Consider the following 288,358-nt stretch of genomic DNA (forward strand, 5'->3'; position numbering starts at 1 on the left):
AGACCAGTGTTGTTAAGTAATAGTTTCAACTATCATCTGGCCAGTCGTGTGTGAAAGGCAGTTTGGGGACGTCAGCGAAATGGATGAGTGTGCCTGTGCTGACATCCAGCGCTCTGCAGGTAAGTGTGCTCGGCAGGCTGCTGCAGAGAGGGGATGAGAACTGCACGAGTGAGTTGGAGACAAAAATGGGGAATGATTATGGTGTGATCCGAGAGGTAACAATACGTTTTAACTGGTTTACCTGGTCTTATAACCTAATGAAGAACAATTTCCATAACCCAATAAACATTCTAATCATTAGAGTATTTATGTCTGCATATATTCCTTACCTCTTTTTTTCAAAATGAGGTTTTATTCACAATAAGTGATTAACCAAATTACATGCTTAGTTTTATTTTATTTATTTATGTTTATTTATTTATTTATTTATTTTTGGCTGTGTTGGGTCTTCGTTGCTGCACGTAGGCTTTCTCTAGTTTTGGCAAGCGGGGGCTACTCTTCATTGCGGCGAGCAGGGGCTACTCTTCATTGCAGTGCGCGGGCTTCTCGTTGCGGTGGCTTCTCTTGTTGCGGAGCACGGGCTGTAGGCGCGTGGGCTTCAGTAATTGTGGCACATGGGCTTCAGTAGTTGTGGCGCACGGGCTTAGTTGCTCCGCGGCATGTGGGATCTTCCCGGACCAGGGCTCGAACCCGTGTCTCCTGCATTGGCAGGCAGATTCTTAACCACTGCGCCACCAGGGAAGTCCCCTTATCTCTTTTTTAAAAAAGATTTGAGGCTAAGTACACAAACAACTGTGCTATAACAAAGAATGAATTGAGTGCTACAAGACAGCTACACAGTGACCAGAGAGGAAGTGTGTTACAACAGTCTTTGGATCTAGATCCCAGAACCTACTAGTTCTGTGGTCCAAAGAGGCATTAACCTCTTAGTTTCCTCATTAGTCAAGTGGATTTAATCTTCTCTGCCCTAAAGAATTTTTGTGAAGATTAGAGACAATATATATAAAGTGGCTTCCACAATGCCCCAAATAGACTAGCCCCTCAGTGAATAATAGCTACCAGTATTATAAGTTTTAAATAAAGCTGTGGATAAAACTCTTGTATCCCACTTAAATATAACTCCCTGGGATGTGAGCATCCAGGGGAATGGGATCAGGGACCATAAGGTAGTCCTAATCAAAAAGGCTCCAATTGCCTGGGACTTCCCTGCTGGTCCAGTGGTTGAGACTTCCCCTGCCGGGCGTGTGGGTTCAATCCCTGGTCAGGGAGCTGGGATCCCACGTGCCTCCTGGCCAAGAAACAATATTGTAACAAATTCAATAGAGACTTTGAGATTGGTCCGCATTAAAAAAAAAAAAAAATCTTAAAAAAAAAAAAAGGCTCCAAGAGCCTCCTCAGCTTCTAGCAACTCACTGTTCCTGGAGGGAGAAGGGAGGAAGGGGGGAGGGGAGAACCTTGGACCTGTATTTGCCTCCTGAGCCACGGTAACAATAGCTGCTGCCATTCGTTGAGGTCCATATATGTGCCACTGTGCTAAGCACTTTACGTACACTTTGCCATTGTATCCTCACAATGGTCTCATAAAGTGTGTATTGGTCCAATTTTACAGGTAAAAGAATGGAGACCAGAGGTCCAGCAGCTTGTCTAAGCCCACCAAGTGGTAGAGTTGGGACTTGGGTTCACGTCCAACCCTGCAGCTCAAATTCAGCTACTTCCGTAAAGTTAGCCTGCAGCTAACACTAAGCAAAAAATCCTGCAAGATGCCGTCGCCTTCTGCCGCTGCCTACCCCCCTCCCCACCTACCCCACGTCCATCTCCCTCTTCTTCCTGCTTTCCCCTCTCTGCAAAGTCCCCCACTTTCCTCAGATCCCTCTACCTACCCCCGGGAGTGAAAGTGCCCCCTTTTACCTGGTGGGACAGGGATTTGGGAGGTTTGCCTGTTTCATGCACACTGCCATCTAATACCGCTTTCTCAGACGTCTTACATCTCCCTGGTGTCTCTCCTAGGCCGCTGGGAATTTCTCCAAACCTGACTCGAGGGTTGGGAACACCGAGGGGTGTGTGTGTGTGTATGTGTGTGTGTGTGTGTGTGTGTGTGTGTGTGTGTGTGTGAGAGAGAGAGAGAGAGAGAGAAGAGAGAGAAACGTGCGTGCGCTAGACCAGGAGGAAGGGGAAAAGCGCCTAGTCTGGCCTCTGCGTCACTCCGCAGTTGTTCGGGAATGGGTTTACTGGTGTTTAATAGGGCAGGACACTTCAGCCTCCGGCTATTCCCTGAGTCCCCGATTTTCGACCCTTGCCTGCAAGCGCCGCGTAGGATGCCAGTGCCGAATTCACTCCCTGCCTAGGACGGGAAGAAAGGGTGATGCGGGGGAGAGTCAGGTGGCTTGATCGCCTTGCTGTGTTCTGTGCAGTTTTCACCTGGTCCATTTCTGAGAGAGAAGGCGAGAGTGCAGATGAGGCGAGGCTACAGCAGGGGAGCGAAGAGCGGGCTGGCAGTGCCACCTGCTGAGAGCCGCGCACGCAGAGAGCACGGCGGGCAGTGCCACCTGCTATAAATAGGCCGCCGAAGACAGGGTGTGCGACCGTACATCCCTCCTCGAGGGCCTTAATCACGCGCGGGGCTGCGCGTCCCCGGAGCCCTAGGCGTTCGGCGGCCAAGACCCTGCTCTGGGGCTGGGTCGGGGCGGCGCCCGGCACACCCTCTCCCGGGCCGGGGCTGGAGGCCGGGGGGGCGGGTTGAAGATGGACCGCTGGGGAGGGGAGAGAGAGCGAAGGGAGGAAGGCCGCGACGGACCGGCACTGCAGCAGCTGTTGTCCGTGTGGGACTCGCCCGTCCCGGCCATGCCGCTCGCGAGTCAAACGGCGCAGTGGAGAGGGAGAAAGCATCGCTTCTCCCTCTCAGGTCCCTGGGGACCGAGTTGGGAGATCCCGGGTTCTGCCCTCCCCTCGCCTCCCCCGCGCTCGCCCTGCCGCGGAGGAGGAAACGCGAGCCGCGCGCAGACACCTCCTCCGCCGCCGCCGCCGCCGCCGCCGCCGTCGTCCCAGCGCCTCGGAGCCTGTTGCTACCGCCGCCGCGGGACCCGCCGTGTCCTCTCAGCCGGCAGGAGAAGAGGCGGGAGCCTTCCCGGCGCCCCGCGGCGGGAAGAGAGCGGCCCGCCGGGCGCGATGCGCGCCCCGCCCGCCCAGGCCGTCCCCGGGCTGCCCCCAGCACCTGCGCGCCGCGGCCGGGCCCCGGGCTCTGAGCGCGCCGCCGCACAGGTAGGCGCTTCCTGGGGCCTCACCCACGCCAGCCCGCCGCCTCCTCGCTGGGCATCCAGGCCGACCCCAACCCCAGCAGGCCCCTGCGCGCCCGGGCCCGCGGAAAAGCTGGAATCGAGCGCTCCAGGGGCGTTCCTGCTGTCCTTGCCGCGCTGGGGTCTCTCGGGGGGAGGAAGTTCATTGCCACCTCGTTGTCCCCTACTTGGAAGAAAGCGAAACTCGTTCTTCGAGTTAAGAACGACCCTGGAGCTCCTGCAGGCACCCTCCCTCTGCCCCGCCCTTCACTCCCGCTCGCAGTCCTCGCATCTCCCCCCTCGCCGCTCCCGCCACATATCTCTAGGGCTAGTGTGTTTGTTTGTAAGGCGACCAGACGGAGGAAGGGCGGTCAGAGTGAGCCCAGGCCACCCTGTAAAAGTTCAGGGTACTTTGCAGTAGCAACTTTGGCAGCTCCACCAGTGCGCTCAACTTTACTTTCTATGGGCACATCCTGTACCAGTCATTTTGAAACCCTGCTTAATTGTTTCTAGCAGCTTCCTGATCGGTCTGTGATTATGAGACCCCCTCAAACTTCGCCACACGTTGTTGTTGTGGGTGTGAGTGTGTGTGTGTGTGTTTAAAAGGGATGTCATTAACTTTGAAATCCACCTAGAGGCGGCTTTACGTGTGGCGATTTCATTTAAATAGATTGTTCTCTGGAAGTTACTTAAAAAGGAAAAAAATATCGAAACTGATGATTGTTCCTCCCACCAAACAGTTTAGTTTTCAGAGTGCCCTACATTAATTCATGGGTATTCACTTCATAGATCGCTCGTTCTTCCTTTTAGATAATTGGGTGATTTCATTTATTAATATAATCAGACTTTGAAAGAGCATTTTAAAATGACCTGGTTTAAATGGGTCACATCCACGAAACTCAGCTACCTCTACAAGTCCAAACTTCTAAACTTTTTGCTCTGTCCTTAAACGGAACTGCAGAGGCCTTGATAAAAACCCCTTCTTTGGGAAAGCAGAAATTCATTCTCTTCCCCAGACTTGAGATGAGATTGGTGGGAGCTGAAGCACGGCCACCTCCGGGTTTTGTTGTGTTTTGGGAGCCTGCTGTGGGTGGGAGGGGTCGGGATGAGGAATGAACCGAGAGCTGTTCCAAGAGGCTGCGAATCCACCTTGCAGAACGTCTCTTCATGTTTCTGAACACTTGATGTTCTGTCACTATCTTGGTCAGGGATCCCTGAAACAGCTGGATTCCGCACCGTTTCCTAGAGCTGAGATGGCTTCTCTTGCTTGGGGAAGAGGTATGCCTCCTGCTCGTCTCCTTCCTGGGAACCTTGAAGAATGTCTTAAGGAATAAGGACATTGCATGAAAAAGTTTGCATAAAATAGGATTGACTGGAAATTCTCCGGGTCCAGTGGTTAGGCCTCTGCACCTGCACTGCAGGGGGCCTGGGTTTGATCCCTGGTGGGGGAACTAAGATCCTGAAAGCCGCCCGGTGTGGCCAATAAATAAATAAAAATAGAATAATTAGTAAAAATTAAAAAAAAAAATAGGACTGACTGCTTTTGTAAACAGGTGTTTTACAGCTCTTTGAAGTGGAAAGCCCTGGCAGTCTTGAATCTGCCAGTTTCTTTTTTTTCCTACCAAGGTATAGGGAAATAAGGCCATAAAAAGTGCTTGCTCTCCAGATTTCTCTGTTAAGTACCCATTGACAAAACATGAGCTACTGGATAGTGAGCACAGCTGTGAATTAAAGGGCGCTGTGGAAATGTTTAGGGGAAATTTTCTGAAGTGAACACAGTGGAGTATCCTGAGATTATCAGCTGAGTGCAAGGAGATATAAAAGGACTTAGTGTGGCTCAAAGTAGTAAATGAAATAATCGAGCGATATTTAAGATAAATGCCTTTATGTGGATTTGTCCAGCCACTGGCAAACCAGTAAAATGGGGGAAATGTTCATTGGTGTAGGTATAAATTATTAGCATCAAAGTGAAGTTTTGCAAATGGAACTCTCCACTTAGTCTACCTTTATCTTTCCCACTGAGAGCTCTGGAGATTTCTCCTTTCGCTATGGTAACATTTCTGGTTGGGTGCAGCCATGTCAGTGTTAACCTTTTGTCCCATGTGACATTGTTTGTCATAGTACCAGGCGGTTTGAGGAAGAAAAGGGCAACTCTGAAGAAATAATTCAGCTTGCCCCTCTTCCCTTATTACCAGCTGTTGACGGTCTCTGTGTCCCACTTCCCTAGGAGGCGACCTTCACCTGGGTGAAGTGGAGGGACCTGTGTTCGAATCCTGGTTCTGCCACTTGCTGCTAGTATGACCTTGGGCAAGTGACCTCGTTTTTCTGTGCCAGCAACTTCCTTCTGGTCTCTCATCTTTCAGTTGGAGCTGATAATGATCATTATAGTCCACAATAGTCCTTATTTGGATATGATCAATAATGGTCCTTATTGGCCAGGGTTGTTGTGAGAGCTAAACCTGTTAACAGACTCACAGTTAGTGGTATTATGTGTTAACAGTTAATATTATTACTTTTAGGAGAATAGCTTAAAGCAGCCATGCAGCAGGGAGGGTTAGACATAACCCCTAGAGGCCAGCTAGGCCCCCCCCAACCCCTTTATCCTGTGTAATACAGTAGAAGAGAATACAAGAAGTGACAGTGGCATTCTAAAGGACTAGGCTTGAATTAGCTCTGGTTTATATGGGAAGGGAATCACTCAAAACAGCATTACTTTATGTGTCAAATTAGAGAGGCGAAGCCTGGTACTGGAGCATCCTTGATGATGTGAATGTTAGAAGCACTGACTCCAGGAGCTCTGCGTGATAGTGAAATAGCCGACGGCGCCAAAGATCTTTGGGACTTGTGGGCGATTCCTGGGTGAGCAGCGCACTGCTCTGATTGGGTGGGATTCTGTGCAGGAAATGGACAAAGAGCTGAGCCAAGCCAGTGATCCCACTGCATGAGATTATTCAGGTGGCAGAATAATCCTGTTCAGCCTCATGCCTACTCTATCTAGGGTAAAGAACGGAAAAATTAAGTCATTGATTCTCAAGGGGAAATGAGTGGCCACTCGGGGTTCCCTGTCTATCCTGAAGGTCCCTGACAGCTAATCAGTACTGACTGGCTCCTAACCTGGCCTGGAGCTAGAAGCTTCCAACAGCCCTCCTTCATCCATCTATCTCGCCCTCCTCCCCTCCCACCAGCATTCTGAGGAGGTGAGAGGGGAGGCTGGGCCAGGGGATGTGGTATGGTTAGCTACTGGAAAGTCCCCATCCTACTCCCTGTAGTTTGCTGGGAGGGAGTGGAGGGGGGCCTGGGAAGAGAGGGGGTTCCCAATGGCGGCCAGCTGACTCCCACCATCCTCTCTCTCTCTAATAAACCCCACCCTTTCTTCACGTACCTCTCCCATGTTTATATTCTTGAAGGGAAGATGAGAGCAGCTTTCTATCCCCACACAATGCTGGGGACATTTGGTATTATACATTATGAAAATGAGATTCACCAGATTTTAGAGACAGAAGAAAAATTGAGGATGGCCTTGTTCCATTCTTTTATAAGAATAAACTTGAGATTTGGAGAAGTAACTTGTTTTCTCAACTTCACACTTGAAAGTGTTTTCGTAAGAAAACTGAGGTTCTTTGCAGCACGTGGATGGGAGTCAGGGGCCTGGATTGTCCTAATTCTGTCACCAAACTTGGACAAGCCATTTGGCTTCTCCAGTTTCCTCATTTCCCTCACATATGAGGGAAATTTCTGAGTGGCTTGAAAGGACCTTTCTAGCTCTAAAATTTTGTGATTCTAGGTGCATGCTTCCAGGGATACTTAGCATATTTTGTGATTCTAGGTGCATGCTTCCAGGGATACTTAGCATAGCAGGACTCACTAACAAGGTTATTGGAACTGTTCTAATAAAAGAGTATCTTTGTGTTTTGAGTTCTACCATGTTTATGGGCTGTGGTGGGTAGGAGTTGTGTGGAACGCAGACAGTCTCTGTAAGGGATAGGGCTTGTCCACAGATGACTCTACTATTGAGAACACGACTAGATGCTCACTGGAATAACAGATCAGAGTATCTCTTTTTTCTTTTTCGTGAGGACATTACTTTTTTTTTTTTTTAAACATATTTATTGAAGTATAATTGCTTCACAATGGTGTGTTAGTTTCTGCTTTACAACAAAGTGAATCAGTTATACATATACATATGTTCCCATATCTCTTCCCTCTTGCATCTCCCTCCCTCCCACCCTCCCTATCCCACCCTCCCTATCCCACCCCTCTAGGTGGTCACAAAGCACCGAGCTGATCTCCTTGTGCTATGCGGCTGCTTCCCACTAGCTATCTATTTTACATTTGGTAGTGTATATATGTCCATGACACTCTCTCACCCTGTCACATCTCACCCCTCCCCCTCCCCATATCCTCAAGTCCATTCTCTAGTAGGTCTGTGTCTTTATTCCCGTCTTGCCACTAGGTTCTTCATGACCTTTTTTTTTTTTTTTTTCCTTAGATTCCATATATATGTGTTAGCATACTGTATTTCTTTTTCTCTTTCTGACTTACTTCACTCTGTATGACAGACTCTAACTCCATCCACCTCATTACAAATACCTCCATTTCATTTCTTTTTATGGCTGAGTAATATTCCATTGTATATATGTGCCACATCTTCTTTATCCATTCATCCGATGATGGACACCTAGGTTGCTTCCATGTCCTGGCTATTGTAAACAGAGCTGCAATGAATATTTTGGTACATGACTCTTTCTGAATTATGGTTTTCTCAGGGTATATGCCCAGTAGTGGGATTGCTGGGTCATATGGTAGTTCTATTTTTAGTTTTTTAAGGAACCTCCATACTGTTCTCCATAGTGGCTGTATCAATTTACATTCCCACCAACAGTGCAAGAGTGTTCCCTTTTCTCCACACCCTCTCCAGCATTTATTGTTTCTAGATTTTTTGATGATGGCCATTCTGACAGGTGTGAGATGATACCTCATTGTAGTTTTGATTTGCATTTCTCTAATGATTAATGATGTTGAGCATTCTTTCATGTGTCTGTTGGCAATCTGTATATCTTCTTTGGAGAAATGTCTATGTAGGTCTTCTGCCCATTTTTGGATTGGGTTTTTTGTTTTTTTGTTATTGAGCTGCATGAGCTGCTTGTAAATCTTGGAGATTAATCCTTTGTCAGTTGCTTCATTTGCAAATATTTTCTCCCATTCTGAGGGTTGTCTTTTGGTCTTGTTTATGGTTTCCTTTGCTGTGCAAAGGTTTTAAGTTTCATTAGGTCCCATTTGTTTATTTGTGTTTTTATTTCCATTTCTCTAGGAGGTGGGTCAAAAAGGATCTTGCTGTGATTTATGTCATGGAGTGTTCTGCCTATGTTTTCCTCTAAGAGTTTGATAGTGTCTGGCCTTACACTTAGGTCTTTAATCCATTTTGAGTATATTTTTGTGTATGGTGTCAGGGAGTGTTCTAATTTCATACTTTTACATGTACCTGTCCAATTTTCCCAGCACCACTTATTGAAGAGGCTGTCTTTTCTCCACTGTATATGCTTGCCTCCTTTATCAAAGATAAGGTGACCATATGTGCGTGGGCTTATCTCTGGGCTTTCTATCCTGTTCCATTGATCTATATTTCTGTTTTTGTGCCAGTACCAAACTGTCTTGATTACTGTAGCTTTGTAATATAGTCTGAAGTCAGGGAGCCTGATTCCTCCAGCTCCATTTTTCGTTCTCAAGATTGCTTTGGCTATTCGGGGTCTTTTGTGTTTCCATACAAATTGTGAAATTTTTTGTTCTAGTTCTGTGAAAAATGCCAGTGGTAGTTTGATAGGGATTGCATTGAATCTGTAGATTGCTTTGGGTAGCAGAGTCATTTTCACAATGTTGATTCTTCCAATCCAAGAACATGGTATATCTCTCCATCTATTTGTATCATCTTTAATTTCTTTCATCAGTGTCCTATAATTTTCTGCATACAGGTCTTTTGTCTCCTTAGGTAGGTTTATTCCTAGATATTTTATTCTTTTTGTTGCAATGGTAAACGGGAGTGTTTTCTTAATTTCACTTTCAGATTTTTCATCATTAGTATATAGGAATGCAAGAGATTTCTGTGCATTAATTTTGTATCCTGCTACTTTACCAAATTCATTGATTAGCTCTAGTAGTTTTCTGGTAGCATCTTTAGGATTCTCTATGTATAGTATCATGTCATCTGCAAACAGTGACAGCTTTACTTCTTCTTTTCCGATTTGGATTCCTTTTATTTCTTTTTCTTCTCTGATTGCTGTGGCTAACACTTCCAAAACTATGTTGAATAACAGTGGTGAGAGTGGGCAACCTTGTCTTGTTCCTGATCTTAGTGGAAATGGTTTCAATTTTTCACCATTGAGGACAATGTTGGCTGTGGGTTTGTCATATATGGCCTTTATTATGTTGAGGAAAGTTCCCTCTATGCCTACTTTCTGCAGGGCTTTTATCATAAATGGGTGTTGAATTTTGTCGAAAGCTTTCTCTGCATCTATTGAGATGATCATATGGTTTTTCTCCTTCAATTTGTTAATATGATGTATCACGTTGATTGATTTGCGTATATTGAAGAATCCTTGCATTCCTGGAATAAACCTCACTTGATCATGGTGTATAATCCTTTTAATGTGCTGTTGGATTCTGTTTGCTAGTATTTTGTTGAGGATTTTTGCATCTATGTTTATCAGTGATATTGGCCTGTAGTTTTCTTTCTTTGTGACATCTTTGTCTGGTTTTGGTATCAGGGTGATGGTGGCCTCGTAGAATGAGTTGGGGAGTGTTCCTCCCTCTGCAATATTTTGGAAGAGTTTGAGAAGGATAGGTGTTAGCTCTTCTCTAAATGTTTGATAGAATTCGCCTGTGAAGCCATCTGGTCCTGGGCTTTTGTGTGTTGGAAGATTTTTAATCACAGTTTCAATTTCAGTGCTTGTGATTGGTCTGTTCATATTTTCTATTTCTTCCTGGTTCAGTCTCGGCAGGTTGTGCATTTCTAAGAATCTGTCCATTTCTTCCAGGTTGTCCATTTTATTGGCATAGAGTTGCTTGTAGTAATCTCTCATGATCGTTTGTATTTCTGCAGTGTCAGTGGTTACTTCTCCTTTTTCATTTCTAATTCTATTGATTTGAGTCTTCTCCCTTTTTCTCTTGATGAGTCTGGCTAATGGTTTATCAATTTTGTTTATCTTCTCGAAGAACCAGCTTTTAGTTTCATTGATTTTTGCTATCGTTTCCTTCATTTCTTTTTCATTTATTTCTGATCTGATCTTTATGATTTCTTTCCTTCTGCTAGCTTTGGGGTTTTTTTGTTCTTCTTTCTCTAATTGCTTTAGGTGCAAGGTTAGGTTGTTTATTTGAGATGTTTCCTGTTTCTTGATGTAGGCTTGTATTGCTATAAAATTCCCTCTTAGAACTGCTTTTGCTGCATCCCATAGGTTTTGGGTCGTCGTGTGTCCATTGTCATTTGTTTCTATGTATTTTTTGATTTCCCCTTTGATTTCTTCAGTGATCACTTCGTTATTAAGTAGTGTATTGTGTAGCCTCCATGTGTTTGTATTTTTTACAGATCTTTTCCTGTAATTGATATCTAGTCTCATAGCGTTGTGGTCGGAAAAGATACTTGATACGATTTCAATTTTTTTAAATTTACCAAGGCTTGATTTGTGACCCAAGATATGATCTATCCTGGAGAATGTTCCATGAGCACTTGAGAAAAATGCGTATTCTGTTGTTTTTGGGTGGAATGTCCTATAAATATCAATTAAGTCCATCTTGTTTAATGTATCATTTAAAGCTTGTGTTTCATTATTTATTTTCATTTTGGATGATCTGTCCATTGGTGAAAGTGGGGTGTTAAACTCCCCTACTATGATTGTGTTACTGTCGATTTCCCCTTTTATGGCTGTTAGTATTTGCCTTATGTATTGAGGTGCTCCTATGTTGGGTGCATAAATATTTACAATTGTTATACCTTCCTCTTGGATCGATTCCTTGATCATTATATAGTGTCCTTCTTTGTCTCTTGTAATAGTCTTTATTTTAAAGTCTATTTTGTCTGATATGAGAATTGCTACTCCAGCTTTCTTTTGATTTCCATTTGCATGGAATATCTTTTTCCATCCCCTCACTTTCAGTCTGTATGTGTCTCTAGGTCTGAAGTGGGTCTCTTGTAGACAGCATATATATGGGTCTTGTTTTTGTATCCATTCAGCCAGTCTGTGTCTTTTGGTGGGAGCATTTAATCCATTTACATTTAAGGTAATTATCGATACGTATTTTCCTATTCCCATTTTCTTAAATGTTTTGGGTTTGTTATTGTAGGTGTTTTTCTTCTCTTGTGTTTCTTGCCTAGAGAAGTTCCTTTAGCATTTGTTGTAAAGCTGGTTTGGTGGTGCTGAACTCTCTCAGCTTTTGCTTGTCTGTAAAGGTTTTAATTTCTCCATCAAATCTGAATGAGATCCTTGCTGGGTAGAGTAACCTTGGTTGTAGGTTTTTCTCCTTCATCACTTTAAGTATATCCTGCCACTCCCTTCTGGCTTGCAGAGTTTCTGCTGAAAGATCAGCTGTTAACCTTATGGGGATTCCCTTGTGTGTTATTTGTTGTTTTTCCCTTGCTGCTTTTAATATGTTTTCTTTATATTTAATTTTTGACAGTTTGATTAATATGTGTCTTGGTGTGTTTCTCCTTGGATTTATCCTGTATGGGACTCTCTGTGCTTCCAGGACTTGATTAACTATTTCCTTTCCCATATTAGGGAAGTTTTCAACTATAATCTCTTCAAATATTTTCTCAGTCCCTTTCTTTTTCTCTTCTTCTTCTGGGACCCCTATGATTCGAATGTTGGTGCATTTAATGTTGTCCCAGAGGTCTCTGAGACTGTCCTCAGTTCTTTTCATTCTTTTTTCTTTATTCTGGTCTGCAGTAGTTATTTCCACTATTTTATCTTCCAGGTCACTTATCCGTTCTTCTGCCTCAGTTGTTCTGCTATTGATCCCGTCTAGAGTATTTTTAATTTCATTTATTGTGTTTTTCATCGTTGCTTGGTTCCTCTTTAGTTCTTCTACGTCCTTGTTAAATGTTTCTTGCATTTTGTCTATTCTATTTCCAAGATTTTGGATCATCTTTACTATCATTATTCTGAATTCTTTTTCAGGTAGACTGCCTATTTCCTCTTCATTTATTAGGTCTGGTGTGTTTTGACCCTGCTTCTTCACCTGCTGTGTGTTTTTTTGTCTTCTCATTTTGCTTATCTTACTGTGTTTGGGGTCTCCTTTTCACAGGCTGCAGGTTCGTAGTTCCCGTTGTTTTTGGTATCTGTCCCCAGTGGCTAAGGTTGGTTCCGTGGGTTGTGTAGGCTTCCTGGTGGAGGGGACTAGTGCCTGTGTTCTGGTGGATGAGGTTGGATCTTGTCTTTCTGGTGGGCACTTCCACGTCTGGTGGTGTGTTTTGGGGTGTCTGTGGCCTTATTATGATTTTAGGCAGCCTCTCTGTTAATGGATGGGACTGTGTTCCTGTCTTGCTAGTTGTTTGGCATAGGGTGTCCAGCACTGTAGCTTGCTGGTCGTTGAGTGAAGCTGGGTCTTGATGTTGAGATGGAGATCTCTGAGAGATTTTCGCCGTTTGGTATTACGTGGAGCTGGGAGGTCTCTTGTGGACCAGTGTCCTGAAGTTGGCTCTCCCACCTCAGAGGCACAGCCCTGATGCCTGGCTGGAGCACCAAGAGCCTTTCATCCACACGGCTCAGAATAAAAGGGAGAAAAAATAGAAAGAAAGAAAGAAAGAGGATAAAATAAAATAAAATAAAGCTATTATAATAAAAAATAAGAAAAAAAATTATTAAGAATAAATTTATTAAGAAAAATTTTTTTAATTTTTAAAAATAGATTTATTAATTTTTTATAATAAAAAATAAGAAAAAAATTAAGAAAAAAAATTTTAATTTTTTAAAATAAAAAATATGAAAAAACTTATTAAAAAATTTTTTTTAATTTTTTAAAAATAGAAAATAAGGAAAAAATTATTAAGAAAACATTTATTAGGGGAAAATTTTTTTTTTAAGTAAACAAAAAAAACAAAAAAAACAAAAAAAACGGACGGACCTAACCCTAGGACTAACGGTGAGAGCAAAGCTATACAGACAAAATCTCACCCAGGGGCTTCCCTGGTGGCGCAGTGGTTGAGAGTCTGCCTGCCAATGCAGGCAACACGGGTTCGAGCCCTGGTCTGGGAGGATCCCACATGCCGCGGAGCAACCGGGCCCGTGAGCCAAAACTGCTGAGCCTGCGCGTCTGGAGCCTGTGCTCCGCAACAAGAGAGGCCACGATAGTGAGAGGCCCGCGCACCGCGATGAAGAGTGGCCCCCGCTCGCCGCAACAAGGGAAAGCCCTCGCACAGAAACGAAGACCCAACACAGCCAAAAATAAATAAATAAATAAATTTATAAAAAAAAAAAAAAAAAAAAAAAAAAATCTCACCCAGAAGCATACACATATACACTCACAAAAAAAGGAAAAGGGGAAAAATTAATATATCCTGCTCCCAAAGTCCACCTCCTAAATTTGGGATGATTCGTTGTCTATTCAGGTATTCAACAGATGCAAGCACATCAAGTTGTTTGTTGAGCTTTAATCCGCTGCTTCTGAGGCTGCTGGGAGAGATTTCCCTTTCTCTTCTTTGTTCGTACAGCTCCCGGGGTTCAGCTTTGGATTTGGACCCGCCTCTGCATGTAGGTCGCCTGAGGGCGTCTGTTCCCCGCCCAGACAGAATGGGGTTAAAGGAGCAGCTGATTCGGGGGCTCTGGCTCAGTCAGGCCGGGGGGAGGGAGCGGTACGGAGGAGGCGGGGCGAGCCTGCGGCGGCAGAAGCCGGCGTGACGTTGCAGCAGCCTGAGGCGCGCCGTGCGCTCTCCCGGGGAAGTTGTCCCCGGATCGCGGGAGCCTGGCGGTGGCGGGCTGCACTGGCTCCCGGGAGGGGCGGTGTGGAGAGTGACCTGTGCTCGCACACAGGCTTTTTGGTGGCGGCAGCAGCAGCCTTAGCGTCTCATGCCCGTCTCTGGGGTCCGCGCTGATAACCGCGGCTCGCGCCCGTCTCTGGGGTCCGCGCTGATAGCCGCGGCTCGCGCCCGTCTCTGGAGTTCATTTAAGCCGCGCTCTGAATCCCCTCTCCTTGCACGCCGCGAAACAAAGAGGCAAGAAAAAGTCTCTTGCCTCTTCGGCAGCTGCAGACTTTTTCTCGGGCTCCCTCCCGGCTAGCTGTGGTGCGCTAGCCCCTTCAGGCTGTGTTCACGCCGCCAACCCCAGTCCTCCCCCTGGGATCTGACCTCCGAAGCTCGAGCCTCAGCTCCCAGCCCCCGCCCGCCCCAGCGGGTGAGCAGACAAGCCTCTCGGGCTGGTGAGTGCTGCTCGGCGCCGATCCTCTGTGCAGGAATCTCTCCGCTTTGCCCTCCGCACCCCTGTGGCTGCGCTCTCCTCCGTGGCTCCGAAGCTTCCCCTCTCTGCCACCTGCAGTCTCTGCCCGCGAAGGGGCTTCCTAGTGTGTGGAAACCTTTCCTCCTTCACAGCTCCCTCCCACTGGTGCAGGTCCCGTCCCTATTCTTTTGTCTCTGTTATTTCTTTTTTCTTTTGCCCTACCCAAGTACGTGGGGATTTTCTTGCCTTTTGGGAGGTCTGACGTCTTCTGCCAGCGTTCAGTGGGTGTTCCGTAGGAGCAGTTCCACGTGTAGATGTATTTCTACTGTATCTGTGGGAAGGAAGGTGATCTCCGCGTCTTACTCTTCCGCCATCTTGCCCCTACTCCCCTGATAAGGGTTCTTTTGTCTAATTTGGAGAAAGTCCTTTAAATGATGTCTTTTCCAGGGTGCATAATCTCCTAGTTGCAAGTCACAGGGCATCTGATCTTCATCCAAAGATAGATTACTGTGACTGGCTGGACTGAAGATTCAAGTAACTCTGCCGGCCTAAATGGCAGACAAAGGTCCAGTTTAAGAAGTAGTGTAGAAACTTTGAAGGGATGTCTGGTTTCTTTCTACAAGTATGAATATGTTTTCAATGCCGTCACGTCTGTGATTCAGAATGTCAAATTACAGCACGTATTGACAGCAGATGTCTATGGCAAGTAGGCAATATTTGGTCCGTTATGAGGGATATAAAAGAAGAGAGAACGCATTTCTTTTCAGAGCAGCGTAGTCAGGGACGGGCGTCTCTTCCAGCTTCCCTTTCGCCGGTTAACCTAGCTCAGGGTCACCACGCCTTCAACCTGAGGACCGCCTCACGCCCGAAGCTGCCCCCAGTCGAGGACATTACTTTTTAATGCACAGAATAATAACAGGTGGATCATGATGATTTCATAATGATAATTTTGAATTAAGAAAAGGACAATTTATTTTATTTCTTCTGTGTAAAACATGTTACTTATGTTTACCAGGTTCTATTTAAGAATTTAAACAATGAAATGTATATATATGTAATTTATTTTTTAAATTCTGTTAAAATATAGTTAAAAAATCACACACAGAGATAAATCTTATTTATTTGAAAACATTCTCTTATATGAATTATTTACCCATTTGTGCTGGGTACCTAAGTTTTCTACCCCCAAAATTAGAGAGAATTAGTGGAGAAGTAATTTTTTAAGAAGTGTGGCACTATCAGCTCTTCCTTCCCCTGAAGTCCCTAAATAATAAAATTTACAGGTTCATTTTATTCAAGACCCCTATGGCAGTGTTTGGGAAATAATCGTTTGGGTGAAATAAGACAAGCACTTAGATTCTGTTCCTCTTCTTACATTTTCCTTGTAGTCCCTCTTACCTGTCCATGGCACTGCCCTTGCCACGCAAATCTAGTAGAAATCAGTGAAGGCTGTCTCAGATCAGAGTATTTCTTACTGAGGTCTGAGACACAAGAGGCTTCCTGGAATAAGTGGCTCTACCTGGGTCCTAAAGGATGGTCACAGATTGCGTGCAGATGATGTGGATTGAGATGGCTTAAAAAATAATCTGATGGTTTGTTAGGATTATTCGAATGGTTCTTCTGTTTCATGGAACTTTCTTTTTTCTTTTTTTAAATTTAATTTTATTTATTATCTTCTTATTTTTTATTTTTTTATTTTATTATTTTTTAATTTTTGGCTGCATTGGGTCTTCATTGCTTTGCGTGGGCTTTCTCTAGTTGCTGTGAGCAACTACTCTTGGTTGCGGTGCGCGGGGTTCTCACTGTGGTGGCTCCTCTTGTTGCAAAGCACGGGCTCTAGGCACACGGGCTTCAGTAGTTGTGGCGCACGGGCGTAGTTGCTCGGCGGCATGTGGGATCTTCCCGGACCAGGGCTTGAACCCATGTCCCCTGCATTGGCAGGCAGACTCTCAACCACTGTGCCACCAGGGAAGCCCTATTTATTTTCTTATACAGCAGGTTCTTATTAGTCATCCATTTTATACACATCAGTGTATACATGTCAATCCAAATCTAACAATTCATCACACACTCCTGCCCCCGCTGCTTTCCCCCCTTGGTGTCCATACGTTTGTTCTCTACATCTGTGTCTCAATTTCTGCCCTGCAAACCTGTTCATCTGTACCATTTTTCTAGATTCCACATATATGTGTTAATATACGATATTTATTTTTCTTTCTGACTTACTTCACTCTGTATGACAGTCTCTAGATCCATACACATCTCTACAAATGACCCAATTTCGTTCCTTTTTATGGCTAAGTAATATTCCATTGTATATATGTACCGCTTCTTCTTTATCCATTCGTCTGTCAATGGGCATTTAGGTTGCTTCCATGACCTGCCTATTGTAAATAGTGCTGCAGTGAACATTGGGGTGCATGTGTCTTTTTGAATTACGGTTTTCTCTGGGTATATGCCCAGTAGTGGGATTGCTGGGTCATGTGGTAATTCTACTTTTAGTTTTTTAAGGAACCTCCATACTGTCCTCCATAGTGGCTGTATCAATTTACATTCCAACCAACAGTGCAAGAGGGTTCCCTTTTCTCCACACCCTCTCCAGCATTTGTTGTTTGTAGATTTTCTGATGATGCCCATTCTAACAGGTGTGAGGTGATACCGCACTGTAGTTTTGATTTGCATTTCTCTAATAATTACTGATGTTGAGCTGCTTTTCTTGTGCTTCTTGGCCACCTGTATGTCTTCTTTGGAGAAATGTCTATATAGGTCTTCTGCCCATTTTTGGATTGGGTTGTTTGTTTTTTTAATATTGAGCTGCATGAGCTGTTTATATATTTTGGAGATTACTCCTTTGTCCATTGATTCATTTGCAAGTACTTTCTCCCATTCTGAGGGCTGTCTTTTTGTCTTGTTTGTAGTTTCCTTTGCTTTGCAAAAGCTTTTAAGTTTCATTAGGTCCCATTTGTTGATTTTTGTTTTTATTTCCTTTACTCTATCTAGGAGGTGGATCAAAGAAGATCTTGCTATGATTTATGTCAAAGAGTGTTCTTCCTATGTTTTCCTCTAAGAGTTTTATAGTGTCCGGTCTTACATTTAGATCTCTAATCCATTTTGAGTTTATTTTTTGTATGGTGTTAGGGAGTGTCCTAATTTCATTCTTTTCCATGTAACTGTCCAGTTTTCCCAGCACCACTTATTGAAGAGACTGTCTTTTTTCCATTGTATATCCTTGCCTCCTTTGTCGTAGATTAGTTGACCGTAGGTGTGTGGGTTTATCTCTGGGCCTTCTATCCTGTTCCACTGATCTATATTTCTGTTTCTGTGCCAGTACCATACTGTCTTGATTACTGTAGCTTTGTAGTATAGCCTGAAGTCAGGGAGTCTGATTCCTCCAGCTCCGTTTTTTTCCCTCAAGACTGCTTTGGCTATTTGGGGTCTTTTGTGTCTCCATACAAATTTTAAGATTTTTTGTTCTAGTTCTGTAAAAAATGCCAATGGTAATTTGATAGGGATTGCACTGAATCTGTAGATTGCTTTGGGTAGTATAGTCATTTTCACAATATTGATTCTTCCAATCCATGAACATGGTATATCTCTACATCTGTTTGTATCATCTTTAATTTCTTTCATCAGTGTCTTATAGTTTTCTGCATAGAGGTCTTTTGTCTCCCTAGGTAGGTTTATTCCTAGGTATTTTATTCTTTTTGTTGCAATGGTAAATGGGAGTGTTTCCTTAATTTCTCTTTCAGAGTTTTCATCATTAGTGTATAGGAATGCAAGAGATTTCTATGCATTAATTTTGTATCCTGCAACTTTACCAAATTCATTGATTAGCTCTAGTAGTTTTCTGGTGGCATCTTTAGGATTCTCTATGTATAGTATCACATCATCTGCAAACAGTGACAGTTTTACTTCTTCTTTTCCAGTTTGTATTCCTTTTATTTCTTTTTCTTCTCTGATTGCCGTGGCTAAGACTTCCAAAACTATGTTGAATAATAGTGGTGAGAGTGGACATCCTTGTCTTGTTCCTAGTCTTAGTGGAAATGCTTTCAGTTTTTCACCATTGAGAATGATGTTTGCTGTGGGTTTTTTGTATATGGCCTTTATTATGTTGAGGTAGGTTCCCTCTATGCCCACTTTCTGGAGAGTTTTTATCATAAATGGGTGTTGAATTTTGTCAAAAGCTTTTTCTGCATCTATTGAGATGATCATATGATTTTTATTCTTCAATTTGTTAATATGGTGTATCACATTGATTGATTTGCATATATTGAAAAATCCTTGCATTCCTGGGGTAAACCCCACTTGATCATGGTGTATGATCCTTTTAATGTGCTCTTGGATTCTGTTTGCTAGTATTTTGTTGAGGATTTTTGCCTCTGTATTCATCAGTGATATTGGTCTGTAATTTTCTTTATTTGTGATATCTTTTTCTGGTTTTGGTATCAGGGTGATGGTGGCCTCGTAGAATGAGTTTGGGAGTGTTCTTTCCTCTGCAATTTTTTGGAAGAGTTTGAGAAGGATGGGTGTTACCTCTTCTCTAAATGTTTGATAGAATCCACCTGTGAAGCCATCTGGTCCTGGACTTTTGTTTGTTGGAAGATTTTTAATCACAGTTTCAATTTCATTACTTCTGATTGGTCTGTTCATATTTTCTGTTTCTTCCTGGTTCAGTCTTGGAAGTTTATACCTTTCCAAGAATTTGTCCATTTTATTGGCATAGAGCTGCTTGTAGTAGTGTCTTAGGATGCTTTGTATTTCTGCAGTGTCTGTTGTAATTTCTCCTTTTTCATTTCTAATTTTATTGATAAATAAAATTAATTTAAAATTTTATTAAAATAAAGTTTTAATTAATAAAATTTTATTAAAATTAAAATCTTAATAAATAAAATTTATTAATCAATAAAATAAAACTTTATTGATTAATAAATTAATTTTATTGATTTGAATAAATCCCTTGTCTTCTCTCTCTTTTTCTTGATGAGTCTGGCTAATGGTTTATCAATTTTGTTATCTTCTCAAAGAACCAGCTTTTAGTTTTATTGATCTTTGCTATTGTTTTCTTTGTTTCTGTTTCATTTATTTCTGCTCTGATCTTTATGATTTCTTTTCTTCTGCTAACTTTGGGTTTTCTTTGTTCTTCTTTCTCTTGTTCCTTTAGGTGTAAGGTTAGATTGTTTATTTGATATTTTTCTTGTTTCTTGAGGTAGGCTTGTATTGCTATAGACTTCCCTCTTAGAACTGCTTTTGCTGCATCCCATAGGTTTTGGGTCGTCGTGTTTTCATTGTCATTTGTCTCCACGTATTTTTTGATTTCCTCTTTTATTTCTTCAGTGATCTCTTGGTTATTTAGTAACGTATTGTTTAGCCTCCATGTGTTTGTGTTTTTTATGTTTTCTTCCCTGTAATTGATTTCTAATCTCATAGCATTGTGGTCAGAAAAGATGCTTGATATGATTTCAATTTTCTTAAATTTACTGAGGCTTGATTTGTGACCCAAGATGTGATCTATCCTAGAGAATGTTCCGTGCGCATTTGAGAAGAAAGTGTAATGAGCAGTTTTTGGATGGAATGTCCTATAAATATCAATTAAATCTATCTGGTCTATTGTGTCATTTAAAGCTTGTGTTTCCTTATTAATTTTCTGTCTGAATGATCTGTCCATTGGTGTAAGTGAGGTGTTAAAGTCCCCCACTATTATTGTGTTACTGTCGATTTCCTCTTTTATAGCTGTTAGCAGTTGCCTTATGTATTGAGGTGCTCCTATGTTGGGTGCATATATATTTATAATTGTTATATCTTCTTCTTGGGTTGATCCCTTGATCATTATGTAGTGTCCTTCTTTGTCTCTTGTAATAGTCTTTATTTTAAAGTATATTTTATCTGACATGAGTATTGCTCTTCCAGCTTTCTTTTGATTTCCGTTTGCATGGAATATCTTTTTCCATCCGCTCACTTTCAGACTGAATGTGTCCCAAGGTCTGAAGTGGGTCTCTTGTAGACAGCATATATATGGGTCTTGCTTTTGTATTCATTTAGTGAGCCTGTGTCTTTTGGTTGGAGCATTTAATCCATTCATGTTTAAGGTAATTATCGGTATGTATGTTCTTATTACCATTTTCTTAATTGTAATGGGTTTGTTTTTGTAGGTCCTTTTCTTCTCTTGTGTTTCCCACTCAGAGAAGTTCCTTTAGCATTTGTTGTAGAGCTTGTTTGGTGGTGCTGAATTCTCTTAGCTTTTGCTTGTCTGTGAAGCTTTTGATTTCTCCATTGACTCTGAATGAGATCCTTGCCTGGTTGAGTAATCTTGGTTGTAGATTCTTTCTTTCATCACTTTAAGTATGTCATGCCACTCCCTTCTGGCTTGTAGAGTTTCTGCTGGGAAGTCAGCTGTTAACCTTATGGGAGTTCCCTTGTATGTTATTTGTCGTTTTTCCCTTGTTGCTTTCAATAATTTTTCTTTGTCTTTAATTTTTGTCAATTTGATTACTGTGTGTCTTGGTGGGTTTCTCCTGCCTTGGACTCTCTGTGCTTCCTGGACTTGAGTGGCTATTTCCTGTCCCATGTTAGGGAAGTTTTCGACTATAATTTCTTCAAATATTTTCTCTGGTCCTTTCTCTCTCTCTTCTCCTTCTTGGACCCCTATAATGCGAATGTTGTTGCGTTTAATGTTATCCCAGAGGTCTCTTAGGCTGTCTTCATTTCTTTTCATACTTTTTTGTTTATTCTGCTCCATGGCAGTGAATTCCACCAGTCTGTCTTCTGGGTCACTTATCCGTTCTTCTGCCTCAGTTATTCTGCTATGGATTCCTTCTAGTGTATTTTTCATTTCAGTTATTGTATTGTTCATCTCTGTTTGTTTGTTCTTTAATTCTTCTAGGTGTTTGTTTTTTAATTCTTCTAGGTCTTTGTTAAACATTTCTTGCATCTTCTCGATCTTTGCCTCCATTCTTTTTCTGAGGTCCTGGATCATCTTCACTATTATTATTCTGAATTCTTTTTCCAGAAGGTTGCCTATCTCCACTTCATTTAGTTGTTTTTCTGGGGTTTTTTCTTGTTCCTTCATCTGGTACACAGACCTCTGCCTTTTCGTCTTGTCTATCTTTCTGTGAATGTGGTTTTTGTTCCACAGGCTGCAGGATTGTAGTTTTTCTTGCTTCTGCTGTCTGCCGTCTGGTGGATGAGGCTATCTAAGAGGCTTGTGCAAGTTTCCTGATGGGAGGGACTGGTGGTGGGTAGAGCTGGGTGTTGCTCTGATGGGCAGAGCTCAGTAAAACTTTAATCCACTTGTCTGCTGATGGGTGGGGCTGAGTGCCCTCCCTGTTGGTTGTTTGGCCTGAGGCGACCCACCACTTGAGCCTACCCGGGCTCTTTGGTGGGGCTAATGGCGGGCTCTGGGAGGGCTCACACCAAGGAGTACTTCCCAGAACTTCTGCTGCCAGTGTCCATGTCCTCACAGTGAGACACAGCCAGCCCCCGCCTCTGCAGGAGACCCTTCAATACTAGCAGGTGTTCTATGGGGTCACCGCTCCTTCCCCTGGGTCCTGATGCACACACTACTTTGTGTGTGCCCTCCAAAAGTGGAGTCTCTGTTTCCCCTAGTCCTGTCAATGTCCTGCAATCAAATCCCGCTAGCCTTCAAAGTCTGATTCTCTAGGATTCCTTCTCCTGTTGCCAGACCCCAGGGTCAGAAGCCTGATGTGGGGCTCAGAACCTTCACTACAGTGGGTGGACTTCTGTGGTATAAGTGTTCTCCAGTTTGTGAGTCACCCACCCAGCAGTTATGGGATTTGATTTTATTGTGGTTGCACCCCTCCTACCATCTCACTGTGGCTTCTCCTTTGTCTTTGGATGTGGGGTATCTTTTTTGGTGAGTTCCAGTGTCTTCCTGTCGATCATTGTTCAGCAGTCTAGTTGTGATTCTGGTGCTCTCGCAAGAGGGAGTGAAAGCACATCCTTCTACTCCACCGTCTTTCTATCTAATCCTCATGGAACTTTTTATTGAACAGTAAATAATTACCTAGTCTAAGTTACCATGAATCTTATTTCAGCAGAATCTGAATTGTTTATAAATAATTATGACTATGTCTGAAGTAGAACTTACTATTTGATAGTTTATTAACAGTATTAAGGTCCAATCTATTTTTTACCAAGAAACTATGATGTGCTCCAGCTGGTTGAAAAGTGAAAACTCAAGGCATCCAAATAGTTTTGTCAGTGAAATGGCAGAACTAATTTGATGGCTGATTATTAACCAAATGATTCAAATGATTAAAATTGTGTAATTTTTTTTTTGCACTATGCATATATTCCCTTACAAGAAAACAAAGTAATTCTGCTACCCTTGTTGCCACCATATTAAGAACTGCCTCATCTACACTAATTGATAGATCTTGGGCCTATCCTTTGTAGTAATTCTAGTACTGCTTTAAACATGTCTTGGGATTACCAGCTGTCAACAGTTAGAACTTCAAACAGATTCAGTTATAGGAGTGGAAGCTGAGCCAGACATTTAATGCCACTGTCACCTGTAGGTGAGAGAAAAAAAGGAGAGACCATTATTTATGGGGTTATATGAACTTCAAGTCTGTTTTCATCATCAAGAGAAGCTGTACTTTAAAGGAAAAGAGACAGGGAATACACTTCCATGAAATACTTTAGCACTCTAAATAAAATATGGGTTTATTTCTGAACTTTTGAACATTTAAAGTTAAAAAATTAGCCCTTAACTGTGTTCAAATTATATTATAAAAATTAATTCTTAGGATATATGCATATATATCACACACAAAAACATAGAGTAAAAGGAATAGACTTCAGTTCTAGTTCAGAAAAGGTTTAGAATTTGAATACTGGTTTTAGAGACCCCAAACCTTATGAGTTTAAGAAGCTTACAGACTTGTTGAGGGACACCTATTCAAACTTTTAAAAGTAAATATGGGGCTTCCCTGGTGGCGCAGTGGTTGAGAATCTGCCTGCCAATGCAGGGGACACGGGTTCGAGCCCTGGTCTGGGAAGATCCCACATGCTGCGGAGCGACTAGGCCCGTGAGCCACAATTGCTGAGCCTGCGCGTCTGGAGCCTGTGCTCCGCAACAAGAGAGGCCGCGATAGTGAGAGGCCCGCGCACCGCGATGAAGAGTGGCCCCCGCTTGCCGCAACTGGAGAAAGCCCTCGTACAGAAACGAAGACCCAACACAGCCATAAATAAATAAATAAATAAATAAATAAATAAAAATTAAAAAAAATAAAAGTAAATATGATGATAGGTACAAAGTGCAGCAGGACATGGTGATGGATGCCCTAAATCACCTTGCAAGGAAGAGGTGATAGTTGCTTGAACTAAGACTTGTATGTGAGTTGTGAGTTGGGATTAGGTTAGAGGACAAGAGTGGGAGTCATTGGGAGAGTCTTCTTGGGTCTATCATGATTCTATTTTGTGAGCAGAGGCACTGACTGCTTTGTTCTGGACTACCTTTTCAATTTTTTTTTTTTTTTAATAACAGCAGCCATGGAAGATAGAAATAGTGTCTCTCTCTGGAGGGCACTCCAGAATTTAAGGACAGACATGCTTACTCCCCATTATAAAATATTCAGTCCCCCAAAACTCAGGTGCCTTTCCTGTAACCCACTGTGGATACAGGTGTCACCTGGCCTGTGGGGATTGAGGGTCAGGAAACCAGCACAAATGCTGCCTCTGTGGCTACTGCTATTGCTCTGAGTAATAAATTGTCCTTTGTCTCTGACCCGGAAGTCTCATGTCCTCTACCAGGAGGCTAACTTGGGGCAGCCTAACTTGTGGCAGCCTGACTTGTTAGCTTGCAAGTAGGGTAAACTCTCAGGCCCTCTACAGTTGGTGCCAGGCATTGTGTTCCTGGGAGAGAGAACAGTATGCACTGCGGCACAGAGGTGTGAGAAATCACATCTCATATGGGGAACTGTGCCTAGTTACCTATCTTCAGAGCCAAAAAGTGCATGAAGGAGGGCATTTTAGGGGAGAATATGCAGTTGGAGATATAGACAGGACCAGATTCTGAAGAGATCCTAAATGACTTGTAGAGGAGTTTGGATTTTATGGGGGCTGTGATTAAGGAATTTTAGTAGAAGAGTGATGTGATCCATTTTATGGGTTAGTTGAATTACTCTAGGAAATATGTGAAGGCTGGATTGAAGATGGGGGCACCTTTTCTCCAGCTGAGGAAAGATAAGATATATTTAGATATGAAGTCAGTTTAGAAGTAGTGATAGGGTGAAGAAGGGATCTGAATGACTATCTTAGTCCGTTCAGGCTGCTGTCACAGAACATCACAGACTGGGTAGTTTATAACAACAGAAACTTATTTCTCACCGTTCTGGAGGATGGGAAGTCCAAGGTCAAGGTGCTGGCGGATTCAGTATCTGGTGATGGCTGGCTTCCTGGTTCACAGACTGCTATCTTTTCCCTGTGTCCTCACATGGTAGAAGGGGAAAGAGAGTTCTCTGCGTCTCTTATAAGGGCACTAATCCTATTCATATGGGTTCACCTCCCAAAGGCTCCACCTCCAGACACTATCACAATGGGGATTAGGATTTCAACATATGAATGGAGGGAGGATGGACACAAACATTCAGTCTACAGCAATGACTCCTTGGCTTTTGACTGGGCCAATAAAATAAATCGTGATGCTGTTGCAGAGATGTAGCTTATGGGAAGGAAGAGAAGTTCTGGAAAGGAGGGAGGTGAGACTGAATTAGTTTTAAAACAGCTAAATTGAGGCTGAGGTGCTATCTGGGCAGGATATCCAGATAGAAATACTTAATAGACTATCCTGATCTGGAACTCAGGAAGGAGACAAACATATGGGAATCATCAGGGTTTATGTGGTAGATGCATTCTTGTGCAGCATTCAGGAGGACAGGTTGAGAATCAGGTGCAAACTCAAATCACCTGTAATGAGCGACTCACGCTCTCTGGACCTCAGTTTCCTAGGTCGTAAAAATGGCAATAATAGTGGTCTTTAACTGAGACCAAGGTAAGAGATGAAGGGTGTTATGAAAATGAAATGAGAACACTTGCAAAGTGCCTGGTACCTAATGAAAGTAAGCTGTTATCAGTGGCAGCAGGAGTATTAGAATGTGGTCACTGACATCAAGAGATTAGGTGAAATTGTCCAAAGGATGCAGGTGGAATGAGGGGAGAGGATGGAGTCAAGCAGGGGCGAAAAGCCATTAAGGAACTGAAAAGAAGCAACCAGAGAGGTAAGAAGAGAACCGAGAGAGTTTCAAGCAGGATGGAGTGGTCAACATTGAGAAATTCGTCAGAAGGGGCAAGGCAGCTAAGGACTAAAAGTCCCCCTTTGAATTTCACCACCAGAGGATGTGGGCGACCCTAATGGGAGCAATTGCGGGGGCTCTTCATTACTTCTGGCTGCAATCTAGATTGTGGATGGCCAGGAGGGAGTAGAGACAGCAAGTGTAGACTTTACCTTGAAGACAGTTGTGTAGGGAAAGAAGAGTTGAGGCCGGGGGAGGTTTGAGGTCAAGGGAAAATATCTTTTTTTTTTGGATGGGAGACACTTCATTCACTCTCTTAAAATATCTATTGAGCCTATTCTGAGTCAGGCTCTGTGGGTGAATAAGATGCAGTCTCCGTCTTCATAGAATTTCTTCTTAGCGGTGTATATATGATCAGGGAATACATGAGAGAATGAAGGTCCAGGGGGCAAATGAGTAAAGAATAGGGCTTGAGATCCTGTAGACAACTCAGCTTTGGACAGAAGGGTTTTGTCATCCAGTGGAGCAGGAGGGTGTTAAGATACGTCAAATGTGGTTTTTGAAAATCACCCATAGAGAAGGAAAAATTACCCACTGTTGAGTTTGGGTCCTAGTACAGGAAACACCCTCTATTGATGAGGAGATGCAAGGTGTTGGGGTGCTTATAGTACATGAACGAAACAAAATATTTATGATGGTGTTCAGAACATAATAGTTGCCAAGTACATGTCAATGGAATTTGAATTGGTGATTCAGAGCCTCTGGGCTACATCAGGGAGAGCCTTTTTTTTTTTTTTTGGCCGCGGCCGGGTGGCATGTGGGATCTTAGTTCCCCGACCAGGGATGGAACCCGTGTCATCTGCGTTGGGAGTGCAGAGTCTTAACCACTGGACCGCCAGGGAAGTCAGGAAGAGCGTTTTAAAACTTCAGTGGTATCATAAGTGATAAGGTCAGTTGTTGAAAACTGGACTGGTTCAATAGACTGTGATGATAGAGAGCTGATATTTTTTTCTTGCAAGATTACTTTTTTGGGGGGAGCCACCAGTACTGAATTTGATCATCTTAAAAAATTCCTTGAAAGTATGTTAAATAATGCAGCAGGGTTTAAAGCTGTCCAAGCAGCACTATATTGTTTTCTATGGTGCTGGCCTTTGTTGGCTCTATGAGGCTTATGTTTAACCGGAGTCTCCCCAGTGGGATCTTTGTAACCCGTAGTGAGTGTGACAGTTACGGCATTTTCAGGTTTTATATGTAATACAATTTCAAGAAAGCTCTTTCTAGGCAGAGCAGCTTATGTGAACTAATATCTATTTCTTCCTCTATTTGGGTTTCAACCTCTTAAGCTCTGAAATGCTGTGACTTCATTAAATTCTAATGCCTCTGTTTTTCTCCTGCAGGATTCTGCATCAGAAGCATGTAAAATAGATTGCTTGGTCTAAAATAGAAAACAGTGGCAATGTTTTGCTGAGTTTCCAGACCTTTCCCAACATGGAACCAATAACCTTCACAGCAAGGAAACATCCGTTTCCTAGCGAGGTCTCGGTGGAATATAGCCTCCAGCTGGTGGGCTTCTTGCCCGTGCATTCTCTGACCACCATGCCCATGCTGCCTTGGGTCGTGGCAGAGGTGCGAAGGCTCAGCGGGCAGTCCTCCAAAAAGGAGTCTGGTACCAAGCAAGTCCGCCTTTGTGTTTCGCCCTCTGGACTGAGATGTGAGCCTGAGCCAGGAAAAAGTCAACAATGGGATCCACTGATCTGTTCCAGCATCTTCGAGTGTAAGCCTCAGCGAGTGCACAAACTGATTCATAACAGTCACGACCCAAGTTATTTTGCTTGTCTGATTAAAGACGATGCAGCCAATCAGCAGAGTATCTGCTATGTGCTCAAAGCCGATGGTCAAACAAAAGTAAGTGGAGGTGGGGATCAAAAAGATGAAGGTGTGGCTGGATAGTTTTTGTTGTACAGGATCAGAACATTTATTTTAAGATACTGGAGTTAATAAGGAGTTAATGCTGTGGTTATACATAGATTTTTTCACTGGATTTTCGGTTCATGGGGATAGGTTCTTTATAGTCTTGAAGAACATTTGATAATAGATATTAAAATGAGAAGTTTATGAGTTCAAAAATTCAACAGAGAAATCTTTCTAAACGTACACATAAGAGCTGAACTACTAGGATTCGGATCATTTAAGATGTGTGTTCTAAAGCAGTGCTTCTCAAACAGAAATGTGCATATGAATGACCTGGGGATCTTGTTAAAATGCAAAATCTGATCCAGTAGGTCTGGGGTGGACCTTGAGAGTCTGCATTTCTAACAAGCCTCCAGGTGACGCGGGCGCTGCTCCTTTGAAGATTGCACTTTGAGTAGCAAAGTTCTAGATCAGCGAGCTCCACATTTTTGATCTTGTTAACAAAAATATATTTATTTATAAGCCGTATAAGAGTATTAGTAGGCAGTTTACCAATGTATCATATTCACTTAGGCAGAGACCATTGGTAAAAAATAGTGGATATGAATCTAAGTTTTGATACTGAAGGTTTTTTTTTTTTTTGGCTAACTTCATGTCTGATCTGACCAGCTTTTTGTTATATCTTATGATACAGGTGAGAAAGATATTATATGAGAAATGGTTAAAAAAAATATCGCCAGCTCTACTATTTTCCCATTTATTTGTGCTTGTATTGTTGCTAGCATTTTTTTGCAGTTCTGTGCAGGACTCATTCAAAGCCACTTGGCCATTTTGTGAGGGTTACTTTAGATACAGTTGAAAATATAATGCCGACAGTCACTTTCTCAATTCGGCCCATGTAAACTGGCTACAGAAAGCAAGCAAGCAGGTGAGGGCCTTGCTGCTAACCCCACAAGCTGAGGAATGCCCATGCTAGGCCTTGAGTGCCTCGCCGGCCTGTGTGGCTGTCTGCCCCACGCACTGGAGCAGACTCTGAGGATGCTAATGCCAATCCTTGTGGTAAATGTCAGTAAATAGAGAAATGCTTATGTTTTCTCCCTGCACCCCACTGGGGTTTTTTTGCATACCCTCCATGATGCACGAACCTCATTTGGAAATTAATGTTCTTGGTGACTAAGTGGATTTGTGGAGACTCACTTTTGTTTGTTCTTTCCTTGGTTCTTTCACTCATTCAGATTGTTGCTCCAGGTACTGGGTGGGAGGATGTAGTACAGGCTAGAAGGGAGACAGAAGCGGCAGCAGGTAAATACCACGTGGTCTGTGGACAGGGCGTGACGGGAATACAGAGACTGGGGCTTAACACACTGGAGTGTAAGGAAGGCTTTTTGAAATAATGGCTCATCTGGAGCTAAAAACCACTATTTTATGCACAGAATAGGATATCTTCTTAATAAAAAGCATTCGATGTTATTGTTCATGCATCTCAGGTGGGACAGCGTCCTGGTTCAGAGGGACTAACTTCCAGGATTCCAGTCCTATCTGCCACCTGTAAACTAGGTGGCCTCAGGCAACACTGAGCCTGTTTCCTTATCTGTAAAATGGGGATAAGTATAGTCTCTTATCTCGTAGAGTTGCTGGGAGGACTAAATGAACTAGAATGGAACCTAAAACTAGTAAGCATTTATGGCTATAAAAATTTTTCGCTAAAGAAAGTTTTACCAGAAGCAGATTACATGCTAATTTCACTTCTAGTCTTAAGTAAAAAGAAAAAGAGACCAAGATGAGCGTCTTCAGCTCTCAGGATGAGATCCTGGTCATCCTTGAGCAACATTTTTATAAACTAGACACTTAAAAAACTGCGTAAGTAAATTTACTGGTTGCTCTTATTTGGGCAAATTCCAGAATGAAAATTAGAGGACTGAACAGCCTGTACTCCGTCCCAGCTCTATATAAGGACTGAGTTTCCTTGGGGGGAGTTTTTGCATGGAATAGTTGTTCAACACTTTACACTTTTGACTCTTTCCCAAAATCTTTTATAGCCATCTGAGAACAGGCTTCTAGCCAGTTATTCAGCTACCTGACAGGAGGAGAGATTTATAACTAAATTCTGGAACTGGGGCTTCGAGTCGTGCTGAGAGTAAAGAATTGGCCTTACTCTGTGTTCTAAAAAGCCACGGTAGAAATATGAATCTGTTCTTAAGTTATTTTTGGCTTGCTTACAATTTTTACAAACAAATTGCCAGTACTCAGAGTAATAAATTACTGTCATCCTGCTGGTTTTATAAAAGAGTAATTTGTAACATAAGCATCTCAATCAGTGATTCTCCTGTTATCGGAAACTGAATGGTAAACCAAATTGGCCCCGATTCTAGCTGACATGATATCCTTTATGTTCTTGGGACATCCTGGCACGGTATCTCATAGCAGAAGATTATCTGCTGTAGGAGCATGTTAACCTATGTCATCATTTCTCCTATTTGTAGCATTTGCTCAGTGAAATAATTCTGTAGATTATGGCCTCTTCTAAATAAATGAGGTCAGTATCCACCTGTATTTGCCAGAAAAGATATATGCATTTACTGCCAGGGTCATAAGCACAAAACTACTGTGTGAGAGGAAACCCTTTGAACAGCATATAAATTAACTTATTGAAGAAGGTCTAGGGAGAAGAGACACGAAAAGGAATAGTTTTATAAGCACAACATGAGATTCTGTTTCCCATTGTATGTTCCATAGAATATGCTCAAGGTGTTCCACACAGAAAGGCTTCCATGATCAGAATATATTAGGGCAGCATCTCAAACTTTTTGATCTGAAGACCCTTTTCACTCTAAAAAATTATTGAGTATCCCAAAGCGTTTAATGTGGGTTATATCTATTAATACTTTTATATTAGAAATTAAAACTGAAAAATTATAAAGGTTTTAATTTATTGAAAAACAAAATAAGCCCCATATATGTTAGCCTAAATAATATTTTTTTGTGAAAAATAATTGTATTTTCCCAAAAATTTAGTGATAAGAGTGGCATAGTTTTACTTTTTGTTTGTTTGGTTTTTTGCAAATCTCTTTCATGTCTGGATCAAAAGTCAACTATTAATTCTCAGCTGCTTCTCCACTCATTCTTTCGTGATATGTTGTTTTGGTTGAGCATATGAAGAAAATTTGGCCTCACACAGATTTGTAGTAGGAAAAAGGAGAAATATTTTATAACCTTTTTAGAAAATTGTGGATATTTTTCTTTAATACTATACCAAAACTCGACAAATGGTAGTTTCTTAAAGGTTTGTTGCAGTATGAAATCTGAAACCGTATCAAAGCACTCTTTGCACTTTGTTATATTAAAATCCATTAGTCTGTCTTGTGCTTTAACGAATCTTTTAAGCATGAATGATTCTGTAACATCATGCATTGATTATTTGGAAAATATTGGTTCACTGAGTTGTACAGACCACACTCTGAGAACTGCTGTATTAGGGAAACACTGTACTTTCTATTGCACTCTTGAATTGTACATTAGTTCATTAAATCCCCAAGTTTATTGGACCATAGATTACATTTTCTCATAACTTCCAAGAACATCCCTCAGCATGCATGTGAACACAGTGGCATGAGGTTGTGGGTTGAAGTTTAGTTTTGAGTTAGGGTCTGTGGCAGGAAATGAAAAGATCCACTCTGGAAAACATATGCATGCATGGGTGACCCTGACTAGGTCTTTACCCCATCACATGGCAAAGAAATCAAGAGTTCCTCCTGGACTCAGCCCTAGAAAAAGTGTAAAGTCTTAGAAAATTATCTCAAGATTCTTTCCTTCTCCAGTTCTTCAGCTTTGTCTCTTCTAAGAAGAACATCAGATTTGCCACTCCCTTGAGTATTACTGTAGATCACTCAGAAGAGTATTTACATTTTAGTCCTTTTTTTAATCTACAAAGTAAAAAGCTCTGCTTCCTTTAAGAGACTTTCCAGCAATGAGTTGCAGGCAGCAGAAGTGTTGGGCTGAGGCTTCTGACATTGTATGTTGCTGTCTTATGCCAATAAAAGGAAAGAATGGATTTTGAATGGAGAATGGCAAGGATTATTGAGCTGGTAATAAGTGGAGGAGAAGTGTAGGCTGGTGTTCAGTGGGCAGTACGTGGGACCCAGGGTAAGGCAGAAATTGGGTGTGTGGAACTAGTTTTGCTATAAGTGCCCATTCTTCTTCAGCTGACTTATCGTACCTATAACCTGTCCTGGCTTTTCAAACACTATTCCTGACTTTAGTCAGATTTGATCTTCTGGATCTGGTGTCCAGTCTGGGCACAGCGCTGGGGTTTCATAACTGTGATGGGATTGGTGTCATTAATGCAACAGTGCTCACAGGCTTCCCCTTCTGCACCCTACCTAAGAGCATCTTGGATTTGTTAGAATCTTGCTAGCTTCATTCCTCCTTCTCCCAAGGAGGAAGTGTTATCTCTTGCTGGGACATAAAGTACTAAACCCTTAGGGATTAGGAGGAGGGAAAAGTGTGGCCAAGGAGCTTGGGTTGGGGGCTGGAGGAGCTGGAGTAACTGCATGGGAAGTAGACTTCTAGAAAGAAGTCTTCTTCTAGAAGAGGACTTTACTAAATGTTACTGAGGAAGATGTGTTTGAGAGAATGTCAATGTCCTTTGAAAGAATGGGTTTCCTTTTCCATGATTTTTGACAATGAAACTTCATTTCTTGAGGATGATCTATATCTGAGACTGAACCCTATGGGCTCCCATACTGCTAATTTTAAGAGTAATTAACTATTTATAGACTTAATTTAAGGTCAATAAAGGTTTCCTTTTGAAATTTTCAGTAAAGAACCAGTGTATTCTCTCATGAGGCCCTGTAAGCACACTGTCTTTCTCAGTAACTTATGGACAGCGACCTCACCTAGACTCTCTGGATTCGTTGTGTTGCATATCAATTGAAAAGGTGGTCTGAAGTTGTTTTCCTTTGATTAGCAGGATTAATACTCAAGTCCCCTATATTAAAAGCCCAAGTTGCTTTGGCTGACTTTTATGATTTAATTAACAATTAAAAAAAATTTGTTTTTGATCGTAGCTTTGTTTCAGTTGCATTTTACCCATTACTCATTGATCTTAATAATTCCCCATCTGCTTGGAATTTTAAGTTAATGACTTAAAATATGCACCACTTATTTAAGGATTTTCAGTAGAGGCTGGCTTCGGTGGTGCCTCTTGCTTGGCTGTTATATTTGCCGGCTCTTTTCTTTCTTTGCTGGAGCGAAGATCGAAATTATAACTCTGAGCTGGAGCGTTTTGTTCCTGAGGGTGATTATCCTGAAGCTCATAGTATTATTTTGCAGCTCTTCTTATCTAGCGCCCTTTCTGTATTGGATCTTCATTTCTAAATATCAGACAATAGTCTTTCTTTGCTACTCAGGGAATGGTTCTGAGAAGGCTTTGTGGCGTATATTTTGGAGGATTTTTTAATCGATGTTAAAATTGCCACTGGGCATCTCTAATCCATTCTGGTTGTTATGGAAGGTTTCATTTGGGGGCCCACTCGGCGGCTATGACTCAGTGATGGTTGCACAGAGCAGTGTATCCATGTCAGCCCATCAGCACTTGACTGTCTGTCACACTAGACAGAAGTCGGTTGCTGGGTGCAGAGATTGGCAGGGATTCTTTTTCATCTATAAAAAGAATGTCCCGGACTGCATGAACTCCGAAGTATTTGTTGGAAGGTTTGGGTCCATGACACAGGACCGATTATGTAATTTATTTTTGACTTTGAAAAAGGAGTCTGAGGGTTTCAGAAGCATCCACCTTGTGATAAGTGCTTAGATAACTTTTTAGAAGTCCTTATTTTCAATGCATATCACTTTCTATAGCTTTGCATTTTTCACCAAATGCTTTGCGTTTGATAATTATTTTTATAATATAAATCTGTTCCTAAGAATAGACTTTACAAGTATCTTGAACCTAAAGTTGACTTGTATCTTAAAAGGATTTATTTATAACCTAGACCTCCACTGTCCAGTACAATAATCAGTAGTCATCTATGGCTATGGAGCACTTGCAGTGTGGCTGGTCTGAATTGAGATGTACTATGTCAAAACAGTGGATTTCAAAGACTTGGTTTGAAAAAAGGAATGTAAAAATATCTTAGTAATTTTCTATATTGGTTACATGTTGAAATTATATTTTCTATACATTGGGTTAAATCAAATATAATACTAAAATTAATTTCACCTTTCTGAATGTGCCTACAAGAAAATTTAAAATTACATATGTAGCTTGCATCCTCCTTTTACTAGTCAGGTCTCGACTAGTTACCTAGCAAGGATTTCTGGAAATAATTTGAACACTTATCACAGAGTGACGTCAAGTTTCCCCCTTTTCTTTGCTGCCTTCTGCTTGTTAATGATAGAATTTTGCTCAAAGTTACTCTGAAAAAACCACATTAAAAACTGGGACCTGGGGACTTCCTTGGTGGTCCAGTGGTTAAGACTCCGCACTACCACATCAGCGGGCGCGGGTTCGATAGGACCTGTTTTTTTCTTTTTTTTTTTGGCCACGCCATGTGGCTTGCGGGATCTTCGCTCCCCGACCAGGGCTCGAACCTGCGGCCTCGGCAGTGAAAGCATGGAGTCCTAACCACTGGACCGCCAGGGAATTCAAGAACCTATTTTTAATTCTAGATGCATATTGCAGTGGATAAGCGCTCTGTGGGCCACTAATTTGGGATATGGTTAAAGAGATAAATCTCTTGTTTCTGCTTTTTCTCTTGTTTGAATATTTTTCTTTCTTCTGGATGCTTTCTTTCCACTTACTGCTTCCTGTGATCCTGAACCAACAACCAGAGCCAGCAAGTGGAGAGCTGGCCTGGCTCAGAGAAAGCCTCAGAAGAGGCTGGATTGGGGGGTGGGGCTCGGGGGAGGAGCCTGATGTAGGACATACCAGAAAACTTACATGTGACTTCAGGGCAGCCCGTCCTGCAGGAGCCCTTTCCTGGCTCCTTCAGTTCCAGCATGACATCAGAAGTCTTCTTTTCCTGTGGTCATGTGATGTAGGTATTTGAAGTGTTGCAGATTTTTTTTTTTAACATCTTTATTGGAGTATAATTGCTTTACAATGTTGTGTTAGTTTCTGCTGTATAACAAAGTGAATCAGCTATCCATATACATATATCCCCATATCTCCTCCCTCTTGCGTCTCCCTCCCACCCTCCCTACCCCACCCCTCTAGGTGGTCACAAAGCACCGAGCTGATCTCCCTGTGCTATGTGGCTGCTTCCCACTAGCTATCTATTTTACATTTGGTAGTGTATATATGTCCATGCCACTCTCTCACTTCGTCCCAGCTTACCCTTCCCCCTCCCTGTGTCCTCAAGTCCATTCTCTATGTCTGTGTCTTTATTCCTGTCCTGCCCCTAGGTTCTTCAGAACCATTTTTTTTTTTTTTTTAGATTCCATATATATGTGTTAGCGTACGGTATTTGTTTTTCTCTTTCTGACTTCCTTTACTCTGTATGACAGACTCTAGGTCCACCCACCTCACTACAGATAACTCAGTTTTGTTCCTTTTTATGGCTGAGTAATATTCCATTGTATATATGCCACATCTTCTTTATCCATTCATCTGTCAATGGACACTTAGGTTGCTTCCATGTCCTGGCTATTGTAAACAGAGCTACAATGAACATGAAATGTTGCAGATTTTACATTAATTCTTTCTTTGGAATGCGACCAGTGTACCATGTACTTGGTTGGGGGCTAGGGTACAAAATCAAGCTACGATTGCCCCCTTAAGAAGTAGCATGATGCTTTAGATGCTTTATATGACAAATATAGATTCTGAATGCGGCAGTGCCAGGAGTCAGCAAACATCTGTAAGTTATGAAAGAGCAAATTTGAGTGACTGGGAGGAGGCCTAGTGTAATAAGCGTCTGCAGTTGTGAAAAGCTGCTGTGTATAAAAAGAAATAGACAAATTCTGAATTGCTCCAGAGGGTAGAACCAGGAACAAGAGAAATTTCTAGAGGCAGATTTTTGGCTCCTCCTCACAATGATAGCCATCAAATAGTTAAATGGGTTCTATTGAACAGTAGATGTGGATGGAGGTTTCACCTGGCAAGACATCATCTTCCTGTGTCCACATGCCCCACTGTGAGGAAGGTACTACCTGACAACGTCCCCTTTAATTTCAGACAACTGAGTTGTTCCTAAACCTCATATGCTGAGATGAAGTTGTTTCCTGTAATGTCTAGTTGTTTGTCATAGATCTGTCTTCTGGAAGGACCCTCCGGAATGTAATGCATTTTCCATGAGACATTTGAGTGGTTTTTTTTTTTTTTTTTTAGAGTATACAATTCCCTATCCTCTCTCAGGTGGTTTGTTTTGTTTTGTTTCAAGGAAATTTCTATATCCTACTCCAGACCTGATACGTTGGACCTTCAGGGAATAGATTCTAGGAATCTGTATTTTTATTTATTTATTTATTTACTTATGGCTGTGTTGGGTCTTCGTTTCTGTGCGAGGGCTTTCTCTACTTGCAGCAAGCGGGGGCCACTCTTCATCGCGGTGCGCAGGCCTCTCATTATCGCGGCCTCTCTTGTTGCGGAGCACAGGCTCCAGACGCGCAGGCTCAGTAGTTGTGGCTCACGGGCCTAGTTGCTCCGCGGCATGTGGGATCTTCCCAGACCGGAGCTCAAACCCGTGTCCCCTGCACTGGCAGGCAGACTCTCAACCACTGCGCCACCAGGGAAGCCCTTGAGTGGGTTTTAAAGACCCCCCTAGGAATTTCCCAGGGCGATGAGTTGGGTGCAGTTTTTTTTTTTAACTGTTTATTTTATATTGGAATATAGCCGGTTAACAATGTTGTGATAGTTTCAGGGACACTGCAAAGGGACTCAGCCATACATATACATGTATCCATTTTCCCCCAAACTCCCCTCAGTTGGGTGCAGATTGAATGGATGTCCTAAGTAGAGGATATAGCATGTGCCAAGCCAGAGCGGGACAAGTGCAGAGATGTCCACTGTGGCTGGAGCTGCTGCGATTAATGTTTTGCAAATTGCATGGTCAGAGGTGAGACAGGAAGGAAAGGCTGGGGTCAGACTTTACAGGGCTTGGTCTGCCTTGCTAAGGGTGTTGGGTGTTCTTCTTAAGAAGGTTGTGCTGTAAGTGTCAGTCATGAGAGGCATTAATCAGGGAAGTGAAATAACTGGATTTGTTTTTAGATTTTGGAGTGGAGGATGGAGTAGAGGGATGAGAGACAGAGGAGGGAAGCCAGTTAGGAGGCTATCGCAGTAGTCTTGTGAAAAATCAAACAGTGTCTTTTTTTTTTTTTTTGAAATATTTATTTATTTATTTGGCTGCACTGGTTCTTAGTTGCGGCAGGTAGGCTCTTAGTTGCGGCATGTGGGATCCAGTTCCCTGACCAGGGGACCCCTGCATTGGGAGTGTGGAGTCTCATCCACTGCACCACCAGGGAAGTCCCCAAGCAGTGTCTTGATCCATAATTATAATATGAAGTGGCTTGTTCCTGATGAGCCCATGTTGATGTCTTCTGATCACTTTCCCCTCTGCTCCCAGAAAGGTTTTAATAGTTTGTTTATTGGCCTCTAATGGAAGAAAAAGTCAGTCAGATTCTGATTTCCTGTCCTACTGATGCTGACCTGCTTGGTTCCTAAGGAATGATATAAAAAATAACATAGAAGTGAAATTCCTGATCTGCTTCTGCTTGGTCTTCTAAAATGTATATCCTGGTACCTCTCATCTTACAAACAAACCCTCCCCGAACCTCATTTCCCATTCCAGCTTCCTCCAGTTACTGGCCCAACTATCTGCTCCATTCTTCAAGAGTTGCCATGGTGGCTACCTTTGCTTCCACTCACCCATTTTCTCCTTAGTTTTACCAATTGGACTTCTGTCCTGATCATATTCCACTGATGGCTCTTATCATGTCACCTGCCACCTCCAGCTTGTGAAATCTGGTGATCCGTTCTCTGCATTTCTCTTATCCAGTTTCTCAGTAGCTTTTGGCATAGTTGACAGGGAAGTGTTTCTTCTGTTTTAAAACACTCTCTTCTCTTGGCTTTTGGAAAACCACACCCTCCTGTTTTCCCTTTGACTACAATAGTGGTTTCTACCCAGTCTCCTTTGTTTGTTCTTCTTCTTCTTTTTTTATTTTAGTTTTTATTTATTTGTTTTTGGCTGTGTTGGGTCTTCGTTTCTGTGCGAGGGCTTTCTCTAGTTGCGGCAAGTGGGGGCCACTCTTCATCGCGGTGCAGCGGCCACTCTTCATTGCGGTGCGCGGGCCTCTCACTATCGCGGCCCCTCTTGTTGCGGAGCACAGACTCCAGACGCGCAGACTCAGTAATTGTGGCTCACGGGCCCAGTTGCTCCGCGGCATGTGAGATCTTCCCAGACCAGGGCTCGAACCCGTGTCCTCTGCATTGGCAGGCAGATTCTCAACCACTGCGCCACCAGGGAAGCCCTGTTCTTCTTCTTAATTCTGAGTTTTATGTCCCTTGAGACTCAGCCTTCTATATTTCTCTTCTAGACACTCTTTCCAGATGAACTCGTCATAGCATTAAATACCACCTATTTGATGTTGACTCCCAAAGTTAATTTATTGCTTAGACTCACCGATGAGTTCCAGACTTGTCTACCCAGCTCCGAACTTGACATTTCTACTTAGCTGTTAAATAGACATCTCAAACTCAACATGGTTAAAGTAGAACCCTTGAATTTACTCCCCACCAACCCATGGCTTTCCCAGTCTTCTACAGCTCTTACGTGACAATGACAGTTGCTCCAGCCAAAATCTAGGAGTCATCTTTCTCCTAGATTTTCTCCTAGATTTCTCTCTTTCCTTCACACTCTTATCCAAATTATTCAAGACCCATTCCAAATCTGTCACTTCTCTGATTCCATGGCTAATCCCGAGCCCACAGCTCCATCATCTGTCATCTGGAGTGCTGCAGTACTTCCTAACTTTTCTCCCTGTTTCCTTTCTTGCTTCTTCTTTCCACCAAGCAAGCATCCAGGGCATCTCTAGAAAACCTATCAATTCATGCCACTCCCCTGCTCAAAACCTCTCTAGCGACTTCCCCATGTACTTAGACTAAAATCCTGGATCTTTGCTGGGGTTTCCACATGGATCTCATTTTTCACACTCTTTCCAGTGCTCTCTGGACCCCAGCCACCCTGGTGTTCACTTTACTAAAATATGACAACCTCCTTTGTCACATGGGGTCTTTGTATTTGTTGTTGCCTCTGCCTGGAAGGCTCTGCTCCCAGCTCTTCATGTGGTTGGTTCCTTAGATCATTATGAACTCAGTTCAACCTCATCCTCTGGCATCCCAGTGGAAAGTACCCCTGCACCAGTCACTGACACTCCATCCAGTTTTAATGTCTTTGTAGCACTTACCACTATCTGGAATTATCTTGTTGGTTCATATGCTTCCTTGTTTACCGTCTCCCCACCTGCCTGAGAAACAAGAGAGCAGGGCCCTTGCCTGTCTTGTTCCTGGCCAGACCCTGGCACCCAGAACCGTGCCTGCTACAGAGTGGGTGCTTCATGAACGAATGAGTGGATGTTACCTTTTTGTATTCATTCTTGGGGATGTGCCCCCCTTTTTTATTTTTAGTTTTTTAGTCAAATCTCATCTGGAAACCCTCTATGCAGTCATATTAGTTTATTTCTTTGCTCTTCTTCTCCTTCCTTCCTCATCAGGACAGATTTCTCTTGTTCAGTCAGGATTTCAGTCTTAGATACCATCCCTCTCTTCCCATCCCTCCTCAGAGTCTTTGTTCATAAGATAATATTCATTGGCTCTCAGCTCACAGTTCTCCTCTTTGGTTTTTATGAACACAAATTTTGGGGACATTTATTGGTGATAGTTTTTTTTTTTTTTAGAATGTCTTAAATTTTATTTATCAGTTCTGAAGGAAAATGTCAAAACTATTTCAGCAGCCTTGATTCTTTTTAAGCCAAATCTTATGTCCCTACTGCCTCCTCCTAACGAAATTAACTCAAGAACAGCCTCTATTGGATGCTGTCTTTGCATATTAATGCCCCAGGAGAAGAGAATCTATTTTTCAGCTGGAATAGTTGTCACTATTAACATTTACTTGGTAGCAAGTGAGAAAACTGAATTGACCTTTAATTGGATATGCATTTGTTGACAGGATAACGCATTCGCTGGCCGTCTGCAGTGGACAGCTGGTGCTTTCCTCTGCTCCCATCCCTCCCGGTCTTTTGCTGGAAAGAGGACTTCCTTCCTTTGGGGAGTGTAGCCCCTCCTCTCCATGGGAGTCCAGGATGGGTCACTCCTTATTCTCTGTTCTGTCCCAAGTGGTCAACAAAGGGGTGGCATAGGTCCCAGGGAGACAATCCTGTGAATTTCCTATGTGGACTCCAGGAGGAAGATTCTGTCCCTGTTCTAGATGCCTGAGGCTGAGATATTGGATATCTGAATCTTTCTGGTATCATGCCTCACTGTCCCCTGCCACAGGGAGACGGAGGATGACAATGTCCATTACCAGGGAATTATTATTGGTGACAGTTTGGGGAAATATTTCATGATTGCTGAATAGTCTTTACTACTGGTTAACTTTGTGGTGTGTAAGTTAAGTCCTTTTAGCTGTGATTTGAGCCCATATTTTTTGGCATCAACTTTGTTTTCTCCCCAAATAAATACATTTTCTGATTATAGAGGCATTTATGCTGAATATAAAAAAAATAGTACAAAGAGTTAAAATTAAAAGTTCCCATTTAATCCCACCTCCTAGAGAGAAACCAACATTAATAGATTGGTATATATCCTTATAGATTTTATTCTTTTATTATACAAACAAATGTTTCTATATGTAATCAATTTATATATTCATTTCTACGCATATCTTTTTTAACTCAACCTCCCTTTCGATCTCTATCTATCTATATAATACAAAATATATGCACACACGTAGGTATAGATATAGATATATTTTAGACATTTTTTATCGTAGTAGAGATGCATCCTTTTGAGTGTCTGCACAGTTTTGTGCAGCAGGACGAAAGGAAAGGCTAGTTTCATGACTGGCAGAAGTGCTGTCAGGTGACAGCATCATCTTTGTTAAGCTTTGATGAGCCATTTTGGTAATGAAAAGAGAGCATGGCCAGGATGGGCTGGAAGTGACTCAGAGATGTGTGATCTGCCTACGATAAGAAAGAAACAAGATTTGGAGCAACAGAAGCAAAAATAAGCAAGTGGAACTACATCAAACTAAAAGGCTTCCGCACAGCAAGGGAAACCATTAGCAAAATGAAAAGACAACCTGTGGAATGGGAGAAAATATTTGCAAGGTATATATCTGATAAGGGGTTAATATCTAAAGCAGCGGTCCCCAACCTTTTTGGCACCAGGGACCGGTTTTGTGGAAGACAATTTTTCCACACACCGGGGGGTGTGGGGGTGTGGTGGGGGATGGTTCAGGTGGTGATGCGAGTGATGGGGAGAGGTGGGGAGCGGTGGGGAGCGATGGGGAGAGATGGGGAGAGGTGGGGAGAGGTGGGGAGCGATGGGGAGTGGTGGGGAGCAGTGGGGAGAGATGGAGAGCGGTGGGGAGCGGTGGGGAGCGGTGGGGAGCGGCAGACGAAGCTTCGATCGCTCGCCTGCTGCTCACCTCCTGCTGTGCAGCCGGGTTCCTAACAGGCCACAGACCGGTACCAGTCCACAGCCTGGGGGTTGGGGACCCCTGATCTAAAGTATATAAAGAACTTATACAACTCAATTTAAAAAAAAGCAATTTGATTAAAAAATGGACAGAGAAACTGAATAGACATTTTTCCAAAGAAGACATACAGATGGTCAACAGGTACGTGAAAAGGTGCTCAGTATCACTAATCATCAGGGAAATGCAAATCAAAACCACAATGAGATATCACCTCACACCTGTTAGTACGGCTGTCATCAAAAAGACAAAAGATAAGTGTTGGCTTGGATATGGAGAAAAGGAAACCCTTGTGCACTGTTGGTGGAATGTAAATTGGTACAACCACTGTGGAAAACAGTATGGAGGGTCCTGAAAAAATTTAAAACAGTACTACTGTGTAATCCAGCAATCCCACATCTGGGTATATATACAAAAGAAATGAAAACAGGATCTCAGTATATCTGTGCTTCCATGTTCATTGCAGCATTATTCACAATAGCTAAGATATGGAAACAACCTATGTGTCCATTAGCAGATGAATGGGTAAAGAAGATGTGATATATATACGCTCACACACACACACACACACACACACACTGGAATGTTATCCAGTCATGAGAAAGAAAGAAATTCTGTAATTTGTGACAACATGGATGGACCTTGAGGGCATGATGCTAAGTGAAACAAGTTAGACAGAGAAAGACAAATACTATGTGATATTACTTATATATGGAATCTAAAAATACTGAAGTCATTGAAAGAGAGAGTACAATGGTGGTTATCAGGAGCTGAAGGTGGGGGAAATGGAGAGATGGTGGTCAAAGAGTATAAACTTCCAGTTAAAAGATGAATAAATTCTGGGGATCTAATGTACAGCATGGTGATTATAGTTACTGATGCTGTATTATATACTTGAAAGTTACTAAGAGAATAGATCTTAAATGTTCTCACCACAAAAAAGAAATGGTAATTATCTAATGAGATGGAGGTGTTAACTAGCCTTATGGTGGTAATCATTTTGCAATATATGTGTATCAAATCAACAGGATATACTTAAACTTACACAGTGTTATATGTCAATTATACTTCAATAAAGCTGGAAAAAAGATACAAGAAGAACAATACTAAAATAAAATCCCCCAATAAAAATAATAACCATAACAAAAAAAGATTTTGGAGAAAGCCAAGCCTCAACAGGATGGGATGGTGAGGCCAAAGGACAATTCCTGTTTTTGATGGTAGAGTTGGGGGAATGATGAAGGTCTTCTAAGGACCGGAAGCTTAGTATTAGTTGTGAGTTAGTTGCTATGTTGATTATGTTGCAGTAATTTCTCTCTCTGTCTTTCTCCCACCATGGCCTTCCCTTTCTGATGTCCCCAAATAGCTATTACAGTCTACGACACATAAGAGCATAAGAGATCATGTGAGCATTGTTTGCATACATCAAAGAAAAAGGGCTATGTGGTATGTGGCACACAGTGAACAGAGAAGGGACAAGTTATAAGAGTGATAAAAAGGAAGACAGGGGAGAGAACCAGTGTTCCCTGGGGGCTGGAATCTGGAGGCAGAGGGAACAGGAGGAGCCGCGGACTCCCAGGAACCCTTGGAGAATTTGGAGTGGATGCCGGGCTTCTCTTTCCCCAAGGGAAGAGATTTTGATCCAATTTTTTAATCTCCTAAATGGCAGAATGACCCCTGCTGCCATCTGGCCTATATATGGATGTACCATAATTTAGCCCAACCCCTATTAATGGTCATTTAGATTTTCCCCATTTTCCTATCTTTGGTATAGTTTTCTCTGCAACCAAAATCTTGCAGAGCTTTGTATCTGCTTCTAAGCAGTTATAGTTATTTAATATAGATTAATAGAAACAATGCTGCCTCCCTCGAAAAACAGACTAAGAATATTTTGAATATGATCCCCTTCGCAGCAGGCATGGCTTGGAGCCCCTAGTTGCCCTGTGTTAGTTCCCTGATGTTAAATATTAAACCAGATCACATTTTAATTATGGTGGCACGCTGTAATGGGATTCACAGCTTAAAAAAAACAACTGGAGATAATTTGCACACACATGTGCATAAATGTCACAGCCTTGTGATTTCCATGCTCAAAGCTTCATTTATAACACTTGGATTTCTGAAATCTGTTCTTGCCTTTCTCCTTCCATGATATTCTGGGTTTTCTCAGGACTGCTCATAGTAAATGAGGTGACTACCACTGACTTTTACAATGAAGAAGAAAAAAAGAAAAAATTTTTTTTTTTTTAATTTTTATTTATCTATTTATTTATGGCTGTGTTGGGTCTTCGTTTCTGCTCTAGGGCTTTCTCTAGTTGTGGCAAGTGGGGGCCACTCTTCATTGTGGTGCGCGGGCCTCTCACTATCGCGGCCTCTCTTGTTGCGGAGCACATGCTCCAGACACGCAAGCTCAGTAATTGTGGCTCACGGGGCCCAGCTGCTCCACGGCATGTGGGATCTTCCCAGACCAGGGCTCGAACCCGTGTCCCCTGCATTGGCAGGCAGATTCTCAACCACTGCGCCACCAGGGAAGCCCAGAAAAATTGTTTTATATTGGAAAGTTGTATTTGGCATTTGTGTTTTAAGAAGAAAATTAAATTACACTAAAGATTTGAGGTTTTTCTTTTTTGGCTTTTATGTTTTAAATAGTGAACAAACCAATGCCATCATGGAGTGTTTCTGGCATTTTCTGTGTAAAGCTAGACTTACAATTTTTGATCAGTATCCAAAACCAGATGTACCAATGTATACTTCATCTCTCAACTAACTTTAAATGATACTATTTTTAAAAATAGATATACAAATATACTATTTTAAACTTGTTATTACATTTCTGGTATATATAATACTTAAAAATGTTAATTAGCATAATTCAACATAATTGTTCAATAACTTTTCCTTTAAGGTTTTAGATGATATTTTACTTCTTATTGCAAATGTCAACAACAGGGTGAAAGATGTGAAAGAAGATGATTCCTATATAGAGGCTTGAAGACTTACTCTCACTTTCTTTTTTTAAACTGGAAATGTGCATCTTGGAAATGAAAGTTTCAAAAGAAGCAATAACCCAAAGAATTTTAAGATTCTAGATTTTAATTTGTCAGACAGTTTCTATGCAGTTAACTACTAGGAAAAGAACAACTGCTAGGTCCTAGATGCCTTAGAATTCAACCCCTCTTCTTTTTTCATCTGCATTGGGTCTTCATTGCTGCGCGTGGGCTTTCTCTAGTTGCGGCGAGCGGGGGCTACTCTTTGTTGCGGTGCGCGGGCTTCTCATTGCGGTGGCTTCTCTTGTTGCGGAGCGCGGGCTCCAGGCGCGCGGGCTTCAGTAGTTGCAGCATGCGGGCTCAGTAGTTCTGGCTTGTGGGCTCCAGAGTGCAGGCTCAGTTGTTGTGGTGCACGGGGTTAGTTGCTCCACGGCATGTGGGATCTTCCCGGACCAGGGCTGGCGGATTCCTAACCACTGCGCCACCAGGGAAGTCCCTCAATCCCTCTTTTGATATTGAGGAAACTGAGGCTCAATGTCAATTTCACTGCTATTTAGTGTGTCCTGGCACTAGAAGCCAACCTTCTGATTTTCCCTGCACGACTCTAATTACAGGGTGGGGATATTGGTGAGGTTCAGGCAACCCTGTTGAACTCAGTACAGGAGGAGCTTTGACCCATAGCCAAATATACGATCCTGTTCCTTTAAGCCCTCATGACTCATTCGTGTGCTAAATGCTGGTAAGCAACAAAACCAAACCATAGACCCTACAGCCTCATCTGTGGTGACTGCCTAAGACGCCCTCACTTTGTTCCCACTCCTGTCCTCTGTTGGTAGACATTAATTCTTTTTGCCAAAGCAGCATCTGTTCTTATTTAATTTATCAACATCCCTTCCTTATGGTTCACTGAGGGGACTCATGGCTAATCAGCATATTCTGTTACCTTGGCCTCAATGACTGGTTCAGGGGTGGGTTTATGATCCAAGCCAGGTAAATCAGAGTCAGTTCTGGAAAAGGAGTCTCTCTGCTGGGGCTGCTGAAGATCATGTGGCCCCTGCCTGCAAAGAGCCTGGGAGAATGAAGCCAACATGGAGGCAGCACAGGGATGGATGTGTTGCTGGATCCTGATGATATCATCTGCTCACGAGATCCAGCCTGCCTGGAGCTGGAGCTCTCCCTGCACTTTCGATGCACGAGCCAATGAAGTCCCCAGTTATGTTTAATCCTTTTGAGTGGCAGTTGCAACCACAAGAGGCTTAACTAACATTTTCCTTTTTGCAGCCCAATTTTCCCCCTGTGTCTTGATTTGACTCACCAAGTTTGATCCTCAGATCAACATGTTTGCCGTACCTTGCTTGTTCCTGTCCCATCAGCCAGTCCTTCCCTGTCGCCCCTTACCAAACACTCTCATGGGATATTTTCTCATCACTCTGCTAGGAGTCAGAGCTTATGAGTTTATGAGCTGCCTGTGCTTTGTATGAACTGACTATTGATATTATTAATGATGACAAAAGAAATTTCTACCATTAACCCAGCACTTTTTTATTGTGATAAAATATACATAAGATTCACCATTTTAACCATTATTAGGTATATAATCTAGTGGCATTAAGTACATCTACTATGTTGTGCAACTATCACTGCTATTCATTTCCAGGACTTTTTCATCATCCCAAACAGAAATTCTGTAGCCATTAAAAATAATTCCCAATTTCTCCCTCTCCCTAATAACCTCCATTATACTTATTCTCTATGAATTTGCCTATTCTAGGTATCTCATATAAGTGGACTCATATAATATTTTTTTCTTTTATATCTAACTTATTTCACTTAGCATAATATTTTCAAGGTTTATCTGTGTTGTAGCACGTATCAGAATTTCTTTCCTTCTTAAGGCTGAATAATATTCCATTGTGTGTATATCCCACGTTTTGTTTATCGATGCGTCTGTTGATACATATTTGGGCTATTTCTACTTTTTGACTACTTTGAGTAATGCTGCTATGGACACTGATACACAAGCATCCCTTTGAATCCCTGATTTCAGTTCTTTTGGGTATATACCCAAAAGTGGAATCACTGGATCAACCCAGCACTTTGTATGTGCCAGGTACTGTGCTATATGTATGTTATGCTCATTATTTTATTTAACATTCACAACAACTTTATGAAGTAGTAGTATTATTCCTACTTTACAGTTAAGGAAACTGAGGCTCAGAGAAATTAACATGACCAAGGACACATCCTTTTCCATGAGCAACCAATACCTGTTGTACTCCAGAGGCTGTGCTCTTAGAATGCTGAGGCTACTATAAAATCAGCCCTCAGTCTCCTCAAGAAGTGCATGTGGAGCACATACTGTGTGTCAGGTGCTGGATCAAATGCCGGAGTACATAGTCACGTGTTCATCACGCCTGGAGTGCTGGTTAGTGAATCGAGAAGAGGTGCAGTCACTCTGTTCCATGTAGCCTGGCCCAGGAGGTGCCTGGCCCGTCTTTCACTCACGGCGTCTTATCTTCTCCATTCGCCCAGCCAGTGACCCATTCTGCCAGACTCTTTCAGAGCTGCTTTCTTGCAAGAATCCAGTCCTGTCTGGAGGTGGAGGGAACAAGGAAACAAGCTAAGAAAAAAAGAAAATTATATATTTTTTCTGATTATAAAAACGACATATAACCGTTACAGACAACTTGGGAAAACAGTAGAAACACAGAGCAAAGAAAACAGAAATCACCCTATAATCAAGCTATTCAGAGATAATTGTTTTTAATGAAAGTTTAAAATAAATTAATAAAATGCTATATTATCCTCTATTAGAAAAGATCAAAGTAGTTTGGTATCAATTTACTCTGTAAAACAAAGGGGAGAAATCGGCCCCTGAAAGTCCCCCCCAGCTACCTCTAATATGTTTAAATTACTCAATTCTGTTACTGCAGATTTATGCCTTCCTATTTGAAGGGCATTCATCCTGCAGAATTTGCCAGATGGTGCCCTGCAAACTCTATGATTATCCATCATCATTAGAAGGAAATGCTCCATAATCTGTCAGCATTAACTTTAACTATTTGGAAGGAATGTGTGTGCTTTGGAAGAAAGGTCCCACGTGAGGAAAACATAGAAGGCGGCTTCCCAAGAGAAGATGGTGGATTCTAGCAGTAAGTATCAGGACACAGACTCCCTCCCTTTGTGCCTCCGTAGCATCCTCTCGGCCTCCTATCCCTGTAGGTCAGGTTGCAGTGACTCCTTCTTACTTCACTGCTCTCCAGAGCTGCTAAAGCCATATGGCACCTTTGTCCAAATTAGAAAAAGGCATCCCTTCCTTCCTGTGGCAGGAGGTGGCCGTGCTCTACGGTGTGGCCAGTGGAACGGTGCTGAGTTCACTTTCCACCTGCTTCTTTGGCCGGGCACCCTTGTTCAGTGAACAGCACCAAAAACTCTGTTTAATGGTCCTGGCTCTGCCCTTTTGAGTTTCATCCCTCTCTGGGGATGTGGAAGCTGTAGATATTCTAGGTCTAGGTGATGCAGCACCCGCTGTAGATGAGCCCTGGTGACGTGGTCCTCAACTTGACATGTATTTATTGAGCTCTTACTAGCCAAGCCTAGTCCCCATGGAAAGCTACCTGCTTCTCACCTTCTCTTTGGCCACTGCCACCAACTCTGTCTTTTAGAGACTAGAACTTTCAACAAAGTCCTCTGAGTCTCAGTTGAATTTATTGGAAGTTGTTTTCTCTACAGGTGCTTGAAATATCACTGCGTAATTACTGAATTCACAGCTATTCAAATGAACAGACTCCTAATGTAGTCACAGACACATCAGCTAGATCTTCCAAAACCATGGCCCCGTCTAAAACTCTCCTCATTTCTAATTTTTTTTTCACTTGAAGCTGAAGTCCACTCTCCTTCTGCTAAAACAAATTCTATTTCTTCTTTGGATTTTGGTTCTTAAACTTGCCAAGGCTGCTTGGTGTCAAGCCTCTCCCTCTTTTCAGCTACACCTGAAGAGTCTCTCTCTTATAACTAGTGCTGTTTAACTCATATTTTCTGTGGTCTGGGGAGCCCAGATCCATGGCTCTAGCTGTACTAAGCACCCCTAGTTTTTGCTTTACCACAGTGATGTTTGTTATTATGTCTTAGGCGTGAATGAATTTTTCATGTTAGAAACAATCTGTGTGCCATTATGCAGATGAGATGTAATTCTGTGGAGCATCTCAAATTTTGTGATACAGCGTCAAGCTGAGCTGCTTAAATACAAATCCTTGTGTTTTGTCCAGTTAATGCACCCTCAAAAATATGGGTAGGATGAAATTCAGGTTATTATTGCCCCTTCACAAAAATGATAGTGATTGCTGTATGTATGGCAAATGTAATAAAAACTGCACTCTAGAGCTGAAGGATCTTGGGAAACTGTGCCTCAGTTTCCTAATTTGCAAAATGGGAATAATAACAATACCACTATCTTGAATTGTTGCAAGGATGAAATGAGTTAAACGTGAAGTGCTTAGAATAGGGCCTGGCACATAGTAAGAGCTACTAGCATATAAATGTTAGCTATGACATAAAAACTACTGTATGATTATCTTTTGGAAGCCAGACAAAATTTAGGTATGCATTTTTATAATGTAGTATTCCTTTTTTAATGCTTTGGCCAAGCTAATTTTGATTAAATCCAACAGTGACAAATACCAAATGTTTAAATGTTTTAAAGCAGAGTGGTGTTTTGTTTTGTTTTGTTTTGCAAACGTTTGATAATTGAATTACCCTAGGAGTTTTCCTTTTCAGGTGGGATGTATTTGTCAGTGTCAACATAAGCATAATAAGTAGGACCTTAATATTTCTTCCTTTTACATCTGATTTTTGAGTCTCTGTTTCTGTTACTCTTCCTTAATCCCTGTGGCAAGATCCTCTGCTCTGTTTTGCTTCTTGCACAGTTTGTTTGGATTCTGCTCTCTCTCTTCCTCACTGCATAAGGCAGCCAGCTCTTGCAGTCGGTAAACTTTAGAAAATTTAGATCTTGATATTGCAGCTTGTCTGTGCACAATAAACAGCCAACCTGTGCCAATTTTCTTCCAGGCTCTTTTTGGCCCAGGAGTGACAACTGGCCTCTCTGGTCAGGAATGCTGCATGCTCTTTGGTGGGTGGCCAGAATCTGAGCTGAAATAGAAGAAATTCAACTTTCCACTATTCCAGTTATTTCTATTGCAGAAAATAATATCATCATAACTTTGAGAAATTGATGAAGGCCAGTTAATTTCCTATTTCACACTACAGTAGTTATTTTTAACAAGTAAGTTCTTGAAATTCAAGGTCATACAAACCCTAGGCAGGATTACCTGAAGCGCTGTGAGCTCTTCCTGAACAGTCTCTAGGCTTGGTTTAGGAACTGTGGGCAGGAAACAAAGAATTTATTTCTGGACTGCTAGTTGAAACCCATCATCACCTCCCTTTATCTACTGGTGCTTTAAATTTGTCATGATGAAACTGTAAGTTGGCTTAATGTAAAATGTAAAACCGTACCCAGTAATTTGTATCTTTCTAATCTTTTTTTGATAATTTCATAAGTGACTAGTGGTATCTGTAGTTAAGGGATACCAGAGAAACTTCTTCTTTCTGTATATCTAGTCTAGCATGTATCTATTTATCTACCAATCCAGCTCTTGAACCAGAAACGATCATGGGTGATTTATACGTACACATAAAATACACCACTATTCCATGATTAAAAGTTGGGTGACAGAGGAAAGAAACACAATGATAAGGACGTAATATTGAGTCAGACAAGAAAGCTAAAATGCAATATCAGGACTTCCCTGGTGGCACAGTGGTTAAGAATCCGCCTGCCATGCGGGGGACACGGGTTCAAGCCCTGGTCCAAGAAGATCCCACATGCTGTGGAGCAACTAAGCCTGTGCGCCATGGCTGCTGAGCCTGCGCTCTAGAGCTTGTGAGCCACAACTACTGAAGCCTGCATGCCACAACTACTGAATCCCGTGCACCTAGAGCCCGTGCTCCACACGAGAGAGGCCACTGCAATGAGAAGCCCGCGCACCGCAGGGAAGAGTGGACCCCGCTCGCCGCAACTGGAGAGGCCCACGTGCAGCAACGAAGACCCAATGCAGCCAAAAAAAAAAAAAGTAAATTAAAAAAAAATGCAATATCATGTAGCATTACACCAGCGGTTTCAGAGTTTAGAGGGTATTGGCCTCTCGGTAGGAGTATTTGTTTAAAATGCAGGTTCCTTGGCCTCACCGCAGGAACTCTGACACCCACGTTGCTAACACATGCCCCCAGGGGATTCTGCTGCTGTGGTGTAGCCATACTCTAGAAGCACTGACCTATTTACTTACGGCCAATGGGTAAATTTGGCTCCCACCTTTCTGACAGTCAACATGAAAAGGGAAGACTGTCTTTTCATAGTGTGCAGAAGATAACATCTCTGGCATAAGGTAAAAAGGAAGGTTTAACTATGCTTACATCAACTCTAATACCTGAATAGGACCTTGACTTGAATAGGAATTCAGGAAGGAAATGTCTTCTCTAGTCCTCCCTCACATGAAATAAGTCAACGAGTCTATTGTATTCAATTAAATGGTATTAACTGACCTTTTGGCAATGTGTACCAAAGTCTCTTAGGGAGAAAGGAATAGAAGGAAAAAAAAAGTGGGGCTGTGGGAGGGGGAACTGGGAAAATAGTTTGGTATTATCTACCAAAAAAGTGAATATGTTGCATACTCTATAAGCCAGCGGTTCCATTCCTAAGAATATACCCTATGAATCTGTGAACACTAATGCCAGGAAACAGGAACAGAAAGTTTATAGCAGCATAGTTTATAATAACCAAAAATTGGAAACAACTCAAATGCCCAACTCTACTGCTTCAGCAGTAGAAGGGAACAATTGTGGATGATGGAATACTAAAAAGCAACAAAAATGAATCAACTCCAGTTATGTGCAGAAACATGAATGGATTTTAAAAACATATTGCTGATCAAAGGAAACCAGATAGAAGAAAATTCCATATAAATTTCAAAGTGGGTGAAAAAAGAGAACTGATACATTATTTAGGGTCGCATACTTAGAATTGGGAATCATTACCATTCCAGGGGAAGAAGGAATTGGGATCATGAAGGGACACATGGAGGTCTCGGGGCAGATGACAGTCATTTATTTCTTGTGATTTCTCCAGTTTTATTGAGCTATAACTGACATACATTACTGTATAAATTTAAGGTGTACAGCATAATGAGTTGACTTTCATACGTCACGAAATGACAACCACAGTAAGTTTAGTGAGCATCCATCATCTCAGATAGACACAAACAAAAGAGAAAGAGAAAACATTTTTCCCCTTGTGATGAGAACCCTTAGGACTTACTCCCTTAACTTTCCTGTATATCATATGGCAGCGTTAGCTACAGTCATCATGTTGTACACTATATCCCTAGTATTTATCTTATATCTGGAAGTTTGTATCTTTTGATCACCTTCTCCAATTTCCCCCTCCTGTCTCTACCTACCACCTCTGGTAACTACAATGGTAACTACCAATCTGATCCTTTTTCTATGAGTTTTTTTTGTTTTTGTTTTAAGATTCCACATATAAGTAAGATCATACAGTATTTGTCTTACTCTGTGTGGCTAACTTCACTTAGCATAATGCCCTCAAGGTCCATTCATGTTGTTGCAAATGACAAGATTTCTTTGTCTTTTTAATAGCTGAATAATATTCCATTGTGTATATATAGATATACCATAGCTTCTTTATCCATTCATCCATCAATGGACCCATAGGTTGTTTCTATGTCTTGGCTATTGTAAATAATGCTTCTATGAATATGGGGGTGCAGATCTCTCTTTGACATAGTGGTTTGGGGTTTTTTGGGAGGTATTTCCAGAAGTGGAATTGCTGGATCATATGGCAGTTCTCATTCATTTCTTTACTTGGGTGGTAATTATATATGTGCCTGTTTTAATATATTTTGATAAGTGGTTTCGTGTACTTTTCTGTATGTGTGTTATTTTTCACAATAAAAAAGTTTTTTAAATGTTGAGGGAATGTCATCAACAGGTTCATGGATAAACAAATGGTGGTATATCCATTCAATGGGATATGACTTTGCAATAAAAAGGAGTAAAGTATTAATACATGCAACAAATGGATGATCTCAAAATCACTATGCTGAGTAAGCCACTCAAAAGAGGTTATACTGTATGATTCCATTTATATAAAATTCTAGACAATGGAAACTATTCTATAGTGACAGAAAGTAGCTCAGCTCAGTGATGACCTGGGAACTGGGTTGGGTAGGAATGGGAGGAAGAATTTACAAAGGACATGATGAAACTTTTGGGGGTGATGAAGATCTTTATTATCTTAATCATGGTGATGATTTTGCAGGCATATACAAATGTCAAAATTTATCAAATTATGCTCTTTAAATATATGCAGATTATTGTAGGTCAATTATACCTCAATAAGGCTGTTAAAAAAATGTTGAGGTGAGAAAAATAAGGTGTTAGAAATGCCAGAGAAATGGAACTAACCATTAGGACCAAAGAATTGGTCCTAACCAAGCCTTCTCACAGTTAAGGGTGGAAACCCTTCATGCCAAGCGTGAGTGAGAAGCACTGTGGCCTTGGATGTGGCCAGTCACCAGGACCTGGTTACTTGATGGGGATAACCATCCATTGACTCACTATACCTTCATTGCTTCATTTGTAAGTTGGACATAAATACCTTTCTTCTCATAATCTTTTGTAGAGTAAGGGGAAAAGAGAAGAAATCTCACACTGGCCAATTTAGTTGCTCACAGGCAGTTTGTTCAGAGTTCAGACAAGAAGACTTTGAAGGAGAATTGAGCAAAGTCTCTGGATCCACCTGTCTTCCACGTTTTTCTTCCATTAATGTAAACCATTCTGAGATGGCTAACAGTGTTTGGTTGTAAGCGCTGATCCGCTGAGCTGTTAGACAAAAGACTGTTGTTCTCATAACACAGAGGGCTCTCCCTGTCTGCAGATTCCACATTCGCGGGTTCCAGATCCGTGGATTCAACCATGAATCTAAAAATATTCAGGAAAAAAATTCCAGAAACTTCCAAGAAGCAAAACTTGAATTTGCCACGCAGCAAACCATTTTTGAATTTGCACTGGCAACTATTTACATGGCATTTACATTGTATTAGTTATTATAAGTAATCTAGATATGATTTAATGTATAAGGGAGGATGTGTGTAGGTTATATAGAAATACTACACCATTTTATACAAGGGATTTGAGCATCTGTGGATTTTGGTATCCAAGGAGGGCCCTGGAACCTATCACCCACAGATACTGAGGGACGACTATATGCACACTTTTCAAAATACAAAATTTTCAAGGAAGTGTATTGTATTTCTGTGTTAAATCTTTGGAAACTCACTAACATGATCTATTTGGAAGGCAGATCTATATGCTGATAGAGCATGAATATTTGTATCCACAAAGAGCACAGATATTCATGAGCTCAACAAATTCAACTGCATTGTGTATTATTCCCTTTTTATACTTTAGCTTTAATTGTTTCTCAGATAAATTTAAATAAAATCATTTCTTGGAATCATACCTAACTCAAAATAAAATACTAAATGCCAAGTATTTTTTTTAGACTATCTTTTTTGGGAGTGCAGTTTATTTATTTATTTATTTATTTTTTGGCCACACCGAGGGGCCTGCGGGATCCTCGTTCCCCGATCAGGGATTGAACTCGCGCCCTCAGCAGTGAAAGCCTGGGGTGCTAACTCCTGGACCGCCAGGGAATTCCCAATGCCAAGTATTTAAACTGACTAGATAAAAGATTTGGAATAAACTTTTTAAAGGTAAGATAAACTAAGTTATTAAACCTTTCCTTAAAATTCTAAGCTCTGTGGTTACAGGTTTCTAGAAGGATCAGTAACACTTTTAAGCGAATCTGCTTTAATCATCTGAAGATTTGATATTGAATGAAATAAATACAAAACATGTACTTGTTTTTCTAAAGGAATCTGTGCCAGATATTAAAATAGATAATAATAAATTATTAAACTATAGGCATACCTCATTTTATTGCACTTCACTGTACTGCACTTTGCAGATATTGCATGTTTTACAAATTGAAGGATTGTGGCAACCCCCCATCGAACAAGTCTGTTGGTACCTTTTTTCCAACAGCATTTGCTCATTTCATGTCTCTGTGTCGTATTTTGGTAATTCTCACAATATTTCAAACTTTTTCATTATTATTGTATTTGTTATGGTGATCTATGGTCAGTGATCTTTGATTTTACTGCTGTGATTTGCTGAAGGCTCAGGTGATGGTTAGCCATTTTTAGCAATAGAGTGTTTTTAAATTAAGGTACGTACATATTTTAGACATAATGCTATTGCACACTTAATAGACTATCAGTATAGTGTAAGCATAACTTTTACATGCACTGGGAAATCAAAAAATTCATGTGACTTGCCTTATTGTGATACTTGCTTTATTGCAGTTCAATTAGAGACCATTCAGTTTATTCAATTAGAGACCATCTTATTTTTTGTTTTTTAAGATTTAATTTTATTTATTTTTGGCTGCGTTGGGTCTTTGTGGCTGCGCATGGGCTTTCTCTAGTTGTGGCGAGTGGGGGCTACTCTTCCTTGCGGTGCGCAGGCTTCTCCTTGCGGTGGCTTCTCTTGTTGCAGAGCACCGGCTCTAGGTGTGCACGGGCTTCAGTAGTTGTGGTGCACGGGCTTAGTTGTTCCACGGCATGTGGGATCTTCCTGTACCAGGGATCGAACCCGTGTCCCCTGCATTAGCAGGCGGATTCTTGTCCCCTGCGCCACCAGAGAAGTCCCGAGACCATTTAATTGAACCTGCAGTATCTCCGAAGTATGCCTGTATATGTGATGAAAAGGTGAGAAATTAGGCACATTCACAAGATAAAAACTCCCTCTAACAAAGGTAGAGAAAACCATACTGAGTTACACTTTGAGTACTCTTCCTTTCCTACGGAGAAAGAATGTATTAGGAGACTTTGTGATACTGGTTTTATATAAAGATAATGATGGCCGTTACCATTACTTCCATGCCTACTTTATGCCATTCTCCACCACAGGTTTGTAGGTGTTTTATTTCCAATTGTCACACAAATTCCCAAGAATGAAGTACTGTTGTCCCCACTCGTGCCAGATGTTTTACAAACTTATCTTTTTATTTATTTATTTATTTATTTATTTGGCTGCACTGCCCCGCATGTGGGATCTTAATTCCCCAACCAGGGATTGAACTCGTGCCCCCTGCAGTGGAAGCGTGGAGTCTTAACCACTGGACCGCCAAGGAAGTCCCTACAAACTTATCCTTTAATGTAAAATAACTTTTACTCTTTCCTGTGCCTCAAATCTAATTTACTTTGCCCTGATGATAGTAACTGACCAGGATAGAGAAATAATTTTTGAAATAATGAATTAGATCTAAAAGTTCTGTATCTGTTCCATTTTTTCCCCCATCAGATTCAGTCGGTAGGATTTTGACTAACAAATTTGGAATCATCTGAGAAAGTCTTAAACTCATTTGTTATTGTTTTTTCCCCAGTGGCAGCTAAAGATTGCATTCATGGGCTTTTGCCAGAATAAACAGTCTGAATCTTCAGTGAGGTCTCTGGAACCTAACTCCCAGTCATTTCTAAAGGATGTGTCAAGACTGGACCTCTTTAGTTTACCCTTTACAGAAATAGCTTCTGTTAGGTCTCTATAACTGATTCCTTTCATGGTGCATTGTGTAGCCGACTAAACATAGAGAGAATATACAATCTTTCTCATTTCTGAGCTTTTTCTTTTTTTAATTTAATTTAATTAATTTTTTTACACAGCAGGTTCTTATTAGTCATCCATTTTATACACATCAGTGTATACATGTCAATCCCAATCTCCCAATTCAGCACACCCCCACCCCCACCCGCCACTGCTTTCCCCCCTTGGTGTCCATACGTTTGTTCTCTACATCTGTGTCTCAATTTCTGCCCTGCAAACTGGTTCATCTGTACCATTTTTCTAGGTTCCACATACATGTGTTAATATGCGATATTTGTTTTTCTCTTTCTGACTTACTTCACTCTGTATGACAGTCTCTAGATTCATCCATGTCTCTACAAATGACCCAATTTCATTCCTTTTTATGGCTGAGTAATATTCCATTGTGTATATGTACCACTTCTTCTTTATCCATTTGTCTGTCGATGGGCATTTAGGTTGCTTCCATGACCTGCCTATTGTAAATAGTGCTGCAATGAACACTGGGGTGCATGTGTCTTTTTGAATTATGGTTTTCTCTGGGTATATGCCCAGTAGTGGGATTGCTCGGTCATAGGGTAATTCTACTTTTAGTTTTTTAAGGAACCTCCATACTGTCCTCCATAGTGGCTGTATCAATTTACATTCCCACCAACAGTGCAAGAGGGTTCCCTTTTCTCCACACCCTCTCCAGCATTTGTTGTTTGTAGATTTTCTGATGATGCCCATTCTAACTGGTGTGAGGTGATACCTCATTGTAGTTTTGATTTGCATTTCTCTAATAATCAGTGATGTTGAGCCACTTTTCATGTGCTTCTTAGCCATCTGTATCTCCTCTTTGGAGAAATGTCTGTTTAGGTCTTCTGCCCATTTTTGGATTGGGTTGTTTGTTTTTTTAATATTGAGCTGCATGAGCTGTTTATATATTTTGGAGATTAATCCTTTGTCCGTTGATTCATTTGCAAATATTTTCTCCCATTCTCAGGGTTTTCTTTTCGTATTGTTTGTAGTTTCCTTAGCTTTGCAAAAGCTTTTAAGTTTCATTAAGTCCCATTTGTTTATTTTTGTTTTTATTTCCATTACTCTAGGAGGTGGATCAAAAAAGATCTTGCTGTGATTTATGTCAAAGAGTGTTCTGCCTATGTTTTCCTCTAAGAGTTTTATAGTGTCCAGTCTTACCTTTAGGTCTCTAATCCATTTTGAGTTTATTTTTGTGTATGGTGTTAGACAGTGTTCTAATTTCATTCTTTTACATGTAACTGTCCAGTTTTCCCAGCACCACTTATTGAAGAGACTGTCTTTTCTCCATTGTATATCCTTGCCTCCTTTGTCATAGATTAGTTGACCATAGGTACGTGGGTTTATCTCTGGGATTTCTATCCTGTTCCATTGATCTATATTTCTTTTTTTGTGCCAGTACCATATTGTCTTGATTACTGTAGCTTTGTAGTATAGTCTGAAGTCAGCGAGTCTGATTCCTCCAGCTCCATTTTTTCCCCTCAAGACTGCTTTGGCTATTCGGGGTCTTTTGTGTCTCCATACAAATTTTAAGATTTTTTGTTCTAGTTCTGTAAAAAATGCCAATGGTAATTTGATAGGGATTGCATTGAATCTGTAGATTGCTTTGGGTAGTATAGTCATTTTCACAATATTGATTCTTCCAATCCAAGAACATGGTATATCTCTCCATCTGTTGGTATCATCTTTAATTTCTTTCAACAGTGTCTTATAGTTTTCTGCATACAGGTCTTTTGTCTCCCTAGGTAGGTTTGTTCCTAGATATTTTATTCTTTTTGTTGCAGTGGTAAATGAGAGTGTTTCCTTAATTTCTCTTTCAGATTTTTCATCATTAGTGTATAGGAATGCAAGAGATTTCTATGCATTAATTTTGTATCCTGCAACTTTACCAAATTCATTGATTAGCTCTAGTAGTTTTCTGGTGACATCTTTAGGATTCTCTATGTATAGTATCATGTCATCTGCAAACAGTGACAGTTTTACCTCTTCTTTTCCAATTTGTATTCCTTTTATTTCTTTTTCTTCTCTGATTGCCGTGGCTAGGACTTCCAAAACTATGTTGAATAATAGTGGTGAGAGTGGACATCCTTGTCTTGTTCCTGATCTTAGACGGAATGCTTTCAGTTTTTCACCATTGAGAGTGATGTTTGCTGTGGGTTTGTCGTATATGGCCTTTATTATGTTGAGGTAGGTTCCCTCTATGCCCACTTTCTGGAGAGTTTTTATCATAAATGGGTGTTGAATTTTGTCAAAAGCTTTTTCTGCATCTATTGAGATGATCGTATGGTTTTTATTCTTCAATTTGTTAATATGGTGTATCACATTGATTGATTTGCATATATTGAAGAATCCTTGCATCCCTGGGATAAATCCCACTTGATCATGGTGTATGATCCTTTTAATGTGTTGTTGGATTCTGTTTGCTAGTATTTTGTTGAGGATTTTTGCATGTATATTCATCAGTGATATTGGTGTATAATTTTCTTTATTTGTGATATCTTTTTCTGGTTTTGGTATCAGGGTGATGGTGGCCTCATAGAATGAGTTTGGGAGTGTTCCTTCCTCTGCAATTTTTTGGAAGAGTTTGAGAAGGATGGGTGTTACCTCTTCTCTAAATGTTTGATAGAATTCACCTGTGAAGCCATTTGGTCCTGGATTTTTGTTTGTTGGAAGATTTTTCATCACAGTTTCAATTTCATTACTTGTGATTGGTCTGTTCATATTTTCTATTTCTTCCTGGTTCAGTCTTGGAAGGTTATACCTTTCTAAGAATTTGTCCATTTCTTCCCTGTTGTCCATTTTATTGGCATAGGGTTGCTTGTAGTAGTCTCTTAGGATGCTTTGTATTTCTGCAGTGTCTATTGTAACTTCTCCTTTTTCATTTCTAATTTTATTGATTTGAGTCCTCTCCATCTTTTTCTTGATGAGTCTGGCTAATGGTTTATCAATTTTGTTTATCTTCTCAAAGAACCAGCTTTTAGTTTTACTGATCGTTGCTATTGTTTTCTTTGTTTCTATTTCATTTATTTCTGCTCTGATCTTTATGATTTCTTTCCTTCTGCAAACTTTGGGTTTTCTTTGTTCTTCTTTCACTAGTTCCTTTAGGTGTAAGTTTAGATTGTTTATTTGAGATTTCTCTTGTTTCCTGAGGTAGGCTTGTATTGCTCTAAACTTCCCTCTTAGAACTGCTTTTGCTGCATCCCATAGGTTTTGGATTGTTGTGCTTTCATTGTCATTTGTCTCTACGTATTTTTTGATTTCCTCTTTGAATTCTTCAGTGATCTCTTGGTTATTTAGTAACATATTGTTTAGCCTCCATGTGTTTGTGTTTTTTACCTTTTTTTCCCTGTAATTGATTTCTAATCTCATAACGTTGTGGTCAGAAAAGATGCTTGATATGATTTCAATTTTCTTAAATTTACTGAGGCTTGATTTGTAACCCAAGATGTGATCTATCTTAGAGAACGTTCCATGCGCACTTGAGAAGAAAGTGTAATCTGCTGTTTTTTGATGAAATGTCCTATACATACCAATTAAATCTATCTGGTCTATTGTGTCACCTAAAACTTGTGTTTCCTTGTTAATTTTCTGTCTGAATGATCTGTCCATTGGTGTAAGTGAGTTGTTAAAGTCCCCCACTATTATTATGTTACTGTCGATTTCCTCTTTTATAGCTGTTAGCAGTTGCCTTATGTATTGAGGTGCTCCTATGTTGGGTGCATATATATTTATAATTGTTATATCTTCTTCTTGGATTGATCCCTTGATCATTATGTAGTGTCCTTCTTTGTCTCTTGTAACATTCTTTATTTTAATGTCTATTTTATCTGATATGAGTATTGCTACTCCAGCTTTCTTTTGATTTCCGTTTGCATGGAATATCTTTTTCCATCCCCTCACTTTCAGTCTGAATGTGTCCCTAGGTCTGAAGTGGGTCTCTTGTAGACAGTATATATATGGGTCTTGTTTTTGTATCCATTCAGCAAGCCTGTGTCTTTTGGTTGCAGCATTTAATCCATTCACGTTTAAGGTAATTATCGATATGTATATTCCTATTACCATTTTCTTAATTGTAATGGGTTTGTTTTTGTAGGTCCTTTTCTTCTCTTGTGTTTCCCACTTAGAGAAGTTCCTTTAGCATTTGTTGTAGAGCTGGTTTGGTGGTGCTGAATTCTCTTAGCTTTTGCTTGTCTGTAAAGCTTTTGATTTCTCCATCGAATCTGAATGAGATCCTTGCCGGGTAGAGTAATCTTGGTTGTAGGTTCTTCCCTTTCATCACTTTAAGTATATCATGCCACTCCCTTCTGGCTTGTAGAGTTTCTGCTGAGAAGTCACCTGTTAACCTTATGGGAGTCCCCTTGTATGTTATTTGTCGTTTTTCCCTTGTTGCTTTCAATAATTTTTCTTTGTCTTTAATTTTTACCAATTTTATTACTGTGTGTCTCTGCGTGTTTCTCCTTGGGTTTATCCTGTATGGGACTCTCTGCACATCCTGGACTTGGGTGGCTATTTCCCTTCCCATGTTAGGGAAGTTTTTGACTATAATATCTTCAAATATTTTCTCGGGTCCTTTCTCTTCCTCTTCTCCTTCTGGGACCCCTATAATGTGAAGGTTGTTGCGTTTAATGTTGTCCCAGAGGTCTCTTAGGCTGTCTTCATTTCTTTTCATTCTTTTTTCTTTATTCTCTTCCACAGCAATGAAATCCACCATTCTGTCTTCCAGGTCACTTATCTGTTCGTCTGCCTCAGTCATTCTGCTATGGATGCCTTCTAGTGTATTTTTCATTTCAGTTATTGTATTATTCATCTCTGTTTGTTTGTTCTTTAATTCTTCTAGGTCTTTGTTAAAAATTTCTTGCATCTTCTCAATGTTTGCCTCCATTCTTTTTCCGAGGTCCTGGATCATCTTCACTATCATTATTCTGAATTCTTTTTCTGGAAGGTTGCCTATCTCCACTTCATTTAGTTGTTTTTCTGGGGTTTTATCTTGTTCCCTCATCTGGTACATAGACCTCTGCCTTTTCATCTTGTCTATCTTTCTGTGAATGTGGTTTTTGTTCCGCAGGCTGCAGGATTGTAGTTCTTCTTGCTTCTGCTGTCTGCCCTCTGGTGGATAAGGCTATCTAAGAGGCTTGTGCAAGTTTCCTGATGGGAGGGACTGGTGGTGGGTAGAGCTGGGTGTTGCTCTGATGGGCAGAGCTCAGTAAAACTTTAATCCACTTGTCTGCTGATGGGTGGGGCTGAGTTCCCTCCCTGTTGGTTGTTTGGCCTGAGGCGACCCACCACTTGAGCCTACCCGGGCTCTTTGGTGGGGCTAATGGCGGACTCTGGGAGGGCTCACACCAAGGAGTACTTCCCAGAACTTCTGCTGCCAGTGTCCATGTCCTCACAGTAAGACACAGCCAGCCCCCGCCTCTGCAGGAGACCCTTCAAGCAGGTAGGTCTGGTTCAGTCTCCTATGGGGTCACCGCTCCTTCCCCTGGGTCCTGATGCACTCACTACTTTGTGTGTGCCCTCCAAGAGTGGAGTCTCTGTTTCCCCTAGTCCTGTCAAAGTCCTGCAATCAAATCCCTCTAGCCTTCAAAGTCTGATTCTCTAGGAGTTCCTCCTCCCGTTGCCAGACTCCAGGGTCAGAAGCCTGATGTGGGGCTCAGAACCTTCACTCCAGTGGGTGGACTTCTGTGGTATAAGTGTTCTCCAGTTTGTGAGTCACCCACCCAGCAGTTATGGGATTTGATTTTATTGTGATTGCGCCCCTCCTACAGCCTCATTGTGGCTTCTCCTTTGTCTTTGGATGTGGGGTATCTTTTTTGGTGAGTTCCAGTGTCTTCCTGTTGATGATTGTTCAGCAGTTAGTTGTGATTCTGGTGTTCTTGCAAGAGGGAGTGAGAGCACGTCCTTCTACTCTGCCATCTTGAACCAATCTCTGTGAGCTTTTAATTGATGTGGAACAGTAAGAATTACCAGTGATGTTTCATAATTGTACTGCTTTGATGCATTCATCAGGCTGGAGGTCATATGAAATGAACTTCTTTTTTTTTTGTTTTTTTTTGTTTTTTTTTTTAATTTTTTTTTTAAGTTTATTTATGGCTGTGTTGGGTCTTTGTTTCTGTGTGAGGGCTTTCTCTAGTTGTGGCAAGCGGGGGCCACTCTTCATCGCGGTGCGCGGGCCTCTCACTGTCATGGCCTCTCTTGTTGCGGAGCACAGGCTCCAGACGCGCAGGCTCAGTAATTGTGGCTCATGGGCCCAGTTGCTCCACGGCATGTGGGATCTTCCCAGACCAGGGCTCGAACCCGTGTCCCCTGCATTGGCAGGCAGATTCTCAACCACTGCGCCACCTGAAATCAACTTTTATTGTTCTCATTGATACTTGGGAAAAATAATTTTACAAGGCTTTCAGGATGGAAAAAGGCACTAGAAAACCAAAAGTGCAAATCTACTTTAAATATAAAGCTATTCTTTTAAGAGCGATTTGATTTGACATTTTAAGTCTTCTGAGCAGGAATGGCCCTGATAAGGTTTCAATTCAAACTCCTTCATTTTACAGATAAGGAAACTTTGACTCAGAGAAGTTATGTGCTGCCAGGCAGTGGCAGAGCTGAGACTGGAACCCAGGACTCCAGGCTTCCAGCCCTCACAAAGCAATTTCTAAATGACTTTCACATAAAATATAATTTTAAAAGAGTTTATTTAATAACCTTAAAACTTAATAAATTTTAAAAAGTTTTAAAACTTCTGTTGGAATACTGTATTGTACTACATTTGATACCAGATGGTTAAAACACAATATATTACCTACTTTCTAACCTGAGCTTGGAAAATTTTTATACCTACAGCTATACACACACACACACACACACACACACACACACACACGTATATACTCACAAACACACACAAACATATACACACATACAAACACCCACATATATATACACCTGCACGCATATTTACCTATACATATACACTATACATAACACATACATGCCAATGCACCCACATACGTATATGTGTGTATATATACATAGACATAGACACATGTTTGTGTGTGTGTATATATACACACTCCTATATGTATACACACAAACATATATGTATCTATACACACACACACATATACCTAGCAGAATAGTAGAAAATAAGAGCTCTGGAATCAGGCAGACTTCCAACTCTACTCATATTGGCTGTGTTTCCTCAGACAAATATGTGAACTTTTAAAATCTAAGTTTTACCATTTGTAAAATAGGGAAGATAATACTATTCTTAGACAGACTGTGAGAAACAATATAAATAATACGTTAAGTATTTAGCACATTGTCTGCCATCTAATAAACTTTCAATAAATATTAATAGCTAATGTTGTGAACAAAATGTCCAAAACGTTGCATAATGAGTAAACTTAAGAAAAGATAGGTATGTTTCACTATCTTGACCTCCAAGTTGATCATAATCATCATGAGAGGCTGGGTACCTCTGGTTTGGGGACTGGGCCTAAACCAAGAGAAGTGGCATAGTTTTATTCATTTGGGAAAAAAAGGCTTTTAAACAGAGGGTGGCATTCTCAGTCCTGATCTATGGTGAATGGAGAAAAACATCTCAGGAGCCTAGGAGGTGGGAGAGCAAGATGGGCTGTTGAATAGCCCTGTCCCAGGTCAAAGGTGAGCAGAAGCCACCCGTGTTGCATGTGTTCAGTGTAAATGAAGACACTACACATGTCAGTTTGTACTGGGTGAACAGTGACCCTCTGGATCAACTGGAGAAAGCTGGTGCGTGAGAAGCTTTGCCAAGAGGCCTCCAGTGTGTTATGGTCTGAATTCTGAGGCTGCAGGGGTGTGAGTGTGAAAGCAAGAGGAACCAGACTGATTGGAACCTGGAAAGGTCCACTGGCAGGACAGCTGTTGGTCTGGAAACATATCCAGGAGCCAAGACCAGAAACTCAGAATGAGTCAGAAAAGACACGGACACCACAGTGCAAGGTGTCCCCTGGCCTGTGCCAGGGGCAAATGTACATCAGGCTGCCCAGACAACCCCCAGGCTGAGGGTGGGTCCAAGACCAAGAACAAGGTTAGCCAGGAGTGAATCCAAGAATTTGGTCACAAGCCAGAGGGAATGAAGAGAGTAAGTAAGTCACAGGCCTGACCAGGGCAAGGACAGATTTGGAGGGAGGAGATGAAGGTGTGTTGCTTCTACTGTCATCTGTTCCCAGATATTCCCTGTGCAGAGTTTGTGCCCACAGACCTGAAAGTTGATGCAAATGACTTCTGACAAAAGGAAGGCAGCCGAGTGAGCAGAAAGAAAAAAGGGTTTGTTTTTCTTCGGATGGAAACCTGAGTTAGCCAGTGGAGAGGAGGCGGACAAAGGCTAATTTGCAGAGGTTTCTTTGAGTCAGAGGCTAGGGCAGGAGTGGGCTTTCTCTGTACGTTTCACTTTATCTACTGATAAATGTTGCTCTTCTGCAGGTTTCTGTCATAGACTGGCTTCTCTTCCCACCTATATGGGTCAGAGTAGGCTTGGTTTTGCTGCAGTAACAAATGATCCCCAAATCTCAGTGACTTGCAACAGCACGCATTTATCTCTTGCTCTAGCTACATATTCATCGTGAGCTGGCTATCACTTGGTTACTCGTAATCTTTATCCGGAGGTCCAGGCTGACTGTGCAGCCTCTTTGTGGAATGTTGCTGCTCATCATAGCAAATGGAAAAGAGACCAGGGAGCACCCTGAGCTGACCTTAAAGCCTCTGCACAGAAGGGAGGTGACACATATCATTTCCATTCATTGGTCAAAGCAAGTCATGTGAGCAAGCCCGACATCAAGGTGGCAAAATTGAATCCTTCCCCAGGAAGGAGCAATGAATCTTTATAAGAATAACACAGTCTACCCCATGATTATATTGACCCCAGGGGCATCTCACTACTCCCAGACCTCAGTCACTGCTCATATGATCCTAGCTCCGGTCTTCTGGCTCAGATCACTATGCTGAAATCCAGGCCCACATCTGCAGCTGCCAATCAGGCAGTTCTCCTTGGTCACTTTAAACTGAACACGACCAAACTAGAGTCATTTCCTCTTCAGCATTTCATTTGATTAAAGGCCTACCGTCCACCTGGTTACCCAAATCAGACACTTGGGGGTCATCTGTGACTTCTCTCTCTCTTTATTCACCTCATATCCACCCATCACTCAGAAAGTCTTTTTGATTGTACCCAATACGTGTCCCTTGAATATTTCTGCTTCTTTTCATCTCTCCTACCCCTACTAGTTCAGGATGTAGTTTTTTTATTCTGGACTACTTTGGTGAGCTCTGAAATAATCCCGATGCCTCTGTATTTCTCCTCCCCAGTTCATTCCTCCTGGCATCTGGTGATCTTTCTAATTTGCAGGACCAACAATACACCCTTCTATTGCCGCCTCTGCTTGAGCTCTTAAGCAGGTGGCTTCTGACTGTTCTGAGAATAAAGCTGTGAAGCTCTAATAAGGTTCTTCATCTGCCTCTCCAATCGCACCTTAACCACCATCCACCCCTCACAACCGCTTATGTTTCTTGCCTCCACCGTACTGAAGCCCTGCCATTTGCTCTAACGTGCTGTGCCCTCTCTCACTTCTAGAATATTGTGTGTGTTGTTCCTTCTGACTTATGCTCTATATCCTCTTCAGTTGGCTAACTTTAACTCACTCCTCAGATCTCAGCTTAAACATCATTTCCCCCAGGAAGCCTTCTCTGGCCCCTTCCGAAACCAGGTATGGTGTTCCTGTTATGTATTTCTATGGCACCATACTTCCTTTTCTCTGGCACAGATCACCCTTTAGAGCTTACTTAAATGTCTGTTGTCTGTCTTTGCTGCCTCACTGTAATCCCTGAGGGCAGTGACTGCTTCAACATTATGTCTCCAACTCCTGGCAGAGTGTCTCCAATAGTCTAGGAGCTGGCAAGTGATTTTGGAATAACCATGAATGACCGTTTGTGGTGTCAAACAGTAGGTCTGGCCTGAACTCAAGAGCAAGGCCAGGAAGACATGAAAAGGTCCTTACTTCCTTAATGTCAAGGGAAACTGAGAAGGGCCAGCTTGGCTTAGGGCTAGAGAGATAGTATCAAAGTAAAACAGACTTCCAGAGAAGGGTAAAGGAGGGACAGGCCTGGGAAGAAGTGAGATCCACTAGGCTACAACGTCCTCGAGGCGGTGGATTTTTGTTTTGTTCACGGCAGAATCCCTGGGCCTAGAACAGTGTTGGACACATATTAGGGAGTTAATAAATACTTTATTGGATGAATGAATGAACAAATTCTGGGTCAGAATTCTTGGCTCCAGGAACCAGCCCTTGCTGACCAAAGCAGAAAAAGAATTTATTGGAAGGATATAGGGTAGTTCTCGGAATCAATGTAAAGACCCGAGAATCCAGCCTCGCGAATGAACAGCAACCGAGGGGAGCCTGCCAGGTGGAACCATGGCCAAGGTTGCAGCACAGGAATACCTGCTAAGGACACTACCTCTGGCACCCCTGCTACCAGACGCCACCATCCTCGGCAGTGCCACCACTGGCCACTAGCTGTGGCACTGCTGGACTCCAATGACACTGCCCTCCTTGTGAGTCAGATCTCACTGACCCTGTGACCTGACTTTACACCTTCAAGATTCAAATCTTGGACAGGAATAAATACGTGATTGGCTGGCAGAACCAACGTTGACTGCCTGTGCATTAGTTGCCAGAAAATGAGAGAGAGTGAATATTTGTCCCCTGTCAGCAGAGGGGGCCATGCTGCCACCTGTTTTAGAATTTCTCCCTAAATAAGACAGTCATTCAATGCTGGGCAGCCTAAAAAGCTTTAAGTGTCCACTGTGGGAGGACTGGACAGAAAAATTCAGAATCAACAGAAGTATTTTTCCATGTAAAACATTTTACCATAAATGCTCACTGTAAAAAACTCAATCAATTCAGAAATGTGTAAAGTATAAACTATAAGTCCCTCTCTACTTCCCAATCCTTATTCCACCCAAGACATAACCACACTTGTCAGTTGGGAATAGGTTCTCATTTCTTCAAGAGACTTCTTGGATAAGAATTGTTTCTTAAACTGTACAGGACTAGACTTCAGAGTTATTACCGGGTGCTTAGAAGTTATATGTAAGGCTTGTAGTCTGATATTTTTTACTTGGAAATAAAGTGGCTGCTTGGAGTCTCTAGGCCTGGCCACGTCTGGCATTCCTGGGGGTTCATATTCCCGGAGGGAGGCTACCTGCCCTATGAAGGGTAAGCCATTTGCTTTGCACGTACTGTGTTAAATATTGGGAGAGATCAGGGATGTGATGGCATCTGTCATTTTGATAGGTAAGCAAAATTTGGAGGGAAGGTATTCCCTCTGCCTTTGCCCAAGTTGATTTGAAGGGCCAAAGGGATAACCTCCTATTTGGGATGTCACATGTAGAGAGCTGTGTTCTTAAAAAAACCCAAAATCTGCTGAGATTTAAAAAAAAATAAAGTTCTGGAACCAACCCATTTTCAACTGACCTCCAGGGCAATTATTCTGGGCATGTAGCTGTTAATTATCCCTGTTGTGTTGGTGGTTGGCTGGTCTGCAGCACCCGAGAAGCAGTGCTCAGGTGCCCTGCAGAGGTTGGCGGTGCAAACCTAAGACTCTTTTATATCAGACAACTACACACAAAGACAGAGAACTGGGGCTCAAATAAGCAATTTGAATTTTAACAAAGTAAGACTGGTTGTTAAAAATCTTATTTGTAAGAAATATATGAAAAAGTACGTTAAAGTTGTAAACAGAATAAAATACTTAAGTGCATCTTAATAAATACGTCTCAGGTTGTTGCATGGCTGACCCAAATCGGTCATCGAGTTTGGCTCCAAAATAAAACCTTGTACTGGTATTCAGAGACCCCTCTCTGAAGAACCTAGGAGCAAAAGCTAGCACCCTGGTCCAGCCTACTTTGCTCTGTGTTATCACATACATCTATGAAAGATGTTACATATGTAATTTTAGAAGTACCATGCCATGTACTTCTTCTTTACCAAACAAACAGTCCACAGTATTTCTACACAGAAGGGAGCAGATACCATAAGATTATGATGTGACATCCAGGATTCCCATACAAAGCCTTTATGTCTGAAATCAATGCCATATTAGTACCTAAACTTAGCAGTTCTGTTTTACACTTGTGAAATGAAATACATTTTAGGTCTTTTTCATAGAATCTAGTGAACGGATATGGGTTGAAATTTTAAAATGTGGATTCATTGAGACAATTTCAGGTTGGAATCACAGCCAGAATAAAAGTCAGCTGTGATTCATTCGGAAACATGGATATTTTGAGTGTTGACAGCAGAGACGGGCCTTCATTCAAAATATTATTTTACCACGTGTTTATAGCAAAGCTGGAACGAATACGACAGAAAGCCGTACTATTTTGTTTCTGCAAAGAAACATTGGCTCTTTAAAAGAAGGTACCAGGTAAAGTGGTAACATTTAAAAAATAGGTGAAAGCAATACACTCTGATATCTTAATTTGAATTTAGTTTGTTCTTGCTTTGATGTCTTGACTGTTATACAGACAATCTGAATTGACTAGAAGTGTTGGAAAAGCCCATATCGTATGAATCTGTTAAAATAATACCCTCGTTTTGTCTGAGCAGGAAGTGAACAATTCTGTCATATCAGCAAGGAGAGGCTAGACTGTGACTGGGGCATTGAAGGGTCAGCAGTGGCCCCAGGAGAATAATTAGAGGCATCAGCTATGGGAAGAGGAAGCTGAGTTGTGGTGGCTGCAGTGGGAGCTGTAGAGGGAGCAGCAGGGGACCAGCGTCTGGAGAGGGTGTGTGGGAGTGGAAGTCGTGGTGATGCCAAAGCTATCTGTCTTTTCAGCCCGGGGACTACAAGCCAGGTGTTCTACTAGGCTTTATAAAATTTTTGTACAGCCACAGGTATCTAAGTGGAAACGAAGATACATGTCCCCACAAAGTCTTGTGTACCAATGCTCCTAGCAGCTTTATATGTAATAGCCCAAAATAGAAAATAGCCTTGAAACTGAAAACAATCCAGACATCCATCAACAGGTGGCAAGTAAAATGCTACTTACCAATAAAAAGGATGCACATAGCAATGTGGAACATCTCAAAATCATTTGCTGAGTGAGACAAGCTCTCCCCTCACCAATACAAAGAGTACACACTATATCATTCCATTTACATTCAATGTAAAACTCTAGAAAATGGGATGGGGCAGAGGGAGGGATGGATTGCAATGGGGCACAAGAATTTTGGGGGGTGATGGAAATGTTTGGTAAATTGCACTGGTTTCACAGATATGTTCATATGTCAAAACATATCAAATTATGTGGTCAGCGGTGGGGGGAAGGGGCCTCATGACCCTCAGCTACAGAAGACAAGACATGATGACACTTAGCGAGATGGGAAAGTGCACCTTATGGTTATAAATTAACAAACTTCAAAAGGGGTATTCGAAAGGGATGTTCAAAACAAATATTTGAAAGAGATCAGGGTATCTGCTCAGTAAAGCACTTAGGATCTGTAAAGTGATTATAGTATTTGTCCAAGGGGATTAAGTACTGAAGATCTAGAAAGAGGTCACAGTCTTTGCCTGGATGAGTAAGGCAGTAAGTTACAAGTTTTAGCTTTCAGAATATTACCATGAAGTTCAGGCTCAGATGATAATGGACATGTACTTTACCATGCCACCCCACTCTGCCAGTGTACAAATCTATACATTAGTACCTAAGAGTCCTCAGACTATGAATAAGCCTTTCCCTGGATTCTAATTGCTCACCATTACTGTGGTGAGATTTGAAGGAGATGGAGGAGGAGGGGGAAGATCTACCTGGAAAGCAAAAGTGAGCTACCAGCGTTGGCAAGGCTGACACTGTCACAGAGCCTGTGGTCACTCATAGCCCGGAGGCTTCCAGTTCATACCAGTGGCCCTGAGATTATTTATTTATTCATACCGGTATCCTCACACTGTTCTTTGAGATTTTTGTTTTGGTCTTTACTGAATCAGTTGTGGAGGTCATAGGGTGGTTTTAGATCTTCACTTTTACAGTGTGTGACTTCAAGTTCTGCTGATTTGGCAGGGGTGGGGTGCGGGTCAGGGGGGGCGAGGGGAGGCTGATATTCTTATGCGAAGTCGTTGTTAGAATTTGAATGAAAACCTCCATCTCTGAAGTCCTGGTTTTTCAGTTTTCCCTTATATCCTTGTTGTTTGCACAGATTTTGCAATGGCGTTGGGTTGATTGGGGCCACAGCTAAATTATGCTCATTTACAGTGGAAATCAAAGCAGTCAACACATTTGATGGATGATGTGCTGATTGATGTGCAGTCTGTGACAGCTGCAGGTACTTATCGCCCACACTCATCTCCTCCATCCCCATCCCACCCTGGCCCTCCACATATCTTGCATTCAAATCCGATAATTGAGTGCCTTTTCTGGCAAGTTTGGGCTGAAAAGTATGAATGCTAAATTTCAGAGTAATATTTTTAAAAATACATGGAGGGCTTCCCTGGTGGGGCGGTGGTTGAGAGTCTGCCTGCTAATGCAGGGGACACGGGTTCGAGCCCTGGTCTGGGAGGATCCCACATGCCGCGGAGCAACTGGGCCCGTGAGCCACAACTGCTGAGCCTGCACGTCTGGAGCCTGTGCTCCGCAACAAGAGAGGCCACGATAGTGAGAGGCCCGCGCACCGCGATGAAGAGTGGCCCCCGCTTGCCGCAACGAGAGGAAGCCCTAGCACAGAAACAAAGACCCAACACAGCCAAATAAATAAATAAATAAAACTCTACCATGAATGTAATATTAAAAAAAAAAAAAACAAAAAAACATGGAAATACAATGTGATATGAAAAGCACATTGTTAAGTGATGAAATAGAATCAGGTAGGAATTTCTTGAAGAGATAAGAGAGGGATGGTATAATCTTATAACCTGAGAGTGAGCATGAATAATTCTTATGAGCTCAGTTTTAAGCTGGTACATGTTAATATCAAGCTTTATAAAAAATGTGTCAAAGTGCCATGTGCAATTAAGGGTTAATCAAGGAGAGGCACATGCATGTCATTACTGTCAAAGAACACTGTTTATGTAGTTTTTAATTTCATGTTACTGAAATGGAACACAACTATAATATAATATATAAAATCTACTAGGGAATTCAATAATTTTGCAATTAAATTTCAAGTCTTTCAAAATCATTTTGCCTGTTAAACATGTCGCTGTAATTGTTTAAGAATGACTTGAAATATCAAAAAAACAAACAACCCAATCCAAAAATGGGCAGAAGACCTAAATAGACATTTCTCCAAAGAAGATATACAGATTGCCAACAAACACATGAAAGAATGCTCAACATCATTAATCATTAGAGAAATGCAAATCAAAACTACGATGAGATATCATCTCACACTGGTCAGAATGGCCATCATCAAAAAATCTAGAAACAATAAATGCTGGAGAGGGTGTGGAGAAAAGGGAACACTCTTGCACTGTTGGCGGGAATGTAAATTGATACAGCCACTATGGAGAACAGTATGGAGGTTCCTTAAAAAACTAAAAATAGAACTACCATATGACCCAGCAATCCCACTACTGGGCATAAACCCTGAGAAAACCATAATTCAAAAAGAGTCATGTACCACAATGTTCATCGCAGCACTATTTACAATAGTCAGGACATGGAAGCAACCTAAGTGTCCATCAACAGATGAATGGATAAAGAAGATGTGGCACATATATACAATGGAATATTACTCAGCCATAAAAAGAAATGAAATTGAGTTATTTGTAGTGAGGTGGATGGACCTAGAGTCTGTCATACAGAGTGAAGTAAGTCAGAAAGAGAAAAACAAATACCGTATGCTAACACATATATATGGAATCTAAGAAAAAAAAAAAAAAAGGTCATGAAGAACCTAGGGGCAAGACGGGAATAAAGACACAGACTTACTAGAGAATGGACTTGAGGATATGGGGAGGGGGGAGGGTAAGCTGTGACAAAGTGAGAGAGTGGCATGGACATATATACATTACCAAACGTAAAATAGATAGCTGGTGGGAAGCAGCCGCATGGCACAGGGAGATCAGCTCGGTGCTTTGTGACCACCTAGAGGGGTGGGATAGGGAGGGTGGGAGGGAGGGAGATGCAAGAGGGAAGAGATATGGGAACATGTGTGTATGTATAACTGATTCACTTTGTTATAAGGCAGAAACTAATGCACCATTGTAAGGCAATTATAGTCCAATAAAGATGTTAAAAAAAAAAAAAAAGAACGACTTGAATAAAAGATCCTAGAGAAACATATATGGGAGTAAGTGCAAATAAGTTAATGAGTGAAAAAAGTGACCCAGGTTGATGTGTGGAATAGTGGTAAAATCTACAGAAGCTCCTTCAAGAAAAGGTTGAGGGACTTCCCTGGCGGTCCAGTGGTTAAGACTCTACGCTTCCACTGCAGGGGGCACGGGTTCGATCCCTGGTCGGGGAACTAAGATCCCGCACGCCATGCAGCGCAGCCAAATAAATAAATAAATAAATAAAAAACACTTTAAAAAAAAAAAGGTTGAGCATGAGGCAGGCCCAAGAGGTTGTTCATATGCATGGAGAAGTTTGGATGGTTAGTGTGATTAGCCTGGTATGTGGGGAGGGACAGTAGGCAGTAAGGATGAGTTCAGCTGAAAGTAATGGAATGTCCAGTTTGTAGTGGTTTACATCCTCATTTCTCTAAATGTGGTCCTTGGACAGCAGCATCACCTGGGAGTCTGTTGGGTTTTTTTTTTTAAATAAATTTATTTATTTATTTTTGGCTGCGTTGGGTCTTCCTTGCTGCGTGCGGGCTTTCTCTAGTTGTGGTAAGCAGGGGCTACTCTTCGTTGTGGTGCGCAGGCTTCTCACTGCGGTGGCTTTTCTTGTTGCGGAGCACAGGCTCTAGGCGTGCGGGCTTCAGTAGTTGTGGCTCGCGGGCTCTAGAGCGCAGGGTCAGTAGTTGTGGCGCACGGGCTTAGTTGCTCCATGGCACGTGAGATCTTCCTGGACCAGGGCTTGAACCCGTGTCCCCTGCATTGGCAGGCGGATTCTTAACCACTGCGCCACCAGGAAAGTCCCTTTAACTATGTTTTAATTTTTATTTATTTGAAAAATACTGTAAAGCACAAGCAAGTTAAGAGCCATATAAGAGTAATTACATAAGAATAATCTGATAAGTTTAAGAAATTGTAAAAAGTAAAATAGGAAAAAAGTAAATAGGCATTTATTGTTTTGTTCATTGTTTCTTTCTTCATTAGGATGTAAGTTTTGTTGAGGGCAGGGACTTTTTTGTTTGTTAACAGATATATCCTTATAGCCTACACAGTATCTGGCCCAAATAGGTGCTCAATAAATATTTGTGATAAATGAATGAATTTCCAGCAGATTATCCTCGTTGTGCTTTACTTTAACACATTTGAAATCTCCAAATGTTTTTTCCCTGTACCTCCCTTCTGTGCCTTTCCCCCTTGGCCTCATATAGTGTGTTCAAGGGGGTCAACTAGTTTTAATATTAATCTAGAGAAAAGGGAAGTACAGTAATGAATTCCCCCAGAGAGGTCACTTGATACCTGTCACAGTGAAACATAAAGGATATTGTTACCTGGTCCTTGGGGTTAGCTGCATCGCTCCCTCCCTCCCCTTGCATGCAAGCCCAAGCTGACCAAACGGACCTTTAGACTCCCTTTGTAGGTTGGGAGAACTTAGCTGTTGAGTTTGTGTAATATCACAGCAGCAGGACAATATGGCAGGCATATCCCTTCCTTTCCAAAGGAAGGAAAGAGATGAATACATATGATCCATGATATTGTGTGACACTTTCATCCCTCACAACCAGTGAGGGATAAAGTAATAAATAAAATCATCATTTTAGAAAGGAGGAAATTGATCTCACCACAAGAATGTAATAAAAAAGGGAAACAGTTGAGATTCCAACACAGCTTTTCTGACTCCAAACTCCATTTTTTTTAATCCTACACCACTTTTTCGTAAAAGTTCAGAACAGATTGTTTGACGTTTCTTTTTCTTCGTCATTACTTTGAAAAGGTCAATTCTGACATTTGATTTACATTTCCCGACAAGCCACGTATCATTTTCCTCCTCCCCTCCCTTCCTCTTTTCCTGCCGTTTTCATTTCTTGCATTTATAAGGCAATAGATGATAGTTTTTCATGATGTGCTGGAGATGGTATATTGTATTGAAAATGCCATACAAATAAAATTATAAGTAGTCACCAGTGGAAACCTACACTGGAAAATATGACTTCAGCTATAGTTCTGTGTTTTTTAAAATGCTATTTTTGCTGATCTCTACTTAGAGCCACAGAAACAGATGGCCACATTTGCTGGATTTGTTGCTAGTTTTTAAGCTTCCTTTTCTCATATACATTTATGGTGACCAAGTTTACTTTTAAAAACATATGCTAAGAAGAATGACATATTTTTCAGATTGAAGTTGTTTAGGAAAAAAGTATGCTTAAGAAACAGTCTGTAAAATCAAAAGAGGCGGATTTATCTCCTAGAAAACCCATTCTCTGATCAGGCTATTTCATCTCCAAAGCTTTCTGGCCTGTCTACCTCCCATTCCCAGCCAATAAATGCCAAACTCCTTAGCTTGGTGGTCAAGGGCCTTGCCCATCTGGTCTCAGATGATTTTTCAGACTTTTCCCTCTAATTCCAAGGTTTTGTGTTCTCTTCTCCAACAAAATAGGACTGTTTATTTTTATGACATAGTCAAGCTTTCCTCTTTTTGCTCACCTCTGTTTCTTTTACCCGAAGAGTTTTTTTCTTTCTTTACTTAAGTAAAGCATTTATTCCATCTCTCCTAGCTCAAATACCACCTCTTCCAGAAAGCTTTCCTGGATTGGATTTGCTCTCACACCTCTAGACCTCACCAGTTTATCCCTTCTTTAAGACACTTATACTACATCTTTTACTTTATTCTGCCCAAATTCAGAGAACCATTGTAAGGCTATTCATTTGTTTTAAATGAATGTGTCAAAACACTTTGAATGAAAGCAGTAGCAATAGTTTCTGTTAACGGTATAATGGTAAAAGGTTGCAGACAGGTGGGCTGCAGACTTTTTAAATTTGTCAACCATAGTGTTTGAAGCAAAGCAATTCCAGCTGAATGCCTGCAGCTTGGCATGTACACTGTGTTCCCTAGCGTCCCCACTGCCTGTTGCCTTCCACCTGGCATTTCACATATATATATATTCACTGCCTGACCTCAAGTTCAACGCTGCATGTGGCTGTTAATTACTCCATACATACCAGGTCCAAGTCATGGCTCTGTCATTTCCTAGCTAGTTGTCTTGGGTTAGAAGTAAGAGTTCTGTTAATATCTTTGAATGGCCTTTGTATTTGAGATGGGCCTTATGCAAAGAAACAGGTATGTTTTTGCACATGGACATGGGTCAGAGATTCCTGGAATGCACTGGAAAACAAGCATATTTATTATTAAACTGAAAGAACTCCCTGCAAAACTGCCTTCAACTTATCTCTAGGACTTAGTAACAGAAGTGACCCTTTGCTGCTGTGAATCAAGAGGCTGGACTGGGTTGGAGGAGGGTTGGCAAATGGATGCAGTCAGTACCACCCTCCTGTGTCCTGTGCCCATGCCAGACCTCATTACCTATGACATCACCGCTGAGCCCAGACAGGGCCTTGTGACTCTATCACCACTAAGTGCTAGATTTCTGCTCCCAACAGATCAGAGTTGGCAAAAGAGAGAAGTCAGGGTGAAAAATAATTTGGCACCTCACAGTTAGAAGAACGTTGGGGCGCTGCTTTAGTCAAAAATGGAAGACTTGGCTTTACTCAAGGTTAGTAAGAAGTGAAACTGTGTATCCAAAAGTACATTATAAATTAGGAAATGCTATAAATGTTGCTGTTTGTTTATTGGTTGCCCTCCGCTTTACCTAAGTGCTTTTGATCATTTCAAATGCCTGAACGATGGGCGTTAGCTCCATTTTATGGTTGTGGAAATAGGGCTTGGATGTTAAGTAAACTGGCCCAAGTCTCCAGACTCATAGTACGCTGTGCGCTGAGACCCCGCCCAGCTCTGTCTGACCTGGGGCTTCCCTCTTTGCACGAGGTCACGTGGCTCCCAGATCATGCTCTAGGCATGTAAGTTAGTTATTACGACAACAATTTCTGCTATAATTAACATTCTACTTAAATATAAAGTGGGTCATGTTCCTTCTTATTCTCCCGAACTGTCGCCTGGTTCTACCCTCCTTCCATACTGAGGCTCCTACTCTGGGGGATGTGTGAACAAGATTTGCTCCCGCAGAGAAATCAGCAGACAGGAAGTAGCAAAGGATAAAGGAGAAAAGGCCGGGGTCAGGTCAACAGCTTCCCACATCGTCTCTTTCCAGTCTTGCAGGAACAAGATAGAAACCTTAAGGAGGTCCTAGAAGCCAAAGGAGATAATCAAGAGAAGACTGAGAGTGAAGTGGAATGCTGAAAAAATAGGAAACACATTTGCAGGTTGGACTAACATTGATTATCCTAAAATGTCCGCATGGTTAAATAATATTCATGAACTCTCATCTTGCTTCTAACGTCTTATAACTTAAGCAGCTTTATGCCCGTGTCTTGGATTCTGTACAAGGTTTTGGTAGATGTCTGATGTCAATCTAGATCACCTGCGAGGCTTGAGGAGTTGCTCCGTGATTGCTGAATTCCAGGATTTAGTTAGCTTTCTAAATCAGGAATTGCTATTTATTGTATGTGTTAGTAGTTTTGCTGCTGCTACTGAAAGTGGGTGATAGTTATGTCTCTGAGCATCTTATTTCACAAAAAGCCAGCTAGATATGGCTGCTTAAGAACCATATGAGGCAGCCAGAGGCCAAGGGTCCAGATTCCTTCCCAAGCAAAGGATGCTCAAGAGTTGACCTCCAGAAGAGATACAAAGTCTCAGTCCTAGACTGCCACACTGTTCCTTATAGAAGAGTCATAATTTTGTGACCTTCTCTCCTGCTCACATTTCTCCCTGGAAGTTTGTTAAGTTTAAAAATTCGAGACAGATCATAAAATGTTTGAAAAATAATTATAAGTGGTTCTTTATTCACATTTTTTTGAATCTAAAGGTCATCCTTGATCATTCTCTCTCACTCATACTCTACCTTCCATCTATTTGTGAGTCCTGTTGGTTCTGTTTCCAAAATATGTCTTGAGTCCATCTGCTTCTACCTAATTTTCACTGTCACTATCCTGATCCAAGCCACCATCACAATGGCCTCCTAACTGGAGAACTGGTCTCTTGTTCCCACCTCTGACTCCAGTGTTCCTTTCTCTATTTAATGGTCAGAGTAACTGAGTAAAGAATTCAATCATGTAACTCCACTACCTAACCCACCAATAGTTCCCCATGACATTTAGAAAAAAGTACAGCACCTTACCATAGCCTTCAAGGCCTTGAGAAATCTGTCCCTTGCCTTTATCTTGAGCCATTTTCTACCTGACTCTCTCTGCTCTACCCACAGAGATACTTTTTTCCTTCCATTCACAGAGCCTTTGCACAAGCTTTTCTCCTAACTTGTGCCATGGCTGACTCATTTGGGTCTCAGTTTTAGTGTTAATAGAGGCCTATTGACTACACATTCTAAAGTAAGTCCCTTGCCCACGAGCCTTTCTCTCCCACATTACCTTGTTCCCTTCCTTCATGGCACTTAGCCATACTGTGTAATTACACATTTCGCTGGTTTCCTTATTTGCTTATTGCCTGTCTTCTCTATTAGATTGTGAACCCTATGAGGGCAGAGACTGTGTCTAGTTGGTTCACCATGAAGACTAAGTACTTACTCTTTCCCAGGAGCTGACCCTCTGGTGGGTTCTCTATGTAAGTAATCTTTGTCTTGGGTCAGTGTGCCACGCAAAGATGAGTTTCTATTAGGTGTGGGCATAAGCTCCTGCCTATCCATCGCCGCCTTCACCAGAACTGGGTTTCATCTATGAAAGAGGACATGGTACTGTGTGAATGCCAGGGCCCTGTTCTCCTGCAGCTTTCATATCTCTGTGTTTCAAACTCAGGCCAAGCACCACAGGCATATCCTATGACAAGACTGGAAGTATTGCTGGCGTCAGAATCCCTGGGTCTTAACCCCACCTCCTCCACTGATGGGCCGTGGACTTTGTGCAAGCTATGTAACTTCCAAAATTTTACCTCTTAAAACTGTCGTTAGAGACACTAAATGTGTCTAACTTCTGTTTAAATGTTTAGATGTTTAATGTTTAAATGTTTAATATCTAAATTCAAATGAAATTCTTAGCTTAATACACAGTAAGCACCTAAATGATATTTGTTACAGTAGAAGCTGAATAAATATTTGTTCAATGAATGAATGAATACATTTCTTAGCCTCTCAGACTTCAGTTTCATCACCTGTAAATAAAGAGGTTTAACAGGATGATAACTTTCCAGTCTGTGGATTTAGTTATGAGGATGTTAATAGTTGTGATAATTTTTGGTTATTATTTTGATTTTTTTTCAGGATTATTATGAGGAATGATAAAAAGTCAAATTCTAAACTGAAATAAAGCAAGTTGAACAAAAAACTGAATAGAAATGAAAATGTTTTAAAAATCACCCTAAATCCAATGATAACCTGGTCTTTGATTTAAAGTATGTCTGTCGTCAGCACAGGGCTTGCAGCTTCTCTGAGGGTCTTTAACATCTCCAGGACAGTAATTAATCATTTAGTGTAGGTATCTCTTCGGCAATGAACATGAACTCTTCTTTTCAGACATCTGTTTGCATATGCTGCCCTTGGCCTTGGAATATGAAGCCATTAAGAAAATACAAGCCAGGTCCTCTGCTAAAGTCAATAAAAAAGCATTTGGTTGAAGGTGTGCATATTTAAGAGACTACACTCATCTTTTAACTGATTGTCTTAATAGTATTGTTTCTAAATAATTGTTAAGTCAAAGAACAATTGGTAAGAATTAATATCCAGAATATATAGTGGATTTCTACAAATCAATTTTTTAAAAAAGACAACCCAGTAGAAAAATGGCCTGACAATGTGAATAGGCAATTTACAGGGGAGGAAACTTGAATAGCCATTTGACATATGAAAAGATGGGCAACTCACTAGCAACTAGGGAAAGGCAGACTCTTTAATTAATTTATTTTATTTTATTTTTATTTTTGGGTGCATTGGGTCTTCGTTGCTGCGCACGGGCTTTCTCTAGCTGCAGCAAACGGGGGCTACTCTTCGTTGCGTTGTGCGTGCTTCTCATTGCAGTGGCTTCTCTTTTTGCGGAGCACAGGCTCTAGGCACGGGGGCTCAGTAGTTGTGGCGCTTAGTTGCTCCGCGGCATGTGGGATCTTCCTGGACCAGGGATCAAACCCATGTCCCCTGCATTGGCAGGCGGATTCTTAACCACTGCGCCACCAGGGAAGTCCCAGGAAAGGCAGATTAAAGTGAGAAAAATAACATATCACACTGTAGATTAGCGAAATTTAAGAGCTTGGTAACATCAGGATTGGTGAGGTTGTGAGGAAACAGGAGCATAAGCATGCAGGTGGGAGTATAAATTGGCCCAGTGGCAGCAGAATGTGGCCATGTGCGTACAGCTGGAGATGTGAATACCCTTAACCCAGCAATTCCATTTCTAGGGATACATCATGGACACGTGCACGAAGAGACAAGGGTGTTGCTGCTATGGCAAAAAAAAAGGGGGGGGGTGTCTAAATTTCCATCAAAAAGGGAAGAGATAATTAAATTGTGCAATAATCACGCAACTTAATACAATTGAATACCATTCAGCAGTTAAAATAACACAGTGCTGAATATAAAAAAGCAATTTCTAAAAGAATATATACACTATGACACCATGTAGGAAAAAATGTAAAAGTACAAAATGCCACTTTATATTGTTTATATTGTTTGTGGATTGATACCTATGTGGTTAATATATAAAAACAGAGGCGGGGGAAGATACACCCAGTGCAGGATGGTGGTTACCTCTGGGGATGGAGGGGAAGAGCTGTATAAGCAACATTTTACTTCTTTTAAAAAAATGTACATAATGTGCAAAATATTTAAAACTGGGTGGTAACTACCTGCATATCTGTCATATTATTCTCTTTAATTTTTTTGAAATATTTTATAATAAAGGAGAAAACCTTAGAAAACAAGAATGCCATACGTAATAAAAAGTCCAGTATCAGATTCTACTCCTTTGTAGATTAGTGATCATCTTTTACCCTGCAGTGGGTAATTTCTACTTGGCCTTTGGGTGTGTCCTTAAGCCCTTCAGCCTCATATGCTGCTTGCAAGTCTTAGACCACTCCCCACCTCCGGGCCACCTCCCCCAAATGCCTTCTCTGCATGCTTTCTTAGCAACCTCTTTTTTCCTTCTAGCAGCACTTCTCACTTGGTCATGCAGTTTCCTGTTTGCTTGCTGTATGGGTCCACTGGACCCTATGACGTTCCTCTGGGGGGCAGGCGGCTTGTTTACTGTAGCATCCCTAGGGACGGGTGTGTGAATGTGTGCAACAGATATTTATCAAGTGACTTCGTGAATTAATGGAGATACTTCAGTGGCTTAAGTTCCATTGCTGTGCACATGGTGGGCCAGGGTTGGATACCTGAAATCACTGCTGGTTGGATTAAAACTATAAAGCAGCATTTGTTGGCCCAGAGGCGCCCTGTGCCTCTTTCTTGGATTTGGCCAGCTGTGGGCCCTTGGAGAGGAAGAGCACAGTGATGATTTTCACATAAGGCAACCTTGTCCTGGATTCACTGATACATCCAATCCAAGAATCAGATTCTCATTAAGCTATGCAGGGGCCACACCCCATCCAGCTGAATTTCCTGGGCACTGGGAGGTCAGGGTCCCCAGCCCATCAGCCAGGCCAGCTTTTCACAGGGAGGACCACTGCTCCCACCTCCCCAACACCCAACAGCCCAGTCCATGCTTTGTTCTGGCTTCAGGTCGGGTCTGTCTTGCCAGCCCCCAGCGTGGCCTCATTGGGGAGCCTGCTGCAGCCTCACTTCCTTCTTACTAGCCCCTGGCCCAGCTGGACCCTTGGGAAGGGCCCTGCTGCCTTAGCCTCAAAGAGAACTAGCTTTTTTTCCTTCCCTTTCTCTCTTATTCATTTGTTGATTCATTAAAATTTGCTACCATTTCAAGCTCATATCCATCTAGTCTCGCTGGCATTGGCTCAGCCCCTGGCTCTAAGAGAGAGGCAGAACTTCTGCCCTGACACAGCCCGCTGTTGGCTGCAAGCTGGTGGCTGTCTCGAGAACCTCTCTTGGCCAGACTAGATACCTGAAATCTTAGAGCACAAAGCTCTGTGTTGATAGCACTTAGGGCCATTTGCTTTCCTGACATTGCAGAGAGAGTCTCAGCTCTACCCAAGTAAGACCTTGGGTGAATGATTGATTTTACGTTGCTCAACCTCTGCTTCCTTGCTTGCAAAATAATAAATAACAGCTTGCAGCAGAGTTTTGAGATATTTAGGGTAGGAAAGTGGTTAAGTTGACATAGTGCTTGAGCCCGAATCCTGGTTCTGCCCCTTCAGTTTCCCCATCCTAAACAGGGTAATCCGGGTCCCAGCCTCATGCATTGTAAATGCTTAGAACAAATGCCTGATCCCTAAGGAGCGCAATTCAAAGGTTTGCTGGTGTTAGCAGTGTCAGGTAGACAGTAAGCACTCAATACACATCATGTTCTATTACTATTATTAGTACTTGTCTTAGTCTGTTTGAGATGCTATAACAAAAATGTACAAAATATATATATATATATGTATATATATACACACACACACAGACTGGGTTGCTTATAAACAGCAGCAATTTATTTCTCACAGTTCTGGAGGCTGGGAAGTCCCAGATCAAGGTGCTGGCAGATTCGGCTTCCTAGTTTATAGACGGCTGTCTTTTTGCTGTATCCTCACATGGTGGAAAGGAAGAAAGATCTCTCTGGAGTCTCTTTTATAAGGGCATTAATCCCATTCATGAGGGCTTCACCTTCATGACCTAATCATCCCCAAAGGCCCTGGGGGATTGGTTTGTTTTTTTTTAAATAAATTTATTTATTTATTTATTTTTGGCTGCGTTGGGTCTTCGTTGCTGCGCGCGGGCTTTCTCTAGTTGCGGTGAGCGGGGGCTACTCTTTGTTGTGGTGGGCGGGCTTCTCATTGCGGTGGCTTCTCTTGTTGCGGAGCACGGGCTCTAGGCATGCGGGCTTCAGTAGTTGTGGCGCGAGGGCTCATTCGTTGTAGCTCGCTGGCTCTAGAGTGCAGGCTCAGTAGTTGTGGTGCACGGGCTTACTTGCTCCACGGCATGTGGGGTCTTCCCAGACCAGGGCTGGAACCCATGCCCCCTGCATTGGCCGGCGGATTCTTAACCACTGTGCCACCAGGGAAGTCCGGCATTGGGTTTTAACATAGGAATTTTGGGAGGATGCAAACATTCATTCTATAGCATTCTGTCTCTGATCCCCCCAAATTCATGTCTTTCTTGTATGCAAAATACATTCATTACATCCTACCATCAAATCAAAAGTCTAAAGTCCAAAGCCTCATCTAAATATCATCTAAATCAGTTATGGGTGAGAGTCAAGATATGATTCAACCTGAGGCAAATTCTCTCTAGCTGTGAACCTGTGAAATCAAACAAGTTACGTATTTCTGGAGTACAATGGTGGGCCAGGTGTAGGATAGACAATCCTATTCCAAAAGAGAGAAATCAAGAGAGAAGAAGGTAATAGGGCCCAAGTAAGTCGAAACTACAAGGCAAACTCCATGAGATCTTAAGGCTTTAGAATAATCCTCTTTGGCTTGATTCTCTGCCCGTCAGCCCCACTGGGGCACAGGTCCCACCTTCTGGACACAGTGGGGCAGAAGTTCTGCCCCTACAGCTTTGCAGGGAGGGGTCTGACCCCCAGGGCTCTGGGAGGTCCAGCCCCCATGGCTTTGGAGTTGTGAGCATTAATGAGAATATATGAAAGCACTTGGTGTGTAATACGTGCTCAGTGGATGTTGTTCCTTCCTGACCCTCAATCTTGGAGAAGGAGTACCTCAAACAGGAGGCAGGTGACCCCTCCACTGTACTGTAGGCATTTGTTCTTGTCATCTTTCCCCCTGAGGCAAGAAACCAACTGTAGGTTGGAAAAGTTCCAAGTTGGCACCCTTGAGACCTTGAGACTGGGGAGCAGGTATGTTTTATTTCTACCTTGACCCTGAGCTAAGGCTGCCAGGAACAAACTCATCATGGGCATTTAATTTAGTACATATTCCATAGCGTTCCTGAGGGAAGGTTGGAAGGGACCTTGGAGATCATGAGTCTAACCTCCAAAATTTACAAGGTGAAAACAGGTCCAGAGATGCAACATGAGCCACCTGAGGTCACACAGCCAGTCATGGGCAAGTAGAAGCTAGCTGTGCCCACCTGGATGCCCAGCCCCCTGTTCCTCCTGGGCTGTCTCTGAAGCCACGCTGCCTCCGCAGAGAGAAAGGCTCCAAAGGGCTGGGTGCAAATCAATCTGTCCACTTTAGATAAATTCTGACCATCATCTGAAGGTTGAATTTATCTTCACCTCACTCAGAGCATAACCTCTACCATGTTCGAAAAACTCCAGGTGAGGAGAGCCGTGTTCAGGCTTCTCCACTTATAAGCAAGAAACGAAAGGTGATTCCAACACAAATGGAAAAGAAAAGCCATTTCCTCCTTCTTGTATCTTCTCAGCCTTTGCATATCCTGTCAAAGCCAACATAAGTTATGTACCTTCTCCAGCTGTGTAGAGAGACCAGGAAGCAGGTGCTGGTTTACTTTATAACCTATGCATTCCTTTGCTAAGCAGTGAGCCCAGAGAGACTTTTTATCTTAAAGTTTTTAGAGGGGCATGGACCTAAGAACATAGCACGTGGATCTTAGCTTCTGGAAAGTATACTCGTTCGGTGCACCTGAGCATTGTGCCGAGCAGAGTCAGGCACACGCCTCTTGGGGAGGTGTGAGTGTCCATGGCTTGGTGAACTTTTTATCGGAATCTCAAGCTCTGGTGAGGAGACAGATACGAACTGTTTTGCATGACTGTGCAGAGTGCGTGGCTCTGTACCAGGCACAGGTATCCGACATGGAAGAGTCACTCTGCCCCTTTCTGGGTGCTTGCTGTGCAGTTCTGATGCAAAATACGGAAGCACACGCGCAAAATACTGAGAGCATTGACAGAGAGTTTCACTGATGTTTAAAAGTTGGTTTTTTCAAGGGTTTTTTAAGAGCAGTTTTAGGTTCACAGCAAAATTGAGCAGAAGGTATTTCCCATATACTCCGCCCCCCCACAAATGCATAGCCTGCTGCGTTATCAACATCCCTATCCCTCACCAGAATGGTACATTTGTAACAGCTGGCAAACCTTCATTGACACATCATTATCACCCAAAGTCCATAGCTTACATTAGGATTCACTCTTGGTGTCGTACATTGTATGGGTTTGGACAAATGTATGTATATCCATACATACATCCATAATGATGGATATGTATCCATCATTATAATACCATACAAAGTACTGTCACTGCCCTAAAAGTCCTCTGTGCTCTGCCTACTCATCCCTTCTCTCCCACCTCCAACCCCAGGCAACCACTGATCTTTTTACTGTCTCCATAGTTTTGCCTTTTCCAGAATGCCATATATAGTTGGAATCATGCAGTATGTAGTGTTTTCAGATTGACTTCTTTCACTTATAATGTACATTTAAGGTTCCTCCATGTCTTTTCATGGCTTGATCACTCATTTCTTTTTAGCACTGAATCATATTCCATTGTCCCTATGTACCACAGTTTATTTATCCATTCACCTCCTAAAGGACATCTTAGTTTATTCCAAGTTTTGGTAATCATGAATGAAGATGCTATAAACAGCGGTGTGCAGGTTTTTGTGTGGACATAAATTTTCAACTCAGTTGGGTAAATAACAAGGAGTGTGATTGCTGGATTGAAACATAACACATTTAAAGAACTGGATGAAATTGAACAAATAAATTGTCTTAGAAGTGAGAAATCACTCTAATCAAGGGTAAACTAGACCACCTTTTTTGGGGGAAAAAAGGAAATTATGATTTAGTGTGAAAGAAGGGGAAAAGGAAGCTTTGGTCTGATTTTTATTCACTAATAGATTTGACCAGGAAACAGGAATTGACATTTTTCAGTCTAATTTTTTAAGGAAAAACATAACTTTCAGTGTAGGAAAAAAAGTTATTTTCTGGTGAAATTAGTGCTATGCTAAGTGGTGTTTTTCATGTTCCTATTAGAAATTATAATTAAAATATCTGAATTGAAAGCTAAGCATCTCTGTTTAGTTTTAACACAGGGTGAGGATATCAAAAATCTTTTGACTCCAAATTTTCACTGTGTTTTCTTTTATGAGCTCATTGCCACTGGGTTTTTCCATGAATTTGAAACGTGTGTGTGCAATACTTTGGAAAGATTATTTGCTTAAACTTTATAGACTGAGCTAAAAATAGAAAAACAGTGTTTCTATTTTTGGAATGTCTTACCAGCTAAAAAGTGAACACAGTTGCTGTATATATTAAGCAAAATATTGAGATGAGAACAGATATTTCAATAGCAAAATATATTAATTTAGCTGCTTTTGAAATGTCACAGTGAAACGAATTGATTGTTATTTCTACTGAAGAGAGAAGTTTGCATCATAAAGTAAATTTCTGTTCTAATAAGACTGCTGAGTGCAGAGAGAAAAAAAGCCATCCCCAAAATGTTCACTGGTGTGACTTAATTTTTGGGGGGATTTGTTACTCTCTGGTTCCCTCTAGAGCTCTAGAGTTACAAGTTCAATGGCTCCCTTTTTACACTGCAGAGACTTCTCAGGATTTCTAGCTGGGCTTCATCCAGTTTTTATTTATTTATTTTTTTTGGCTGTGCCTCACCGCTTGCGGGACCTTAGTTCCCTGACCAGGGAATTGAACCTGGGTCCCTGGCAGTGAAAGCGCTGAGTCCTAACCACTGGACCGCCAGGGAATTCCCAGCCAGCTTTTAATTTTGCAATGTAGTGAAGGTGGCTGGAGCTTGAGAACACTAAAAATGTTCGTGTTAAATTTGTTTACTGTTATTATGGCTAACAAACTACAACTTGATGCACAAAATCAAAACATGACATCAGAGACCTTAATTTAAACGTTGACACAGCTCTATCAAAGTAGAGTGTTCTTCAGCTAATTCCCTGCATTTATTGTCTACCTCCAAATAAGTCTTCACAAAATTTATCTTTCCACTCTGTACTTTCACTTATTGACCAATTTATTGAGCATCCTTTGCTCTCAGGTTGGTCTTCAAATAGTCTTGCCACCCAAAGACTCCATTTTGAATCTGGCATCATTTAAAATGTGAGTACAAGTGTGTGCTTGAGAGAAAGCAAGAGATGTAGACAGGTAATGAGACACAGTATGTGTGGGGAAGAGAAAAGCGAGATTAGCAGTGTGAGTGAGCAGGACCCATTTCTTAGGGAGGAATATCTGAACTCTCTGAAAGTGTGACAGGCTAGTAATGCTTGTGCACACCAAGTCTCTGCCCGGAATGACAGGAATTTACCAGCGAAACTTGGATGATTCACGGCATGGCTTATAGAGTGAAAGTAACAAATGGAGCACAGTCATACCTCTAGACATAGCAACCCATAAAAAGGGAGAGGAAAATATTGAGATATGTCGGGGGGGCCCAACCGTGCCAGAATTAGTTTTGGCTAACACACAATCTCTTCTTTGCTCTCAACTGTTTGTCTATAAACCCAGCCATGAACTTGAGATCTCCAGCCCATCACTTCTGTTCTGTTTCTGTATTTATAATAGTCATACTGTATTAGGGGTCTCCAGAAAACCAGAACCAATAGGATATATTAGAGAGAGATACATAAGAGGAGATTTATTATAGTAATTGGCTCATATGGTTATGGATACCAAGAAGTCCCATGATCTGCCGTCTGCAAGCTGGAGAACCAGGAAAGCCAGTGGTGTATTTCAGTATAAGTCTGAAGGCTTGAGAGTCGGGAGGGCTGATGGTGTAAGTCCTGGTCTGAGTCTAAAGGCCTGAGAACCAGGAGCACTGATGTCTGATGGCAGGAGAAGATGGCGGTCTCAGCTCAAGCAGAAAGAGAGAGAGAGAGAGAGAGCGTATTCTCTCTTCCTCCACCTTTTTGTTCTATTCAGAACCTCAATGGATTGGATAATGTCCACCAAACATTGATGAGGGCGATCTTCTTTACTCAGTTGACCAGTTCAAATGCTAATCTCTTCCAGAGATACCCTCACAGACACACCAGAAATAATGTTGATCAGCTATCTGGGCAGCCCTTAGTGACACATGAAGATTAACCATCACACATACCCATCATTAACCTACAACAATCACTGCTACTGCTGCTACTGAAGTTTCTTCTTCTTCTTCTCCTTCTCCTTCTCCTTCTTCTTCTCCTCCTCCTCCCCCCCCTCCTCCTTCTCCTTCTCCTTCTTCTTCTTCTTCCCCTTCCCCTCCTCCCCCTCCTCGTCCTCCTCCTTCTCCTATAGCTAACATCCGCTAACATTTCCTAAGCACCTACTGTGTGCAAGGATTCAGTCTGAGTGCTTTATATGCATCCCATTTAATCCTGAAACTAGCCCTTTGAAGTGTGGGTTCCATTATTATACAAGCTTAGGGAGATAATTTATGTAAAGTCATTAAACCATCATCACATAGAGGGATTTTAAAAATTGAGATATAATTCACATGCCATGAAATTTGGGGGTTTAGTATATTCACAGAGTTGTGTAACCATAACATAACCACTATCTAATTCCAAAATATTTTCATCACCTCTAAAAGAAACCTCATACTCTTTAGCAGTCACTCTCCATGTTTCCTGCTTCCTAATCCCTGGAAACTACGAATCTTTCTGTCTCTTTCGATTTGTCTATTCTGGATATTTCTTATAAATGGAACTATACAATATATAGTATTTTGTGTCTGGCTTCTTTCACTTAGCATAATGTTTTCAAGGTCCATTTACGTTGTAGCATGCATTGGTACTTTACCACTTTTTATGACCAAATAATATTCTGTTGTGTGGGTACACTATCCATTCATCAGTCGATGGACATTTGGGTTGTTTCCACTTTTTAGCCATTATGAATAATGCTATTGTGAACATTCATTACAATTGTTTTCATGGACATATGTTTTCAATTCATACAGAGGGACTTTTTTCATGACTTTTCTGGATTTGATAGTATCTCAGCAAATATTTTTTCTGGGGATTTCCCCTGTGGCGCAGTGGATAAGACTCCGCGCTCCCAATGCAGGGGGCGGGGGTTCGATCCCTGGTCAGGGAACTAGATCCCATGCAGGGGGCTGGGGTTCGATCCCTGGTCAGGGAACTAGATCCCACGTGCATGCCGCCACTAAGAGTTCTCATGCCACAGCTGAGGAGCCTGCCTGCCGCAACTAAGACCCGGTGAAACCAAATAAATAAATAAATATTAAAAAATATATATTTTTTCTGGAAACAAATTTTTATGCCAGTGAGGGATGACTGCACACCCCCAAACTGCCATTTACTAAAATGCTCTCTCTGCAATGTGAGCTCTGATTTCTATTCTATCTGTCCTGGTAAGGCTTGATTTTCAGAGATGAGCCCCAATCCTTCATGCCAGCTTGTCCTTCTTCCTGGAAAACCCACTCCCTCATCTCCATCTGTAAAAGTCCTGATGTCTTCCAGCGAGGATGCTGGCTCTTCCTTTGCAGCCGGAAGTTATCTTTCGTTCCTTTGGGACTCGGTGGAGCTTCACCTGGGCCCTTCTCGGCACTTTTCACTCTTCCCTGCTACGCTGTGTGCCTATGCTTCAGGTCTGATCATCTTTGCTATTCCTTGCTAGGACACGTGTTTGCTTTACACAATAGGTGCTAATGAATATTCAGGAACTGATTCTTGATCAGTTGCTGTGATATCGTGATTTATAATAGGAAATATATTTTTGGGCTTTGTCCCCCTTTCCGGCACAGAGCTCCTAAAACCCTTGGAATTTCCTGCGAAGAGAACAATGAAGGTGTCTTTTGTTATGTTAATCAGTTGACTTTTGGAAAGCCCCTAGGTCCCTTTAGCATGCAGGTTGGTTGCTAGGGGAACCAACCTTGTGATTAGAAGGTTGAAACTTTCAGTCCCACCCCCTGAACTCCGCGGAAGGGAGAGGGGCTGGAGAGTGAGTTCAATCGCCAAAGGCCAATGATGTAATCAATCATGCCTATGTATGAAGCCTCCATAAAAACCCAAAAGGATGGGGTTTGGAGAGCTTCGGAGTTGGTAAACAGGTGCAGATTTGAGGAGAGTGGTATTTGAGAAAGAGCATGGAAAGTTCCCCCCGCCGCACCTTGTTCCCCATAACTTGCCCTGTGCATCTCTTTCATTCTGCCGTTCCTGAGTTATATCCTTTTATAATAAACTGGTGATCTAGTAAGTAAAATGTTTCCCTGAGTTCTGTGAGCTACTCTAGCAAATTAATTGAACCCAAGGATGGGGTCATTGGAACCGGTTGGTCAGAGGCACAGGTGACACCCTGGACTTGGGATTGGTGTCTGAAGTTGGGAGGGAGGGCAGTCTTGTAGGACTGAGCCCTTATTCTTTGAGATCTGATACAATATCCAGGTAGATAGTGTCAGAATTGAGTTGAATTGTAGGACACTTAGCTGGTGTCCCGCAATAGCATGGTGATGTGGGAAGAAAAGCCAAAACAAAACACATTGTAACTGCTGTCAGAATCCTAGTTACCAAGTGCCAAGTGGTTCTGATTCACTTGAAACCAAGTCGAGTTTCCTTGTGGAGTTGGTGTCACAATGGCTCTATTTTTAACCAGGTCTTGTGGCAGGGAGGAACAGGTTGCAGAGTGAGGTCATGCTTCCTACCTCTGCGCCCTCCACATTTCAGTTGGTGGAGAGCAGCCTGTCAGCATCTCCTGAACTCTCAGGAGGTATTGCTGTCCTTGACCCTTGCTCCTCTTCAAAGGAGGAACACAGAAGGGCAGGAGTGTCAGGTTTATTTGGGGAGTTATGATCAGGCTTAGTAGATGAGTACCTCTTCCAGTTCCTGGGTTTACCCCCCTTTTTAGTCCTCCTTTAATGTCTCAGGAAAACTGATGGTGAGACATTAAAGCTTCCTTTTAAAGTTACTTAGACAGTAGTCTCAGATTTTCTGTAGAGCCTACTTATTTAGATCTGTGCAGTCCTATTCAGATAGCCTATTGCTCTCCACAGAGCAACTGTTTTTTTTTTTTTTTTTTTTTTAAACAAGGGATCTAGAACTATGCAAGTGGTTGGTTCTCAATCCTGGCTGATAATCAGAATCTCTCTCTCTCCCTGCCCCCCCTCACTCTCTCTCTCTCTCTCTCTCACACAGACACACATACACACACACACACACACACATGATACACACTCCTCCAAGCTCACACATTTTGCTTGGCTGGGTGGAGTGTTTTAATAATTGAGCATGCATTCTCCAAGATGCCACAGTTCATTCATTCCTTATTGTCTCATACCTGGCCCTCTGCACACATTTATATGACCTACCTGCTCTTTGAGGTCTCTGAGCATTCCACCCTGCCACAGAGCAGCCAAATCATCTGCCCTCCTTCCTCACCCACTCACCTTGTCATCACAGGTAACTCTGATAGAAAATCAGGGCTGGGAACCATCAGCATCTTTGAGCAATGATTATTCTGTCTGTAAGCGTTCTCGATTCTGGCTGAAAAAGAATCAATGGGGAGCTATTAAAAATTACCCATGCCCCCTCTACGTACAGTCCTTCCCTGGGGGAATATACAGTTTCTTAGAGAAGGATACATTTTTCAGATCGGAGAAATAGATTTTAAGGAAAATTGTTTTGAATGTGAGATCTGTTAGATTGTCTGATGTAAAAGTTTCCCTTTAATGAACTTCCAGATTATAATAGAATTTCTGTTGGCAAGCTACACGTTGGCAGGGAATGAAGAACTTTCATGTAATATTTAGTGTTAGAGCCCCAGACGTTACTATCAAGTCCACCCATTGGAAAGGTTCTTACGTTCCCATTAAATGAGTGATTCTGCCCAGATCAGGCAGGGAGACCTGGAGCAGATGGAGATGGAGACCTGAGTCTAAAATCATGTAAGGTTTAGGCAAGTGCAAACCAGAAACTGCAGGAGACTCCACATTGATGTGTATATACATGGAGAATTGGGTCCAGGTTTAGTTATTTAATTAATTAAGTAATTAATTTTTGGCTGCGTTGGGTCTTTATTGCTGCGCGCCGGCTTTTCTCTAATTGGCGACGAGCGTGGGCTACTCTTCATTGCGGTGGCTTCTCTTGTTGCGGAGCACGGGCTTTAGGCGTGCGGGCTTCAGTAGTTGTGGCACATGGGCTCAGTAGTTGTGGCTCGCGGGCTCTAGAGCGCAGGCTCAGTAGTTGTGGCACACGGGCTTAGTTGCTCTGAGGCATGTGGGATCTTCCCAGACGAGGGCTCAAACCCGTGTCCCCTGCATTGGCAGGAGGATTCTTAACCACTGTGCCACCAGGGAAGTCCAGGGGTCCAGGTTTAAACAATGAAGCCTGGATGTCCTTATTTCACCTGTCATATTGTAACTGTCATATTCAGGATTTAGTTTTAAACTTTTTTTTTGCAAGAAGTGCAATTTTCCTTCTAAATTTAATGTAATTTCTCTTTTTTGCCTTCTTACCTCCTGCTGAAGAAGTAGAAAGTTTATCTCAGTCAGTTGGAGGTAATTCAGGTTTCTGTAGTCCATTTCGGGTTCCCCTCATCCTTTCCCCTGAGTTGCTTCTCAGTCCTGGGCATTTTCGTAGAGCTCAGGCTAGGGATTGGAGTGATGGTGTGTGATGACATTTGTCATCCATCCAGCTTATCATGCCTGGTCCTCAGCTGCCCAGCCACTCCCATCACAACGATGTTGCTTCCCCGTAGTTCTCCAGGTCTCTCTCTGCTGAGCTAGTTCACGCCATCGCAAGGATGAAGGACAGTTTTAGCTGTTCTCTCCAGGGGCTGTTGGTCAGTTACATTATTTTAAGGCCAATGTCAGTGAATCTCATATACTAGTGCATTTCAAACTTTATGTATATCCTAGCCACCTGAAGTCATGGTAAAATGAAGGTTCTGACTCCGTAGGACGGGATATTAGGGCAGGGTCTGAGAGTCTGCATTTCTAACAATTGCCAGGTGATGCCAAGGCAGCTGGTCCATGGATCACACTTTGAGTAGTGAGGCTGTGGTGGCCATAAAGGCTCTTACTTTGATGGAGCTCTCAGCCTCTATCTCTTCTGCTTGCTTGGGGAAGTAATGTGATAACAGAGGAAGATTTGGTTAAATGGCTGCAAATGCACTCCCATTTTCCACCTCTTAATTTCTTTTGGGAACATCACTGCTGAAAAGAATAGCACTTCCCTAAGATGCTCTGAAGGCCCTTTTCAAGTACCCAGGTAGGCTTTGTTAGAATGCTGTCAGTCTTGACTTTCACCATGCCTTTATCATTTATCTTGTTCCCATGTACCCTACCTGGGAGGAGAAAAAAAAGATAACACCCCTCCCTCCACCGTGGTCCTCTCTTGGTATTTATGTGCTTGTGTAATCCCCTCACCTTGAGTGTGGACTAGACTGAATGCGGCAGAAGTCTTGGGATGTCACTTCTGAGATTAGTTTATAAAACCATTGACTTCCTTCTTGGACACATGCTTTTCCTTGGATCACCTGTGCTAGGGGATGCAGGCTGCCATATTGTGAGCAGCCCTATGGGGAGAACCACATGCTGCAGGAAGAAACTGAGGCCTTAAGTCCAAGAGCCTGCAAGGAACTGAATCCTGGGAACAACTATGAGCTTGAAAGTGGATCCTTCAGTCCCAGTCTTGAGATGACTGCAGCCCCGGCTAACAGACCTTGAGTCAGAGGGACCAGCTAAGATGCTCCCCGGATTTTTGACCCACAGAAACTGTTGTTTCCAGCTTCATAGTTTTGGGGTAATTTGTTATGCAGCAATAGATAACGAATATACCCACCTAACTCAGATGCCAGGCATTTGGGGAACTTCATTAAAATGTCCTACTGGCCTGTCATGAAGATAAGGCACAATTAATATGACAAGAGGAAAGAAGCAAAATTATGGGGTTAGGGTGGCTATTTGGCTTGAGGAACTCAGTGAGTGGCTCCATATGACACATATATTTACACATTGGTTATTAATGTGTCCTTTGGCCTTTTTTATTTTTCCAATGTGCAACTCTTGGGTGTCTGAGTTCGAAACTCAGCTTAACCTCTGTACCTATAAACTGACTACACTGCTTATCATCTTGCCTTGGGAGAGAAGAAAACTGGTGAAACCAACATTTCTCACGTTGCTGAAACCTCCCAGCTGGCAGGAACTGAAGGTTCTTTTTCCACCGCCCCTTTTCTAGTCTCAACAGCTGAGTTTTCTGGCTCCAAGAAAACCACCTTTGATTATATAAAGGTATTAGGAGTTAGGGGAACACTAGCCCTTTTGTTACCAGCAATCCGGAGCGTTTAGGAAGAAACGCTGCGGGGGCGACGGTAACCCCTGGAACGCTGGGCGGGCTTTGTGTTTGCTCCAACTCTGGGGCTTTTACCGAACCTCAAGGAGAGGAATTCCTGGCTTTCTGAAAGTTGGGCGAAACGGACCCCAGAGGCCTAGAAAGCCGCGTCCCTAGCCGTTAGGGCTTACGACTCCTCCCCCAGTAGCCGCGCAGCCGGGGGCGTCCCGGAGGAGGGCGACCCCCGCGGGTCCCAACTTCCCGCCGCGAGCCGAGCGTGGGGGTGGGCGGGGTGGGGGCGGGGTCGGCCGCGCTCCCTCCCCTCCGCTCCCCTCCCCCACTCTCCCCACCCACTTCCCTTTCTCGGCCGGGCAGCTCTGCGGGCGCGACCTCTCTGGGCAGTGACGAGCAGGGAGGAGCCCGCCGCCGCCGCCGCAGCCGCCACCGCCACCGCCGCCGCCGCCGCCGCGGGGGGAGCCATGCCCGGGCCCAGCCGCGCCCCGAGCCCGCCCCCGGCTGCCCGCCGCCCCTCGGGCCGGCGGCGGGAGTGAGCGGGAGCTGCGGGCGACGAGCCTCCGCCCGGCCCGCGATGTCACCATTGTTCAGCTGGGTGGCCAAGGTAGGCGGCGTCGGGGCCGCGTCGGGACGGCGCCCTTTACGGTAGCTGACGGCCCGGGAGCCGGCGTCCGGGCGGGCGCGGCTTGGGGAACCTTGGTAACCGTCGGGCCGCGGGGAGTCCGGAGCGCGGAGAGCGCCCGCGGCCTTGGGGGTGGAATACGACCGCGGCGGGGGCGCCCCGCTGCCCGAGGACCGCTGCCGGAGAGCGGCCGAGGCGGCCCGGGTCGTTCACCAGGTGGTTCTCATTCATTAGCGTTTCTTCCCCGTGGGGCGAACGGGCCAGTGGCGTCACGCCCATTTCACAGGTGGGGAGAGTGAGGCTCGACGCCGGGCGGGTGGGCTTCTCCGGCTCCCGAAGTCCCCCTACCCGCACGCCGCGGATTCACCGCGAGGTGTTTCCTGGCGGCGGGAGCTCGTGCGTCAGCCTCCCGGGTACAGGTTTGTGCTCGGTTGTCTGGGATAGTGCACTGAGGATTCCCGAAGGCTGAACTTGGTGCGCTTAGAGGATGTCTGTCTTTTGTTTTTAACTCGCTGGTTTCCAGGGGCAGGTTTTGGAGTCTGAATTTTAGTACATGTGCTGCAGAAGCGAGCACGGAGTCTGAATTTTAAACGTAAGTTCTTTCTATTTCCTTAAAGTTTTATTTTTAGAACATTGGCGCCTTCAGAATCACTAAGCGTTACGAGTCCGGGCCGATTCCACTATCGCGAAGATGAAGGGATTGGAGTGGATTTCTAGAGTTCTCATCAGTTTGAGAAGGCAGGAATAGAATAATACCCTCCCGGAGTACCAGGTGTTTGTGTGTTTTGAATGATGCAGCTCTCAAAGCTTCCACAGGTCGGCGGGTTAATGGGGCACCTTCCTCGCGCCCCACGGGCTCCTCTCTTTGCCAGCCCCTTCGCAGAGCTCGCTCTTGGTGTATGGCAGGTTGGTTGAGCAATAAACTCATAGTGGGAGAACCCATTAGCCGTTCTGTGACCCTTTACAAATAATAGGTGGTGGTATCTCTAGTTATGATGCAGCGCTTTTAGAGTGTTAAAGTACATTTTTATAAATACCTATTTATGAGACAGATAAAGCTTTGCCTATCATTTAAGTGGTAATAAACTGGAGACACAGAAACCGGATAACACTAGTTATTAGACGGGCACTACCCATCCTCACCAGAATCTTCACTTCCTGAAACATAGCTAGTAGTAAAGTGAAGTGACTTTCAAACAAGTTGTGAGTTGTTATAAGGTAGTTTTGTACTGAAGAAAAATTAATAATGCCCAGGTTTTCTGGCTTGAAGTGATAGCTAATTTTGGCTTTTATAAATAATGCTAAAATTTAAGAATGTTATATAGTTTAAAAAGTAATTCAGGGTGTGTATATTACTCATTCTCGGTTGAGGATTTGAGTCTACTTTTGTTATACACTGCAAGGCCAAAAGGAGGAAAAAAATAGACTCATTGTGTTGTTTTATTCGAAAATCAAGAGGTAAATCTAAGAAAACCTTACTGCTAGTACTGTTTTATGGTTTTATTTATTTTCCTAAAACATATTTAATAAGATCCTTTTCACTTATAGGAGTGAGGTAGACCTTTGTTTACATTGGCCTACAGAGGTGACGGTGAAAACAGCAAGCCAAAGCCTTATTTAAAAAGGAAATCAAGAATTGTCAGCTTTCTGCAACTGGCAGTACTTTTGAAAAGCTCATGTAAAAAATGAACAGCATGTTGATAACTTGATCTGAGTTCTGAATCATGTTATTCCAAATTTATTTAAACTACAGAACAACAACAAAAAACTATGAAATTTTTTGGAGTAAAGTTATGTCAGTTGTCATCATAATTTTTAAAAATGTAGTTCTTTTGTATTTTATTTTTTCTAGGTGTTGTGCTATTGTAAATTGCATCCTGTAATTGATTTTTGTAGACAATGTGTTATTCTGTGAGAGCTTTTAGAATATGAAGTTACTCTTTGAGAGTTCATTTCTTGGGGTTATAGATTATAAGAGTGGCTTTCTATGGAACCTGTTTGGTGTTCAGTTCAGAGACAAGTCATTAACACACTTTGCATTTTAGACTAGGAAATGTTTTAAAAGTAGAAACAAGAGGCACAGATAATACACAGAACTGTATACTCCCAAAGTGCATTTGTATTAGATTTTAGAATAACCCTTCAAGAACACATAAATGCATATGAGCACACACCTCACACAAACACTTGCACATCTAATTCCTACTTTGACCTTTGTAAACTGCAGCCCAACACCTGTTAGGGAAGAAAGGGAGTGGGTGTCACTTGATGCAGGTGGTTACCTGAACATTAACTTGTTTTTCTTGGGTGATGCATTAGTAGTGTGTGAATACTGAACATGTAGAGTAATTTCATGGTGTAAGAATAAAGCCAAAATAAAGAAGAATTTTATTTCAAAGAGATTATCTGTTAAAGGAAAAATTAAGATACACTTTTTAAAATTAGACATGTCCTGGAACATTAAGGCAGGTGTGCATTATATTAAAATGAGGCCAGGCTTATAGAGGTGTGGTTTCTTGATTAGTCTTTCACTGGGGACACTGGAGTTTGTTTTTTTAAAAAAATAAATTTATCTATTTATTTATGGCTGTGTTGGGTGTTTGTTGCTGCGCATGGGCTTTCTCTGGTTGTGGCGAGCGGGGGCTACTCTTCATTGCGGTGTGAGGGCTTCTGATTGCGGTGGCTTCTCTTGTTGCGGAGCACGGGCTCCAGACGCACGGGCTTCAGTAGTTGTGGCTTGCAGGCTCTAGAGCGCAGGCTCAGTAGTTGTGGCGCATGGGCTTAGTTGCTCTGCGGCGTGTGGGATCTTCCCGGGCCAGGGCTGGGAACCCGTGTCCCCTGCATTGGCAGGTGGATTCTTAACCACTGCGCCACCAGGGAAGTCCCAACAGTGGAGTTTTTACATAGATTACAGTATATAAATAAAAACAAGTTTCTCTAGCTTTGTGATTTTTATACTAAGTCCACAGACATCCCTGGCAGTTCTGAGTATTTCTGTTGATTGTTTCTATGCCTCCACTTACCTATTGGTGAAGACTAACAGCAACAGAACTGCCAGGTAACTTTCTGAATTCGCTTGGATCTGCACCCGCCTGTAAAGATGATGGCTAACATTACTGCTAGTATCTCAAATTAGTGGATTTTAAAAATATATGTGTCAGTTTATCAGATGAAATGGAAAATGGGACCTAAATATAGCTAAATTTGCTGTGTTCTCAAATCCAAGTCCAGTTTCATATAGCTCATGCCTTGTATTAAGCTATTTTCCAGTGCTTATATATGTATTTTGCAGATATTTAGTGGGTGCCTTCTGTGTACCAGGCACTGTTCATGCCCTGAAGGAGTTAGTTCATTTTGTGCCAAAGGTTTATCTTTTAAAAATGTGAGGGCCTTCCCTGATGGTCCACTGGTTAAGACTTGTGCTCCCAATGCAGGGGGCCCGGGTTCGATCCCTGGTCAGGGAAATAGATCCCACATGCCGCAACGAAGATCCCGCGTGCCTCAACCAAGACCCGGCGCAGCCAAATAAATAAATATTTTAAAAATGTGCACACTGAAGCTTTGTAAGCCAAATATTTAAAAATGCATTAGGGAAGGAGTCCTTTTGTAAACTTGTACTCAATCACTGATTAATATTTTATGTAAAACCAGGTTTTTCATATTTTGGCTTTGCTTAAAACGTGGGTTTGATAGCCATTATTCATTCAACAAGTTATTTAACAAATGTGTTCAACACGGATACAGTTATTGAGCACCTACTATGTGCCAGGTACTGTTTGAGGAGCTGGAGTTGAGCAGTGAACAGGCAGACCAGGTGCCTGTTTTCATGGCGTTCAAATTCTAGGCGGGAGAGACAGTGAAGAAGGAAACAAGCATAAGCAAGGTAATTGCAGATGGTGGTGACTATTAGGAAGGCAAGTTAGCAGGGTGGTTTGGTTGAGAGTGCGTGGGGCCTGGGTGGCAGGGAGGTGGCATTTCACCTGAGCGGTAAGAGGGCCCTGAAGATGTTCCGGGGGGAGGGAGCAGCGGGGAACAGGCCTGGAGGTGGGCCCGGTAGAGCAGCAGGAAGAAGGCAGGTGAAGCACGCAGAGCTGGGCCCTGAGTCGGGGAGGGCTGATCTGGGCCAGGCTGTGGAGGGCTCTGCAGGCACTGTGCAGGGTTTGCTTGTAAGTGCTGTGGGCGTGAAAGCGAGGAGTGATGTCTGCTTTGGGTGGAAGCCAAGGGCACCGCTTAGGAGGCTGGTGTGGTCAGGTAGAAGGCGGTAGTGATACCTCAGATACATATGAAATGATTGTGACCCAGCATCTGAGGTTGGTGCAAGTGACTGAGTAACAAACTGCTTCTGCTGTGTTGAATACAAGCACAGTTTGTGCTTTGCTTAGCTGCCTCTAACCACAGCTCGCAGGCACACTTGTGTCCTGGCGTTGGGCTTATTTACTTACCTTTGAGGTTTCCTGCAGACTGGATCAGCCCACCTTGGGTGCCTCTGACCAGTTGGACTTATTCTTCTGTCTGTCAGCGCACAGCAGCCTTCCTGGAAGGTGTGAATCTGCCTGTAGCTAGTATGTAGGCGGCAGTTCTGTTGTCTTGCTTCAAGTCATTCTGATGTCGGTTTGTTGCTGAGGTTGTGTCCTAGGTTGTGATGGAAAATTTAAAAATATGTATTAACATTTTTTTTGTCTGTAGACTTATATTACTTTTAATTAGTGCATGTTTGAGTTGAATGAAGAGGGAAGAACTTGTAGTCAAGCCACTCCTTGAATTTGAAAAATTTGCTGCGTCTGCTAAGCAGAGCTGGTGTAGCCCCGACCAGGGTTTCAGCGGCGCTCCTGTGGGGTGCTTGTTGGGTAGTGGCAGCAGCCTCTCTCAGCTTTGGGAGCTCTAGTTGCTTAGAGTGACAATTCGGGCACAGGTTGGTTTTACGAGTAGAGAATGGAGAAAAGCAGGGGTAGAAACCCCACCTAATCCACAACGGAACACTGCCTGGAACAGATCTCATAATGAGAAAAAGGCAAATTATAGTTTGTTCTCCCGAGACAGATTCGCTAATCCGATCTTAGCCTAAATGTGCCTCTGCAGTGATCTTCTATTTCTGACTGACTAAGCCCTTCTCGTCTTCATCCCTTCCCTGAAGCATCTCTCATTCATTCATTCACTGATTGGATGAGCATACTAAACTGGGTAGAAAATAACCCCTAGGCATTTCCTCTGCCCTGGAGGAGCTCCTCTGGCAGGGGAGGGTAGACATCAGCTAGCTGGGCTGTGCCAGGGGAGAGCCGGGAGGGGCTCTTGCCCCTTCCCGAAGGTGGCCAAGGAGGAGGTAGCCGGGGAGGGGCAGGGTGTGCCAGGGTAGCACATGCAGAGGCCTGCAGGCGCGTTGGAGGAACCTCAGTGACAGGCTGTTGGTCAGGCTGGCAGGAAATCTGCTGTAGGGGGTAGCAGAGGGTGAGCTGAACAGATGTGCTGGGACGAGGATGTGCATGGCACACAGACCCCTTCACAGGAGCTGGCATTTTATCTTGGGGCAGTGGAGACCCCTCAGGGACCAAAGCTGATCTCTCCCCAAACTCTTGTAGCTGCGTAGTCTATCCTGTGTATCCTTCGTTGCAGTTATTTGAATATTTTATCTCCTTAGCCTGTAAGCTCTATGAAAACAGAGGTGGCGTTGCCATGTATACCAGTGCATACAGATCGCTTGGGCATCTTGTTAAAATGTAGTTCTACTTTAGTAGGTCTGGGATGGAACTCAAAATTCTGCATTTCCAACAAGCTCACAGATGATGATGCTAATGCTGCCAGTCTGGGGACCACACTTTGAGGAGCAAGGTTCTCAATTTAAATATTTTCTGTTATACCTACTATTAGACATGGGAGCTGTTCATAGTTTTTGGAACAAATGCCATGATTTCAGAATAGTCATTTGTATCTGGGAGGACAATAGTGGAAATAGTGTCCCATGAAATAAAACTTAAAAAAAAAAATCAACCACTTTGAAAATTGGGTGTTTGGAGAATAGGAGTGAAAGGAAAAATTTGCATTGCATACTCTTGCACTGTTTAAAAAATTTGAACATTTTAGGTATTAACTATTCAGCTTATCAAATTAAAAAAATACTTTGATGGCCTTTCCTCTTTTTGAGGATATTTAACTTTGCCCCAAATACCATTAGGATATTATAATAGACTAGGCATCAGATTATTATTGAAAAATAGACTCAAATTGCCCCCTTTCTTTTTCTAAATGGACTTTATTTTTTGAGCAATTTTAGGTTCATGGCAAAATTGAGCAGAAGGTGCAGAGATTCCCCATACAGCCTCGGTTCCCACACACGGAAGAGCCTCCCCTATCATCAGTATCCCCAGTCAGTGTGGTACATTAGTCACAATTGATGAACTTGCATTGACACATCATTATCACCCAAAGTCCATGTTTTACACTGTGGTTCATTATTGGCGTTGTACATTCCATGCATTTGGACAAATGTATAATGGCATGTATGTGTAATATCACACCGAATAGTTTCCCTGCCCTAAAAATTCTCTGTGCTCTGCCTATTCATCCCTTCCTTCTTCCAACCCCTGGCAACCGCTGATCTTTATAGTTTTGCCTTTTCCAGAATGTCATATAGTTGGAATCATAAAGTATGTATCCTTTTCAGATTGGCTTCCTTCACTTAATAATGTACATTGAAGTTTCTCCAGTGCCTTTCATGGCTGGATCACTCATTTCTTTTTAGCACTGAATAATATCCCATTGTCTGGATGGACCACAGTTTATCTGTTCATCTATAGAAGGACATTTCAGTTGCTTCCAAGTTTTGGCTGTTATGAATAAAGCTGCTATAAACATCTTTGTGTGGGTTTTTGGGTGGACATACGTTTTCAACTCCTTTGGGTAAACATCAGGGAGAACGATTGTGGGATCATATGGTGAGAGTAAGTTTAGTTTTGTAAGAAGCTGCCAAACTGTCTTCCGGAGTGGTTGTACCCTTTTGCATTTCTACCAGCAATGAATGAGAGTTCCTTTTACTCCACATCCTCATCAGCATTTGGTATTGTCGGTGTTCCAGATTGTGGCCATTTGAATAGGTGTGTAACGGTATCTCATTGTTGCTTTAATTTGCATTTCCCTAATGATATGTGATGTGGAGCCCTTCCTTTCTTTTGATAACTTTTAAAGAGTAGAAATAATAAATTAGTCTTTTTGAATTTTATTTCATAATATATGTATTGGTATTCAGGAACATTTATAAAAGTTATAGAAAAGGAAAAAATTATTTGGTTATATTTGTGAATCTAGACTTAAGTACCTTTCATTTTTCCATTATTTCTGTTACCTCTATATTTGCTATTGGAAGAGTGATGAACCAGCAGTCTATACTGTTTGTTAGATTTACAAGAAAGATGTGATGAAAAAGAATTTTCTTAGTTTTCATGACCTTTGGTACTTATGCAGATTATTTTTATATCTGTCACGTGTTACAATGGGATTAGACTCACAGGGCTTGTTCACTTTGGTTGAGCTGGGGGCTAAGTTAACTTTGCTGAGCCTTTCTCACCTATAAAATTAATAATGTGTTCTGTATTTATCTTTTTTTATAGGTCCTATTTTAAAATAAAATAATGTCAAAATTTGCTTAAGAAATTATGAAGAGCGTCTGCAAATGTAAACTATTTAAAATGTGGTTGAGTTTGCAGTTTAAGTCCGTGGTTTTTTTTGAATGCGTGGTGGTAAGTGCTGTGGATCCAGAGAAGAGTAGGACACAGGCTCAGCCTTTGAGCAGCTTGCAATTTAGCAGGGAGAGGGCCCCTGTGAAGATAATTTAGTTTAGTGGGATAATACAGTTGTATGCACAGGGGGTCACTCAGCCGGGGAGTCTGGGGAGACTTTAGAGGAGAGGATATCTGAACTCAGTCTTTATTTATTTGTTTTGGCCACGCCGGGTCTTAGTTGCGGCATGCAGGCTCTTAGTTGCGGCATGCGTGCGGGATCTAGTTCCCCTACCAGGGATCAAACCTGGGCCCCCTGCATTGGGAGTGCGGAGTCTTACCCACTGGACCACCAGGGAAGACCCTGAGCTAAGTCTTTAAAGAAAGATGATTGAGTTGTAGGTCATCGATGTGATAGATTATGAAAAAGAATAGTTAGGATATACTCTTGGTAGTTTTCTAGCATGTTTTGGAATTATTCAGGGTTGCTCTCTAACTCTGTTCGCCTTTCTTTTGAGACCAATGATTTTTTAACCTTAAGGATGGCACATCACATTAAGTAAATTACCCAGATACAGGGAGATTCAGAATTAAGAGCAACCCTTTGTTTCATCCCAGCACACCCTAGGGCATGGACACACCTGTTGGTAATTGTGGCACGGTGGTCATTCTGGTGTAACCAGAATGTAATTCTATTTTCTCTTTTCTACATGAGGAAACTGAGACCCAGGGCAATTAGGTGACTTAATATAGATCATATAGCTAGTTGGGGCAGAACTAAACCCAAGGTCCCAGACCCCTGGGTTTTGCACACCTTGTTAATGTTGCCCTGTTGATTTGTTTGTACTTTTCTCTCTAAATTATTTTACTAAAATCAAAAGTATGCATGTCTATCAATAGGTTGTAGTTAAGAATATTTTATTTAGTCACCTGACTTTATGCATGTGCATTTCAGAGTAGGTCAAGGGGCCTGCAAGGAAAAAGGCAAAGAAAAGAAGCATGAAGTGAGTAGTCTGTTGGGGTGGATGGAGATTCTCTGACATGACACATGAAGGGTGTCATTGTCATAAATGCTCAAGAGCCTGGGAGGCCTGACCAGTTGTGTGAACTGTGTGTAGGAAGAAACCAGGGCCTGAGTATTTCAAGAGAGTGGAAGTTGCCAAAGTCCAGTGTGGTGACATAGCTCCCCCAGTACTGGGCTCCTGTTCCCAGGAGGGCGTCCTGTGGGAGATGAAGCAGATGTGTATACCGTATCTCTTCTCCTCCAGTAAGGGAGAGTGAGTTTTCTCAGAGAAATGTCACTTGCAGAGCGGATTTATAGTGTTAACGCAACCAGGGAAAGGAAGAGGTGATTACATTTTTGAGCAGTTAATATGTGCCAGCCATTGTTTTGGGAGTAGTCAGCTTCCAAGTAATCTTGGAAGTAGTGGTATTATTCCTTTCCCCCTTTTTTGGGAAAGATGTATGAAGAAACTGAAGTTCACAGAAGTTAGGCAACTTGTCACAGCTACTAAGATTAAAGCTTGAACTGTCTGGTTCTGAATTCATGTTTTATCTGTTGTACCTATGCTACTCTGTAATAAATGGATTACAACACATGTTCAGGATACGAAACAAGGGTGGTCAGAACTTAGAAAAATATCCTTTCCCACTGAAAGACTGAACTTTTTTTTCTCCCATTGGTGAGAGGTAAAAAACATTCAAATTGGCTGCCTTTAAAAATAGGTGTATAAGATTGAAGCTATTCAAGAAGGAGCTCATATTTTTTGAATGCCCGAATTTCATAGTGTTCTTGGTTAGGGAGGGAAGAAAACAGGAAATAAGAGGAAAATCACCAATAGAAAATTGAAGATGGGTCAAAATTGGGGAATGTTAGGGCAATTAAATGAAAGACTGAAAGAGGTCAGTTTTGAGGTGACCGTAAGGCTGAGTTTTCAATTTTCTTGTTGACTTGAGTTTTGAGCTTTAGAGAAATATCACTTATTATCTGATGTTCTTTTCCATGCACCATGGAACCATGCTTTGTAGTTATTCAGCTTCTCTGGAAAGTGCTCTTTTTTTTTTTTTTTTTTTAGTGCTATTCTTGTCTGCTTAAATTCTTTTTATGTATGTATGTATGTATGTATGGCTGTGTTGGGTCTTCGTTTCTGTGCGAGGGCTTTCTCTAGTTGTGGCAAGCGGGGGCCACTCTTCATCGCGGTGCGCGGGCCTCTCACTATCGCGGCCTCTCGTTGCTGAGCACAGGCTCCAGACGCGCAGGCTCAGTAATTGTGGCTCACGGGCCGAGTTGCTCCGCGGCATGTGGGATCTTCCCAGACCAGGGCTCGAACCCGCGTCCCCTGCATTGGCAGGCAGATTCTCAACCACTGCGCCACCAGGGAAGCCCTGGAAAGTGCTCTTTATGTTAGGAATTATTCCAGAGCATCCTGCCACAGTGGCATCTCCTCCAGCCTGCGACAGGACACCAGACGGGAAGTTAAAGGCATGGGTTGGAGGCCCAGGTTTGCCTGTGTTGCTGTTTAGCCTTGGCTCGATGCCATGGGAGTGGTGATCTCTGCCCTGCTGCCCACCACGTAGTCCTGTTTGGGTGTCACATGAGATGAGGTGAGTGAATATAAACTGTCAAGCACTCTTTAGGGTGAGCTCGTCTAGGCAATGGGGTGGATATAACCGTATGTTTCCATTAAATTTCTTGACTTATACTTCAGGTTACACTTCCCTGGGCCTTTGGTCTCATAGAACATCGTGTTGAAGGATCACGATGATTGTTCTCAGTTTGGAATGTCTCTGTTACTGCAAGTCAGGGCAGTCATCTTAGACTGTCCACCTCTGATACGGAAGAGAGGGCTCCTGGAGCCAGTGGCCTGGGACAGATCCCCTCTCCATCTGTTCCCAGTGGAGGTGCCACCTTGGACACGTCCCTTCTGTTTGTGCATGAATGTGTTCATCCTTAAAATTGGGGATAAGAGCCATCTTCCAGGCTGTTGAGGATTTATCCACATAACATACTTAGAACAATGTCTGGCTTAGATTAAACACTTAATAAGAGTGAGCCATCACCGTCATCTTCTTCATTGCATTTAGGGGGTGGAGATGACCTTTACAGTTGCTTATTAGTTCTGTTCCCTCTTTTGAAAGATGATAACATTGGGTCCTCCAGAGGTGAGGTGGTTTCCCCAAAGTCACAGCTGAGATTAAAACAAGGTGTTCTGACTCTTAGTCCAGAGCGCTTTGCAGCTCTTTGCATCACTTGGTACTCAGCATGATACTGAGACTTTTTCCTGTTGTTTTATCACATTCTTCATGAATTAAACATAAGCCCTGGTTCACGAGTACAGAACAAGAGCAAAATGCTTTCGTCAGACCACAAGTCATTTAGATCCGATAAGGGGATAGAGGGGCAGAGAGAATTACACAGGCCTCTGCCACCAGCCGCCTGTGTGACCTCACCCAGGGTCACAACTCTGCCTTGATTTCCCCTTCCCTAAAATAGAGGTAGGGAGCAGCTGCTGCACTGTTTCTGAAGTACTTTTCATCTCTCAAAATACTGTGAAGAATTTCTTCACTGCCAGGGCTGTTAAAGTCCAGGAAATAGTGTGCCAACCAAAGATGTAGATTCTCCAATTTTGGAAAACTTTAAAAATAGGAAGGAAGTTTATTTGTTTAGCAGAGTTCATAATTGTAGGCCCGCCGAAGGCAGAGACTCAGCCAAATGAGTATTTTGCGGAAGTTCTTTTCACAGGGTGGACCCAGAGGAAATCAGTCATTAGGTGAAAATAAATCCTAAGATCTTTGAGACAGTATTTGCTTAGAGACATTTACACATGCTATTGTGATGGTCTCTATTGTGTCAGGCTTTTTGTTTTCTTACACATGTAAGTTTCCAAATTTAAAATATTAGAGCTTTAATTGTAAAATGTGACTTCAGAAACACAAACCATAAACCTGCTTATGAGTAATGAATTTGTGGCCCCTTGTGTTTTGATTATTACCAGATTAATTGTATAATGAGCATGAAGTTTGCTAGTGCTTTTGGTATGGTCAGAACCCTCTTTTAGTTCCCCAAATAGCCATATTACTGTTTCTAGGTGAATGGAAGGGATTCTCTTCCCACCTTTGAAAATGTATGAATTTAGAGTACACTGGAGTTTCAGTCAAGGCAGTATCACCCAATTTTAGGGTAGCTGAAAGAACATAGTACCAGGGTTTGATTTTTATAAATTCTGTAGTGTTTAAACTAGTTGAGATTGTAATCTCTGGATCTTTTCCCCCAGAGGAAGAGCTCAATGAGCTAGACCACCAAAGCACACGATACTGTTTTAATTATTTTGCAGTTACCTCACTACTTAGGGGAGTCCTGTGGTATTTCCAGATACTTTTGGCCAAGATATACAGCTTCTCTTTCAAGTTCAGTGTCAGTCACCACACATTGATCGTGCATCTTCTCTGTGCCAGACGCTTGGGACACAGATGAGAAAGACACAATTCCTGCCTCTCGGAGGGGAAGGTGGGTGTGTGCAGTGGTCCTTACACAGAAGCCCCACAGTCCAGTGGGCTGGGGGGGTGCTCAGCCTCTGAGTAGGCTTCTGGTACACGGAGGTAATAATTTTCCAAATGCAGTAAATCCCACTGGACAGTCTCCCTGTTGACTTTAATCAGCAGGCATAGTCAGAACCGATTGTACACTGTTAGCTTAAATGTTGTCCTTCTCAAAAGGAGCCAGAGATGTGGTTTGGATGTAGGTGTTACGAAAAGCCTGTAGTGTCCTGGAGCACCTCTCTCTGCAGCTTTTCGGGGCTCTGTAGATCTAACAGTTTTTTGCTTTAATCTTGATTGAATAAACAGGCAGTAGAGCGCAGCCGGCTCCCCTCTTTGGGGGAGAGGGCGAGTCTGCTCTCAAGCCCTTGGGGCCGACCCCAGGCTGGGCAACAGAATCCTTCACATCCGCACAGTATTAGCAGTTAAACTGGAAAGTGTAACCAGTGGGGCTTGTGAGTCTAAGTCACTAGAAATGTGGGCACTGTGCTCTTTTTTTTTTTTAATTTGGTGGGCTTAGAGGTTTTAGTCTAATAAGGACATTTCAAGCCGAAGTCTCTCTTTCATCCCTGTTAAAAGCAAATCACGGGGCTTCCCTGGTGGCGCAGTGGTTGAGAATTTGCCTGCTAATGCAGGGGACACGGGTTCGAGCCCTGGGCTGGGAGGATCCCACATGCCGCGGAGCAACTAGCCCCGTGAGCCACAACTACTGAGCCTGCGCGTCTGGAGCCTGTGCTCCGCAACAAGAGAGGCCGCGATAGTGCGAGGCCTGCGCACCGCGATGAAGAGTGGCCCCCGTGAAGAGTGGCCCCCGCTTGCCACAACTAGAGAAAGCCCTCGCACAGAAACGAAGACCCAACACGGCCCCCGCTTGCCACAACTAGAGAAAGCCCTCGCACAGAAACGAAGACCCAACACAGCCAAAAATAAATTAAAAAAAAAAAAATGCCAGTAGGAAAAATAAATGGATGACTATTCCAGTAAATACACAGGAGTAGATAAAAAAAAAAAAAAAAAAGCAAATCACGGGGACCTGGTGTGGTCTAGAAAAAGAGCCCTGAAGGGGGGAGGTCTGGCTCTGTCCAGCCCGGCCTATGACTGGAAGCCTGTCGTTCCAGGCCTCTGAGGCTTTGTTTCCTGAGAAAACGAACAGATTAAATGAGCGGTTTGAGAGTCCCATCCAGGGGGTGAGCAGGAACGTCTGAACGGAAGAAGCGGTATGAGCAAAGGCATGGAGGCGGACATCCAAACGAGAAGCCCAGGGTGTGTGTGAGTGGAGCTGAGTGGACCTCCCTCCCTGCCAAAGATGGTGAATTAGGGAGTTCACAGGGAAGAGGTGGTTGGAGCACCCGCATGGAGGGCTCTGCAGGTCAGGCTGGGAGGTTGGTATTTTGGTAGTGATTGGAGCCCTAGAAAGTTTGTTGAGTGGTAGGCTGATGTGATCCAAGCTGGGCTTCTGGAAGACGAGGCTGCCAGTGGAGAGTGGGTGGGTGGGTTTATGTATCGGGAGAAGCCAGAGGCAGGACTGGGGGTCTTGCTGTGGTCTGAGTTAAGTGCGAGCCTAGACCAGTGCTTGAGGTTTTGGGCTCCTAGTGAGAGACTGTACCTTGATGGCTTATTGAAAAATGGAGAAAGGCAGAAGATTAGAAGGCACTTTCCAGGCTTTCAGACTACTTGCCTGGAAGGCATTTGGGGAACAAGGAAATGAGAGAGACCTGTTTTAGGGCAAAGAGGATGAGCTTGATTTGGATGTTTTAAGGTCAAGGTGTCCAAAGTCTGGGTGATTCTTAGAGAGGTGATTAGAAATTTGAGTCAAGTTTAGGAATGAATTCAGACCTAAGACGTACACTAAATCATCTTTGTCGGCCTTGGGGGAGTGGGTGAGGTCCCTGGAGATAGAGTAGAGAGAAAAGCAGAACCCTATGAAGAGTCTTCCCTGAGATGCCTGTGAAATGGAGGTGCATTTTACTAATACAGTCTAAAGGAGAGAATTACACTAACAAGATTTCCTTATCCCTTCCCTCCCCTTAGGGCTTATCTTTATTTTATTTTTTTCCTCTTACCCTTGTAAACCAAGATGAAGTCCCACTTTTGAAAACGTCTTTTGGATTCAGAGACTGCAGTTCCTGCTTGGTAGGTGGAATGTAGAGATCAGAGTTGAGTTTTAGCGAGGCACAGAGGCTTCTCGGTGCCCGTGAGCCGTCCCCTTGGCATGGGAGAAACGACAAAGCCTTGGACACATTCCCAAGCAGCTCTTGGCCGGAGCAAGCGAGCTTTTATCTCTTGTCAGCCTTGGTTTCGGTGTTGGTTCTCTAGGAATGTTCCTGATTGTAAAATATCTGGTCTCATGCAGATGAAGTCAGTCGAGGAGCCTGGGGGAGTTGGGGGGGAGGAGGAGGAGCCGTGCTGTCAGACTGCCGGTTGGGAGGTGCCGCTTCGGGGCGCTTGGAGGGGGCAGGTCCCGATGCCTGTCTGTTGGAGGGCTCTAGACTCGGGGGATTGGAGGTCTGAGCCGCCTGACCGTGCTCCCCCACCCCCAGGAGGCTCAGCATCCCCAAGACGTCCCTGCCCTTCTACACAGCTCAAACGCAAAGACAGATTGTTGTATTCTGAGCAGAACTCTCTCTCACTTGTGTCTCACCTTCTTTCCTTCCCGTGAGAGACAGAGAAAGAGAAAGAGAGAGAGAGCGCGCGCGCGAGACTGTGCCTTTTCCCTGCGACAGACTTGCAAAGGCAGTGGTGAGTTTCCGTCTTCCCTGCCCGAGCTGCAAGCCCATAGCTCCGTCCTCCAGCCTCCGTTCGTGGATTTGCAGCCACCTTGCGACTCTTATTGCCTCTGCTTTTAAAGTCTTCTGAAACCGAAAATGAAACTTGCTGTGTGGCATGATGGGCAGGGAGGACAGTGGGGCTGTGACCCCTTTAACGTGAGGCTGACATTTCTCCTACTGCCATAGGCTTTTCTTTCCTTTTTCATTCTTTTGATATCCAGGCTGTTCTGTTGGCTTATCCTGGGCTTACAGTCAACTAAAATCTGTAAATTTTTTTCACATGGACTTTGGCATGCTGGGTCTACCCTGTGGGTACCTTCCAAGCTGAGAGTTTATAATATTTTATACATATCACCATGTTCCTGATGTTGGGATTTTTTTGTGTGTTTTTGGTATTTTCATTCTATTAGCCAATTTATTTGTATAGCATAGTAGGATTTTGGAACTGGAAGTGATTTAAAGAGTAGTGCAGTTCATTCCCTTCAGTGTGACACATGAGTCCCTGGTCTTGGAGAAACTGCCAGTGGAGGGATGGTTGGGTGCTTGGACAAGATCGGATTTTCATTCTCACACACCAGGAGTGTAGGTGGGTCAGGGAGGAGGAGAACCGTTAGCTGAGGGCTGGGCGCTGTTAGGAGTTGATACTTGGACAGCTTCATTCTCTGTGCAACTTTACACTGTTTCATTTTTGTCTTGTGTACTTTCTTTTTGATTGATTTCCTTCATCTCTAAATTCAGGAAGAAAGTATTTGCCACTTAATTCTGCTTTTGAGGTATCCTGTGCTAGGATACAGTCTGAGTTTTTTAAACATTTATTGAAGTTATCTAACATAACTTCTGAGAAAGTCAAGGACCAGCAAATAGTATTGTTATTGTCATACTTGGTAAACACAAAGTATAAAATATGTTAGGTGGAAAATAGATTAGACCAGTTCTAACTAATATCCTTTACTGGCCAGAGTTCTGATGTGCCTGTTGATCAAGATGAAAGAAAGGGGATGGCCACTTGGTGAGTACAGTTTATTTCCAAAAATGGACTGAGATGATACGAGAGTAAAGACCTGTTTCTACCACTCATCTGAATGAAATTCGGGATTCTTGAACATACATGATAGGTTTTACTCAAGAATGCAGTTAATGCTGTAAAAGCTAGTGTGGTGCAGTATTTTAAAACTGTAAATAATATGGTTTATAAGTAATATTTATAAGCCATACCAGAACCCCTTCTGGCAGTTAAGTCTTGCAGTCATGCATTAGTAAGTTTAAATTTCTAACATGCTCCTGGAAACTACTATGGATCTCACAGATGTGGGTGACAGGGCTGTGAATGGGCTGCCAGGTAAGTTTGTGCAGGTTGCATACTGCACAAAAGCATCCAGCCGACAGGGCAAGCAGGGGCTGAGATCCAGCCCACACTTGGCATACCAGAGTCTTTTTGTTTGTGAGGTTGGGGAGGACAGGGGTTTTTGGCTTTCAGTAATTTGAACAAAGGCACCGTATATGCAGAGGGTAGCCCTATGCTATAAATTATTTTGTGTTTATAAAAATTAATATTGATGTTGTCAAGGTGGTTTCATACTCTGTCCACAAATGTTATAATTTGAATTAGATTGATTTTACTGCAAGTCCTAGGAAGTAGCAAGAGTACTTATCTGACTAAGAGGGCTAATGGTTTATCTAAACTCAAGTTTGAACTGTCAGCTTCATAAAACAGGCCAGTTCTTACTATTATCACAATTTTTATTTAAGCTACAAATTTTTGTCTTAAGTAATTACCTATGCATATAAAAGGGCAGTCTTTTGAATATCGCTTTTAGACCGTCGTCTAAAGTTTTTAGTTTCTGTGGATGTGGAAGTTTATTTTTCAGATGGTGTCCCATGACTTAAATTTTGTGTGTTATGTAGTGAAGCATTTGGGGGCACTTAGAAATGTATGCTGAAATTCTACATTGAAAATAATTAATCATATGTTTAGAATAAAGATTTTTTTCCTCCAAATAATTTTGTCCCTAGAAGGCTTTATCTAATAAAATTAGACAGTAACCGCTAACGTTTCTTAAAGTTTAAGAAAAATGTACTCTTTTAAAGTTAACCTTTTTGTGAGATTGCAAAAGCAATGTATGTAAATACAGAAAAATAACATGTTGATAAGCAAAAATAAGAAACCACAGAATTTCTGCTACCCAGAGATAACCATGGGCGGTCCCTTCCAGATCGTTAGTGATAAGCACTGTTTAAAATTGCATCTCTTTTGCTGAAAATAAGTAGAAGAGATAACAGCTCTTCACACATGCATACTTTTAAAAAAACCTGTCAGAGTTTTGGCCCAGAATGCCAGAATGGACTGGGTGCACGGGGTGGGCACTTGTTCTCTGGGCTGCAGCACACGCTACCTACACAACTTCCATGCTTCCTTCAGGAATAAAATGACCTTGAAAAGAGAGAGAACTCATATGCATGAATAGGGAATTGTAATTTGTAATCAGATTTCTGGATTTTTTTTTTTGGTCTCAGTGGGTGGTTCTCCCATCCAACCAGTCAACTCTCACTCACATCCAGTGAATTACTAATTCTTGCCTGTTTGACCTTCGGAATTGTGCTTTGCCTCATCGTCTTCTCTCCATTTGTACCGCCACAGCCCTAGCTGGAGGACGTCGTTTCTTCCTGCTCAGATGCTCCTTTGTTCACACGTGGATTCGTTTATTCGGTCTGATGTGAGGAAAAGGGCCAGGCACTGGGGTGACAAGGCCCTTGGTTCTGGGACTGAGCTTCTCAGCGGGGTGAGGGCAGGGAACTAAGCCATTCCTGCTTCAGCAGCCTTCTGCCTGGCATCCTCCTCCTGCTGTTTTGTCCATCAAACCCATTCTCTCCACAGCAGCCGTGGGATCTGTTGGAAACTCTGCTGGCCCAGCCTCACCTGTGTCAGCCTCCCGCCATGTGCTAGGCGAGGGGAGCGCCCTCCTTGCCTGTCCTGACCAGCCTCGACTCCCTGAAGGCTCAGCCCGAGGTTCCTCTCCTCCTGTCCTGCCCTCTCCTCCCTTCACTGGTGACCTGAGGCCCGTGCCGCTCCCGTGGCCTCCAGTGCCTGGTTTTCTAAAAAGTGCTGTGTTTCTGTCCCCACTGAGATGGTCACGTTCATCGACAGCCCCAGTGCCCAGCACTGATCCAGAAGAGTCTGTGTTTCTGTAAAATGGAAATAGCATGGTTTTCCTCGGAGGGTTGGTGTGAGCATTCAGCGAGGTCATCTATGTGAAGCACGGTGTCTGGCACATAGTTGGCTTCCATAAGTGGGGGGTTAGTGCCCGAGATATGACATTAACTTAAACTACTTGATTCGATGAAGGTCTCAGAAGTTCAGCTTTTCCCCGGACAGTGTGCGTATGATTGTATAGAATATTGGTGTCACACTTTCTCTACCTGATATTAGGTAAGGTTCATGAAAATAGTCATTTTATTTTTTGTTTCTTTCATTTTAACCTATGCAGTTTTCCTGCCTGACTTTGGTGTATTTTCAAATAACTATATTTAAATTAAGGTTAATTAGATTACATTATTTATTTTACACTTTAAGGTAGAGAAACAGAAAAGTGCCGTTCACTTGCCTCTCACACTAAAGTGTGTGTGTTCAGTAAACACTGACACAAACCTGCAGGGTCCACAGAAATGAATCGAACGACACCCCATTCCCAGCCCCAAATGTCAGTGCTGTGACCTGTATTACCACAGCGGGCTGGGGCCCGTGGGCATGGAGGTGCTTGAACTGGGTCTGGAAGAATCAGCAGATGCTAGTGGAGAGTCGATGGAAGAACATTCTAGAGTAAAGGCTCCGCTGCTTGCCTGCAGTTGTCAAATGTAAACTGCAGCCTAAATGACAGTTTCTTGAAATGAGGATTCAAAGGTATTTATTTTGTCATATTTTCCTACCCTCCCATTGGCAGGGATAATGTAAAGTTGACAGTTGAAAATTATTTTCATTTGTTTGTATATTAGACTAAATTGTCATCATCAAGGACTAGCTAGGCAATACATCACATCAGACTTAAATTGAGTACTTATGTGAAAAGAGTTGTAATGTTTTTATATTGATGAAGAATTTACATTACATAGAAATTAATTCCGTAACTCTAAGTAATGGACATTTGAGTTTTAACCCACTTAGATTTTGCTTCCCTTATGGGCTGCATCATAACATTGTAATTTCCCTTTGTAGACTTTGATGGCTAAAGCTTCTGGTCCAGTTTTCCCATTTTCAGCTAGATTTATGTGTGCATTGGGGTGGTGGGATGGCTTTGTCTTATTATTCATCTATGCAGTATATACACACCGTGGTCCTGCAAGAGATGGCTGGCGGTGGTGGTGATCTTATCTTTGAGTTAATTGTAGCTGGTCCCTCCGCTGCACCCGCTCCCCCGACACCCCCGCTTCCTTAAGTCCAAGAATCCTTAACCTGGAATCTGAGGATGGAAGTTGGGAGTGGGGGTCCCTGAACTTGGATGGGGAAAAAAATTCACCTTTATTTCCACTAACCTTTAACTGCAGTTTAACATCTTCAGTTATGAGTCATCACCCTCCCCGTAGCATTAGCAACTCCTGTGATAGTAACATCAATAAAATCACGTGTTTTCATATTGCGTTATAGTTGCTACACATCTCTCAGAAATACTGTATATGCTCATCGTTACTTTGAATTATGGTAGATACACGATTTGCCGCTAGACCTTGTTAAGTTTGGTGATAAGCACATAATGCTTTATCATGATGATTTGGATAATTCCCTCTTGGTATAATTCTTTTGTATTGCTTTGTGTAAATGCCTATGGCATTTAAAAATCTTACTCTGAGAAGGGTCCATAGGGGTTTGTCAGAAGGGGTCTGTGGCACAGAGAGTTTAGGAGCCTCTGCTTTGGTCCCTGGGGTGCATTTGAGAGAGCATACCAACATTTACTTTGGGAGGACTGGTAGGAATGTGGGGTATGTAATTAAAAGCTGAGATACCGTCTCTCATTCCCATACACCCTTGCCTGTTGCCTTAACCCCTGGCAGCACGGAGCTTTGCACAGCCTTGGTAGCTCTTGTGGTCATTGTAATGTACGCTCACTACAAAAAAAAAGTGTTAAAGTACATTCTCTGTAGGCTTTGAAAAAATACGCTAAATGATTCCCATCCAAAGATGGTTAAAATAAAAATAGCTTAGGTGCTTAAAGGGGCAGCCTTCAGCTGTCTAGAAAAATCTTATAATCCGAAAAGATTTAGTCTCAGTGTTTCTGGTTTGCTATTTTTACAGCATTTGTTCCTTCTGCAAATATTTGTTGCATGTATACTATGCACAGGCATTGTGTTGGAGATTCCACAGATTTATCATGGTTTCTCTTCTAAGGTCTACTTGAGATATCTCTTATCACTTAAAAACCTTGAAATCACTAAACTTTCATTTTCAGTTGCAATCATTCATACATTGAGCAAACTTACTGAATACTTGCTGTATGCCAGGCACTGTCCTAGGCACTTTGGGCTGTATCAGTGAGCAAAATAGACAATAATTTTGCTGTCTTAGAGCTGATGTTCAAGCATTTAGGTGTTTTATGCTCTGAAGTTTGTAGGGCTGTCCTGAAAGTGCCACAGAAACTGTTTGCCACTCACAGACCTGTGTAGTTTTGTAAGGTAGTGGTTTTCACTCTCTGTTCCTGTGGGCCTTGTGACACCTCAGGGCTGGCAGGAGGAAGGAGAAGGGAGTGTCCTCCTTCCCCAGCTCCATTTTAATCAGAGCTTTGCTACTCTTATATTTTGGGGATTGCTGGGAAGTTGGGGGTGGGGTGAGCTGGGAGAGAGTTCTGTTGCCTACAGGATGTTTGGAAATTTGGTTACATTAAAAATGTGATTGGCATTATCTGTGGCTGGCTGATATGGAATAAATTTTTGTCACTTATTACCAGTTCTGTACTGAAAAGCAGTTGGAATAATAGCAAGCTCATTGCCTTTAGGTGCTGTTACTTTAATAATAGAGAGTTGACCTTTTCTTACTTGGCAAATGTGAAGGTCACAGTTGGCATTTTTTGGAAGCTAATATGTGCTAGGCTCTACACTAACAACTTTCACATTGTTTAATTTTCTTCTCGAAACAACCTAAAAGGGTAGCTGGTAATATCCAATTTTGATATAAGAGGATGCTGAGCTTCTAAGAAGCTGGGTGTCTTGCTCAGACTTGCGCATGAAGTGGCAGAGTTTGGAGCTTATTTTGGCATTTCAGCTCCAGAATTCCCTGTAGGAACTGTCAGTGTAGTAGATTCATGGCTTCAGCTGGGGCAGGAGTTAGGGCCGACTTTTTCTATCTTTTTAAAGTTTATTCTGTTTCTGCTCCCACATGCCCTCTCTCCCCCATCTCCCTCCGAATGGAATGTTTCTCTGTGGTCTAAAAAGCAATACTAGGTTCACTCTCATCTCTCTTACTTACCTCCCCCCCCCCTTCCCATATGCACACAAACACTTCATGCTCTAAACGCGGCTAGGGGGAGTCTAAGCGGTGTATGCAAAGTTTGGGATGCTCCTCACACGTTTGCCAGAATGGCTTCTGATTGAGCAGAGTTCATGACAGCTAGCATAAGGTTAATTGGAATTGGATCCTGAATAGGTAAAAAAAAAATTGGTTTTTTTGGTATTTTCATTGTGTATGGTGTTTGCAGTGAATGAAATTGATGCTGTGATCAGAAAGGAATGAGATGGTTCTAGAATGGGTTGACACTACGCCCATGATGATAAATGCAGAACACTGTGATCCTTCATTTTTTTTTTTTTTTTTTTTTAAGTAAAGGAAACGACCATTTAGTATACACAAGCAACCATAGGTAAGAAAAAACCACTAACTGTGCTATTTCTGGGCTTGGGATTATAGGCAACTTTAACTTTATATGTTTTTGTATTTTTCTTTTATATGGATGTGTATTAAGCTTGTTATTGAAAATAAAAGGTGGCTAAAGAGTACATTCTGCTGCTGAGTTTAAAAGGGAGTCTGGGGACTTCCCTGGCAGTCCGGTGGTTAAGACTCCTTGCTTCCATTGCAGGGGACATGGTCCGGGAACTGTGGGTTCATGAACTGTGGGTTGGGTGGGCCTGTGTGTCCCACCTAACAAGTTTAATATGTTTGGCCCTGGGTGATTTTAGGTAGAAGCAAAACAGTATTGGTGCCCAGTGCTCTAGCTGGTTTCACTGTTTTGTTTATAAATGCACACTATGTGACCAAATATTCCTTTATTGAAGATCTCTCCTCAGTGAAAAAATTTCAAAAGGGCTTCATTTATAGAAACTAATTATGGCGTGTGTCCTGGAGAAGGAACCAGCGCTCTGTTTAATGGTTTCTTATAGCACATTTATACGTTTTTAGTTCCCCTGCCTTGTAGAAAAGAGACCGCAGTGTCCCTTTGCAAAGATTATGTAACATACATAACTAATACCGGGTGATTGCTATGGTTAACTGCTAGTTCATTATATTTGTGAATGTTTCGTAATCTTGGAGAGATTATTTTGAAGTAAACTTTAATCAAAATTATAGAGTAGCATCTCTTATAAGGCATTTGCTCTTATGTGTTTAATAATCTGAGACCTCTGAAATACAGTGAATTTATTTGCAAATCAAATTTGATTTGCCCTTAAATGGTATAAATAGCTTGTCAGATATCTGTGTGGCGAGTCTTGTGCTTTTGTCTTCACTAGTTTGTTCATCTGTGCTGTGAGCAGGGTCTGGATCTGTGCAGTTGGGCTGCTTTATTGCTGTTCACAGCTTGCCTAGGGTCTTAATAATCCCATGGATTTTGGGTGTGATGGTGTAGCGGGCAGGGAGAGAAGCGCATTCCTTACCTCGGGGCATGACAGAGGACAGGTGGTAAGAGAGCTGAGAGCTGTCAGGTGCTTCTGAAAACTGCAGGTGCCAGGGCCCCACCTCCGCAGGCTGCTTCACCTCAACTGATGGAAAGTAGTCACTCGTTTTTAAAATTATTGGCAATTCTAATGTGCGGCCACATTTGAGTTGCGAATCAGTGCATTAAATGAAGAGGGTTGGACTTTGAGGACTCATGTTCCCAGGTTGAACATCCAGTGATTTCTGTCATTGTTTATGCTGACCACTGAAAATGTCTTGGCTTTTAAAAATTGTTCTAGAAAACTTACGAAACAACTTCATAATCTTACAGCAATATCTTCTACTCTTCCTTTCTTCTCCCACCTTCTTCTGTTAGCTCCTGCAGCTATTAAATCACTTCTCGAGTTGGATTTTAGTCTCATTGTTTTAAATGTTTGTAGAAAAGTGCCAGTTTAGCCAGAAGGTTGTAGTGAACCTTTTCAAACGATTATTTTGGAATATGACGCTGGGTTTTGTGTTTGCATTGCATCTTTCCATGGGGTTTAAAAGCTACTAAGATAAGAGTTTATCCAGTTTGCCATATCAGAACTAGAGTGGCTGAATACTACTACTTCCGTTTGACCTGGAGGATAGAAAGATGAGGCAGTCCTGACTGAGGGTGTGAGGGCTGCGTTAGGGGCCAGCAGTCATCAGCGTTTCTGACATGCCAGGCGCTTCCCCAGCCAGCTCACAGCACGTTTGATCTTTCTTTTGGGAAGATGTAATGCATTCATCTGCCCTTTGGCTAATTGTAAGCGCACAGCAGGAGTGGAGGCATTGGTTCCCTTTGAGGAGCCACGACAGACCTCTCCTGGGGACCAGCCTTCTCCAGCGCTCATTGGAAATTGCACATGCAGGCTCATTGGAAATTGCACATGCAGACGTGCGTGTCTCCTCCTCCCTGCACTGTGAACCTCTACTAAGGCCAGGAGGAATCTCGTCTTATTCACTGTATGAGGTGTATTCACATCTTTATTTCGAATCTAGTCTTGACAGGCTCGACTGTTGGGTAATATGAATGCTCATGCATGTCTTATATAGAGAGCATCAGACAGCTGTCTTATTCTCTTTAAATAACTTAAGTATGGAGCACTAGTAAGAAGGTATTTTCTTAGGCGTTTTGTATGAAATTCAAGGCATGTAAGATAGAGTGAGGAGACACGGTTTAATTTCGTTTTCTTCCCCTATTTACCTTGTTTATGACCAACAAATACAAATAACCACTCATCACCAAAAACAAAACACAAGTCTGTTCCTTCTGGAAAATAATTATGTGGAATGATTATTTTCTGTTTGAAGTGCTTGTTTTAACTCCTTGCAGTGTGGGAACATTTAATCCAACGGACAAAACACAGTGTGGCCTGCCATGTTTTTGCAATTTTGGAATGCTTTAATCTTAAATAACAGGATGAAATGCTAGAGTTCTAAATGCAAATATGGGCTGCTTTAGATTCATTTAATATTTTATTTGTTACTAGTTGGCAGAAAAACAAAAGTGTAAACGTACAGTAAAATGGCTTTTCGTTCTAAATACTGTTTCAGGAGCTCTTTCCTAAGTCCTTGTGAATAAAATTACACTTGCCGTGTGTTTATAATCCTTTAAAATCCTCAAATCCTTAAAAAGAAACGACCCACAGGTTTAAATAAGGGCTTTATTTACAGAAATGAATATTTCTAATGCTCTTAGAGTATCATTTTCTGGCTACTTATACAACAATATTCACTCAAGCCTGCTACAGAAACTTCATACTATACTGTGTATTTGTTAGTATGTGAATTCAAAAGAAACTTGTTTTGGCTGTGAAATAAGTGCAGACTTGCTTTAAAATTGACCTTTAGCATAAATTCAAATAGGTTGACAGAAGAGCAGTTCAGTAAATTTTTATATGTCTAAAAGAGGGCCTGTTTCTTCATTATTGGCGATTCATTTCAATTTACATTTTTGTTGTGATTCCTGTTATTGAAAGAAAACCAAATCTCAAACCCTCATGGAATTTATCTCAGCAAAATGCTTTTCAGATTCTTGTTTTTGCTGCAGTTAGTTGATTTACTTTATCTGCTTATCTGCAATCAGAAATGACGTAGATACTATTGCTGTGACTAAACTAAAAAAAGATTTTTTTTAAAGTACCCAGATCATATCGTGGGAATAAACTCCACTGACCTCAGCCTATTTGCCCTGAAAGGGTCTGTATATTTGCAGTAAATATTGTAACTTGAAGTATACGTTCTCATAGACTAAAGTGTCACCTTGAGACATTTTTCAGTTGCTTGCTTACTTTGGACGGTCAGTGTGGGCATCCCCCCCTTTATTTTATGTATGTCTGTCTGTAAGCTGCCAACTTCAGCAGACCCGTCTCAGCCCTTCGTTTATTTTCAGCCCCCTCCTCTCCCTTCCTTGAGGAAGGAGTGCTTGTTTCCTTTGCCATCTCTGGCATCATCCTTGCCTGCCTGCCTGTGCTCCTGCTTCTCTGCCTGTGATTCCTCCGTTTCTTTATACCGGAAATGTTGGTGTATCCTAAACATCTCATCTTTGCCCTCTTCCTTTACTTTCCCTTTTTCTGTTCTCAAGGTATCAGCCACCTCTGGTCTGTGTATATGTGCTGGTGATGTCTGGTCTAGATCTCCTGTCTTGGACTCCAGGCTGGCTTGTCCAGCTGCCCACTAGATGCCTTTACTTTCAAGTCCTCCTGGTCGTACTCAGCATGGACAGGAGCAGAGCTCACTGTAATCTCTCCTCAAGCCTGCTGCTTCTGTATTCCCTACTGAAGAAGTCTAAGCCAGAGCCCTGTGAGTCCCGTGCGGTCTTCCACACCCTCAATGTCCCTGTCTGGGTAATCACCAAGTCTTGTGGGTCTGTCTTCCAGAATCTTTCACGCAGCCTTTCTCTCTGTCTTCAGTGCTTGCTGCTTAGTTCAGGTTCCCAGCAGACCCCATCTCTGTTACTGTAAAGGGTTCTCACCAAACTTCCCTCCAGGCCCCACTCCCTTCCCAGGCAGAGGGCTACCTTGTGTTCATCTCACACTTCTGAATCCCTACCTTCTGGCTTCCAGTCATACCAAGGACAACGTTTGAAAATAAAATGAAGTAAGTGGCCCAGTTCCCTTATGTAACAAGCAACAGTGTAGGTGAGTCTAGGACAGAGTTATAAAGAATAGAGAATTCAGGGGCTTCCCTGTGGCGCAGTGGTTAAGAATCCGCCTGCCAATGCAGGGGACACGGGTTCGATCGCTGGTCCAGAAGATCCCACATGCCGCGGAGCAGCTAAGCCTGTGCGCCACAACTGCTGAGCCTGTGCTCTAGAGCCCGTGCACCGCAACTACTGAGCCTGCGTGCCACAACTACTGAAGCCTACGCGCCTAGAGCCCAGGCTCCGCAACAAGAGAAGCCACCACCGTGAGAAGCCTGCGCACCGCAACGAAGAGTAGCCCCCTCTCGCAACCAGAGAAAAGCCCATGTGCAGCAATGAAGACCCAACACAGCCAAAAATAAAATAAATAAATTTATTAAAAAAAAAAAAGAATAGAGAGTTCAGGATTTCATCACAAGTGGACAGTATGCCTTCATTTTTCTTTTAAAAAAATTTGTTTATACAATTTTTGAAGGTTACTTTCCACTTACAGTTACTACAAAATATTGATTGTATTCCCTGTGTTCTACAGTACATCCTTGAACCTATCTTACACCCAGTAGTTTGTACCTCCCGCTCCCCTACCCTTATGTTGCTCCTCTCCCCATTGGTAACCACTAGTTCTCTATATCTGTAAGTCTGCTTCTTTCTTGTTATATTCACTAATTTATTGTATTTTTTAGACTTCACACATAAGTGATATCATATACATATAAGTGATTTTCTCTGACTTATTTCACTTAGCATAATGCCCTCCAAATCCATCCACGTTGCTGCAGATGGTAAACTTTCATTCTTTTTTATGGCTGAGTAGTATTCCATTGTATATATATACACCACCTATTCTTTATCCATTCATGTGTTGATGGACACTTAGATTTTTTCCATGTCTTGGCAATTGTAAATAATGCTGCTGTGAACATTGGGGTGCATGTATCTTTTCAAATTCATTTTTGTTTTTCTCAGATGTATACCCAGTAGTGGAATTGCTGGGTCATATGGTAGTTCTATTTTTAGCTTTTTGAGAAACCTCCATACTGTTTTCCACAGTGGCTGCACGAATTTACATTCCCACCAACAGTGTATGAGGGTTCGCTTTTCCCCACATCCTTGCCAACATTTGTTATTTGTGTTCTTTTTGATGATAGCCGTTCTGTGACAGGTGTGAGATCATTGTGGTTTTGATTTGCATTTCCCTGATGATTAGTGATGTTGAGCATCTTTTCCTGTGCCTGTTGGCCATCTGCCTTTCTTCTGTGGAAAAGTGTCTATTCTTCTGCCCATTTTTAAAATTGGGTTGTTTGTTTTTCTGATGTTAAGTTGTATGAGCTGTTTATATATGTTAGATATTAATCCCTTATCGGTCATATCATTTGCAAATATTTTCTCCCATCTACTAGACTGTCTTTGTTTTGTCAGTGGTGTCCTTTGTTGTGCAAAAGCTTTTAAGTTTAATTAGGTCCCATTTGTTTGTCTTCACTTTTATTCCCTTTAGCAGATGGATCCAAAAAAATATTGCTTCAATTTATGTCAAAGAGTGTTCTGCCTATGTTTTCCTCTAGGAGTTTTATAGTATCCATTCTTACATTTAGGCCTTTAAGCCATTCTGAGTTTATTTTTGTATATGTGTTAGAGAATGTTCTGATTTCATTCTTTTACCTGTAGCTGCCCAGTTTTCCCAGCACCACTTATTGAAGAAACTGTCTTTTCTCCATTGTATATTCTTGCCTCCTTTGTCATAGATATTGTAGATTAATTGACCATAAGTGTATGGGTTTATTTCTGGTTTTTCTATCCTGTTCTGTTGATCTGTATGTCTGTTTTTGTGTCAGTACAAAATCATACTGTTTTGATTACTGTAGCTTTGTAATATAATCTGAAGTCAGGGAGCATGATTCCTCCATCTCTGTTCTTCTTTCTCAAGATTGTTTGGCTATTCGGGGTCATTTCTGTTTCCATATACATTTAAAAATTATTTGTTCTAGTTCTGTGAAAAATGCCATTGGTAGTTTGATAGGGATTGCACTGAATCTGTAGATTGCCTTGGGTAGTATAGTCATTTTAACAATATTGATTCTTGCAATCCAAAAACACGGTATGTCTTTCCATCTGTCTGTGTTGTCTTCAATTTCTTTCATCAGCATCTTAATAGTTTTTGGAGTACAGGTCTTTCCCCTCCTTAGGTATGTTTATTCCTAGGTATTTTATTCTTTTTGATGCAATGGTAAATGAGATTGTTTCCTTAATTTCTGTTTCTGATAATTTGTTGTTAGTGTATAGAAATGCAACAGATTTCTGTGTATTAATTTTCTTTAATTAATTAATTTATTTTTGGCTGCATTGGGTGTTTGTTGCTGCATGTGGGCTTTCTCTAGTTGCGGTGAGCGGAGGCTACTCTTAGTTGTAGTGTGCGGGCTTCTCATTGGTGTGGTTTCTCTTGTTGCGGAGCATGGGCTCTAGGTGCATGGGCTTCAGTAGTTGTGGCACATGGGCTCAGTAGTTGTGGCTTGTGGGCTCTAGAGCGCAGGCTCAGTAGTTGCGGCACATGGGCTTAGTTGCTCTGCAGCATGTGGGATTTTCCCAGACCAGGGCTCGAACCCATGTCCCCTGCATTGGCAGGCGGATTCTTAACCACTGCGCCACCAGGGAAGTCCCCAGTGTATTAATTTTGTATCCTGAAACATTACGGAATTCATTGATGAGCTCTTGTAGTTTTCTGGTAGCATCTTTAGGATTTTCTATGTATAGTGTCATGTCATCTGCAAATATTGACAGTTTTACTTCTTTCTTTCCAATTTGGATTCCTTTATTTCTTTTTCTTTGGTTGCTTGGCTAGGACTTCCAAAACTGTGTTGAATAAAAGTGACGAGAGTGGACATCCTTGTCTTGTTCCTGATCTTAGAGTGAATGCTTTCAGCTTTTCACTGTTGAGTGTGATGTTAGCTGTGGGTTTGTCATATGCCTTTCAAAAAACGGTGCTCAGGTCTGTTCTGGTTAAGGGAACTAAACTATCAAAGTTTTACAAACTTAGGCACATGTGGAGCCCACTTTTTATTTAGTCTTCTGGTATACTTGAATGACTTACAGAAATGTTTTAAAAACGTTAGATTTTTAACTATTTACAATTTATTGTTGAAACTGTGTTTGGCAATATGCCTTCAAATATTCTGAAATTGTTATATTCTTGTCAGGATCCCTGAGTTTTTTTTTAACCCCAATTATCTCCTTGATACCCATATTCACACAGCTCACTAGAGCAGGGAGAGGGAGGCACTCGTCTTTGACTAAAGCGTGTCTTTTGAAGGTTCTAATCAAAGGATAGGAGAGATTGGTGGTAGGAAAAACGACCACAGCTCAACTCTGACCAAGGACGATGTACTCTTTAGCCTCCTCTGACCCTGTGAAGCGAGGGAACAAGCAAGTTCTCTACTTTGTGTCTTACTTGTGTTTGTACCTTTTATTACTGAGTCACCATAAATTCACATGACTTCACACATTTTCTCTCCCCTTTGATATGTAATGAAAGACACCATTCATTACTCACTTCAGATGCAGTGGAAGACCCAGCATATAGAAATGTCAGTTATTGTTTAAAAAAAAAGCCTCAAAAGACTGAGTAAGCTTTGAATTTTCTGTTCAGAGAGTGGGGTTAGTAATTAGGAAGATTCACGTGGCTCCTGATAAAATAATTTTACCCACTTGCTCAGAAAAGCGGCAAGGTTTTTACTTGCATAAATCGTTTTTCTTTTTTTTTGAAAAAGTCATTATTCTTTACCCTTACAGAAACAACTTTTACCTGAAAAATCTTGTAAGCATTTTTTTTCCCCCAGAGAGAAAAACAGGCTGTTTTTGCCAAGTTCCTGTAGTGACTGGTTGGCAAAGGTGTGAATGAAATCTAGACTTTCTACTTTCTTCTCTCTGTCCTGTCTTTTATATTGATGAACAATTTTTAGGCCTCCACAGGATGTGTAATTATTTGTCAGTGGAGGAATGAGCTACAGCTCAAGCAAATACTCAGTGCTCATGGTTGCTTGACGTCGAAATTCTGGCTTCCTTAGCGTCATTTAGGTCTTATGCTTCAGGAATTAATTTTTTAAAACATAAAATCTCTGAAGATAAAACTGACTTTTTGTACGATAAAATATCTTGAAAGGATGTATCTTAATCTTTATGGCAGAGATTGTCTTTAAGGTGTGCTTGATACGAAATCACAAAGAGAAAAGTCTTTTGCGTCGTTGGGTCTTTGGGGATTATGTTATGAACACAGAATATAAGCTTGCTTTTTAAAATCCACTAAAACCACCTCCCTTTACTGTATGTATTGATCTTTGACTTGAATTGAAAAGGGGTTTGGTTTTCTTTTCCCTCTATAATGTCATTAAAAAGACATTGGGCCTATGGGTATTGGGTCTTAAATTGGATTTTCTTACAAAGAGAAAAGGAAAAAATGGCTTTGGGTGTTAGGGCATAACAAAAACTAGGCCCTTCCTTATGAAAATTGAATTTGTGCCTGTTTTGTGTTAGTACTGAGGCTGTACATCATCCAGATGATTGCACAGATGCTTATTCATGCGGTTGAGGACTCATCTCGGTCTGTGGCTTCTTTGAGGGATCTTGTCAGAAGCTAATGATGAGAGGGTGTAGCAGTAGTGCCGACAGTAGCACACAAGACCCTTTTGTTCATTCTCTTGATCATGACTTTACATTAGGAATCAAAGGCTTTAGAAGCTCAGTGGAAAGAAGCCCCAGTGTGTTGCCCTGATGATGATACTGTCATGGGTTGCTTACTCCTTGATTAAAACCTCCTACCTGTGTAGTCAATACTGTTCAACTATTGGGGAATATAAGACTGAGGAATAAATTGTTAGTTGTCATTAGAGAAAATAATGATGTTATGATTAGAAGAAAGGTTGTACAAGATAATTACAGTCTTGTTCTCCTCATCCCATCATTTATTTTGGAAGACTTGATGCACTGCCAAGACGCACTGCCATGAAATCTAGAATAACTGCATAATGTTTTGGTGGCAGCTTCCCGGAGAAGACCTTTGGCTTTGGAGTGGGGGGACCAGCCTGGGTTTGACTTGCCACGTGTGGCTGTGTGGCTGTGAGCTCCTTACTTAAGCTTGCAGGGTGTTGGGCGCATGAATCCTCTAGCATAGCCCCAGCGTGGAAGAGGTGCTTAGTAAATACTTTCCCCCTTCTTGTCTCTGTGTAAGTTGTGCATTTCCCTCTCCTGGTCCCAGATTCCCAGTGGGATGCTCCTTCAGGCCGGTGCGATGGAATACGCCGTGTGCCGATGGGGAGAGCATGGCGTTGGCTCCTGTGGATGCGGGCCCTGGGCGCGCCAACCACTGCGGGTTCCAAATAACACTCCTTCCTTGCCCGGCAGGTGCCTGAGATCATCAGCTCCATCCGGCAGGCCGGAAAGATCGCCCGCCAGGAGGAGCTCCGCTGCCCTTCCGAGTTCGATGACACGTTCGCCAAGAAGTTCGAGGTGCTGTTCTGCGGCCGCGTGGCGGTGGCGCACAGGAAGGCCCCGCCCGCCCTGATCGACGAGTGCATCGAGGGCTTCAGCCACGTGAGCGGCGGCGGCTTCTCCTCCTCAGATCAACTCTGGGCTGCGCGGCAGCCGCCGGGGGACCAGGAGCGGGACCCGCGGCCGATGCGCAAGTCCTTCTCCCAGCCCGGGCTGCGCTCCTTGGCTTTCAGGAAGGAGTTTCAGGATGCAGGCCTGCGGAGTAGTAGTTTTTTCAGCTCCTTTGAGGAAAACGACATCGAGAACCACCTGATTAGTGGACACAATATTGTGCAGCCGACGGATATTGAGGAAAATCGAACTATGCTCTTCACGGTAAAATATTATCAAAGCCTCATGCGCATCCCCAGTCTGATCTGTGTGTTTAAAAGAAAATCTGATTTATCAAGCGAAGATTCTTTGTGAATTTCTTTTGGATTTATGTGTGAATCCATATGATTTTATACTGAATAATTCTTTTCTCAAGATAAAATCCTTATTTAGTCCCTAATTAGCCTTTGGAATTCATCAGGGGGTCACATAAAGAGACTCTTATATCCTCTATGATTTTTATCCCCCTCCCCCATGGTTGTGAAGACACCTTTTCAATGTGGAAAGAAGAGTTAATATGCATAAAAGAGGCCCCCAAAGGAGATTTTAAAAATGGATATTAATTTCAAGTAATGTATTTCAACAAAATCTTTTTGGAAAATACCCCTTCTTTACTAGTTTTACTAATTTGTAACATACTTACCCTTTGTTATCTAGATAATTAGATTTGGAGATAACATGATATTTGAAATTGATACCCAAGCTGAAATATTAGTTTGGCCAATTGCTTACTCACTTTTTTCTAGAAACGGTTTGGTAAACTGACAGCCAAATGCCAGAAAAGGCATGGGCAGGGAAGCTGTCCCTGGCAGTCGCCGCTCCTGGGTTCCATGCTGATCTCGGCTCTTCTGGTCAGGCTGCCCTCCCTGGGAGTCCTCTGGGTCTGAGCCGATGGGACTCAGCTGGCCCAGTAGCAAGCTGGTCTCTGACAATATAGGGAGTGGATTGTTCCTCGGCCTCCTCTCTCTCCTTTGGCCTAAGGGTGACTGACATTCTAGAGAGAGCAACATGAGCTTAAATGTAACGTCTTGCGTCTGTGCCGAATTCGGGGCAGTGGATGGCCCAGGGGCGAGGAAGCTGGCTGTGTGGATGTATGCAGGTTCAAGATCAAGATGGGGTGTCAGAGGGCCGATTCCTTCCTCTTTTCATGGTTGACCTAGTATACTGAAAAGAGTGCTACGTTGGCAGTCAGACTGGTGCTGTAATGTGTGATATATATTTTAAAAAAAACAAAACAAAGCAAAAAACCTCTTGGTGTCATTGGGGAAGCTGCTCAGTGCATTATTTTCAAGTACTTATTATGTGACTGCTGTATACAGATTCCTGTGTAATACTTTAGAAATACAGCAGTGAACAAGACAGGCATGATCTCTGCCCACGTGGAATTTAGATTCCAATGAGAGACTGACAGTTGATTGTACAGGTAATTGTCTCAGTAAAATTGTGATAAATGCCGTAAAGGAGAAGTAAAGGATGCTGTGAGGGCATCTGGGGAATCAGGGAAGACTTTCTTGAGGAAGTGATTTTCACTGAGCAGAGGTTTCATTGCGGCCAGCTGGGTTCAGGAAGCAGCAGGTGAGAGAGGGATGCTGCACAGTTAACAGTGTGGTTATTGCAACACAGTCCCGTGCTGTGATGGAGATCTGTTATGCTGACCCAGGTCTGTAAGACAGTGTTAATTTGTGCTAACGCTCTAGCTTTTTTAGAAAGTCAGGTAAGCAGTAGTGAATACCTAACACAGTATGCATTCAACAAATGGTAGATTGTTTTAACAATAATTTAAGAAGACTTTTCTAATCATTAGGAAGTGTTCTAGAAATCTTGAAAGAGAAGCTCCTGTTTCCTGGGAGGTTCACTTATGTAGAAATGTCTCTTCCTTACAAAGGGGGGATGTGGGAACCTGAGGCTTAGTTGCCAACTTCTGTGTATTTGGTCCTTTCACCTCAAGACTGCTGCCTGATGTAGGTGAACACAACGATGGTTGTCTGTGGTACCTGAAATCTGTAGGCTAGATTGTGACCTTGAAGTGATTTTCTACATGAGATGGTCAGAATTCTATAGGAGCTTGACCCATTGAGTCTTTATTTTCATAGGTTATGAAATGAGAAGGTTCATGTATAAATCTGAATTCAGTGTTCACAAAAAGCTAGTTTCTTTTTTTGTTTGTCTTTTAAGATTGGTCAATCTGAAGTTTACCTCATCAGTCCTGACACCAAAAAAATAGCGTTGGAGAAAAATTTTAAGGAGATATCCTTTTGCTCTCAGGTAAATGGAGATGGGTTATCAGCTCAATTGCCATTTAATTTTTTAATGAATTCTTTTACTGTCATTCAGCAGAAGTGGTTACGGTCACAAGATGTATGCTTTCTAAGTACTGGGTTTGTGATCTTGCATTTCCTTTTGTGTATTAAGGCAAACTATAAATATAATTTTGAAATTAAGAATTTTGCTTTTAGCAACCATAACCTACTGGAGAAAATAGGTCTCCTTTTCTTTTTTTTCAGGCACTGGTAGTAATGTTCCACAGTCATGATTTCCAGGTGTGTGTGTGTGTGTGTCTGTGTGTGTGTGTGTGCATATTTATATATACATTCACACACAGATAATATTTTTAAATAGATACTTATTTTTACTTTATAAAAATTCATAGCTTTTGGGGTACCAAGATTATTATTTCTTCGTTCTTAAAATATAATAAATAGTGACTACTTTTGAGGATGTTTTCCTCAGAGTACAATATCTACTTGAGTTCTTGCTTGCAAATCTCCTGGATGTGTTTCATAGAGAGATTTTGGAGAATCTATCAATTATAATGAGCTATGCCAATTTTACTCAGGATCTTCCTAGCAAATATGAGTTATAGTTTGGCTACTTTTTAAAAGTCTGACTTATTTTCTTGCTTCCATTTTCTCAAAATTAATAAGATATAATGAAAGTCTCATTGTTTGTTGATTTATAATGTGATCTACATAAGAATGCAGCAGGGAATTTTTTCCCCCAAAAGGTGAAAATAAAGAATGTTCCTGAGTAAGATCAAATAGGGAACCACTTTTTCCAAATCATATTCCCCTGAGGAGTAACCACTAGCATATGCTGAACTTGTGTTGGAGAGCATTGTTGGAAATGCCAGGGTATGTCAGTGATTGCCCGTTTATTGGGAAATACTTGCCCTGAAAGTGAGATTCTCCATAGATGTTTTATCTTGATTTGCTGCTATTTCTATTGTAATGTTAGTATTAAATATCTGCTTTTTCATCTGATAGTTTAATTATTTCCTGAAGGGTACAGTTTACAAGTTTACATGATCACCTGCCCTTCAAGCTATCAGCACTCATGTCTGCCTGCTGATGCTTTCAGGAGATGCTGCATATTAATGTTGATGGGTGATGTCTTATCTGTATTAAGGTGCCTCTTAGCTGATACTTTCAAAACAAGCGTACATATTAATATTTATTAAAAAGAGCTCTTAGGAAACTATGGTAGAACTTTGGCCTTCATATCTTATGTTTAAAAGCGTCTCTATTCTTTTGTGTGTATAATTTTTGACTCATTCTTCCTACCAGTTTACTTCAGTATTTACATATTTATTATTTTAGTAGTACGTGTGTTTTAAATCTTTTAAACTTTGTGTCTGCATGTGTTTGCGTATGTGTGCATATGTGTTTGTACGTTAATCTCTCGTCTGCTTATTCCTTGATACCGAAGAAGAATTCTCATTTTTTTGTGTCAGCTTTTCTCCACTTCCTTTCTCTACTAAAATGAGCAGTAAAAACTCCAGTTTTCACATCCTACTTCTCTTATTGTGGGGATAATCAGAGTAACATTTTAGTAGAACTTCATATTTGAGAGATGTTTTTAGACATTTAAAATATCTGAGAAAATAATACTTTTATAGTGTCCTTTAAAATTGTGCTGTGTGAATCTTCAGTTGCATGTCTGGCAGTGGTGCCTCTTCTGGATACAACTCACCATTCCTTGTTCTTGCCCCTGCCTTCAACAGGGTATTAGACATGTGGACCACTTTGGGTTTATCTGCCGAGAGTCTTCGGGAGGTGGAGGCTTTCATTTCGTCTGTTACGTGTTTCAGTGCACAAATGAAGCTCTGGTAAGTGAGAAGGGGCCGTTCTTACCTTAAAGTCTCCTTTACAAGGGATTTCAACCTCACTGATTTCTTTACTTAGCAAAGCCATATGGCCTCATTGACATATTATTTGGCTTTAATTATTCTTTCGTGACTATTTGATAACCAGCTAGTATATACCCGAGACTTAATTGGATGTGCATTTTCAGTTTTCATCATTCTTAAAGGCCTGCTCACTTTCACCCTCTGCTTTAGCATTCTTCAAATGTCATTTTGGACTTTTTTTTTTTTTTAAAGAGATTGGAGTTTATTTATTTATTTAGTTATTTTTGGCTGTGCTGGGTCTTCGTTTCTGTGCGAGGGCTTTCTCCAGTTGCGGCAAGCGGGGGCCACTCTTCATCGCGGTGCGCGGGCCTCTCACTATCGCGGCCTCTCTTGTTGCGGAGCACAGGCTCCAGACGCGCAGGCTCAGCAGTTGTGGCCCACGGGCCCAGTCGCTCCGCGGCATGTGGGATCTTCCCAGACCAGGGCTCAAACCCGTGTCCCCTGCATTGTCAGGCAGACTCTCAACCACTGCGCCACCAGGGAAGACCTCATTTTGGACTTTTGATCAGAAGACTTGGTTTTCGTTCAGTATTTAATTTGCGTCTAGTTTTTACCTTATCTCCTTGAAGAGCTTCGAGCATTTGTAGTGTTTCTAGGCTACGTGTAATCCTAGCAGGTATTATGATTATTATCCATTAACCTGTGACTAATAGTCCAGAAGAATCTTAAAGTACTGAGTCTTTCCACAGAGTCCTAAAATCTCTGCCCAGCTCTTTTTTTTTTTTTTTTAAATAAATTTATTTATTTATTTTTGGCTGCGCTGGGTCTTTGTTGCTGCACACGGGCTTTCTCTAGTTGCGGTGAGCGGGGGCTACTCTTCCTTGCGGTGCGCAGGCTTTCTCATTGCGGTGGCTTCTCTTGTTGCGGAGCACGGGATCTAGGCGCGTGGGCTTCAGTAGTTGTGGCTCGCGGGCTGAGTAGTTGTGGCTCACAGGCTCTAGAGCTCAGACTCAGTAGTTGTGGCGCACGGGCTTAGTTGCTCCGCAGCATGTGGGATCTTCCCGGACCAGGGCTGGAACCTGTGTCCCCTGCATTAGCAGGCGGATTCTTAACTACTGCGCCACCAGGGAAGTCCCGTCTGCCCAGCTCATTTTAAATGGACTTTTTGCTGACTATAGTCTCCTCTCTTTGATCAGGTGGATGAGATCATGATGACCCTGAAGCAGGCCTTCACAGTGGCTGCGGTGCAGCAGACAGCGAAGGCGACGGCCCAGCTGTGTGAGGGCTGCCCCCTGCAGGGCCTGCACAAGCTCTGTGAGCGGATTGAGGGTGAGCCGGGGTGGGAGGGCGGCAGGGTGGGCGGGGGGGAGTTAAGCGTCCTGGGCAAATGCTTTGGAAGTTTCTGCCCCGTGGAGGCTTATGTTATTTAGTTACAGGGCTCATAGGTGGTTGTCTTCTGTATGTCAGGCACTGTGCCTAGACCATCTCCCCTCAAGGGGCTCTGAGGGCGGTGGAGGAGTAAGGGGACCACAGGGAACAAGACCAGTTGCATTGTTATCAAGGTGGTGTGAGTGGTCAGTCACTTCAGCTGCCATGGAGGGGTCTCGTAACAAGAGAGCTAAGAATTTCCACTGGGTAAGTCAGTTACAGGGTCATCGATAACCTCTGCCGGGACAGTTTTAGTGGAGGGAGCAGCCGTAAGGTAGGTTGCAGTTGAGGAGCCTATGAGAAAGAGCACAGGAAGTGATGCTGCGAGTATGGACTACAATTTCTAGAAATTTGGCTTCGGGAGAAACTGCAGTACCTGTTACGGTTTGCATACTTAAGATGTGCCTGGCACTGTACTAAGTGTTTTCTTTAACATGTATTATCATCCACTTAATCCTCACCACTTCGTGGGAGGAAAAGGGATTATTTGCACATTTCAGGGATAAGCAGACTTAGTTTCTGGGATTTTGGGATGATAACCATCCTGATGGGTTTGAGGTCGTATCTGATTTCCCTTTTTAAAGACAAATTGACATCATCTTAAGGTCTTTGAAGTTTCATTTGCTGGCATTCCAGTGCTCTTTAAAATGAATCAAAATGATTAGCATTTTCAACCGTGTTTTCCTAGTTGTTACTCTTTGCTGACATTATACAAAATATATTTGGGAACAAGAAAATGTGTGCTTTAACAAGAGATCCCATCTGAGAGGATCACTAACCCTTTCCTTAGTGGTTGTCAAGATAAGGTAAATGATGACAGAAATGTCTCTTATGAGCTTATTAAGAAGCCAACAATGACTTTGGCCTTGAAGATAAAGCAGATCCTGATCTGCAGGAACTGGAAGGGTTCCACAGTTTCACTTGATAAATTTTTCTTTGGTCTGGCTTAGCTTTCAGAAAAATATAGCTGAAAAGTTTAATTGTGGTGGGGATTTTGCTGCTATAGTTTCGGAATTATCATTTCATTTATCTTTTTACTGGATAAAATCCAAGCAAAGCAGAAAGCTATGCTAATGTAAAAACATCCAATAAATAGCACAATTAGAAGGCTAGTGAGGGTTATGTTTTGCCTACATGATGGGAAGCATTTCTAAAGTATAGATGGCACATTATTAGAGCCATCCTTAGTAGGGGAGATGCTGATTATTTTATGAACATTTCAAGGTTCTTGCTTTTTGCTATATTGAATCCCTAATAAGTAGAATGAAGTCATTTATTAAAGCTCATTGTATGTTCCCATAGGAGTAGTTCTAATAGGAAGTGATGATCTGGCCAGGAACTCCATAAATGTGGAGAGGACCAATGACATGGCAACAAAAAGAAAGACTTAAAGACTTTTTTTGTTTTTTAAAAATTTATTTATTTATTTATTTATTTTGGCTGCGTTGGGTCTTCGTTGCTGCGCGCGGGCTTTCTTTATTTGCGGTGAGCAGGGGCTACTCTTCGTTGCAGTGTGAGGGCTTCTCATTGCGGTGGCTTCTCTTGTTGCAGAGCACGGGCTCTAGGCGCGTGGGCTTCAGTAGTTGTGGCACGCGGGCTCAGTAGTTATCGCTCGCGGGCTCTAGAGCGCAGGCTCAGTAGTTGTGGCGCATGGGCTTAGCTGCTCCGCGACCTGTGAGATCTTCCCAGACCAGGGCTCGAACCCGTGTCCCCTGCATTGGCAGGTGGATTCTTAACCACTGTGCCACCAGGGAAGTCCCAAGACTGTTTTCTTAATTGGTATAGTCAGTATGCTCTGGAATCTGTAAAATAGAATAAATACACTGTACGTGTGGGTGCTGTTGGACACTTAACAACATGTAAGGGGTGCAGCTGTGCTGATTCTGTGTTTGAACTATGTACAACTGCTAGTATTTATATAGTGTTTTGCTTATTTTAAAGTTCAGAGGAGCATTTTGGGAATTCTTGGAATGAATTATACTTTCACTAAAAAGAAAAAAAAAAGTTTTACTGAGGTTTCCTTTTGCTCTCTAAGTAAATTTGCCTTCAGCAAAGCAAAGGCATTCATCAGAGCTCCCTTTAGTAAGAGCCATTTCAACCAGACAGCGTGAAGGCGGGCTCACTTGCCTCTCTTCTCCCCTCTAAAACCTTTTGGCATCACGTGGGGAGTGCCACCTTCTTGCTGCAGAAACCCCTGTCCCTCCCCACCCCAGGCTGAAGGCAGTGAGAAGCCCTGTGGAGGGTGCACCGTGGAGAACAGGCGCTGGGACCGCAAAGACCACCTCTGGTTTGAGATGGGGCAGGAAGGACCTAATGAATTGAGGCACCCTGAAGACAAGGATAGAACTGTCTAAGGATCTCTCCAGACCTGCTGAATATGAAGAGTAGTCTGTATGATTTCACCTGAGATTGTTAGAAGTATATATAATTAATCTGACTTTTCTTGGGGTTTTTCTCCACATGTGAATGTCTCATCAAGCAGTACAGTGTGTCCAAGAGAGGATGTTTGCACTGTGTCATTGACATCCATATACAGGGAGGATTTTTATTTAATGATTTCTGAATGCTAATTTTACTCGTAAATTTAAACACTGTTTTGATTCAACATGTAAGTAGTTAGTGCAGTAAAGGCATCTCTGTTTGCCTGGCTTGTATGACCTGACAGCTTGCCTGAGGAGTACCTGAGCTGTGCTCTGATAAAATTCATCTGTCCTTTCTGCACTTTTACTGACCTCTTTTTTTTCTAATTGAAGAATAGTTGACTTACAATATTATTAGTTTCAGATGTATAACATAGTGAGTCAGTATTTTTATATCTTATGTACCATACAATATCATTATGACATTATTGACTGTATTCCCTGTGCTGTACATTACATCCCTGTGACTTATTTATTTTATAACTGGTAGTTTAATCCCCTGGTGCATCTTAATCCCCTTCACCTATTTCACCCTTCCCCCCTTTCCCTCCCCCCTGCGACCACTAGTTCTTTGTTAAGTGTGTTTCTGTTTTGTTATATTTGTTTGTTTTTTAGATTCCACGTATAAGTGAAAACATGCAGTACTTGTCTTTCTCTGGCTGACTTATTTCACTTAGCAGTTCACTTCAGTGTTGAAGGCAGCAGCGTCAGGTGACTTGACTGCCTGGGTAAAGGTGCAGTGGAGTGTCCTAGGGTGGTCTGTGGGGGCAGACAGATGTGGGTCAGATTCTGACTCTGTCCCTTCCTTAGCTGATGACCTTGGGCAAGACATTTGACTTCACTGTGCCTCAGTTTCTTCATCTATAGACCTTGGGATTGCTAAAAATAGTGCCCACTCCAAGGATTATGTTGAGGATCAGATGAGATTATTTATGTAGTGTTGCATGAAGTGGCACAGCAATCACTTAAGAAATATTGGCTTTTATTTTTATGGTGGCCTCTTAGGGTTTTCTTGGCCCAAAAAAAAAACGGTGGTGGAAAGAGGAAGGACTTCTGGGAGCTGCAGTGGTTTGAGTAGGGGCAGCGGCCTCGCCACCGCCTGTTACGAGGGTGAGGGCCCTGCCTTCTGCTGCAGGGGGCAGGGTGGGCGAGCGAGGAGCACTGGCGCTGGGGCAGGCTTGGCTGCTGATTGGCTTCCTGACCTGTCAGTCGCCTGGCTTCTCCGGACCTCAGCAAACTCATCTGTAAACCAGAGGCCTGATTTCCAAGTCCCTGTTACAGATTTCAGAGCTGTCCCCTCTGGCCATCCTAGTAATGTAGATAAATCTGGCCCAGAGACTTGGCCAAGGCCCTGCCCAGTGGCTCACCCTCAGGAGGAGGAGACAGGGTGGCATGTGGATGGGGACAGGACTGCCCTTGGAATAAAAGTAATCAGCAGCAGGTTTTTTTCCACGATAGTTAGGTCAGCAAATCCTTTCATCCCAAATCTTTTCATCATGGGTAGCATTTATCTCTGGCGCCAAGAAAAGGCAAAACAGGGTCTGAGCCATATATGTATGGAGAAGGAACTTTCTGAAATACCAGATTCTAATGGACATTAAAATTGCAACTTTATTTTAATGACTTTCCCTCAGAATCCTTTGTAATGTTATTGAAGTGGCCATAAGACTATTACTAAGCATGTGGTGGTAAAGGGAAAGTTGTTAGCCACACAAATCACTTTCTTGTGAAAGAGCCTAACCTGTAAGAGAAGAATGTTGGTCAGTTTTCAAATGGGGCAGTAGTTGTTTTTCCTTAAGGGAGATTGTCTAGTTTACATATCAATACTCCCTGAGAATTTATCGTTTTCTGCGGACAATGTTCTGGTTGTGTGAGGTGTTTTAACATGGAGTAGTGGCGGAAAAAAAGCAATTTGGAACCACACAAAGCTGACGTAGAGTCCAGTATGGGGTCTTGGGGAATTAAGTGAGGTCTCTGGGTCTCAGTTTCCTTAACTGTAAAATGGGGCTAATCGAGTCCTCTTTACCAGATTGTTCTGAGTATTAAATGAAATGATACAGGCCTGATGTTTAAGTCAGTGCCTACCACGTGAGGGCTCAATCAAAAAATGTTGCTTGTTGTCAGGGTCATCATCATCACCGACATTATTGATTAGAATTTCCATAAAACCTCAGAAGCCTGAAGAAGGTGGTTAAGCCAGGTAAGAGGGGGGAGTGAGCATGGAAAGTGTTAACTCTACTTCGTAACTGTTACCTAGAGTGTTCTCATGTCTCTTTTTTTCTCTTAATAGGAATGAATTCTTCCAAAACCAAACTAGAACTCCAGAAGCACCTGACAACATTAACTAATCAGGAGCAAGCAACTATTTTTGAGGAGGTTCAGGTACAGTACTGGTTTTAAATTTCCAGAAGGAAGAAAGGAGGCAGCTTCTCTGGGAAATATTATTTATAAAAAATAGCAAAGCAAACCTGTCAGATCCTCAAGGCAGTGGGCCTGAGTTCCTCTTGGTTTAAGCTTTAACAGCCTCGGGACAGGGGCCAGGTCAGAATTGCAGATTGGTATCAGGGCTTGGTTTTTCATGTGAAAACTACTAAACCAGGGGAACTCTCCCTTAAGGAACGAGAGAAAGGAAATAATAAAGTGGAGGGAGCCTCAGCCTGGGAGACAGGGGACCTGGATTTTGGTCCCTGAGCACTGGTCTCCCTGGGAGACCTCTGCTAGCTCCTTCCCTCTTGGGATTTCAGCCGTAAGTGTGAGAGTCTTAAGGATATAACATTTGGTCCATGAAATTGAACATAACTTTTCTTCCTCGCTCTTTTTTTTCAGTTTTGAAAATAAATTTAGGTGTTACCTACTATACGGTATATCAGACCTAAACATAAAAACAAAATACAGAAGAAAACCCAAGCTCATCGGTTTTCTGCATTAAGCCCGGAAACGCACTGTCGTCCTTGCGTTTAGATGCACTTATCTCGGGAAACCACACTATGTGTGCTGGCATGCCTGTTCATTATGAATCTTTAATGAGCTCATCAAAAATTTCATGTCTGCTTTAGCCGAGGGGCATTTTCTGTGGTTTTGTGGCACTTTCCTAGCGAGGAGAGTACATCAGAACAAAGCGTAAGTAGTGGGGAGGAGAGTGCCAGGGGTTCTGCACATAGAGAAGTCTTTAAACAAAACAAGACGGCCAGCAAGTCTAGACTGTAGGTTCTCTCTCCCTCTTCACTGGGGGAAAGGCTACAGACAGGGCCCGTGATCTGTTTTCTGTTAGAGTGAAAAATTAAAGAATTGTCTTTGTCTTTTTAATCACATGTTCGAGTTCTCCTTCCCTTGATCTTCTACAGTAGGGTTGGCATATGTTTGTTTGAAGGAGAGCATAAGAAGAGTTTTTTAATTTCATAAATAGCTTAGAATGTAACTTTCACAATTTCCAGTTGCCTTTCAGTTTTCTTATTTTCTTTTGAATTGACTTGAGACACACTACTTTGTTTTTTCTTAAAGGATCTTTAGTGTTCTAAGTACACAGTACTCTCAGACAAATTTAATGTGATTTGTACTTGGAATTCATAAATGGATGGACATTTTGCTTCTGATTGTTAATGCATTTGTGATGGGAGCTGGGTCCTTTTTCTTTTTTTTTTTAAATTTATTTTTGGCTGTGTTGGGTCTTCGTTGCTGCACGCAGGCTTTCTGTAGTTGCGGCGAGTGGGGGCTACTCTTCGCTACAGTGCGGTGCGTCGGCTTCTCATTGCAGTGGCTTCTCTTGTTGCAGAGCATGGGCTCTAGGTGCATGGGCTTCAGTAGTTGTGGCACACGGGCTCAGTAGTTGTGGCTCACGGGCTCCAGAGCTCAGGCTCAGTAGTTGTGGCGCACGGGCTTAGTTGCTCCGCGGCATGTGGGATCTTCCTGGACCAGGGCTCGAACCCGTGTCCCCTGCATTGGCAGGTGGATTCTTAACCACTGTGCCACCAGGGAAGCCCAGAGCTGGGTCCTTTTTCATCTGATGCTAGCCCACTTTGCTGTTTTAGTGCCATCAAGTCACTTTGGGGAGTATCTTTCTAGCAAGCATAGAAGATGCACCTTCCTCCCCTAACGTGAGTTTGTTTTCTTTTTTATTTAGATAGCACTGTGTAGCTTTCCCCCAAACAGTGTGGTGAATCAGGGTAGGTAATACCCCAGATACCCTTCTGCAGCAATGACTGTGTTCCTGATGGATGTGATTTTGAAATTCTCTTTGATCCATGTGAGTGTGAGACACTCAATACATAAAGTGGCAAAGAGACTTTAGAGAAAATCAGTGACAAAAGTTTGCTTTAAAAAAATGGATTCAGTTAATATCCTGGGATCCCTGTGTGGTGTTGTAGAAGGCTCTGTAATTTTTTGATTGGTTTAAAGACCAAAGGGAAGTCATTGTTCATTGGCTTTGAAAGGCAAGCTCGTACTTTTTCCTCCATCATTGTAGGTGTAGCTCTTTTTTGAATAATACAAATTTAACATGGATATCTTCTTTTGATGGCTTATTGGTAGTCTTATTAAATAATTTCCTCAATGACTGTTCTTGTTTTTTATAAAATATTTTATAAACCAAGTCACTAGTTTCTTTTTAGGTAGTAGTGCCTGCTAATGCTTTTGAAAATCATGCATTTCAAACAGATCATAAGGAAAAAGGTGGCTTTGCAGTGTCATGATACCTCTTTTAAATAGAATGGTTAATATTTTCCTTTGTACGGTTTTTTTCCTGGAGAATGATTTGTTTCTGAGGAAATTCTCCAAGGGCAAATTTTTATAAAACAAATGCAATTACTATTGAAATTAATAGTACATGATTGCTTAGTTATTAAAACATACATATTCAGTGTTTTTGTAAATAAATGTTTCATGCAAAAAAAAAAAAAAGTGCAACCCAAACAGAACCATAAAGAAAAAGAAATCATTAATTACTGTGCAGATGATGCTGGGGAATTATGACTGCTGCAAATAAGCCAGCTTTGAGTTTGAGCTCTGTGAGGAGAACTTGGTGCCAGGTGGGCGTGTGGGTGTGCAAACCCTTCTAAGAGGACTCAAGACACTGCAGAGCCACTTTTTAGTTTAGGACCTTTTTGAAGTGTACATTTTTCAAACATGTCGAAGTGGGCGAATGAGAAGGTGACCCTCGGGGGGGATCTGGCTCTGGCCAGGTGCTGTCCCCCCGCTGGCTGAGTGTGCCGAGTCCCCCGCTGGCTGAGTGTGCCGAGTCCCCCGCTGGCTGAGTGTGCCGAGTCCCCCTGCTGGCTGAGTGTGCCGAGTCCCCCTGCTGGCTGAGTGTGCCGAGTCCCCCGCTGGCTGAGTGTGCCGAGTCCCCCGCTGGCTGAGTGTGCCGAGTCCCCCTGCTGGCTGAGTGTGCCGAGTCCCCCGCTGGCTGAGTGTGCCGAGTCCCCCTGCTGGCTGAGTGTGCCGAGTCCCCCTGCTGGCTGAGTGTGCCGAGTCCCCCGCTGGCTGAGTGTGCCGAGTCCCCCGCTGGCTGAGTGTGCCGAGTCCCCCTGCTGGCTGTGCCGAGTCCCCCGCTGGCTGAGTGTGCCGAGTCCCCCGCTGGCTGAGTGTGCCGAGTCCCCCTGCTGGCTGAGTGTGCCGAGTCCCCCTGCTGGCTGAGTGTGCCGAGTCCCCCGCTGGCTGAGTGTGCCGAGTCCCCCGCTGGCTGAGTGTGCCGAGTCCCCCTGCTGGCTGAGTGTGCCGAGTCCCCCGCTGGCTGAGTGTGCCGAGTCCCCCGCTGGCTGAGTGTGCCGAGTCCCCCTGCTGGCTGAGTGTGCCGAGTCCCCCGCTGGCTGAGTGTGCCGAGTCCCCCGCTGGCTGAGTGTGCCGAGTCCCCCGCTGGCTGAGTGTGCCGAGTCCCCCTGCTGGCTGAGTGTGCCGAGTCCCCCGCTGGCTGAGTGTGCCGAGTCCCCCGCTGGCTGAGTGTGCCGAGTTCCCCGCTGGCTGAGTGTGCTGACCCTACATCGGTTGTCCTCAGGGAGAAGTTGCTTTCAATCTGAGTTGGGCTAGTAAAGAAACTGTCTCAAAGTCAAATTCTCTTCATCTGAATGAGTGTATTTCAGGGAATGACTTAATTAATACTCAGTAAGTAAATCAAGTAGATTTATAGTCAGTAGATGTCGATAACGGATTAAATAATGTGACTTTTCACAAGTTAAAGATAAGTGGTTGGAGGAATTTTTTTTCACTTTGTACAGAATATAGAGCAGCTTAATTGGATTTTTCCATGGTTTTAAAATTATTTCTTACAAGATTTCATTATACTTTTTTAAAAAGATGTCAGGCTGTAGTCCAGGTGAACACTGCCATTTTCAGTAGACTCCTCAGAAGACCATAGGCTTTCTCAGCATTCTGGTATTCATTAGGCAGTGTTAGAAATTGATTTCAAATTGATTTTACACCCAATTTATATGCCCGCCCTCATAGAAATGAGGTTAAGAAGCACATAACAACATTGGCTTTGTTGCTTTTAACAGGCAATTAATTGTTTTATATTGTTCTTTTTTAAAAAATGAAATACAACTATAGAAAAGCACACAAATCAGTGGTGTATAGTTCAATGAAATAAAAAAAAAATTTTGAGATATAGTTGATTTATAATATTACATAAATTTCAGGTGTGCAACGTAGTGATTCACAATTTTTAAAGGTTATACTCTATAGTTATTATAAAATATTGGCTGTATGTCGGTGAATTTTTATAAGATGAATACACCTGTGCAGCAGCACGCAGATTAGGAAATAGAACGTTTCCAGTCCCTCCGAACCCCCCTTGGTCCTGCCCCAGGTGACCACCATCCTGACTCCATAGGTTAACTTTGAGTAATAAGCAAGTTAATTTTTGACTGCAAAGGGATGTTATCCAACTTCATTCCCCATTATTTTCCTCAGACCTGTCTCTCTGACTCATGAATGTTTATAAAGTTAAATCACCTTCAGGAAATAATGATTTGTCCCTTTGCAGGATGGTGAAGTTCCCTGGGAGGCACTCAGGAGATGACACCTTGCTAATCGTTTTCACTCAATGGCAGGGTAGCCCCTAGTCATGTTTCAGTTATTTTAAGAAAGGGTTTATTTCTTGACCTTGTATGACACCACAGACATGGTCTTCTCAGCCTCACTGACTTTCCCCTGTGATGTTTAACGAGCTCCGTGATGCAGTGTCTGGGCAGCAGCTGTGGTAGTACATTGTGCTGTTTAGTCTCATTTTCTGTCCATTCAAGTAGTTTCTTTCATGTATATGTTGAGGAAAAGAGAATGTATTAATAATGCTCCTCTCCTGTTACTGCATTCTTAGCCTTTTTTCATATGTTGAGATAAGTGATTGCGAAGAATTTCTCCAAGAAAAATACAAATTTCCTTGTGAGAGCAGCTCAAAGGTTTGATTGAAGAATAGGAGAAGAAAGAATGGGTCAGCTCTTGGGTGCCTGCTCAGAGGCTTCGTAATTCCTGCCTGCTTCTCTTTCCTGGACTTTAAAAAATATATATACTTTATTTTTTAGAGTAGTTTTAGTTTTACAGAAAAAGTGGGTGGAAGTACAGAGAGTTCCCATAAAACTTCTCATGCCCCTCCCCCAAGCCAGTTTCCCCTATTAATATCTTGTCTTAGTGTGGTACCTTTATTACAATTGATCAGCCAATATTGATACATCTTTAGTAATTAAAGTCTGTAGTTTACATTAGGGTTAACTCTTGGTGTGGTACATTCTGTGGGTTCTGACACGTGTTTGATGGCATGTATCCACCATTATAGTATCGTACAGAATTGTTTCACTGCCCTGAAGATTCTCTATGCTCCACCTTTTCACTATCCCCCAACCCCTCACCTCCGTTCCAAACCCCAGGCAACCACTGATCTTTTACTGTCTCCATAGTTTGTCTTTTCCAGAATGTCACATAGTTGGAATCATACTGTTTGTGTAGCCTTTTCAGTTGGGCTTCTTTCCCTTAACAATATGCATTTAAGCTTCCTCCATGTCTTTTTATGGTTTGATAGCTCTTTTTAGTGCTGAGTAATATTTCACTGGATGTACCACAGTTTATCCATTCACCTGTTTAAAGACACCTGGTTGCTTCTAAATTTTGGCAATTATGAATAAAGCTGCTATACACATTCTTGTGCAGGCTTTTGTATGGGCATAAATTTTCAACTCATTCAAGTGAATACTAAGCAGTACGATTGTTGGATCACATGGTGGGAACATGGTTAGTTTTGAAAGAAGCTGCCAAACTGGCTCCCAGAGTGGCTGTAACCATATCATGTTCCCACCAGCAATGAGTGAGAGTTCCTGTTGCCTCTGGGGGCTTTTAGACTCACAGTACATCTGTAACCGTCCCAAGGTCAGCAGAATTAAGTTGGGATTGTGGTACGTGACTACCACTTTCCTCTTTTGAAGATCTGATGCACATTCTCTGGAACAACCCACGTGTTGCATAAAACATGTAAAAATTTATAACATCAAGGTTCATGGCTTGGCATCCAGATTGAGAGCATCTATTCTGACCTTTAAAATATTTAATCCTTAAATCTGAAATTTGAAAGAACAGGAAGTCCTCATTGAAAACAGCCTCTTCTAATCATTTACTATCGTTTCCTTGAGTAACAGGAACAACTTATTTAAAATGATCTTTGTCTTTAAGAGAGGAATGTTAGAAGGTCTCGGTTAGTGTTACCTCTGCTTCTAGTCTGTGACATGAGGGGTAAAATTGTTCCTTAGTTAGCTGGGCTGCCAAGAATGGCATTGACCCGGACTCGGATGCTTGTGTAATTGATCCGTTTATTAGACACCCTGACTTTGATTTAAAGGGCAGGCTAGAGGTTTGGAGTAGGGAGGGAGGAGGAGGAGCAGGGCAATGGATAACTGTCATTATAAAAAAAAGATATTTTTCTAAAGTTTATAGACCAGAAACTTTGTGAATCTCCAGAGTAATTCAGTTTTGTTTTCTTCATATTCAGGGAAAATAATTGAATACATTAAATTAGATGGTCTTCTAAACATGAACTCTGGTATTTCAAATCCAAAGAATTTGGGGCTGGAAAAGACCTTGGAGTGTATTTCGTGCATAATCTTCATTTGAACAGACAGAGAAGCTAAGCTTAAATGACAAGCCTTTGGTCTCACTTCTAGGCAGCACCTTGAACTTACATGACCTGATTTCTAGTCCAGTGTGCTTTGCCACTACCTTGCGTGAAAAATAAAAGGCATACAATTAATTTTTTAAAAACCAGAGGAAAAAAATTGAGTCCATGCCATGAAATTTTGTGTGCAAGTGTATGCCTTGTGGGGCTTCCAGAAAGTGCTTCATGATGAACATGTTTGACATGTGGAAGGAACCATGGCCCTGGATCCCGTTGCTGGTTTCCTTTCCAGTTCTCTAACCATAAGAGTTTATAAATAAGTAACCATTGTGGCTCTTGACCTCTGGGTGTTTACACGGATTTTTGTCCTTTTCTTACGTTTTTAAGACTGTTTATTAAATATTTTGAGTATGCCTCTATCTGATGTGAAATGTTTATTTTAGGTATAAGGACATCAGAGGTCAGAGGCTAAATCTGGCCCACTGGCTTCGTTATCTGTTTCTTTTTAAAAATTATCTCCAGTTGTAGGATCATTGGTGCCCCCTAGTGAGGTCATTGGGTAAAAGCACTAGTCGATGAATGGAAGCTTGTTAGCATTTTCAAAGGGGGGATGGGTTAGCAGTTTTGGCGACAATTAAAAATTAATGTCATATATTCTTTTTTTTTTTCATTAAGAAATTGAGACCAAGAAATGAACAGCGAGAGAATGAATTGATTGTTTCTTTCCTGAGATGTTTATATGAAGAGAAACAAAAAGTTCACGTCCATGTTGGGGAGATAAAGCAGGTATGGCATTTTTCTCTCTTCTTAAAATTTTACCAGGACACTGTGTAAAACAGAGTCTTGAGGATTTTCTGAAGCTCTGAAACTTCTTTTTCTCCCTGAATTTTATTTTCATTTGTTACACATGTAGGGGAAACTGGGGAATATTTAGATTGTGCTTAGAAAAGATGAGGAGAGTTTCTGTCTGTGTTCTAGTGGGAGCAGAGTAGTTGCTCTGATGAGGGGACTGGTGTAGAGCATCGAGAGTGAAGTTTACGAGTGGATGCTAACAAGGAAAGCTCCTTGACCTGCAGGGAGCCGGTCCCTGTCACCTCACCTTCCTCCTTGATAAAATGGGACTGACATTGTACAGCTGCCTTCAGAATTACATAAAGTGCCCGGAAGCTCGTTGTAATAAAAATGCAATGTGAATGTAAGATAGCACTACTGATAAATCCCATACAGTATGAGCCTGGTTTACGTGCTATTCGGATATGGAGCTTCCGTTAATTCCACTTCGTATGCTGGAGGTGCAGAGTTGGCCTCCTGTCCTCTCTTTCCACAGCTCTGTTCAGCTTTTCTGTGTGAGGGGTGCTATCTCAGAGGCTGGGGCTGCCCTGCAGGGCTCTGTCTTTGAAGAGCTTTGAGTTTGGGATTCAGGACCATTTTCCTATTTCTTTTGGACTCTCTGTAAGTCAATTTATAATAACCATTATAGCTTCTAAACATGCATTTTATATTTGTTTAAGTTACTGCTAGGCCAGAAAGCCTAGAGAAAAATCAGTGAAGGATGTTCAAAAATTCTTTAATTTCCAGAAGTATATTGCCTTTTTTTTTTTTAAAAAAAAGAATACTTCCTGAGTGCTTATTCTCAAGGTGTTTTAATGCTCAGTTGTGTGCTCTCCTCTTGCTATTTTCCCTGTAAACAGCCTCTGCTTTTCTGGTAACGTAACCGTGATGCAGTTTTACTTAGATGCACACACAGCAACTCTCCCCATTTGCTTTCTGCTTTCCAGCTGGCTTTGGCAATTATGTGCCTTTCCTGAACTCCTGGTCACATACAGTGGCCAACATTGTTTTTAATTTCATCGGCCAACTCTAGGGCCCCTTAGCTGTGACCCTAATATCAGTACACTGTGTTTTTGGCCTTTGTGTGTTGACCTTCCTCCCTTCTCAGCCGGTACCCTTAAGAGAGTGGGCAAGTTCTGTTATCCTCTTGTTCACTTTTGGATGGGCCACCCAGTCTAAGTTTTCAGTTAATTCCCTAGTTCACTTCTCAACACATTTCTTTTCTCATTTTCTTTCCTTTTTTCTCTTGTGCCACTGATAGTTATTCTATGTTTTGATTTTCTCTTTCCTGAGTCACTCTAACTTGTTCCAACAGGAAATTGATAATTTTGAAATAATTTATAATGGCTAGAAAGGAGAATGAAGTGTTTATGGTGGATGGAAAGTTTTGCCCTAAATGCAGTCTCATTTTTGTGGAACAGGGTAGTATCTTTATGATTTGGGCATAGACTAGTACAGTAAAGAAATATATTAATTTTTTTTTTTTTTTTTCATTTGAAAACAGAATTTAATGTAAAGAAGACCAAGTCTCACAAATTGGAACTGGTGTCTGGGCAGTAGTTGGGTGTCCCCTAGGCTGGACACCCTCTTGGGCTCCAAGTTCGGCTTTTCGGAGCCGCAGCTGCTTTATAGATCGATCAGATGAACTTTTGAGAGTTCACCAATAGATTCCTGCTCTCACTTTCTGCTACCAGATAATTTTACCACATGGATTTCATTATCTTCTTATTGCTCCTAAAAATTCCTGTAACCTTTGAAAATGTGTTTTGACTTGACCTAGAGAGAGGTAGAATTGTGGTCTGTGTCCAGCAGCCTTCAAAAGTAGATGGAAGACAATGAGCACAGTCTCAGGGCTGTACTTCTCAGAGCTGTGGTGATGCCACACTGTAACATGCTTTTCAGACTGAAGTGTTAGTGTTGGATACCTGTTGGAGGAGTCGTTCCATGAAGTGGAAAACAAGCTGAATGAATCCTTTGATCTTATGGGAAAGGATTCAGTTTGGGCAAAGACCTGTAAGTTAATAAAGTTTAGAGAGTATCATGTTTGAATCAATGGACATGTCATTTCTGCTTGTATTCACTGAGCTGGTACAAAAATTAATAATATTAAATCAACTGCCACTGATTGAATGTTTCCCATGTACTAGGTATAGTTTTAATTCTCTACATGAATTATTCCATTTTTTTCGACAACAATTTTTTTGAGATAGGTGGTATAATACCCATGTTAGAGACAAGGACATGAGGAACAGAGGTCAAGTCGTTTGCTAGACAGTGTGGAGCCCACATGTCTGAGGTCCAAGGACATTATCTTAAGCTCCTAAAGGGCATAATGATTAACTGACAAAATCTAATGTTATGTAACCACTCATCGATTTGTCTGGGTCCGTTATCCAGTAGATAAGTTTTTCTTTTTTTCTTTTTTTTTTTCTGACATTTTATTACAAAAAATTTCAAACATACAGAAAAGTTGAAACAATCACACAGTGAACACTCACATACCCACCATCTGGGTGAAACCATTTTAAACGTTTTGTTATGTTTGCTTTCCCATATAGCTATCCATCTATTACTCCACCTTATTTTTGATGCTTTTCAAAGTAAGTTTCTGATACTAGTACTCTTGATCCCTAAACACTTCAGTATGCATATCATTAATTAGAATTTAGTATTTATTTACAGTTTTTTGGAGATAACATTTACATATAGTAAGTTGCACAAATCTTGAGTGTACCATTTGTTGAGTTTTGAGGATTTCATATATTTAGGTAGCCCAGACCCGTATCAAGGTATAGAACATTTCCATCATGCCAGAAAGTACCCCCATACCCAGTCAGTCTTCACTCCCTCCCTCCCCCAGGCAACCACTGTTTTGATTTTTTTTCTGCCACAGATTCGTTTTGCCTGTTTTAGAACTTTCTATAAATGGAATCATTACAGTATGTTCTCTTTTAGTTCTGGCTTCTTTCGCTTAGCATAATGTTTTTGATATTGTTTTTGATATTCGTCCTTGTTGCTTCATAAATCAGTAATTATGTTCCTTTTTATTCCATTGTGTCAATAGCACAGTTTGTTTCTCCATTCTCCTTTTGATGGGCACCTTAGCTATGTCTAGGTGCTGGTTATTCTGAATAAGGCTGATGGTGGATACATTGTGACACTACTGGATGGTGGCTTCTGAACTGAGAACTTCATTGTAGCTTCAGAATTTAAAACTTGGCTCCAAACGTTCATGCTTAGAGTTTACCCATCTGTCTTGGGATGGGCAATGTGAGGACTGCAGTACAAATTCACTCTAGAGCCCCAAACTAGAAACTTATCCAAGAACCAGCATCATCTTCAAAGGAGAAACTTCTAGATGCTTAGTTTAAAATAAACAAGGAATATGTTACTTTCTAAATGCAAATTATTTTCTAAATGTGAATTATTTTCAGATTACATTTGAATTATGGTGATAGACATAGAAAAGAACCTTTTTAGATGGTAGAGGAGAGCAGAAGAAGCATTGAATTAAGTATATAGAGATTCTTACGGCCTGGTTTATAAAAAGAAAAACACAAGTGCAGTTTTTCTTCTTTCTATGTAGGATCTACTACGTTCTACTAGTCTTTTAGCCAGTATTTTCTGTATATATCAGAACAATTCAAAATGCTTCTTTTTTATGAAAACTTTGGTTATGAGTTTGAAAGCAGGTCTACAGTTTCTTAACTTCTTGAGTGAACTGTTATTGAGTCAAATGCAGGCCCCTGAGGGTTCTTTGTGGGTAATTCTTTTTGCTGTAGAGGCTGACTGGAGTCTGGATAGGCTCTTACTCTTGGGAAATGATTGCACAGGACCAAATTGCAACTAGTAAGGCATCCACCCATGCTACATAACTTAGTATTTGTTGAGTGACTGCCAGAGCCTGTGCTCATCACTGTTCTTCTCAACACCTGCACAATGTTAACTTGGCCAAAGCTGGAGGTGGTATGAAGGCATTTACTGTATTAATCTGCACATTTTTCTGTATGCTTGACATAGTAATGACAAAAAAGAATAGTTGGTGTTTAGAGTAATGGAGGATGTGGTTGAGTATTTTTCTAACAAAATCATCATCTAGCAGGAAGCATTCAGGTAAGAATCCATAGAAGAAACAATTTAATCTAGAGTAGAGGTTTTTTGTATTTTTTTTTTTTAAGCGTACCTCTTTGTTAATAAGTAACATTAAACTTCATTTTGTGATTGGCAAACAAACTTTTATGTTGTCAGTTTCATGTTGCTGGTCAGTTAAGGGAGAGACTTGGTTGCAGAGGAGAATGAATGGGATGATGGAAACAATAGGTGGGAGAGAGGAAAAAGACAGAACTCTGTAGAAGGGGATGAAGGGATTAGTGTAGGCAGAGAGGATGGATTCTTCAGTTGATTAGATTTATTTTGTCTCACCCTCTGAAATGCCCCCAAAAGTAAGTTGTTACTTTACTTTGAAAAGCTAATCATAGCTACCTTTGTACCAGAAGCTGTGCCCAATGTTTTACATGCTTTACCTGTTTTAATCTCACAACATAGCACTATGGTTAGATCGTGAGGTTGATCTCAATTTACAGAAGACCAAATTGTGGCTCAGAGAAAGTAAGTGACTTGCTCGAGGCCACAGCTAGTGAATGACATATCTCTGATCCAGCCGCAGAGCCCAAGCTCTAAACTGCTTTGTTAACTGATTAGTTTCTAAGCACTTTTCCTTATTTTGTTTGAAGTAGGCAAAGCAACTCTTTGAGGCAAAATTATTTCCTGGACTTGAAATCATGTCACCAAGGAGCAGATGAGAAGAGGTCACAGAAAGAATATGACCTGAGGTCAAAAAGATGCATTCTAGAGATTTTTCAGTCCTTTAAAAAGGAAGGAAAGAAGGAGGGAAGGAAGATCTAAGTGACTTAATTTTCCATTGTTTCACTTTTTAGACATCACAGATTGCAGCGGAGAATATTGCAAGTGAATTACCATCTAGTGCCACTCGATTTAGGCTAGATATGCTGAAAAACAAAGCGAAGAGATCTTTAACGGAGTCTTTAGAAAGTATTTTGTCCCGGGTAAGTGGCGTAATTCCTCCTAGTTTAAGTTAAATCACTTTTTTGAGAGAACATGAAATTCAGTTCTTTGCTTTTGTTCCATCAGTGTTCATCATAAAGTTTAGAAGGGTAAAACCTTTTTTGGTGTCTTCTCAGTGTTAGAAAAATGTTATCTACACTGAAAATTCAGTTTTTAACTTGGTCCGGGTTAAAAGATGTTCTCTACTCTTTTGTATTCTATGGAATTTTTGTCTCCCAAAAGAATGTTATTTGTTGGCCAGTCCCTGTAAAGAGCATGGATTAGATACACCTAGGTGTGGGTTCCATTCTCCCTAGTGTCACTAGGTACAGTTTAAAAATTGTTATCGTGAGACTTCCCTGGTGGTGCAGTGGCTAAGAATCTGCCTGCCAATGCAGGGGACATGGGTTTGAGCCCTGGTCCGGGAAGATCCCACATGCCGGGGAGCAACTAAGCCCGTGCGCCACGACTACTGAGCCTGCACTCTAGAGCCTGCGAGCCACAACGACTGAGGCGGCGAGCCACAACTACTGAAGCCCGTGCGCCTAGATCCCATGCTCCGCAACAAGAGAAGCCACCGCAATGAGAAACCTGAGCACCGCAACGAAGAGTAGCTCCCGCTCGCCTCAACTAGAGAAAACCCGCGTGCAGCAACGAAGACCCAATGCAGCCAAAAATAAAATACATAAATAAATAAATTTAAATAAATAAATAAATAAATAAAAATTCTGATTACATCATAAAAAAATTGTTATCGTTAGCTGCTATTGTTATGTGTCTGAAACTGTTTATAGCAGGACCTGCAAACTGTGGCCCTTGGGTCAAATACCATTCACCTCCTGTTTTTGTAAATAGAGTTTTATTGAAACACAGACACATCAGTTCATTCACCTATTGTCTAAGGCTGCTTTTCTGCAGAGTTGAGTACTTGCCACGGATACCATATGGTCCACAAAGCATAAGAGATTTATTATCTGGCCCTTTACGGAAAAAGTTTGTGGCCTGCAGCTCTATAGGGAGAACAGAGTATACGTATGTACTGATCTGGGAGTTCTTTAAGAAATTACTACCAACCCCCGCACCCCCCCACGCCAACCCCAGCGTGAGTGTAAATACCTTGATGGCACTTCGAAGAAATAAAAGTTCTGTTTTCTCTCAAAGTTTCACACCTTTCTGGAGCTTGCAGTATCTTCTTATAGTTATCTTTTATTTCATGAACCACTCCATTTGAAACATTTTTTTTTGTTATAAATTTTATTTTGTATGAAGCTGTTTCTGAGAATTTCACAGCAGCCTTACAGATAATTAAAAGCAGTTCATTTACAAAACCAGAATTGGGGTGGGGCTGCCTTTGAGAGCTCCCAGACCGAGAGATTGTGGTTTGTGTGTCATAGGCTGGCGGGTCATGACACCGTGTGACTCAGAGGGGGGACTCTGTTGTTGAGTGTGCGCACTTCAGCGCTTGCTTTTCTTCTAGACATGTTGTCTCTTCTGCCCATCATCCCTGCCAAATGACTAACCCACAGGGTGCTTTGGAACATTTAGTTTGGTTAAAAAAAAAAAAAAAAAAAAAAAGACAGAAATGTTGATTGTCTTCGTGCACGTATGTGCTCAGCAGAGTTTCTCAGTAGATGCATTTTTCCTGAACTTATTTAAATAGACCAGGTTGCTTCTAGCAGATGCCTTTACAAAAGCCTCAGGGGTCATAACTCGATTGCTTTTCTTTCCGTAGGGTAATAAAGCCAGAGGCCTCCAGGAGCACTCCGCCAGTCTGGATCTGGACAGCTCCGTGTCTAGCACATTAAGTAACACCAGCAAAGTAAGCACATTTTTTTTTTATATGACACCCTGAAGAAACCAGCAAATGGGTCTTGCTCATCTCCTATATACCGGGCCTATCAGAAGGAACAAAAGAAGCCTCATAGCTCCAATCATGAAAAATTTGGTGCTTCCGGACTTCATAATGCAGGTGGAGGGCTGGTTGTGCAGTTCTACTCTAGCCAAAAAGTTGTACATACCAAAACAGAGGGCTATTCCATAAGCAAAGAGGTAAAAGCACAATTTCAGGCCACTGAGATCTAATCACAAGTGATCAATGGATTTCTTTCTTTAGTAGGTTCCAATGAAATCTAAATGAAATATTAAAAATAATTTAAATTGGGAAAACCTCAAACGTGGGTTTACGAATTATGAGACGTATGCACCTTAAATTCCTGAAACTTACTCTGTCCTCTGCCTGACTCTATGATTATAATTAAACATCACTATTTTTATAAATAAGCCTCACCCCTCGCGTCTGCCACCAAGCACAGCTTTGTGATAGTGAGCAAGCCAGCAGTTCTCTTTGATAGCAGACCTGTGTCTATGTCCTTGTTTTAATTTCTTGCTTGCTAAACATAGAAGCGTACTTAAACCTAGTTAGTTCAACTTTTTAACCACCAGAAAAGTGGATTTCGGGTTTTGTGCTGGGGATGTCAGAGTGCCCTGGGATGGAAAGAAGGGGAGTTGTTGTGGAGGCCAGCTCCTTACCACAGGAATCAAAGTTCTTCTGTGCTTCCTCCTGGGAATGTGGCTTTCAAAGTTATTAGACCATAACCAACAGTAATTTACGCATTTAACATTGCAAACTAGTTCAGAAACACACATACCTACATGCTCACAGATAAAATGAAAATAAGATTTCACAAAATGATATTTACTGTAAACATGTGATACATACTGGTATTTGCTATTGCTTTAAAAAGTTTGTGGCAGACCACGAAATTGATATCACTGCCTACCAATGTGTTACAGCCTATAGTGTGAGAAACACTGCCTCAGTTGAGTGCTTTCTCAATTTCTAAGGTGCATGTTTAATGGGATCTGGTTAAAATGCAGATTCTGATTCAGTAGGCCTGGGTTGATTCCTGAAATGGCCAATTTCTGACAAGCTCCAAGGTGATGTTGATGCCGCTGGTCTGTGGACCCACTTAGGGGAGCAAGTCCCTAGACCCCGGTCTTCTGAATATGATTTTTTTGGGGGGGGGGGCGGGGCGTCCGTGCTGTGTGGCTTGCGGGATCTTAGTTCCCTGACCAGGGATTGAACCCATGTCCTAGGCAGTGGAAGTGTGGAGTCCTAACCACTGGACCACCAGGGAATGCCCTGAATATGATTTTCTAAGTTAGAATTTAGTGAAATGTAGGGTCATCTGCCCTCCGTCTCCTCCATACTGATTCTACCCACAATTCATTTGAAGTTTGGAAGTGTTTTGGGTTTTTTTTATCTGCTGGATACAGATGAAAAAGACAGAGCTTCTACCCTGCAGGAAGGAACTCATCTGGTAGGAGAGGCGACAGATATACCAGCGTCGAATAGAGTAGCTGTGAGCCTGAGTTCAAATAAGAGCCATGGTAGCTTAGCTGTCACAGGAGCAAGAGGAAGGGGAGCTATTTTTGGTCAGTGGAACCAGAGAAAGCTTGGAGAGGGGAGCAGTAGTGCTTTTGATAAATCTTGGAGAAAGTATAGGAATTGCACCCGTGGAAGTGGACAGGGAAGAGGGCGTTCCAGATTAGTTCCAATAAAGATGCTGTGAAGAAATTCATGTCACTCAAGTGACTTTTCCAGTAAGTCTTATTGCTTTTTTTTTATTCTTCTTCAAATCACAGATCTAGGAATATACACATGGTTTGAATTTCTAGGGTAATTCTAAGGGAAATGCAGCTTTTCAGAACCTATTTGTGTGTATTGTATGTGTGGCTATATGCACTTTACATCGTTTGTTCATCCTGACGTTGAGAAACTGTTGTAAAAGTGTACTTTTATGTAATTGGATCTCTTCCAATAAATTGATCATCTGGAAGCAAAGAAGCTGAACATCCAGTGGCCCTTTCAGGTGTTAGATGAAGCTAAGGGTTAGCTCTTCCACATAATTTGGAAGGACGTTAATGAGAGTTGAGATGAACAGGTTTGCCTGATGGAGATTGCTTGATGAATTGTCTTAAACACATTTTAAAATCCTTAAATTAAAAGAATCTTGGTAACTGTAGAGTCCTGAAGAATGAAAAATTTAAGTTACTGTTTAACATTTCATAATGTGTTGGGAATTAAGCTTTTTAAATCTAATTCCTACAAAATTAAGTGTATATAATCTTTCTCCTCAATAAACATAAATTTAATTTTTTTAAATTAAAATCCTTAATACCTATCATCTAAGAGACACTCAACTGCAGGTCAAATGAACAGATGGAATTTAGATTTTCCAGTGCACCGTTATTAGATGCATTCATTCCTTTTTGCTCTTTTCATGTTGATTTATTCATCCCTTCTAGTAATTTCAGTAGGGACAAGCTGGTACACTTCTTCTTATTTTATATATATATATATATATATATTTTTTTTAATACAGCAGGTTCTTATTAGTCATCAATTTTATACACATCAGTTATTTTATATTTTTTGATTTGAGAAAAATATATTGGCCCCCACCACATCCTGGGCGTGCAGTGCTAAGCATGAGTGGTGGTAGTTCATTCCTTTGAAAAAGTATGCATCTTGAGAGCCTACGATATTAAAATATTGTCATGATTCTCAACAAATATTTGAGTACCCACTCAGGAAATTCACTGAGTGCCTAATAAGACAATAACTTATATTTATATAACATTTAACATCAGACAAGTACTTTTAGTTGTATTATCTTGCTTAATTCTGAAACCTGGTGAGATAAATTTTCACTCTACCCTTTTACAGATGAGGAAATTGAGGTGCAGGAAGAAGTTAAGTGATTTGCCCTGAATCATGTCAAAAAGTGCCTAGAGAGAGATTTTCCATATCTAAGAATAATATAGGATGTAATTTTTAACACTCAAGATTACCAAGTTAAATCCAAACATTAGATCAAATTCAGAGAGAGCCATAAAATTTGGGTATCACATGTATGAACACACTTGGCCAAGATAAAGAACTTGATTTGTTTAAACTGTGCAGACAAGTTACACAGCACTTGCTATACTTGTTATAGGCAGTAGTAAAGAGCTCTCTTTTCTAGAAAGAGAACTATTTCAGCTTTGCTTAGGGCAGTTACTGGTTATAATTTATGTGCTTCACACTTGCACTTGGACAGTTTCCCCATTTGTCCTGCACACTAACGTTTTGTCTCCGAGGAGCAGGCATTTAATGGGCCTTTATCGCCGTATACTTTTGGTGGCCTCTAGATGGCACTGCGATCAGAAGATGTGCCTACATTTTGAAATGTTTTCCTACCGCTGGAATTAGAGATCTGTAAATCCCACAAGTGCCTTGCCATGTGTCTGATCTGCTGTCTGCCTGCTGCCAGGAGCCGTCTGTGTGTGAAAAGGAGGCCTTGCCCATCTCTGAGAGCTCCTTCAGACTCCTTGGCTCCTCGGATGACCTGTCCAGTGACTCAGAGAGCCACCCCGCGGAAGAGCCAGCCCTGCTCTCACCCCAGCAGGGCTTCAGAAGGCGTGCCAACACTCTGAGTCACGTCCCCGTGGAACGCCAGGAACCTCTGCAGCCGGCACGGGGGTCTCCAGGGGTCTCGCAAAGGAAACTTGTGAGGTATCACTCAGTGAGCACAGAGACGCCTCATGAACGAAAGTAAGATTTGTTGAAAATGTAGATTTGTTGTCTAAATGGCTGGGGCATGTCTGTTACTAACCAGGTATGTGCATCCCAGGCATGTCTGTTGGGTGAAAAGAGAAACCTGAGTCAGGTTTCACTCTTGGCTTAAAAAGGTAAAACTCGAAGCAGTGATGTGTTCCTCCCGTCTTCCTTCCTTGGGAAATATGTAGATGTAAGAGATGCTTGTTACCTGTTCAAGTGCAAGTACGGTGAGGAAGCAGGTAAGATGAGCAGAAATGGCCCCTAAGATGCAGAATGGTCCCTTCTCACACAGTGAGAGACAGCCCTGACCGTGCGCTCTGCCTCTGGCCTGGAGGGAAGTAGCGAGTGAGCGGTCAGGTGAGTCTGCTCATTTGGAGGCCCCGGCGAGAGGCGCAGTGATGCCGGGGCCTCTGTCCTAGCTCTGTCCCAAGCCGGCTGTGACCCGGGCAAAGTTACTTCACTTCACTGTATGACACAGTTGACACTGTATGACACAATAGGTGGTCTCTAAAATCTCCTCCAATGTGAGAGTTCTGGATTCTTCGAACAAGATTTACTAATTTTAATAATTGGGCTCCAGTGAGCAGTTGGGATTTCCTGGCTATAGAGCTGGGTAAGCAGTACTAGAAGTTCTCCCGCCTCCTTCTGGGGTCCCTTGGCAATTAATTTGACTCCGAGTGTCAGAGACCATGAATGGACACAGAGTTATGTTTAAAAATCACTTTAGGGGCTTCCCTGGTGGCGCAGTGGTTGAGAATCTGCCTGCCAATGCAGGGGACACGGGTTCGAGCCCTGGTCTGGGAAGATCCCACATGCCGCAGAGCAACTAAGCCCGTGCGCCACAACTACTGAGCCTGCGCGTCTGGAACCTGTGCTCCGCAACAGGAGAGGCCGCGATAGTGACAGGCCCGCGCACCGCGATGAAGAGTGGCCCCCGCTCGCTGCAACTAGAGAAAGCCCTCGCACAGAAACGAAGACCCAACACAGCCAAAAAATAAATAAATAAATAAATAAAATTAAAAAAAAAAATCACTTTAAAAATATTTTAAAACTCCTCACCGTAGAAGGATGAAGTAGGCCGCACCTGTGTGCAGCTGCTGCCTGATTTTGGTGACAACAGAAGCCAGGACGTGTGTCTCGGTGCAGGCCCTGCACAGATGAGGGAGAGTCCACTCGGGGGTGGGTGTTGGGATGTTGCTGGTGAAGCAGTGACACGTGCTAGCGATCTCAAACGAGCTAGTAGAGCTGCTCAGCTCTGTTTTCCGTACGCCATTGAAAATAGTTATGATGGTTCTTTGGAATTTGGCTGGATAATTGTGATCCCAAAGCAGGACATGCTTCAGAAGCTAATATTCAATTCTGTGATGTTTTGGAGACAAGCATAGTTTGTTTGAGGCTTTGTGGGTTCTTGTCATGTTTCTTAAAACCCTGCGCGCACACTCCTTTTATTCTGCCTCTGCACTGGCTCCCACCCCTCTTTTTCTGACATTTTAGTGATAATGGAACTTTTCCTGTCTGGAGATTTCTAGTCCTCTTGCTAATAAGCCCACTGTTTCACACAAGCCAGAGGTGGCAGGAAATGAGAAGTCCCTGACAGTCCATTTCCCTTCTCCCCTAAGAAAGCAGCTTCCTAAAGGGTCCTGCGGGGCGCGGGTGATGAGGGGGCGTGGTACCGTCCTCCTCCTCCTCCCCCGCCCCCCAGCATGCCTCTTTTGCTTTGCTCCCCCCTCATGAACTCTCTGCTCACTTATGCACAGGAAATGGGACTTGGACATTCAAGGCAGCTTATTGTTCATTTTGAAGAGAGATGTATTTCTAAAACTCTGGATTTTGTTTTGCTTTCCTTTGCTTTTGTTTTAATTTAAAAAAATTTCCCCCCGTCAGATCCTAAGAAAGGAGTAGAGGAAACGGGTCTCTTGCGCACATAGGCACGTGGGAAGTGATCAAGAGGGACCTTTCACAGTGCCCTCTTGACTGAGAGCTGCCTTTGCCAGCAGGAATTGGGGCACAGAAGAGGAGAGTACCCTCTAACTGTGACAGTTCCTGTTTCCTCCGTGTGTCCTCTGCGTTTCTTGCGCGGTGCCGTCCCCCCCTTTAACTCCCCTGCTTTCTCTCTAATTGCTATTTAGTGGGAATCATCCACCTGTTGGCGAGTCTAAAAGTGACTCAGGTCAGTCTTCAGCTCCTGCTCCTCCACCTCGTCTTACCCCCTCCGCCTCCTCGCCCAATTTTTTTAAGTACCTCAAACATTACCCAAGTGGAGAACAGAGTGGCAATGCTGTGCCGAAGAGGTGAGCCACCCGCATGGCAAGTTCAGCGTCGTTTGTCTTCCCGGGATGCTCACGCAGACAGAGTGTGCTGAATGTCTACACAAGGACCCCGGGGCCACCGCTTGTGTGTGTGTGTGTGTGTGTGTGCACGCGCTTGTCTGGTTTTGGTTTTCCTATTTTCAGTCTATCATTTGAATCTACTTAATTTTACTATTGATTAATTCCCTCAAAATTATTATGAAAACAGTCTTGATGGCAAATTATTTTTTATATACTTATTTTCACATTCCCCTGCGCTAGTGTACACACACACACACACACACACACACACATTAACAGCAATGTGCTTGATCATATACATTGCGATTTGTGCCATATTAGAAACTTCCTCATTAATTTAGGAAAATTATTTTTCTACTTTGGAAGGAAGGAGTCATTTTGGATGATGGACTGAATTTTTTATTGTTGTGGTTTTGTTTTTATTTTGGTCAGAACGCTTAACATGAGATCTACCCTCTTAAATTTTTTGCATGTTCACGGTATTACTAACTATGGGCAGAGTGTTGTAACTGTAGGCACAATGTTGCACAGCACATCTTTAGAATTTATTCATCTTGTGTAACTGGACTGATGTTTGTTAATTAGTTCATTGATTCCATTCATTTAAAATAATAGAATTTTATTGACTGAAAATGAAAGTTAAATCTCATTTGTAAACTATTTTTGATTTCTTACCCGCTTTAATTTCCTTAGCCTTAGAATTATAAAATGTTTCTTCTGTTTTGAAGGTTATGTTTTATACTTTGTGTGTTTGTGTTTCTTTATCCTAAACTCTTTTTTCAACCACACTCTCAGCATCTCCTACCGTAATGCCCTGCGGAAAAAACTTCATTCTTCTTCCTCTGTGCCAAATTTTCTAAAATTTCTGGCTCCTGTAGATGAAAATAACACCTCTGACTTTATGAACACAAAAAGGTAGAGTTTAATTTAGATATATCAATCTGGGTAGAAGTGTTGATTGTTAGACATATAGGGATTTTTCATCTGTACTTTTGCCATTTAAAAAATCATTTTCGCTAGATCTATTGTATCTTCTTTCTTATAATTTTTTCTTACTGATGATGTGATTTAAAAAAATGTGGAGTCAACCTGTTATCCAGTTTTGACTAGGATTAGTTTATTAATATATTGTTATTTTCAGCAAATTAAAGAAAGTCTTAACCGTTGTCTCTAAGTGATAGAAGTGTTTCTGGATAATGAGCATATATGGCTGCCAGTAAATCAGTCAGGATGTTGGATCTCTAAGTTCAGATGATTGTTCAGTTGTTGGTATATATTCAGGTGTAAGTTACAAGGGGTTCCCCTAGTTGTCCTGTGAATAGAAAGGAAATTAGTGATTGTGTTTATGTATATTGAAAACTATACTTTATTTTGCAGTTTAAAACATACAGATGTTAAAACAGTCATCATTAGCAAGTGACTGCATAATTATTGCCCTTGCTGGTTCTGTGTAATTTAATGTTTTTCTTTTTTTTTGTGATGATCCTTGGAGACACAGGCCTATGCTAAGAAAATCTCCCCTCACACAGACTAGGGGAGATTGTGGCCCGGGTGACAGCGCCCCCTTTAGGCCGTCTCTCTTTCCTGAAGTGGCACCAAGAGAGGCCCAATTGGAAGCCAAGATCCATGGAGTGTAGTTCTTAATATCTTTTACCATAAAAATAAATTAAGGACATGTAACCTTACTCTTTCCATAAAAAGCACCCTGTCAGAAAGCAGTCCTGTGGGAGTGTTGCCCCACTGCGAGTTTGATTTGATGCCTCTGATTATCTAGTTATGTTTGCTGGTACAAAGATAATTTATAATTTAGTGCTCTGTTCAAAAAACAACAAAAAGTCAAGCTAAGATACCTGCTTATATCTCCTCACCAGTCATAAATCATTGTCTTGTAATTTTAGGGACTTTGAGTCCAAAGCCAGCCATCTTGGTGACGCCAGCGGGACCCCCGTAAAGACACGGAGACACTCGTGGAGGCAGCAGATCTTCCTTCGAGTGGCCACCCCGCAGAAAGCCTGCGAATCTCCCGGCAGACACGAAGGTAAGGCCCACCCCCGACGTAAAGCTAGATCCTGGCTTGAGTTTCATCTGTAGCAAAAGCATATTTGGTGGAAGAAGAGGCGAAGTGAGATTTCAAGTCAAAATCATCCCCTGATTTTAAAGTTCCCTGGTTGAGAAGCTCAAATGGCAACGCCTATCACTGTTTCCAGCGGATCTGTTTTCCCTCTCTGCAACTGAAGTGTCGGTTTCCACCCTACCTCAGCATGGTGTGGTTTTAGAGGTACCTCTATCCTACTGGTCACACCTGTGATGATCTGTGCCTTGTCAGTTGCTGTCACTCAGTCTGGTGTCACAGGAGGACTCTCTCTCATCCTTCTTGTGCCCCCTAAAGAAATACAGGCAGACCTCAGAGGTATTATGGGTTAGGGTTCCAGACCAGCACAATAAGAAGAATATTGCAATAAGGTGAATCACACAAATTTTGTGATTTCCCAGTGCACATAAAAGTTATGTTTACACTATAGTATAGATACTATAATGTAGTCTTTTAAGTGTGCAATAGCATTATGTCTAAAAGAGACATACATACCTTACCTAAAAAAACCTTGATTGCTAAAAAATGCTAACCATCATCTGACAATTCAGGGTTGCCACAGACATTCAGTTTCTAAAAAATGCAGTGTCTGTGAAGTACAATAAAGCTAATAAGCACAATAAAACAAGATATGCCTGTATAGGATGTGCTAAAGTTTATCTTTAGGCCTTTGTATGTTGAGTTATAATGTAAAAGAGGAGTTTAAATGCAGTTCCTCTGAGTAAAATTAAGATTTTTCTCTGCCCAGTGATGTCATAAACTTTCAACAGTAGATATTTATTTTCCTTAGTGTTCCTTAATCAGAAAACATTTTTTCCTTATAAAAGCACAGCAAAACAGACCTCCAAAGATTACTTGAATTCCTCAGATTGCAAGACTGCATGTAGTGGAGACTCACTCTTGTCCCTCGACACACTTCTTCATGTCTCTTAGGAAGCAGCCAAGGCTAACCCAAGAGTGTTCAGACCAGGTTCCATGCAGCTGTCTGGGGGAGGAGGTGCTGTTGGAGGAACCCTCCCTTCCTGCTCCCCTCCCCCCATTGTTGTTTCTTCTCTCTCCCTCCCCGCCTCTCTCCCCCAGAGTTCTTAATATTTGATTCGGATAATGAGTCCTCTGCCAAATTAAACAAGAGTCTGGTTTGGGCTCAGCTCGCTTTGTGATATAAATCATAGAACTTCATTTGTACTTAGTTCCTTTGGTTCTAAAATGGTTACAGTAGTGTTGGCTCTTCACATCTCATGGAATTACATTAAATGATAAATGTGAAAGTGCTTTGAAAGCCTAAAGACATATCACATGTCAAGTGGTAACACTTTTGTTACCGTTACTGCGTTTGGAGCAGTGGTGTGTTTAGCTTCCTATACCGATGTTCCCTAGCAGGAGCAGTGTAAAGGAGCGCTGGATTTATTCATTCAGTGTGATTAAAAAATTTTTTTTAGTAAATTGAGTTATTTCAATTTGTATCATTTTAGACACTTTTGTTTTAAAGATTTCATTTTCATGTTGTAGATTGCCTACTAATGTCCAACAGCCAGATTGTGTAACCTAGTTCCCTCCTTTTTAAACTTGTAAAATTCTAAGCCAAAGGGGTTGCTGCGGTAGTGGCTGTAGAAAACAGCAGGCTTGTAAAATGCACAGCTCCCGGTTGGAGCTCTGGCCTCTGAGGAAATGGCTGGTGTCTACAGGCCCCACCCTGGTGCCACTCTTTTCCCATACTTCCTGGAAGTACGGTGAGTTTCTAGACGGGACCCGCACTGGTATCTCCTGGTCAGCGTCTGGGGGACCTGAGTCAGAAGATTAGTCAGTGCTGGCAAATGCTCGATTCTCTGGAGAACCCCAAGATAAAATGGGCAAGGAGATGGCGCTGTGGGCGGCGTGAGACAATGTGATCTTGTGTCACCCCAGCAGGTAGAAAGGGAACGGGGAAGAACGCCATAGTTTGTGTCTGAATTCTCTTTTTGAAAGTTAAGCAGGAAACTTCTCTTTTTAATTGGTTTAATCTGGGAATATTGTAAGAAATGGATATTTAACTCCAAGTTGCATTGTTATTGATAATGTTTGCGATGGACAGGGTTCTTTGGTGAATTCTGGGCCCTCTGACCCAGCTGGGCAGAAGTTTGCAGGGAATGAGATGGGATAAGTTGTTATTACCCCAGAGGTCAGAGCACTGAGCAGATCCGTCCAGTACCCTGCAGGCCGGGCGGCATGGTCTCCAGGGAACTGGGAACCCAGGACTTGGTGTGTCCATCTCCCCTGCTGGAAATGGTACTAAAAATAGCACCCCAGTGTCTGCCTAACAGGCCCTCCAGGATCACCTACTTGTTTGCAGGAAAGCAGAGAGCTGACCTCTTCATCGTGGTCTGAGGTGGTCACGAAGATGAACTTTGGGAAAGAATTTAGAGCTCATTCAGGGAAACCTCCTCTGAAAGCAGGAGCAGAGTGCCTGCATCCAAATCCCGGCTTTTCCCCTTAGGAGCCATGATCTGGAACCAGCTGTCTAATTTCTCACCTATGATATAGGATTAATTATGCCTCTTGCCACACATTGAGATAGGGGAGCGTGATGTTTTTATTGACATTTTATTTAAGAATTCATAAGATTAGAAAGACTTATCAGTGGTGCACACGTTTCTGGTATAAAGTCACCTTCCCCGTGTGGAAGTCCTTCTGGTGCTCCCGCTGGAAGCTTCTCTGGCCTCGGCCCCTCTGCAGGGGTTGCCGTGGAGCCGCTGGCCCGCGCCGTCCTGCCGCTGGGGCCCCGGAGGAGCTGCTGTGCTGATCGGCCAGGGTTTTGATTCTCTGGCGGCCAGTGTGAGCCATGGCCATGCCATTCCATGGCCATGCCTGGAATGCTCTTCCACTGGTATAACCGTGACTGAGTCCCTCACCTGCTTCAGATTATTGCTGAAAATCACCTTTTCACTGAAGCTGCACTGGCCACTCTATTTCAAGTGGCACCCCACCCCATCAGACATTCCTAATCTTACCCTGAGTTTTCCCATAGCATTTATCTCTTTGAAACATACTCTAGTTATTTACTTATTCATTATCTCTATCACCAGGTTCCTGTAGTCCACAGGCTATATGACTTTTAAGGGAAGGCAAGTAAATTGCTCAGATTCTTACAAGCTTAATATTTGGTCCTTAGTGATTTCTCAACTCCCTCCTCCTTCCTCTTCTTCCTGCTTATGTCCTTTCTGCTCTTACTTAAGAAATGCTGCCTGACTTTTTAAATTATGTGGTAGGTACTCTGCATATGAAAGAGAGAGGTAAGAGAAAATAAAAGCATTTACAACTCTGAATTGGTATAATGATAATAACTTATCATGCCCTTATTTTTGCCAAGTGCTTTACATGGGTTATTTCCTTTAATCCCCAGTCAACCTTATGAAGGTTGGCATTTTTGTTACACCAGTTTCACAGGTGAGGGAGCAGAGGCTTGGAGTGGCTGGAGTCACTTTCCCCAAACCACAGAGCTGGTCGGCAGGACCAGAGCTCGTAGGTCTGTGCCCCGCAGTTCCTGCTGAACTGCACATAGGCCCTGCGGGCCTGCTCCCTCCTCTGGAGCCTCCCTGTGTCGGGCGTTTGTTCTCAGTCTATTCCTGTGTCCCCTTGCCAGCCAGGCAGCAACATGTTTCAGAGCATTTTAACATACGGACTTGCCTTCAGTTAATCGTACCCCTCCCTGCATGTTAGCACTGGGACTGGAGTGTGCGGGGGGGGAGGTTGATTCCTTAACATCTGTCTAAATTTTCTTCTCCCAAATCAGACATCTTCATTCTCTGCCGCTGTTTGCTTCCCATCCTTCGGGTGCAGAGAGCAGCACCTTCCACTGTGGTCTGGGACCACTTGGACCAACATGCTTTCTGCATGTTCCCCTCCAGCTGTGAGACCTCCAGATCCTCAGGCAGCTGAGGGTCCCAGAGGTCCCTGCGTCAGCCGGGCTGTCCCAGGCAGAGAGTGTGCTGCTAGAGGCGCCTCTAGGCCTCTGTGCGGCTCTGCATCAGGGGTGGGACCCATGGGCGGCCCAGGTGTCTGCAGCTGGTGGCATGAGGGACTTAAAAGTCTGCTTGTAAGGAACACTTCAGCAGTTCCTTTAAACGTTTAAGGAACTTTTAAAATGTTCCAGGTACTCAGAGTGGCTGTTTGTGACTATTTTGCATTTGTATTCTGGCACTGCAAACTTCAGTGAAACAGGTCTAACCTTTCTTCAAGGTAAAAAAGTGAGACAGGGATATTTGTACTGTCCCATCCATTTCATCCTCTTTGGAAAAAACTAATAAAGGAAACTAGAAATTTAAAAACCATGGTGTTTGCAGAGCTGTAAGGATACAAGGGAAGGAGAAATAGAATTTTCTGTAATTTGGGGGTTCTGGTTTTCATAGATGGGCTAAATTCTAGAGAGAAACGTGTTAGTGAGTAGGGAGTGACTCCAATTAAATAGAGTGTGAAAGAGAGGAAAGTCCAAAGCCAGGCAGTGTGGACAGAAATGGAGAGATTAGATTGCACAGATACTGTCTCAAAGTCAGCTTGTCCCTTCTTCAGGGGTGTGTGGCTTTCTCTGTGCACAATTCCTGTGAAATAATTGAGCTGTAAGAATCTGAATTTCATGTTTTGGAGACCTAACTGGTAGGCAGTTAATTTCCATTTAGAAATTTACTTATAAATGTTTAGTAGAACAAGCGCAAACATTCCCAAATCCCAGGCTGTTTTGTTTGTTTGTTTGTTTTAACTCAACAGAGACCAGTTGGTCTCTTCTAGGGATTCCCACTTGAAGTTAGTTTACCAGAGTCTAGCAGGGTGGTTTCCATTGTGACCCTTGGAGAAAGGGGGGGGTGTCTGCTTCTCAGCTGGTAGGTCAGGTGTACAGCATCACCGCATCACTGGGAAACTGTGATAAATAGGGCAGCCACCAGTTTGTGCTTGGAGACTTGGCAAGGCAAGTTTATTTTTGTGATAAAACAAACATAAGTAGATCGTAAAGTAGAATACTAAGAGTTGCATGGTGGTTTAAATTTAAAGCAGAGTCTTCAGTGATGCTTTAAGTTTGTGGCCACTTATGACTGGTGCCCCAGAAACCCCAGGGAAAGGCATTCTCTCTCCTTTGTGTTACCGGTTCTTTGGGTGAAAGGTTTGTGAGAGACTGACTGTGTGAAAGGTACGTACTTGGTAAACTATAAACTCGACAGAGGGTGGTGTTACGGGGGTTCAGTTAAATCTGTCCCAGGGCAGAGCCCTGAAGGTCGGGTGTGTTTGAGACTGCACTCGTAGAGCGGGCTGCGGGCAGATGTTATTGTTCCTGATAACCCCCCTTGGTCATTTTCAAGCCTTCCCGCTGTGGATCGCCACCACAGGCCTGCTCTGAAGGTAAAGGCGGTAGAGGTACGCTCATCCCTCAGATGGAGGGTGAACACACCTGAGGATTAAAGGGCTTTCTCCGGGTCCTGATCTGGAGCAGCACTTCACAGACTGCCCTGTGCTCAGACTCCTCTGGCAATCTCGGTAAAGGCAGATTCTGGGGCTGGGGGTCTGGGTGGGTCCAGGTGGTCTCCGTTTCTGACGGGCTCCCCAGCGATGCTGACGATACTGGTCCACTGTGAGTGGCAAGGGCTTGGAATGAGTGACCAGGGTCCATCCAGCCCAGACCATCTGGTCCTAGGTTTAGGACTCCTGTGTGTCTCTCTGCTGTTGTAGATAACCTAAGGCGTCACCCATGTGTGTCAGACCTCAAATAAATCTGGGTCATCAGTGACATTTTTTGAGAGGATTTGTGCTCCCTGGAGAAGCAAAGAGTTGGTCTGGTGGGGAAAATGCAGTGATACAAAACACATGGCAATAGGGATAAAGAAGAATCTGACAACGTGCCAAATGAAACCAAACATCTGGCCTCTGCCTCGTTCCTGCCGCTTTGTTTTTTAGGGAAGCTTTGTCTCCTGGGTGGCAGCAGGGCACAGAGAGTGTGCAGGTGTTTGTTTTCTTAGCTGTGGGCTCAGACCTAATTGTCAGGCCTGCAAAAAATGCTGAAAATCAACTTCTGACTTAGATGTTTGGTAGTAGAAATACTCCACAGTTTTTCCTCGTAGTGTTTCATACAAAAAATAATTCTTTGTTGTTAAGAAATAATTTTTTAGGTAACTCCCAACCGTGGAATGGGGGAAAATTCTTTTACTTACCTCTGTGCCAAGGAACAGTTTTAGTCTTGGTCTAATGCCTTTCATTTAAGCATTTCAGATTACATTGTGCATTTACCGATTTCACCAACAATAGAAGCATTCAGGCTTTACGTGTCTTGTTTAAAAAAGGAAAACCCATCTAATATAGATAAGATTTATTGATTTGAAACCCATTGTATAAGTAAATAGTCCACTGAAACTAAAGTTTAAAGGGTTTTTGTGTTGAGTATGGCTGTGTCAATATGCCTAATTTATGATACAGTTAGGTCGATTGGATTAGATATTAGATGTAAATAGTAATGGCAAAACCAAGGAATATAACCTGAATCTTTATAATGACTATTTTATATTATTGTGAAAAATGTAGCAACTGCTGTGTGACTGTGATTTATTTGTATTGTTCATGGCCAAATTTTCAAAAATTTATATACCATTGGGAAATTTTAATGGATGGTATAAGCAGAATAACTGCAAGTAGGACTTTACGGGAACCTGTAAGCATCACACTGATGTCTGTATGACCCTTTGTTTTGATCCATGGTTCTCAGCGTTCACTGTGCATCAGTCACGTGGGGAGACTTATAATATGGGCTGCACCTGGCCCTCTGCTCTCACTGTGTCAGGAGGTTGGGGATGGGCCTGCGCTTGAACTCTTCTTTCTTTTTAAACCCACCCAAAGCATTCTGATTGTGACCCTGAGTGGAACCGCTGGTTTAGTTAGATGTCAGAGGGTGACTTGAGGCACTGTCACCACTTGGTGGCAATGTTGCTCCCTGTGTCTTGATCGCCCTCCTTTCTTTTTCCAATCCCAGAAAAGTGTGCTTTCTTTTTTTCCCTTGTTTTTGGTTTTGGTCTTCTTTTGGTTATAGTGTGTACCTTCCTCGCTCATTTGCGACTTAGTTGAATGGGGAGAGCTACCTTCTGAAATCAGGATGTTTTTCTTTCTTTTTCTACAAGGTTTTAGGGAGTGGGCAAAATAAGGGAAGAAAAAAATGGTCTCTGATTGCCAGATACATGACTTTTTAAGATTGTTCTTAACTTACTTTCCATATAACTTTGCTTTTCTGTGGCCAAGAAAGACCAGGTTCAAGATAAAGTATTGCAAGCCAGGGATTGATTGTTCATAGATTTCAGTAGTTTGAAGCTACTAGATTTTTCTCCTTTATTGTGCTTCTTGGCACATCATTACAGATGGGGAAGCCACAGTGAATGGCAAGATTCTACCTCAGTTTGCTGTTTGTGTGCCTGATAACAGTTGTAAGTTAGCGTTGATTGAGCCTTTCCTAATTAACCATTGGCATTTAAACAGTCCTTATGCTTTGTGCAGTGGCTGGGGTCAGGGGTTGATGGTGATACAGAGATGAAATTTTAACCTCTGCTGTTGGTAGGAAGGCCGCAGGGTCCGAGAGCTTGGGCACTGGAGGTTCTGGAGCCCAAAGGCCTGGGTGTGAATCCTGCTTATGGTACCCTGGCTGGCAGGGAATTCCTCCTTAGGGCTCATCTAACTCCATAGCCTGTGTACCTGCAGGATTAGAGTCCAAAGTCGAAGATCTAGATTTGTCACCTTTGAGCTGTAATCTGTAGAGACTGGGGCAAGCCACTGAAGTTTGTAAAGCAAGGAAATGAATGGTAGGTAGTTTGAAACTATTCTCAGGGGGATAGAATCTGTAGACATATCTGAACTTGAAGCAGTCTCAAAATCGGGGCAGGACTAGGGTGAGGCAAGCAGGCACCCTGAGTGCAATATTTAAGGAGGCACTCAACTTTTAGGGCCCTGCAAGTATGGACCCTTCACTTACATGGCCCTGAGAATGATGGTACCCTACAGCCTGGACAGCACTGCCAGGGGAGTGTAGATTAACTCAAAGGAAGAGTCCTTGGCAGGAAGCTCGTGTTTTGTTTTAAAAAACAGCTTTATTGAGCTAAAATTCACGTATTATACAATTCACCCGTTTAAAGTATACAATGTATTTTTCTGTATTTACATGGTTATGGAACCATAACCACAATCTAATTTTAAAATATTTTTGTCCCCCAGAAAGAAACCCATGGCTGTCACTTCCCAAAACCAACCCCCGTCCCCCCAAACCCTAGACAACCACTAATCATCTTTCTGTCTCTATAGATTTGCCTATTCTGGACATTTTATATAAACGGAATCATGCGATGTGTGGTTCCATGAGTGGGGCTGCTTTCGCTTCGCCTAATGTTTTCAAGGTTCATCATGTTGTAGCGCGTATCAGTGCTTCATTCCTTTTTATGGTCAATCAAAACTCCATTGTATGGATAGACCTCAAATATCGTCATTTACCAGTCGATGGACATTTGGGTTGTTTCCACCTCTTGGCCATTTATGAATAGTGCTGCTGCGAACTTTCATTTACACGGTTTTGTGTGGTCGTGTGCTAAGAAAGGGTTTTAAGGGTGAGTGTGGAACCTCGTTCTCTGGGGGGCTTTGAGTTGCCACCCATGATTCTGACCATGGGGATGGTTAGGCCAGTGGGGGTGGGTGAGCCTCCCTGCTGCTGGCCGTGTTTGCCTTTCTTCCCCTCTAGGCCGAGAGGGCGAGTGCGGGGGATTTTGGTGTTTCCCCCAGAAGCTCCTGGGAAGGCGAGGGGTGGGGAACCTCCGTCAGGGCTTCCACAGCTCTCCCATTCTGGGAGGCAGGGGAGATAGTCCCAGGGCTGCAGGTTAGTGACACTGGCCCAGGGCTACATTTCTTTCAGCTGTTCTCAAAACTGTGTGCCCAGAATCCCTTGGAGAACTTGTGGAAACACAGATTGCTGTTCCTCATCCCTAAAGTTTCCGATTCTGAATTCTTGGTGGAGCCTGAGAATGTGCAGTGCTTACAAGTTCCCGGGTGATGCTGACATTGCAGATTTGGGGACCACACTTTGAGGTCCTCTGAATTTCTTAAGCTGATGGGCAAGGAAGGGTACGTCCTATTCTGATTTAAACTCCAGCCAAAAAAGCCCTGAGTGGTTGTTAGTAAAAAAAAAAAAAAAAAAAAAAAAAGATTGAAAATTAGAAATGTATTTTATGGCAGATTATGAAACAGCCAACAAATTCTATCTTCTTTGCAGTAAAACTAACTGAACATTAATAATAGCCATTGTCGTTATCCTTATCATGTACTGAGCATTTAGTGTTTGCACTCTCACACAGTTAGCTGATAATCCTCACATCAACTCCATGCAGTTGGTACTATGCCCGTTATTTTGGAGAGGAGGCTAGAAATATTGAATAACGTGCCCATATTATTCACAGTTATCCCACGGCACTTAGTTCACCCAGTTACTTTTCCAATCGGGTCAGTTCTGCTCTAGATCCAGCATCTTAATCACAGTAATGAGCTGTTGACAGTTTCAGGAATAAATTTATCAGGAGTTTTGACTGGTTTACTCACTGAAGTTAGTGTTTGTGTGGTGATAAGCTGCGTTAGAGTGAAAAAACAATTCTTATGTTGGAAGTGTTCTAGAATTAAATGTTAACTCCTGCTAATATAGCACATGTTTGGGGCATTATTTACTGGTAATTCTAATTTTTTAAAAACAGAATTAGAATCTTCCTAGTTGAATGGTTCTATTAAATTCATTCATTTAAATGAAAAATGTACTGTGCCTCCTGGAGGGGCAAGGCCGGGCGTTGCATCGGATGTGAGCAAGCGGCCCCAGAATTACAGCTGCTGGCACACTCAGCGCCCTCGTGGTTTTGTAAAATCCGTAGATAAAGCAAAGGGACACATTAAACTGCTTTCTGAATGGATGTTTTTCCAAGTAAATGTGTTTTTATCACTTTCATATAAGTGAAAATATTTGCAGAATGAGTACTAACAAGATTTTAAACCTCATTTACCAAAGTAGGAATAATGTGATTATGGTCTTATACAATTCTGAAAATAACTTGTAGTCCCAAGTATGCATTTTATACCTGAGAGAATAATGGGTTTTCCACAGTAAGTTTAAGTATTGTGCTTCATTTCCTCTCCCTCTCCAGGTGTGTTAGCTTGAGAACTTTTTTTTTTTAATAAATTTATTTATTTTTTAAATTTATTTTTGGCTGTGTTGGGTCTTTGTTGCTGTGAGAGGGCTTTCTCTGGTTGTGGTGAGCGGGGCTACTCTTCGTTGCGGTGTGCAGGCTTCTCACTGCGGTGGCTTCTCGTTGCGGAGCACGGGCTCTAGGCACGTGGGCTTCAGTAGTTGTGGCATGTGGGCTCAGTAGTTGTGGCACGCGGGCTCAGTAGTTGTGGCGCACGGGCTCTAGAGCACAGGCTCAGTAGTTATGGCATGCAGGCTCAGTAGTTGTGGCTCGCGGGCTCTGGAGCACAGGCTCAGTAGTTGTGGCACATGGGCTTAGTTGCTCCGCAGCATGTGGGATCTTCCCAGACCAGGGATCAAACTCGTGTCCCCTGCATTGGCAGGTGGATTCTCAATCACTGCACCACCAGGGCAGCCCCGCTTGAGAACTTTTGATTAAGGACAGCTCTGGCGATGAGAGGTTACAGCCTTACCTCTGCAGTTTGGTTTTTGGAATTGTCTTTTGCGGCAGCATCTTCCCCAGTTGCCAAGGCGAGGTTTTTCTTTTTTCCTGTTAGCACCAGCCTTGTCTCCTGCCAAGCCTTGTGTTGGGGGTGGGATATAGAAACAGTGGGCTTTTTCTGCCCTGCGAGGCTCATTAGATTGTGGGGCTTAGATTAGAGGCCATAGGCGGGGATACCTGCCTTAACAAAGGGGTATTTCTTCTGTCTCTGCGAAATGGCTAGTGTGGTTTGAGTTCATCATTCTGCCTGAGAGAAATCTGTGTGCCACATCCTGGAAGTTTTCTTCCATTGTCCTTAACGCTCCTGTCTCAGTCACACCTGGTATATGTCCCAGCGTACAGCAGGCTACATACTGTTAGACCAGATGTTCCACCAGCACATGGCAAAGTCACCGGGTTTCCATTCATTTGCCTAATTTCCTCTGTGCAGCCCCTTCCACCTTTTTCAGCCCCTCACTTCCAGGTACCAGATTTTTGACATCATTTAGAGATTGTGTCTGACTGAATGTACTGGAAATCCTGCCACACTGGTGTAACCGGAGAGGGATTAGTTTTTCTCACGTAACAAGAAGTCTGGTTGATGATAAGGCAAGGTCATTCACTGGCCCCGTGATGTTCCCAGTGAGCTGGGGTCCTTTTTACTTTTCTGTTTCATCCTCTTGGATGCTTCCTGGTCACAACATGGCTGCTTCACCTTCAGCTTCCCCTACAGCTCTGAGCAGAATGACGGAGGAGGCAACAAGGAGCGGGGCGGGGGCTTGACCCCTCTACACCAAGAGAGCGAACTGTTGCAAGAAGTTCCTAGATGAGCATTACTTGTGTCTCATCATCCGGAACTCTGTCACCTGGTCACTCATGGCTGTAGGGAGGCTGGGCGACACTGTTTCTTGGCTGAGCACACGGCCACCTTGTACGAGGGGTGCCCAGCCGTGGGGATGGAGGGGAGAGTGGACGTGGGGCGGGGCCCAGGGGCTGCAGCCCTGCCCAGGCAGAGTGTCTCTCCACCCCGTCGTGGGCTGTGCTGCTTCCCTGTGCCCAGAAAGCTCCTCCCCTCTACACCCAGCCCAGCACACTCTAACACTGACAGACTCCTTATCTTTCAGCCCACTTCCCTGTTGCCATTTCTTCCTCCTTTCTCTCGGGTGTGGTCAGCCTCTCCATTTCTGATGTTCCCTAGGGTTTTCGTTTGTCCCTATTGGACCGCTGCTGCTTTGTCTTGCGGTTCTTTGTCCTGACCTTCAGATCTGTACCGTCTAACATGGTAGCCACTAGCTACCTAGAGCTATTTAAACTCAAATGTGAAAATTTAGTTCCACGCCCTGGACTCATTTTGGGTGCTCAAGAGCACAGCTCTGGGCCATTCCCCTCATTCATGTTCTCCTGGACACACTGCTCTGGGTGGTGGACTCTCTGAGGTCCCCCTTCGACCTGACTCGACTCAGGATCACAAGCACAGCACATTGCAGGTGGCGCTTGTGCTGTGTTCCCTCCTAACTGAAGTGGTGGACTTTGGGCAGAGGCAAGGTACTCTGTGACCCACCCGGCTTCTAAAATGATCGCTACTGGATATGTACAAGGTGAGTCCACTGCTTTCGAGGAATCCTAAAAGTAACTGGGAACTTTGAAAGTTATCTGTTCCACATTCCTTATTTTACAGATGAAGAAACTGAGGCTCAGAGAGAGAAAGGGACCCACGTAAGGTCAAACAGGTAGTCAGTGGTAGAATGAACTAGAATTGTGGTTCTCTTTCCATTAAACCAGACCTGATCGAGTATCACCAACCTGTTTGTTTTCCCAAATTAAGTTCCATTCTTGCTTATTCAACCAGTTTCCAGCTTCTTGAGAGAGGAAGTTGTTTCTTGCTCTTGGCTGTCCTCAAATGCCCACCGCATGGAGGCAGTGCTCAGAGGATGCTCAGGAGACAGATGAGCGTAAGCCTGCCTTAGTCAGTCAACGATCACTTAGTTGCAGGAATCAGAATATGACTCAAGCAAGCTTAATCAGAAGGAGGCTCGTAAAATTCAAGATAAGAGCAAGAGTCAGGAACTAGGACGTTGTCAGGAACCCAGGAAGTCTCTCTGGCTCCCTCTCTTTTGTATCATGTAATTTTTCTTTTTTCTTTTTTTTCCCTGGTCTCCTCTTCATCCTGCACACCAGCCTTCCCAGCTTGCTCATCATTGTATACGGTCTGCCAGCCCCCGAGTCCGTATGATATTTTAGCTCCAGAGGCATCCAATTACCTGTACCTGACTGCCAGGTTTTTGGGAGCTGATTGGCCCAAGTCATGGTAGCTCATCCAGGGAGGGATGGGAGAAGTGTGGTACCAGCATGGCAGTGGGGACCCACCCAAGATATTATCTGGGCTTGTGAGGAGGAGAGGAGCAGGGCCAGTGCTGGGAAGAAAGGGCATAGCCTCCGGCCACCACACGTCAGTGTGTTCTCAGTGTGTTCTCGTTAATTATATTGCTAACCAACCAAAGGCAGAACCAGGAGAGTGAAAGTAACCGGGGCTCACAAGCTTTTTAACAGTTGGTGGTTATCCAAAAGTAGGTGAAAATGTGTGTGGGCAAGTATGTATGTAAATTTCTTGTTACCAGGAGTACTTGGATAGAAGCTGAGTGACCTGTTAAAGATTCCTCTGCTGGGAATGAAGCTCGATTGATAAATTTACCCAGTAACAAGAATTTGGAATTCTTAGAGCAAATAGATGTCACGCAGCTCAGCAGCCAGAAGTGGTCAAGATCCCTGGAGGAGGAAAGGCTGGCCACTCTGGGCTTCCCCGTGGACCTGGGGCACAGCCGTGTGTGTGTGTGAGCTGGCCTCGGGGCCCTCTCACACGCCTGTGTCTGCTTAGCTCTTGCCCGACTGCTGCACGCACTGGGAGCCCATTTCCGAAACCCATTTCCAGCTCCGTGAGTCAGGGACACTGTCTTGTTATGGTTCTGCGACCTGGCACAGGGCTTGGTTTATAGATGGTGCTTGGTTTCTGTTGGAGGCGGGGGTATATGATTTTGGAATATTAACCAAACATGGGTATTCTATTGTTAACTACTCGGACTGTACTGTGTAAAAAATAACATATACCTGGAAAAAAATACAAAGAAAACATATTGATATTCTACAGAAGTTTTGATAAGTTTTGGTCAGAGGTGGTATTTTCCTGTTTCTCTTTCAGTTTTACAGTGTAGTTACATTTTGATAGTAGGAAAAACTATTTTTCATTAAGAAACATTCAATACATGTTTAGCCTTATGGAGGTTAAAATGGAAGCACATTTCTGTCACAAATCATGATGCTACCAGGTATTCAGATTTATTGGAAATGAGCCCAGTTGTAAAATCACTTCTCTTTTGTGGGCTTAAACTACAGGTGATCACTTGGTGATTCCCGCTTCTTCTATTGAATTATTAAACTTGGCATGACCAGTAATTTGAGTTGCGAAAATGACAGCCTTAATTTGCAGAAATCAAGCCTAAAGGTTAAAGATACACGGTCTTCATTTGAAGGGTTCTTCTTCTTGGCCTCCCTGCCACTGCTGTTACCTGTCTCAAAAACCTTTGCTCCCAAGGGCCACTTACCACCTGCTCACCCGCCCTGGGAAGGAGCCTCAGAGGTCCCAGAGCACTTTGTTGTCTAATGCTTATTGAGATTCCAAATTTCTCTGGTTCCAGCAGAAATAAGATTTCAGGATGTTGATAGTTTCAGAGAATAGTTTGGGAATTGATTTAATAAAAAAATTTTTTTAAAAGTTAAATTAAGAAATATAAAAGCCCATGGAACCCTTTTCTCTATTTCTGGTATCTTAAAAGATACCATGTTGGAGACTTCCCTGGTGGTCCAGTGGTAAAGAATCTGCCTTCTGATGCAGGGGATGCAGGTTCGATCCCTGGTCAGGGAACTAAGATTCCACATGCCACAGGGCAGCTAAGCCTGCGTGCCGCAACTACTGAGCTCATGCGCCTCAACTAGAGCCCGCGTGCTGCAAACTACAGAGCCCACGTGCTCTGGAACCTGCACGCTACAACTAGAGAGAAGCCCGCGCACCACAACGAAGAGCCCATGCGCCACAGCAAAAGATCCCGCATGCCTCAACGAAGATCCCACGTGCCGCAACGAAGACCCGGTGCAGCCAAAAATGAAATGAAATAAATTAATTAAAAAAAATCTTTTTTTAAAAAATAAATTATTTATTTTTGGCTGCGTTGGGTCTTCATTGCTGCGCGCGGCTTTCCCTAGATGCGGCAAGCGGGAGCTAAGCTATTCTTTGCGGTGCGCGGGCTTCTCATCGTGGTGGCTTCTCTTGTTGCAGGACACAGGCTCTAGGCACGTGGGCTTCAGTAGTTGTGGCACGTGGGTTTCAGTAGTTGTGGCTCGTGGGCTCTAGAGCGCAGGCTCAGTAGTTGTGGCGCACGGGCTTAGTTGCTCTGAGGCACGTGGGATCTTCCCGGACCAGAGCTCGAACCCGTGTCCGCTGCTTTGGCAGGTGGATTCTTAACCACTGCGCGACCAAGGAAGCCTCATAAATAAATCTTTAAAAAAAAAAAAAAAAAAGTACCGTGTTCCATCATCTCTGATTGCTCTTTCCATACAACTAAATGCTTTTTCTGAAATTGTAATCAATAGGTTAGTCCAAATCAGTATGTTCTATTTCTAAAATAACATAGTTTGTTAAAGTTTAAACTCTGGTTGAAGTCATTTTAAGGTTCCTGATAATATAATGTTTTGTTTTTTTCTGAAGAGGTAGCATCAATGATATGAAAAAAGCAAACATATCATGGTGTCTATTTGTTGTGGCATAGTGACCTGGGTCATCTCCCCCCTAGAAGCCTCTCAGTGGAGGCTTTTGGCTTTTGCCTTCTTGGTCACCCGTATTAATATCAACTCCAGTCCACTGCCACGGTCCCTGGCTGTCCCACCCTCAACCTCTCACAGCTCCTTTGGTTGTGATCTATAACTTTGCTACCAGCTGTGGGTCAGATATGGTTTCATTATCATCCTTTTGCTACTTCATTCTTTCTGGAATGGTATAGTTCTGTCCCCATTGTCTTTGGCATGTGTGTCTGCACTGGTTTTTAGCTGAGACTACAGACTCTTGGATGGTGGGTAAAAGGGCTCTTTTGTTCACTTAAATACTTCATATTCCAGTTATGATACCCTGAGTCTGTGGAGCTCAGTAAAGTCTCCTTGATATTGTTGGTAGCTTAAATTATTTGGAGCTTTTCATGTTAGAAAGAAAAGGGGTTCTTAATCCAATACCTCATTTTACAGATGGGAAGATTGAGGCTCAAAGACCATAATACCCACAGGAGCCTTCGTCTGCATTGTATTTAGGAATCATGGGCAGGGTCAGCACCCTGGAGTTGGCCGACCTCAGAGCATCCTGGTTACAGCCCTGGAGGGGGGTGGGTCTGGGCTGCGGGCTGCTGTGTTGCTTCCCACCTCTAGGACCTTGGGCCTACTACCTCACCTCCTTCCTTCCTTTGTCAGAGAGGTGAGCTTTAACTGTCTCCTTCCACGAGAGGCAGTATTGCATAATGAATGTGAGCTTGGGCCTAAATGAGGCAAAAGTGCATGCCCTGGGAAACCCTCACATGTCTGCCTGGCGGAGAGACAGGACTTGGGAATGTGATTTCATGTTTTGAATTGCAGTGACCTTTGGGAGGATATCCTGGAATCTCAGGTCTTCATCTATATCAAGACTCCTTCCTTGCACACCTGCCCTTTATGAGTTGCCAGAGTTTTAAAAATGGGCCCTGTGGTCCTTTGTTTTCTTGTTGTGTCACGAGGCAGAATAAAGTGAAACTCAGTGCTAGCGGATGACTCCCATTGTAATGAATATGCCTGCAAATGGCTCCTGGCAGCTTGAGGGAAAAAGGGTTGTGTATAACTTCAGAAAGAGATGATTGACTGGGTAGTCACTGTAGCATCCTGCTTAAGAGTGTGGATTTTTGAAAAATGGTTGTAAATTTTTAATTGTGGTAAAAAACACATAACATAAAATTTATCATAATCATTTTAAAGTGTTTTAGTTCAGTAGTGTTAAGTATATTCACATTGTTGTGTGATGGGTCTGCAGGACTTTTTAATCTTGCAAAACTGAAATTCTATACCCATTAAACAGTAGCCCTCCATTCCTCCTCCCCCCACCCTTGCCAGCCATGATTCTACTTTCTGTTTCTAAGAGTTTGACTACTTCAGTTACCTCATATAAGTGAAATCATACAGTAATTGTCCTTCTGTGACTGGCTTATTTCACTTAGCGTAGTGTCCCCAAGGTTCATCAATGTTAAAGTATATGATAGGATTCTTTCCTTTTTTACTATTGCACTGTATGTATAGAGTACATTTTGTTTATCTGTCAATGGCTATTTAGGTTGTTTATGTCTCTTGCCTGTTGTGAATAATGATGCATTGAACATGGGTGTGCAGATATCTTTCCAAGAGCCTGCTTTCAATTCTTTTGGATATGTACCTAGAAATGGAATTGCTGGATCATAGAGTAGTTCTCTTTTTAATTTTTTGGGCAACTGCCATACTGTTTTCCATAGCAGGTGCACCATTTTCCATTCCCATTAGCCAGTGCCCAAGAATTCTAATTTCTCTATATCCTCACCAACACTTGTATTTTCTGTTTTTTTTTTGAAGTGGACTTCCTAGTGAGTGCAAAGTGATATCTCATGGCGGTTTTGATGTGCATTTCTCTAATGATTAGCGATGTTGAACATCTTTTCATATGCTTGTTGGTCATTTTTATATCACCTTTGGAGAAAAGTCTATTCAAGCCCTTTGCCCATTTTTAAATTGAGTTATTTGATTTTTTGTTGTTGTTGAGTTGAAAAGTATGGATTTGAAAATCAGACTGTTCTGGGCTTTAGTCCTGGCTCCTCCATTTATGAGCTGTTTGACTAGAGGCGGTTGCCACAGAATCCTCAGCGGTCTCTTGGGTGTAGTAGTGGCACCCACCTCATAGAGTTAGGGATGTTGGGCAACCACTGAGGAAGGACCCAAGAAATGAGAGCTAGAGTGAAGGCAGTCTGTTCCAAACAGAGTTTTGAAGGAAATAAAAATAGCTGCCTTCTCAGTCCCCTCCACAAATGGCAGCCACTCTTTAATTCCACACCCCACCGCCTTCCCTTTGATCACACCAGACCTTCAGGACAAGCGAAAGGATGTGCTTGGACAGTCAGAGGCTCGGTGGCATATGGAAGACACTCATGTTGCCAAAAAGAACCTCTCTGGGCTTCCTGGGCAGTGTGCTGGTGGTTTGCAGGATGGCTTCAGCTTTTCGGCGAAGTGCGTGTCATTGCCTGAAGTCACAGCCAGAGGAAACATGAGTCCTCAGGCAGCAGTTTGATGTTCCTGCTCCACCCCAGGTGCACGCCTGTGGGGACAGGCCCCGCCTCACTGAGGGGCCCTGTGCTCTGAATTCAGAGGTGGAAAAACTGCAGGCCAAGAGTGCTGACAGATGCAGGGGTCTGGTTCCTTTTCAAACTCTCTTGATGGGAGAGACAAAAAGACCGGGAGTTGTTGTAAAGAAATTAGTCATAGATGTTTCACTCTTTAAAATCGTCCCAGCAAAAGGTTAGACAACATGCAGCTTTCAAGTTGTCCTGGAGGTTAGCAAGTGCAGTGAGGTGCGACCTGGCCAACTAAGCCCACAATTGCCAGACTCCAGAGGGTAGATTTCCCCCTGTGCTGAAACCTTCCTTGGAGTTTAAGGTGCCACTTTTAAGCAGAGTGTGCTGTGCTTGGTTTATCTGTGCTGTGCCAGGATGTTTAAAAAAGTATCTGCCCTTGGAGTGGCAGATATGTAACTCTTTACCAAATTACTTGGTTTTTTCAATCAGTCAGTTTCTCCCCTCTTTATTTTGTCCTGTGCCCATGTAACACCTCTCATTTCTTACTAGCTGAAGCTCACTCAGTGTGCTGGGATTTGTCATGTTCAGTTATGGTCAGTTAGAGAATTTCAGATTGTTGCCTTCTTTAATGAGTTTTTTGGGCAAAGTAAATTATGGTAATATTTAAGAAATTTGCTTATTACAAAATCAGCTTTCAAAGACCGTTTGAACTTGACATGTCCACTTTAAGTTATATTATTTATAAGCACTTAGATTAAGTGTTTGAAATCTGCTGAAGTTTTGAATGAGTATCAGTTTACTGACTTTTAAGGGACAGAAGCCTTCTCAGTGGTCATGTAGTTTGCTTCCATTTTCTAGTTGAAGACATCAAAGCTTGAAACTTTACTAACGCTGAAACCCAAGTTTCCCAACTGCGCAAGGTATGTGGATCCCCAAGGAGAATGCTACTTCCCAAGTTGATTTCTTTCAGGATATGGGCCCTTATCCAGGCAGTGAGGCTGGGGTTTTCCAGGTGGAAAGGTCACATTTCCACATGTAACCCAATGAGCATTGTGTTGAGTTGGGGGAAGAATTGGGTTCACTATTTTAAACCTCTTATTTCATAGTGTGGACTTCCCCATCCCCTCTCCCCAGTAAAGCACAAAAGTATTTCCTAACTTTTAAGTCAGTGAGCTTCCTTTCATGGATTCCGACCTTAGATCATATCCAGATAAGCATTGTGTAATGGGATGGGTGGGGTTAGTTTTTTTTTTAGTCACAGATGCATGAGAGGCAGGAGGGAGGTTAGCAGACTTAGTAATGGGGCTTTTAGCGGTTCATCCCTCACCCCGTCGGTGACTAGGTCAGAGTTCACTGCAGGACTGTTGTGTCCCTTCATGGACCACCTGTCCTGCCTTTGGGACCTTTCCTCCCACTCTCCTTCTGACCTTTTTCCTTAGTCACACATTCCTCTCTCCCCGGGCCCCTTTTAAAGACCTCTGCTTCCCATTCCCACTTTCTTCCCCTTTCCCAGCAATTCCCACCGAATGTTTTGCCAGCTCGTCTCGGGGGATTATGGGACTGTGATGTGACCTTCTCATTTCTGATTATTTCTAGTTGAGTAGCTTCAAATGCTCCTCCGTGGAGATGAGTCCTCAGTGTGCCCGCCCCGCCTGACCCCTTCACATGGGCCCGGGGTCAGGATCCCACCGTCTTGCTCCTGCTGGGCGTGCCTCAGGGCTTTAGACCCTGGCCCCACTGTGATGCTTGCAAAGGGTGGTTGTGGACCGAGGCGGCGACAGTGCGGTGCTGACAACAGTCCAGAATCCACGTTTACATTTTCAGTGAAAATCCAAGCAAAGACCCCTATGACCACTTATCTTTGGGAGGTGGGGTTATAGGTAACTTTTTCTTTCTTTTTTTTCATATTTTTAGTGTCTCTAATTTCTCTGCAGATCAGTTAAAATATTGCTCTTTTCATAGGGAAAGAAAAAAAACCAGTCACCATTTCTGAAAACCCTCGCCTGAGCTGGAGGGTAAAAAATAGGGCTTCCCTTCTTGAAAATCAGCATCTTATCATCTTCCTGGTCCCTCTGAGACTGGACGCCGTGGAGGCGGCTCTCGGCCTCCTCTCTCCTTCCACGGCTCCTCTTAACCGTCCCCCCACCCCCCTCCTCCACTGCCCCTCAAAGTCGGCTCTCAGGCCTCCGTGGCTGTGGCCGCTGCTCCTTCTGCCTCGCAAAACAGCTCTCTCTATACCTCAGTCTTTGTCATCATGTCGTCAAGGACAATAACATTGTTTTCAGCGAAAGTCCAAAATTTACATACAGGATCCATCCCCTGCCAGTGACAGGATGAAGGAGATTTAGTGTGTGTCATTTAATTAGCATGCAGAGATTCTGAGTGCCGAATCGTACACAGAGTGCCGTACAAGGAATTGATCTGAAAGTGGATTTAATGCTAGATACAGGAACATGAAGTGTAGTCAGGGAGACAAATACATACCGAGGGAGAAAAAAGGATGGGAACTGCTGAGTATGACTATAGCCAAGTTCAGGTTTGCATTGGAAAGCTGTGGCTGCCGAGGGGAAGAGCCTTTTAAACTCCCCGGAGGATTTCTCTTATTGTCTTGCGTTGATGCAGTGCTGTTTTGTGGCATAAGCCTTAATGATTTGGGGGTTATAACTTAAGATAAAGTGATCCTTTTCCACCCCAGGCTTTATAAGTATTAAGTACAAATTAAATACACAAAATCTATCCATCTATATTATAAATGTGTGACAGAAACTATGTCTTGACTCTTGATTCTTTCACAAAACCTTAATGCTTTCTTGCCTTGAATGTATTTTCTCCGATCTTATATTGAAAACCTGTGTTTGTCTCATGTCTTGAGTCTACGGAGTTGTTCTTTTTATCTCCATCATCTTACGGGTTGTTCAAGCGATTTTAATAGGAAGGTGGGCTCATGAAGCAGGCACTGGCATACACTCCGAGATCGTCTGAGGGCTTGGAAGCACGTGTTTGTTGAGTGTGTGCCCAGGTGGTGCCCTGCAGCTTGTTGGTTGGAAGAAGCATTCTAGATCTGCTTCTTGCAGCAGGGTAGATCAGGTCCTGCATTGACAAGGAAGTGGGCAAGGTGAGGAAGCAGGATAAAAGGTAGCCTAGGTGACAGTTCACTTCTAAGTCCAGTCCAGGACCCGGCTTATAATAGAAGCCACATGGCAGCGCAGACCAGTAGCCACGTTCGTGACACAGATGGCAAGTTCAAGCAGGTCCCTTGTTCTGGTCTCCGGGTCTCCCCTCCCCCTTAAAAAAAAAAAAAATCTAGATTTTGCCAATCCACCAAGACTCAAAAGACCAGCCTATTCCTTTAGGTCATAATAAAGCCTTGTGCTCTCAGACCTTTTCATTTTTTTCTTAGCTACTGACCTCTTTTTTAAGGAAACTTTACAGAGGCCCTGTAAAACATTAACTCAGACCTGCTATGCTGAAATGGATTGGAGGAGTACTTTAGAACCACATTTGCTCCTGCTGTGGACTGAGTGTTTACGTCTCCCCTAAATTCATATGTTGAAGCCCTAATACCCTGTGTGTTGGTATTTGGAGGTGGGTCCCCCTCGGCGAGGTAACTAAGTTTAGATGAAGCCATGAGGGTAGAGCTTCCATGATGGAATTAGTGTCTTCCTTCCTGATAAGGAGACCAAAAAAAAAAAAGAAAAAGGAAGAGACCAGAGTTCTTTCTCTGCCATGTGAGGGTGCAGCAGACCGGAGAGAGGGCCTTCCCCAGGCACCTGACCGTGCAGGTGCCCTGATTCTGGACTCCCAGCCTCCAGAACTGTGAGAAACGAATGTTTGTTGTTCAAGCCACCCAGTCGATGGTATGTTGTTTTAGCGGCCTCAGCTAAGCCCACTCTGCCCCCCGCCTCTCTCCTGGCCCCCCGTGTGGCCTTTGCTAACAGAGCGTCCTGGGATACAGTTTGGAAGCCAGCGCTCCGTAGTGCAGCCACGTCACTCTCACCAGGCCGCACTGTGACCCGCCTAACACCCTGTGCTGTGGTCGGGGGGGGGGATTTGAGGGTGAGAACGACGGTTTCCTCTGTAGGCTTCTTTTCACCTGCCCAGTAGAACTGAGGCACAGAAAAGCCCCGGAGACCGAGCACAGGAGGTCCTGGAAGCCGTGTGGTAAACAGATGAGTTGCTTTTGTGCAGATGGTTAAAAAACACGAGCTGAGAAATCGTGATCTTAGCTTTTAGTATTTTTCTGTTTGTGTTGAGTGACTCCTGGGTGTATGTTTCTGACTATTTATGTTCATATCTGGAAGTTTTCTGGAAGGAAATTTATTATCACTGTAACTGTGGGTAGTCTATCTGGGTCAGCAGGGAGGGACCATTTTCTGAATGCAGTTCTTAAGAAATGGTATTAATTTTAGTTTAAACAGTTGCCTTCGACAAAGAGAAAAACAAGATTTGGCTAGTGTTTGAAAAGCAAGGTATGTTACATTTAAAATTTTTATTTAATGGTCAGATCATCTATAATGGATGGAGTCATTGCTGAATTAATTTGAAATAATTTATTTAAAAAGGATCCCTGTTCCCAAGTGTTATATAATGTGAAACCACCAATTAAGGTAAACCTAAATAGTATAACCTATTAGGTTATACTAAAGTAAGTGTTCCAGTCGTCGAAAACCCAGGATACCGGGTCCCACCCCAGAGTTTGTGATCTAGTAGGTCTAAGGCGAGGCCAAGAATTTGCAGTTCTAACAAGTGACCAGGTGATACGGTTGTTACTGGTCTGCAGACCTCACTTTGAGAACTACTCCCGTGGACTGAACCCGTGGCCTGGGTTCTGGTGATGGTGACCCCATGTGCTGGTGTGGGCAGTGGGGTCAGGAAGACATTTCACCCTCGACACCCACAACGAGGTCCAAGCAGGGTGGGCTTGACCAGCAGCTTTCGTCACGGAGAGTCAATCATGTAAGTGACGAACGTTGGGTGGTCTGACCCCTTTAAAAAAAAATCCATGTGGATGAGATCGAAGGGCTGAGGTAGCAGTTGGGGCAGATCTCCATGTGCTTAATGCTCTCGGGCTCTCGGAAACAGAACTTACTGACTGGTCCTTTTTTCACCTCTTCTCTAGAGCTTCTGTAGGATGGCGGTCTTGCTTCACTAGCACAGGAGGCCTTCACTGTCTGACCAGACTCGTTTCTCACTCTCTGCATGCTCTCCCCCCACCTCACCCCACCCGCACTTTCCCAGGGTCGTGTGGAACTGCTCAAAACTCCCCAGGAACTCACCGCGATGGGCTGTTTCAATTCCCTCCCTTCACAGGGGGTGGCCTTCCTGGGCACGCTGCAGGACTTAGGACGTGACCAGTCCCTCCACCACTGCCCCTTGCCCACTCCCCACGGAAGGGGCAGACTAGGTGGGTCTTCCATCATGGCCCTCTGCACTTACTTTGGCCACCCCTGTGGGCTCCTGTCCTGCCACTTGTCACACTGTCACCCCTGTCATGGTGGCCTACTCAGCTGTCCCCTTGGGGGACAGAGGTTGGTTTCATTTCACCATTGTTCTCAGGATGAACTAAATGATTGTTTGGTCCGAGAGGTGATCACCACCTTAATGTGTAATGTGTCCTATAAAGCTTTATATATAAAACGTTGTGTATCTACCTAAATGTCCGATATCCACATATCTCCATATAGATAGATGTATGTAAAGTTTATATAAAGTTTTAAAATAGTTTTTCATGAGCTTGAGAATAAAACTGTCGAAAAGAGCTGAGCCCCAGTCACTTGGGCCTGGAATTGTATGCCGCATGGAGGCATCACTTGTTCCTTCCTCCTTCGGTGCCTGGTTTTCCTTGTTCCCTTCGCCTAGACCGTCCCCCTCGACTTCTCTCCCTTGTGCTTCACCTTTCCCAAGATACTCCAGGGCTGCCCTGACCTCCTGCTTCTCTGAGCTGCTCTGGCGTTATCGTCTGTGCTCAGGGCAGTGACTGTCAGCCCCAGGGATGCCGTTCTCAGACTCTGAGAGGCTCGGCTGAGGTTTGCCACGGTGCCGAGGGAGCATAAAGGACCTGGCAGGGAGTGACAGGAGGAGACTTCCCAGACGCGACCTTGGAGCTGAGCTCTGGAGGAGGAAGTCAGCCACACAAAGAAAGGCCAGAAGGGCAGCCCAGCCGCTGTAAGAGTGGCTGGGCCTCTCCAGTGCTTCCTGCCTCTTGGGACCGCGGGTCCTGGACACACTAAGGTGGTGACCAGGACAACACTGTTATTTTCTTCATAGCGTACGTGTCTGTCTTCCCCAGTATCCTTCAGCAAACCAGTTTTCTTTTTTATCCCCAGCCCCAGTCTGACTGTGGAGAAGTCTAAACAGCACAAAGATTTTGCCAGGTTTAGATGAAAATAGATAGAATAATGAGGAGAAGAGCAATTCAGCACATACCCCTGTTCGAGGACCCCTGGCCGAGCACTGCTGTCAGCGCTCTCAAGGGTTCTCATTTAATCCCTGCATCAGAGCGGTGGGAGGTGGGTGCTGTCATCGACTGTGGTCTCTGGATGAGGAGGCCGAGGCAGGAGCGGTCAGGGCCATGCTGCTTTCCGGGTTGCTGAGTGGCAGCACATGTGGAATCAGGGCCTTCTTCCCCTCTTCTGTGTTCATTCCCATCGCCCCGAGGCCCTGGGATGAGCCAGTCCGGCTCCACCAGCAAACCAGCTCCACGTCTCAGGCCTTGGTCACCGAGGCTGTCACAGCAGTCCTCGCTTACTGGGCGGTGGTGAGGTTAGATGTGTGGGTACTTGGAAAGCACGCTGCCTGGCACAAGTAAGCGCTCGGGGTGAACTATGCGGGCCTCACTTTCCCCGTTGGGAAGGGAAGGGGGGTTGAGCTGAGTCACCTTCCAGTGCCCCGTTCAGCCCTACGTGTCCGTGCCCCTCTGAGTGCTGACGATTTCCCTCACAGGCCAGGGGAGGGAAGCAGAGTGAGCAGGGGGGTCCCCTGGGGGCAGGCCTGGGTCCTGGACTCACCCCCTCACCTGTCCTGGTGGCCCTGACCCAAGGGCCTTTGGTGGTGGTGGCTCTTCTCCACCTCAACGTGTCTCATAAAACTGCAGGAACCACAATTTGAAATTCAAGGTTATATAAGCGGTAATAGAAGAGATCAAACCGTGACGAAGATCAGCATTTCGTATGCCGACTGAGGTTGGATGTTTGTTCCTCTTTATAGTTTTATTGTCTTTAATCAAGAAACGAGAGCCCCGACCTTCAGCCCTCCCAAAAAGTACAATATTATCCCCTTTGCAGATACAAAAACAAATGCCATTCATTTCAAAGGATAATTTTTTTTTTTTTTTAATTTATTTTGGCTGCCAGGGGTCTTCATTGTGGCACGCGGGATCTTTAGTTGCGGCATGCGGACTCTTGGTTGCAGCATGCGTGCGGGATCTAGTTCCCCCATCAGGGATCGAACCCGGGCCCCCTGCATTGGGAGCGTGGAGTCTTACCCACTGGACCACCAGGGAAGTCCCTCTCAAAGGGTAATTTTATCCAGTGCACTAAATAAAACTTCATGTGTCTACAGCCTTTTCTTGGTTCTTTTCAAGCTTATGTAGGCCTTGACTTTCCCAGGCACTACCTCCCCCCACAGGGGTGCTTCTTGCCTGTGCTCCCAGCTCAGCTCCGGAGGGAGGGAGGAAGCCGGGGGCGCTGTCGGCTGGCCCCCCGGCTCCCCAGGAGCGCCCGCTGTGTGCCTTCCCTTCAGTCATCTTCTCCGTGCCTCTGTCTGGCTCTCCCCCCGCCCCCCATCCCCGCCCTGCGCCTTCCTGCTTCCCCTCGAGCTGTGAGCTGTTGTCACAGCTCCTCGCCAGGCTGAGTCCAAAACGCATCTTAATAGAGCCTTGGAAACTCACCCAGATGGCTGATTTGGGAGGGCATAGGGATAAAGATCTGCAGGGCTCTTGCTGCTGTTTTTAGTTTCTGCATTTCTTGTCTGTTTTCTTAAACAAAAAACTTGTGTGCCTGCCTCCCCATTACATCCCCTCACCACCACCACCCCGCTGCACTCCGTCTCAGGCAGAGTTCGGCTCGCTCTTCTGTCTTCAGAGCTTACCCCCCAACCCTAGCACTTTTTCACATTGTTTCATAATAGCCCTTCATTTGTCGGATCCGCCAAGCTCTCCATTCCCTGCTGGCTGGGATATCTTTCCAACGCTAAAGAATGCATAAATGAAATAAATTTTCTTTTGAAAACTGTAAAAACCCCAAATCTTCCATGATTCCCACTAATTAATACCTAAAGTAACCAGGCAGTCAGTGCTGTCTGTAATCTGGGCCTGACCATATTCTTCTGTTTGCAGGTGCACCATCTGGTCATTAGCAGAATGGGTCCGTCGTGCATGATAACTGATATTCGCCTGCATGCCTTGTGATGCAGCTCCCTGTACCAGACGTGGCACCCGTCATTTCCACCTGTCTGAATTTTACTTGTCCTTAAAGAACAGCTACCAGTCCCTAAAACCTGATGCTGATAAGAAGGATAGCTGACATTTTGTCGAATGCTTGCTATGTGCCAGGCTTATCTTTTTTTCCACATGTTTGCCTAATTAATGCTCACACTAATCCTCTGAGAGGCACTAGAATGCAGATTTTGCAGATGAGGATACAGGTATAAGGTGTTCAAACCACCTGTTTGAGGTTAAGTAGCTAGATGAGTGGTGGAGCAGGGATTTGATCGCAGGTATCTGGCTCCAGGGCCTATGCCCTTGACCTGATACACAGGAGAAATTCATTTTCTTTGCTGAACTTCTAGAATATTTTCTTTGTATTTCTCAGCAGTTGTGTACTTCTCCCGATCACCCTGTTTGAAATTTGAGGGACTGTGGCATATTCATATCTGGATTTCTAGCAGCAGGTGAAAAAAACTTAAAAATATTTCTTTTAAAAAAAGAATGTTATTATTTAAAAATTCTGTTTTCCTATAGCTAGACCATCATATAATGCAACTGTAGAAAAATAGCAAGGTTCTTGTTTTTGGGTTATTTTCCATAAAACATCCAAAGTAGAGTAGAGTGTAGAGAGATCTCGGGTAAATGAATCTGTTTGTTCGTGACTTTCCATGTGCCTCTGCTGTTTCCCAGGCACGGGATACGGCAGGGACTGCAGAGATCTCTGCTCTCCTGGCATCTGTGTTCCATTGTAGTATAGGTAAAGTTTGCACTTTGTCAACAGTTTGACAGCATTCATTAGAGGACTGCCTGTTTCTTTCTTAAATCTACACATTCATTTTACTTTGTTTTTTTAAGAAATTTTCTTCAGCTGTTGGTAACAACAGATGCTGCAGATGTTAATCCCTGCTGTTGTTAACTTTTCTCCAGAGATTTAATGTTCAGTTTTAATTCTTGTTTCCAAGGTCTATTCATGTCGTTCAAACAGAAGTTTGAGAATAACTGGAATTTTAAACGTTTTCTTTTTCTTTTGGCATGGGAGACCAGGATTTTTCAGGAGGGATGGCGAGAGTTATAAACTGTTCTGTTGTGGGATAACAGAAAAAAGCGGAATATTGGAGAATAAGGGTCTGTCTCTTCATTTTCTTCGTGGGGCTCCTCTTTCTTACAGGGCAGCTGATGCGTGATTTAATGTCATATCTTTAAAGGGAGGAGAACTGCAGTTCAACCTTGGTATCAGTGTCTTGTGAAAGCATAGGAAAGGAGCCCTGTGTTCCAGGCTTTGCAGAGCCGGAGGCTGGACAGATGTGAGGCCGTGTGCATGTTCCTTTTCCTCCTGCCCTGTCACACCAACAGTGTGATGTCACGCTCTTCCCCACACACGTGTGTGCAGAGAGGACACAGCAGCACAGAGCAGTCGGAGAACAGTTCGGCATCTACGATATTGACACACCAGCAGAGGTCATATTTATGACTCTATTGAGAATGTCACAGCAGTGATTTAGACGCAGGCAGTTGTCTCTTAGGGCCCCTGAATTATGGCTGGTTTAAAAATTCTTAGAACCCACTGAAGGCCATTGTTTCTGAGAGTCTACATAATTTAAGCATTCTACATCCTGTCATTACAGGAGATGTCAGAATAGTAAAAGCCAATCCCAGGCTGACCTGTTCCTGCAACCCTGTGGTTTTGTGGCTTTGCAGACTTTATAAAGCTGTCTGTCGGTGCCTGTGGTCCCCACAGTTGGGGCAGTTGGCGGTGAATGTCATCTCTCACATTTTGCCCCAAGGGACTGGAACCCAAAAGGTGTACGCATTTACAGAGGTTTACAAAGAGGGGTGGGGCAGCCCCCTGCTCAGCCTCTGCTGCACTAAGGCGCGCTCTTCCACCTGAACCTCTAGCTGGCTGCCTCTCAGCAAGAATAGAAGTCGAGGACAGAAGCCAGATCCCCACTGTTGTTCTGGAGAATATTAGAAACAGCAAAGCCTTTCTTAGACCACTGAGCACATCACGTCCTGGGTACATATAAGAGACTCAACAAATACTAGTGTAAATGGCTTAGGAATGATCCAAGTTAAAACAGTGAACATATTATTAGAACAAGGTTCTCAGTCAACAGGTGTCCAACATTTTCACGTTGGTATCCTCCCCCTGCCGCTCCATTCAACCCCCTGCGTACATGAGTACACATCTCATAAGACTGCACCCCAAACACGTATGCACACGCATGTGTGAAAGAGGACTGATCACAAAGCTATAGCCTTGTCCCAAATCTGGGTCTTTTGGCATTGATAAGATTAGCCAGGCCACATTTAGAATAAACAGATATTTAACTATCCCCCTTTTGTAAATTACTAACTACTTTGTAACTAGGCTACTCTTAATATGAACAAAAGATAGTATATTTTTAAAAATTGTTAATTATAGACTATAACATCCGTAATTGTTACCACATAAAATAAACTTGGGCAAAGGGGATATATTTTACCCCTTCCCAGGGTTTAGGAGAGAGGAAGTGATGGGTATTTTATTCTGATTCAGGTTCTCACTGGGGATGATTTTGTTCCCCCTTCTCCCCAGGGGACATTTAGCAATGTCTGGGCATTTTTGATTGTCGCTGCTGGCATGGGCGGATATTATTGTCATCTAGTAGGTAGTGCCCAGGGATGCTGATAAACATGCTACAATGCACAGAACAGTCCCCCATGACCAAGAATTAGCCAGCCCAAAGTGTCAGTAGTGCTGGGATAGAGAAACCCTGCTGTAAATTGTTAGGTTTATTTGCTGACCTTTACCGTGGATTAGCCTTTATTTAGTTAATTCAGAGGTGAAATTAACACCAGTGCTCCTAATCCATCCTTGTATTCTGCAAGGGGCCTTGGTACCCTGACCAAGATTGGGATGAGCTCTGACCATGTGTGAAGGCCTGAATTCAGGCAGCTGACAGCAGCATTTGGACTGGGTTCTAGCAGTCACAGCGAAAGAAAACGAAGAGCTGTCATGATAATAAGTACATAAGGTTACGTGAGGGAGTGAAGACTAAAAATGTGATGTGGAGCCCACCGTTCGGAGTATGTTTTGAGACCAGCTATGGTGGCATCACCTGGGAACTTAATGGAAATGCAGACTCTCAGGCTTCCCTCAGACTGAGTCAGAATCTGCATTTCAGCACGATACCCACGTGATGTTTGTGCATCTGGAAGTTAGAGGCACTGGGTAAAGCGTTTTTTACTTTGGAGGAAAATATACCTTGGTTCAAATTGTGGCTCTGACTCTTAGCAGAGGTGTGATCTTGGCTGTGTTACAAAACCTCACTGCACCTTAGTTATTTCGGCTGTAGAAAGGGGATAACATCACCTATCTCATGAGGTGGTTGTGACAGTCAGACAGGCTTATCTGTGCCGAGGACCCATCACATGGTAAGAGCTCAACGAACTGAGCCATGATTAATAATAAGAAAAAGAAGGCGAAAGTAGAAGAACCCTAGGGAGGCAGTTTATGTCTTAAACCTCGCAGTCGTCATCACCAAACAATGCTTGGACTCTTTGCAGATCTAATTTCTCTGAATAGGAAAATAGCAAAACCTGGAGCTTCATAAGCTTCTATAGACTGTGGTTCTTGTCATCAGCTTAGTTGGCAGAGAGTAAGTAGATCCGGGGACCAAACAGCCAGAACTCCTAGACGTGTTCCATCAGCCCAGCCTGAGGCACAGCTGCTCTGTTTATTGCTCCGCAGTTTGAAAGTTAACATGGTAGGAATTTTCAAGACACTCGGGAGGAGAAAGGCTGAGGCAGACAGGAAAGATGCAGTTTGAGGAAGGAGACTAGGAGAGATGAGCCCTCGTCTTACTGGCAGGGTTTAAGAATGGGAAGGAGTCTCCAGATTAAGTCCACCCGACGCTCTGTTGACGGGACGGTCCCTGGGTTCTTTCTGTTATACACGTGAAGGTCCGTTGAAATGCTTCTCTAACCACCGCTCCTGCGCCTGCCACATTGGCCCCGACAGCTCACAAGAATCACTTTTTGGGAACAAGAATCTTTTACGAACCAGAGGAAGTGTAAATACTTCCAGTATGAGATAAAGCAGAACTTGAATCATAACTGCAGGGTCCAGCAGAGTTTCAACAGCCAAGATGGTAAAAGAGGAAAACAAAACAAAAACAAAATGAAGGGAAAGGGCTCAAGTAGAAGACTTCAAGCTGCAGAGTAAGATTAAATAAGAATACTGACTAAAGTTCCTTTTGAAAAAGGGATTAATTTAGACTATATTGTGTTCAATAGTGAGTAATCCTGAGTATACAGGTTGTGAGGGGTGATTTGTCTTCTGAGTGTTTTGCAAGAGAACATTTTTTAATCTTTGATTTAAATCAGAACAGGTTTGCATTTTCTTTAATTTTTTAATTATAAAAATGTTTATTATCACACATTTAGAAAATACAGGAAATACAAAGAAGAACTTCAAGCACACCAAACCCAGTACCTACCTATCTCTTCTTTTTTTTTTTTTTTTAATACCTTGGTATTTTCCCATGTTTTGTTTTCAATTATTTATTTATTTATTTTTGGCTGTGTTGGGTCTTCGTTTCTGTGCGAGGGCTTTCTCTAGTTGCGGCAAGCGGGGGCCACTCTTCATCACAGTGCACGGGCCTCTTACTCTCGCGGCCTCTCTTGTTGCGGAGAACAAGCTCCAGACGCGCAGGCTCAGTAGTTGTGGCTCACGGGCCCAGTTGCTCCGCGGCATGTGGGATCTTCCCGGACCAGGGCTCGAACCCGTGTCCCCTGAATTGGCAGGCAGACTCTCAACCACTGCGCCACCACGGAAGCCCTACCTATCTCTTCTTTTATTCAACAATTATTTATCAAGCATCTGCTGGGTGCCAGGGACTGCTTGGTGTTGGACAGACCCCTGTCGACAAGGTGGCAAGGTTCTAGCCTTCTCAGAGCTTACAATGTTGAGTGACTAAATTTTGATGCGTTTCCTTCCAGTATTTTTTTCTGTGCCCTTAATGAATATGTGTTAGCAAACAATAAGAGCTAATGTTCACTGTATTACTGTGTGTTGGACCCTGTTGTAGGTGGTTTGTATGGTATGTATTAACTCAGTCCCTATAACACCACTATGAGGGAGGTGCTGTTATTCCCACTTAACAGATTGGGAAATTGAGGCACAAAGAGGTTAAGCAACTTGCTGAAGATCACAAAATCCATAAATGCAGAGTCTTGATTAAAAACCAGGCAGCCAGGCTCCAGAGCCTGACCTATTAATCATGGAACTGTACTGCCTCTCATAATACTTATAAAATTGAGATCATACAATATAGACAATTTTAATTCTTGCTTTTATATTGACCATTACATGTGAGCATCCTCCTGTAACGTGTATAAACGGTCTATTTCTTACCTCCAAAAGAAGTAGAATTTTAATTCGTTTAACAGGGTCATAATGAAATAAACATAAATAAAAATGTGATGATAAGCATTTAAATGCTTACAGAGATTATAAGGCATTCTTAATGTCTTATCATTTGTATGAAAATCCTGTACTTTCAAGAGGAGTTAAGATGGACAAGTTACATTAGGAAATTAAACATTTTGTAGTTTGTACTTGATTTCATAGCAGGAAAACAAACCCAGCTTTAGATAAAGAGCAATGGTGATGACTGTTCTATAAATTAGTCATAACATGGAATTGTGTTGGAGCTGTTGAATGGAAGAGGTAGTGTATTGTCTTACAGGAGGGTTGTGAGACTCAGGTTGCCTGAGCGGGGCTTTTCACGGCATGTGTTAAGAATGCACTGTGTCAGATGAGGTCCACTTGTATGGGAACTTCGCTAGTTTCATAGTGAACCAGTGGGATGGTCTCTGTGCGTGTCCGTAAGGTATTAGTGAGATACAACAACACTGTACCAGCAGCAGAGTGTCTGCAGTTGGGAAAGGCACAAATTCCTGAACTGTAAAGAGGTTTCAACTAAGAAATAGAAATTTGAAAATTGATGGCATAGGAGACATTTGAATAGTAGGCATATCTAAATTGGAGGGCTATCTACAGAAAGCATGAACTTATACATTGTCTCACCCTGGGCAAATTACTTGGCTTCTCTGAACCATAGTTTTCTCTTCAGGCTAATACTTGCCTTCTGGAGTTGGCATCAGGATGAAATGAGTCTGTCCATATAAAACACCTGGCTTGGTGCCCAGCACTTGGTAGAGGATTTATTAATGGTCACTGTTACTCTTGGCTGTTAAGTAAGTTTTAATCTTTTTTAAAAACACCTAGCCTTATATACAACACAGTGGTTAAGAATGTACGTAAAAGCCAGACTGCTTGGGTTCCAACCCTGGCTTTACGATTTTCCAGCTTTGTGGCACTGGGCAAGGCACGTAAACTCCTGTGCTTTAGTTTGCTTCTCTTTAAAACTGAATAGTTACCGTACGTACATGTTAGGGCGGTTGAGTGTTAAATAAACTATTATATATAAAACCCTCAGAACAGTCTGGTATAAAGCACTGTATGAATGTTTGCTGTTGTTATCAATAATACACTCATTAACTCAGAAGAAGATAAAGTATTATACCTTACAAAGTGGTATCTTTGAACATTTCCTCAGCTGATGCGACTTTTGCTTACTATTTGATGTATAATTTGTTTGATGTTTGTGGCTCAGGTGTAGTTTTTTCAATGCATATTAAAACTTGATTTTTAAATTTGCTGATATCATTGTGTAATATCTGAATGAGCAGAATTTTCTGATCAGGCACTATGTTTAAATATAAATTTTTATTGAAAAATGACCATTCTGGATGTGGTATATATGTGTACAATGGCATACTATTCAGTCATAAAAAAGAATGAATTTTTGCCATTTGCAGCGACACGGATGGACTTGGAGGGCGTCATGCTAAGTGAAATAAGTCAGACAGAGAAAGACAAATACTGTATGATCTCACTTATGTAGAATCCAGAAAATACAACAAACAAGTGAATATAACAAAAATGAAGCAGACACACAGATAGAGAACAAACTAGTGGTTATCAGCGGGGAGGGGGAATGAGGGGGAAGAGGAATAAGGGCTACAAACCATTATGTATAAAATAAGCTACAAGGATATATTATACAACACAGGGAATATAGCCGATATTTTATATTAACTATAAATGGAGTATAAGCTTTAAAAATTGTGAATCACACAGATTAGAAAACAAACTTATGGTTACCAAGGCGGGGAGGAAGAGTGGGATGAATTGGGAGATTGGGATTGACATATATACACTAATATGTATAAAATAGGTAACTAATGAGAACCTACTGTACAGCACAGGGAACTCTACTCAGTGCTCTGTGGTGACCTAAATGGGAAGGAAATCTAAAAAAGAGGGGATATATATATGTATAACTGATTCACTTTGCTGTAGAGCAGAAACTAACACAACACTGTAAAGCAACTATACTCCAATAAAAAAATTTAAAAAATAATTATAAAAATTGTGAATCACTATATTATACACCTGTAACTTATTTAATATTGTACAGCAACTGTACTTCACTTACAAAAAGAAAACAAAATAAGGAGGAAGAAAAGGAGAAAAATGACCATTTTGAAATGTCCTTTTTCCTCCCCAGATTATTCAGAGCTAGGAGAGCTTCCCCCACGATCTCCTCTAGAACCAGTTTGTGAAGATGGACCCTTTGGCCCTGTCCCAGAGGAAAAGAAAAGGACATCTCGTGAACTTCGAGAGCTGTGGCAAAAGGCCATTCTACAACAGATACTGCTTCTCAGGATGGAGAAGGAAAATCAGAAGCTGCAAGGTTGGTTTGCCATTTTTTACATTTAACAGGCCTGATGATGATTTAATTTGTCCTGACTCTAAAGTGAAGTATATCAGACATAAGCGTGTTATTCTTTAAAAAAAAAAAAAAGAAAAAGGCAACGTACTCTAACATACATACATACACACATGCATATTAAATACCTGTTACTTTTCCAAAGCAAAGTTAGTACTTTTCACTTTCTGGAGATTTAATGATAATCTCGCCAATTATATTAAATTAAATCTTCTGAGAGACATCCTTCAAATGTAAGCTTTAACTCTCTTAAAAGTGTTTTTTGTTTTCCTCTTTCTCTCTCTCCCCCTGCTTTGTTCTCAACGGTAGTCTTTGCCTGGTACTAGGTATGAACTGATCCTACCTAAATCATTAAAGTTCATAACCTCACTCTATGTGCGTTTTTAGTGAGTGGCAGGTAACCTGAAAAATAGAGAACTAGACTTCAAGTTAGCTGAGCTCTACCTGTACTGATATCAAGGTTTTCTAAGGACAGACTCATTTAATCCTGGTGACAGCTCCAGAAGACAGGTGTAGCCCGAAGGGGAAACTAATGCTCAGAGAAGCCCAGGGTTATGTTAGTGTCAAAATAAGCCATGAACTTTGAAAGTTTAGACTCTGTTCATTTACTGTTTCCATAGTCATTTGAACCAATAAATATTATTTGCAAAGTAGCTAAGGAGCTGAGTTTTATGTACCCTGGGTGGTATACTGCAAAGAGCACGGGTCTTGGAGTACAGAGAGCTGCCTGGATATAAAATAAGGAGGATTTTGGTTGGGAAATCTGGACATACTCTTTAAAAGGGAGGCTGTACAAGTAGTACATGCTGGCCCTGTCCAGAGCAGTTTTGGAATTAACTTCCTCCTTGATTGCAGATCTTCATCTTTTATTGTGATGTTTGTATAGAGCTGAAAGTTAAGACACCAAATCTGGTGAATAAGGTTCATTGTCCATATAAGTATGTCATCTTTGACCAAAAACAAGAGTCAAGTACAAAGTAATAAGACCTTTTGATAAGAGAGTAGTTGAGCAGTTGGAATTGTCTACTTATGGGTGTAGTGGGCTCTCCAGTGCCCAGTATTGAAGCTGAGAGAGACAGCTTATCCCATGAGGCTGCTATGGAAAGGGATGCCATGGTGAGGGGAGTTTAGAGCAGTGAATGCTAAGTTTTCTTCCAAGTCTATTTTTCTACCATTTTCTTGTATGTTCTTGAAGGTAATTCTAAAAGCAGATGTCTAAAAGAGATTTAATAGTGATGGCATCGCTGAGTGTTCCATCGACTAAATGACAGCTTTGGAGCACAGCGCTTATAATCATGTGTATGTTGGTGGGGATTTTTGTTGAAAAGTAAAAAGGCACTTATATTCATCATGTAGGTCGTAAACCTTAAACCTTAATGCTTTTCCTGGCCAGTCTTCTTGCAGATGGCAGCTACGGAAAATCAGGACGTAGTTCTAAAATGGGAAGGATGCTGGCTGGCTTCTTGGGACTGTTGGGAGGAATCGTGACTGTAACTGATTAGACAAGATCAGATTGCCACAGTGGCAAAGCTTTTGTAAAGCCGTGTAAATGGTGACCAGGCAGACTAGAATGGGCAGGGAAGGGTTTCCTAAGGTACCTGGAACACCTTGCCCTTGTTCACTAGCCCTTGCCAGCATCCTCATTTGCTGCTTCCTTGTTTCATCCAGCAGAGTTCTGTCCTGTGTGGTCTCTTATTTTTACTGTTTGAATTTATTCCTCTCCTTAGCTCTGTAAAGTCCAACATATGCTTATCTTGGTGGCGAAAGCATAATAAACTTGCTAAATATCATTTAGGAAGCATTGCGTCGGTGTGTGCAGTACCTGTATTGCTGAGAAAAATAATCAACAATAAGAGCCTGATCATGAATGGCCTAAAAACATTTAGTCAGTTTTGTTGGGGTGGCATGGGGAGCACAGAATCATTAAATACAGAAGCAAGATTTGACAAGAACCAACCAGGAGTGCACTAGAGAGGCAGTCATTTTATCGCCTTTTTTTTTTTTTCAGTTACTTTTAAAGGAAGGTTAAATTGCAGCTGGAAGTGGCTCTTGCAGTTGATCAAGAATTCAGGCTGAATTGCGTGCTTTTTGGGAAAGAAATGAGAGGAGCATATAGGAGGAGGTTCTTCCTATGGTTAAGCCTTTTTCCTGGCATTTGAATATATGGATCAAATATTTATTACTATTCCGGGAGCACTGCATTCAAGAAAGAATCAAACCACGTCATCTAAATCTGTTGCACTTCATTGTAGACCATTGGAAGCTGAATTGTGATTTCCTCAAAAGTTAAACAGCTAATTTTCAGTGGTGTTGGGACTGAAATGCATGGCCTCTCTCCCGGGCCCTCAGTCCTCTGCAGCACCCTCTGCAAGGCCGTTTCCCCCGTTATAGATGATGATGGAGCAGCCTGATGCAGGACAGCAGGGTGACTCACCACAACCATGGGTTTTGGTCAGCACTATATTGCTTATTGGACTGAGTCATATAATTTAATGTTGCAGATACTACATCGGCATAATGATAACACAGTGAATTTTGAGTTTTAATTGATTATCATTGAAGATATTTTTAAAAGATATTTTCCTAGTTAAACAAATACTACATGTTGGTTATAAAAAAAAAAAATTAGATATTGAGTGCAGTTTTTCTAAAATCTCTACAAGTTTGGGCATCATTTAATTACTGAGACTCCCAGCCTCTTAGCCTTCCTTCCCTTTCTAAGTTTTCAAGAGATGGTGGCAGTTGGAAGAGCATTTTGTCCGTGAAGGCAGCTGCTAACAGAGCAGAACTGGGGCAGGCAGCCACAGCACACCCTGTGCGGTGACATAATCAGACCTGAACATTATTAGTCTGCAGTCCAGGTTGTAGCTCACATCCACGTTAAACGGCGATTAGATGACTCTTTTGCAAAGTTACATTTTGATCTCATTTAGTCCTGGTTTCTCCTAGCCCCAGAGACTCTTAAACATGGGTTTGCAGACACTTATTTAATAAAAGAGTTTGGTCTTGTATCTCAAGTTCTCGCCTTAGAGCCTTGATGTTTGTTGTGGGGTTGTACCATCTGCCTTGCTTGATAAGGCATTTTGGAGGCCACTGGTTTTAGGGAGCAGTGTTGTCAGGATACTGAAACGGCAGGCTGTTGCTTGGGCCAACAGCAAAATACACAGCTTAATAAGCCTTTTCAGCTGCATTTTCTGGCCAGATATTTCTGTTCTGTTGACTTCAGAGTAGGTTCCTCTTGTTGCTTTCTGGGCTCTTTAGTATCCGGACGTGCTCACAGCAGAATTCACTGCCAGAGAAATGTACATTTGGCCCCAAGAGCCTTGCACTGCTTACAGTCACTGTTTGGCAGGGCTGGCCCTGAACCTTATGTGCCACAAGGGTTAGCTCAGCTCTCATGGCATCTACTATGTGTAGATGAGAAGCTGAGAGAAATTGAGGGTTGACATTTAAAAAAAATTTGAACTCCACATACACGCAGGGAATTATTTAGCAGGACCTTGAAAATGTGTTCTTCAAAGTAAGAAGGAAAAGAATAAAGACAGAAGATGAAAAATCACAGAAGATGAGAAGGAGGCAGCAGTAGGCCTAGAGTGTCCTGGCCACCCACCAGCTAGTAAATCACCTTGGGCAAGTCCCTTGCTCACTTTGAATTTCAGTTTTTGTGTCCACGAAGTGAGAGGCTGGACGAGGGATCTCTGCAGCCCTTTTCAGCGCCATCTTTTGATGCGTTTGTACTCTTAAAGGCGGTAACTGGGTCAGTTAAGTACAGAAAGCATGCATAAGATGACTAAGATCTTACTGTCAGGTTAGCATTAGCCAGATTCTTGAGTTATTATCATTTGCTCAATTTCTAATGGGGAAAAAGAAAATATTTCATGTTATCAGCACTTGGTTTGTAACGCAACATTATTTCGATTTTTTTGCTTTTATATTTTTGGTAATTTGTGGAGCACTTGCTAATTAGCAGACATCTTGTAGATGGTTAGTATATTTCATCTCACTTAATCCTCACAGGAGCAACTCAATGAAATAGCTGTAATTCCTATTTAAAAAATAATCCAGGGTGCAAAAATCCTGCACCCAGCACATCCTACTTCTGCGGCCCTGGACAAAATAATGAACCTGCTCAGCCTCGGTCTCCTCCAGAATAAAAGTTGGGGCGGGGGAGTGTATATTTGTGGGATGGGGGGAGAGCAGATTGTGCGAGGTGTGCACTGACTTAGTGTCTCTGGGACTAAGAACAACTCTTCGCCAATAAACTTAGATGAAATGGACAAACTTATTGGAAGGTGCAATTTATCAAAACTGAAATAAGAAGAAAAAGAAGTCTGAATGGCCCTGTATCTATTAAAGAGATAAAATTTGTACTGAGACTCTTTCACACAAAGAAAAGTCTAGGTCCAGATAGCTCCACTGGATTCTGTCAAACATTTAAGGCCCCTAATTGATACATGCCTAGTCTCAGAAAATGTGTAATTAATCACAGCAAGTTCTGCAGTGTGGTGGAGAAAGGCAAGGGGCCCAGGCCCACTTCGCCTCCTGCTTGGGCCTTCGGGGAGGGGCTCAGTCTTCTCATCCAAAGAAACCTGCCTCACAGTGTCCTGAAGATTAGAAAAATGCTACAGATGAACCTATTTGCAGGGCAGGACTAGAGACGCAGATGTAGAAAACGGACACGTGGACACGGGGTCGGGGGGAGGGATTTGGGACAAATTGGGAGATTAGGATTGACATATATACATTACCATGTGTAAAATAGCTAGTGGGAACCTGCTGTATAACACAGGGAGCTCAGCTCAGTGCTCTGTGATGACCTAGATGGGCGGGATGGTGGGTGAGGTGGGAGGGAGGTCTAAGAGGGAGGGGACATATGTATACATGTAGCTGATTCACTTTCTTGTACAGCAGAAACTAACACACATCGTAAAGCAACTATACCCCAATAAAAAAAAGAAAGAAAGAAAGGAAAAGAGAAAAAAGATTAAATGTTACTAAATATAAAGTACTTAAGACATATAGTAAGTGTTTATTATTATCGTAAAGAAGACAAGTTTATCAGCTCTGCAGAAGCCTGTATGTTGGCTTATGCTTAGCTATGTATCCTACCTGCTTTCCCAGTAAACTCACAGTCTAGATCGGAGATATGCTGTGGAATGGATATGGGGGCTGACAATGTTACCACCTTGTCTGAATAGGATTTAGTGGTTTTCGGTGGGAGTGAAGTTGTCAGTTTTAATCCTTCTTAGATCCCCTGCCCCCGGCCCCCGGCCCCCCCAGTTTGGTAATTTAGGTATAATTCTTCTTAATGCAGCTGTAAGCTGAATAAGGTTGGTAGGAAATAATAGCTATCTTCATATATTTGAGGAGATGCCACATGAAAAGGGTAGATTTATTCTGTTCAGCCCCAGGCAGCAGAGATGTGACTAAGGGTAGAAGCTAAAGGAGGTTTGGCTCTAAATAAGAAGGAGCTGTCCTCGGAGAGCCTCTCCTAGTTTAGATGAAGTTTTGTTGAGAGCTCATCATGCCAGGCGCTGGGAATTCTAACACGTAGTTCCTGCCCTTGAGATGTCTCTGGTTAATAGGGCAGCTGTGGAGATGGATAGAATTGGATCGGTGTGGGGTGTATTTTAGCAGTAGAGCCAGCAGAATCCATTGGGGGTGAAGGACTAAGAGGAATCAAGGATGCCTCCTAGGTGTTTAGCTTATTCCAAGATAAGGAAGCTGTGGTGGGGCAGGAGCCGTGTCTTTACCTTGGAACTGTTAAGCTGGCTTGTAGCTGCTTGACGTCTCTGCGGTCGTGATGAGCAGGCAGCCCTGCTGTGAAGTAGGAGACACGGAGCTGTGGTGTTCACTAACGTGCTCTTAAATTGTCTGTCCTAGCCTCTGAGAATGATTTGCTGAACAAGCGCCTAAAGCTCGATTATGAAGAAATCACTCCTTGTCTTAAAGAAGTAACTACAGTGTGGGAAAAGATGCTTACCACTCCAGGAAGATCAAAAATTAAGTTTGACATGGAAAAAATGCACTCGGCTGTTGGGCAAGGTAAGCTTAACTGGGAATCAGTCCAGCCGGCCTCACCCCTCACTGATGACTGGGGAGAAGTATGGAAAAAAAAAGATTTTTAAGTCCAATTTCAGTGGCCATCTCTCTCCTATTTATCATGTCTTTACCTAATCTGTTTCCAGATGTCTTAGTTAATTGATGTGAGTTTCATTACCTTTCATGATTCCTCTTAATTAAATTAACTAAGGAAACAGGAAGAAGACAAAAGAACACCTAAGGGCTTAGTTGCCTACAAACTGGGTAATGATGTGATGATATGCTGAGTGAAATAGTAAACTGACAGTGAATTGTGTGCCTTCTGTCTGGGTGCTCTCGGGAGGTAACATAGTGTCCGGCCCAGACTTCAGGCAGGTAGGCTCGGGTTTGGATTCCAACTCTCCAGTTACTTTGCAGCCCTTGAAATAAAAGATGCTGTGTGGGTAAGAAGGCCTCTCCTCTTAATGAGACCCCTAAGTGACGGAAATAAAGAGATTTATAAACATCCCAAGTTAAAGTTCGATCAAGGTGGCAGGATTTTAGGGTGTCAACTTGGGAGAAGGAGGAATAATTCTAGGGAATTTTAAATAATTCAAAGTTTACTTTGGCTTTAAACGATTTCTCTAAAGGTATCAAGGTGTAGAACTTGATAATCTGGAGCGTACTTTTCTAGGAGTGGGATTGCAAAGAGGCTACCTGAGCAGTTGGCAGTTTGGGCCAGAAGCAAACTCTGCTCACCTTTGACCCAGCACTGCCACGTATAGAAACCCATTCTAGAAATTAATCAGTCAAAAATGTACTGCAGTGGGAAGAGTGTGGATTGTGGCAGTGTTTAATGGCCAAAAAACAAAGCAGAACCCGAAAAACCCCAACCGCGTGACCACACCCATGTCATATTCCTTGAAAATAACGCAGTAGATTTATATTGACTGCAGTAAAAGGTGTCTGAGGTCAGTCGTTAAATGAGAAAGGACAGCATGGCCTCATGTACAGCTGTGTAGCTCCATACGTGTATATGTAGAAAGACATCCTTGACGTGTTTGCAGATACCTGAGTTGTAGACAGGATGGCCATACATCCGGGTTACCCGGCATAGCCCTGCTTTACAAGCTGTCCAGTAATTAATAGCCTTCCTCCCCTTCGCTTTCAAAAGCTTCCTGCTTTGGGTGGTGAATTATATGTTCCCTCTAGTTATGAATGGTTTTTCACTTTCTTCTTTATACCTTCTGTATTTTCAGAAGGTTTGTTTGTTTTTCTCACGTTTAAATAGTGAGCATATTATTACTTCTAAAGTGAGTAAAAATTAAAAAGTATTTATATCTGTGGGGAGGGTGGCTTCTTGCCTGCAGGCCCAATCCACTGCCAGGTTTCTTTCTGGGGTTAGGATTGGAGGCAAAACCGAGCGTGCGGAAGGCTGTTCCAGGTCATTCTTAGCAAACACATTGGCACCGATTTGCATGACCCTTTGTTTTTAAATCGTAAAATCTAAGCTTTCTCTTAAACACCAGAATATGTGGTACTGTCCAGGGACGGCCAGTATTTTTTTCCTCCCAAAAATAAAGGTTTGGTAAGATAATGGGAATGATTTAGTAATAAGGGGAAATTGATCATCTCATAACTTGGGAAATTTCCCAGTTTGACAAAAATATTTTGTGAAAAGCCCCACTATTAATCACTTAACATGCTGACTGTTTTTCAGCCCACATTTGTTTCTAATACAGTGTGAAGTATGAGGTGTGTATGTGTCTGTACATCCCCCCACCCCTCCAGATACATCTCTGAGCAGGAATAGTAGGGAGAAAAGAAACAGAACAGTATAAAGAGGCAGATATCAGGGTGGATTAGTTTCCTGTTGCTGCCATAACAAATGATAACAAAATTGGTGGCTAAAACAACAAAAAGTTTTCTTAGTTCTGGAGGCCAGAAGTCTGAAGTCAGGGTGTGGACAGGGTCGCCCTCGGCCTCTCCCAGCTTCTGGTGGCTGTAGGCACTCCTTGACCGTGGCTGCGTCACTTCAGTCTCTGCCTCTGTCTCTGTGGGCACATCGCCTCCTCTTCTTGTCTTCTCCTCTGTGTGACTCTTTTCTAAAGACATTGTCATTCTGGGTTATGGCCTCATTTCAAGGTCTTTACCTAACTTAATTATCTCTGCAAAGACCGTTTTCCCAAATAAGGTAACATTCACAGCTTCAGGTGATCAGGACGTGGACATACCTTTTTGGAGGTCACCACTCAACCCACTACACAGGGTCATCCAGTTGACTCCGAGTTAAACATTCAGAGAAGGTGTAGGATGTGGTCACAGTTAAGTGTGGCCCTGTGTTTCTCCCATAGTGTAAAACCAAATTACTGACTATACTGTAAGTATTTCCAAGAGATGGCTGAGTGATGCTTTCTAAACAGCTCCTGTGAATCTGTAATAAATGAAATTGACTTTCTGGTTCAAATCCACAAATGATGATTTTATTATTAATTGCCAGGTAGGAACATAAGATATTTCCCCCAGTACCCATCTGAGTAGCAGCTTGTGTGACAGTGAGAACTTTGAGAGAAAACGGCAGTCACTTTCCCTGGGTTGCCAGCAACTAGCTGGGGCACCTCTCCTCAGCAAGGGGCCTCTGTTTCCCCATCTGCACCATGTGGAGTATCATCGCATTTCCCTCCGCAGGTTGTGGGGATGATGTAACGTGTTTAGAATGGTGCCGGCTCCGGGGCACCTCGCAGGCAGTGTTAGCTGCTGCTCTTTCCCGGAGTAGGATCTGCTCTCAGAGACGGCTGGGGGACACTAGCAAACGACCTTCCTGGGTAGGCTCTCCGAGTGGCGGGGAAGGGTACAAAGTGCTCACGTTTTTTTTCTGGATGGAAAGGAAGATTAATCCCTGATTACGAGGCCCCTTTTCTCTGAAGAGCACTCCTCAGAGGTGAGGAGGGTTTGGTGTCTTATCCTGCCGTTTTCTTTGTCCCCCCATTTCCACGTTCGGGCCTTGAAACAGCGGAATCATGAACCCAAGAATTTTGATCCAAAACAGTCACTTTTTCTAATGAGGTTTGACCTGAGTAACATCATTGACTTTAAGAGGACTTTTCTTAGTTTTAGACAACATTTTAAAATTACTTTGAGTATTTAAGTTAATCACGTCTGAAACATTAGGTAGAGGCTCTTAGATCATTTTTCTTGTTTGTAGGTCCATGTTGAATGCCCACCAGGGCATGTTCATGCAGACCGTCCCCTGTGCAGCCTCTGGCCCCTTCCTCCAGCTCACGCTTGCAGAAAGACGTCCAATCAGTATTCCAGAATCTCAGCTTTGATTCGGCTACTCCTTCCCCAGCTCAAAAACATTCAATGGTTCCCTTCAGCTACCAAATAAAGTGCAGGTTTCCTGCCCTCAGTTTTGCCTCTAGTAAAGCCCTTCCAGCCTGACTGCCACCTGCTCCCTCCTGCACGTGCCGTGTGCCCAGGGAGGTCTGTGGAAACGCTCTTGGTTCCCTTCCTCTGACTTGGCTTCTCTCTTCTTTCTCCCACTCTTGAGTCTTGGCACAAGTGAAGGAGTCCAGGAAACCTTGATCTCCTTCGTCCAAACTCACCTCTTTGCATCTATCCCTTCTCTGAGTTCACTTTGTTTTCTTAAACTTTAAAAAAATTTTTTTACTTATTTATTTTTTATTTTTGGCTGCGTCAGGTCTTAGTTGTGGCACGCGGGATCTTCGTTGGGATCTTCGTTGCGGCATGTGAGATCCTCTGCTGCAGCGCACGGGCTCTGTAGTTGCGGCACGTGGGCCTAGTTGCCCCGCGGCCTGTGGGATCTTAGTTCCCCTACCAGGAATCGAACCCACATCCCCTGCATTGGAAGGTGGATTCTTAACCACTGGGCCACCAGGGAAGTCCCTGAGATCACATTTTGCTGTGTCATTTTACATGCTTGCAGTTATTTCCCAAGGACGTTATTAATTGGCACCAGTTATAGGGGTTCATGTCATTCATCAGTTTATCTCAGAGTCTAGCACAGTCTGCACATAGTACGTAGATATATACTACGAAAGGTGGGAGGGGGTCAGGGAGGTGAGGGAAGAATGGCGGGGAGTGTGGAGGAAGGAAGGAAGGGAGCAAATACGACAGAATTCTGGTTGCTTTATTTCCATTCCTATGCAGTAAATTCACAGTGGAACCAGAAGTTGGATGAGCGGAATGAAGCACAACTCGTTTTTATTGCTAAGTTGAATTCTGTACATGAAGCCCTTCTCTCTCTTTTCCACCCCTGCTTTTGAAGGTGTGCCGCGACATCACCGGGGCGAAATCTGGAAATTCCTAGCAGAGCAATACCACCTAAAACACCCGTTTCCCAGTAAACAGCAGCCAAAGGACACGCCATACAAAGAGCTCTTAAAGCAGCTCACCTCCCAGCAGCACGCCATTCTCATCGACCTCGGTAAGCCTGCAGTCGATTTGACATGAAAATGGAAGTTTCACTCACTTGAAAAATCTGAAGAGACTGTCCGAGTTATTTAGTGCTCTGCCTTGAGGTTTAGCAATCAGAATTTGCTGCTGAGACTTTCAATTAACAAAGCCCTGGAGTCATCACAAATGTCTTCTCAGGTCTATAAAAAAAACCTCCGTCTGCGCCTGGTGGCTTGTTACCTCTGCTCAGCATGGGGGGTTGGCTGGCGTGGAGGCTGCAGTTCTGAGCACGGTTCAGTTCAGTAACTCAGATATTGATAGGAGGTTTTGCAGTCAACCCAAGGAACATCCTGGAAACGCAGGTGTCAGAGCTGAGGCTGTGTTTAATTACAGGAGCCATTCCCTAGTCTTTACGGTTTACAAACAGGATTTATTAGGAAAACTGTAGAAAGCAGTCTGTGAGTGCACCCTGGGTGATTTTATTCTGGGAACGGGGAGGCGCCTCGTCTCTCGAGCAGTTTTAAAAACGCTAAGGTGGAAACGGTTTCTTGGGTACATTTGCAGTTGCCACAGTGGAGAACTTGTGGAGGCAGGCTGTAGCCATGGTGACAGAAGGCCTTCTGTCTTGTCAGCGGCCCCAGGTGGGGACATCCTTTCCTGCCTGGTCCGCCCCCAGCGACCTCCGTCTCTGGCTCTGCTGGCAGCAGGGCTCCTGGGCAACCCTGTGGGCTCCCGGCCCTGCCGCTTCTAGGGCACGTGGTCCTGCTTCCAGAACATCCACCCTGGCTGCTGCCGCCCCGGGGCTCCCCAGTCCGTGTTCTGGGCCCACCGGGTTCCTGCAGCCGGGAGGGGGCAGCACAGTTCCCAGCCGTGTGAGGTGCGAGCCGGATCAGGCAGTACCGAGGCTTTTCTGTCCAGCCACACGGCACTTCGTCAGGGTAGATTTCATAAATGTCCCTCTCCTCTTCAGGTCTAAGTTGAAATGTCATCTCTGAGAAGCTGTCCCTGATGTAGCCTCTTCTCCCACCTTCAGGCTGGGTTAGGTGCCTCTGCTAAGCCTTGTCCCACCCTCTACACTCCCCTCAGCGTACTTATCACATTTATCATTATGACAATTATCATTAGTATTTAAAGCTAGTACTTAACTTTACCTTGGACCGAATGTTGGGTGAAGTTACTTAAACTCCTTTCTTTAATCCTCACAGCACGATCAGGGAGATGTTGTTCTATCCTTGTTTGGAGCTGAGAATATTGAAATGCAGAGAGGTTAAGTCACTTGTCCAAAGTAACACGGCTGGTGTGCCACTGAACAGTGTGACTCTAGGCCTGTGCTTTTAATCCCCGCCCCCACACTGTCCTTAGTTATGTGGCGGTGCCTTTTTATTGCCTTTCTCCCCAGTAGGATGCAGCCCTCCCTCTGTGGGCTGGACTGGGGCCATTTGCCATTGTACCCTAGCTCCTAGGACAGAACCTGTCACATAGTAGGTGCTCACTAAATCTCTTGCCGTTGACTGTGAGGCACCGCACTAGCATCCCAATCTCACGTGACCCTCACAGCAGCTGTGGAAAATTGGCCCTGTATCCTCTTTAAGACATGAGAAAAGTCTCTGAAGCGCAGCGAGATCAAGTGTTGACCGTGGTCACACAGCTGAGTGCCAGGACCTAAACCCCCTCCGGCTCTGTGCTACAGTAGGCCCCTCAATCCCTGAGGCCCTCTGCCCAGGAGCCCCAGGCATTCCTAGGAGACGGCTGGCTGGGTGCAGGGTGATGCTGACAGGCCGTGATTGCGCCTTGGGGACAGTGAAAATGTGAGGCCTGGGGCTGGAGCCCATTTGGCCCGATGACCCTAAGGAAGCAGTTTTGTGAATTGGCAGTAGCTGTGTTTGCTCATGTGGTGAGTAACAGAAAAAGTGACATCATGTTCCTATCATGTGAAATGAAGAAAAAAATAAATTTCGGGTAGAAGGTTGAAAGGGAGGAAGGAGCACACATGGTCTCTGCCCCCGACCGGGGATGGGAGGAGGAGGAGGGGACGACGTTTCCTCCTAACTCCTCTCTTCTCTCAGTTTTCTTTCAGTAAATATTCCTCATTGTTCCACGCGCAGGACTGGGCCTCTGCCTCCCGTAGCTCAGATGCAGTTACTCTTCTGCAGAGGGAGGAAAAGGCCAGGTCAGCACGACGGCCTCGGCGGGGGCGGCCACCTTCAGGCACCTCCCTGCCCAGGGGCCCGCGGCTGCCACTCCTCTAGTTGGCCCGGGGTCTGCAAGAGCCGAGATTCGGCCTTTCCTCCTTCCCAGGCAGGGCCAGGCTGCACTCATGTCCTGTCTGTCCCTGCCCATCTCCCGCCCTCACCCTCTGCAACCCCGAAGGCCAGCTGCAGCCCCACGCCACACCCAGACTGCGCCAGCCTTGTCTCTCCACCTCACTTCTTTCCCAGTCACGGCCCCCAGTTCGGATGCCTTCTCAGTGCCCTCCCAAGGTCCCAAAGAAGCTCTGTTTCCAACAGTGCGTTTCCCAGGTGACATCTGTGCGTCTCTCCAGGCTTCCTCCAGGGCCAGCCTTCCCTCCTCCCTTGAACTGGGAGAGCCGAGTATTGGCCCAGGTCCAGTGGTAGACCAGGTGCCCTGCCTGCCAGGCTCTGGCTCTGCTGGGTTCACGGAGGCCTCGCCTAGAAGTTCCTCCAGACTTTTCCCGTTGCTTCCCCCTCACCTCTCACCAAGGTGGTATTTGCCAAGTCAGTTGTTTTGTCTGCACTTTTTTATTTAGTCTACAGTGTGACTCACTCAAGGCCCAACAGAGGTGTGTAGGGCAGAGCAAAAACAAATCATGTTTCACTTTTTCTTAAAAAAGTGGCATCCATATCCTGGCCAGAAGAACAGAATGCTTATTGGTTGGATGTATTTTGGGTTTGCAAGGATTTTTGTTTTCCTGGCTTTTGCTTTACTTTCTGAAATTAGCTGTTAATCTAATCAGGTTTGCAATATTTTTTCCTCCAAGGAGTGAGAATAATAGACTTTGTAGTTGGGCAGTGTTTTACAGTTTGTGAACCATATTCTCTAGCTGTGTTGGATTTCAGCTTTACACAGCCCTGTATGAACTTGGACACATTATTTCCACTTCGGAGGTGATGTGGTTTGCCCGAGTTACAGGCTACTACTCAGTGGCAGAAAGTTCTAGAACCTTGCTCTTCTTAGTCTCTGTATATCATGTCCCCTCTAGGACACTGTATGGCTTCTGTCTGTCTTGGCTTTGTCCACTGCAGACCAACACAGCCTTCCCCTCCTCTGGTTAGGTGGAGAAACGCTGTCAGAGCTGGCCCCATTGAGCCAGGAGGAAATAGTGTACCAGATGACACTTAGCAAGTCATGCTGGGGCCTTAGTTCCGGAACCTGCCCCACCCTCTAGGCGTGGTTCCAGCACATCCATTTGTGCTGCCCTCAGGTAATTGTAACTTTTCTCTTCTCCGGCTCTCCCTCCTGGGTGGACAACCTGTATTGCCCAGTATCCTGCCTTCTGGCTGTGCCTCCCATCTAGTCCTGGCCACACGAAAGGCCAGGGGAACACTGAGCAGCGAGCTGGAGACCCCCTTCAGGCTCCAGGTCACCCTCCGCCCCGTCAGCTGCTGCTCTCCTGGGTGTCCCGTTGTCAGTGCCTCCCCTGGGACGCTGTCCGGCCTCTCCCACGGTAGGCGGGTTGGCCAGGACACTGGAACAGGTCCAGAAATGGAGGGACACCATTGAATCAGAGAGCAGACTTAGAAACTGCTCCCCATGGCTTTCCAGCAGTGGGGTGACTTGTGCAGGGTGAGTATAGGAAGGTTTGTTGCGGGGAGAGGTAGAGCAGTGAGAGAGAAATGAACACAGGACAAGAAATCAGGAAAAGACTATTGCTGCCCTCCTAAGTCAAGTTCAGGTAAACTGATCTGGATTGATTCAGTGCTTTCTCACGGGGCTGAGGAAGAACACACGAATGTATCCTCCTCCCTTTGCTGAGACCACATAATTAAGGTGAATGTTTCCCTCATGGCCTCCATGCACTTCTGCCTTTGCTGATCCAGACAAGGCCGTAATTGTCAGTCCAGGCGTGGCCCCGGCTGAGCATCTCTTTAATCAGGCATTTTTCTGCTCCCTAGAAACACACTTCCCCATCAGTCACATTCCAGAAGGAGAGGGGGAGGTGGGATTTGACAGGTATCGACCACACAAGCCTCCTGGACAGAAGAAGTCTTTTTAAACTTTGTCTGAGTACCAGCTTTTTGTGAAAATCGGGATGTCGAGAGCGTTTTATTTTAACCTCTTTCTGAGAGGTAATTGTTTTGTATAAGAGAAAACACCTACTGCTCCCCACTGTGTTTCAAAGCACTGCCTATGGTTTAAAGGAAGAGAAATGTGTGTGTGGTGTGAAGCACTTGCAGGGAAAGGAGCAGTCTGGGCAGAGCTGATCGGGGCGTGTGCTGGAGTGGGGTTGGGTAGAGAACCACAGCTGACCGCTCCTCTGGACAGTAGACTCCTGTTTAGAGGATAGACACTCTTCTTCCTGTTTTAGATGGAAATCCAGGTAACTGCAGGCCCGAAGGCGGTTCTCATTTCTTTCACCTGAAAGCATGATTAATTGCTGATTTTTTAATTGCAAACATTATTCCAAGAACAACCAGCTGACCTTGTTTATAGAGCTGATTTATGACGTAATACCACTTGTAAAGATCTGTTGCTTTAACCTAAAGCACATCAGATTTCTGGTTCAGTAGGCTTTCTTTTTTTCAAAATACAACAAATGTCTTTTGTTTTCACAGGGCGAACCTTTCCAACACATCCGTACTTCTCTGCTCAGCTAGGAGCGGGGCAGCTGTCACTTTACAACATTTTGAAGGCCTACTCGCTTCTAGACCAGGAAGTAGGCTATTGCCAAGGTCTCAGCTTTGTAGCAGGCATTCTGCTGCTTCATATGGGTGAAGAAGAGGCATTCAACATGCTCAAGTTTCTGATGTTTGACATGGGTCTGCGGAAACAGTATCGGCCAGACATGATTATTTTACAGGTAGAGAGCGTTCCTTAAGTCTTTGATAAAGATGAACTCTAAAATGTTTATGGTCCCTTTCCAGGTATATCTAAGGAACTTTCCCACCATCAGTTAACACTGTAACATCTGTCACTGCTGAGAACTTACTCTGTGCTAGGCCTTACACCAAATGTTGCATGTGCACTTACCTCCTCAAACTTCAGGAAGACATTGTTGATCCGCTCAGTTTATAGATGGGAAAGCTAAGGCTCAGAGAGGTTATGTAATTTGAGCAGGTCACACAGCTAGCAGGTGGCAGAGCTGGGATTTAAACATAGGCCTGTCTGACTCCAGGGCACCCTCCCTTTTACCCTTTATCAAACCACCTTCAGGTGGTCTGATTCCTAACCTCCCAGTGTATTTGCTCCTTCTTCTGCTGGGGATCCCATCCCTACCCCTCAACCCCTGCCATCCCAGGTCCAGCTCAGATATCACCTGTTCATGCAGGTGCCGTGTCCCCCCTCTTCCACCCACCCCGGCTCGCTGTGTCACGTGATCCTGTCTCATTCCTTTTGCGTAACACACTTACTGCCTGAAATTATCTTGTTTCCTTATTTATTTACTTGTTTATCTTCTGGCTCTCCTTAGCGTATATCATGAGAGTGCTGAGTCCCTAGTTCCTAGGCCAGTGCCTGGGATGAAGTGGGCACCTCGTCCGTATTTGTTGAATGAATGAGTGACAGGTGGCAGGTCATGTCAGAAGAAAACCCCATACAACAGTGTGTTCCATTGCTGCTACCACCGCCTTTCAGAGGTGGGGAGAACTCTGGATCCTGCTTTGAGGATATTCCTAAATGTTGGAACATGTGTTTACGTGTTTGTTTACCAGCAAGATACTCTGATTTCAGAGCCTTAGAAAGTGTACGTTAGAGCCAAGGACTCTTCCAGAGCACTGAACAACATGGCTAGAAATCCTTTCACCTCCACCTGTGTGTGTGGACCACGTGAACATAAATCCCATAGAAGGAAGCCATCCCGTTCACTAGGAGATTTGGGCCTACATAACACTTTCCACACATGCTGTCGGGTTCTTCCTACATACCCCCGTTAGCGTATTTAATGTAGGTGCGCTTGCCATCGCAGAGAGTGGAATGTTTCAGATTTGTATAGTATAGTATACAACAGTATATACTGATATAGTATATTACACAAGTCGTGTGTAGTATAGTATACACACGGCTGTGTTTGGGCTGGTGGATTAGAGATTAGATTTCTTTTTGATACAAAAGAGCCGCAGCTGGTACCTGAGAGAACTATGTCATCTGGCCTCCCGGAAACAGTTTTTCCCGTTGTGGGCAGTACATATCCAGCTGTAGCGCCCTCTCCAGGTCACTGTTCCTCTGGGCTCGGGCCAGGGACTGCTCAGTCGGGGCTGGCTGTAGGCCAGATGTGAGCCCCGGGACCCTCATGGGCTTCCTGCCAGAGCCGCGGCACTCTGAAGAGGGAGCCCCCTGAGCTCACGTGCAGCCCAGTTGGAAAAGTTTTCTCCATCTCGAGATAAACGCTTGTCAGCTTATTTTAACTTTCCTGTGTTGTAAACCTGAAGAAGTCACACTTGTCCTGCCTCTTGAGTGGTTTGGGGGGGTTCAGCGGGAACTTAGGGAACAGATACAGTAGCATCCTTCTGCAGTCTGTGCTCTCCGCTGTTGGCGAGAGGCTGGCTTTTTACTTCAGATTCCCCTGGCTTTGGGTTTTGCTAAGAATGTGTATCTGTAAGAGAACTTACGAAACGTTGCCACAAGACAGACGCGTAGCTTCTCCCAGCCGAGGAGCGCGAGGAAACAGTAAGAAGAAAGGCCGTGGCCGGAGGAGCCCCGCCGTGAGCGCCCCGGGCCCAGCCCGGCCCCCGCCTCGCCACAGCAGCCCCAGTGAGCACTCGCTGGATGACGGAGGGCGAGAGCAAGGGTCTCAGGAGCCACGAAGAGAGTTCCGTGGTCCTTCCGCCTCCGAGTGGGGTGGGTGCTGATCTCCAGCGGTGACCCTGTGTGCGTGTCCCTGCAGATCCAGATGTACCAGCTCTCGAGGCTGCTCCACGACTACCACAGAGACCTCTACAATCACCTGGAGGAGCACGAGATCGGCCCCAGCCTCTACGCCGCGCCCTGGTTCCTCACAGTGTTCGCCTCGCAGTTCCCCCTGGGGTTCGTAGCCAGAGTCTTCGGTGAGTGTGTGTGAGTCTGTTCGCCGGGACCCGCGTCGTCGAGTTAGATGGGAGCCGTGTGTCGTCACTCCGCGGTGATTCTTCTCATTTTTATACCTGCGTCTTCTACAAGAGACAGGCTGTTATTTGTCACTCTCAGTTTAGTGAGGATCGGGCTTCGGGAGGTGCAGGACCTGCTTAACTTCTGATGGTCAGAGCCTCCCCTCGAAGCCTTCTTGTGGGCTTAGATCCGATTCCCTCCTCCCAGGCTCCCCCTGGAGCAGGCTTGCTGCAGGCTGGGCCGAGGAGCCTGGCGCGGGGCCCACAGATGTTTCTCCTGAGCCTCTTCCTCGACCTCTCTGGCCCGGGGCTTGCTCGCTGAGCTCCCGAAGACTTCTCCACCAGGAGTCCTGGGCCACTGCTCTTTCTAGGTCTCCCCTGTGTCTTCTCCTCTCGCTCCGCTTCCCCTACCCTTGGCTCTTCGCTTCCTCTGCTGGCGCGCTCTCGAAGGCACGTCTGTGTCGCCGACCCACGGTCCGTCCTCACGCGCCCCCCGCGTCATCTTCCCACTGCTGTGCCCCCGTAGCTGTGTGTGGGTCACATTTCAAACCATCTCCCGTTTACTTGATTTACTTTTCGAGAAGATTGTCTCTGTCAAAGTTTTAAATGAATGTTCACATGCAAAGTCTCAAAACTGCCTTGTCAATTAGACTTCAATTTAAAAAACTAAAAATTAAAAAAATGTAAAAGGTTGCCTTGACCTGGCAGGGATAGGAGCCAAGTGACATGCTGTGAGCAGTCAGCTCTTGTACAGTGTGCTTTCCCTGCTTCAGGATGAAGTAATAATTCAGGTTATTTTATCTTTTTACTGTGGAGGAAGAGGTTATTAAAAAATTGATTGTCATGACATACCAAGTGGTTTTAAAGTACCATTTATGTTGAGTCACTTGATAGCTTAAAAACCTGTGCTCTTACACTTTTTTAGATTCGTTTTTAGGATTAGAGACCATCTTAAAGGGATTGTTCACAAAAGAGAGAGTCACTTTAGGCAGCTTTGGGCAGACCACTTGTATATCTAGATTCTAGAAATCCTAAAATTTGCTTTTTTTTTTTTTTAAATAAATTTATTTATTTTCGGCTGCATTGGGTCTTTGCTGCTGTGCGCGGCTTTCTCTAGTTGTGGAGAGCGGGGGCTACTCTTTGTTGCGGTGCGCAAGCTTCTCATTGCAGTGGCTTCTCTTGTTGTGGAGCACCGGCTCTAGGCGTGCGGGCTTCAGTAGTTGTGGCACACGGGCTCAGTTGTTGTGGCTCATGGGCTTAGTTGCTCTGTGGCATGTGGGATCTTCCCAGACCAGGGCCTGAACCCGTGTCCCCTGCATTGGCAGGCGGATTCTCAACCACTGCGCCACCTGGGAAGCCCGCCTAAAATTTGCTTTTTAAGTGGGCATTGAGTCATCTTCTCTCCTCCTCTTCCCCCCCAAAGTACTAGATTTTTATTATCATTTACTTCTGTCCGCAAGAACTTTTAGAGAATTTCCCATTTGGCTTTACTAGGAGAATCTAGGTTCTTAAAATATTACTTCTCTCCCCATTTTTGCATAGCTACCTCCCCAAATTGATTTTTATTTTCCGTCCCTAAAAAAAAAATAAGCACTGAAAATAATTGATACTAAACACTCTTTCCCTGGTTAAACAAATCATTAGTGAGATTTCATGAAGGTTTTATACCATAGTTTTTTAAAGAAGTCCTCAAAATTATCTGCTTAGTTGACCAAAAAAGAGTCACAGAAACTACAAGATGTTTAGCTGTAGCGTCAGTCTTTCTTGCCAAACATTTCTGTGTGTTCTACTTTTCTTACTCTGGAAATGAAAAGAAAATCATTAGTCTGCTTCACTTTTTCTCCTGATTCTTTACTGTGTTTTTTCAGAAGGGTAATGGAGAGCAGTGAAGATTGAAAGGGGGAGGAGGGAGTGTTATTAGATGGTTTGAAAACAGCTCAAGCATTGAATTACACTGTTTGTGAAGAAAACTCTACAGAGGGGGCTGAGCAGGAAGGGCCGAAGGGTCAGCGCCGAGTGTCACTGCCCCAGCCGCAGGCACGGAAGCCGCTGCTGCCCAGAGTTCTGGGCTCTAGGGCCGTAAAGCTCTGGGGGAAGAGCTCTTTCCTCACTGCAGAAGTGGGTAAGAGGCATTAACAGCAACCAAACAGACAGACAAAATCTGCTTTGGAAATGACAGCCCTTCTGTTGCAGAATATTCAGAACTCTCTGAAGCTCACCCTCATGACGTCATAAGTACAGCTGAAGCCAGTGAAAGCAGGGTCTTCTTCTCGATATTATGTGGTCAGAGGTGGGTCTTGGAGTTTCTTGTACATTATGCCTAACGATGCCAGTCTCTGTGAGTCCTGGAGCCCACAGACCCCCGCTGCACTGAGTGGGTTCGTGTCCAGCTGGCTAAGGGCTCAGGGCTCCTGAGATTATAGGTAGGAAGTGGGGACTCAAGACAGCACTGTGTTGTGATGTCATTCCATCTATCAGTAGTTAAAAGTGAACCATTTTATTGGTAAGGTGAAACCATAGAAAAGATAGGTTTTTTAAAAAACCATTTCTATATTTAGCATCGGTGACTTAGCTCCGCATTGGTGGGTAGCTTCGTTTTAAATCCCAAAGCCTGCCATTCATATATATACTGTAGGCTTTTTTGGCCTGGGGTCCATTTCATTATAGGCCTTTAGGCCTGGATAAAACCTAAAAACAAGAGGACTTTTGTTAACTATTCACTATTTTATATGTAAGTAATGGATTCTCAGCTTGCAGTCAGCGTAGCTCATACATAGATTAATAGCTTACCTCGAACTAAGTATACGCTACTTGGAGGGACAGCTGCCAGTGATGCCCGTGCCTCGACCTTTACATGGTAATTAACCACACTCTTCTGGGTGTCAGGTGTCACATAATGTAAAATCACCTCCTCCTGTATTTTTCCAGTCTGGTTGTAGAGGGGTCCTGGGAGAGATGCTTGTTCTGTTCACCTCCTGATGTCTACCTTTGGGGGAAAAAAGTCTGAAAAATAGGACCTGCCTTGCTCCTGCTGGAGGTGGTGGCTGTGCTATTATGAGGCTCCTGACGTTTTCTATAGGATGTGCTGCCAAGTAGATGAGAGAGGAGGTGGAATCTAAAGATCAGGGTTTGGCCAAACACAGAAGCCACCTGTAATGTAGAGAGGGGTTCTGAGAGGCTTCAGGACTAAACTAGACTGGGAAACAAGACTGTTTGGGTGGCCAGGGAAAAGGGCTCTTCCGGGTAACGCGATACAGCGGTGATGAAGTGAGTCTTTGCCCAGTCTGCGCTGTCATCTTACCGCAAGGCTGTCAGCATCCTTCATCTCTCTCCTGCCTGTTCCTGGTGAAATGTGGGGATATCACAGCTGAAGGACCGCAGCCTCCCAGAGAAAGTTCAGGAGAGGGCTGGCCCGCGACAGAGACAGAGGTGGCTGGAAAAGGGATGTAGGATAAGTTCACCTCCTGGCCGTGTGCTTTGCCTTGATCATTTCCCCCCATAGGAAAATGGCACTTCTAATGTCGTGGGGAGTTTCAGATAGAGTTCCCATACACGTTACCACGATAGCAGGGCTGCCGAAGTGTCTTCAAAGCAAAGTAGTTATTTGTGGTGTTCTCAGCAAACAATTTGCAAGGTGGTGGAGTCAGCTGAATTTAAGGTTCCCTCTACTGACTGCCCGATGAACCCCTTTGCCTGTTTCTAGGTGGGCTTAAAAAAGGAGAGAAGGAACGTCGGCCACAGGGTTGTGAGCTGGGCTCCTGCCGCGCTGCTGAAAGACTTAGCAGCTCACTTCCTTGTGCAGTGATTTTCAAATGTGGGAAATCAACTCACTTTTCCAAGGAGACTATTGTTTAAAAAAGAAAAAAATTCTAGTATGTAAATGTATAGGGATTGGGAAATGGGCAAAAATGACAGTAATTGGGTTGGGGCAGTGGGTTTATAGGTAACCTTTTTCTTTACTATTATTTAAAAATTACTTAATTTTTAAAATTTGCAGAGGGAGAAAAAGGTGTGCTAATTGTCTCTGAGGGATACAGATGTTGCCCCTAAGTGTAGTCAGATAAATGTAGGAGCCCCTTCTTCTCAGCAAAGCTTTGAGGGGTCCTTCCTTCAACCCTTCAGATACATTCCTCAGTCGTGTCCCGAAAGGAAATCCTTATTTGAAGCCTCCTTAGTCTAACAGATGCTTCTGGGACTGAGCTCTCCCAGCCTCACTCGTGCAGACCACCGGCCGGCTTGTCGTCAGAAGGATGGGCACCTGGGGTGGGCCTCCAGGAGTGCTGGTGAGTCAGGCATCTTGCGGCATCTGGCAGCATGCACAGGGGCGTCTGCTGCTGGGAATCAGCATGGTCTTGTCAGTGGCTCTTAAAAGGTGGCTTTTCTCCGTCTAAAGTTAACCGGCCCTTCCTTGCAAGGCTCAGACCCATAACCGGGGTCTCATTGGCATCATCTCCTAACCAAGGAATACGCTGACCTACTCAGGAAAGAGGAAGAGAAGGCCTTCTGTGCCCCTGGTGTGTGCACGCTGGTAAAGGTAGAATGGCCTGGCCGCTCACAGTCTGGCCCCATGACCAGGGCTCCTGCCTTCCCTACTCCTTCGGGCTCCTGCACACGCTGTGTGCTTTCACACCTCTGCACTTCCACCTTCTTTTCCTTCTGCTCGGAGTATTGCTCCCTGACTTCTTGACTGGGGAGTTTCTGTTGCTTCTTTAAGGCTGGGTTCCGCAGCCACCTTTCCTTGGGGCATTTTCTTCCCTTTTGTATTCTGTTTTGTTTTGGTTTTAAGATAACCAAAAAAGAGTTAAGTAAAAAAACCACCTCTCCAGATTTACCTTTGTTTTCTTCATACAGTTTGGAAAAGTTCAGAATCACAGGAAGCACTCTACTAGTAAGTAGATTTGTTATAAAAACCAAGATCCTAAAGGAATAAAACTTGGAAGACCGTTGTTAATCTTAAGACTGCTGATGTGGATTGTGTATTTGATTATGCTCATAAAAGTTTCCCAGTTGTTATTTATTTTAACTGGCTTAGATGTGGGACTATATCTAAATTTAAGGTACTTGCCCCAGAGACTGAAGATGCTGAGCTATAGCACGTCATTGGTCTGGTAGTGCAGTCCACTCCCCCAGAATCCCTGCAGAGAATGCCTTGATATTGATTCTGATAGATGCCATCAGTTTTTATTCAGCTATAAGTGTTCATATATTGAAAGGAAGTCTTACTGTCTAAACCAAAGAAACTTCAAATTTACTTTGTTTTTGGAAACGTCATTTCTGTTTAAAAATATGTCTTAGTTATAGCGCAATCTTATTTTATTTTATTAAAAAAAATTTTTTTTTGCCTGCGTTGGGTCTTCATTGCTGCGCGAGGGCTTTTTTCTAGTTGCGGTGAGCGGGGGCTACTCTTCGTTGCAGTTCGCGGGCTTCTCACTGCGGTGGCTTCTCTTGTTGCGGAGCACGGGCTCTAGGCGCGCGGGCTTCAGTAGTTGTGGCTCGTGGGCTCTAGAGCGCAGGCTCAGTAGCTGTGGCGCACAGGCTTAGTTGCTCTGCGGCAGGTGGGATCTTCCCGCACCAGGGCTCGAACCCGTGTCCCCTGCATTGGCAGGCGGATTCTTAACCACTGCGCCACCAGGGAAGCCCCTGTTGCTCAATTTTAGATCTTTATGTTTTCTGTAGTGGTGAATTACATGGGTAGACTGCATATTTTTTAAATCAGACATTTCACGGGACTATTCTACCATAGCACTGCCTCGATACATGTACTCCTCCCCCTAAGAAGTTCAGATGTCAAAGATGTGATCTGTTCTCCAGTTTATCTTCCCAGCCCCTACAGCCAGACTTGAGGAGGCAGCATCTGTCCTTTTCAGTTGCCTGGAGCTGCCCTGAACCAGGAGCAGTGTGAAGTTGAGGGAGCAGTGTGGTCCTGGGCTCTCTGGGAGCGGCTGCCCGCAGGGCTGCACCCAGCTGGGCGCCAGGTCTGCTCACGTGATGGTCTCGCAGCATCTCCGGGGCTGACCCAGCCAGCCGGTGCTTGGGTGTCTCCCTTATGCCATCCACAAACCACCCTGGGACACCTCCAGCCTGCGCTCAGTGGCTTGTTTCTTAATGGCTTTCACTTCTCATCACCCTAAACCACCCAGAGAGGCACAGGCTAGGAATTCTCCCTCTCACCTGCTTCTGTCTTCCTTGACTTGATGGAAAGTACAGCTTCTTTGTCCCTTCCATTCTCCTGCAGCACCCCCAGAAAAAAAAAAAAAGAATATTGACAGTTGCCTCTAATTAGATTTATGCTCCCATCTTTTAAAATTATATTTCTTCTTACATTATTATTCCAGTTGTTAGGTAACTTTCCCAAATTTAGTCACCCAGCATTTAGTTACTAGGGCTGTGCTCGAGCCCCAGGACATTGGAGTCTCTTTCTGAATGGCTTCAACTCTGGGGAGGGTGGAGCCAGGGCTGGGGCTGGGGCTGGGGCTGGGCTGGCTGGGCTGGCTGGGCTGGGGGCCCACTTGCCCTCCCTCTCCCTGTACACAGTAGGTGTGGGGATTGTTAACATTTGCCAGCCATTCTAAGGGAAAAAATGGCAAGAACTAGAAAATAACCCTGATAAAGTTCTTTGAATTCTTCAGAGGGAAAAAATTTTTTATTCCATTATTATGCTAAAATTCAGTATACTTGTTAAGTATTTAATAATGTACTTTTGCAATGGTGCAGGCTTTTTACAGTTTTTAGAGATCTTTTAATTCAACCCCTTATTTCAAAGCAGAGGAAACAGAGGCATTTTCTTCACTTACAGCAGCAGAAATTAGGATAGAGTATTTATACACATCTTTGTTTTACTCATAAAAATATATGTTTTAGTAACAACTCCTTTGAAATCCAGAGAATTCCTGAAAAAAATAGACTAATGAAAAGTTTTCTTTTTCACAGTTTCAACTTCTGAGGTATGTTTGAATTTAATATATTTTTGGAGTGAAAAACAGATTTATCTGAACCTGTGAAAAAATTTTAGCAGTAGTTTAGCATATATAATATATGTATATTTACATATATATTTACATATATTATTTATTTATTTATTATTAGCTATATTGTCTTGACAACCCTATCTGAAATACCAGGATCTTATAATTTGGTGTTGCTTTTCCCACTGTCCTGCTCTTCGATGTGTGTGAAGGGGAATGGAGTGCCATTTCATCAGAATCTGGTCCGGCTTAACTTTCTGCTTTTCTGTGTTTTCCCAGATATGATCTTTCTTCAGGGATCAGAGGTCATATTTAAAGTGGCTTTAAGTCTGTTGGGAAGCCATAAGCCCTTGATTCTGCAACATGAAAACCTAGAAACTATAGTTGACTTTATAAAAAGCACGCTACCCAACCTGGGCTTGGTGCAGATGGAAAAGACCATCAGTCAGGTATGGTTCAGTCTGGACCTTCCGAATGTTCCAGCGATTCTGGATATGCAGAAGCTGAATTTCCTTTTTTTTTTTTGAGCAGGAGCTGTTTCCTACCACTTTGTGTCCTGAGCAGCAGTGCTCAGCTCGTGGGAGGCACATCTCGAATCCCTGTTCCATGATCAAACGTGTGTCTGCGTGTGCGTGTGCTGAGAGTGTGTAGGTGTGATAACCAGCACAAACTATCGGTAGTTTCTTACAATTAAAAGGCATTTGTCACCCCTCGGCGTTTGTTCTTCTGAAATACATACATTTTTATTCAACGTAGGCTTTTGTAAAATGAGTGCTTTGATTTTTGTGCTGAAATGGCATTAATTGGAATTTTCTAAAAATTTAACTTGTTGATGTGAAGTTGTGATAGAGTGTATGTTCTATAACTTTGTTCTGGAGAGTGTGTGTGTGTGTGTGTGTGTTTTATAGAGTTCAGTTCCACATTCATCTGTGGTTCTGGTCCCTCTGATTTCTGTGTGCAGTAGAACTGCATTGCATGTATGCATGTATCACTCTCTGAAATGTTAGGGGCTGAGGGTGAGGTGATCCTGGAATTGCAGCTCGACCAGTTGTTAATGGCCTGGGTTAGGAGTGGGAGCAGATTTTGACTCTGTATCAGGAAGAATTTTCCAGTAATGATTGCTGACCATGCAGGACTGAGCTGCCTGGCAGAGGGTGAGGTCACCCTTGGAAGTGTCCAGAGGCTGGATGGCTGAGTGCTCCAGAAGGTGCCCAACGCAGAGATCCCACAGACTCAGCAGTCGGGGCCTCTCATTAGCCTAGAACTTACCTCACCTGCTAATGTAATGAAAACAGAGCAATTAGGTAAAAGCAAATAGTGAAATAAAGCTGTGTTTAAAAAAATCCTTCTTCTGAGGGTTTCTGATAGTCCAAGAGTGGTGGGTTGCACCCAGTTGCAGCAGTTTGTGGTTTTATTTGCTGCCCCTCCTTAGGTGCTGAGCCCAGAAAAGGAGGCAAGTCTGGGCTGGAAGAGGGAGACTGTTTTGTCCGGGTGCCACTTTGGGTCTCTGCACATTTCATTTGCCTACGTGAAGGAGCAGCTCTTTTCGTCTCTGCACTTTCTTCTTCAGTTAATTGAGAGGCTTTTACTTCCCTGGTGCCTTCCTCTCAGTGTGAATAGCTCTGGCTTGTTGACGCCCTGCTTTTTGCCAGGTTCTGTGTGACTCTGCATATACACACATGATCTCATTCAGTCATGACCAAATTCCTGAGAGGACAAGTGGTTTTAACCCACGAGCAACCTAGGGTTCAAAGTGGTTGATTAGCTGGCCCACAGTCATGCTGCCGAGAAGTGGAAAGGTAGGGTTTCAGACTCAGGCCCTCTCACTTCAAACGCTTTCGCAGCTACTCAGCTCCACCAAGTGTCTGCGGGTGTCATTTAATCAGAGATTTTCTGTACTGTACCTGTATATTAAGACTGAGTTCTCCACCCTTTGATTCTTTACTTTCTGACATTTCCATGCATTTCCTCCCTTTTAGAGCTTTCATTGCACATACGTATGTTTTTTGGTTGCAGGGGCAAATACAAGAGCCTTGGTTCCCTACCAAGTCTGTGCCAGTGAGCGCCTTGACCTGCGGCCTGGGGCCTGGCTAAAAGGCAGGCAGCCTCGCCGATGTGGTTACCTTCTGGATATTGAGCCCCAGAAAAAAAAAAAACCCATTTTCCTCCCCTCGTCTGTAAAGGATACTTACTGAGGGTGTGAAGGTACTCTTTAATGTTGGGAGAATAGAAATGGACACAGTGTGGAGAGAGGACAGTTGTGTGTGTGCCTGAGTTGTTTCAGGCATCCATTTTGAACTTGGCATGCTTTATTCCATTGACTCCTTTAACAGCTCTGGGGCCCGGAGGGAGTAAACGCCCAGCACCCTGTACGAGGTGGCAGAGCCAAGAGTGTAACGTGCTCTGGGACACCAGAGCCCATCCTGTGTAGAAAAGGAGCGTGTAACCAGTAATTGCAAGAGTGGTGGGAGCTCCAGTGGTGCTGTGCAAGGGCTGCAGGAGCAGGCTGTGCAGGGAGTGAGCAGTGAGTGGGGAGTGGGGACCGGGGAGCTGAGGGAGTTGAGTTCAGCTGGGCCTTTTCTGCAGAGGGCCAGGGAGGAAGTGTTTCAGGCTTTGTGGACCATAAAGTCACGTGAGGTCAGCTCAGCCTCTGCAGCATGAAGGCCACCAGAGCCAATATTTGTCAGAATGAAGCAGCTGTGTTGCAGTAAAGCTTTATTTGCAAAGCATGTGGCGGGACAGCCTTGGTCCACGGGCTGTAGTCAGCTTACCCCCCATTATGGTACGTGCAAAGGCACGGGAGCGAGAGAGAAGTTCTAGGCGCCGGTTCAGCTTTCCCGGTGGGGAGGTGTGGGGATTGGAAGTAGGGACACAGCATCTGCATCTGAGGTCCAGGTTTTCAGCCTGCCACAGGTCTCGCTGGGAAACAAGACTCAATGCCAGGTAGCTCTCCGCCCTCCTTCCCTCCAACGTGTGCCATCTGGAACTTGACCTCTGCAGGCTGTCAAGCTTTCTGCCTGCTCGCTGCCCCCTCCCATCCCCTCCCTGCAGAGGGTGCTCTAGTCTCAAGTTCTACTCAGAGTGGAGGCCCGAGGGGCAGCGCGATTTCTCTGCAGCCTTGGAGAGCCCACAGGGGGGAAGTGATATTGCGTTCTTTGCATGCTGCTGTCCTGTGTGTGGGAGGATGAAGCTGGGCTGGATCTCTGTGATAGCCAGGCTCCGTTTCATTAAATACCGTCTCCGTGGAAGCTCAGCTCGAGCAGTTGGGACACAGTCTGCATCCAGGGTGGGGAGAGTCCCCAAGGACAGGGCCCTGGGCTCCCGCTCAGCGCAGACAGGCTGGGAGCCGCCACCGAGGGGCAAGCCCAGAGTTGACAGAGTCCAGGGCGTGGGGACAAGGGTCTCAGGCTCTGTGGCAGCTCCTCAGTGTGACTTCACTGTCAGTTGAACGTGAGCCATAAAAAGCACCTCACAAGAAGGGAGAAGCCCTGGGAATCAACAGAAAGGAGGAGAAGGGAGGTCAGGGGTGTCGTCTCATCACAGCGAGTGCCGTGTGCCTGTGCAGCCTCAGGTCAGTGTAAGGAAGAGAGCAGGTGAAGGGGGGCTTTGGAGGACGGGGCAAATAGCCTGTTTTCAACGTCCTTTGGGCCCTGCTCCAAGTGCGGCCCCAGACCAGCACCATCACGTAGGAACTTATGCAGAATCTGGGCCCCCCACTCCAGACCTGCTGAGTCAGAATCTGCAGTTCAGCAAGATTCCCAGGAGATATGCGCATGCGCGCACACACACACACACATGCACACACACACACAACACAGGGGCACCTTGGAAAGCTCTGCTGTGGGCGACTTCATTGTAAGCACACCAGACAAGTCTCTGTTCTAGTTGAGCTTGTAGGAGAGAAACCAGAATCTTAACAAAGTTCATTTGTTCAAAAGATGCTCTTCAAAATCACAGTGGTCAGACTGCCCCTTCTGCCTTGGGAGGAGCCCTTAACTGCTTGGGCAGCTTGCGCTATTGAAAATTAGTTTTTTAAAAGGCCAGTCAGTGCCGTACCAGGAGGGTGCGGTACGGCAGGGAGGAGTACTTTACTACTGACATTGTTTAGAATTGCTTGCATGTGGTGATAATAAAAAGCAGACCAACTTTTAGTTGGGTTTATTTTTGTTTTTAAATTCACTACAGACACTGCGCCCCCTTATTTTTGATACCCAGGCAGAGGCTCCCCCATCCAGCTCTTGGTATGCCGCTGAGACCACCAGGCTGAGGGGAAGGGTCTGGGGGTGGGGAGGGTGGAAAGTATGTGACTAGTTCTGCAGCCATCAGGGTTGATGGCTTCATTACAGAGTGTCCACAGACAGCAAAGAGAAACACCAAGTCTCCAAGAACAGGCGCGCCAAGAACAGAAACGAGTTCTCTAAAGGAGGAGACTCGTCTAGCAAACAGATATCTGGGGAAATATTTAGCTTCATTCTCTAAAGGAGGAGACTTGTCTAGCAAACAGATATCTGGGGAAATATTTAGCTTCGTGCATAATTTAAATTTAAATAGCATATAATGCTTTACCTTCCTAGAATAACAAAATGAAACATTTTAATCCCAATACCCAGTGCCAAGGGTATACTGTATCTGGCACATTCTTACGTTGCTAATGGCACTGTATGTGGATTATTCCCGTTTGGGAAGCAATTTGGCAATATGTATCACGAGCCAGTAAAATATTTGTACCCTTTGACTCAGTAATCCCATTTCTTGGAATGTATGCTTAGGAAGTAATCCAAAATATGGGAAAAGCCGTACATATGAGGATGTTTAAAGTTGTCGTTTATAACAAAAACTTACAAGTAACTAGATATCCAGCATTTGATGACTGGATTAACATGGTTATTGATACGTCGAGTTGGTAGAATACCATGAAGCCATTTATAATTATGGTTATGAAGACTATACAGCAACGTGAGAAAGCGTCGTTTGAGGACCAGGGCGCTCCTGTCACCGCCAGCCATATGCTGCCATGGTCGGGAATAAATTCCCAGGCACGGCTGCAACAGCCGTGTGTGTGTTTTGGCAGCCAGGAGGTAATGATGCAGTTGAGCAGAGATGATTGTGACCCAGGATGGTTCCTGGGGATTAATAAATCCCTCCGCTCTGTGCACAGCTGAGAGCCATTAACCATAGCTGCCCATCCATCTGGATCAAAGGCCAGAGGTTTTGTCCCCAGGTTTTCCAGGTTAGGAGCTCATTTAAAAACCTCTGTGGAAGAAAAAAAGTGTGTGTGTGACATTTATCCCGCACCGTGTTTATAATTACAAACTAATGCCACAGCAATCTCGGTTTTAATGTGTGTGGTCTTTACTCTGAGCTGTTCAGAAGTTCCATGGTGTGGCATCCTTTGTCATTTTGCTGCAGCACAAGGTTGGATGGGAGGGGTTTTGTGACAGCTGTGTGGGAGCAGATCCCTTAGCTAAGTTAGGGCACCAACTCAGCTTGCCAGGCCTGTGTCTCATGATTCCCCACAGCTATGCTGTCAGGTAGGCGTTACCACCTCCATGTGGTGGAGGCCGGGAACTGAGGCCAGGAAAGGTCAAGTAACTTGCTCAGGGTCATTCAGGGCATCGCCAGCCGAGCCCCCATTCAAGGGCTGACTGAAAGCTTCTGAGTCAGTTTTCTTGACTGTAGAATAGAGATGATAATCCCTGCCAGCTCACGGTCGCTTTGAGGGACAGCAGAGAATCCGATCAATGCAGTCAACTCCACACACAAACACGCACGCACGTCACAAATACAACGTGTATTACTTTTTTGGCCTATAGTGACTTTTGTGCCTAATTAGTATTAGTCATTGAATTAAATTGAAAACCAGGAAGCTGAAAAATTAATCTCAAGGAAGAGAAAATAAGATTGGAAGAGAAAAGATTTCTGGGAATGGTGAGAAAAACCTGGTTTTTGAAAATTGATTTCAGGAAAGATGGGACTCATTCGTGTTTGAATGCTAATAGGGTACCATCAAGGGAAATGAGTTTTTCATTGATTTTAACTGTGTTGGAATTTCTTTCTTAAGGAAATGCTGTGAAGAGTTAGTTTCTGCTCTTATAAAGACTAATTTCATTCTTTAAATGTGTGTTCTGATCTGGCTTTTTTTACGTGGTGACTGAATTCTCAGATCCACGCCGGGGCTTCACGCCTGGGGCAGCAGCAGCCTCTGCCTTCTGACCCCTCATCGTCCCAGCTTCCATCCAGCTCACTTGGCTCATCGAGAGAAAGCACAGATGTGAACAGCTCACTCACTTGTGCACTTTGGGGTTGTTTTTCACACGAGTGGTCTTTTTTCATGACTGTTACTATTATGGAAAGGAAGGCAACTCAGGCATTGTTTTGTATTCACTCATCTATGTGGGTGACATTTGGGTTTTGGCTCATTTCTGCGTATCTTATGTGCAGAATAGGGTTTTTTAGTAAACAGTTCCATTACTTAGCTGTTCTTGTAACTCTGAAAATCCAACTGAACTATAATTAAACTTTGACCTGGTGACTGGGCAAATGGGGCTGTGATTCTTTTGTTTTGTTTTATTCTCTCTTTGACCCAGAGTTGTGTATCTAATCTAATAGAATTTTCAGAGAAAAATGATCTAAGTACTGAAATAAGAAGTAAAAATAAACTCTTATAAGCATTTTAAAAAAGAAGGTTTTGGCTTTTGAAAAATGAGTATCAGAGACCTACACTTACTGTTACCTTTGGTTTATTTCCAAATGCTTCTTTTTTAAAAAAATTATTATATTATTTATTTATTTAATTTATTTTTGGCTGCATTGGGTCTTGGTTGTGGCACATGAGATCTTTGTTGTGGCACACGGGATCTTTCGTTGCGGCGCATGGGCTCTTCATTGTGGTGCGTGGGCTTCTCTCTAGCTGTGGCGTGCGGGTTTTCTCTCTCTAGTTGTGGCGCGCGGGCTCCAGAGCGCGTGGGCTTCTGTAGTTTGCGTCACACAGGCTCTCTAGTTGAGGCGTGCCAGCTCAGTAGTTGAGGTGGGCGGGCTTAGTTGCCCCGCGGCCTGTGGGATCTTATTTCCCCAACCAGGGATCGAACCCGCATCCCCTGCATTGTAAGGCGGATTCTTTACCACTAGTCCACCAGGGAAGTCCCCCCAAATGCTTCTTAAATCCTCTCTTCCCAAGTAAAATTATTCCCTTCTCAGTGCAGAGAGTTTTCCTTGTTTATCACTAATAGTATCAGGCACAGAGTAGGTGCTTCATGGACACCCGTCAACGTGGTCACGTGTGTGTGTGTGTGTGTGATTTTTCTCATTTTCAGTACCTGATGACTTTTCTGTGTGTCACAGGTGTTTGTGATGGACATCTCTAAACAGTTACAAGCTTATGAAGTTGAGTACCACGTGCTTCAGGAAGAACTTATCGATTCCTCTCCTCTCAGTGACAACCAAAGAATGGACAGATTAGAGAAAACCAACAGCAGCTTACGCAAACAGAACCTTGACCTCCTTGAACAACTGCAGGTAGGGCATATTTACAAGGCAGCCTCCCGAACCTTGAGTGTGTGGTAGTTCATTAACTCACCAGAGGCACCAGCGGGCTGGGTTTTCCCATGGCCGTAGGCCCTTTCTCTTCTGGTTGTTTGTAGTTGGGATCAAAGGTAGCCCAGGAGAATTGTTCCTTTTTGTTAGGAAGCTGACAGATTATCCTTTGCTAAGGTCAGACTGTCCTGGAACTTTCTGAGAGGCTGTTTCTGCACTTAACCCTTTCAGGAGACAGACCCAGAGCTGAACTTGGGTTCAGGGTGCCGTCATACTATTAGCCGAATAGCCAGCGATTGCGCTTTGAGTAATGGCGAGACAATCAAAGGCATGAGCTTTCAGGAGCGAAACCCAGCTAGGTCCACGGAGTGATATCGAGTGAGGAAGTGCCACAGAATCTCCCTAACAGAGTAAACCAGAGCCTGTGATCAGGACTTGTGAGTCCCTGGTGCAAATGCAAAAATTCAGTTCATGAAGGGACACAGTTCTCCCCTCTGGAAGCTTCCATCTTACCATGGATAAATGCGGACGAGGACATACAGTAAGTAGAAAGGCAAACCCAGACCGTGCGTGCAGGAGGGCGAGATGGAACAAGCACAGAGGCGCAGTCCAGAGACCCAGATCTAGTGTCACCCACACTGTCACCTGCTCTGCTCTGATTCCCTCATCTGTGTGACAGGGACAGAAAGATGCCTTTTTGTTGGGGTAGGGGGTAGCACTCCTCTACCAATCAGATAGAATAAACTAACCATACAGCCTGCTTTTTAAATGTCAATATGGGTGGTAAAGCTGTCATTGTTAAGGAATTGTGTGTGGAGGGGGGAAGGGGGTGTTTTAAAAAATTATTTTTGAGCTTGCGGTGGAGAAAAATTTATATTTTTTCCAAAATGTGTATTCTGTGGTATTCCTGGGCTGTCCTGAGAATAAGCTTTCCATCCTGATCCAAGCCTCTTATTTTTCTCCATAGAAAGTTGCTGCTTTGCAGACACAAGCTTGGCAGTGATGGGAGAAAGGCCAGCATTTGGAGCTTAATAAATCAACCCCTGTCTAAAATGTATTCCCCCCAGCAGGGATTTTTACCCCAGTAGAAACCTAGTAGATATTTGCTGTAGAGGAACAAAGAAAAGTCTATCCTTACCCAGGCCTGCCTACCAGTCACATTCCGAAAGTTAGCTTTTTTTCCCTCTAAGATTGAGCTGTCCTAACTGAAACTATGCCTGAGTACGATTTCTCCAGGGTGTCTTAGCTGTAACCTGAAGGGGAGGTGCTGGGGAACGAAGAGCCTTATCTTGCATGTAAGGGTCTGCAGTGTAGGTGGTAATTTTAAATGCCTTCCAAACAAACAGTAGGTCCCTGAAGTATGGCAGGATGGAAACATTTCTAACAAAGCTCAGATTTGAAGTTGAAGCATTTGTCTCGTTAGGATAGTGCTCAAATAAAAGGTTCATTTTATTAGGCTGATACCATGTGGGTTTTTTTGCGATGAAGAGGGGAAGTAATTTTGCGCTGCTCATGTGATACTGTACCCCTTTTGTGAAGAGAGGGGGTTGTGAAAAGCTGCTCAGACATCTGCGTCCTGAAGAAACGCATCAAGAGGTAATTGGTAACAACAGATGTTCTCCTTGGAATGATCTTTCTCTTGACCACGTGGCTCTGTGCTTCTGGAGGTATCATGCAAGACTAGAGCTTATGCCGGTCCCAGCTGTGCTGGGTGCCAGAGGCCACCAAAATTTGTAAGACACTGCTGCTCTCAAAGAGTTGGGCTAGGGATTGTGGTGTGTCAGTTTGTGGGTGCCTGCATATAGTTTTCCCATCACCCTCTGAGTCATGTGGAATTACTTTCAGCCAGACCACATAAGTTCTGTGAGACTCACACCTCTTTTCCCTTTTTTCTTTTTTTTAAAATAGTTTTCAGAGTCCAGGGATAGCTGTTCAATGCAATACTTAATTTTCCAACATAAATCTTTGCTTTTTTGCCCAAGTATCAAAATTGACCTGTTTCCTGGCTTTGTTCCATTCATACAGTTGTTGGACATACCAAAGCCCCATCTATTTTCTTGTTGAACACTTCAGAATGTCGTCTAGCCGCTGGAGACTAAACTGTCTAACCTCTTTTGTCCAGCAGCGTACTTATGACGATTGCTTAGACGTGTCTGATGTTGCCAAATGCTAAGGGACGCGCATTTTTTGGAATAATCCACTACCAGTCACTGAGTGCCCGTGAGCTGGGTGCTTTGGGAGGCCAGACCCACATGCAGGGCGAGGTGTGTTTTCTTCCATGAGACGGCTTCGGTCTCACTGAGGAGGAGCCCTGGCGTTCATGCTGCCCATTAAATGACCATGCGCGTCAGCTCACTGCTAAGCTGGGAGGGGCCCCTGGGAGTGTGTGGGATGAGGTGGGACCCGTCCCAGGCCTTGACCGTGGGAGGAGTGTGAGGGTCGGAGCGGACTGCTCAGACATACCCACTGAACGTGACCGCCCCCTGCCAGGTAAGCCGGCAGACTTAGGATCTCAGTCCTTTCTTCTTTCTGTTTTGAGTGTTCCAGTGTCACAGCCAGACCTAGGCTTTGAGTCATAGAATTGTCTGTCTAGCACAAGTGTTGTCTTGTTCAAGAAGCTGCTTCCCTTGTTTTGAAAGTGAGGGAAAAAATACGTACCGTTTTTCCCACCTAAAATCTCCGGGGACACGTAGACGGCCGGGCAGATGAGCGAGCCGGTGCAGTGCCTTACTGACCCCGGGCCTGAGCCCTCGAGAATGCAGCGGAGAGCTGGAATCGGCCAGGAGGTCCGGGGACAGCAACATAGGCGGGTGCTTTTCTCAGGAGACTCCTCCGCTTCACTGGAGCCAACTCCCTGGTTGCCTGGGAAGCCAGCCCAAGGGGACTAGAGAGAAGAGGAGGGTCCGTTGCAAGAGAGAAGCACCTGGAAGGTCGGCCTGACACTGATTGTGTGCCGAGGATGCAGACGGGTGGGAGTGGGGACACTGCTGGCGTCTGTGGCCAGTGAGGCCACGCACGCGACCCTCTTAGCAAGAGCTCGGCCACCCTGAGCGCTTCACACACGTCCCCGGGGAAGTGCCCATCCTTGTTACTGTAGGGCGTATTAACGGTTCAGAGTAGAGAGCTGTTACTACACGGGCCTTCACACACAAACCATTCGGATGGTCTGTCTGAAATCAGTTTGTACCTGTAAATACGTGTATTTGTCAAAGTGGGCCGGACTGTGCTGCAGTAACAACGCTCCGGACCCCAGGGCTCAGCACCGCGGACGCTCCACCTTGTCTCCACGAAGCATTCTCGGGCCGTCTCGCAGCTGTCCTCCTGTAGCGGGTGACTCGGGAATCGAGCTCCCTCTGCACTGGGAAGCCGCCATCTCCACAGGCGGCTTCCAGAGTAGCCACGACAGGGGAAGAGGGTGCTGGAGGGTCTCGGGGCAGCCCAGCCCGCCTGCGAGGGAGTCTGAGAAATGGAGTCTTCCCCTGTGGCCAGAACTGAGAGTAAACGTGGAGAGATGTGTCCCTGCCAGAACAGGGCTCCAGAGTGCCTTCGAGGCTGGAGAGCAGAGTGGATCTCCCATGTTCTCCCCGGGCAGTTCCATTCTCATTTCTTTTATTCTCTAGGTGGCTAATGGGAGGATCCAGAGCCTGGAAGCCACCATTGAGAAGCTCCTGACCAGTGAAAGCAAGCTGAAGCAAGCGACCCTGGCCTTGGAGCTGGAGAGGTCAGCCCTGCTGCAGACAGTGGAGCGGCTCCAGGGGCAGACGGCAGAGCTGGGCGGCCCGGAGCCTGACCCCGCACTGCCCGAGCCTGCGGGCCACTGACAGCCGGAGCCCAGCCCCCGCCAGAGCACAGCTCCAGAACCGGGGTCGCCACCGCCCTGACACTGTCCAGGCCTTAACTGAGAGAGATGAAGATGCCGGAGGGAGAACGGAGCGTGAAGCGTGCTTCTCAGGGAGGAGACTGATGGATTCTTCTGAACTAAGATTCGCAGTGCAGGGGGCGAACGTCCCGGTGTCGTTGTCGTTGTTTAGGTTCTAATACGTCCCCTCTCCGGTCCCGGTTACTGTACTCAGTAGATTTAGGTGGCATGGACTTGAAATAAAGCACCTTTGTGTTTCTTTATTGTTTCCTTTTTCAGTATCACTGTGTCTGTAAAGGGCATTCATAATACTGTGGGATTTCAAAAGCCAGCGAAGCCAGAGGTGATGATTCCTCTGGCCAACATGTGGCCCTTCGTTCTTCCAAGGAGGGTTTGTGTGACTTACACCTTCAGCGTCACCGGCAGGGGTGCGGTTGGCCCTTGACCATTCTTGCTGTGGAAGCCCCGGATTACCACTGGGAAAAATCGGAAGCGATTTACTTAAATTTGACATCTTACGTTTGATCACTGTGCTTGGTATTTAATGAAGTTTGTCTTTTAAGAAGAATAGTTTTCATATACTTTTTGCTTAGCCCTTAAGTATTGATCACAGTCATTGTAGATAAACGTTTTATGGGAAAATCACCAATTTTTAGACTCTGCCAGGTATTGCTAGCGTGCGACCTGCAGTTGTAGAGTCTGAGAGGTTTACTTTGTTGTGGTGTTTCATATCCATATTTCAGAGTCGTGTATTCATTTTTGCTGTTGTGTGATGTAATGCAGCCGTGTGTCCCTTTGAGTCTCCACCCCTTGGGAATCGGATTCCTTGCGGAAGTCGCCCTGCATGTCAGGACTTTCAGGGGTCCCAGACATTCTGGGGCTTTCAAAGTCTTCAGACTTTCGGCCTGAAATTGCATCAACTGTACGGCAGCTGAGAGCAGTTTTTTGTGGTGGGATGTGCGTTTTGAATGTAACTCACAACCCAGCGACCCCCTCCCTCAGGATGATGAGGACCCGGTGCCTTCAGCCAGCAAAAGGCTGCTCTCATTGGCCCTAGTGTCATCTGGTCACCGTGTGAGGCTCTTCCCCATGACCTCCTGGAGCGGGTGGTGGGTTAGAGAGGGGCCGTGTCGGCAAGTGCACTTCCAAGACAGCAGAACCATTTCTTTACTGTATCATCGTAACTACTTCTATTCCACAGGAGTTCTTCGACACCCTCCGTGGTGGGCGTCTCTTTCAAGCCTGAGGTGAAAGGAAGGGCTTTCATATCTGGAGTCCTTCTAGATCTCCCAAGACATTTCCAAGGGAGGCGCACGTGATGCCCCTGGTGCCTAAACAGTTGGTTGACAGTGGGGACTCTTTGCTGTTCCCCATGTCATCAACCATGATGACAAGCCCAGTAGCCTTTATCCTGTGTTGTTCCACCAGCTACAACTTAAAGGAGTTAACATGTGAGGGCTTCTTTCCGCATACTTTACTGTTTAAATGTTCAATAATGTTGAATTTTGGGCATCTTATTACCATTACTCAAAAACATCGACTCTGCATTAAGTAAAAAACAATAAAACAAATAATTCATGCCCGCACTTTTACGGTGTTCTTTTTCTTTTTTTTAAACGTTGGGTTTCTGCTTTTCAGCCCAGGAGTGAAGGACTGCCCGGTGAACGCCTGTGGGTCAGAGTATGAATGTTGCCTGACCAGCAGTGAGATCTCTGAGGGGTTGGCGTCTTGCATACCCAGTATTGCTACCCAAGTGCAACACACCTCTGCGCGGGTGTGCGTAGTAGGGCTGCTGAGCCCAGCCACATCCGTGGTGTGTGCCAGCGGGCACTGTTGTGAGGCCGCGCTGGGCGGAGAGGATGGTGGACGCAGGCCTGTGATTACAGGCGGGACAGTCCGCCTGTGATTACAGGCGGGACAGTCCGCCTGTGCCTGAGCTGGGGACAGAGTCATAGTTCACACCACTGCCTGCGGATTCGCAGAGGCAAGGTTTTAAACTAAGAAAGTTTCCTGTTACGTTTTCCTCCAACACGCAGCTGTATGCACATGTGTGTGTGCACTTGGAGGCTGTCTGTCTTTTGGTACAATTTATACCCTCTTAGACGAAGACATTGAGCCCCCGGGAAGCACACTGTGACATAGAACACATAGAAAAACAGCTTCTATGCAGAACACTCGGTTTGGGGCCCTCTGAGGAGTTACACGTAGATAGAACCACAGTGTCCGTTTGGGGATTTGTGTTTGTTTTGGTTGGGGAATCTGGGGAGAAGAGTTGCTCTGAGGGCTATGGGATGCAGGAGCTGTTTCAGGAATGAGAGCAGACACCGCTGTGTGAGGAGCTGCAGAGGGGAGGGTGCAGGAGGAGGTGTGCAGACCAAGAGAAGTCCCCAGGTGGTCCATGTGAGCGGCGGAACACACACAGATGCTGACGTGGGCCGGGGCGGGGGGCACGCGGGGCTCTAGGCAGCTGCAGCCGCCACGTAGTAACCATCTCCGCGTCGACGGCCAGTGTCTGGTGGTGGGCCTGGAGCCACCCTAGGCCATCCCTCAAGGTCAAACTTGGGGAGAAGAACTTGGAGGTAGAGTGGAGGAGAATGAGGACGAGCTGGGACCTTCAGCACCTCGTGTGTATCTGTCGCCACACTTGACTATGATGACCCTGAGAGAAGAGTGGACCTTGCATCACTTTACCTTCCAAAAAATCACACAAGCATATCTTTGAGCCGATTCTCATTTAGAACCACTAGGGAAGGGGACGCAAGGAAAGGTAGTCCTGGCTTAACCAAGCTGACGTAAGACAAACCACCATAATTTTGGAACCTGCCTAACCCGAATGATAGCATGCGTATGTGAGTTATTTGACGGGGGCCTTCCAGCTAAGTATATATGATGAGTGATCCATAGGGCTCGGATTCATAGATTGATTTTGACTTTGTCACTGATGGTGCGACACTGAAGACTAAAAACTGGAGCAGCCACAGCTGACACCCGGGACCACCCCCAACCCTCCACCTGCTTCCCTCTGTCAAAGTGTTACCAAACATTCTACAAATTAAGATCCAGAATCTTTCTGTGTGGGAAGATAATTTACAGGCCACATTGTCTTAAACTGAAACTGCTTTAAGGGTTTGGAATAGCTCCAAATTATCTTGGATTGGAGGGAACCTGCTATTTCATACTAGAAAACTACCTTCCACCTCATCTTACAGAGGGAAGAACTGAGAAGAGGTTCAGAAACCACCTAATGGTTGCCTGCAGGGTCAGGGTGGGGCTTCAGCCTCCTGATGGCCAGGTAGTTGACACCACCCAGCTTTTATTCCAGTGAGTTTGGGGAATCATTTCTGACGGCATTAAGGTTCAAGGCAAGGAAAGTTCCGCTTCACTTTCCAGGAAGGTGATCTGTATAGTCAGGAGCCCAGCTCAGCTTCTCTCCTGAGATGTAGGGTCTCCAGGGGCCTTGATCTGTCATGAGTTAGAACCAGGGCAGAGGAACGCTACTGCGACAGGGTCTGAATTGACTGGGGACGGTTTTGCTCTTGACAGTCATTTCTTTTTTTACTTTGAGACGTCTGAAAACCCTTGCATTGTCATGTTAAAAAAAATCAACCCAGAATTAATTGCCTTTGGTTTTATAGAAGTGAAACTTTCCACTGTGTAAAGTTTTTTTGTTGCTGTCTTTAGAAATGATCAGAAGGGTTAGGGAGATGTAAGAGCTAGGATATGGAGCAGCCACAGCAGTCATTATTTGAGATCGATAACAAAAGATGAAAAAGGAATGTTCTGAGAACCTAGGCTTCATAGATAACTGCCTTCATACCTCTAAAGTGAATAATCAACTGTTTTGGTTGTAAACCCTTATTAGCAAAGCTTTTGAATTTATACCACTATGTGTATAGTTATTTAAAATTTTTCACTAAATTTTATCATAAGATAGAAGTTTTAAATGAGGTGAAACAAAATAGTTTAAAAATACTGATGATTAAAAAGTTGATACCCAGTGTTTCTGAGAACAATAAACACTTCATTCTAAATATTGTTTTAAGACTGATACAGTAATTCAGATGTGAATTTCCAAGTTCAGCCTAGTATGATGGTTAGTTTGCATGCACTGCCATGGCTGAAAACAGGATGGCTTCCAACCTCTAAATGCAGAAAGGGCACTGCTGGTCACATTGAGTCATGCTGCTCATTAATTCACATGTAATTCACCAATTGTGCAAAGGTTTTTGTTGAAATCTGGCTAGTAAATTTCCATTTTCTCTAAGGGCAGACTAATGTAAACTAATCAAAATGTGTTAAGAGTTTTATATTTTTAATCAAGGACTTTAAAGCACTCAAAACTCTTCATTTGGAAAGCTTTGAACAAGTTATAAACGCATTTCCAAGATCGTCTGAGTAGCACGTTCACATAGTTTTTGGCTAAGAGGTGACCTAGACAGTAGCAACGCTTCAAACATCCTTTTCCGCAAAAGCCCTCTCCATCGCGCATTCTCAGTAGGCTTTCCTCGGGCTCCCTCCTCGGAGCCCTGTGCTCTCCGTAATGGGGAGGAGGAGGGTGGAGGAGGCGCTGGTGTGGGAGTCTTCCTCCTCCACGTGGCTGCCTGCTCACCTGCCCCTGTGCCCGCTGGGCCCCTTTCCTGCTGTCCTCCAGGGGCTTGCAGAGTGCCGGGCTGAGCAGAGCAGAGGAGCTGCACCGCGTGCGCGGTACCAGCAGCCCCCGTGAGTCACTGCGCTTGCTGACTGCAGGGCCGCCCCTCAGAGCCACTGGCTTAGCCTCAACAGTCTGACAGGGGGACGGGGAGACAGCTTCGTCTTGTTCTTTCTTGCAGTCAGATTCATCTGCTTTTCCTCACTCTTCTGGCTACATCTTCCTGCCGTTGTTTTTGTCTTATTCCGTATTTGGATCTGTGTTTTGGGTGTCTTCTTCCTGCTCTTCTAGACAGCACTTCTTTCTAAACCTCTGTGTTCCTCATTTCTTCCAACTGCAGGAAAAGCTGACGCTGGCCACTGTTACACTATGGCATTGGTTCTCAGCCCCTGCAGGGTGACATCCTGCGGTACCATCTTGGGGAATCTGGGCAGAGGGTAAAGCAGCACATGAGGGACGTAGAGGCAGGTGTGCTTGGTGGTGGGAAGAGGGGGGACCGATATAAGTAATGATGTTCTGCCCACTTCAGCTCTTCCTGTACTTTCCACCAAGGATTTCATGATCCATTTTCCTTCCTTTGCGGTACATGGCAATCAACTTTGCTCGTAAATTTCATATGCTCTAATCATCTATTCGTCTTGGTTATTAGAAAGGATAAAATGAGTTTTTTCACTCAGGATCCCTCTTTTTTCCCCCATATGCTTCTGTGATCACTCCTAATACTGCGACAGCCCCATTGTCTTCTCATGATGTAGAATTGGACCCACCTGCCCCTCAGAGCCCAACTCCACAGTCACTGATGTTCACCTGCTTGACGGTTTTCACTCTTTCCAGCAGGTGGTTGTGGTGCCCCTACTATGAACCAAGCCCTGATCTAGGTCCTGAGACCACAGGGTAAATGCCTGCTGTCCTTTTGTCTAGCAGGGGAGATAGGTAATGGAAAAAAGTAAACAAAAATCCGTCATGGGGTGGGAGCTGCCTGCACAGAGTGGTCAGAGAAGGCTCAGCTGAGGAACCGGTGCTCAAGGTGGGATCCAAAGGATAAGAAAAGGAGCCAGCTAAGGAGGAGATGGGTGGCTTAATGTTAGAAGATAGCAGAGTACTTTGCAAAGGATGCATAATTCTATCCTAACCACGAATCTTGTGTCAAGAGATCTCCTTTCAAAAACCCATCACTTTTGACACCATGTCTTTTTCAGATAACAAGAAAATACTAATACCTTTGAAGATAAAACTCCCATTATTGTATAGTCTCATACATATAAATGATAAATTACTGGCTTCATCACTGATTGTTTCACCTGACACAAGGGGATCTGCTATTCTTTACTTTGCATCATCAAGCTGCAGGGAGGGATGAGTTGGTGCAATGGGCATTGTGATGGGCACCTGATGGGGAGTGACATTGTTATTTCCGTTTATGCTAACCTCACCTGCAGACCTGAGAGCCAGCCTGTGGACACGGCCACATCAACTTCATGCAAAGGGAAACCTCATTCCTTAAAATTAGGTGTGATTTGATGCATGAGGGTCCAAAAGGGAAGGCGAGTCAAGAAACTTTGTGAAACTCTCCAAAAGGAAGTCTTGACTGCTCAAATTACATTCCGGGGTACTGAGAAAATGTGAGCAAAGACTTGCTCAGTTGCTGTTAATATTCTTTTGGAGTGAGTTGCCAGTGCTGGAAGGGGTACTGGAAATGGGAATACAGAAATCTTTGAAGAATTATAAAGCTAGCCAAAATTCCCAGTTTTTTGTTTTTTGGGTTTTTTTTAATAAGGGAGGAAACGGATGGTGTAAATTATGGTTTATTGAGTCCTGTGACACTCTTGTCTGCATGGACCATGAAGATATTCTTGCAGACATTCCTTTAATCCTCAGTGTCTTTAAGAAACCCCAGGGCTTCCCAGGTACTTCTGAGCAATGTTTGTGTTCAATCCAATGTCAATTGTGCAATTGAACATGTGATCCTATTTTGACTTGACATTTCCAGAACACTCAAAGCCAGACCCGGTGACCCTTCAGCTAGCAAATGTGCAAGAATTTTGTTCTGACCCATGACTCATTTTGAGCTTTTCTGGTCTGTCTTTATTCCAGTTCTTTCATGCCTCCTCATATCTTTAACATCCTTGTAAGACATCATAAAACATTTGAAGAACAAGATGGAGCCTGGCAATTATAAATAGAAGCAACACTAGTGGTTATGAGCATGGGCCCTGGAGTCAGCTAGAATCCAACCCTGATTTTGCATCTGTAAAATAGAAATAATAAAAGCTATTTCATAGGATTGTTTGAATATTTTTGAAGAGCACTGAGCACTGTGGCTGAGACAAAGTTAGTAAGCAATAAATGTTAGCTATCATTACACTGGGATTATATAAACTAAATGGATCCAATTCTGTGAGCTTGAAATCAACCCCAGGCAAAATTCCTCAACAGACTGTAAACATATGTAAAAGGTGATCTTTAAAATTAGTACGATTCCCTAAAACTATGTCATGGCAGGCCAATATAATTTTATGGTTTTGAAAGGGTAGGAAAACATACCTTGATGCCAGCAAAACTTTTGACAGCATCCCTCACAATAACTTAAATGAAGTTACATGGGCAGGACAGTTCATTTGGGTTGATTTAACAGGTTAAACTGGTAAGACCTCTAGATGGTTGTTCTCAGCCCTAGCTGCACATTAGAATCACCTGGAGAGGTTTTTTTTTTTAAGTTTTTTTTTGGTTGTTTTTTAAGCTTCCCCTGCGATTTTAAAGTTTAATCAGGATTGAGAACTATGGCTGTAATTATAGTGAATTGACGTGAGCCTAAAAGCTAGGGGTTTAATTAACCTGACCTGGATTTTGTCCTTAGCCAGCCTAGTCCACATTTGCATCAGTGACCTGTACAAGGACCTGTCGAAGGGGGCATGCCTCTCAGATGCGAGGATGCCGCAAAGCAAACACGATGAATGACAGGACCTTGATTGATGTTGACAAGCTGGACCCATGACCTGATTCAAGCAAAAGGCATGTTTAAATGCCAGGGTCTAGGTTCACCTGAAGGGCAGTGGTTCCCAAAGTACAGTCCTGAGACCAATAGCATCAGCAGCATCTGAAAACTTGTTAAAAATGCAAATTCTTTGGCTCTACCCCAACCTACTAATTCAGAAACTCTAGAGGGTGGAGCTAGTGTTCCTTTTTAACAAGCCCTCCAAGGGATTCCGAGGGATTCTGATCTGTGCTAAAATTTGAGAACCACTTGTATGTGGGGGGGGGGGGAGTCTCACTGGACGAGTACAGAATTGAAGACGCCTGAGTTAGCATCTGTGGCTGTGAAGAGAATCTCTTTATCTACAGTTCTGTGGATATATAGTTCTATTTTACTCTCACTTTCCAATCGCTGTAGAGATCTTTCTTACTTTGTGGGTCATGCCACTTGCTTATCTCTTCATTCCACATTCACGGTATAATTCTGTTCATTGAAAATCTGGATAATTCCAGAGGCTGTTAAATAGTGAGAAATGTTGAGTGTAGCGTATGATGATATAATAATGGCTAAACAAAATAAAATAAAACCAGCAGTCACCACATGCCAGGCAGGCCCTGTTATGAGCCCCTTAGATGACTATCAACTCATTTAATGAGGAAAGAAATGATTAGGATTTGATGTTTGCAGCTACAGAATGATCACCGTTGTTGATTGGGTAGCAAGGGTTGAAGGCTGGGCTTGGTTAACTTCCAGTGTTTTTAATAGACCACTAGGTGTGCTGTGTGCCTGAGGAACTTTGGGATAAATAGTGGAAAAGATCAGAAATGAATGATCACCAGGGTTTAAAATTTCATCCTCCCTTACCTCCCTCCTCCCCATCCGCTGAAAAGGGGCAGGTTGAGGAGGAGGAGGAGGAGAATCTGCCTCAACACCTGGAGGGGACAGGAGAAGGCAAAGTATTCGGGAGGGAGCCTGCAGGGCCGATGGCTAGCTCGGTCCAGGGGCCGTGGGCCGTGTGGGGAATGGGGTCCAGAGGGCGGTGGAGCCCCCAAACCCCACTTCTCCAGCTCCTGGGGAACTTGCAGGTGGTTCATCCACAAAGTGAGGTACAAACCAGAGAGACCAAGACTACCTGCGGGACTCCTCTCAAGAATGAACTGCCCAGGGGCCAGTGCAAAGTTGCTGAAAGAACTGTCACATCTCAGAGCGCATGTCTCGCCCAAGTGGAAGGACCAGCCTGTGTCCAGTGAAATGCCCAGCCTTGGCCACCTTCAACTGTTTCCTGCACTGAGGAGGCTCAAGGCATCAGTGTTGGCCAGATGGGTGCTTCCGGAAGTGTTTTGAGGCACAGCATTTCCAGGATTCGGCTCCCCTTGGAAATTAAAAATGTGTTAGCACATGTTACGGATGCTGAGAAGCTCTATAGGAAGTGTGATTTTGTGATTTATAATAAGAAATATATATTTGATCTCCGAGCAGAGCTCCTAAAACACTTGGAATTTCCTGTGATTAAGCTGATAAAGGTGTCATTTGTTATGAGGTGAATTTTGGAAAGCACCTAAGGGGGGCTGGTTGCCAGGGGAACCAACCAGGAATAGAGGGTTAGAATTTTCAGTCCCACCCCCTGATTGCCAGGGAGGGGAGAGGGGCTGGAGGTTGAATCAATCACCAATGGCCAGTAATGTAACCGATCAGGCCCATGTGATGAAGCCTCCATAAAAACGCCAAAGGATTGGATTCTGAGAGCTTCTGGTTTGGTGACCACATGGGCATTCAGCGAGAGTGGAGTGCTCAGAGAGGGCTGGAATCTCCATACCCTTTCCCCGTACCTTGCCCTGTGCATCTCTCCCATCTGGCTCTGTTCCTGAGTTATATCCTTTAGTAATAAATCAGTAATCTAGTAAGAAAACTGGTTTCCTGAATTCTGTGAGCCACTCTAGTAAATTGATTGAACCCAAGTTGGGAGTCGTGGGAACCTCCAATCTACAGCCAGTCAGAAGCGCAGGTGACAACCTGGACTGACAGTTGGCATCTGAAGTGGCGGGAGGGTCGGGGGTGGTCTGGTGGGGCTGAGCCCTTAACCTGCGGGGTCTGACGCTCTCTCCAGGTAGCGTCAGAATTGAGTTGAACTGTAGGACACCCTGCAGGCGTCCGAGAATTGCTTGGTGGTGTGGGAAAACCCACACACGCTGGAGTTGGTGTCAGAACAGTGGTAAAGAAACCTAGTTTCCACTCTTTCAATATGTAGTCTTTCTAAAACATTTCTTCCCCATTATTGTTACATCCTGTTGAAAAAAGATTAAAGAAGACAAGTTAGATGATACAAACTTGATTTAACACTGCATGAAATGAATAATCTGCTTTCAGAGAACTGAAAAAATGGGGCAGACGGCAAGAAGCTTTTATAGAACAAAGAATAAAGAACGAGCAAGAGACAAACAGAAAACATCTGATTGGCTGGGGCCACATAGCCACCCTTGATGGGGGTGAGGAGACCTGGAGCTGGCTCGGCCTTCGGGAACTGGCTGACTGGACACACTGCGTGTCTGGTCAAGCGGAGCATTTATGGGATGCGGATGTTAGATCCAAGTTTCGGTTTGCTGACCCGGCACCCTGGGAAGGAGCGGACCCATCTTGGGCCTAGAGATTTATTTCAGCAATACACATGGTAAAAACTCGAACACGCAACAGAAATATACAAAAGAAAAGCGAAGCCCTCCAAAGCCCCCTCCACCTGTGTCCTACTACCCTAAGGTAATCACTTTATTAGTTTCTTATCTCTTCTTCCAAAAGAAGATATACATACTAGAGGAAATGTGTACGGAAACATTTTGGGTGGTAACAAGTAGGGGGAGGAAGGGTGTGTGCTGCTGTGTTCTAGTGGGTAGAGGCCAGAGCTGCTGCTAAACATCCCACAGGGCACAGACAGACCCCTACAACAAAGAAGTTTGTGCCCGCAGTGTCGGTATTGCCAATGGTGACAAAGCCTGCGGTGGTTCTGAGACCCGAGGTTATCAGAATCCTCTGGAGGGTGTATTAAAACACAGATTGCTGCGCCCCACCCCCAGAGTTTCTAATTTAGTAGGTCTGGAGGGCGCCCCCCCCAATTTGCATTTCTACAAGATTCCAGGGGATGCTGATGTCGCAGGCCCAGGGACCCCACTTTCCGAACCTCTGCCTGGGCCTCCCCCTGGTCTACATGGACCAGGTGGCTCCCTAGCACCAGGTCTGGGTTCCACCTGTGAGACAGGATGAAAGAGAGGGAGGAACACTCCCCACTCTGTGAGCACTGAACCGAGACGCAGCAGAACCCATTTCCATTCACGGTCCAACGGCAAGAACTTAATGACGTGGCCACACTCCACTGCACTCGAGGCTGGAAGATGTGGTCGCTAGCAGAGGCCCACGAGCCCCGCCGAGACGGCGGGCGATTTCATTATTGAAAAGAGGCAGCAAGAGTGGACGTCAGGACAGTCTGTGGCTCTGCTGAGAGGCTCTCCAGCTCTGCACCCTCCCCGCTCTCTCCCTCCTTCCCATCTCTTCCTCACCTGCTGCTCTCCAGACACACCATCTCTCTGCTCTTCCGGCGGCCAGCGCACTCCCTCCTCAGGGCATCTGCACCCCTGCTCCCTCCGCTTTGGAAGCACTGGATTTCTTCTCTCCATTCAGGTCACTCCTCAGAGAGGCCACCCTGCCCGCCCTGCCTGACAGGTACCCACTGCCCCCTCTTCCCCTTTACCTCCTCTCCCCTTATCCTGCTTTCTCTGTCCTTGTTACTTAGCCCTCAACAGCAGATTGCGTATTTATTTCCTTCTCGATTTGTCCCCGTCACAGGAAAGTAAGTTTTGCGAGGGCAAGGCCTGTCTTCAAATAGATTTGTGCTGAGGATTTAAATCCGTGAGCCTCTTCCATGTTCATTAATTTGGACTATTTTCTTCTGGCTTCTTGTGGCCAGCGTGGTTGCAAATGGGCCCTGTGGCCCTGGAACATTCCTGACTGACCCTCTGCCTCTCTGGGGTGGCCTCGTCTCTCCGGGTCCTTGGGTGTGAGCCAGAGGAAACAGAGCGAGCTGGCAGCAGATCTTCCTAAGGAGGCAGCACCATTTCTCAAAGGAGCATGTGACGGTCACACACATTTAAGATAATAGCCCAATCAAGGGAGAGGCCTTGATTCATCTGATTTACCCCCCACCAGAAAAATCATCTATCGAAACAATCTTGACTTACAAGATTCTTAATGGTTCAGAAGTGCCTTATCAGCTTAAGCTGATCTAAGAAAATAAACATTTCATAACTGTGATCGTATAAGTGGCTCCAGAAACAGAATAGCTCAGCTCCGATGGATAGTTCTTACAAATAAACCAGGCAATCACACATTACAGAAATAACTAGAATTTCGGTGACTTCATGGGGAGCCAAATGGAAATGCCCTTGCCAAGTGAATGCTAAAATCATCCCGTAGTCAAAATGTGGTCAGGGGCTAGATGTGAGCCTAAAACATTTTGCTCTGACTAGAGCCACTTCTCAAGTGGAACCCAGTTAACTTGGGCCCTCAAATTGAAGGGTTATGCTTAGATTTTAGGGTAAAGCGACATAACTACAACCAAATGAGCTCATCTAAAGGGTCTGGCTAACACCAAACAGAAACAAAATGCCAGAAGCCAGCGGCAGGCCTGGAATCAGGGTTGACTTAGTGTGTTCTACGTCGACGGCCCGTGCTGTCTAGAAGCATCATGCCCTGGAGCCCGGCAGGGTCCTGTATGATTAAAAACAGGCCAGGCCCTGGTCCAGGGGACAGAGATTTTCAGCATCACTGGTTAAAATCAAACCAGTTCCCTGTTAACCAGAAAACGCCAGTTATCAGGAGAACCTCATTTTCTCAGCATTTTAATCGTTGAGATTTCATGGTGATAAGAAGAAAGGAAATTATTTTTCAGGAGAGTGTGCTGTAGCAATCTCTCTGGGACCTTACATCTTCTGGGACCAGGTGTCCGTGTGGTCTTTTTTTGGAGGGACCTAAGAGTAACCCAGACAAAATCAGGGGAGGCCCAGCTCTGCCCACTGGCTCAATTTGGGGGCAAGTGGTGCTCCTGGAAGGGCAGGGCTGCACTACAGCCAGGTTGCCTGGAAGGGGTCATTTTGTTCAGACTGTTCCCATAAATTCCCCTAGAGCATAGGTGGTGATTTTTCTTACTCCTCAGATTCCAAATCCTTTCAGTAACTGGCTTGGCAGTCTGCATTATGAGCAGTCAACAGAGAGGGCAAATGCCTCGGAAAGCTAGGCCAAATCAGGGCTTGGGAGGCCGCCAGGGCTGTGCCAGGAAACAGCGGCTCCGGCAGGGTGGGGACCCGTGCAAAACCACGGGTTGCCTCCACAGCTTCAGGACTGGTAGCCACCAGCCAAAAGTCCCATCTTGGCCCCTTCCAGAGTTTTCCAGAAGGTTCTCACATTTTCTGCACAAGACAGGCATCGTAATCCTGTAGTTTAATGGGGGTGAGTGCGGCTGCTAGCAGCTCACCAGTCAGGGAGTGCCTTCCTCGGCGTTCACGGGTAGGAGGAGACCTCAGTGAGCTCAGGTCCTCAGAGCACCAAAAGAAAATATTTTTCATGTGATGTCTTGGAAACTATTTCTAACAGGCAGAGGCTCACTGAGCCTTCAGAGGCCACAAGCCTAAAAATGTTGCAGACTCTTTGGAAACCAAAGAGGCATTTCTGAGGCTGTGTGAAAAGGCTGCCAATGTCCTTGCAGCTGGTGATCTGAAGATTCTTCCCTTTCACTCCTTTTTCTTCCTGTTCCTTCCCCCATGGGACCCCTTCCCTGGGAGGTTCCTTTTATTCTTCAACAGTGACAGCCTGCTCCCGACTGCAACCTTCACTCCAGCTGCAAGAGCTTGGAGGGAGGGGAAGAACCCAACTCCTCTGAAACGGTGAGGGCTGTTCAAAGCTCAGCTCCCTAGCTCCTCTGGGAGCAAATGCTTTTTTGGGGGAGGGGCGGGGGGGGCCGCGCCACGAGGCTTGCAGGATCTTAGTTCCCCGACAGGGATTGAACCCCGGGCCCTCCTAGTCCTAACCCCTGGAATGCCAGGGGATTCCCAGCTTTTTATGTTTTATTCACAGTGCCCATGACCCATCTCCACCCCAAGACTAATACCCAAACTGTCGAGGGACTGGCTAGGAGAAGGCAGAAGGCAGTCTCTCCTGACTCTTCACACTGGCCTGCTACAGAACGCTGCTTGTCTCCCGACATCCCTACCCTTGTCAGAACCTCAGAGCAGGCGGCATCAAAGACTCAAGCTGGAGGCCCCCCAACGGTAAACCAACAGTAAATCAAGCAAACGCTGTAGGGTGTGCCATCCAATACAGTCACCACTGGCCACATGTGCAGACCAAGCACTTGAGATGTAACTAGAGCAAACTAAGATGTACCATAAAATACACACCAGATTTTGTAAAACATCTCCTTACTAATGTTTATATTGATTACATTTTGAAATGATACTATTTTCGATATACTGGGTTAAATAAAAATCTGTTATTAAAATTAGTTTCACCTGTTTCTTTTTACGTTCATTCATGGGGCTAGTAGAACACTTAAAATGACCTACGTGGTCGGCATTATATTTCCATAGGACAGCACTGCTCTAGAAGCTCTGAAAGAAACTTCAGACTGGTCTGAATGTCAGGAACGTTCCTAGAGAAAAGCAGAGTGGAGCTACACTGAGATAGGAGGGAGGAGTTCATCAGAGAATGAGAGAAGGGCTTTTCGTTTTGGAAGAAACAATTTTCACTCGCTAGCCGACCAGCGGGCCAGGGCAGCAGGGGAAGCAGGATACTAACCGGATTTTATTCAGGTGCCTATTTAGCTCAGGCCAGCCTTCCGGTCTGCATTGGCGCATCAGGGGCAGGAACTGGGAAGCTGTGATGTGATCCGTCTCCAAGGCTGTCAGCCCTCCAGGAGGAGAGGGACCTGCGTTTGCCCTGTAAGTCACACAGAGGCATTTTTGTATCTGGGCAAAAAATCCAATAGGAACAGCTGCCGTTTCAATGCTACGGAACTATCCTAAGCGCTTACTGTCTATTCAGTGTTCTCAGATATCCCATTCAGTTGATGTAATTACTGCCTGCGTTTCACAAATAAGGAAGCAGAGTCCCCCAGGGGTTAATAAGAGGCAGAAAATCACACCGGGTAAGAGAGGAAATCAGGGCTTGCCTCACGTCCCCCCCTTTGCACCCTGCTCTACCTTGTTCCAGCCTCTGCTTGGACCCGAGGCCCCACCCCAGCTGCTGGGTCTGGCCTGCTCCACAGCCGGCTGCTGGCCCCGGGGGGGGCTTTCCTGGCCTCTGCTGGCTGCTCCTGATCCGACAGGTGGAACCCCAGCCCCTGCCCAGCACCCAGCCCTGTGCCACGGGCTGTGGGATGTAGGAGAAGCATCCGACAGCGTGCTCTCTGCTGGCCGGGGGAGCGCCACTCGGGCAGGAGGGTCAGCCCGGCCCCGGGTCCTCAGGGCCCTGCCCCTCAGCCAGACCCCAGGTGCTCCCTCGGGGCGGGCATCTGCTCCCGGGCCCCACCGGGCTTGAGGGGCCTTTGTCGTCCAGCTCTCTGTTTTCTGTTTCACCCCGGGCAGGTTCCATCTGGCATTTAGATATTATAAATAGCAGCTGCTAGGGTGTGACTTGGGTGGAAACCTGGAGGCTGTACTCCACCCTGAAAGGGGAAAAAAAAGCTTATTTAATTCATTTCTGAGCTTGGAAGCTTCTAGCTGTTTAGAATGCCAATTAGGTGGCAGCTGCGCGGTGTTTTCCTTTCTCTATCCCAAGAAGGCCCGTTTGCTTTTCTGGGCCTGTCGACTGGAGCTCTTACAGGAGGTTGGGTGGGGCAGGCTTGGCAGGACCACGGCGGCTCTGAACGTGGGCTGGCTGAGTTTTGCTGACTTTCTGCCTGTGGGTGGGGAGTGGGCAGGTTTCCACAGAGGGGCCCAGCCCTTCCCAGTTTCTTCTGCGATGCAGGAGCTTGGGGTAAGAGGAGAGATGTTCCCCTGAGAGAGCAGCCAGCCAGTGCCTGAGGAAGACCCCACTCTAGTGCCCTAACAGATGCCCTCGGAAGGGCATCCAGTAGACCTCGTGGCTCCAGTACAACTTGGATCTCTGCACAAGGCATCTGGCATCGACCGTGCCGCCTTGTAGATGACATCCACTCCGCCCAGGCGCTGTTTCCCCATCGCTGTGCTGGGGGTTACAGTGCCTGCCAGGGTTCCGGGGAGGGCAGCGTGGCCCAGTGCGTGGAAAGCGCCTTTGGCATGGAGCCTGGCACGCAGTGAGGGCCCACAGATGCCAGCTCTCACCAGCTTCCGTGTTAGGTTGAAACACTAAGCCAGATAACACACAAAGAGCAGTTCCTAAAGGGTTCAGTGCAACTTACAGGAAGACCAGAATAAATTGGAGGGCTTCCAGTTATCAGCCAAATGTTAATATCTAAAACGATATTTAAAAATGAAAGCACTACATAATAAAATACAAAATGTTCCTTAATACAAAATAAAAAGAGCATTACAAGGCGAAATGATGGTAAGAAAGCAAAGCAAGCGGATATGTCAGCAGACAAAACTGAGAAACACCTAGACACGCATGCTCTGGGAGTCTTCACCGCTATGAAAAGTCCTTGGTGTGTGACCTTTTGGCTCCTTTTCCATGCATATAATAATTTGCATTTGTGTGTGTGTGTGTGTGTGTGTGTGTATCTGGGCGGGTGAGGGCTGAGGCTCTGATGTAGTTAGTGAAAGGAATAAATGAGTAACACTTCTCTGTGGATAAGCCTGGGGCGGGGCTCCTGTCAATCTCAGCACTGTCCAGTGGTGACAGGGAGATTTCCTTAAGGGTCTTCTTTGTGGACTTTTTCTGCAGAAAAAGCCAATGGACAGCCCTGTGCAGTTCCTGTGGCCAAGAGACCAACACCCCTTTGGGACCGTCCAAGAAGAATGGGAAAATTCTAAAGGAGGGCTAAGGTCCTGCCATTTGGCAAGGGGAGCTCAAAGTCATTGGAATTTGGGCAAAAATGTGAATATGATGTCATTATTAAACAAATATTGAATCATCTGTTCACTTCATAAGTAGCTTTTGTTGTGTGGTTAATTAGGATGAAAACATAGTATTCATTTTAAATTAAATCCAGAGTCCATTCCAGCATCTATTGAACAATAGTGCAGCGTCTTAGGTACCCAACTGAGTGAACAATCTGAAGCCAACACATCCCAAGTTGCAGAAGCTGGCCAAGTCTCTCGTCATTCAGGACTACCGCTTTGCCTCCTTCAGGTGCGGGGAATCCGATGCTCGGGAGAACTTCAGGTGTGTGCCCCACCCCAGGGAAGAAGCACACCCTCTCTTGCCATGCAAAAGCCATAGTCTGGACTCCGTTCTCATCCCCGATGTCCAGAGTTTAAGTGCAACAAAGGAGTTAAATCTGACTATAGAAACTTTGGTGCTTTCTAGGTGATAACACTGTCTTGCAGGGTGCTTCAGGGGAGCTCACCTGTTCGTTATGTTCCCTCTGAACACGGTGCCTGTGAGTCATGCTCCTTGGCGAGCATCAGATGAGAGAAGCTTACTGGCTGGCAGGTAAGGTAGGGACCGCTTTCTTCAGATAGGTCCTTGCCTTGGGTCCTCCATGGCCTCTGAAAGTCTTCAGGGGTCCAACTTCTTGTTCTCTCTTCTTCCCTTTCCCCTACTGGAGAGAGTCTCACCATCTCCCAGAACGCCATTTGATGTCCCCTTCTTCTTAGACTGAGTCGTCATTATCAGATGTCAAGACGTTTCATATGGAGACATCAATGTCACTTTTCAGAGAGACAGTGTTTTAAAACCTGAAGACAGAGAAGAATATGGAATAGCTGCAGATAAAGACCATTGGTTTCATTCATTCATTTATTTTTTTTCCCTTCACTGAGTACCTAGAGAAACACTTCTTAAATCCACCTTCTCCACTGCCACCACCTTGTTCAAGAGACCATCTGCTCTGGGCTGGACAAGTGCAAGAATTTCTTAATGGTTCTGTTTGCTTCCATTCTTGACTTTCTCCCGCTATTCTCATCAAGGTGATCTAAACAACAACAACAAAACCCCCGAATCTGATCTTGTCTGTTGGCACCCCTGCTGAAATTCACTGACTGCATTTCCCTTCCATCCGTCACTTGTAGGATGAAGACTAAACCCTTCAAGGTCCTTTGAGCCATGGCTGCTGCCTGTTCCCAGCATCAGCTGTCCCTCCCTTTCTGTCCTGCAGTGACACTGGCTGTCTTTCAGATCCTCAAATCTGCACGAGCCACCCTTTCCCCCTTCACTTCCTCAAAAACGCTTTCACAGCCTTCAGGCTTGAACAACTTCCTTGCAATATGTTCTCTTAACACTTGGTAATTGCCTTTCATATCGTTTATCAGAATGATGCTTACGTATTTTTCTGGGTGGTTATTTGTATTCACAGAAGTTAGTCTGTCTCTCCGTCAGATTATCCGTTGCATGAGAGCAGGGGCTGTGCCGGTTTTGCTCACCATTCTATTCTCAGAGCCTAGCACAGAGCCCAACACAAAGTGCTGAATAAATATTTGTCAAATACTTGAATAGATTTGTAGACTGGGCTCCCAGGAGTTTATCATCAGCTAAGAGACAAAAAGATTCTTCAAAGCCCTCTTCAAATGTCATCTTCATCGTGAAGCTTCCCTGTTCAATCCCCTTTTCTCCTCTCCACCCTGGGCAGAATAAATCTCTTCCAGCATATGCCCCAGTGTGCTCTGTGTCTTTAGTTATCTCTTCTTGGGCTTTTTTTTTTTAATAGCTAAATTAATTTATTTTTATTGAAGTATAGTTGATGTCCAATGTTGTATTAGTTTCAGGTGTATCTCCTTGGGCTTTTGGAAGAAGACTGGTCTGACCTCATCCATACCTTTCAACTGGACAGCTCCACCTGGATGCCTGTATCCATTTCTCAGGGATGCTTTAACCGAGTACCACAAACTACAAGTCTGAGATCAAGGTGTCGGCAGGGCCATGCTCCCTCTGAAACATGTGGAGAAGAATCCTTTCTTGCCTCTTCTAGCTTCTGGTGTTTCCTGGGTGTCCCCTCCACCTGTCCAACCCTGTTCAGCTGCCTGGGAAAGTCCTACTGACCCTTCCAGCTCCCTGGTGTTCTCTTCTGTGCAGCTGATCTGACCCATTGCCAAGGAGAGTCAATTACTCCCTCCTGTGCTCCCACTGCACCTTGCCTGTAATGCCAACATTGTCCTTATCACCTGTTATCACAATGATTTCATATCCACTGAATCATGGAATAGTAGATGGTAGGTGCCTTGAGGGCAGGGACTGTGTATCGTTCAGTTTTCAAGTTTATATCTCCAGCACCCCACAGGGTGATTGGCATGAAGAAGGTACCCAATCCAACAAATGATGAATGAGTGAACAAGTGAATAAATAAGTGAACTGATGAAGTGGAATGTGAACAGGCCGTCAGTGGAGGGTGATGGGGAAGACCTCGAGGACCATGAAAACACTGTGTGGGACTCTATGGTCTGGACACATTAGGAGTCAATGATCGCAATTTAAGCTTAAGTCGAGTTCAGAGTAATATTGGCCTATATAATGTATATGGGCTCGAGGCAGTGAAAGGATTATAGAAAATAAAACTATCATGTGCGCAATCAGGAAGGTGAAGTTTAAAAAGAAGCCTCCAAGTTACTTTTAACTCATGAGTGAACGTGCTAGAGTGGAATATAAGTGGGTCCTCTTAGTGGAAAGTGGTTGTCTGGAAAAATAACATGCATGTGTGTGACACAACCAGAATGACTATTAAAATCATGCGTACTGGCACACTGGAAAAGCACGAAACAGGAATTGTGAACAAAATGCAACTCTCCTATCTATCTATCATCTATCTATCTATCAGGTATCTATCTATCATCATACATTGTATGTATGTATGTCTCTGTGTCTCTATGTATCTATATCTCTATATCATTTATATACATGTACATCTATCATCCATGTATTATGTATGTATATATCTATTTTCTATCTATCTATCATTTATCTATCTACCTAATCTATCATCTATCTATCACCTATCTACTCCATAAGAGCAGTACGGGCAGATTCGAGTTTTGTGGGGTCTCCCATTGTCTCTTTAAATTTTATTTGATAGCAACAGAAGCCCTCTACCCCCGCTGATGACTTGGGCAAGCCAAGGAACTTACTGTCACATTCAGGCAATTAAAAAAGTGCCTTGAGCTGCAAAAAGTAGGCTCACTTCAGATCTTAGCATTCCAAGTCCCAAGTAACTGTTAAAACTCTGCAACTGAGCCTTCAATCTTCCCACCTCCCTTGGCTCAGACCGGCCTGGTCCTGGAAGCCTGCCCTGGGAGAGGGGACATGGTCCTTTTCCTCTCCTCTCCTCTCCTCTCCCTCTGTTCCCCTCCTCCCCTTGCTAGCTGCTGTCTCCCTCCATGCCTGGAATGAAGCCCAGAAAGGGGAGAGGTAAAGGAATAAGATAGTTCTCACATGGCTGGGTGGCCGAAGCCCTTTGGGCCGGCAGCTGGCCTCTGTGGGGTGGCCTGGCAGATGATTAAAGCCAGCCCTGGCACGGGCTCTGCAGAGGTCTCCAGCTGGGCCCCTGTCTCCTGTGGTTCCCTTGATCCAGGCTGAAGTTCTCCATCCCTCTGGGTGGTCTCATGTGACTCCTGCCCTAGCTCCAGGGCTGCCAGAGGTATCACGGCCAGCCCCTTTCTGCCGAGGTCTTCTGACCACGCCTACAGCACCCAAGACCACCCCACAGCACTCCATACCTGCTCCCTTTCCCACAGGGCCCACATCTGGTCTTGAGACACTCCCCCTGCTCTGCCACCAAAGTAGTATCCATTGCTAACATTTAAATGTCCCTTACAATGTTCCAGCGCTGAAGTCCTATGTACTTTACGTTTATTATGCTCACAACCACCTACAAGGTGCGGAGATCTGGCAGGCCCTATCCGTGGGTATTTATTTAAAACTTCTGCCTTAGGTTCTGTTGTCACAAAACACAGCAGGCACATTTCATTTTGTGATTGGTTTTGATTGCAGACACAGGAATCGAGAGATTGAGGCTTTATCTTAGTTTGACCATAAACTCACCATGAAGCTAAGGTAAGCCAGGCATAACTCTGGAATGGACTCATCAGCACCAAGGTTCCCTCTTGCACTAAAATTCTGTGACTTAAGACATAATTCTCGAATAAGGAATTACATATAGGTGTTTGGGGTGGGTAAGGTAGGAACTAAGGCATGGAGAAGCCCAGACTGTTCAGATATAAGTAACCCTTAAAAGTCTTGAGCCTCTTTGAGAATTCCCTGGTGGTCCAGTGGTTAGGACTCAGCACTTTCTCTGCCGGGGCCTGGGTTCAATCCCTGGTCAGGGAACTAAGATCCCGCAAGCCATGTGGCACGGCCAAAAAAAAAATCTCGAGCCTCTTTAAGTTTTGAAAAAATGATATTTAAAGTTCCTCAAAATCTAGGTCTTTACCATTGCTTCTTTTATACTCCTAAAGAGAAGTCTCAATAAAAAGAGAGGTTTTAGAAGCACGTGGTTTCAAGAACCTTAAAAACATTCGTCCCTTTAATTCATTAACTCCACTACCAGAAATACATTCTAAAAAAATAATCAGAAGCATACATAAAGATTTGTGTATAAGAAGATGAATCACAGTAGTCTTTACCACAGTAAAAAGTAGGAACTACTCCCCTTGTTCAATTTCTGCGATACTCCTTCAGAGAGGATCTCAAACCACGTGAAATATAACAGTGCTCTCTCCCCTTATCCTGCCTTTCTGTTTTACATCCTAACACTCATCACCATCTAATGCAGTATATGTTTATTTGCTTACTTGGTTTTTTTTGTTCGTTTGTTTGTTTTGTTTGTACCATGCAGCTTGCGGGATCTTAGTTCCCCCACCAGGGATTGAACCCATGTCCTGGCAGTGAAAGCGCAAAGTCCTAACTATTGGACCACCAGGGAATTCCCAATTTGTTTACTTGTTTACCCTCTTTCTCCCAACTAGGAAGTTCTCTCCATGAGAGCAGTAGGGGCAGATCCAAGTTCTGTGGGGCCTGAAGAGCACATATATCTGAGGTCCTTTTTTAGAAAATTAATTTAAAAAATAAGAATAGAAAATTGAGCATGAAAGTGAATATGAATTTAGAATAAAAAGAAAAGGTCCTTGAAAGGCTTCTCATTAGCCTGGCAGTGAATGTGCCTCAGAGGGGAAGGGGCTTGTTCTGTCTTGTTCAAAACTGTATCTCCTGGTCCTAGACCAGTGCCTGGCACATAGCAGGTGCTCAGGAAGTACTTTTGGAATGAAAGAGGAAGTAACAATGGAGATTGCTTAAATGAATGAGCAAAAAGAGGTGGAAGAGGTCACATAACTGGCCCCCAAACACAACTAGTAACGGAGAGAACTGGATTTGGACATAGTTCTGCTCTCCCCACCTTTCTGGGTTCGTGGCTGCCCAGCTAGAATCCATTCCCAGCCTCCCTTGCAGCTACATGTGACCATGTGATGAAATTCTTGCATTTTAAATGTGAGCAGAAATCATTGTGCTGCTTCTTAGAACCTTAAGCTTATGGGTGCCTCTTCCATGCTCTCTTCTTTTCCCCTGCTGGCTAAAATCTGGATGTGGTGGTGACTCAGTTTGACAAGATCCTGATGGGAATGGCAGAGCAACAACTTGGAAAGAACCAAGATTCCAGAACAACTGTAAATAACAGAGCTGCTTTACTTACCAGCACAGTCCACATCTGGATTATGATGTGACAGAGGAATAATCTTCTTTGTTCTTTAAGTCTTGGTATTTGGGGGCCTCTTTGTTATAGCAGCTTCACCATACACTAACTAATACAGTTTTTAAACCCAGGCCCTTTTCATCACACTATACTGTCTCCTAGCAACACTACCAGAAATAGGGAGGGTGATTTACTTACAGTCAGGCCGGACAGATGTGCTGTGGCTTTCTCCTGGCTGTTCCTCATGCTTCCCTTCCCTAGTAATAGTAACAACAGCTAACTATGTGTCAGGTACTGTCCTAAGTGCTTTCCATGAAATGACTTATTTAATCCTCACTTTTTGAGTAGATAGTATTATTATCTCCATTTTACAGGTGAATAAATCAAGGCACAGAATGTTTAAGTAACACAGCTAGTAAGCGTGAGAGCTGGGATTTAGACCCATGCTGGCCTGTTCCAAAGCTTAGTTTCCCTTCCCGTCCTTCAGATCCATTCAACTCTTCCCCATTGTGAATAGGCCAATAGTAGCACCAGATGTCCGTAAATAAAAAAAAATTTCCTCCCCCTTTCTCTCTGTCAACTGTTCTACATTTATGTCTCTTTGACATCTTTCCATGATGGTGGGAGCTCTAGCGTTGGGGGATGTCATTTGGTTCAAATCAGCCAGCATTTCATCAGAGTACATCAGAGAGAGCCCTGAACTGGGAGGAGATTCAGTCTCCAGGCCTGGCTCTGCCACGGGTTTGTGCTTGACCTTGACCTTGGCCCTCCCCTCTGTAACGTGACAAGCATGGATAATCTCCAAGTTTCCTCATAACTATGAAATCTACGATCTGTGGTTCTGTCCTTCCTTGGCTCACTATCTGTCCTCTGGCACTGCTGGCCTGTGTTGTGCAGGAGGCCAAGGAGAAAGGGTCAGCTCCATACTTGGGGTCTTGGAGGGGCATCACGTGGTTTCACTGGATTCAGAGATGCAAAGGACAAGGTGAGGATAAGTCAGACTCTGCTGGTCTCCTCTTGGTCCTGCTATTAAAGGCTCAAATGTCTCCTGGATATGCAGATGCAAATGAAACATGATTTAGGGTAAGAGTGGGGATGAGGAAGCTTCCAGGCTTGAAGAGGGAACTTGAATCCAACTGAATGAACAGTGAAATGATCCCCAGCCTGGAATCCCAGTTTGCCTTTAAGTCGGGGTAGGATGCCCTCCAAGAGACGAACGGATGGATTTAGTTCCAGTGCCCATGAACTTCTGTCAGTTGTGGGAAAAGAGGTATCCCCTAAAACAGAGACAATGAGCAAGAAGAAGAATTTGAGAACACGTGAATGAATAAATGAGGGATAGGACAATTTTCCTCCTTCGAACGTCTTGAGCAATCAAACACAAAAGGACTTCGGCTCTCTGGAAGGCTTAGGTGGATCTCCCCATCACCAGTCCATGTCGAATTGGTCATGGCTGCAACATGTCAGGGTGCAGGAGGTTAGGGGAAGCTTTTGATTCTGGCTGTCTGCTAAAATCAAAGTTTCCCTCCTTCCTGATTTTACCATAGTTTCCCTTCTGGAAATTACTTGCACATGGTTGATACGGGATCAGTTCTGGGCTAAGAAAATGGCAGCCAGGATCTATTTGGTCATATAATGAGCCATGGCAGAAAAAAACAGGGAAGAGATAAGACCTTAAGCTGTAAGCAGAGTGGGCCTTTGCCGAAAGGAGGATGACCAGTGCTCTTTTGCTTTCTCAACAAAATTAAAGAACTGAATGTCTTGACTTGCATGGCTTGGCAGATGTTCTCTTTGCCGCAAATCTATTAGCTCCTTGCTTACTCTGTCGAGTGGGTGATGCAAAAATAAAAGCTGCAAGGGAGGAGCCCGCAGTGACAGGAAGGACACGGGGCCTCTGAGAGATCGGGAGCTGAGGGACAATGACCCAGAATTCAGAGGAAAGGGGCATCTGAGGGAGCAGCTCTGCATCGTGTTCAGTTCAGTTTTTTCTGAACAAGGGAGAAAATTTGTGTAGCCACAGATCATTTGCATTTCAAAGAGCAAAAGCCAAACTGAGCTGCAGACATACTTTGTGCTGGGGGAGGCAGGCATAGTGTCCATACCCCAGATACATCCGTCCCACCCAAGGGAAGCTGTCCCATACATTGGAGAACTTTTCAGTGATGTGGGTCCCTTTTCTCTCTTTCCCCTTCCTATTTCCCCTTCCAGACTGGCTGCGTGTCTGTCACTTCAACTCAGGGCAGCCATCTGGAACCTTCTGTGCTAGATAATATCTCCACCTCAAATTAAAAATGGTCCTTTCCTACTTACTCAGAGCCCTGGTATTAGGATGGTTGAGGCAGATTGTTAAATGGCAGTATGATGTGAAGATTTCCTGGGGATTTCAATTACCCTGCTCCCTCTACCCTTCAGGATAAAGGTTAATCATGGGGAGGGGGAATGAAAATAACACACCGTCTGATGAGAAATGAGGGATGGGTCAGATGGCACCCTGAGAGGCTGGCTGAGATTTCAATTTCTTACTGTGATGAAAACTGCATTTCCATTAACGGCTGCTGTAGACATTACTTACCAAGAGCCGCCTGTGATAGCATCATCCAGCAGGTCATGTGGTGGGGACTGGATCGGCTAGGGATGGCCGCTGGAGCATCTACTCCTCATCCGCCTCCACACAGTCCCGGGGATGCTGCAAACGAGCAAAGGTGGCCCTTTGGTGCGAGTGAACTGGGAGGTCCCAGTACATATATCACGGTGATTTAAGAATGTTTCCTTCTCCTACCCTTTTTCTGTGACCTTTCCCTGTCTGATTTGAATTCATGATTTTTTCCATGTGTTCCGCAGGACGCCAGATATAGGTCAACAATAATACATAGCAAACAGTGTTATGTTCCAGGTATCTACTAGGTACCCTACTAGTGTACCTCATATACACTATCCCTCACAGTTTCAATAACCCCGTGTGCTGGAGATTGTCCTCCAGTATCCATTCTTCCCTTCTTCCTTAATAAAAGAATCCCACTTGTTTTTTAAGCTAGGCAGATGACTTCCTTCACTCAGATCATTTAGCCCAGCTTTTCTTGTAGTTGTGTGTGCCCATGTGGTCAAGGAGATGTAAGCAGAAGTGCTGCATGCGAGTTTCAGGAAGTATCCCTAACGGAGAGGAACATCCCTCCCTCCTTTTTTTTGGCTGCACCACATGGGGCCTGTGGGACCTTAGTTCCCTGACCAGGGATTGAACCTGTGCCCCCTGCAGTGGAAGTGCAGAATCTTAACCACTGGACCGCTAGGGAAGTCCTGGAACATGCCCCTTTTTGTCTCTTCCTTTCTGTGCTGACTGGAATGTGGACATGATGGCTGGACGTGAACAGCCATCTTAGACCAGGAGGTTGACATTGTTGGCAATGGTAAAGCACCAAGAAGGAACTGCAGTCCCTGAAAATTGTGAGGGAGACTTTTGAGTTTTTTGGTCACCTGCAGTTGAACCTGTCCTACCAGAAACACCCTGCAAGAAGGTAGTAGAATGAGGTGCTGGAGAGTGTGGGCTTTGGGGTCAGACATCCCTGGTTAAAATCCTGCTTCCTGTACACTTGCCAGCCTTGTGACCTTAGGCAAGTTATTTCGCTGCTCTGTGTCTGACTCTTCATTTGTAAAATCAGTATAAATAAAACCTTAACGGATTTGAGGGAGTGAATTAAACTATATAATATACTTAAAATTTTCAGCATCTGGCACAAGATAAGTGCATGAAAAATGGTAGAGTTATTCTCATATTATAGATGAGGAAAATCTCATCAGACCTCAGAGAAGAAACCTCAGAGAAGTTAAGTAACTTCCCCAAGGCCATGCAGAAAAATAATTTAGAGAGTTGGACGCAGAAGCCCCCGACGCTTGTAATTTTTCCCTGACGTTGACCACCATGGATGCCTAGATTAAAAAAACAAGGAGAAAAGTGCACTCTTCCTCATACTTGTGAGCTAACACATCTAGATACACACACACGTTCACTCACACACGTAGCTCAGCTTTCTTTGAATAGAGAATTATTATTTCTTACAAATGAATCTGCTGAAATGGGAATGTTTATTTGTTTGAACTACCATGTGCCAATATCAGAAATTTGTTACAAAGTTTCCAACAAGCTGTGCTGACCCCCCGGGTCACCAGCTGGAGATCTGTCCTCTGTGACATTATCACATTCTGCGTTTCCTTGCACACGGAGCTCACTTTTCTATGATGAGACCAGGGCTGAGGTTTGGATGGGATTGTTGTACAGCAACTGTGGGCTCTTAACGACAAGGGTGAGCTCAGTGGTCTTTCATTCGAGGTGGACGATTTAAGGAGGTTGTGAGTGGCATGAAGGCAGGGGCAGTATCTGTTTTGTTCACCGATGTGTCCTCACCCAGATGGGCTCAATTATCATGTAGTGAATGAACTTTTAATGAACGAGAGCTCCAGGATCATCATGCAACAAACAGTCCTGGATGAATTGCTAACCGAGCAGGATCCTATGGGGCCTTCCCGGGACAGATCCCTCCTCCATATCCTCTGCTTTAGCTCCTCTCTGAAGGACCTAGATAATAGTATCTGATGCACATTTCCTCAGTTGTTTTACAGATGTGAAACCCCACCAAATGGAAGAAATTAACTACTTGATGACCATAAGCACACAGCCCCCAGATCTACTGGCCCCTAAGGATTGATAATGTTAACCCCTGTGACACCGCCCTGTTACCTCACCATCAACCAATCAGAGAATTGTGCACAAGCTGATCACTTACCCTGGGATGCCTCTCCCTTACCTGGCCTTTAAAAATGCTTTGCTAGGACTTCCTTGGCCGTCCAGTGGTTAAGACTCTGTGCTTCCACTGCAGGGGGTGCAGGTTCAATCCCTGGTTGGGAAACTATGATACCGCATGCCTCACGGTGCAGCCAAAAAAAAAATTGCTTTGCTGAAACCCATTGGGGAGTACGGGTGTTCTGAGCACTAGCTGTCTTGAGCTCCTTGCTTGGTGCCTTGCAATAAACGCTGTACTTTCCTTCACCACCACCTGGTGTCAGTAGATTGGCTTTACTTCCTGTAGTTGAGCAGACCCATGTTTGGTTCGGTAATAAATTCAGCCACTGAATTGATGCTCACAGGACTCCCCACTGGGGCCCAGGTATGGGGGGCACTTGCCCAGCTTTGCCCCCCACCCTGACACCCAATCCCACCATTTTAATAGCACTCCATCTTCCTTTTAGTGAACCTCCCACCATGGGCTGTTTTTTGGAAGAGGGTGGCAGGTGGAGGAAGTGCCTGCCTCTTAGAAACCAAAGGGGCCAGATCCTCTCTCTGGGAACTTTGAATCTGAACAATGGCTGCAAGGTTAGAGGAAAGTCGGAGGCCATTTACCGCAGGGCCCGGGTGGTGTGGGATTACACGGCCCTGCTTGGAGTTTAGCAGTGTTTCCTTCAGCCCACTTGCCCACCCTGGACTTCTGAACTCCCATGGGTTCTGATGTGCCATGAAGTCTTTGCATAATCCCCAGCTTCTTCGTTTCTTAATATAGCTTGCAAACAAAATTGCAAGAGGGATTTTGCTGATAATCTTTGTCTTCACTGATAGACTTAAGATTATTTGGTAAATTTCCAAAGAGCCATTTAGGAGCATCAGAGAGAAGTTGTACACTCAAGGCCAGTATTTTTCAGTTTGAAATATGGAAACTGAAGTAATTGGAGAAGGTGATAGTGCCTGTTTCTGAAATGATTATTAGGATTGAGTATTTGGCACTGAAAAAGTTGGAGAGAAGGGAGTTGAAGGCTGGATCCATGGCTAAATATGGTGCCAACACCTAGTTTTACAATTGCTGATGCATTTTTCTCATCAACAAAGAACGTATGTTGGCAGGTTTCTCTCTGGCCCTCGCAACATGCTTATTGCTGTGAGGCCCCTTCACGTGTTGTGACGATTCTGGGTCATTTTCTCAAGTTTGAAATTGTGGATGTGGCCATGTCTGTTTCCAGACAGAAAACAGTGGAACCTTGGAATGAGTTGGAAAAAGTTATCAACTGTGATTTTGCACTTTGATCCAACTGAATTAAGAAAGCAGGTCCTTGGGGTTTTCCACAAAAGGAATCAGGCTTTCATATTCTACACTACCAGTGCTCTTCTTCTCTGAAAAGAATGCATGGTTATTGTTTAAATTACATCAGAAAATATTCCTATTGTGTTTTACGATTTTTTTTTGTCTTTATGCCATGAAAAGAATGACTTTGAGAATCCAGTTTCATAAGCCAACTTTAATAGCATAATTTCTAAAAAAAAAAAAAATAGTATAATTTCTGTTGAAGTAATTAGCATCCTTCTTCCTCATCTTTTGCTGAACCCACTGGGGGAAAAAAAAAAAGACAAAGGAGAAAGGCATATGGAGACCAAAATATCATCTTTCCAACTGATAAAGTTGATATGGGAGAAAGTGGAATGTATCCGTGAGCTAATGGATTTCCTAATTGTGAGACCAAGTATTGGCAAGACCACCCATCTGGCCACGGGCAGAGTTGGACCACCGCTGGCCTCCACACAGGGCAGGGGTGGACTGAAGCTTTCCTGCTCTGTTCCCCATGGGATCAAGAGCCAACTAGAGCATGTCTTCTCTGCTATTTCCTAAGAGGAAGAGGAGACAGGAAGGGGCCAGGCCCTGCATGCAGACTCACCAATCAGGGAAGTCCCTCCACCGTCCTGGGCAGGGGTGAGTGAGGGCTGCAGGAGGACCATTGTGCTGACGGGCTGCACACCACAGGGATGGGAACAACTTCGTGGGAAGAAGTACCTTCCCTCCAAGTCTTAAATGCCAAAGTCTATTACTGTTGGCATTTTCTACTCATCAGCTTTGGTTTCTATTCCTCTCACCTTCGCACTGCCCCTTGAACACTCTAATCTGAGCAAGAGAGAAAAACTACATAGTAAAAAGAGCTCTGGAGTAGGTGTCAGGAGACCTGGGTCCTGGTTGGGGCTGGTGGGTGAGGCACATCGGTTCTCTGGGGCTTATTTGTCTGCAGTCTGAGTTGTAGGAGATGTTACCCCTTGTTAGGCAAGTCCTCTGATCTGGGTCCCATGCCTTTCCTTCTGGGAACCTTGCCTCTCCTGAATATTCAACTTCTTTTTTCTCAACTCGGTTCCTTCCGTTGCCTTGTAGACAGCCATAGGTCTTTCCCACTTAAACACAATATCCTCGCTTGTCTCACCCTGTCCAGCAACTTCCCCATCTCTGTACATTCTTCTTTACAGGAAAACATCTGTAAGATATTGCTAGAATGTACCGCCTCCCCTCATCCGCCCTTCAAAGCAGACTGGCTTCTGGCTTCCGGCAGTTTGATGGTCCCACATGACTTTCACTAAGTGGCCGGTGATCATCACACAGCTCAACCCAGTGGACAATTTCGGTCTCGTTGTACCTGATTTCTCAGCATTAATTGACACTGCTGACCATTCCCTGCTTTTCAGAAATCCCATTTCCCTTTGCCTTCCTGACACAACACTTTCTTGCTTATCTGCTTTGAAGGCTCGTTTTCTTCTTGTCAGCTGTGTCCTGGAGTTCTGCCATCCCTAGGTCCCCTCTAGTTTTCCCTCTATTATTTCTCAGTGAAGGAACGATTAGACAATTTATTTATTCATTCAGTTCAATTTTATGAGCAACTATTATGTGGTAAGCACTCTCCTAGGCATGAAGAATTCAATAGTGGGAAATAATCCCAAATTTCCTGCTCTGATGGAGCTTACATTCTAGTGAAACAAGAGAGTCGGTAAATAAGCAAATAAATATGTATCAACTGTAATAAGTTCTATGAAGAAAAACAAATCGGGGTGAGGGAATAAGTGTGTGTGTGTGTGTGTGTGTGAGTGATGCTATAGTTTTGTTTGTTCGTTTGGTTTTTGATGCTGTAGTTATTTAGAAGGATCAGGGAGGGCAGACTCTTGAAAGAAATGAGGGAAGAGGTTTGGTATCAGAGTAATACTGGCTTCATAGAATGAACGAGTTAGAAGTGTTCCCTCCTCTTCTATTTTTTTTAACTCTTTATTTTATATTGGAATATAGTTTAACAATGTTGTGTTAGTTTCAGGTGTACAGCAACTTGATTCAGTTATAAATATACATGTATCTATTCCTTTTCAAATTCTTTTCCCATTTAGGTTATTACATAATATTGAGCAGAGTTCCCTGTGCTATAAGTAGGTCCTTGTTGCTTATCCATTTTATTTTATTTTATTGATATTAATTTATTCACTTATTTATTTATCTGGCTGTGTCGGGTCTTAGTTGCGGCGCGGGCTTCTCTCTAGTGTGGCACGCAGGCTCTAGAGCGCGTGGGCTTAGTTGCTCCGCGGCATGTGGGATCTTAGTTCCCTGACCAGGGATCGAACCCGTGTCCCCTGCTTTGGAAGGTGGATTCTTAACCACTGGACCACCAGGGAAGTCCCTGTAATCCATTTTAAATATAGCAGTGTGTACGTGTGTCATTTCCAGCTTGGAACAACAAATGATACAATCATTTTACCGCCTAATTTTACTCGCCAGCTGGTTCCAGGATATTTATAACTAGGGTTGGGCCATCTATGCTACATTTCGACTTTCTGAAAAATCTTCAGCTATTTTCCAATACGTGTCATTTTATAAAAGATATATTTTCCAAGTATTTTTTTTCCTTTCCAGGGAAACAAAAGCATGTTTTAACAGCACACAGTCCAGATGCTTCTGATTTACTTGTACTCAATTCTCAAAAATGTTGCTTTGTAAGTGCTGTTTTATTCCTCTTCTCTTGAATAAGAATTTCTTAACATTTCCTTCCTCTTGAACACTGAGTGGTATTTTGCTAAGGGAAGGAATATCCTGATATCACCATCATTGGATTGGTTCAAAACCAGAAGGCAGGGCTTCTGAAAGGGCCTTGGAAAAACATGGGATGATTCAGAAACTCTATGTAGCTAATGGCATAGGTTAAAGATGCCGATCGCTCCAAAGACGCAGAAGAGTTTTTAATTGGCCATTCCTACACACCCCACGGTGGAGCTGTATTTTTCCCCTGCAGAGAAAAAAAAAAAAGGTGAGTGGGAGAAGAAATTTCTCTTGTCAGCTTGAGCTTTAAAAAGGAGAAGGAAGTTTGGGGTGAGTGGATGTTTTTAAGCTCAAGCATATGTTAGAGGGGGAGGAAATGAGACTGAGTGAGAAGCAAAGTGCTGACGTTGAGGATCCTCCACGGCCTCCAAGTGACCCAGGAATCTCACCAGTTCCTGTAACAAACGCCACAAAATATGCCTCATGCTAGAGCAAGTTTTGTCAAGGAGGCATTGGCATTGAGTGAAGTCAGCAGAATTAAGAGTGGTGCCAACCAGGGCTCCTCTGTAAGATGAGAACTCAATTTCTCTTTTTTTATCCATCCATCCATCCATCACTCTATCCATCCCAGAAATGCTGGGGAAGGCAGGCAAGAAGGATAGAAGGAAATGGAAATTAAATTTTATTGATTACTTGTGATGCCAGTGATGACAAATAGGCTTAATCTCACGGCAAGGCTAATTGATTGGTAGTGGCTAGGCCTGGAATGCTGTGTTAAGAAGGAGTCTGAGGTCCAGTCTGTCTTCTATAGTAGAGAATGTTGGAATAGGTTCAGAGATATCAGGTATGGGCATGATTGTAGAGAGTGTCAGCAGTCACACACATCCTCCGAACCACCACACTGTGCCACGCACTCAGCACAGGGCTGGTTAGTTGGAGGAGGCAAAGCAAGGGTTAGTCTGATACCCACCCAAGGTGGACGGGAGTGAGAAGAGCTGCTTATGGTTAGGAGGGAATGGCAGAACTTTAGAAACAAGGACTTGGCCTGGGCAGGACGTGCAGCTCTGCCAGGAAAAGCACTGGCACCTCTAGCATATAGGGAGCCTCTCCCTGCTCTGGGCCCAGCTACATTTTACATGGTGTCCTGATCCCTTAAGTCACTTGTGTCAGTAAGTGAAAGCTTCCCTGGGCCATCTGCTGAAACACTGGGAACTCCAAAATGATGGAGAGCAAAGCTTTGTAAGTCAGACAGTCTCGCAAGCTTAACTCCACCCCTGAGAAGCTGCTCACACGCCCAGAATCCTTCTGAGCCTCCATTTCTCATCTGCAACACAGAATAAAAACACCTACCTTACAGGATGGCAGTGAGGATTAAAAGTGAAATAAAGGGCCTGGCTTAGAGTAACACTTCCTAAATGGTTTCTGATTTTATAAAAATGCCCTTGGTTTTAGACTTGGCTATTATCAGTCAATCAATATTTATTACTCACTTACTGGGTACAAAAGGGAACAGAAAGATCTAAGATCTAGGGCGACCGAAAAGACACGCGCAGGACAGAGAACTTTGGGGTCTGGGAGACGTGGCCTGTTTCTACCCGACTTCTGGAAGAGGTGGGGAATTTGGACTGGGTGAACATTTGAGGCCAAGTAGTAACAGATTTCCCTTTTCCCAGCTATAAATTTGGGACAGTCCTTTCTTTTCCTGTGTGGGCTTTTGTGTTCTTCGGAGAAGGGACCAGTAATTCTGAGAAGCGGACAAGAGAAGGTGCAATGGTTTGCTTACAAAACAATGACTTAAAACCCTGAGTCTTTTCCGGATTTACCTACATTAAGAAAAAAATCTTTTGCCTCATTGAGGAGAGCTCCTGGGGAGAACGCGGGGGGCTGTGTAGGGCTCGTGTGGCTCTCTGGGGAAGGCGGCCCAAGCTGAGGAAACCATGTAGGTGAGGCCTTGCCACCAGAAGGAACCAAAACATAAAGAGAAACCAACCCCATTCAGCAGACCACGGAAAAGTCCTCTTTGTTGTTTGAAATTTTTCTCTCGTTTGTGGCCAGTCTGACGATTCAGTGATGACCACAGCTATGTTGGGGCCTAGGGTTTTCCTCGGAGGCCTGTGCCCCCGTTCAGAGCAGGGACAGAAGCAGCCGATGAGGCTGCCCTCCTCCCTGCTCTCTTTCCAGTTTCTGAGCCATGTTTGGGACCAGCAGCGCTTGGAGCGGTCGTCCGTTCGGAGATTTTATCAGACTTCTTGTGAATCTAATTCCGGTGGGAGGAAGCAGAGAAAAACAAGCTGTTTAGGTTCATGGACAATGCATTTCTGGGCATGAAATGTGGCTCTCTCTCTCTCCTGCTGTTGAAGTAAGTTCGAAAGAGTCAAATAGTTTTTCCATTTGGGTCCTCACTATGGTAAGGACAGAGGACCACGGAGAAGACTCAGGTCTCCCAGACCCTGCCAGGCGCACAGCTGGCATCTGCAGCGACCACTTTCTCGCCTCTGAATTCCCCCCACTTAGTGTCTCCCTACTTCTTGCTCTGGCCCAGGAAGCAGCAAAAGGAAGGAAAAGCAGGGCAAGGGGGCCGGCCGGAGCAGTGACTGCCAAGGGCCGCTGTGGTGTGATCTCAGCGCACAGCTGCCGGGGGCCTGCAGCCCGCCAGGGAGGAGCTCCTGGAGGAGGTCCTGCTCAGCGCGGGATCAATGACCTGCTAGTGTCTGTGGAGCCTCACTGTCGTCCTCATCTAGGATCAGAAGGGCTTGGGCGGGGGTGTGGGTTGTTCATTCATTCACAGATCGGTTTATTTATTCATCCAACTTCCCCCCCCCCACACACACTGACTCTGTGCCAGGTGCTGGGGCTATGGAAATGAAGACCGGGCTCCTGCCCTCCTGGGCTCACAGTCTTGTGGGCAAGGTAGATCAATATGCAAATCAATCGAGAAAAGTCATCTGCCGGGTGATGGGAGTGTGTAAGGGCCCAGCCCTGCCTAAAAATGTTGAGAAAGTTGATCTTGGTGGATGGGTAAAGGATGCCAAGAGGGTGGAAGGCTGTTCCAGAGGAGAGTCTGGAACTTGCAAAAGAGCTTTGCCTGAAAACAATGGCAAGGTTGAGAGAGATTTTCAGCAGGGAGTGAAAGTTAAAGAAGGCAAAGTTAAAGGAGGAACTATCCAGTTCTCAATGTCCAGATGAGACTCCAGTTTATCAAGAGTGCAATTTTTCCTTTCTCCAAACTCTGAGGAACACTTGGATCTTTGTATCACAGTTGCCCAGCACTGTTTATAGACCACAGATCAGGCAGCTGACACTTGTTTTACCAGGGCAGACATGGGAAGACATTTCTTGTTGCTCTTTCCTGCATAGACCCTTGATAAAGCCTGAAGCTTTTTTAAAGACTGTTGTGATTCTTACCCTTTATGGGGTCAAGGGTCCTTGGAGAATGGAAGGAGAGTGATAAACCATCTCCCCAGCAAATGCACATAATTTTCCATAAAATTTCAGGAGTTCCCAGAACTATCCCCCCTCCCAAACCCTCCCATACACTCCAGGTAAAGAACCCCCCATCTGGCCTCAGGCTGCAGGTCAGGGGACTGGAATGACCCAGTGTAGACACAGAGCTGCATGGTGACCTGATGTGGGCATTCGGCTTGGAGACTCTTGAGTGTAGCTTATCACCTACAGACAGAGCTTTGAAAGGAAACTGAATCCTTTTGCGGAAGGCTTCAGCAGGGCCGATACTAGCGTGAGGCAAATGAGGGCTTTGCAGTGGGTGTAAAATATAAGGGAGAGTGTGCCGCCAAACAACTCAGTAATCAAGATAAGTCATATATATTTTTTAAAATTTATTTATTTTTGGCTGCGTTGGGTCTTCATTGCTCCGCATGGGCTTTCTCTAGTTGTGGCGAGCGGGGGCTACTCTTCGTTGCAGTGCGCGGGCTTCTCATTGCAGTGGCTTCTCTTGTTGCGGATCACAGGCTCTAGGCTCGTGGGCTTCAGTAGTTGTGGCTCACAGGCTCAATAGTTGTGGCTCGCGGGCTCTAGAGCTCAGGCTCAGTAGTTGTGGTGCACTGGCTTAGTTGCTCCACGGCATGTGGGATCTCCCCGGACCACTGTGCCACCAGGGAAGCCCAAGATAAGTCATATTTTAAAAGAGGTCAAAATAAATGCAAAAACCCATGATGAATAAAACTTCACAATTTTCAACAAAGATGGGATGCAGTCCTGTATTTGCATGGCCCTGACCCACTTGCCTTACCCTTATCCCAGCCCTAGACTTTGGAGCCAAGAAATGGACTCCCTGAAAGTCCCAAGCTTGTATTTGAGCAAGACTTTGAGTTTCAGTAAGTTGGTGCCTGGACACGAGTTATTTCTCGTAGCTGCCCAGGAAGGGTCTGGGCAGCACGAACACTGCGACTCCCTCTCTGCTAAGCTTCAAGCCACCCCGCCTGCCCACCTTGGCCCAAGGAATGTGTGTTGGCAGTGACCCAAGTATTCCAGCAGGTGGCACTCTTGCTCCAACCAGGTCCCCCTGAAAAGGGGCATCTTAGCCAAACTAAAGGGATTTAAACTAGTTGCTAAATTGTTGCCAGTTGTTTTTTGAAAGGCCAGAAAGAATCCTGAGCAGGGACTGGGGTAAACAGAGATGCCATATGAAGAGGACTGGAGGAAGCGTCTAGAGACCCTGGAGCAAGGTAGAGCCTGATTACAGCAGGCTGTGCTGCTCTTTAGCAGGTGAGAAAAATTGGAATTTTAAACCTCCTTTTGTTCTCAGATGCAATGTCAACACACGTGACAGGGGAGAGCCAAGCAGGATGAATGGTTTTCTGTGGAGGTGGGAAGGGCTCCCTCACTTACCTGCAGTGTTGGCTCCAGCACTTACTAGCTGTGACCTTGGACTTTGCAAGCCTGAGATTCTTCATCTATAAATGGGGATTATTGCAGCTGCCCCGCTGGAGGGTTGTTGGAGGATTAAAGAAACTGATGGCCATAAGGCTGTTTGCATGGTGCCTGGCACCAAGTATGTATTCAGTGAACACAGGAGAGCTGCTGTGATGGACTTTTAGGCAAAGGCTGAGCAGCTAGGTTTTGTGACCTCCCTTGGCCGTTAAATTAATTAAGGAGATGACCTCAGAGTGACCCAGAGAAATAAGTTGATAACGAACCATTGCTTCAGCAGACTCAACCAGAAGAACTTCCCACCTGGATCAAGTTTCACAGGTGTGATTTTTGAACCAGGAAACCAAGCTGGGTTCCCCCGCAGAACTGTCTCACCCTCAGGACTTGGGAAACATCTGACCACCAGGTGACTGGCCCCCGCTTAAGCTGTGCATTGTTGCAGAAAGTATCCATTTACACCTAGGTGTATCAGAGCCTTCCCATGAAACCAGTCTGACTCTTGGCAGCTGAAATCCTGAACTCACAGAGATGCCCCCAATTAACTGTTCTCCAATAAGAATGAAATTGGTAATGGCTCCTGTTTATTGAAGCTTATTTTATGGCGGTTACTTTAATTAGCATTTGACATACACTCATTCATTTATGCCTTGAAACTGTCTGGAGAGGTAATTGAACCCATTTTATAGACAAGTAAATTTAGGTTTAGGGAAACTTAATACTGGCTCCTCAGCCAATAATTGGTATAAACTTAGGTCTATCTGACTTCCAAAGCTAGCTAGCTATCTATCCATCCATCCATTTATCTGTCAATCAATGTACCTATGTATCTACCATCTATTTATTTGATATGTTAAATACAAACTATTCTGATCTATTAATTAAAGCAAGTTCCTTAGAGACATCTAGGGTCTAGGGAAACGTTTGTTGGCCTCAGCTGAAGCTTCTTTCTTGAACATGTAGAGAGAGTCATGGCTGTATCTTTGCAGATACATACATAAATAACACACACATGTGACTTTCTGAGGAACATGTTCTTAGAGGCCCCATAACCCCAATGACGATCCACTCTTGTGTGAGCCACTCTGCTGGGGGTCCTGGGAGGGAGAGTTTTGTGCCGTGTCCTCCGCGTGGGAGGACTACCAGACTGTGCCAGCTCCCACTCCGCCCTGATCTCCCTCAGCTGGCACGGGCAAAGCCAGCTGGCCAGAATGCTCTCACTTTTCAATGGGAAACTGCTGCACAAGAGAGGAAGTGTCAGAACAAGATCACTTTGACCTGGAAAAAGGAGCAGGAAAGCAAATGCTGTCTTCCCAGAGGAAAAACATGACCAGCCATCGATGAGGGGATTTGGCTTTCCAGTTCCTAACTGGAGAAGACAGTGCCCCGTCAAAGGGGGCGTGTGCTGCCAATGCTGGGGACACGGGTTCAATCCCTGGTCCGGGAAGATCCCACATGCAGCAGAGCAACTAAGCCCGTGAGCCACAACTGCTGAGCCCGTGAGCCACAACTACTGAAGCCCGTGCGCCTAGAGCCCGTGCTCTGCAACAAGAAGCCACCGCAATGAGAAGCCCGTGCACTGCAACGAAGAGTAGCCCCCGCTCACCACAACTAAAGAAAGCCCGCGCACAGCAACGAAGACCCAATGCAGCCAAAAATAAATAAATAAATAACTAAAAATTTTCAAAAGTAACAAAATAAAACAATTTTAAAAAAGGGGGTGGAGGGCGTGTGGAGGCTTCTTTGTAAACACAGCTGTTGGGGTCAGTTGAGGAGCCGGTGTGGATAAGTGAGAGTTTCCACGTTTCCACGTATAGCATGTTTGTTCTCCTCACAAAATGCAGTTTATTTCCTCTACATTCATATTGTAGCTCAACTCAAATTAATAAAATTTTCTCTATTATAGGGGGTCCATAGACAATCTACTTTATTAGATTAAGTGAGTTTTAATTAGTCAATTCGAGAACAAATTCTTCTCCAGGACTTAAAAACTATTTTGTCAAATTATCTCAGTGAGAACGTGGTTGGCTTTATTTACTTAGTAACTTAAAAAGAAAGTCACTTCCTGTTTATATCATTAGAAATTAATTCCATCTTAAAAGTCAATGAGGTTTAGGGATTAAGAGAGAGGAAAAAATAATGTGTTTTTCTTCGGCACACATAAATCTTTTTGTTAAAATAAAAATAAACCAAAGTAGTGTAATAAAATATGGAATCGTGACAGTTTGTTAGGAAATGGATGTACTGAAAGACGTCTTACGTTCTTAAACAGCGGCACGTGGAGATCTAGAGAGGCCGGAGGAGGGACCAAGTCTTACTCATTTCTTCATCCTCAGGCCCAAGCATAGCCTGGACGTGTGGTCTGCACTCAACCCATGTGTCCTGACTGGAACTAAAGTCCAGCACACGGGGTCTCCTTTGTTTGATTCTCTGAAATGGAAATGGAAAGGGCTAGTGCTCTGCCTTTTTCATTCTCTATCCACACTAGCTCCCTTCTCAGAAGGCACAGCACAGGAGCCTAGGCTCAGAGCCACCTCCAGAGGGGTCGGGGCAGGGGGAATAGAGAACACTGGTCTCAACCCCTGTCCGTATGGAAGGGGGAGAAGGGTCAGAGCTGCGGCTCAGCTGCAGGGAAGACAATGTGGCATGGAGGCCCTTTTCTTGAGCACCTACTATAGCGCACCAGGAACTTTATTTATTATCTATTAGGAGCACATCAGGAGCTTGCTTTACTTATTATTCTCCTGACACAGTATATCAGGAGCACTCTTTGTTTATTATTCTTCCGCTGGATCCTCACAAGAAGATTGTGAAGCCACTCGAATCACTCATTTCATCTCCATTCTTAGAAGAGGAAACCAAGTCCTACAGAGTCAAGTAACCTGCACCAGGGAAGGACCTGGACTCAAATCTGAGATGTTATTATGGAAGCTCTTTACACGAGGCCTAATTTCCTCTCAGCAGTGGAGATCCAGGCAGTCAGTAGAGGAGCAGGGCTCAACTTAGAATGGTATCAGGTGTTCACATATGTGAACAAGGGCAAGTCTAGGGAACAGTGGCGGATAGTGGTCGATTTGGCAGGCAACCTGCTAAAGAGCTGGGAGATGAAACTGACTTGGGATTGAACAATTAATTGCATATTTGAATATTTTTCCCCCCCTCCAAGTCTACCCACTGAAAAGTCCTAGAGTAGGAGGGGACCAGAGGAGAGCTGTCAGGATGGAAGACATGTGTTTCTTTCTTTTGCATTTATTTTAAAAGCCTTATCTAAAGCTCCCTAGGTCTGCTCACATCTTATGCAGGAAGATGAGTGAGTCCCAGGCTTTTCAGTTAGAGAACGATTTCCATGGGTCAAAAGAACAAAAGGACTCCAAGGTTCTTTTTACATCTTCAAAAACAAAAATTCATTTCTAAGTTCAACACCCATTCTCCTTTCACTGACCCTAATTAAATTTCTGTTTATCATCTTTTTATCTGGCTTGCATGACCTTGAAAATGGCCACGAATGCCTTGTTAAGACGCTCATTTCCTGCCCTCTCTCTGCATCCTGCAGGCTGCAAGCTCTGTTGATCCTTGTCTCTGTTATACGGGAATCAGGTGAGGAAGAACAATCTCGGTGCCCCAGGAAGGGGCTGGATAGGAGAATTCAATGGCACGGTCATGAAAATAGGGCCTGTGGTGAGGGACACAGCCCTCTCCCTCAAAGGACTCAGCATCTGGTGGGAGATGGACAGGGCATGGTTGTCTGGGGCCCCCTGGGACACCAAGTGGGTTCCTCTGCAAGGGGCCTGATGAGGGCCCACCAGAAGCTTCCTTTTTTATGCAGAAATTCTCTTGTTGAATCCAGCTCCTGGCCAACCCCTAATTCTAAGGCTTTCCCACTTGCCAGGGAGACCTCAGGTTTTTAATTGATTAAAGAGAAAGGCTTCTTTGATTCTAAAAAGGAGAGCATTAAAGTTGCCAGGTGATTTAATGCAATTATCTCTCCTTGGCCTGACAGGCTGAAATGAACAAGGCAGTGAAGGAAGTGTAGGAGCCTTTATACAAAACAAGCCAGTTACTTTCTCACCAGCTATCAGCAGATTGGGACTGTTCACTGAGGAGATTTATGATGCTTCCTGCAGCAGAGTTAAGTGCATTAAGAAAAACAAAACACTGGTTCTCTGAGTTTCCAGAGAGTTTCCAATGATTTCTAGTTCTCTCATTACCTGGAGAGATTCTGCTTTTGTTTTTTGTTTTTGCTTTCGATCCATTTTGAACCTTTGTTATTGAACTTCCATTCGGTTCCCTTGAGGACCGTCCCCCTATTAGTTTGCTGGGGCTGCCATAACAAAGTACTAAAAACTGGGTGGCATACACAACAGAAATTTATTGTCTCAGGTTTGGAGGCTAGAAGTCCAAGATCAAAGAGTCAGCAGGGTTGGGTCCTTCTATGAACAGTGAGGGAGGATCTGTTTCAGGTGATTTGCTGGCAATCTTTGGCGTTCCTTGGTTTGTAGTTGCATCACCCTGGTCTCTGCCTTCATATTCACATGATGCTCTCCCTGTGTGTGTGTCTGTGTCCAAAGTCCCCCTGTTTATAAGGGGACCAGTCCTAGTGCATTAGGGGGCCCAGCCTGCTCTAGTCTGGCTTCATCTTAACTAACATCTTTAATGACCCGATACCCAAATAAGGCCACATTCTGAAATACTGGGGGTTAGGACCTCAACAAACGAATTCTGGTGGGGGGACGACACAATTCGTCCTGTAACCCCACCTGGAGCCCTTCAACATTGCTAGCTGAAACCAGAGGCATGGACATCTACCTGCTTGCCTTTGGTACAAGGACACTTGGCTCTGGGACAAAACTGGAATCAACTGGGGAGTTTTGGAAAAAAATGACAAAACAGGATGCCCAGCAGGATTGCCCCTAGCATGTGCAGAGCCTGGGCAAATATTGTCTGGTGGGACTCCTGTCCACAAAACAAGTTGATTACAAAATGTATTACAAAATTCCATGGGCCCATGTAAGTTATAGTGATTTATTGAAGAAAGATTAGAATAATGGGTAAAGAATAGAAGGTTCTTTGTAGGGTCCAGACACTCTTGTCTTCCTGTCCTTTATCCTCCAATGCACCCTTCTGGTTAATTTCACATCACCAGCTGTAAGCAGGAAGCAACACTGTTATTCCAGTGCCAGGGCTCAGCAGAGTCTGGTTTGTATTGAAACAAAATAGATCTTCTCCCTTCAGCTTTCCCCCAGCATCATTAAATTAAGGGTTGTTACATGGTTACTGGTGAGCTGCCTCCTCATGTGCTCTGGGTGAAGATGGGCTCCCCAGGACCCTCTCAAAGGTTGTACTGTGCCTCCCCCTTGACAATGAGCACGAAATGCCAAGTGTTCCCTAGCATGAAAGAAAATGGGAATGTTAAATTTGTTGTTTGAAATGTTCTAGCACAAATGTAGAATTATCTTCCTCTGTGTTCTGAACTCTCCATGCGGTAATCATTGCCTTCCTAGCCTGTGATCTCTTTCCCGGGGCACCACACCCCTACCACATACACTACAGCCCAGAGGGTGGTGGCCTGAGCAAGGGTGAGGACAACAGTCCCATTCCTGCAAAAACCAGGACAGCTAATCAGGCACCAGGCCAAACTTACTTCTCCAAGGGTGTTTGGAAAATACTGTAACTGGGGTCAAACCCGGCCAACAACTAAATATGAGAGTGAAAAATCGCTTGTACATTCAGAGACAGAGCTCTGGTCTCCAACCCTCTTTTAAAGGCTTTCTAGTTCTCAAGCTGGTACAAACTGCCTTTCTCTCCCTCAAGGGGTCAATGTGGATCTTCCCCCTTTCATGGAGGATCAAGTTTACTTGACAATGTATGTTTGGAAAGTTATATAAGCTTACTAGAAATTGAAAACCTTATTTTAATGTTGAAACATGAGACATAAACCATAATGCATAATTTGCGCAGCTTAAAAAATTTTTTAAAAAGTCTAAAAAATTTCATGCTGCTTGAAACTAATATGATGCTGTATGTCAATTATTTCTCAATAACAAATTGAGACCTTCCATTCACTCTAATCTTCTGTATGAGTTATTTGTTACGAAAGTTTGAGACCCATTGAAACTAGTGGGTTCAACCTGTTTCTCCATGATTTAAATGACTTTGAATATCCCCTGCTAGGGATGTTCTTCCCTTGCTAGGTTACCTGATGAACTCCTATTTGCACCTCAAAACCCACCTCAGATCTCCCCACCCCCACCCCCTCTCCACACACCTTTCTTTCCCTACCAATTACAGGTTATCACCACGTTCTCTGAAGTGTGCCTAGTACATAACTCTACCTTTACACTTATTCCATGTTAGTGTAATTTATTTGTCTATGCATCTCTTTCATCTATCAGACTGGACACTCTTTGAGGGCAGGACTTATTTTTATTCATTCTTCCCAATGCTTAGCACTGGGCCTGACATAGAGCAGATCTCAGTAAGTCTGTTGGTTAAAAGCAATGTTTTCTTTACTTCTTAAAAAAAATAACTGAAAAATCCCAAATGTTCCAAGTTGCTGCTGAAATCCAAAATGAGATTGTTAGTGTTTTTCTCTGAGTCAGCTGTGTGACTCTGAGTGTGTCCAGAAAACACAGGAGTTGCCCTGAGGGGGCTCAGGGAGCGGTTGTCACTAGATCCCGGCCACTTATGGGGAGGGAGAGAGGAGGGCATCGAAGGAGGGATAATCCAGCAGCTGGCCCAGCGGCAGGGCCTCCTGTCTCCTCCCTCCTCCACCCCCTCCCAGTCTCTCCCAACAGCTCTGTACTTACAGCCACTCGGACAAGCCCCGGCATTGTTTGCCTCTAGGGTAGGGTCAGAGGCCTTATAGGAATGGCATGATTCTACTTCCTTAAATAGCAACTTGGGAATGAAATGAGTAACCATGTCTTTAATTAGCCATACCCCAGAGGCCCAGAGGGGGCTGGTAAATGGTGGGCTCCCAGCCAAGATCAGCAATATGCAGCTGGTTCTCGCTCTGTCCAGGGAGACTTAGTGGGATGTTTTATTTGCCTCTCTCCCCCGAGCTGCCCTGTCAGCTCCTGCTCCATTCTGCCATCATTTCAGCCTGATGGGTTGCTCGGGGTTGACAGAAGGAAAGAAGGGAGGAAAAAAGCTAAACTTTTCTGAGCGTCTCTTATGCACCGGCTCTGTGCCAGACACTGGGAACAGCAAAGTGAAAGATGGGAGAAGCCCAAGGACGTAACCCAATGAAAGCATAACTCATGTGGTCCAGTCCCAGAGCAACATCAGAGAGACAGAGTCCCAGCCACCAAAAGATACTTCAGTGTAATTTAAGTCCATTACTTGTACTTTCAAACTTGGTAACTAGAATCCTCATGGACATCCAGAGCTACCCTCAATACGACCTCTTCCCTTTTCTAATCCACTTCCTCACACCCTGAGCCTGCCCTGGCACTCTTTCTTTAAAAGACTCCTGAAAACTGTCCTGATCTATACAATTTTTCCTTTTCTATCTTAGAGAAAATATCTTCCTAGCCCTAGTCCACACACCTCTCATCTCTTCTAAACACCTCTTTCCTCTGTCTCTTCAGTTTTCTCTCCCAGCTTTGATTCTACATCACAGAAAAGAAGAATCCTGGACGGGAGGTCACTATGACCAGAGAGAGAGAGAAAGAGAGAGATGGAAACCAAGTGGGAAGAGCCTTTTTAGCTGATAAGGAGAGAGAAGCCAGGCTGGAAACACTTAGAGGCTAGTAATTCCCCTCCTGTCACTCAGACTTGTAAACAACATGGAAGCCTGTAATGCAGCACAGCCAAGGCAAAGGGGAAGGGATGACAGACTCTACCTTGCGCGGAGGGATTGCTTCCCACAGACAAAAGGCCTGAGGTGAGTTTTGAAGGAAGACTAGGAGTTCACCAAGAGGCCAAGGAGAAAGGGATTTCCATTCAGAGGGAGCAACGTCCCCTTGCGTAAGACAAGAGAAGGTTGAGTCCCTGGGTGGGACTGTGTCAGGCCCCTGCTCTATTTTCTAGCTCCTGACCTCCAGGCTTTTCAGAAGGGTCAGTGATTGCAGATGAGAGGCAAGATCCCTTCCTTTCAGTGATTTATCCTGAAATCCAGGGTCCAACCAAGACATCAATGAAGGATGCTAACGAGCTGGCAGGGCAAGGCAGGGAGACCATCCATCCGTCCCTTCTTCCCCGGGCAAGATAATGCAAATGCAGCCACTGAGCTGTGGCTGGAAGGTCAATTGACTCCCTCCTGAGGAAGTAGAGAAGGCGCTGGGCTGGGCTGGGCAGGGCTGGCTTTGCCCAGACCAACTCTGGTACTCTTAGCAAGGAGGTGGAAAGCCTGGCTGTAAGCAAGGCTTTCTCCGAAAACCCTTTCAGCTCACTCTTTATTCCATCCTCCCCAGGCCTTGAGAGGTTTATTCGTAAGTGGCCGTTCAGCCTGGGGTCAATGTCCTCATCTCTCCACTCCCTCTACCTCTTAGCTCACACATCTATCTGTGCTCCTGAGATTTTTTTTTTTTTAATTAATTTAATTATTTATTTTTATTTTTGGCAGTGTTGGGTCTTCGTTTCTGTGCGAGGGCTTTCTCTAGTTGCGGCAAGTGGGGGCCACTCTTCATCGCGGTGCGCGGGCCTCTCACTATCGCGGCCTCTCTTGTTGCGGAGCACAGGCTCCAGACGCGCAGGCTCAGTAATTGTGGCTCATGGGCCTAGTTGCTCCGCGGCATGTGAGATCTTCCCAGACCAGGGCTTGAACCCGTGTCCCCCGCACTGCCAGGCAGACTCTCAACCACTGCGCCACCAGGGAAGCCCCGCTCCTGAGATTTTAAATATCACTTTGTACCGGAATTGTGTTTGGAGCTGGGATGTATAGGAATGGTGTGCTGGTGCTACCGCTGCACCAAGAATTCTGTAAATTAATCTCGGGAGACAGCAGGGTCCCTGGACCAGGAGCATCGGCATCCCCCTGGGAACTTGGTAGAAATGCAAATTCTTGGGCCCCGTCCCAGACCTAGGGAACAAGTGGATGGTGCTGTAGAACTCAGCATCTTGTGTTTCAGGCCTGTTGCATTGACCTAGAGAGCTGCTTAAGGTTGTGGTATTAGCCAGTGCTGAGCAGAACTGAACCCCCAGGTTGGTGGAGGTTCCAAAGTGGGGAAAACACTGTCGGCCTAAGAGCCTCTTATCTAAATGGACACAAAAGCACAGTGCGCCCTTTGCCGGGAGCGGGGTCAGCTTGACAAGATGCCGGAAGTGTTGCAACAGAGGCGGAATTCTGACTTATCGGCAGGCAAATGAGCCTGAGCTCCCCCAGTGTGGGAAGGAGTTGGGGCCTCAGCCAGGATGTAAATAGGGCTCTGCTGGGGGGAGAGTGCCGCCGGGGACTGCCCCCTCCTTCCTCACGCTTCTCAGAAGCTGTCCCTGCCTCATTCTTCTCCAGCTGAGCAGGAGGAAATACACTGTAAGGGAAGTAGGAGACACTTGAATTCACTCTAAGGGACTTTCTGAGGGCAAAGCCTGGAACAGACTTTCAGGGCGGGTTGCACAATCTTCCTTGGGCATCTTTCTTAGGGGCTGTGGAGTGTAGCAGTTAAAGCTGGAGCATGAACTGGGCTCCATCCTGGCTTCTTCCAGGATTCAGCTCTGTGATCTTGGGAAAATTACTTAACCTTTCAGTGCCGTCATTATCTTGATCATAAATTGGGAGTCATGATGGAAAGATGCTTATAGATATTTGGGAGGATTAAATTAGATAATGTATCCTAAGGAAGCACTTGCCCAGTATCTGGCCTGTAAGTGTCCACCAGATATCAGCTCTTAGCAATGGCCAATGCCTAACATGGTGCAGGCACTCAAGGCATTGCTGGATATGGATGACCCGACCCCCACGCCCTGTCTGGAGCAGCCGGAAGGCCACCAGAAATATATTCCACTGCTATTTCGAGCCCCTTACATTCCGAACAATTCAACGACCAGGGAGTGGTCCTGCTACCCGAGACTTAATGAAACTCTAAGCAGGCATTTTTCACGGTGGTTTCCTATTTCTGGAATGTCTTCTCTTTCTGGTCTGTTGTCATCCAATAGGCTGTTAATGGGGCATCAGAGTGACTTAAATTGTTCCCATGGACAGAGGGAGGAAACAATTAAAAAGAAATGGGAAATGAGGCTTCTTGGGTAGAATTACTAGGCTTAACACCAGGTTGCATTTCCTGACAAGACTCGGCTTGGAAGTCTCTTAGCACTTTGTTGTCCGTCAGAAGAGTGATCTCTCACATCTGCCCGGCCCCTCCCTCCATGCATTCCTAGCCGCAGCCCGGTCAGCCATGCTGATGTGTGTTGGGGGCTCATTTCTTTGGCTGAGCTGCTCAGAGGAAGAGAGACTGGGGTTTTTCAGTCACACTTGGACACACAGGGAAAGGCACACTGGACAGCATGTCAAACCTGGGACCACATGATTACCTGGAGATTTGTGTTCTTCAGATGACTGTATGCCACATAATGTAGGTAGTTTCTTCCCACCGTTGATCCCGGGCATTTTATAGTAATGCTGTTAAGGAACTCCAGAGCAGGTGCAGGGGGTGAGGGGCAGAAACGTTCGGAGAGTGCTCTGGGGTCCCAGGGAACAGCACTGGGAGTCCAGTAGCACCAGCAGTTGGAATGCATGCTTCTGATTTTGCCCAAGTGGCCTGACTGCCCCTGTGGATGAATCACCCAGTTCCTGCAAAACCCCTCTCCGATCTCCCCTCCCCCTGCAGGGACCTCCAGCTCACCTTGATGGCTGGACATTCCTCTGTGACTGCCGCTAGAACTTTTGCTTGTGAGGTGAGCTTTTAAGAAAATGCAACATTTAAAAACAGGAACTCAGAAAACAGGTGAACTGGGGAAATGGATGATTATTTGTGTTCACTATATATAGGAGAGAGTCAGCATCTAACAGAATTATTTTTATATGCTATTTTTTTTCCAGAGCTCAGTACAGCCATCCAATCTAATTATGCTATAAGCATCTATTTTTGTAGCATCTCCTTTCTCCCTCTTTGGGGTCAGACGTGAGCTTTTCAGACTCTCTCTTCTACTTCTTTTCTGACTTTCTCCTGTGCCTGCCTCTGAGCTCGGCCCTCAGAAGGCCCAGCAAGTGATCCTGATGGCTGGTTGTACTCAGGCCTGAGGTGGGGGGAGTCGGATGGTGTCTTGGAGCTGCAGCCCACACCTTTCCAGAAACGTGCTGCTTGAAGAAGCAATCCTTACTCCTCTCAAGGTGGCTGGACAATTAAAGAGCCAGGCAGGTGTATTTACTTCACCTGGCCTTCTCCTCCCTTGGCTGGAATAATCTGTGCAAAGCTGGAAGCAGCCTGAGTGTGTTCTGTATGTGTCTGCATGTGTGAACTCATTCCTCTGTAACTTAAAGACAAGCAAAGCATGAAGCCTGAAAAATACACAGGCTGTAAGGACTGAACTTCACCTCTCGGATTAAGTCTGATTTATTTGGTTTTGATGGAGTCTTATGTCTGTATCGAAGGGAGTTATTTAAAAATAGAGCTTATATCGCTGAGGATTGCGAGGGTTCAGCTGTCAGCATGGACTGCTTCGTCAGGGGTTCTCACTCCCTGGACTTGGTGCCCACGGTGACTCTTCAGCTTTATTCCCAGGACGTCCCCATCACACGCCGCTTTGCACCTGCTTTAAAACTTCTGTCTCTGGAGCCTTTGCTCACACTGTTTATCTAAACAGGAAGCTCTTGCCCTCTGTCCATGTTGCCAGCCGTTAGAGGGGTAGGAAAGTGTCCTTTCGTTACATCTCCAGGGCCTAGCATAATGCTGGGCATAGAGAAGATACTCAGTAGATGCTTATTGCATGAATGGATGGACGCACGGCTGTCTCTCACACTTGCTCTGCCTGTCTTTCATTTAGGGGAACTTATTTAGTGCTTACTATCTGCCAGGCTCTATTCTAGGTACTTGGGATATGTCAAAACAGACAATAATCTCTGCCTTTATGGAGAGAGATTACATCCTAGTGGGGGTGACAGATAAAAAACAATAAATAAATAACTTGTATGGTATACTACAAGGGGATAAGTACCTTGGGAAAGCAGGAAGAGGCAGATTAGAAGTGTGAGGGTTGAGCAGGTTGTGATAGTAAGTAGGGTGGTGAGGGCAGGCCTCAGCTGGAGTGAATGTGTCCCCTGTCTGAACTCCCGTACTACTTTATCTGAACCTTTCTTCTGGCATTACTGTCTATTCCTCGTACTCATAGATACATATTAGGACACATATAAATATATACCTATACATGTGTTCTACCTGCGCCGGCTCTCTTATTAGGCTGTCAGCATCCAGAAGTTTCTTCCATGCCTGATTAGTATTAGTATCCTCCTCAGCATCTAACACACGATGATTGTTCAATAAAAAGTACCCAAATGAATGAGTCCTTAATAATTGATTTGCTGAAGAGAATTATACTGACTCATTTTTATACCTCCGTACAGGAATAATAACTGTCCTATTGGCTATTTTATACACACGCACAACTTGCTGTCATTATGTTAGGTATCAAATATCTCTGGGTACTTTACGAAGAGCATTCACCCTTAAATTTGGAGAAAGGGACGATAGGCATCCGTGGCCTGTAGGAAGAGAATATGAATAAGCAGGAACCCCTGAGGGGGTCAGGGGGACAGCGGTGGTGGGCAGTGCTTTCTGTGTGTAAAGGATCTGCTCTTCTGAACTCCGCCTGAACGAAGCTTTGGTAAATGTCTTTTCTTCAGGGGTCTGATGAATGCTTTGGTGTCCGTAAAGCCTTTATGTGGTATTATAAAACGTGGTGATACATGGACCCCCCCTTGAAAGCAATAGGATTAGGGAAGGTAATTCCCTGTTTAGGAGGGAAACCAGGGCCAGGGAGTGGGGTGGGTTGCAGGAATGTGGAGTGAGTGCCTGGGCACTGCTTTAGCCTGACTTGGGGAGAAGATCTCCTCCCAAGCCCTTCTGGCTCTTCTCAAGGAGGGGACAATGGGTCTTGAATGTTGCCGAGAAACTAAGAAGGGATTTACACTCAGAGCTCCTCTGTGCTGTGATATATCCTGTTTGAAATTTCTAAAGGAGAATAATAAAAATAATGCTGTTAATAAAATAGCTTCCATTTACTTACTGTGTACCAGCCTCCAGGTTTAGTTTACATGGTCGCTGGCCCTCCATCTCTCCGGATACGGCGGGCTAGCTGTACTGCACTGTTTGGTACAGGGGACTTGAGCATCCATGGATTTCATTACCTGAAGGGGGTCCTGGGACCAATCCCCTGCGGATACCGAGGGCTGACTGTATTCACTCTCTCAATTTAATTCTCATAGCCACTCTGGGAGGTGTAAGAGTCCCTGTCCCATTTTTCCTGGATGAGAAGACTGACACTTCCAGAGGCCAGTTCCACCAAAGTTGTGCAGATGGTAAATGGCAAAATGAGGGTCTGACTCCAGGCCTGTCTGATTCCAAAACATGGTCTCATAACTGCTAAAGGAGAAGAAAATTATTTTCTTCTTAACAAATGCGGGGGATGCCCTTCAAAAGTGGTAATTGTGGAGACCGTAGAGACACGGGGCTGTAGGAGATGCTGCATTTGGGGAGCAATGTGTGCTGCAAGGACAAGTATGAAGTGACAAAGTGGGACCCATGCGATGGCTACAGCAAGGGAGGGCGCTCAGCATGTGAACAGGTCCTAGTAAGAGGCGGCAAAAACGAAAATGTGCGGCTGAGCTGGTGAGATCATGGAGGGCTCGATGTTTTGAAATTTTTTTTCATAGTGTTGAGAGAGATTTCTAATCAAAACTTTTCAGAGATGGAAACTAGACTTATCCTGGTGATCATTTTGAAATGTGTAGAAATATCAAATCACTATATTGTGTACCAGAAACTAACATAGTATTGTAGGTCAATTATATTTCAAAAGCAAACAAACAACCTCATAGAAAAAGAGGTCAGATTTGTGGTTACCAGAGGCAGGGGCTGGGGGGACGGGGAACTGGATGAAGGCAGTCAAGAGGTACAAACTTCGGTTATAAGATAAATAAGTACTAGGGCTGTACTGTACAACATGATAAGTACAAATTAACACTGCTGTATGTTATATGCGTAAGTTGTTGAGTGAGTAGATCCTGAGTTCTCATCACAAGGAAAAATATTTTTTTCTATTTCTCTTATTTTGTATCCATATAAGATGATGGACGTTTGCTAAACGTGGTGATCATTTTGTGATGTATGTAAGTCAAATCATTATGCTGCACACCTTAAACTTACACAGTGCTGTATGTCAGTTATAGCTCAGTAAAAAATATAGAAATATAGAAAACATAGAAGAAAAAATACATTGAAAAAAACTTGTCAGATACATTGAGACTGCTTCTTTTTTTTTTTTTATAAATTTATTTATTTATTTTTGGCTGTGTTGGGTCTTCGTTTCTGTGCGAGGGCTCTCTCTAGCTGCGGCTAGTGGGGGCCACTCCTCATCGCGGTGCGCGGGCCTCTCACTGTCGCGGCCTCTCCCGTTGTGGAGCACAGGCTCCAGACGTGCAGGCTCAGTAGTTGTGGCTCACGGGCCCAGTTGCTCCACGGCATGTGGGATCTTCCCAGACCAGGGCTCGAACCCGTGTCCCCTGCACTGGCAGGCAGATTCTCAACCACTGCGCCACCAGGGAAGCCCGAGACTGCTCCTAAAGGGCACGGAGAATGTCTTATTTTAGCTTAAGGTTTGTCCAAATTGAGTCAATACGTGGTTAGTCAACTCAGTGTGCTCCACGCTGAGGCAGGGGACATTTGTGGATGAGTTAAGCACACATGCCACCAAATCTCCAGCTTCCTTCAGACTCTCCAAGAGTCTCTAAGAAGTCCTGCAAAGAAAGGGTAGAGTTGGGTCCTTTCTCTTCTCTCCTGGAGAAGCTCCAAAAAGGAGGAAACTGGCCCCAGGGCAGGTAGTGCCAGGAGCTGTCTTAGCTGAACTGTCTAACCCTGGTGGGATGTGGGGTTCAGAGAGCTCTGTACAGACTTTGGGCTTTGAGGAAACTTTAAAAGTGTAGAGTCTTGTCCAGGCCACATTGGACTTGATGCCTTAAATCTAATGGGTGATTTACCAGCTGCTGCATTTGGTGGGTGAGGTGGTAGGGACGCCTCCGAGTGAGCTACACAGATTTCTCCCACACCATACCTTTGGCTACCTTCCTGTGATACCTGACCTGCCCCTGTGCCCTCATTTACCTGCATTACCAAGGATCATGTGATTGGTTGAGTGGGCGTGAGAAGGTTTTTATTTTTCTTTCTCCAGTCCACCTGCTTTTTCTTTGGGGCTTTTGTTTCATTTTGCACTGCCCTTGCTCTCCTCCTCCACCCCGTCACGCACACACACAAGCACATGCAGTACGTTTATCCTCTTCTCTTTTTTTAAATTGAAGTATAGTTGATTTACAATACTTTGTTAGTTCAGGTATACAGCAAAGTGATTCATTTGTATACACATATGTTTTTTTTCAGATTATTTTCCATTATAGGTTATTACAACATATTGAATGTAATTTCCTGTGTTATACAGTAAATCCTTGTTGCTTATATATTTTATATATAGTAGTGTGTATCTGTTATTCGCATACTCTTAATTTATCCCTCCCCCCTCCACTTTCCCCTTTGGTAACCATAAGTTTGTTTTCTATGTCTGTGAGTCTGTTTCTGTTTTGTAAACAAATTCATTTGTATTCTTTTTAGATTCCACATATGAGTGATGACATATAATATTTGTCTTTCTCTGTCTGATTTACTTCACTTGGTATGATATATTCATCTCCTTCTTGCTCCCAGCCCGCTGGAGGACTACGTGGATGTCTGCCACTCCCACCCAAACCCTCTTCACCAAGTTCCTTTCTTGGGTTCATATCTACTATCCAAGCAAATAAACAGCTTTCTGAACAGTGACTGATGGTCTTTCTCATTCGATCAGATACTTTATTTAATCTACCATGGATTTCCATATACCAATCCTGGAAATAGGAGGCAGTCTGGAAATACTTGTTCCAAAAAATCCAACCCTACCAAATCATAGATTTACCCTCTCGCATTAGGATTTCAAGTTCATTTTGCTTAATAGTCATGGTTAATCCATTGGTGTACAAATGTCCGAGACAATGAGCTGCCCTTCTAACTTCCCCTCCTGCCACTCTCTCCATCCACTGTGTGAGGCTCCAGCCAACAGACTTATTTCAGTTCCTTAAACCCACTAGATTCTTCCCCACCTCAGGGCCTTGGCAGATACTGTTCCTTCTCCCTGATGGGATCTTCCTTCCCTCCGCCTCCATTCTGACTCTTCACAGGTCTTCCTGCTTCTCGTCTTTGGACTCTCAGCTTGAACATCATCTCCTCAGAAAACTACCTGACGACCTCACCTGTCAGGAGTGAGGGGAACTGCTCATGTGAGCTCTCCTCTGGCCCATGAAGAAGGCTGAGGTTGACGTGGGCTGGGACCATTAAGGTGGTCCTCTCATTTAACTTGATGTTCTCAACAGCCCGGATGGGGACTGGAGGAATAGTCAAATACTGTGGGCTACAAAGAAGCAGTTTTCAAAACATCCAAAGGTGAGATCAGTGCGAGGTTCTTTAAGGGAAGATGGCATGACAAGGTGTGAGCCTTCAAAAATGCAGCCTGTCCTATGTATGGAACTAAAAATGGTGCCAGTGAGGAAGAAAAGGATGTGGTATCTAAAAAGATGGATGTGGTTGCCCAAGGTACCTTATAGAATCCAGATGTGCACAGAGGGAGGAGGGAAAAAGAAAAGACCAGGCGTGAATTTAGAAGAGTTGCTTGCATCTGTACCAACGGTGGCAGGTAGTTAAGGAAAGAAGAAAAATCAACTTGTTAAAAGTGTTGAAGACAAAAAGAGCTTCTCTGGGTGACTGTGGAGCAAGGACTAGAGAGGAACATTTCTGCTGTTTGGAAAACAGAGGGTATCGATGCTTCAATGAGCCCTCCCTGCCCCCTGACCCCCACTCTGTCCCACTCTATCTCATCACCCTTGTGGGTTGACTTCATAGCGTTGATCGCTGTTTGGAATTATCTAGGTTATTCATTATTCTCCTGTTCATTATCTACTTTCACCTCTTCTGGAATGTAAGCTCCATGAAAGCAGTGGCTTCATTTGCCTTATTGGCTACTAGATTCCCAGGGCCTAGAACAGTGTCTGGCACATATCAGGTGCCACATAAATGTGAATGAAATGAACCAAAGGCTGAGACAAAGTTAGATACCTCAACCCCTATGTTCTAGGGGAGGTATCCAGACTCTATTCACTTCTGTCTACTCTGTCCAGATTTGGAGATGAGGCTCTCCAAATTGCATAAAGGACAACACACTTATAAAGAAAAGGGGAGAGCAACTCACCTTTCCTGAGAACCCATGTTATGTCCACACGTATGACATAAATAATGCCATTTAGCCCTCACACTATAGAGGCTGGTATTCTCATTCCTGTTTTATAGACAAAGAACCAAGGCTCAGAGAAGTTAAAGGACTTGCCCTAAGCTACTCAGCCAGTAAGGTGTGGAAGCTAGATATGAATTAAGTCTCTCTGAGGGTTCTAAAACCCTCTCCCTTTCCATTACGCTGAGTCTTAGTGGGAACTGGAGTAAAAGAGAAGTGAGACAGAGAAAGACTAGTAACCTGTGATATCATTTATATATGGAATCTAAGAGAACAAAACAAATGAACAATGAAACAGAACAAAACTCATAGATACAGGAAACAGATTGGTGGTTGCCTGAGGGGACAAGGGTTTGGGGGTGGCCGAAAGGATAAAGGGGGTCTATTGTATGGTAATGGATGGTAACTGGACTTATTGCGGTGGTCACTTTGTAGTGTGTACAAAGATCGAATTATTTATACACCTGAAACTAATATAATGTTGTATACCAATTGTATCTCAAAAAAAAAAAAAAGTTAAGAAAAAAGACAAATGAGTCCTTTAACTGCTTTAAATAAGCTTAAATCTCTAAGCCCTGGACAAGGTAAGTATAAATTACTGCCACGATAATGGTCCTTAACAAAACCATTCCAAAACTCTGTGGTGGACAACAATAAGCTCTAATTTCTTGTTTTTGTGTTCGTGGGCTGGCTGGGGTTTGGCTGATCTAGGCTGAGCTCTGTTGGGCATGGCTCCAAGCTGTGGGTTGGGTCAGGTCTGCTCCATGAGTCTTGCATTCTGCTGGTACCAGCAGGCCTCCAGGGCAGGTCCTTCCCTTGGTGATGGCAGAAGCACAGATGGGAAGAGAGGAAATAGATCATCCATTGTCCCTTCTGAACAATTCCATTGGCTGAAGCCAATCACATTCCAGCCAAGCCCAGTACAAATGGGATGGGAGGTACATAACATGTCTAGTGGGGAGAACTGCAAAGGCAAATGGCAAAGGACATCAATCCCTGGAGGAGTGATCGATGGGGAGTAATGATGCCATTGACCATAGGGACGTGTGGAATGTGCATGGTGGCAGCATTGGGCCATGTGCTTAACATATAGTATCTCGCTGAAGCCTCACAAAAATCTTATGTGGTAGGATTATTGTCATCTCTATTTTTCAATGAGAGAATTTAGGCTCAAATCGGGTAGTCGCTCAAAGTCTCACAGAAGTAAATAGCCTGGCAGGGACATTAACCCAGGTCTGTTTGGCAACTGAAGCCCATATTCTTAGCCTTGATTCAACTCTAGTGAGAAAACTCTCAGCTGTGATGGAAGAGGAGATGCCAGTAATTTTTGAAAAACCGTGGGTGGTAAGGAAAGAACCAGAAGACTAGACACACACAAATAGATGCATTTTTCAAGAAGTGGGAGAAAGTGGGCTCCTAAAACCGTATATAAGCTTGAGTTTCGTTTTGTGTCAAGGATGGCTGCCCTGCAAAAAAAAAAAAAGAAAAAGTCTAGGGAAGAAACCACCATTCTTGTGTCTGGGCTAATGAATCAGGTCGGACGCTGTTAGGAGATGGGTGGAGTTCATCTGAAATTCCCCTTGCTGATCACTCAGCCTGGCAGGTAATATTCGGTCACCCCATCTGCCCTCAGTCTTGGTTTTATACTCTTGTGGGCTTGATGCTCTTAATGCCTGGCTACCTTAATTCTCCACTTGCCTATACCCTGGACCTTTGATTTGGGTCACCCCCCAGGGATGGCTTGAGGGCTGCTTGCGCCCATGTCCATATGTGTTTCTGCCGGTCACCCACGCCACCTTGCATATGGCTCCCAGACAAAGCCTGGTGCCTGACCCCTGCTCTCCTTATCAACCTTGCGTGCCATCAGGATTCTCCCAAGTCCCGTCACCCAGAGGAGGGATACCTTCCCTAGAACATTCTAGAACAAATTTAGAACAAGTGGCTCATGGGCATTTCTAAAGGTGATCCGAGGAGAGTGGCATGAGCTCAGTAAGGATGAACGTGGTCTAGCAAATCTGATTTCCTTTGTTAAAAAACGGGACTGGCAGATCAAAGGAGGGTCATGAGGGTGGTGACTGGATTTCAAGGGGTTTGACAGATCCTTTCATGATCTCTTTCAGAAGACTGGGAAACCCAGGCTGATTTAGGACAAATAGATTAGTTCTTGGCGGTTAAAAAATTATGCTGTCATTAATCAGATGTGCTGATTAATGAGAGCTCGAGGGAGGCTGTTGCTATTAAACAATAGAACTCTGTCATCAGCCAGAGCCTGTCACCTCCACCCACAGCCCCTCATCTCTCTGAACAACTTGGATGAAGATACAGGAGGCTGGTTTATAAAACTGGTGGGCCATAAACCAAGTGGGAGTAGCTAATACAAAAAAGCGAAAGGGTCCAAAATTTTAGAATAACAATTAACATATGTAGCACCCTACAAAGCCCTTCTCTAGAGAAGGATCTTATTTAAGTCTTTAAACAACTCTGCGTGGTAGGTATGACCAATTATGCTCATTTTAGACAAGGCTCGGGGCTCTAAGTAAATTCCCCAAGATCACTCAGCAATACAGTGCAGAGCATTCAGTTTTAAATCCTGGTTATTCCAATTCCAAACTCTATACTCTTTAAAATGGGGCAAAACAAATAAGAGAAAATGAATAGAAACATATTTTTTAAAATATACAAACACAGGTTGGGAGAGAAACCCGATGTACCAACTGCCACGGGACGTCTCTCAGCATTACTCCTGGGGTCGTCACATCTGTGACAGCAGCCTGGCTCTTTTTTTTTTCCATTTATAATTCTTTTTTTTGTCTTTCCACTTGAGTTTTTTTTTTTTTTTTAACTTTTTATTTTATATTGGAGTATAGCTGATTAACAATGATGTGATAGTTTCAGGTGCACAGCAAAGGGACTCAGCCATACATATACATGTATCCATTCTCCCCTGAACTCCCCTCCCATCAGCCTGGCTCTTTGACAGAGCTGACATTCTCCCCCCCAGCCTGGCCTCCTCTGGGCAGTGGTAAGCTCATCCTGCTGGAGCAGAAGAGCAGGAAATGTGAACTTGGCCCCTGACTCTCATAAAGCTCCCAGCTCCTGATGTGATTCCAGGGTACCCATGGCATGATGGAGAAGGCATGAGCTTAGAAGTCCTGCTAATTAGTTGTGTACCCTTTGGCAAAGTAAACTAAGCCTCTCCCAGCCTCAGTTTCTTTTTCCGTAAAAGGGGAGACTGACAGTATGAATCTGAGGGGATAACGGTAAGCATCACATGAGATGATGCCTGTAAAACACTTGACACAGCGCCTGGCTCATAGAAGATCCTGATAGATTGCAGCTCATCTTCAGAGTTGGGGGGTCTCAGGCTGCTTCATGATGACGACCATAGTCGTCTGAGTTCTGTCACTACGCTCCCACCCTTTCTGGATCCAAGTGCTGGCTTCAGTAATGCGGAAGACCTGGGTGGATTTTGTACCAGTATTTTGTTCCTTTTTATTGCTGGAGAGTGTTCCAGTGTATGGGTATACAACCTTTTGTTTCTCTATCACCAGTTGATGGACATTTGGTTGTTTCTACTTTTTGGCTGTTGTGAATAATGTTGCTATGAACATTGGCATAGAAGTCTTTGTGTGGACATATGCTTCATTTCTCTTGGGTATATACTTAGGTGTGGAATTGATGGGCACAACTCTTTTTAATATCACTTTTAACAGTGTCATGATTGGCACTCTACAGATATATATATATATATGTGTGTGTATATATAAATACATGTATTCTTTTTTTTACATTCTCTTCCATTTTAGGTTATTACAAGATACTGAGTATAGTTCCCTGTGCTATAGAGTAGGTCCTTGTTGGTTAACTATTTTATATATAATAGTGTGTGTATTTTGATCCCAAACTCCTAATTTATCCCTTGCACCCCCTTCATTATATAAATTAACTTAGCTTCTCTCCCAGGAAGAAGGAATTCTTCTTGGATAGAGGAGGGAAATCAAGTTGACAATTTCAGAGTTTTCTTGGATGGATGAAGGGGGAAATTTGAGTATGAAGTCTTTTCACATATGTTATAAAGTGTAAAACAATTAAAATGTAATATATTACTGAGATCTTCGTAGTCGTCCCCATGCTTAATAATGTAAGGTGATAGAATAGCTATGCTTTGTACCCCAAACAAATAATTTAGCTCCTAAAATACTATCAAGTCTGTAATATTGTATTTTATCCATTTTAGACACATACCTCCCCACCCTATCTTTTAACATTTCTGCAATAAGAACGTGTCTTTTGACAGTAATGTTTTTAAATCACCATTAGCCATTTCCCCGGATGTTCATGTCTCTGAAGTCTATAACCAGGGAGGTCTGAGAGAAAGTATGAACTATTGATTTCACCTCTGTAGTGAGTGTCTGCAGTGAGGCTGCAAGTCTGTCATGTCGATGGGAGTGGAGTTTCCAGGTCGCCGTGTGGAAGGAGCAGCCTGGGCAGCTTGTCCACAGGAGGGGGAAGGAGGCTGGGGGATGCGGGTCAGGCCTGGGGCCAGGTGCTCCCAGGGTTTTGATAACTTACCTGACTTAGGAGACACAGGTGAAAGGGAGATTCAGGCTTCCACCTCCACCTCTCCGGGTGGCACACTCCCACTTTCCAGTTCCTTGCTGGGCCACAGAGGTCCTCACAAACCAGTTTCAACATGGGGCAGCCTATCTGGAAAATATCAACCTCATGCAAAGTCAGGCCTCGCATTCCTGTGACATTCACTCCTAACTAGCAGCACAGCTACCAAAGGGGCCCTCAGAGGGGCTGCGATTAGAGGCTGAACGAAACATTTCCACTGATGCCAAAGGATGGCCTATCACCCTGCCTGCTGACCAGTGGCGCCGGGGCTGTAAGATAATATTATGACAAAGAAGTTCAGAAGCACAGGAAATGAAAACAATGCAGCAGCCTGGGAGGAGCTCCAGCACAGAAACGACTTCAGAGCGGCCGGGGTCTGTTTGTAAAAGCAGAGGTTGTTCAAGCAGAAGAATGATCGGGGCAGAAACCCAGAGCTGCCGCTCCCAGGAAGCAGCTTGTCAGGGGAGGGGGGACGTTTTCGAGATTCTTCCCCTCCAACAGGGCCTGTGGTGGAGAGAGCAAAGCTGTGGATGCAGGGAGGCTGCCTTTGGTCTGGCCGAAGCCCCAGCAGGGCCAGCTTTCTGGAATCTAAGTAAATAAAAGGTAGTTAG

At 44.0% G+C, this 288,358-nt stretch overlaps 2 protein-coding genes across 9 annotated transcripts; one reads left to right on the forward strand and one right to left on the reverse strand.

Annotated features, from left to right (window-relative positions):
• Positions 1-414: 414 nt before the first annotated feature.
• Positions 415-6,663, reverse strand: LOC133091783 (uncharacterized). The gene is made up of 5 exons (XM_061191002.1): positions 6,655-6,663; positions 6,021-6,164; positions 3,212-3,482; positions 2,298-2,429; positions 415-699 (listed from the first exon to the last, which is right to left on the reverse strand). Exons 1-5 carry the CDS (start codon positions 6,661-6,663, stop codon positions 644-646), a joined length of 612 nt encoding a protein of 203 aa, XP_061046985.1. The 3' UTR covers positions 415-643.
• Positions 2,987-229,812, forward strand: TBC1D1 (TBC1 domain family member 1). Of its 8 annotated transcripts, none has more exons than XM_061192154.1 (22): positions 2,988-3,258; positions 27,342-27,849; positions 125,951-126,412; positions 128,363-128,452; positions 130,188-130,292; positions 131,510-131,642; positions 136,452-136,543; positions 143,925-144,035; positions 149,018-149,146; positions 150,877-150,963; positions 154,460-154,740; positions 156,876-157,037; positions 157,872-157,991; positions 158,975-159,114; positions 193,280-193,465; positions 199,385-199,546; positions 203,811-203,969; positions 208,732-208,976; positions 210,999-211,158; positions 218,442-218,611; positions 225,504-225,677; positions 229,316-229,812. In XM_061192154.1, the coding sequence occupies exons 2-22, from the start codon at positions 27,433-27,435 to the stop codon at positions 229,514-229,516; spliced, it is 3,786 nt and encodes a 1,261-aa protein (XP_061048137.1). In that variant the 5' UTR covers positions 2,988-3,258; positions 27,342-27,432; the 3' UTR covers positions 229,517-229,812. The 8 variants fall into 8 exon arrangements, with proteins under 8 accessions (XP_061048139.1, XP_061048137.1, XP_061048138.1 ...); XM_061192155.1 differs by having other exon boundaries at positions 154,460-154,701; XM_061192156.1 differs by lacking the exon at positions 128,363-128,452 and having other exon boundaries at positions 2,987-3,258.
• The last annotated feature ends 58,546 nt before the right edge of the window (positions 229,813-288,358 follow it).

The sequence above is a fragment of the Eubalaena glacialis genome, chromosome 5 (assembly GCF_028564815.1).
Source record: "Eubalaena glacialis isolate mEubGla1 chromosome 5, mEubGla1.1.hap2.+ XY, whole genome shotgun sequence".
Classification (NCBI taxonomy): domain Eukaryota; kingdom Metazoa; phylum Chordata; class Mammalia; order Artiodactyla; family Balaenidae; genus Eubalaena; species Eubalaena glacialis.

Coding starts and splice junctions, on each gene's coding strand:
- LOC133091783 (XM_061191002.1), bottom strand. Junction 2,430..3,211: donor GGCCCGGCCGCGGCGCGCAG/GTGCTGGGGGCA, acceptor CTTCTCTCTCAG/AAATGGACCAGGTGAAAACT. Junction 700..2,297: donor ATCCTACGCGGCGCTTGCAG/GCAAGGGTCGAA, acceptor CTGCCAATGCAG/GAGACACGGGTTCGAGCCCT.
- TBC1D1 (XM_061192154.1), top strand. CDS start 27,433: ATGGAACCAATAACCTTCACAGCAAGGAAACATCCGTTTCCTAGCGAG. Junction 144,036..149,017: donor ATGTTGGGGAGATAAAGCAG/GTATGGCATTTT, acceptor TTCACTTTTTAG/ACATCACAGATTGCAGCGGA. Junction 218,612..225,503: donor TGGAAAAGACCATCAGTCAG/GTATGGTTCAGT, acceptor TGTGTGTCACAG/GTGTTTGTGATGGACATCTC.